Below are 260,871 nucleotides of genomic sequence, written 5' to 3' on the forward strand. Positions count from 1 at the left end.
TAATCACGACTAACCTATTTAACAAAATAATTCAAACAAATAAAATATTTCAATTCAATATAATATTTATTAAAATAATATTTTATTATTTCATTTAATTATTTATTCATTATTTCATTTCATTTATTTATTATTTCATTTCATTTATTTATTATTTCATTCATTTATTATTTCATTTATTTATTATTTCATTTCATTTATTATTTCATTTATTTATTATTTCATTTCATTTATTATTTCATTTATTTATTATTTCATTTATTTCTCATAAACTTATTCAATAATAGTAAATGCCTATCGCGATTTGAGCTATATAGACAGATACAAAAATACGGAAGGAAATATAGCATAGGAACTTGGATAACAAAAGTACTCACCAAAGAAACCTCTGCATCTCCAACCGGGACTCAACTGCTTGGCAGAACCTCCGATGCTTAGGTGCTCCGCCGGTCTCGCCGTCGTAGATTCTTCTTAATAGATCGCGGTAATAACGATAGAAACCGTTCGCGGGCTTTAAGAGTTTGATTAAAGCCAAACACGCCGCGATCCTACCGACTGCGCCAGTTAAATTACTCAGGCGAGAAAAAGGCTTTTTAAAAATTATTTATTTAATTTTATAAACAACCTTTCTGTTTTAAAGCAAGTTGAAGACAGAGAATCTTTATTAAAATTTTATATAATTCAAAACAGTTAAATCAGCAAAATACTAAAACACTATTGTTCGATTCCGCGAGGTGCAAGTGCGGCGTCATCGGAATGTATCCTTATGCTTATGTAACTATCTTATTATCATTTTTCGCCGAATTTTGCAGGCATTGGAACTATCCAATGCCTGCAAAATTCTGCAAAGTTCTGCAACTCACTAGAGTTGCAGAACTCAACGCCGCGCTTTGCCTCGATACCAGAGCGAAGAAATGAAAATATAAATTTAAATAAATATTTAATTTCCTCCAGTGGGGATCGAACACCCACAGCCTGTCGCGTTAGTCACACCTTGTTCCCCTGCGCCATGACTAACCTTTAAAAATATCTATACACTTTTATTACCGGCATTTGAGGTACGTAGTGTTTTTACATTAGGTTCTCTCTGCCTGTCTGGTGTCTGTTTTTTTTTGTAATGATAAAATTAGACTTCTTCTTAAAAAGATTAAGAAATCATTTTCAACATACAACATTTTTAAAAGATTGAATTTAAATCGAAAGAGGGAAATCTTTTTTCTTTCTAAATTTTCAATAGTTTTCACAGTTCCATATTGACTAACTCCCTAAGCTAACTCAGTGTCGCCGCCGTGTATTTTCATTAGTTAATGGAACGCAACACCTGATGCAAACTATCTTATAACGTTATTTATTCATATAATGGACGACAGCCAGAGCGCCGCCTGAGATGGTTTGGCCACGTTACGCGCCGGCCTAAGAACTATGTCGGATGCAAGTGCCTTGCTATATCAGTTCCTGGAGTGAGACCTCCTGGACGCCCAAGGAAGCGCTGGCTGGATGTCGTGATGCAGGACATGAGAGCCAATGGTCTAACCACCGAGGACGCAAAAGACCGTGCAAAGTGGAGTAGGTTGAGTAGGAGGGCAGACCCTGGCAATAGCCGGGATTAATGCCAGGAGGAAGAAGAAGAGTCAGTATTGTAGGCTTTGTCCAATATTAAATATTGTGTATTGAAGCCTTTGTGAGATAACTTCTGATTGTAAAAGCGACGGTGTTGGTAACTAGACACGGCGCGGCGTTGAGTTCCGCCATATTGTGCGACGCATATAGTCTCAGTAGCTCTAATATTGGGTGGATGATGGGAAATGGTATCTTAAAAACTCTTTCTTTCTTCAAAAAGCTAAAAAAGCGTTTAAGTGTGAGTCGGATTCGTCCATCAAATCCGGAAGTCTTGGATACCAACTTTAGAATTGTAGATCAACGAGAAATACAAGTTATAAAAGTTGACAAACTTAAATTTGCTGGCATATGTACTAATTTTGTGTGAAATGAACTACAAAAATATGTTTGTAATGGTTTCTTTCTGTGAAATACTTATAAATTTCAATTTTTCATTATTTTTCTTTAGTTGTCTTGTTAATTCTCACTTTTTGCCCAATTTTGTGGGTTTTAATTATACACCTAATTTCATACGTAATGCAGCAAAATCGATGCATACCTACTCGTAATTTTTGATTGCGTTGATTTAGAAGCTTAAATTTTTTGCCCTCCGAAGGACGAAGATTCAAATATTTGATAATAATTTCAATTTCTGCATGCGATATCGAGATAAATTATCTACACACAGACGAACAGACTGATAACAAAGAGACCCTATAAGGGTCACATTTTTACCTTCCGAAGTACGGAACCCGAACGACTCGTCATTGAGCTGCATCATTCAATAAACAAATAGAAATTCCGCCCCATAAAGTTTATGTTATAGCTATAGCTACAATCTATACTCAACACGCAGATCGTCAAAAAAATCAGCGAAAAGTAGAGAACGGAGTGTCTTAACACTGGGTTCCCTCAACCTACTCTGCAGCCTAAAGCTTTATTTACCACCTATACTCAACCAAAATAGTTATCGCAATTTTGAACTATATTTCGCATCGATTCTAACTATTAAGTCTTAGCCGAGCTTTTAAAGTAGCAATAAACAGTGTACACGTTCCATGAATATTTAGAATGCAAACACCTAAAGGTATTGAACCCGGCTGAGGCCCGTTTACAGCCGGCGTTTATTTTCACGTTTACGATACACACGGATGCTTAGATTATTTCTTACGAGCGCCCCAAATTATGTTTGGCTGCAAGTTATAAGAGTTAGCGTGTGAATTATTTTGGAATTTAATGTTTTTATGTCTTTTTGGAGGTTTGTAGCGTTTAAATGTTATTTTATACTATGTTTATATACTCGTAAATATCATCTTTACCATATTTTTTTACTAAACTTATAAACATATTTTCTTATTTATTTTATTGTAAGTTGGATTTCCCAAAAAGTAGGCCCTCATGTAGGGCCATATGTAGCAGACAACAAGTGCTGAGACATTCCGTTTCGAACACGTCGCGTCGTGAGACTCAACGCCTCCCTTAGTCTTCTTACCAGAGTGAGGAAATGAAAATAATACGGAATATCTAGGTTCCATTTGCCTACTACATGGGGGTTAGAGCGTCAACCTATTTTTCCTCTTAAAAAATAAATATTGAACTATGTAACAATGATTTTTTATTAATCAAAAATAATATAATATTTAAGTTAAATTATATCTTCCGCTATATCTTGTGACTTCTACCACAAAGAAAGCCAGTAGAGTCATTATAATAGATCTGAATCGGCGATATTAATTTTTACGGCTACAATAAATTCTTACTGATCACCTTTCCTTGGTGGAATTGAGAAGGCAATAACAAAAGATATATAGCATTCGGCATAAATTGTGATTTTCCTAATACAAAGAGAGGAAAAATCGTTCTAGTATTTATTATGTTTGTATAAACTTTTTAGTTTATTTATTCTATTCCAATATAAGAAAGAAGAAAGAGTTATTTAACTTTCACGCTGTATCCCGCAGAAGGAACCTAGGGTTAAGACACATCGTTTCTTATTGCGTTTGGAGAGGCGGATTTTAATGCCGCATTTTATCTCGGTACTGAAATATGACAGAAAATATTTGATGCCTCAAGTGAGAATCGAATCCACAATCGTCGTATTTACAATGAGGCGTTTCTGCTGCTGCGGCACGATGGCCTGGAATTTATGCATTTCTTTTATGGTGTATCCCGTATATAGCAGGGTAGCCTGACACCACTAGAGTTAGGACACTTCTGTTGCTTATTGAATCGATCGATAAGCAACAGAAGTAGCAGAACTCAACACCGCTTTTACCAGAGCAATAGAATTTACGTAGGAATCGAACCCCCAATCTGTTCTTTATTCAGCGTGAAGTTAAAAAAGAATTCTGTATTACTTATAATTAATATTAAATTATGTAAAAATACATCAGTTGGAATTAAATGTATTATCAGTTATTTAATACAATTGAAGCTAAAAATAAATACATACCAAGGTCTAAATGTGAAAAAACTCCAATTTACCTATAAAAATACTAATAACACTAAATTCAGTAAAGCTGTAGCACTACAAGAAAAACCTTTCTCCTTTATTTTACTAAGCAACTTTGTAAAACGGCTACGCTTATAACGTGATGTACTTTAGTAGAGTCGATTTTAAGTCTTATGAGATTATTCTGTAACTTTTACATTTTACATTTACATTATTCTGTACTTAATTAAAAATTCAAACTATATATTGCTTTTTTATTTCTTAGAGAGATTGCAAGAGTGCGTAAGAGAGACAGGGGTAGACGTCCAAGGTCAAAGTCGACGAGACGAAAGACATATGCAGTGCTCGTGGTGTTTGGAGCTCTGTTCTCTCTGCTGTGAAGCTATAAAAATATGCATATATATCTTAATGTTGTATTAGCTTCACGCAATATGCGGGATTAGCTAGATAGTCAGAAACAACTTACTCTGTTTCCCATTAAGACACTACTGTCCCCCAACTTCTGCAGAATTCTGCATGTTGAGTAGCAGAGCAATACGCTGCGCTTTGCCTCTCTACTAGAGCCAGCTTACTAGACTGGGAATCAAACCCGTAACCTGTCGCGCACTCAAGGTAAATTGAACTATGATTATTAAGTAAAAAATATTAAAAAGAATTGACGTATAAAGATAAAAAAGCACTTTTGGCAAAGAAAAATAATAATTTTCACCGGTAAAATAACTAAGGGAAAAGATCGCTTCAAAATTAAAAGTTTCCGTCGCTTATCGTATTAATAATCCAATCATCAGTTTTATAAGTTTTAAATTCGAACAAACGATCGCGCGCCTTCGAGTGACTTAATTAACTTTGAGACGATCTTACGAGTGAAGGTATGGGGGGAAGTTTTTATTACAAATTTTTTTAGGATAGCTTTTAGAACTTCAAATTTTACCATTTATTTATTTATCTATGAATTTTATAAGCGAAAAACTCGGTTTTTTAATTGAAATTTTTCAGTGTTGATTTTTAGAACTTTTTTTGTTGATTGTTATTTAATTTTGTTTGTTCGCTTTCTGTTTTTTAGAATTTCCTTCATTATATTTGATTTTACATTTGTTAAGCTATAGATAAGTAAAGAAATTTTGATTTTATCTTCATGCTAATTAGTAGTTAATGTTAACGTCATCGGCGAAATTCAACGCCGAAACTAAACTATTATAACAAAAGTATATCATATTTAAGAAAAATACAATATCAATTATATCAACTTCCATAATTCGGTGAAAAGTGGGGAACGGAAGTGTCTTATTGGGAAATGAGTGTCTTAACATTAGGTTCCATCTACCTTCCTTGCTAAAGGATACAGCGTGGAGATACAAAAAAAAAAAGAAAATATACCCACAATTCTGTTCAGAAACATTCAATAATATACTTCTAACCTTTACAATGCCAATTTCCTAAGTCCAATATCTAAAATCAGATACTAACAATATAGAGAGGTGCCAACGCTCGTTACTACCGTACAGTACATGTTTTACTGGAAGAATGCTACGAATAAAATCATAAAAATCTTAGCCAGGTGTTGCCAATATTTACAGAGAAACCTGTATAGTGGTAATATTATTGTGCTGTTCATAGAAAATATGCTGAATTTTCACAAATTGTATTGAAAATATTGAAATGTAATTGTTTTTTTTTTTATTTTTAACTAACTAGGTTCCTTTTACTATGTGGTACAGCATTGAACTGAAAAACAAAGAGTGGATGAAGTTTTTTTCTTCAGCTTCTCACCCTCACATCCCGCATAAAGCAAGGTAGGCAGAAGGAATCCATCAATCTATCACATTTGTCGCGGTTACAGCCAGACTCTTCTCTACATAGTCCGTCTTCTATTTTCTGCCTGAGATATTTAATAACATTTAGTAGACTGTCTTTTTGTGTATCTCTTACATATTTACTGAGATAATAAGAGCCCAGTGTTAAGATATTCCATTCTCCATATTTGCCAAAATTTATTGTCAGAAAAGAATAACAATAACGTAATTGTAATGATTTCATTGCGTTGGCAAGTGTCTAATGGTAGGTGTCTACTTCCAACAGTGTAACTTATGTTTAAAATATTTTTTATTTAATTTTTACAAAATAAAAGCACAGATTATAGGAATGAAATTATACAGATTTGGGAAATAAAAATCATATTTGTACAAAATATATTTATTTTGTTAACATTTTCATTTTTTCAAATCAACAAATCAACACAAACATCGCCCGTCGCTATATTGGATATCATATCTAATATATGGGTTATGTGCGTTTTATGTATACAATTCTATGAGCAATGTTGAAATTTAACAGCAGTTTAGAAAATATACAACTTTAAAAACTGTTTTCAACAAAAACATACTGTGAACTCTCTATAGTTCATCATCATCATCATCAGCCTGTCCTCGTCCACTGTCCTCCAGCTAGGTGGGGTGACGATATTCGCAAAGTGGCGGGTAACGGCTGGATGCGAAGAGTTGAAGATCGAGCTCAGTGGCGTGCCATTGGAGATGCCTATGTCCAGCAGTGGACAGGCCGATGAATCAATAGTTAATTAAAACTTATTCTAAAATATGCTAAAACATGACTATAAATTAGTACAGTATTATTAAGTAAAAGTTAAATAAACTTATTTTCGAATAAATAAGAGAAGCCAAATAAGTTATTTATATTTTCCAAAATAAATAATATTAGTATGAATATCTTATACTGATCTTTTGAGGGGTGCCTGTTGTTTATTTCTAGGCAATTAGCGTTCTGTTATGAATACTAGAAACGAGCCTTTGTTTTCCTACAAAATTATGTCAACAACCGCTTTCAATTTTATTAACAATTCCACATTGTTATTTCAGCTTATGATATTAAATTGAGGAAATTATAATTTAGGTATGATTTTAGATTATTATTAATACAAAGTTTGGAGCAATAGAATGTTAATTTGGTAAGCTAATAATGAAATTTATTAATAAGTATTGGTTTTTTTCAGCTTTACAGGCTGATGTAATCTAGTGTTTAGACACTCCGTTTCAAAGTTTCCGTCGAATTTTTCGTCACTCGACATACAATGCTTTGAAAATTCGGTGAAAAGTGGGAAACGGAGGATCTTAACACTAGGTTCCCTCTTCTTATCCTGCTATGATGGAATACAGCTTGAAGATGAAAAAACACATGCTGACATTATGCTGACCTGGTGGTTTATATTCATTCGAATTTAAGGATTCAGAATCGCTTGCAGAATTCTATTTAACTAGAAAATGCCAATTTTAAATTAGTATTTTATTTGAATATTTAAATATCAGATGAAAATCGATGAGAAATTTATTAGTATATTCTCTGTCTTTTGCTATATACTAAAGAATTGCGAACTAAAAATATGTACATTTATTCATATTAAACTAAACAAAGTACAAACTAAGTTTCTGAAGAAAAACAAAAAGAAGCAAGTTATTGGTGAAATTATTTATATCATAAATATTTTTATAAGGAATTTTTATTACGAATAATGAAAATGTATTGGAATTTTCTACACAATTTTATTATGTCTACGATATTTAACATCGACGTAAAAAAGTTGACGAAGACTGAAAGAAATCAAGGGTTACGTACGTAGTGTATCATGGAATATACACAATATTAAATAATAACAAATGGATATTATATTTATGACAAAAATATTTGATTAATATGAAAAGTAAAATTTTTGTTCTCGTTTCTACTGTTAAATAGAAAAGATAGTAAATAACAAGATTTTTTTTTTGTGAAATATTAAATGTCTTCTTAGCTTTGCGCTGTATTCCGCACTTAGCGTGGTAGGCAGAGGGAACCTGGGAATCTAGTGTGAAGACTAATCCCGGAAGATCTCTTTCCCGGGTTCCGCCGTCGCTTCCTATCATCTTCAGATATCTCATAGAAATGGTTCCTGTTATACATTCTATTACTCCAAAACACAATCCATTTTCTTCCAAAAGGCAGTGACTTTTACAAACAAACTAACAGTGCCATAAACATCTGTACATATATTAAAGATAAATTATTGTTTAACTAATCTAAAAGTTTCACAGGGAACGCTGATAAACATTCGTGGCAGTGGATTTTAATGAAATTATTTCTGTTTAGATTCTACTTAATTAAATTAACTACTAAATATTTACAAGTTACAATATTATGGCGTTCTATAACAGATTTCTAGAACTTTAATTTTCAAAGAAAAATAATATATGAATATATTATATGAATAATATATAAAGACTCTGATAAAACTTTAAAATATTATAATAATAAAGTAATTTCAGGTTTCACATTAATATTAAGAAATGCTAAATCAAAATTTAAATATAAAATCGAATGAAGGAAACCTTTGCTTCAAACGCGGTTAAAGATGAAATATTATCAAGAAAGTTTTAAAACAAACTTTTACAATTTCAACGGAACGGAACCCGTAACTTCTTAGTTTGGAGTGAACGAGTTCACCTGCTTTTTATTGTGCAACTTTGCTCAAACCTCATGACCGGTGGATATTGCATTTTACTGTCACAATCTTTTTCTTTTGAAGTGTGGTTTTCTTATTTTTAGAGTAGTTTTTCTCATTCTGGTCTATATCCGATGTTTTCTAAAGAACCACTTTAGTTATTTCTTTTTAAACTGTCACTTCTTCAGTTATAAAATATTAGTATTCTCTTTTCGCAATATTTTTTTAAGCTTTATTATATAGTTATGGAGCTGTTAATTCAGCTTATCATTGATTAATTGAACATTATTTTAATCATCTCATGAACATTACTTATTTTATTATTAATACAATTTTATATTATTTTTTTAATAATATTTTTATTTATGATGTTCAGATGAAGAAGAATGATTATGAAATTACATCTAAAATACTTAAAACTACGACTACTATCACGGTGTTCTAACCTATGATTTGAAGCATTAATGTAGGGATAACTATTTATGTACAATAATTACAAAACAATACGAGGTGAGCGCCTTGAATCTCTCAGGTCATTCATTCTTGAGTATTAAGAGAATTATAAACGTATTTAAAAAAAATGTCTAATATCTGTGTGTGTGTGTGTGTTTAGTAAAAATAAGGTTTTTAAATTATACATTATATTATAACAACTGTCTAACATCATATATTTAAAAAGCACATTAAGCATAGTCATTTTAGACACATACTATATTTATAAGATTATAACATAAATAATTAATTACCTTAGCCAAGTTCTTTTAGTGATTTGTGTAAGAAATGAAACGTCAGTCCATATAATTCAAATTAGATTCAGGCGCTCAATAAAGCTGTCAATGCAGACTCCAATCTAAAGATAGCTCTCTAGATCGTGAATGCAATTGCGGCGCATCGCCGCGGGCCGCGTGTCAGTAATCCAAAGATTCCTCATCAGGGGATCTCTTACGGCAGCAAAGACGCCATGCGACGGCTAACGCACAAAAACCTATAACAATAGCTAAAACTGCCCCTAGTACTGTGGGCAACCAATCTACGCCTGCACCTGTTCTTCCCGCACACAGTTCTGGCGCTTCATCATGAATTTGTCCCAATGGAATAGCTACATCCAAATAGCCGAGGCGGCGTAAGTTTTCTTCTGAGTAAAGTTCCCTAGCTTTTTTCTCTTCTGCAGTCCAGAATTTTCGCTCACCAGAACTTGTGACGTTCGGACAGTTAATAACACCATTACATATCAGGCGCGCAGGTATGCAAAGTGCTTCTTCGCCAGGACATATAAAATCACAGTGACTTTCAGCTTTCGAGTTTTCTGTCAGCCGTGATGTCATTAATGTGCCATCGGAATTTTTAGGTAGATGGAAAAGCCCAGTCCATGCTATTTTGAAAGAAGCACGAGCTGGTGACGCGCTGCCTATAAATACTATCCTAATAGATCTCGTCTTCTCCTTTTCAAGTACTATAGGGTCGTCTAAGGAATCAAAACCAAGTTCCACTGCTGATAGAGGAGGCAATTCACGAGCAAAAGATACATTTTCTCCGCACACAGACAAATATGGCTCAATGCGTCCAGGGAGATAGATCTGAATATTTCCATCGTCACAATGCCTAGATGCGAACTTAATACTGTCAAAATGTAGCCATATGTCACGTTTTTCTTCTATTTCCAAATCCCAGATACATTGTATCCGTTTCGGTGGTTCTGTATACCCTAGTGCTTCCAAGTGAGGGTACACAATTTCTCCTTCCAAAGCTGCAGCTAATACAGGAGGTCCACAAAGGGGACCATGAACGAACTCATAACGAGCTTCGAAAAGTGGTGATGGATTTTTGAAATATGAAGCTGCAGCATGAGCATTATCAACAATTAATTGCAAATTTAATGTTTCTCCAGAAGAAACCACCCTGTACGGCCTTGCTCTAGATACAGAATTCGCGTGTTTGGCGCAGAGACATGAGCCTAATGACCTTTGAACTGCCAAATGTAAAGGTAACGGGGTAGTTGTAATACCAAGAGTATTATTCATGACTTTTCCACCGGGATATGGTTCCCATATAATGAGTTTATCAGCTCTATCTTCATAACAATTTTGACAGGAGACAGGTGTGTATGGGTGTTCCTGAAACACATATTTCTATTAAAAAAGCAATTTAAAACAATTAAAAACTGATTTTAACCGCCGCGAAGTCTTGAAATCGTATGATATAACGGCATTAATAAAATTATACGTAAAAAAATCCTAACTTTGATATAACATGAAAGAAAATAATCTATGTATATCATAGTACATAATTATATTCGGTTATACTTAAATTGTCAAGTTGGAATATCATAAATTCCAAATTTTATAATATATTTCAGACAAAGTTCGTGCCTCGCCACATTAATATCTCTATTTATAATGTACGAAATCCGCTAACTTGAACCCATAAAAGCCTACTATTTCAAGAGGTAGGGTTTATGGGCAATTTAACGGAACATTGGTTTTGGAATTCAACGTTTAAAGTGCGAGTACAAAATGCAGCTATAACTTTTTATTTCGATTTACATATTAAATAGCTCCCAGCGGTGCCTTGTAATGCCATACTCACGAATACGTAAATAAATTCAATAAATAAACAACATTAACTCAACTGTTATACAAAATTAAATTTGTGAAAAACTTTTTTTTGTAAAAGAAACTGAAAGAGAATTTTTATGTTTAATACCTTTTGTATGGATAGTGTTCAATAATTTAATTAATTAGCAAAATACATATTTTGCCTTATGTTCTATAATTAGTCTTTGCGGCGTTTAGTTCCATCACTCAACACGTATTGCCTTCAAAATTCAATGGAAAGTGTCTTAATAGGGAACGGAGTGTCCTAATTCTAGGTTACTAGGTTCCCTCTGCCTATCCTGCTGGGACACACCGCGAAAAGCTAAAAAAATCCTTACCGATCTAAAGAAAACAAATATTCAAGTTACCTTAAAATTAACGCTCAGTATAGTCAAAATGACTCTTGCATAGATCCTCTTGTCAGTAACAAATCTGTATAAGCAATGTACATCTTCTCCAGGCAAAGATTGCTTATAGACGAGAGTATTCAATGGGGATCGAAGTCGGCCAGCTCTTTGTTTCCAAGAAGCTATGACTTCATCGCAAGCTGTGCCAGGTACTGGTTCTCCAAATCGAGTGTTGTTGAAGAAGTCGTAGTGGGCCCAGTAGTATAATGATGATCTGTAATGAATGCATCTTTTAGTTCTTTTGAATTCATCCATTATTTTTTTGGGATTTACGCTTTATCCCGTTCATAGCAGGGTAGGCGGAGGGTACAAAGTGTTAAGGCACTTCAGTGTCTACTTTCTGCGAATTCTGGAGGCACTGCGTGTTGAATGGTGGGACTCAACGCCGCGATTTGCCTCGTTACCAGAGCGAAGAAAATATTAAATATTTCACTTCCTCGAGTGAGAATCAACCCACAACCAGCCGCGTAGCCGCTATCATATATCAGTTAATAAGTTTAAATTATATGAAAATTATAAGCCATTTTAGCTATTAATTAATAATCTATATTTAAAATCACTTATGTCTATAATATTAAATTACTTTTCACATTAGCTAAAATTTCAACCACACCAACAGGAATTACTAAATGACAATATCAACATCATTTCCAATTCAATGAACGTTAATACCAGCATAATACACCTCTATTGATTCACCCTTCCCCCAATCAATGTGTATTTCTCACTAATGACGTAATAGTGGAGTCGTGTTCTGTAATGGCTTTTCCTTTTCTCTGCGGCTTTTGAGGTTTTACCTTAAATATTTTGGAGTTACTAGTTTTATATCAGCATGTATAGAATGAAGATGAAAAAATAGTTAGTAAATAGTTAAATTTAATTTTTAGGTTATTTTAATATTATAAACAACATTAACTTACCCGCTATAACTCCCAGTCTTGCTTTCAAATCTAACAAACATAGCATTGCCAGTTGATACAAAATCGTGTTTCTCCATTGGTCTGCTGAAGGTATCGCAGAATGTTTTAATAATCTTTGCATCATCAGGCCGAGGAGCGTCATATAATGTTAGGGATTCCCCACAATCACCAGTGAAGGGGGAGATAGGTGATTCTATGCGGTTTATTCGGAAGCTGTATTAAAAAACGTAGCATTAACCATAATATACTTTTAAAATATATATGAACATATTATTCATTATATAGATGATAACTAAAACCAAGGTTGTATTCACCTAGGAAAATATAATCTGACAACTTGACCAGGAAATCCTTGCATGAGATAAGTACACGATGTATGAGGTGGGTACCAATGGGCGACAGATAAAAATATTCCTTCAGTATCCCCAGATTTCTTCAAAGATTCAGCTGTGAGAAGCCAATCGCAGTTTCCAATTTTAGATCCAGGAGCTTCAACATGACCGGGCCAATTACCCACGTTGAAATGGAAACCGGTGTTCAAAAGTGGACCTAAATTTAAAAACAATGAATTATGTATTAATATTACACAATGCTAATAAACGTAAATCAATTCCAACATCATCAAAAGCTTCAAAGGAAATAATTTAACATTTCAAGTGTTTAACAGATAAGCAAAATCTAGAACTTCTACAGCGCTTTCAAAATTAATCGACAATCTGTCATAATAGCTCAAATTGGCAAACTAGGTACATTTAGTTAGTTCGTACCCGCAGGTGAGCTGACGAACTCCACAAATAGGTCTTGGGACGTGCCGATAATAGAATAGGGAAACTTTCCCATGCCACAGAAAGTTCCAATCACGGATGCGGATTCGTCTTTGCCGTCGTATATCCTTATGTAGTCGTATGGACAGTTTTCTGAACCTAGAATTTCATTAAAGTTAGGCTTATTATACTCATATTCCTAGATTAGTTATCTCCTAAATATCATAGGGAACTCAAATGTGTACATATAGATTCGATATCAAATATATAAATAAATATAAATCAAGATAAAATATTCTATTAAAAAAAAATAGTTTTGAAAAACCTTTCGTCAAGGATACGAATAGGTATTTTTATTAATTACCCTTGTGTAACCTGAACCTAAACCTATAGTGTACAACCAGGTTCCAGATCAACATGGTTAGAAGTTACATATTTATGGGGTTTAATAAAATTCCCCCATACCTAAGAAATATATAAGGAGGAACGTAATATTGGCAAATAGGCTACTTAAGTCGGGGCAAGTATTCAATAATTTTTCTATCGTTATAGCGTAAGGTGAGCTTATAATTTATGACGATCATAAATAACCGACAACCAATAATGGACATAAAATCTGGACGGCTTTCCAGAACTTTCTACCAATATTACATTCTTCGCAACTGTCAAAAGTTGGATACCCTCGTTACGTTGTAAGGAATGCCTTTTTTTCCAATCTTCTTATTATTATACTTGGGTTAAATATTTTCTATTTAATTTTATAATCTTTAGAAATTCCATGTTGCGACGTAAAATGAGCGTGGGTTCGATTTTGACTCTATTGAATGTGTATACAATATGTATATCTCGATAGACGGATCAATAGTAGTCTATGGGAATTGAGTACCTCAGTACCTATCCAGAACATATTTAGGAATTTTAGTTTTTTTATGGAAAAAATATTAAGAAATATCACAAAAAATTTGAAGAGAACGAAGCTTTCAAGAAAAAAAATCTATGTATTAGTAAAGAAAGAAATACGCACAGACCACCGTTGATTCGTCGATCTTCTCGAGTAACATGCGGTATATCCTATATCTTATAAAACAAAGTCGCTTTTCGTGTCTGTCTGAACTTTCTAACTCTTCTTCTTTTAAACCACCCAACGGATTTAGATGCGGTTTTCACCATTAAGTCGAGTATTTCTCAGGGAAGGTTTATATATAGTTTATTATTTGTACATTCTTATGTAAATTAACATAAATACGATAAATGTGTATAAAGTCCTACCCGTTGAGACACTTTCGCGCATGCGCTGCTTTAATGGTAAGTAATACATGAAAATAATGTACTGGAGCATTATTCCTCTTAATAATATCTACAAAAAAGTCCGCGAGAGCATATTCATATCTTTTAAGAATAACGTGTAGTGATCATATTTCTTTCTAAAAATAGTAATTTCAATATGTTTTTTATTGTGAGAGATATTTTTCCATAATGGTATTAATCCTTATCCTTTAAAATACTTTATTAATTTTCTACGTTAAACGAAGATAAAATTTGCTTTTTACAATATTTCGAAATTGCGAATAGTTTTAGAGAAAAACGCATTTAATTGTTGACACATCACGCCGTTGACACTTTAGCTGTATCGACTCAAGTATTACTTATCCCTTACTCTTAGTATATAAATAAGTATATTAGTTACGTTGGCCATTTAATGTAGATCAAAACTGTCTTTTACTGTTTTTTATTTTAATAAGTACTTTAGAAGTTGTTACAATATCAAAAAATCCTTGCTGCGAAACGGCTCGCCACTCGCCATGCGTCCGCCGTGCCCGCCTGCCTTACACGCATCGGTGGTTCAGTGGTAGAATGCTCGCCTGCCACGCGGGCGGCCCGGGTTCGATTCCCGGCCGATGCATTCTATTTAATTTTCCTCACAGGCAGCCACGTAGTGCTTGCTTTTCATCAGGGACAGAATACCCTCTTCAGCATTAACCACAAGCTCGAAAAAAAAACCCGCCTGCCTCTATAGCAACGAAGATTTAGATGCGTTTGCACGTATTGGATAATTGGAGTTGAATGTATTATTTCAGCGCGATATATTTGGTTTCATATTTTTTGTAGTAGTTATTAGTAGGTAGGTTTTTGTTTATAATTTCTTCCGTTTAAAAATAGGCATTTAAATATATTTTAATAAGTACTTGAAAAGATAAGTAGCACAGATTTAAAATTACGGTACCTACTTAAAAATCCTTGCTGTGTAAAACAATTGGAAAATCCTTATTGAAACTACGAAAATGCGGGTTGCATTAGGGTTTAATTAATTTTCACATTATCTTAAGTGCTTTGCACACATACATTATATGAATATTCCAGTAGTAAAAGCGGGCGAAGCCGCAAGAGGGTCGCTAGTATAATATATTTTGTTTCTCCAGTTTGACGAGAGGAGGAAAAAGAAAAATTTGTTGCCTTTTTCTGTTGGTTTACACTTTTTAGCACGCAATATGTCTATATATGTTTAATAGAGTGGAGAGCGGAGTGACTTATTATTATGTTCAGTCAATATATTAATTTCAGCACTACTAGACTTAATCTTCATTTAATTAATCGATTTTCCTAATGCCTTTGAACGTAAAATTATTTGTATATAGATAGTATTACAGCTGCGCTACAGAGGCATCTCCAACTTTAAATGTAATTTGCATTAAATTTCCCTTTTTATACAGAAACTTGTCAAATATTTCATTTAAGCTCATTGTGGTCAACTTTGATTTGGAGCTGGAACTATTCTTATGAATGTTATAGTGACTTTGCCGAGCTTTTGTATTGGATAAAGTTTTACTGCTGAAAGTACTGGATATTTTAAAAAAGTACCACGTAATGTCTTGGGACATAGTAAATTAGTCTCTTTTACTCGTCGTATGCAACTCAGTTGAACTTTTTAAAAAATCATATTTCGCAAGGTAATTTTTAGCTGTTTTAGCGTTGATATGAAATATATTTTTTTCACGCATTTCCTTCATTTGCGAGATAAATAAAAATGTTATATCGCTTAATTTTTTAACAATAGTTTTATCTTCTAATTTTGATGATAAAAACTTTTATTGAGTTAAAAAGTCTCAGAATTTTATATTATGAATGTAAATTTATCTTTCTTCGTTCTCCGCTTTCTATACATATTCGAGGAAATGAAAATTGTCTCAAGTGGGAAAGACTCGATCGGTGGAGTGACTAGTGATGAAAGAACTCAATTTGAGTCACATGAGTTTTAATCACGCTATGATGAACAGAGAGTTCACTATTAACTAAAGTGAACATTTATACATACATACATTTCAAGACAATACATTTCCTACATACATTTTATTAATGTAGAAAATCCCTTCACAATCCCTTAATTAATTTCTAACTAACATAACATTTTAATTCACCCATTTGACATAACATTTTATACATATATATATATATATGTAAACATACAGGTATTAAGTAATATAAACAAACAAAAGCAAGATAAATGCTTCAAAATGATTTATTAGTCCAACCTGAAGTGATGGGCCTCATGGGGCACGTCATAATGTTCTCACAGCGTTGCCCGTCTATGTTGAACTCCTCGTTCTCTATATATAGCTTTATGTAAGGTAGACGTGTGTTTAGATGATACCTGTGTAACATATTTAATTTATTATAAGATTTTTTATTACAATCTATATGTTTATCTTTACTTTTGTTTTTATTCTGGTTGTGCCCCCCAAATATCAGGACAGAGGGAATATGAGAGCCTAATGTAAACACACTTTGTTTCAGATTTTCCATCGCGTTCATTGGGTGTTGAGTGGCGGATCCTAACGCCGCGCTACTAGAGTGAGCAAATTTACGCAATGCCTCCTGAATCCGGCAAAAAGTGGGACACGAAGTGACTTACCACTAAGTTTCCATGTTGCTTCTGGCTACCCTGCTATGTACGGGACATAGCTTGAAGCAAAAAAAAGTATTTAATTGAATGGAAATTGAATCATAGTGATACAATCAGGTATTTTCAATCATGCCACGATGCCATCTATGTATGTCGTAGTTGATTTTAAAAATGAAAAATACAAGAATGAGAACCGGCGTCGCTTTTGAACGTATTTGTGGTCTACTTTTTCTGTCTGATGCCTCAAAATTCGTATTTTGGCTTTATGTTTCCTTACTTTATGTTTTTTTTTAAGTACAGAGAAGAATATTTATATTGTTTTACAATTATAGATGTACTGTATTCTTATTTTGTGAACTTATTTACTTAGCATTCATGCTATATCCTGCATACGTTAAGGAAGGCAGAGGGAACCTAATGATAAGACACCGTTCCTCTCACACCGGTCAATTTTTAAAATATTACGTGAGTTGCGTCACGGAACTGAACACCGTTAACAACTTTGTCTTTTTAGTAGGGTGAGGAAAAGAAAATATTTCATTCTATCAGTAAGAACACAGTTCACAAATTCCACATTTAAAGTAAACTCCTGCATCACGACAGACCTCAAAATAATATCAAAAAACAGCTAAAATATGAAAAAAAGAACCAACCTGCAGTGTAAATTCCTCGGATACACACCCGGGTAGGCCGCCGATTGTACGTAGCAGGTTTGCAGCCGGCAGTCTCTGAACACCCGCTCGCAGTATGACCTAAAAAAACTTTTGATGAACAGTTGCCTCATAATGAATCCAACTCCACTTTAACTTTATAACAACCATATATTGTTAGGGAGTTGGAATAAAATTTGGTATTTTATTTTTTAAGACTTATTTTTTGCAAAAGGCAAAAATGTCAGTGAAAGTATTATTTGGAATTATAATCGTAAATTGTTAAGTTAGTTGTTGTAGTCGTAGAGCAGAGAGAGAGAGAGAGAGAGAGAGAGATAGAGAGAGAGAGAGAGAGAGAACCCATTAAAACACTGTCACTCAGTGAAAACAAATCATTTTCCCGAAAGAGGATTGAACCCACAACCTGCTTTTACAGTCGGAGACTGTGCTGGTACGCCTCGACAGCATCACATAATGAAGCTTTAAATCGATATTCAGATTTTATTTAACGTTCAGCCAGTTCCGATATTTTTCAATCGTTGGAAATTCGTGATCTCGAATAATTTAGATATAATGCGACACTCGTTTCATAATTTGTGGCTGAAACGTGTACGAAATGTCGAGCTTTAAATAACATTAAATCGCAATATCCATGACCCCAATATCTGGAGAGTAGCTTTAGGTAATAGTATTAGGAAATATTTGATCATATGATCTGCAAGTTTTAATGATAAAAACCGATTAAGTGTGAATCGGATTCGCCACTGAGGGTTCTGTACTAAGTTCAGGTTTGTGAGTCAAGAATACTTATAAAACTTGACAAACTTAAGTTGGCAGGCATATCCCATATGTATTTTCTGCCCAATTTCAAGAGATTCTACGTTAAGTAGCAAAATTTAAATCTGCGCTATATGGTTCCAGATAGAATAAAGGAAAATATTTTGTGAATATGATTTAAATGAATTCCAAAGATATTTTTTCATTTCGTACCTTTTGACAACCATCTGAATATAGAATAATTTTACATTATTAAAAAAAAATGGCGACCAAAAAAAAACATTAAAAGTAATTTAATTACATCCCTTACAATATATTATAAGCTAAGGTACTTTCAATCTACGATAGCAATGAAAATACAACGTTTAACCATTGGTCTTTAAACCTTGGATTAAAGATATAAATCAAACTTCTAATAATAGGCTGAACTAAATCCAGTTGTGGTTAATTATCATGTCGGTCACGTACCGTCCAGCTCCAGCCGATCCGAGGGTGCGGAGTAATTGTGGCGACTCTTAGAACCCATTGTGAGTGAAAACTTGACTTATAAATCGATCATTTGGGTCAAGGGACAGTTGGACAAGTGGCTTTACAACTTTAGAACTATTTAACTAAAAAACTTTTAATTTTGCAGACATTTTTATTATATTATTGTTTAGATGGGAATTTCTAGATGCTTTTGTATTTTTTTCTTGGTGTATTCAGAAAAGAGCTAGTGTTTTGACACTCTCTTTTTTAGGGCAGGCTTAGATTCACTTTTGGTCTACCAGAATGGGGAAACAGAAATAATGATATTTCACAATTATCGCTAGCAGTAGAGCATTTTTCCATTCCGCAACAATGGTTTCAATATATGAAAAGAATGGTTATATCGTGCTCTATTTTACGTTCATTGAGATGTAATGATGAAAGTAATCGCTACTTGTTGGCTGTATTGAAGAATTTTTTGAATTTTAATCCTGCATTTTCTGCTACTCAACACACAATGTTGCTATTTTAATGAAAACGTAAAAACGAGAAATAGATCACTCAATAAACAATCTGTAAAATGCAGGTCATGATGGAAGATAAAATGATAGGAATAAAAGACAAAAATATGTATTTTTCACGCTTCTTCTCAATATATCGCAGGTACCACATATAGCAGCTCTGTCTTCGTTTTACTTCCGTTCTCCATTTTTCACCGAATTCTGTGTTGAGTGGCGGACCTTAACGCCGCGCTTGCCTTACTCCCAGAACGAGGAATTTTATTTTCTCGAGTGAGAATCGTACCAACAAACTATCCACGTAAAGTATTCAGAAATCACATTTTTTTATTTTATAATTGATTTATTTAATAATAAATAACTTTGAAATTTTAAAGCGACTTGAAAACTTTTCAAAAAGCGCAACTTCGAAAGGTGAAATTTCTTCATAAAACGTGTGAATAACATAAGAAAGTAATTTTTAAAAAATAACTTTAAACTGAAAGTTATTTGGCCTCCAACCATTGTACCTCATTCTCATGATTACAAGATATAAATCAGATTGCAATAGGCCGAACTAGCGCTCCTTCACGATTTATTCCCTATTACAGTCACGTACCGGCCTGAGAGCCAGCCATTTGGAGACTTGGAAATGATTGTGGCGACATTATAGCGGCGTTGTAATTATTGGTTGATATATGGTCATATATTAGTTTAATATTACTACTGACGACTATTGATGAAAGTTTTTTTGTGAGCTTTAGATATTGTTTTTCCTAGCAGGGAAGGAAAAATAAATTTAGTGTCAAGACACTCTGTTCATCAGAATGAAGAATTAAACAGTTCTGACATCCATCTTGGGTCTGAACCCACAATCCTCGCGTTTACAGTTACATGCTGTTCCTGGTTGTGACATTAAAATATTTTAAGAAATGAAGGAAAGAAAAGCGAAACAGTATTGAAAATACGACAAAATCATCATTTTCTTCACTATTTTTCTTTCAATATATTTTCCTACTGAGCTCACAGAACAAGAATTCAAGTATGACAATGTCGAAACTACACAGAAATGTATGTCTCAATTCAAACTGAAACACTCAAATAAAACTGCCCTTATAACTATACGACTCACGTATTGTACGGAATATTCAAATTGCTAACCAAATTGAGGGGGAACATCAAAGCGGAGCTACTCATTGAGCGTTTTGCAACGAATCGTTTGTTCTCGTACGGGTGGGTATACGAGGATGTTGGAGTACAAGGTAGTATATGCTCTGGTGAATCCATTTTCATTCTTAGTATGTTATTGCGTAACTTCTTACATTGTAAAAATTAATGGTATGTGGTCACTGGTGGTGGTAATCTTGAGGTCCTTGAAGTTAGCAGATAAGCTCCAAGAGTATCAACTGATGTTGTGGCCACTTTGCGTACTGGGCAAGTAATTATGTAAGAAGTAAGTGTCAAGTTAAGGTTTTTCTTGGGTTGTTCCTGTTGTTTAAGGAAGTGATGGCTCGACCTCATGGAATAACATGAGAGCCAATGGAATTACTAAACTATTTTAGATGTTTAAAAACGTGCAAAGGGTCTGACTTCCGACTTTCCGTTACGTCTGACGTACGTAACTCTAGGTAAATGGATCTGTAAATTAGGCTGGAATATTGTCAGATTTTAGGCTAATTATTTTTATTTATACATCCGTGTTTATGTTCTAGAATGTTTAATTTGCAATAAATTGTCTCAAATTCAAAGTTTTTGTCTCAAACTCGGGCGTGAAATTTACATATCTATATATATAAAAGGACTTGTCCTCACTGACTGAGGTAAGACGCACGCACAGCCGTAACCGCTGTGCGTAGAAACTCGAATTTTGAACAGATTTTTACTTTCGTAATCTGGACATCCACTAAGAAGGGATTTTGAAAAATTTTTACCCTAAAGGGGTGAAATAGGGGTTCAAAGTTTGTATGGAAAAAAAATTAAATCGGCACCGATTCTTATAAAATTTTAAATATAGATTTTTAAAAGTATTTAATTGAACACGTGTTTCATCGTTTTCTAGAATTCTCTCCCTAAGGGTGCAAATAAGGGGTTGAAAGTTTGTATGGAAAAATCTTTAAATCGCCACCGATTTTTATAAATATTGAAATTTAGACTCTTAAAAATATTTAATTAAACATGTGTTTCATAGTTTTCTAGAATTCACCGCCTAAGGGTGCAAATAAGGGGTTGAAAGTTTGTATGGAAAAATCTTTAAAACGCCACCGATTATTATAAAATTTTAAATTTAGATTCTTAAAAATATTTAATTGAACATGTGTTATATGATTTTCTAGACTTCACCCCCTAAGGGTGCAAATAAGGGGTTGAAAGTTTGTATGAAAAAATCTTTAAATCGCCGCCGATTTTTATATAATTTGAAATTTAGACTCTTAAAAATATTTAATTGAACACATGTTTCGTGGTATATTAGAATTCACCCCTAATTACGTAAGCGAAGCTGCGCGCGTCCGCTAGTCTTAAATAAAAGATTACGTTACCATCTGCAACAGTATTGATCTGTATATCACTAGTATAACAGTGATACAATGAAAAATTTTTTTCATATACAAAATAGTGAACTACATAAATATATACAAAAAAAAGAGAGTTAATATACATTATTTTCCATTTTTTTTATTGGAACGGAACAGAAAAAATGGAAAAAAAATAAAGAAAACGAAAAAAATTTTACATTATTTTTAGAACGGATTTAAACAATGAAACTGAAGAAACTTTGGATGAACGTGCTAATCTCGACAGGTATTGGTTCGAATAGAAAACTTATTTTTGTGTTTGAAAGAAATTTGTAAATGAAGGTTGCCCTATACCTCGTACACTGCAGGAAGTCACTATTTCATGTTCCATTTATAGACTAGTATATTTTGGAGCTGTTCCGCTTCGAGCATAGTCGAGAGCCGTAATCTAATCTCACTCCAATATTGGGAAATGTATCTGGATTAGGGGCGGTATTATTGAACAATAATGAATTGAAATCGCTACGTTGTGATTATCTGACTGAGGGATAAGACTCGTAAGGTTGAGTGAACATGGGGGGATAAGAGGGGATGAGAGGGAACCTCAATAAATGAGTCTGGTTCTTAAGCTTGTGAAATGTATTTGACCAAGCAGGGATTTGAACTCACGCGTCTTGGAGACCGTCCAAGCGCTCTAACCACTAAGCAATTCGTGAATGTATTCAATCGATTATTTTTATTTTTAAACGTTTTGAAAAAAATGTTTTTTTTTTCCTTGAGTCTGTTTTTCTCTCTCTTTGTAGTCGATAAAGATAATTGTAAAAAGTTTTCATTATAAGTCAATTTTGTAAACATGGCTGTTTGTCCAATAAAGGAAAAAATATTTTTTTAAAGCATTTAAAACTATTTCTGAAAATTTTCATTTCATCCAGAAATATCTAAAGGTACGAATATCAGCTAAGCATATTGGCATATGATTGAGCCAAAAGCATTTAAATAATCAATTTTTTTTTATTTTATTTAAATACTTTTGACATTCGCAACCCTATTTTAGTTAATGTATTGTATTCGCATAATTAAAATGGTATGCATTATTATTGTGGTCTAAACACTACCACGTCAAAGCTTTGTGACAACTTTATAAATATAACTGACTTCAAAAAAAGTTATTATTTAAAACTGTACGTACGATATTGTTGAAATTTTAAACTATTTGAATATGATCTTTAGACTTTTAGTAAAATATTTTTAAAACTATGTACGTTTGTACGTTTGTCCACAGATTTCTCGGAAATTAATTGTCATATCGATAAAATACCTTTTGATTTAAATCAGATCTATTTTCTAATTAAAAGAACAGGCTTAATTTCATTACAATAACTTAACTTTTTGATAAGAAACATAATTATAATATCGACGATTCAAAGGCCATATAATTATCTACATAAATTAAGAATAATTAAGTAATAAATTTTCTTTTCGATTTAATTAACTTAATGAGCACTCACCCAGCGACTACTTCCCCACGTCTGTTAGGATACAACTCAGGGTGCTGTCCATATCGAAGGTACACTTCAAACTGCTGTTCTGCCCTATAATAAAATTATGATATTAGTTTGTAAAATTCATTGTTATTGTTATTAATAACTTTTTTTATCAGCTTCACGCTCTAACCCGACAACAGGGTAGACAAAGGGAACCTAGTGTTAAGACACTCCGTTCCCCACTTTCTGCCGAATTCTGCAGGTATTGCGTGTTGAGTGGCAGAACTCAACGACGCGTTTGCCTCGGCACCAGAGCGAAGAATTGGAAATACATAAGTAAATACATATTTCACTTCCTCGAGTGGGGATGGAACCCACTACCATCGCGTTACAGTTATACCCTTGTGCCGCTGCGCCACGACGCCCTCTTCTTACTGTACATTACTCGTTTTATCTTATCGTAATATTATGAATTCCTCGTGTAAGAATTGAACCCGCCATCATCGCGCTTAAAATAACAATGATCTCAAACTAAAATTGAATGAAAATATAAAAAACATACAAAAATAAAAATATAATCAACAAACACAATAACAAATTTTCCACAACTGCTGAATCATAGACGAATTCAATTTAATTCAATTCAATTCAATTTACAAAGCAGTCCATAACTATTTCAGCAAATTACTTCAGCATTAACTATTTATTCGTTCCTTTGAACGTGTTTCTTACAAAGATTCTTACTATGGGCTCTTCATATTAAATTTTATATAGCTCGAGCACTGTCTTGTTTAATTATTATTTATTATTTTAATTTTCTTTATGTCTGGTTAAATTTGAATTCCTTTTAATTCATAATTTATTATAGAATACATTTTATATAGAAAATAATACAATGCTAATAATAAAATGAGCTAAGTGATTAATATTAATTTTTCAATAAACTGTTTTATTTAAATTTCTTTTGTTCGTAATTTATGCTTTATCTATTTGTTTTGACTCTATTTTTGTAAGATTTTTATAAAATCATAATATTTGAAAAAAATATTTTGTTTGATCAATTTTAGGCCTTCATGGCGCAGTGGTACAAGGGTGCCTGTAACGCGACGGATGTGGGTTCGATCCCCACTTGAGGAACTAAAATATTTATTTAAAATTTATATTTTTATTTCTTAGCTCTGTGCTCAATGCCTCCAGAATTTGGTGGAAAGTGGGGAACAGAGTGTTTCCTTCCTACCCTGCTGCGAGCGGGATCCAGCGTGAAGCTGATTCAAGAAAGTATAGATATATTAAATGAAACTTACCGAGAATCAAAGCTAAAGTAAGTCTGGTCAGTGAAATTATCAGCATGGAAAACTATTTTCACGAAGTTAGTCTCCGATATGAATGTCTGCGGCTGCTCTATCTCACCGCAGAAGAGTCCCGGCTCCTTTCTATTGGAGACGTCGGTTTTAGCGTTGCCGTCCACAATCTGAAAGAAAGGGGGTTTTGAGGAAATACGGTTTGAAATGTGTTTTTTTTTTAGTTTTAAGTTATTTTGTAGAAGGAAAAGGATAGGGATAGACAGTAAATTAATAAGTTTAGACCGTCGTGACGCAGAACAGTCTATGTCGATGTAGCTTGACGATTGTGGGTACAATTCTCACTCCTTCCTCCTGGCATTAATCCCGGCTATTGCCAGGTCTGCCCTCCTACTCAACCTACTCCACTTTGCACGGTCTTTTGCGTCCTCGGTGGTTAGACCATTGGCTCGCATGTCCTGCATCACGACATCCAGCCAGCGCCTCCGGGAGGTCTCACTCCAGGAACTGATATAGCCAGGCACTTGCATCCGACATAGTTCTTAGGCCGGCGCGGTACAATTCTCACTCAAGGGAACTAATTATTTTTATTTCTTCACTCTGGTAATTCTAATATGTCTTAATACTAAATACGAGATCGAATGTAACTATAATTATTTTATAATTGAACAAAATATAATGAAAATGTTGACTATATTTACATGGCTAGGCTTTGTTTTGAGAACTGCCGCTACGAATAAATTTTATTGTGTCCAAATAAATACATCCGGAATGAAAACAGCTTTCCCTTTATCGAATCTAACATGATATATGAAAATGTATTCCTCATATTTTAACAAAAAGTAAGCTTTTTTTTATTTATGGCTTATGCATGTTTTTTTAACAAATAAAGGTGTTTTTTTAAGAGTACCTATGTAGGGAATTATTATTTATATTTATAGTTTATTTAATATGTCGTTTATATATTTCAATATTTTAATTTATTTATTTATCATTTATATAAAACATACATTTGAATTTAAATTTGAGTATTCGTATTTAAAAGCGCCCGCTGCCGTCGACTGAACCAAGGAGTCATACTCCTACCCCCTTGTCGACGGCATTTTTTATAACTAACAGTCGATGCTTGTTTTCTCAGTTATTTGTTAATATTATTGTAATTATCGTGTTCTCCTTTATATATACTTTTGTGGTTGAAATGGAAAACTTATAATTAAATACGTTTTCCATAGACTTCTATAAGATGAATAAAAGAAGCAAAACATCTTAACTCAATAAAATTTCATTAGAAACATCTGCAATGCTCACTCGACCCATACAAAAGTTACTCCAATTTATTAGAACCAATCCGTATAATTGAAATTGGATGAAAAACTTTTAAACAATACAATGATACATCATTTGTTTGAAGAGTACCACGAATTTCTAAATGCTGAAACTTCTCCCGAATTCCCGAAATCATGACAGGAGAATGATCCAATAATTATCCATCCGAATTAGCCCTGGAGTTGGGAGTTCTTTTAGTTTGTGAAGTTCAGGAATTAATTAGTTGAATTGGTAAAGCCCTCGCCAACTCAATTACTCTGTCGTGCCCCCTGATTTTCGTCTTACCGACTTCGCTGCTTTCTATTTTACTTAGCATAATTTTATCCTTGACATGATTTCGTTTCACCTTTGGAATGCTAAATGTTTTTGCAAGGTTGAGTGTATTTGAAATTGTTTTATATTCTTATTGTATATTTGTGTAAACGCGGTTCAGTTTCCATGTAACAGAATTATATTTTCCTTCTCCTGCTAAGATCAAACAGAACTATGCGGTGTTCAGTTACACCACTCACCCTGTTATTAGCTCTGCCTATCACGCTGTCCGAGAAAAAGCGTGAATATGTTTTTACAAAAAAATCTATAGAGACTGAACACGTAAAAAATATTTTAGTTCTAATATCAACATACATTAATCAGTGAGTGCTGCGTTTAAACAGAAAAGCTTTTTTTTCATAACTAAAAGATAAATTACAATTTTTTTCGACAAGCTACAAAAGTATTGAATGCACTGAAAAAATCTACGTAACATCAAACATCTAGGTCATCGTATAATTGGTTAGCGCTTGCGATAGTCAATATACAGCGATATACATACAGACAGATTCTTTTCAAAGAAACTTCCTATGTTAGTGGATATTTCGTTAAAATAGTGCCATATTGTATAGAAGTTAGTATGTTTGTTCACAGGATCAAATTCAGATGGAAAATAAATTTTTCATTCCCATGAATAGGAATTTTATTCGAAACTATAATACTCGAAAATGGAGAACGGAGTGACACTATAATATGAAAATTACAATAGTGTCTTCTAAAATTTAAAACCAGTATGTATATCTATATATATAAAATCGAAAGGTCATTCACTCATCACGAAATCTCAGAAATTACAAGTGCTAGGAATCTTAAATTTTGCATAGGAGTTACTTATAGGACGTAGGTGCTCGCTAAGACGGGAATTTGCAATATTCGACTTCTAAGGGGTTGTTTTTGGGGTTGAAAGTTTGTATGAAACTTCGTTACTAATGACATTTGTCTTTGTCATTCGTTACTAAATGCTAGGAGTCTCAAATTTTGCATGAACGTCATTTATAGGACGTAGGTACTCAGGGAGACAGAAATTAATAATAACGTAGTTCACGCGGGCGAAGCCGCAGGCGGGCCGCTAGTAATATAATAAATAAACACATTTTAATTTCGTACCTCAAAAAAAAAAATATAACCCTAACATGATATTTGTTGTCCGTTTGTAATAAAATATTACAAACTTATATTTGTATTCCATTTCATACACAATTCACCGCGTAATATAATAAGAACTTAGGTATAAGGTACTTCCCCTTGACATACAAATATGAAATTTGGCAAGATGTGAGAACTTGCAGTTCAAAGGAAAAAGCCAAAAAATGGAAATAGAAAAATCATTACAAGCTTATATTTGTAGTTACTTTCATACAAATTAAGCGCATACGACCACAAACTTAAATTGGTCAACATTTATATATTTAACATTCCGTTGATATACAATTCTGAAATTGATACGGAACCCTCGATGGGCGAATCCGACTTACACTCGACCGATCATTTAATTAACTTGAGCTGAAAAATAAAACCTTTGAAATCAACAAGTCGTCTCATTAATTAAAACCTCTTAACTTCTTCGAAGTATAAGACTTACAAAGAAAATTTTCCAGACAAATTTCGATTAATATTTTTAGCTTTGAAGCGAGGTCATAAGATTGTATCAAGTGTGTCCAGCCAAGTTAAAAAGCTAGAAAAGCGCAATGTGTATTTACACGAACCATTTCGAGCTACTTTTGAGTACTTCACAACTCTTAAAGTAATTAACCTGTTTTTGAAATTTGGTATATTTATTTAAAGCCCTAACTTGTAAATTATTTAAAATTTCAATTACTTAACCTAAATGGTTATTAATATATAAAACTAGCATTTTTTAAAATTACTCACTGATTAAAAAACATAGACTCGAGTTATTTTGTGGATGAATTCGAGAACAACGCATTATTCAACATTGAACTTGGCTCTCACTTCACATTTATGTTTTTGATGTGATTTTCTACATTTGGACCATTTGTATATATACATATGTATGTAGTTATTACATTATTAATATCTAACTAAAATTAATATCTAATAATTCATAATATTTCACTAAAAATACAATTCATATACCCAAAGAAAAATAAATTTATATTGTCTATTTTTCATTTACCTGCATGTATCCCTTATGACAAGTGGTGCCATTTATAAGAGTGCCAACTTTGAACTTCTTAAATCGGATTCTAAGTATCCAGTCCTTAGGTGATCCTCTGAATGCTCTAAACCTGTGAAAGTAAAGGATGAGATGATTAAAATTATTTGTTAATCTATATTTTAGGAATATTACTGGCAGCTTTGCCCGCAATATCAAATGGAAATACGAAAGAGTTGGTATGGCTACATTCTTCTTCCTTTGGATTCCGACTTGTATGGACTTCATCAGAATTGGACTATCCGATTTTAAAAAAATCTATTACCTTTATATGAAGCAGTACTTGAAGATATCAATTCTTTTGTTCCCTTTCCGTTCCCTTCATTGCTATGTGGGAAATATATCTTAAAATTTAGTAATATTAGCGATTTCAACCAAACAAACTGTTCTGTTTTATATTATTAGGATACATTTTTCTCTACAACATCCCAAACAATTTGGGATCATTTTCATATGTTTTCTAAATCGTTTTGCGGTTTCACCCTATCTAAAGCCCTTTTGATGAATGCCCGCGCAGGACGATAGAACTTAGCCTTTGTTTAGCCAAAGCTTTATTAGAATTCTGTTTTTCCTGTCTTATTTATCTTAATTTGGATTAACTATTTAAGACGGTGACGGCAACGGTTTTGAGTTCGATTTCCATTCGAGGAAATTAAATATTGAATATTAACATTTCCTCTCTAGCTAACGAGGCAAAATGCAGCGTTGATTTCCGCTAATCAACACACAATGCCTTCGGAATACGGCGAAAAGTGGTAAACGGAAGTGTCATATGTCAGTTTGTAATATTTTCATTCCTTCGCTCTAGCATCAAGGCAAAAGTTCGGCGTTGAGTTTCGCCACTCAACACGCAACGTGGGGAACGGAAGAAGAAGTGGTCTTACAGTAAGTTCTCTCTACTTGCCATGCTGTAAGCGGGATACAAGTGAAGCCGATTTTTTTTCAATTAAGTTTAGTAAGCAAAATAAGGTGCAAAAACTAAACTTTAAAATTTCTTTCTTACCTATATGTACATGTGAGAGGACGTCCAAAGTTCTCTGGCGTCACCGGCGGCGAGGACACATCCTCGTATATCTCCACAGTCTTGTTACAGTGGTCTCGTTTTGAATCTGAAATAAAAGAACACGTTTTATATTTTTCTGAAGTTTGAATTTTTATATATACTAATTTATACGTATAATATTTGAAATAAACTATTTAGCTGAATCTAAAATAATATTATAGGTTGAAGAGTTTGTATGTTTGGACGTGCTAATCTCGGGAACTCTTGTTTATTGTTATCGTTAAAAGGCTATATGCTGCAGTTGCACTTGTTTCAGAGATTTTGTCACGTTTTTTTCCCAACTTTCAGTAATTTTCATTTGGCGACGCGGGCGAAGTCAGAGTAAGAGCTAGTTTAGTATAAAAAAAGTTGTTAAAATATCATGCAAACATACTTGCAGTATATTTGATATATTAACTGGTTGTGGGTTCGATTCCCATTCGAGGAGATAAAATATTTATTTAAATTTATTTTCCATTTCTTCGCTCTGGTGTCGAGGCAAAGCGCAGCGTTGAGTTCTGTCACTCAACAAGCAATGTCTACAGAATTCGGTAGAAAATGGGGAACGGAGTCAGAGGGAACCTAGTGTTTACTAGGTTCCCTCTGCCCACCCTGCTGTATGCGTGATACAGCATGAAGCTGGTTTATTTGTAGTAATATATATTTTGAGGTCAAACACTCTGTGACCGATATTACAATGTCGGCATCAGTTAAGAACGATTTTTAATTGTTTTGGTTGAAAGTTTAAAATGAAGATTGTAATCTGTTTGTAGACAGAAAAATCGATACGCTTGCATTTCAAAGTTAAACATTAAATATTTTTTTTAAATAAACGATTTTTTTACTTTATCATGCCAGGTATGTAAATAAAATATTACATTATTCCATTGCATATATTCTTTATTTTGCAGACTGATGTCAATGGTTATTGCAGAGAAAATTTAGTGCTGTAACACTCCTTTTTCCATTTGACGCCGTGTTTCGTATTGCCAGAGCTGGGAAATGAAAATATAATTCATTTTTACTTCGAGATCCATCGAACTCATATAATTAAAATAAATTGTTTATATAATTATCTTGTTTTTACTTTAAAAAATTGTATAGAAAAAATTTAAGCTTAAGAATTCTTCAGAAATATCAGTGCAATCTAAACTAATTAAAGTTTGACGTTAAAAATCCTTTGGTATGAAATCCTGTAAAGTTATATTATCTATATATATAAAAGGACTTGTCCTCACTGACTGAGGTAAGACGCACGCACAGCCGTAACTGCTGATGGTAGAAACGTGAACTTTGGACAGATGTTTACTTTCATAATCTGGACATCCACTAAGAAGGGATTTTGAAAAATTTTAACTCTAAGGGGGTCAAATAGGGGTTGAAAATTTGTATGGAAAAATTTTTAAATCGGCTCCGATTCTTATAAAATTTGAAATTTAGATTTTGAAAAGTATTTAATTGAATAAGTGTTTCATCGTTTTCTAGAATTCTCCTCCTAAGGGGGCAAATAAGGGGTTGAAAGTTTGTATAGATTTTTTTAAATCGGCACCAATTTTTATAAAATTTGAAATTCAGACTCTTAAAAGTATTTAAATAAATACATGTTTCATGGTTTTCTAGAATTCTTCCCCTAAGGGTGCAAATAAGGGGTTGAAAGTTTGTATGGAAAAATCTTTAAATCGCCACCGATTTTTATAAAATTTGAAATTTAGACTCTTAAAAATATTTCATTGAAATTTCCATTTTTTCATGATTTATTAGAATTCACCCCTAAGTACGCAAGCGAAGCTGCGCGCGTCCCCTAGTCCTATATATTTAAGATTGATATCTACACTTATATTATAAAGCTATGCTAATGCTAAGCTATAGGGCACAAGTGTGGGACAGTAAGCACGACTGGTGTGGGTTCAATCCCAAATCGGGGAAATCAAATTTAAAAATTATTGAGAACGAGAAAAGACTGGTCTCGAAAGTTAGTTTGTATATACAATTATATATATAGACATATTTACTGTGTAATTAGGCTAAGAATAAATCACTTGCCTGATAATATTAATCTACCGTTAATGATTCTTCGTTAAAAGTTTGTTTTCGTTATCAATTCAAATATTTATTATTTGTTTGCAAAAGTTTATTTTTCTTTGCTAAGGGACTTCCGTTGCTAATGACTTTTAGAAATTATTCGGTGGAAAATATTTCCATTTTTATTTATTTAACAATTTTGATTTTTCGGGATGTGAATTTGAATCTATTTTCATTTTTATCAAGAACATGTTCTTAGGAATACAAAACATTTTGGCGAAACTCAACCCTGCAATTTATCTCATCATAGCGGGAAAATCAGAATAATTTGAATTTTATTATTCCTTCGAATAGACATTGAACCCGCGAATATCGTGATGTCAGCCAGGACCCGCCTAATTGAAGTATCTTTTTCATACCAACATTTATTAAACAACTCCAAACAACTTTGAATACCCAATTACACGAATTTTGTTATACATAATTGATTTGGTTAGACATCGACTTCAGTAGTTTAGAAAGAGATTTTCTCCTTTGAAATTGTTTATATATTTCCATGGTAACCCCTGACTCCATCAAAAATATGTTTGACTAAATAGATGGGGTTGAAATTTGAAGGGAAACAAAGCTAACGCTATTATTTTCCCATTAAAATTACAATAAGGGTTAGAAAATGATCTGTATAACAAAATGTGTTTTGATGCTATACAAGCTTGATACGTTTAATATTAGATTTATATAAATAAACTAGCGGCCTGCCTGCGGCTTCGCCCGCGTGATTTACGTTATTATTATTTTCTGTCTCCCTGAGTACCTACGTCCTATAAATGACGTTCGTGCAAAATTTGAGACTCCTAGCATTTAGTAACGAATGACAAAGACAAATGTCATTAGTAACGAAGTTTCATACAAACTTTCGACCCCAAAAACAACCCCTTAGAAATCGAATATTGCAAATTCCCGTCTTAGTGAGCACCTACGTCCTATAAGTAACTCCTATGCAAAATTTGAGATTCCTAGCACTTGTAGTTTCTGAGATTTCGTGATGAGTGAGTGACCTTTCGATTTTATATATATAGATTATATTTCACGCTACATCTCTGGTGGAACTTAACCCCGCGCTTTGCCTTTTTACTAGACCTAGGAAACTAATACATTCCTCTAAATCAAAATCGAACCTGCAACCATAGCTCAAATTAATATACAAATTGACTAGAAACAATTTTATAAACAAATTAAGGTAGATAAGCATAGTTCACAACTGCTATACACGAGAGGGATACGCCATCGAAATTGGGTAAAGTTTTTAAGCACGGTCTGATAGCACTCAAACTTTGCATACATGCTCTGTGTGCGGTGAATTAATATTCCGCCAGGCTTTATATGGGGTCTTATTTTAAACAGTTTGTTCAACTTATTTTCTTCTTTTTTGGTTGAAAAAATGATCGTTTTCGAGGCATTGCAGCGAGAGTTCCTTCACTCAACGTCGCGCTTTACCTAGTTACTAGAACGAGAAAATGAAAATAATAAATGTTTCATTCCCATGAATGTGAATCGAACCCGAACGAACAGCGAACTGTCGCGTGATCGCGGCGTTTGGACCACAACGGCCTCGTTATTAATTATATTTTTTAAAAATATACGTTTGAAATATTGGCTCGGGAAATAAAAAAGTGCTTCTAGAATAGAATACTCTTTCAAGATTTCTAAGCAAAATATAATTCGAAATCTATACAAAAATAGCAATATATTTTATACGTCTATTGGGATTTCACTAGACATCAAGTCTAATATATCTTCTATATAATATTATAACGTTTATTCGACTTTCTGGAAAAAAAAACTTTAGTTTATGATTGATGATGGTGTATTAAAACTACTGCCTATTGTATGGTTTTTTGTCAGCTTCATATTTTATTACAGTAGAGAAGGCAAAGAGACGGGTATGTCAAACGCGATGGTCGTGGGTTCGATCTCCTCTCGAGGGAATTTATTATTATTTATTAATATCGTACATATCAATATCATTTCTTAACACTAGCACCTACGCAAAAAGCGTTGAGTTCCGCGACTCACCGTGAAAAATTCGGGGGAAAATGGGGAATGGTGTGTTTTGGCACTACCCTCTGCCTATCTTACTGCGTGAAGCGTGAATATCCTGATGCGTGAAGCTGATTTAATTATTTAAAAAAAAAAACATCATCTTAACAATATTGTAAATCATAAAAAAAAGCAGAATACCAGCAGTTTATAATCTGTGACAAATCAAAGCACTTAACCAAGTTTCTATAGGAACTAACGATGGCGGAGATGCAGTTTCCGTTTGTAAAATTGCACTCGAATTTTTAACGAGCTTCAACTGTAACACAAAATTGTCAAGCACTTATTGGTCTCACGCTCATTGTGTTAGAGTTATTGGAATATTGATTGGAGTGATGAATATTCTGGTATGGTGGTGGTTGTCTGTTTGCTGGTATGTTGGGGTCAATAAGGGGCACAGCGCGATTGGTTATGGGTTTGATTCCCGCTCGAGGGAATATAATTTTTAATCTATTATTTTTAATCTATTATTACTACTTATTTTTAGTCTAGGCGAGACGCTGCGTTGAGTTCGAATTGGAATTTGAGAGGATAAAGCAATGTGTTCTAACACAAGGCTCCCTGTTCGATCTTCACTCGAGAAAATGTAATATTTTTTTACAATATATATTTCCATTTCCGCTCACGCTACCACTACCACTTAACCTGAAATGCCTCTAAAATTCGGCGGAAAAAGGGAAACGAGTGTCTTAACACGAGGTTCCCTCCGCCAATCCTGCTGTGTGCGGGATACAGCGTGAAACTACAAATTACCATATATAGAAATACAAAATGAAATAGCGACTCACATATTTTCACTTTTTGCCTGCATTTCAATTCGACCACGTGTCACCGCGTGATTTATACCGACCGCACCTCATTACAGGATGAACGACTGCATTATGTCTGTTTGATTGTTAATTACCGCTCGTTGATTTATTAATTGACTTGACTTTCGAAGGGATTATCGAGATTTTTGGGCTTTAGCGTATGGTTTGTTTGGTTAGAGCGTTTGGACAATTATCAATGGTCGCAGGTTCGAATCCCACTTCGTTAAAATCTTTATACGTTTACTAGGACTTTTAAAAATGGTGTGTATACAAGTACAGTTTTATACTCTACTTGCCTTACAAAAAATTACTTATGTTTGTTTTACTCTAAAAAGATTAGCTCAAACTTGGCTGGCACATTTATTCCAAGGTAAGTTATATTTAGAAAAATAAAAGCAAAAATAACTATACTAATACAAAACTTCGTGCAGGACAAACTTAGTGTGAACTGAGAAAGTTTTTACTTGAACTTCCACAAAAGTTTCAACAAAAAGAACGTTCCGCCAGTGTAACTTATATTTACTGTTTTAGATAAGCGAGCGCCCCTTGACATTTCCACTGCTAATATATTATGATATTGTTGAAGAATTTTTGCGATCCCACTCCTGCCTTATGATTCATTGGGGTAAAACTTTTAAGCCATTAAGTGTTTTAGATTTAGATTTACAAAACAAATAAAATATCAGTTTTATAGCATCAGCTTACGTGTTATTGTTAGTAGCGTTTGGCAGAACTTAACGCCACGTTTTACCTCGACACCACCAGAGCACATGGGAATCGAACCTGCAACCTGTTGCATTATAGTCATACTTATAGTCATACTTTGTGCTCCTGTGGCCTCAATATTATAATACTATTAAATATCTTTCCTTTCTTTACATTTTCGAGGTATCGCGTATAGCGTGGTGGAATTCAACGCTTTTTGTCTCATTACCACAGTGAAGAAATTAAAGATTCTCCTTTCTCTGATTGGGAATCAAACCCACCAACGTGGTTGCAGTCTTCCAGAGTGATCTATCACAACATTTTCTATGCCAAGTCCATAACATCTAAGAATTATGGAAAAAAATAGGGAATGTACTATGTTAACCTTTAAGTATGGACGTCGGGTCTGACAGACCAGACAGTTCTACGAATTCTACAAATCGGCCACTTCTCGGTGACCTCCGCCACTGAGTCGCTCAGTACCTTTCGTATTAATGACAAAATGAATGTAGATAGCAGTGGTGGTGTCTCTGGGTTCAAAACACGTGAGTATTTAGCTTTCTAAACGGGGTCTGGGTCTGTCAGACCCGACGTCCATGTTTCCCATACATGAATGATTTCAAAACGCCATATATTTTAATAATATTACAAAATATACTTTAATATTTTAATTGTATTATTTGTATTCAAATGTTTTTATTGTTATATATCATATATTATTTTGCATTGTTTGTTATATATTTTAGTAATATAAATATTATTTACCTAAAAAAGATTCATTTTTTTTAGTTTTTATGATAAAATGGAAAAAAATGATCGACCTAGCACGTCAGGGATAAAAATATCGGTACTTTATAATCAACATCAAACAAAAGAATTGGACAACGACATTTTATAAAGAAAATAGCACTTTATCAGATAAAAAGACGCGTTTCGTATACTAAACTACTCTAAGAATTGAGAATGACTTTGACTCGCGTTTCGCGATCTGATCTATCATTTATTGAACAGGAAGCTAAAAAAATAGTTTTGGGTTCTTGAAAAACATATATACTTTGCCCCCAAAAGATATTTAGAAACACAACACATACTTATGTTGACTGCAATCGTCTTGTTAGCCAACAATGTTGAAAGCCATTGTGTATCGATGTTCAATTGTACCTTATCTTGAGGTGTTGTCAAAATTTTTATTTTATAACATAAGATGTAATTTCTTTATTTTTTTTATTTCTTAGACTTTATATTTTGTTAAAAAAATATTTATTTTATTATCTGTCTTTTTTTTATACTATTATTTTCTTAAGAGTCATTCCATGTGGCCAAAGACTGAAATTGTGACTTTAAGTTACTTAAATCGTTGTGATGCGTAAACTTTAATAAAAAGCGATTTTATTTATATTGATTTTGTTTGATTTGAGGCTATTCATGTAAACTAAAACATAAAATTGTCTTCTTCCTTTAAAAAACAGCCGGAATATGACCAATAAATACACTGGCCTGACAGACCCGACGTCCATATGTATGTTATAAAAAATTCACGTCCATAGTTAAAGGTTAAATATAAATAAAAGAACTATTCTTGGATATAAACGATCGAATGCGACATTCAATTACAACGAAGTGAAAACTTAGGTGTTTTCGTGTTTGAAAGTTAAAATTTTATCGCACGGTAAATATGGCAGATAGCATCTGAATAGAGTAACTTTCTGGAATTATTATAGCACTGTTACATTTTTCTAGTACTGCCTTGGGAGGAAAAGTTGAAGATACGAGAGCTAAGAATACGTGACCATATTCTTTCATCGTACTTAGGTACATATAAAATACAATTTTATATTATGTTTTAAAAAACACATATATATATATATATATTTTGGATCATCGTGGGGCAGTAGATGAGCCAATGGTGACTAATGGGGTGGGCAGAGGAAATTTGGAAGCCTAGTGTTAAGACACAAGTATATATTAACAACAAAACCATATATGGGAAACGAACCCATTACCTACAACTACAATTATATAAAGAAGAAAACAGTTAAAGCTTTTTCTTTTAACTTAGTCAGGAAAACTCCTAATTTAAACCAAATTACAACCTTTCATCCAGTTTTCTTGGCAAGGGTGTTCACGCTAACACTATCCTAATGTGCCTTAAAAATGTTTTGCTAAATGAAAATAGACCTTATATTAACGAGTTAGAGTCAATAATAAATTGATGTAGATTCTTTAATCAGCTGATTGCAAGGAACTTTTATTCCGTTGTAAAGACACAATTCGTGCACCTCACTTATTTTAAAATTGGATATGGCGTAGTAAATAAATATTTATTTATAGATAGATTTTTAACTTAACGTCTTATCCGGCAAAAGCGCGGCGTTGAGTGCCATCACTCAACGCGCAATACCTTCAGAATTCGGCGGAAATTGGAGAGTAGGATATAGGGATACAGCTGAAGCTCAGAAAGACAGAGAGTTGTATCCCGCATAAACAGAAAAAAAGACAAAATACTTATATTTTCTTGTTGACATACCATCGTTGGCCACTGTTATGTCTGTATTCAATCAAAATCGATTTCTAAATTATACCTACATATATGAGAAAAGTAAAAAATTGCTAAGTTCTTCTTTTTAGCTATAAATAAATTCACACTGTATTAACCCTATATAGAAGGATAGGCAGAGGGAACCTAGAATTAGGGCACTTCATTTTCATTCGAATTTTTCAAGACATTGCTTGGCGGAAGTCACCATGCTTTAGTTTTGATTTTGGTACAATCACACCCATAGTCCTTTTAACTGGAGAGAAAAAATTAAGTTTCATTAAAGACATGTCTTTAAAAATCAAGCTCAAAATAAATATTTCAAACTTAATCCCTAGATTGACTCTCTCAATTCAACTATTCCTTCTAAAACATACACCCGTTCCATGTAAAATAAATGAATATGCCACCTCTACGCTCTAAGTAAATCGAAGTGCTGCACGCTCAGACAGAATTACATTTTACACAGGTTGGCTTAACTTTTATATAGCGAAATACGTATATTCTTCTACGGCTTTTAAATGCTTTAGACGTTAGCTTCATTGAATTGAAAATGTTTAAATACTTTTTCTTTATAATGATTAAATAGTAAATTTTCGTTTAAAATGTTTATTTCGAACGGTTTTTTAATACTGAGTTTTGTGTAGATTTTCTAATCGTAAATTATAGAAGTAATGCATGATAGAATTGAATAAACTTTAGATGAAATTAATGAAAGAAAAAATATTATTACACACTAAGTATAATAAAAATTATAGAAAAGCCAGCTTTATATATTACAATTGAAGGGCGAAGCTGGCACAAAACGAATGAGATTTTGAAGATACTATTGAGAAATCAGAACAAAGAAAAATGAAGTTGCCATATCCTATCCTACTTTCTACTAATATTATAAATTTGAAAGTTTGTAAGTATAGACGTTTGTTCGAATTTAACGCAAAAACTTTACAGTAATACAATTTATATAAAGATCTCTCAGCACGCAATATCTCTAAGCCGGGTTGAGAAACACAAACAGATTGACTTAACACTATTATTATATATTTTTTTCTTTCTTTTTTGAGCGGAAATTAGTATGTGAAATCCTGCAAGCATAATTGGACCCACTTTTCAATCCATTCGGACACTGGAATGGGTTGAAGTTTGGAATACGACTTCCGTTGTGATGATGACAACCATTTCGATGACATAATCAATATTAATTCAAAATGGCCGCCGCAACAAAATGGCGAACTACAAACTTTTGCACAACTTACGTAATAAAAAAAGATTTTATTAATCAAACAAGAAGGTTTTTTTAATTAATATTTTATTTTATAAATATTTTATCGTATAGAATGAATAAATAGTGAAACGGGAGCGCGCGGTTAAGTGCGATTGTTGTGTCGGGTGAAGACCGACTTTATTAAGGACAATGGACTCCGACCATTTACTACAAATATTTTTTGTTTATAAATACGCTGCGAGATTGCTTTAAAATAAATGAACTTATTTTCATTTTATTTACTTTCGATTATATATTTTTAATTAAAAATATTGTATTAATTGTAAAAAATATATTTAAAAGTAAACGGTGAATGGGTAACGGAGGGTTTTGGTGCTAGGTTCCCACTATTTCTCCATTTTTATGGGATAAAAACGTTAAAAAATGAGTATATTATTTTAAAGTAAAAGTAATATTGCATTATAAACTTTCTTCAAAAGGAATAAAGTTTAAATCAGCTTACTTCCATCATATATAAATATATAGTAATTGAATGATTTATAAGAAAGGATGTTGAATCAGACACTTGAATATCGAGTTATTTGTTCCATTGTCAATTGACAATGTTCCTCGTGTATCATTGGAGTGTTCTTAGCTTTTAAATTGGAAACAATAAAGTATGATAAAAATATATTTAGATGTCATAATGTCATACTCGTATATGAGTAACGATTGTAGATATATTTTATATTTGCTGGGATTTTTTAATATTATATTATAAGGTGCCGGAATCTGTGGGAAGTCTTTTGAATGTAGGTAGAGTGACGAGAAATTGAACATGGTGGATTCGAATCCGAATCTTGGAAACCGCCCAAGAGATCCGAGTCCCGCTGCGTTAAGTGCCCTAAGAGACCGTAGACTTCGATGTGTGATATTAATTTTATCTTTAAATCTGTACGTGATTCCGAAACAAAATAATATTCTTGGCGGGTGATCAAGAAAATTATTTTATAAAGGTTCCATTTTTCCTTTTGTAGTTCAAAATCCTAAAAATATATTTTTTTACCTTAATTGACCTTGTAACTCCAGCGTAAAATAGCATAACCTAACTAAATTACCTATAATCAAAAATTCCATATACAGAGGTCATGGTTAACGACTGTTGACTGCTTTATGGGATATAAAAAACCTCATTACTAATAGCAATATTTTTTTATGTTTTACTTCATATCCTTAGAAATGCCACCGGAAACGTATACAAAAGCCTCATTAGCGTTGACGGAATCCACATGATTTTCATTTTTATAGCCATTTTCCTAGTTATTCAAAGAAATATAGAAGAAATACTGTTTTTTGTTGGTCAATTATATTTTATATTTCTTGGTAATGTTTCGTAAGTAGTAATTCGAATATTCCAAATTAGGGAATCCAAATTGTTATCAAAGTGGAATAATAATGAATATAAGTTTTATAGCGAGGTGGGACTGTATCTGTAAGCCCAAGTGTTGTCGGTTCATTTCAAACTTGAAAAAATTAGATTAATATATAAATGTTTTTCATTTTCCCACCCCAAGCTTGGGAGGAAAGCGTCAAGAAAACATCATTAATTATGACGTCACTAGCTATGATTAAGGCATAGAATAGAACAATTATTTTATTAAATCTAAAATTATAGAAAAATATTGTAACTTTTTAAAAAATATACACATCGTATGATAAAAGAGTAATAATATTTAAGCAAAATATAACTAGAAAAATCATATTAAAGCATCGATCAATGCTTAAGAAAATATTCGCAAAATCTCTTTTACTTCAGTGAAACGATTCAAATGAAAATCAACATTAAAAGATTGACTTGAACGTCAGAGATGGACTTGGACTACATTTTATTCAGGAAAAATATGTAATTTCCGTAGAAAGCATAACATTTGTTGGCTGTTCGAGCAAAATATAAATCGGTTATATTTTGTATTTATTATATTTTAAAATCAAGTTGAGATATTTAGTTCAGTTCCCAGGTTCCTTTTGCCCAGGTTCTCTTTGCGGGATTCAGCGTGATGCTGAAAAAAAGTAATGTATCATTTTCTTCCTGCCAATATTTTCTATACTAAAACATATAAGAATATCATATAAATGTAATATATATGTATATAAATACATACTTTTATTCAGTAGATGCTTAATACAGTTCCCTTCGTTAGTTTGTTCATTAACCACTAAAGCCATTCCATTGGGAGCACGAATTTCTTCGGTGAGAGTGCTCTTTCAATATAACAAATTACTATATATAATGAATACTAGAACAAACGTGATGTTCATACTTCATATCATGTAGAGAGAGAGAGATAGAGAAAGTACACAGGTAATTAAATAAACACGTTTTTAAAAGAGTTAAATTGAGTCATGTAAAAGTGATGTCATTAGAATGACAGATGTGTATTCTGTGTTAAATTTCAATTATTATAGTTTGTTTTTTCAGCTTCACGTGTCCCACAAACTAGTGTTAAGACACTTTGCATTTTAGTATCCGCCGCATTCTGGAGGCAATGCGTATTAAGTGAAAGAACTCAACGCCGCCGATCGGCAAATTAGCGAAGAAATGAAAATATCATTTTTTTATTTCTTCGAGTGGGAATCGAACCCAAAACAACTAACAACTAATATTTTTTTTCAAAAGGCCTCAAAAATAGTGTTTTTACAGTATTAGTTGTTATAGAGACTAGTGAAAAGTGAGGAACGGAGTGTTTTAACACTATGTTCCCTAAGCCGATATAATTTTAATTTAATTTTTTTATCAAAATTATTTAAATAATTTTCTTATACCATCCATATATTAGGTAAACGTATGCAGCATTTACTTCAAACACAACTTATCTAAATTCTCCAATACAGTTACTGATATCGATTTAATACATTACATTGTTATTTCTTGGCCAGCATAAATAAGCTCTCTCTCATAAGGAATCCCGACCACGTATAAATTACGAACAGTGGATATTTTATGATCTCTGGTGCTCTTCCTTTGGGGAAATTGGTGCATATGTTTCTTAAATATTATGCAAAAGTTGTTATAAAATTTTCATTGTATATATTTTATTGAGGAGAAATCGAAATTTGAGTGATAAGAAAGAAGCGTATTATAATATAATAGTATTTAGGAAAGCTTGTAAGTTGTAAGTGAAATATGACTATAAAAATAATAATAATAATAAAAATGTTACAAAATAATTTAAAAACTCCGATGAAAAAGTTTACAACTAGAAAATCACTAATAATCATTAAAAGACAGAATCTTAGCAAAGTACATTCTCAATAAGCTACCTGTTAAGCAAAATTAACATTTAATTAAGTTAATCATAATTGGTTTACACATCAAGATACAAATCAAGATAAACTCACAACACCTCCCCAATTTTCATCGGTTAAAAAGAAAACAACAGAATCAAAACTCATCATTTTCTTGCTCTTACTAGCTTATAGTTAAAGATGCCATTAAGATATAAAAATCGAAGCCAACCACCATTTCTATATAAAAAAAGGCAGCAGACAATCAAATATAGGAACTTCTGGCAATGACAGGACCATTTCTTGCAAACCTATCCACATAAATTAAACCAGTAAACACCATACTTATTGCGATCGAGTTCTACTTTGCCTTATTGAAATGGCCGTTACTGGAAACTGAACTTTGTATAGTTGAATTAAGGTCGTAAAAAGATTGAAATAATAATGCTGTAATCCCAAATGACTAATTTTAGGACCCTCCATCCGCCTTTTGCAGAAGACGATCGATTAATCTTGTCATCAGAAATATTGATGTTGCTATAGCAACGTATTGGTTTCACGTTTTGATTTGTAATATAAGTATGTTAGAGGCACTAGAGTTAAGACACTCTGTTATGGGCATAAACACTACACTACTATTCACTTAAATATTTTTCTAAGCGGTACCCCATATCCAATAGGTTCACGATGGGCGATGGCGTCAAATATAATAACACTAAGTAATTAATATTTAATACCCAAAAAGGAAAAATCAGCATTTCTCGACGTCCCGATGAAAGGTGACGTTAATTAAGTTGAAGATTCAAAGAAATGAATTGTTAGCATTTCTTAATTACGAGGTAGTGACGGTCCCGTTTTTATTAATTTAATGCTTGGCCTCTTCACCCTTTGTAAGCATCGTTTACAAGTTACCGATTTTTTTCCCCTAGCCTGTACTGTTCCAATGTTGGGCAAAGACCTCCCTCCACTTCTTCTACTCTTGTCTATTTCGCGCTATTGAGTACCAGTCAGGCTTGTAATGGTCCAGGTCGTCTCGCCATCTCCGGTTTGGTCTGCCAATTCATTCCATTTTGGCAGACCAAGTTACCAATACTCTAGTGAACTGCTATGCACTATCTTTCCTCCTGGCATTAATCCCGGCTATTGCCAGGGTCTGCCCTCCTACTCAACCTACTCCACTTTGCACGGTCTTTTGCGTCCTCGGTGGTTAGACCATTGGCTCTCATGTCCTGCATCACGACATCCAGCCAGCGCTTCCTTGGGCGTCCAGGAGCTCTGACTCCAGGGACTGATATAGCAAGGCACTTGCATCCGACATAGTTCTTAGGCCGGCGCGTAACGTGGCCAAACCATCTCAGACGACGCTCTTGGAGCTTATCCGCTACGTCACGGACCCCAAGACTACCTCGAATGAATGTGTTGCGTATGCGGTCAGACCGCGTTACGCCGCACATCCACCTCAGCATCTTCATTTCCGTGACGTGAAGCTCCTGAGTGTGCCGAGATAGTGCCGTATAAAAGAACCGGTCGGATGATGCTCGTGTATATCAGCCCCTTGAGCTTGGGCGGTATTCTGCGGTCGCAGACCACACCAGTGACTTCCCGCCATTTGGCCCAGGCAGCGCTTATCCGCCCTTGGACATCGTGATCGATGCCTCCAGACTCGTGCATAACGGATCCAAGGTACCTGAACTTCTCCGACTTAACGGCTGGCTCAGGACCTATAAGGATGGTGCTCGAGTCTCGGCTCCCGCAGGCCATGTACTCTGTCTTCGACACATTTAGTTTAAGACCGCCGTTCTCAAGCGTACCCTTCCAGAGGTTCACTTTACGCTCCAGCGTCAGTCGGTTCTCGGCAATGAGTGCTATGTCGTTGACATACATCATCAGCCATGGAGGCTGGTCCTGGATGTGAGCCGAGACAGTATCGAGCACTACATTGAATAAGAACGGACTAAGAGCCGAGCCCTGGTGAACCCCCACTGTAATCGGGAAGGGTCTAGTGTCGCCAACAGCAGTCCTAACCATAGAAGCGGAATCGTGGTACATGTCTCTGATAATCTCAATATAGGCCTCAGGGATCCCTTTAGATCGCAATGCCCACCAGATACACTGACGAGGCACACAGTCAAAGGCCTTCTGCAGCTAAGCAGCCTAACTGCTATGCACTATATTTTTAATAATTTTAGTTCGCAAGAAGAGTCTACTCAATTGTACAAGCTTTTTAGGGTTCATTTCTCAAAAGGATAAAAATTAATATTTATATGAATACTTTATTGTCCGTCTGTCCATTTGTTAAAATTTGACCAGTATTTTTTATTTTAGCTTCACGCTGTATCCCCCATACATCAGGGCAAAGGGTTTTTTAAGGGGGCATTTTTTAAGTCATTGCTTTTTGAATAACGAAACTTAACGCCACGCTTTGACTGAATTATTTGCTTATCTTCTAATTTTCAAAATACGCATTTCTCACATTCAGGGATATTTGGGACATATCTCTTTAACAGGTATGTTATAAGTTTTTACTTTCTGTATGTTTTGTATTTAAGTATAATATTAAATTTTTAAAAAAAGCTTGCAAAAATGTGTATAGTAAAAACATAGAACCCACTTACCCGCCCCAATTAGAACTACGATCAACGTTCACATCCGCGTGACGAGCGGATGATCTTATTTCCTCAATCTATTCTATTGATTGTTGCGCCAAATGCTGTTGCCTTTCGGATATGAGGTTTATTGTGTCTGACATAACTTTGCTTTTATACTTTTATTCGCAATATTAGATATTGCTAAGATAAGAATAATATCTTTAATGCCAGGGGCGCAGGCTTACGAGTGAACACGACAGGTTGTCGGTTCGATTCTCATTCGAAGGAATTTAATATGTTCATTTCCTCGCTGTGGTAACGATGCATAAGCGCGGCGTTGAGTTACGCCACCAACAGTCTTAATGGGTGTCTAAATACTATGTTCCTAGTTCCCAGTATATTTCCCATATCCATACATAATCCTTAGTTATTGCCACGGGAGAGAAGCCGCAGGTCAAAACTATATTTAATAAAGAAATTATAACATATTGGTATCAAAATTATCATAGATATATTAGTATAGCTTGAGTAACATTTAATGCATTCTAAAGTTGAGATATGCAAATGATCTTCAAGATCTCAAGAACTTTTTCAATTTTCGAATTACCATCAATGACGCTCTTCAGATAAACGATTTTAATAAAGAAATTGCTAAGAACTATTCTGGTAGAAAAAGTGTTTAAAAGGGTTATAAAAAAATCTGTACTTTATTTTTATGTTACTTTAGTACTTATTTACACGAAATACCGACATTTTCTTTGAACTTATAGACCTTGAATCCATTTTACGTATATTCAATTCCTGCTATATTTAAAACTCTTAAGTAAGTAGATAATAGCTTAATATTATAAAACAAAACATATTTCGAGGCCATCGTGGCCCAGTGGCACAAACGTGTGACTGAAAATACGACGAATATAGATTCGATTCCCACCCGGAGGAACAGATTATTAATCTTTTAATTTTCTCGCACTGGTAACATGGTAAAGGGCTCCGTTGAGTTCGGACTCTAAAATCCGGACGAGCCGGCGGAAAGTGAGACAATGGGTTCCCAATGTTCAAATACTAGGTTCCCTCTACCTAACCTGCTGCGTGAAGCTGAAAAAAACTTTTCATCATACACGTGAAAACTGCAAATATACTAACACCATATACGAACTCTTCTAGCATCTTTTCATATCTTTTCAGCACTCATAAATGCCCTGGAGACCTCAGTAGTTCGAGTGTAGCTCGGAGAACCTTTTAACTTATAATATTTGTACAAATTTTCTATGTATACGAGTCGCTTGACTTTTAAAAAGTTACTTTAAATTACGATATGAATGTATGATTACTTGAGGAGTTTCAAAGAAGTAATTATGTAAGATTAAGATTTACATTTTCATATAAATTGCTTAGAAACTCTCTATATATATAAAGGTACCTGATAATTGGTTGGCGATCGTTGTGACGAATTCACAACGATCGCTTCTACACAAAGGTGTATATAAATAATATAAAGAAATATTTCTATTTTTATAGTTTGACTGGACAGTATATGGGTTACCACACGATATCTCTAAAATTAATAGAAAGTAGCAAACAGGAGAGTAGCTTAGGTTCTATTTTCTTCTAGAAATGTGTGAAATTAGGAACATCTCCGGTATTAATGGAAACGGAATGTCTTATCACTAGGTTTCCAGGTTCCCTCTGCCTACCCTGCTACGTGCATTAATCTAAAAATATTATAAGAAATTATATAAAATATTTTGTCATTTACTTAAATATAAACATAATAATAATATCCCTTTAATGGCTCGCATCTAGCTTTTGTGTACTTCGCAGCTGCTAACGAATATGCTTAATGAAGGCACCGCATAGGACAAACATGTGTAAATACAGAATAAAAGCCAGCAAAGGCTGTACGTTGAAAAATAAAATAAATAAATTGAACTTTGTTTTTGCTAAATTTTATTTTGGAAAAAAAAGATCAGTTGCTAAGTAAAACGATAATAACGAATTATTTTTAGAAGAAAAAAAAAATATTTTTTCAAAAATTTTATAATTCTTGGCGGTAGTTTGATATAAAAGTTATGTCAACTGACAGACAGATGCCAGATACCTCAGTCTACGACCGCGTGTGACCACGAACCCACGAAGTGTTCGAAACGTCGAGTTTCCAAAAAATTATAACACTAATTATATGTGTGTTAGCGTAAAAGTCTGTAGATTTAAGTGAAAAAAGACAATAAAATCAGTGGAATTGTGTCATAACGGGAACAGTTGCTAGTACGGACGCCCTGATTGGAAGGTATCTAGTGTGTAGTGTTGTTATTGAGTGATACATGTCGCTTATTGTATTTACGTGGAACCTCTGTCCGAGTACGTTGGAAACATATAGACGGTATGTATTTTTATCGTGTTATTTTAAAAACGCCTACCGCTTTCGATTTCTAACACGTGATTAAACCGGCTTAAAAGAAATCCCTTTCATGTATAAAAAAAACAATGTGCTTCTCTTAAAAGATTTAAAAAGATTATAATTATAAAATAATTAAAATTATTATTTTTGCAATATTGTATTGTTTATTTAAGTTGCAGTAGCACAAAGTGTGGCTGTAAACGCATCAGGTTATGGGTTCGATTCCCACTCGGGAAACTCAAATATTAATATTTTCATTTTCTTCGCTCTGGTGTAGAGGCAGAGCGCGGCATCGACTTCGGCCATTCAACTCGCAATGCCTCCAAAATTCAGCGCAAAATCGGGAACACAGTGTCTTAACACTATGTTCTCTGCCTTCTCTACTATGAGCGGGATATAGCATAACACTGAAATAAAATTAAATTTCAATCCTAAACTATCAGGCTACATATAATAATATGATCTTAACATAGTATCTATATATACATATATAAAATCGAAAGGTCACTCACTCATCACGAAAACTTAAAAAACTACAAGTGCTAGGAATCTCAAATTTTGCATAGGAGTTACTTATAGGACGTAGGTGCTCGCTAAGACGGGAATTTGCAATATTCCACTTCTAAGGGGTTGTTTTTGGGGTTGAAAGTTTGTATGAAACTTCGTTACTACAAATGCTAGGAGTCTCAAATTTTGCATGGACGTCACTTATAGGACGTAGGTACTCATGGAGACAGAAATTAATAATAACGTAGTTCACGCAGGCGAAGCCGCAGGCGGGCCGCTAGTATTCAATAAAATTAATGTTTACTATACTCGATTGATCCTAATATTTATATATAACCGACATTGCAAGATATTATACGTATTAAAATTAACTGTCGCCTGTCACTTGCACCATCTGAAAGCTGCAATTTTGCACGAGCACGCCCTTAAGAGCGAGGCTTTGTTTGTATCCAACGATTGCTATTTTCATCCTTATTAACGATACAAATAGGTAGCATTTTTGTGTAGCAATATTGTGAAGTAATTTGGTATTGACTGTTCGACAGTCACTGATAAAGCTGGTTTATTATGCAGCTCACGTCAACCGTGAAAAGTATGAAAGTATTAAGAAATTTAACAGATTTGTATTAAGGTAAAATATTAGTATTGCAATAGTCAATTTTTTTTATTGATGAAATTTTATTAATATTATAATATTTTATTTTAAGCAATTAAACTTTCTTATATTTTGGATTTTATTTAGTTTTCTTAGATATGTCTAATCAAATTAAAGCTCGGCGTTGAGTTCTGAAAAGTTACGATAGTTTCAGTTGCCAGTTGTCCCGATTTTGGTGGGACGTCACGATTTCAGTTTAAAATGATTTCATGCACTTTAAGATTTTTTTTAATTACTTTAGTTTTTTAACAAATTATTTACAATTCTGGAATTGTTAGTAAGAATAAAAATCCAAATAAAAATTCCGCTTCCGCTATATAAATCTAGGGGAACACCTGAGACAAAATCTGATAACGCTGGAAAAGAGTGTCTTAAGTCTCAATACAATATTTTCTATGCTTACCCTGATGTGCGGAAAATAGTGTTTTTAGGAATTCGTAACTCAGAAGGAAAAAACGGAACCCGGAACGGGACGGAACCGGATTTATTCGCTGTATTTTGTATAAAATTCGCCAATTCGCCTATCAGAATCTACATTTCCTGTAGACTTACGACCTAGAAATTACGAATAAATAAGAACTTACAATAAAAATTAGAAAAGTGAAAAGTTATAGGTAAAAAAAAAAAAAAAGAAAAAAATATAGAAAAAAATACTTTAAAAACTTATATTTGTAATATTATTTACTTATCTAAAAAGCGCATATAATAAATAAACTAAGATAATAGCAGTTTAATAGCAATAGTGATTATGCACAGTTGCTCGGTCAGCCATAAATTATGTCTGAAAAGTTATCCTGTACCAGTGGCGTCCTGAACTTTACTTCATAATTCAAACTTACTTAAGACAGGGTTAGTTTTAGTATTTTTTTATATATTATATTCTACAAAATTTGGTAGAAAAAATTAAAAATAGATTTGTACATAAATAACTTTCACCTAATTTTGAGACATTGCTTCTCTAGTGACGGATCCCAACGCTGTAGGTTTGCCAGACATATGTTTAGTCGTCGCTGTCCCGTATTAGTTCGTGATGGCTACTATATATATTTTTTCTTTTATGTGACTTGGAAAGATCTAATATGATTATTAAACGGTTTTATTTAGCTCACCCCGTTTGTTTGTTTGTTTGGGTCAAATTTAGTAATTGAAATTTAACCCTCTTCCCGTTAACCGATTGATCTGAAATTTGGTATACGCCTTTGATTCTGGTGACAATACAATTATCCATATTCAATATTATTGTGAATCCAAGATGGCCGCCGCTACAAGATGGCGGACAACTTAGTTTTTTTCAATCCCATCAATACGGGTATCAAATGAAAGGGCTTGTCAAGCAGAATTCAGTGGACTATACAAAATCAAAATCCAAGATGGCCGCCGTTACAAGATGGCGGACAAGTTAGTTTTTTCGATCCCATCAATATGGGTATCAAATGAAAGGGCTTGTCAAGTAGAATTCAGTGCACTATACAAAATCAAAATCAAAGATGGCCACTGCTACAAAATGGCGGATAATGTAGTTTTCAATCCCATCAATATGGGTATCAAAATAAAGGGCTTGGTAAGTATAATACAGTATACTATACACAATTACAATATGAATCTCCCACCTAAGTCAAGATCTGGTATCCTGTCGAGGACTGTGTGGCTATAGGGTGCCTAAAAATGATACGTCGCTAGGGGTACCACCCAAGGTAAAAGGTAAAAGCGCGCCGAGAACTGTATGGCACTAGGTGGATAAAAATGATATGTCGTTAGCGTTTTCCCCTCAAGATTCAGGCACATCTTGTTGTACATAGCCTTGTCCCTCTATTGGACCTCTGGGGGGGTCGTTCGTAACATTCTCCATTAACCTTGCAATAATGAGACATCGAGCCTCATTTCAACGAATTGAATAGCATGAGAAATAAAAACTAAAAACTTAAAAATAAAAAAGTATAAAAAATTTTTTAAGTTAAACGGTTTTATATTGCAGATAAATGTACTAAAAGCTAAAAAATAATTTCATAGAAATTATGATTACTAAAATAAAATCGTGGGGACACTTGCTACTTACCACTAGGTGGGTGAAGTCTCACGCTATGTCTTTCAATTGTAGATATTGGACGTGCCCCACGATTAAATTTTAGTAATCATAATTTCTATGAAATTATTTTTTAGCTTTTAGTACATTTATCTGCAATATAAAACCGTTTAACTTAAAACATTTTTTATACTTTTTTTTTTATAATCTATACTTGTAAAGATTAGAATTTGTTTGCTGCACTCCCTAATCTCAGTAACCTTCCTTTGTATTTAATAGTTAGTTTATAAAGAAAGGCTTCATCAATCGAGCCTAATATATAAATAATATATAATTTTAAGTTATTTCAATTTAACCGTGCCCACGAACGAAACCAAAGATTAAAACTAATTATTAATATTAGGCCTAAAAACACTTAAAAAATAAATATTAAGAATTCCGTCAAGAAATGTTTTTCTTTACTGTTTATATATAAAATCTAAGTTCTCGTGTAACACGAACCCGTCACAGTGACGCGTTTCCGCCAGGAACATTTATGCCGAGTGTCAAACTTAATAGCGCCATTAGCTCGTTCATTCCGCTTCATTTCAACGTTTAATATTTCTATGTGTGGAATATTGTGACGTTTAAGGCAGGATTCACACTATAGTTTATTCTCAGTCGTCCGATCTCATTCTTGTATAAGAAATGTTGTTAAATATGCGTGATTGAACAAGAATTAGATCGGAGTTATAATATTAATTAGGGCTTCCAATCCCGCAGCCTATTGCGGTGTTAAGAATTTTTAATTCCGCGGGATCCTGGTAATTCTCAGGACTGATCAGCCATTTTACGCCTAATTGAACTGGACTAATATGGTCTGTGATAAATGATAATTAATGATAATGATATATTTTACACCAACTCCTTTTGCAAAGATCGAAATCGGATTTCGAAAACTTTTTACTGGTAATAGTTGTACTTGCGACAGGAGAGGTCCTTTGTATAGTTCTTCCAAATTCTTCAAATCCCACAGATCTCACACACTTGGTCTTGTGACTTGGGGGACTCGGAAATGAAACGGGTTCCCGCAATACCTAGATTTCGGTATACCGGGATCACGACCTCACGACCTCATATCAGAATATTCTTAACGAACTGAGATCGAACCTTGACTGGAACTACGAATGTAGTGTGAATCCTCCCTAAAGAGTTTTCCTTAAGTACGTCGTTAGAGGTGTTGAGTTTACCTATAAAGAGTGATGTTGTAACAGGACTAATATTTAAGCGTTCTCTTTAGCTTCCCCTCTAAAGATAAAGTTCGTAGCTAAAAAAGAAAAAATATATTGCAACAGGTTTTTGCGTAGTTTTATATTGGATTTTTTAGCTTCATTCACTTTTCCTAGCAGTATAACCAGGATAGAGCACAGCGCTAAACGCTATGGTCTAAACGAAATGTACGGCGTTGGGGACAGCCACCAAATACGCCGTTTTCGGAACAACAGGACGTGGAAATTCGAGCTATAAGGAGCTCTTACATAATTACTATTTCAAATTATTTTAATGAATCTATGTAAATCACTTTGTTTTCTGCTTTCCATTTCATTTAAGTGACATTAATGTTGAAGCACCCATTTCCTCGCTCTAGTCTTCCACTCATCACGCAATGCCGCCAGAATTCGGCAAGTGAGAAACACAACACAATGTCTTAACACAATGTTCCCAGGTTCCCTCTGCCTAACCTGTTCTGAGCGTGAAGCAATAAAAAATATATATTTCTTATATACATACGAGTATATCGACGAACATCTAACATAGCCAACAAAAGTTCGTAGTAACAGTTGTGTTCCTTTAATCTACCAGGACTTTACATTAGTTTTCTTATACTGACAGTATTTCGTATTCGAAACAGACTGAAACTTCTCAAATGCAGAATCTACTTGCGCGTGTAATTTTAAAGTTTTCTAAAAGTTTTTTTTTAAACTGGAAAACTGTAGGTACCACTTGTTTGTTGTGTGGAACTAAACATATTGTTAGGCCGTACGACCATATTTCTTTTTTTTTGGTATTCATGTTTTTTTTCTAAGTACGGCGTTGAGTTCCGCTACTTAATACGCATTTAAAATCCACGCAGCTTGAAAATTGTCCAAGAGGTGCGTGTTCAAATCCTGCTACGTTTTCTGTAAAGGTTTTTTAAAGTGATTCTACAGATAGACATATTATTAAATATGTATATGATTATGAATTAATACTAACATTTAAATAATTTTGATTTGACGTTTGTAGACAAAGAACAGCGTTAATAACCGCCACTCAACACGTAATGTCTTTAAAATTGGGCGAAAAATGGGAAACGAAATGTCTTAAAACTGCGCCTGGCGTGCTATACGGGAAAACGCGTGAAGATATTTTTTTCTTCCTTATAAATCAACTGCAACGTAATTAAACTCCAGCACACAGTATTTTCCCAGCACTATAAACGTTATTAACCTCACGACAAATCTGTCCATGTTGTTTATCGTATACATTGACATTTATGTGGGAAGCTTTCACACCGGCCATTTCCAATATAATATGTAGGTTCATTCATTTTTCATAATAAAATACGATCGTAATATGCTTTAATGATGTATTCTTTATTACTTTTCGGCAATAAATTGTTATTCGAAAAGTGGGGAACGCAGTCTTGTAAACTAGGTTCCCAGGTTCCCCTCGCGTACCATGCTGCGTATGGGATATAGCGTGAAGATATGCTGTGGCTGTGGGCTGTGTGGATGATATTAGATTGGAATCTTGATCTATACATACTTTAGTGGTAGTGGTGGTGGTGATAAGGTGGTGTTAATAAAACCAATAACCTGCCTCAATAAATAAACTATAAAACACAAAAAGATTTTTTTTATAAGTGATAGTTCCTGAGATTGGTGCGTTTAGCCCAACAAACTCCTCAAGCTTGTTATATTAGTTAGCTAAACTTATTATTTGTATAATTAAGACCATTTTAGCGCATTCGATCCTAACTTGCAGGCTATAGATAATCAATATATTTTAAACTTTTCCAGATTAGTAAGACTATATGCGGCGTTGGGTTTCGCCACGTAACTGGTAATAGATGGAAGATGTGTAAAGCTAAAACCAAAAATATATTTGATAAACACTATCTCACTCATATATAACTATATACGCATGTAAGTATATAAAATAGTGTTATTTCATATAATCAACCGATAAAACCACAAGCGATAACTCGTAAAATGTTTTGCGCGGCTGTTCCATATCAAAACATCGATTTCGTATTGTGTTACTTATTTGACGTTTGTACAGATAGTAAGTACATTTGGTGCCACGAAATGAAGGAAAACCAATAAATAAGATGTATAATTTATCTCCCTGTCGTAGCTCAGCGGTACAGATTTCGTCATTTGCCGTAGGTTCAATTTACACTCGAGGGAATTAATTATTTTATTTTCCCATGTAACAAGATTTGGACGATTCGATTTTAACGAGGATTTAATTCTCTACTTTACACTTTACTTATAAATAGCATACACGATGTGTCGAAAATTAGGTGGAATGTCAAAAACAGAGTATTTTAACACTAATTTTCTTCTAAAAATATATATGGTAAAATTAAACGATGACTCAATTCATATTTATTTGATATTTGAACAGATAGCGGTTTTGCCAAACGCAATGAAAGACAAATTAATTAAATAAAAAAAACCTCATTCACTCAAATCTAGTAATTTCGTATAACCTACCAATAAAACCACAATCAATAACAAAGAAATCGTCCCGCGCCACTGATTCAAATCAAAACATCAATATAGCAGTGCGTTACTTTGACGTTTGTACAGATAATAAACTTTGATACCATAAAATACAGATACAATATATTAAATATACAGATATAATAAAAAGAAGAGAACAGATACAATATTATTCTTCCAACTACCAACTCATTAATCTTCCTAAATTGCTGCATAAGAACTTTAAATTAATAATCAAAGCTTTGTAATTTTCACAGATAATTTTTTTGCTAGCTTCGTATATGTAACAAAATAATTTCGACCCAAGAACCAATAAATTCTTGGTTAATAACAAACAAATCGTTCCGCGCCACTGATTCAACTCAAAACGTCAATACAACATTGCGTTACTTATTTGACGTTTGCACAGATAATTAACTGTGATGCCACAAAATACAGATACGATATTACCATCATGATTCTCCCTAAATTTAAGCATAATCAACTTTTATTCAATAATCAAAGCTTTATATGCACAAAGAATATTTTTGCTAGCTTTACATAAAAAACAGCATATTTTATATTGGGCAAATAAAAAAAATTGGGCGCCACAAAATACAGATTAAATATTCCACCCATACATACTAGACGTTATAATTTTGGCCGAAGAACCAATAAAACTCGGTCGATAACAAACAAATCGTTCCGCGTGACTGATTCAAATCAAAACATCAATATACGAGTAGCATTGCGAACACCAATTCCTTTTAGAGAACCCCTTCTGAATGATTAACGCTGGAATCATTCAACGTCAGCGAACATTAACCGTTCGTTTGTTGCCTATTTGTTCATTCTTTGCTTCGTTCATTCATTTGGGTATGTTGGTAGGCAAATTGGGGTGGAAATTTATATTATGTATAATTTAAATCTTTATTTTAATATTATAATGTGGATGAATTTGTTCGTTTGAACGCGCTTATCTCAGGAACTACGGTTTTAATTATTTTCTTTTTGTTACTATAATAATTTTTAAAGGAGAGGTTGTAAATTAATTTACATTATAATAATCTTTTTGATGCATCTCATTAAATTTGAGCACTTAGGATGTGTCATGATTATGTGAGAAAAGCCACAGGGTAAATGCTAGTATTCTGTATAGTCTGGTACAGATATACTAAAGAAAGCACTTTCAAGCAATGTTTATCGAACTGAATATTGAAATATGAGATAAATTTTCTTTAATACAATAATAATATAAATGTATTCTATAATAATACTTACAAATCTTGATTTCTTCTGTCTCCATTAACATTGAGATCCCTGACGTTAAACATATATTTAAATATAATATGTCTGTATATCTTTGTCTGTAAGGGGCATTATAGCTCCTAACCAATATGACCGATCATTTTATTTTTCTATTTTCATCAAGTTCAAGTTTATTTTATAGCTAGCATTACAAAAATCATATAATCTTTTATATGACTTTTGTATTGCGTAGTATAAAAAAATCTTTATTATTAATATTAGAGTTCTTGTTATTTTATTAGATTTAATATGGGCATGCGTGGGCAAAGACTAGCAAAATATTATGAGAACATTCGGGTCATCAACACGAAGAACGTAAAATTTTCATAAATAATAATATATTAATTTTATTTTTCATCAGTGAATCGTATTATTTGGCAATAAATTGTGACGATAAATTATTTTAATACTTATTTTCTTACAAAACAATCTAATTAAGATTTCGTTATATTGGGAACCCAGAGCCAAGACTACCTTTTCCACTATCTAAATTTTGGGAATTGTGAATCGGTGGAGCTAAACGCCACGTTTTGATTTTCCAGGGAAAATCGAACCTGTTATCGTCATCCTTTATCACACAACACTAAATTCATCAGTGAATCAATAAAAAGATAATGAAAAACAAACGAGCTGTCATAATAAACGAAAACATAAAATTTTAAAACGTACATACTGTACGTATATTATTTTTTATGTATAGAATATTGAATTTTTCATACTGCCGCTCGCTCAGCTGTGACAAAGCTACGCATTGCGAAAAATTACGCTGGATATATCGTAGGTAGTTTATTTAACTTTCATATTTAAAATATATATTATGACATTTTATTATATTTCGTATATTATTATTATTTTCTCACACTGGACAAGACAAAGTGTTCCGATACTCAATAAAAAATGAGAATAAAGAATGAGAGTGAAGAAGTACTCCTAAGAAATATTTTATATGTCAAAGAATTTAAAAGCTGTTTATTGAGGCCAGTAGTGGCGCACGTGCGTCGTAGTGCATAGTTTTGCCTCAGGGTGGGTGCCTGCTCGAGGAAATAAAATATTTATTTAAATTTATATTTTCAATTCTACTATTGAGGTAAAACGCGGCGTTAAGATCCGCCACTCGACATGCAATGGCTCCAGAATTCCGCGGAAAATGGAGAACGGAATTTCTTCGAAGTTCCCCCTCTTTACCCTGCTGTGTGGGATACAGTATTTTCTCTACCCTATATATATTTAACTTATAAAGTCTATAACAACACCATAAAGACCAAGTTAGGTATATATATAACATTTAAGGCAAGTATTCAGAAACTATTTACTATAAACTACTAAGTAAACGTTATAGCCCATGAACAGTAGTGTAGTAATGTCTGTTAATTTACGAGAGCGTTAAACGTGAAAGTAAACAACGATAAACACAGCAGTAAAGGCAGAAAAACTTGGAAGACATTGAAGTGCTATAAAAACGTTGCCTTTTCGAATATTCGTGCTTTATTTTATATTGATAGTATAATTTTTATCTATATATGTATATCTTACATGTTTTTGTGAGCTAGACTGGTTGGATACCAAATTTTTGTCCATTTAAAGATGGCATATTGGGCGGCGGAACAGAACGCTGTAAGTTGTCTAAATAAATAAAAGGAAAAATATTACCATTCCCCTGCGTTGATTTTGAACTCTAAAAAGATGTAGATTAACATGAAACCAAAATTTTGCGATAATTGTGCGGACGTACAAGTATGAAATCGATGGTCTCTAATAGCACAAGGTGTGACTGTAATGCGACGGTTGTGGGTTCGATCCCCAGTCGAGGAAGTGAAATATTTATTTACGTATATATTTCCATTTCTTCGCTCTGGTAGCGAGGTAAATCGTGGCGTTGAGTTCTGCCACTCAACATGTAATCCAGAATTCAGCAGAAAGTGGGGAACTGATTGTGCTTACACTAGATTCCCTCTGCGTATTTGTGTGCGGGATACAGCGTGAAACTAAAAAAAAAAATTCATAAAAATTATATTTTATCATTAAAAAAATAATAGATGAAAGTAACATTTTCTCAAGCAAGAAAATAATCTAACACTAGTATTATTGGAAACACCCCCTAGACCCTAGCAAATACAATGAAGTATGGTAAAGTGATTACGGGGGTTCCCCTCGACCGCATCGACGTAACTTATTACTCTTGTAATTAGAGAGATACGTTCTGTAGGATAGTGATGTTTCACGCTTTGGTATGGATTTTTCTACTGAGGTGGTAAAAATCAGAGGGTAGTTTCACTTTATTTATTTACTCCCAAATTGTTTTCTTAGAAAATAGTGTTTAAATGTTATAAATTAACGATTATATATGATTTTTTTAGGCTTTTCACTCATTTAGACATTTTGGATGTTGGTTGGTAGGTAAGTTTTTAGACCTAGCGTCCGACTGTTAATATGACGATTATAGATTCGATTCCCATTCGGGGGAACGAATTATCTTCGTCGCCTCGCTTCGGTAATAAGACAAAACGTGGCGGTGAGATATGGCACTCAACTCACAGTGTCTCGAAAACCTAACACTATGCCTTAGCTCGCTTTATGCAGGATACTTTTTATTTTCTATTATTTTCTAAGAAACACACCCAATAAATGTAACTTTTACTTCTAACCTTATTATATTTATCCATGCATCAATTCCATTTATTACAAACAAAAAAGGTGTCCCTAAATTTATTCTTATCAGAGACATAAATATTTATTATCATATTTCTGTTATCAAAAGGCCTATTATGTCTAAAATAAGAACCTTGAATTATTTTTATCAATGGAGATAAAAATATTTATGTATATAAAAATCTTATCAACCCGTAAATAGGTAGCTTTTTCGCATAATATGAAAATAAACATTTAAAATAACGATATTGTTAAACATAAAAATATATATACGGCGATTATATAGTGGCTTTTGTCTTGACGGCTATGGTTATTTGTATTAGAATACCGACCTATAGATATTGATATTATGAAGCTGAAGTGTTTGTTTGGTTGCACGTGCTAATCTCAAGAATTAATAATTTGGTTGGATTTTTTTGTGTTGGATAGTCAGTCCATTTCTTGGAGAAAGCTTATCGTCGTCAATGATTTTGATTGCATCTCGCCAATATTTCTGGACTTCTGTGTGTGTTTCTTGTATTCATCAAATAAATCTATGTATGTGCCTTTGAAAGGAAGAGGAAGATACAGTATAAGATAAAAAAAACACCAATCAATTATAAAACTCCACTGTAATTTAGTATTTTAAAAGAAAATCGAACCCATAACTACCATACAACTAGAGACAAATAGATCCTTACTATGTCACGAGGATATATAGCAAGATGAGCTTAGTATATAATGCGATTATTAATATCAGCCCGGCTCAGAAACGTGTGGGTATTTGTTAAATATTCATACCCTAAATACATTAGGGTATCCGGGCTTACGTAACCGGTTAAGTTATGGACGTTTTGCTGCTGGGGCCTGGTTTTTGACCTATTTTCAAATATATATAGGTAGATGAGTGCAGATTCAAATTCATGTCAATCGTATAAATAAGTCCTGAAATTATAAAACTAACTTTTACTTAGAGGTTTTTCCGTATAGTTAAGTTGGTTTGTCTGTGCAGAAACAAGGGTGTCAATGTAACACAACGCGACGGTTGTGGATTCGATCCCCACTCGAAGAAGTGAAATATTTATTTAGATTTATATTTTCATATCTTCGCTCTGGTGTCCAGAATTCGGCGGAAAGTTAGGAACGGAGTGTCTTAACACTAGGTTCCCTCTGCCTACCCTACTGTGTGCGGGGTACAGAGTGAACCTGATTTAATTTACAATTAATATTTCACTAACAATTTAGACCATAGGCTATTTCACATAACCTTGGCCCATTTGCTAAATGATTACCTGGATTGGACCCAATGTACGGAGACCGGGGATCTCTTGCATGAATTTATTATAACCGAACCCTGAAACTGTTCGGAAAATGTAGGTAGAAGTATTTTAGTATTATCTGTGGCAATTCAAAGTTAGTTTTTTGTCATTTTGGCTAACTTACATTACTTACATTTTGTACAATTATTAGATATTTATTAATATGGGCGTCCGTATCAGTAGTTAATTAGAAATAAGATCATTGAGCTAAGGAAGATCTTTACCAGTTGCCATGGTAACAACCAAGGTTAACAATTATGCCAAATGAGCCCTCAGAGCGACCTGTCTCTAAAGAAACCAGCTAACAACACCCTCATTTGTTGTACTTCAGTGTAATATCACCTTGAATCCACGTCAGACATCTGAGTTTTACCTAATTAAGGGAAATTTACCTAATTGGGGTAAATCACTTTTGACAATTTTCATGATCATTGCCTTCCTCCACTCACAATATGGAGTTCCTCAACTCGCAATGTCTCCAGAAATCAACGGAAAATGGAGAACGGAATGTTTTAACACTAAGTTCCGATCTTTAAGTTAGTAAGTTTAGATCTTTATCTATTAATTCGTATTAACATCTGATACCTAATTAGGAAAACTCTCGAAAATCACTGACAGTGTTCCTGGTAACAGTCAAGGTTATTCCAAATGACCCCTTAGGGCGACCCCTTAGGGCGACCCCTCTTTAATGAAAGCAGCAAACAACGCTCTCATCTCGGTATTTTTGTGTGAGAGCGACTTGAGTCCATGTCAGTTAGACGGTTTCGACATTCGTAATATTTTAAAATAGAAACGAAAAAGGTAGATAAGTATGAATGGTTGAGAAGGATTTTTATGTATTGTCTGTTTAAATATCTTATAATACAAGGATTTTTTTTCCTTATTTTGTTATGAGGACAAAGAGCGGTGTTTAGTTTCGCATAGATATTGTATGAAAAGTGACAAATACTTATCAGTGGACAATGAGTCAAAATATTGTAAATGTTAAAATTTTGCATACATCGATCCCTTAATATTTTTTTATTATTTATTTTTTTGTATTTTATTTTACTTTTAATAATAAATACAGTTAGTTACTTAATTTATTCAAAACTTTATTATTATTTTCTTTAAATTTTATTAAGAAATCAATAATGGAAATTTTTTGGCTAATTTCTTTAAAGAGAGTTAAAAATACTTTAAAACCCATATAATATGTACAAACTTAAGAATGAAATTAGCGTATATTTATACTCGTGGATGCATTAGCACATATTTCTTGCATATACCTAGAACTTGCTATCAATTGCAAAGGAAAATATAACGAGGAATTCTGTAAGAGGATTCTAGACATATTTAACTTCTAATGAGTAAGTTGCGTTTATGTTTGAAGCTATAATATATAAAGTTAAAATTTACTATAATATATTTATTTATTTTTTTCTTATGCAGAGGAAGCCTGAAAAACAAGTGTTAAGACACTCCGTTCCAATTAAGACACATCCGTTACATAGGTTCTGGTACGGTGGAATTCAGCTTTAGGTTTGAAATGAAATGTGTGAAATGAAAATCTTAAAAAAATAATTTGATTGAATGGGAATCGAACCCACAACCTGTCGCCTTTACTTTTGCCCGTGCACCACTGCCCTTAATATATATACTTAAACTACATTAAATAAAAAGAAGCGGGCGAACCCGCGCGAGGGCGTCTAGCTTACAATAAAAAATCAATACAACCTCCAAACACACGGTAAGTTGAACAAGAATATATTGACTTTTTATTGAAATAAAAGTTTTATCATTTTATTCTTTATAACAATAGGCATAAGATTGAATATTGTTTTATACACATAAATGGTATATTGTGTACAGATTGTGCTTTTACTATTCAAGCATGAGGCATTGTGAGGGAACGTAATCAGCTTCCTATAGATTATTATTATCGTTCTTAATATCTATTTGACGATATTTTTTTTACCTGCCGGCCTGCCCGCGGCTTCGCCTGCGTGAACTACGTTATTATTAATTTCTGTTTCCATGAGTACCCACGTCCTATAAGTGACGTCCATGCAAAATTTGAGACTCCTAGCATTTGTAATAACGAAGTTTCATACAGACTTTCAACCCCAAAAACAACCCCTTAGAAGTCGAATATTGCGTCCCGTCTCAGCGAGCACCTACGTCCTATAAGTAACTCCTATGCAAAATTTCAGATTCCTAGCACATGAGATTTTCTGAGATTTCGTGATGAGTGGGTGACCTTTCGATTTTATATATATAGATTAAATATATTTTAATAAAAATTAAATAATGGTTGAATTAAATTGTATATAAGTTCATTTAACTTTATTGAGGCCGCCATAACGCAGTAGCACACGCGTGAGACTGTAAACACGGCGGTTGTGGGTTCTCATATTACCACTCGGGAGAATTAATTGTTATTTATTATTAACTCTGGACAAGGAAAAGAGCGGCGTTGAGTTCTGCCACTCAACACATTTTGGCTCCAGATTTTGAAGCCCTGTCATACTGCTGGTTGGCTGTCCTCATATATATATACACAAAATATTATAGTCAATTTTATAGTGTCTATTGTATTTCTCTAGTAGTCTTGAATAAAGAATATTTTACCTACATAAAAAACTATCAATTATTCATTTCGTTCAGTAAAGTAAGTCAAGATATTTTTAGCATTGTCTATCTAAGCTTCAAGTAATTTATTATTCTTAAAGAAAATGTTATACTGTTGGTGTTGTTATATTTCATACTAATCATGACAAGACGGATTTTATGATTATTATTCATTGTTTATATTCAATGGGGATATTTTTATACTAGCACCCAAACCGCGGCTTCGTCCGCTTATTATATATGATTTTTAAATTAATTTTGTATCTGTGTGACATTTTATATAGCTTCAAAACTTCCTTTGTCTCCTAATGAAAATTGCAAAAAATGGATTCAGCTGTTTCGGGGTTATTCTGGACAAACAGAAAGACAGGCAGATAAAACTTTCAATATCTTTTAAAATCATAGACCGACACTTAAATTTTATGTATATGTATAAATATGTATGTATTACCAAATCGCCTTCCTTACTCTAATATTCGTTGAATAGAATTTGTATGAGTAAGCAAAATTTCAAGGAGGAAAGGTAAACGCTTAGTTCTGGGACAATGCGTGCTGATAAAGCTGTATGTATCGGCTTTTTGTATTGAAATATAATATTGTTTATTGATTTAAAGGCTCGTCGGCGTAGTAAAATATGAAGAGCGCGGTGTTAGGTTCCGCCACTCAACACACAATACATATTCAAGGGGCAGAAAATATAGAATGGAATGCTTTAAAAGCTTGTTCTTTTTCTCTACCCTGCTATATCCTGAAGAAATCGTGACTTTTTTGGCGTCACGATGTATCCCGCACACAGCAGGGCTGACAGAGACAACCCATTGTCAAGACATTCCATTCCACATTTTCCGCCGAATTCTGGAGATATTGCGATACCAAAGCAAAGAAAATGGAAATCTTAAACGTTTTTCCTCTATTACGAATCGAACTCACAACCTGTCGTGTTTAAAAACACATTTGAGCCTGCGCCATGACTGGCCACTATTGAAATTAATAATAATATCAAAATATAACCAAGAAAATAACCTATTAAACCACACTTAAGCTATAAATGGATTTTGAAGCCCTGTCTTAACTCCAACGGCTTCTTATTTATATTATATCATATAAGCAATTCACTTTGCCTCATATTGAGAAACGCAAGCACTTCACTCTGGCCGTATAATACGCGCCCTACTTACTTCGTGGAGTTTATTTTTCTTGCATCATAACTTCCATTTTCATTTTCTTCTGAAAACACCATCAAAATCTGTTTGGATTTAAATATATTGTAGCGTAAGTATATTACGTAGTTTTGAGTGTGTTTGGTAGAGGATTGCTAAAGTTTTTTAGTTTTTCTGCTTCACGCTGTAGTCCGCATACAGCAGGGTACGTAAAGGGAACGTAGTGTTATGACACTCCGTTCCTCATTTTCCACCGAATACATTGGAGGAGGCATTGTGTGTTGAGTCAAATAAGTAAAAATATAAATTTAAGTAAATATTCAATTTCTTCGCCTCATTTTCCATTTAAATTTGATTTTTTTTATAAAATAAGAACCAATTTTGTTTATTTAAGTTATTTTTGTCCTCTACGAGATGCCTACCCCAGAATAATCTGTTGCCCTCTCTAAATTTACTATGGTGCTAGAATTTGAACTTGCTATCATTACAGTAGAAATATTCCTATATTGTTTGAGCACATAGCGTCTGAACTAGCCATATTCATTATTGCCTATTTAGTTGGACTCGCGCCAAGACTTCTAGTTTTTTTGTAAATAAGAAAAAGGATTTCCTTAGCGTTAGGTAACGAATGTTGTAGCATTTTATTGGTGATTTTTTTTATTTGTCTCCCATTTGGTAAACACAGGCGGACATAATGTTCTTTCAAATATAATGTTTACTTCTATACTTATAATAAAGTCGTAAATGATCGGTGTTTTTCTTTATATATATATAAGAAAAAATATTGGTGGCATTTAATAATGATTTTTTTTTTTTTTTGTCTGCTTGTCTGTGAGTTTGTTCGCGCAAATCTCAGAAACGGCTTAACCGATTTAATTGCAGTTTTCACTTATTGTATTGTACAAGTTTTTTTAAATATCAATTGCTTGTTTTATTTCAATTAGTTAAAAAATAAAAAAAGTATACAATTTTAAAGTTTTTTATATTATTCGACAAAATTTTAATGAATTATCTAAAACTTTACTTATGAATATAGGCTTAGATGTTGAATTTTAAATTATACTATTATTAGAAATTAACAGGAATTTAGATAAGTAAATTAATAATTACGTTGAAGTTCAAGTGGGTGAACCTACGAGGGGATCGCTAGTATTAAATGTTATTAATAATAAATATCCACCATCAAAGAACACTAATGAGACGTCATTAGTGTTATTAGACTGTCCAATCTTCCCTTAATCGTATTGCTGATGAAACTTTCTTTCTTTTTGCTTTAAGCTGTAGGCAGAGGGAACTTATTATTAAGATACTCTGTCTACGTGAGTGACGAAACTCTAGGCCGTGCTTTGTCTTGTTATCATAGCAAAGAAATGAAAATATTTCTTTCCCCCAGTGGAAATCAAACCCTCAAATGCCGTGTTATGAGTCAGATGCAACTTTCGCAGCAGCGAATCGGTTTCCAAGAGGGGCACTCCGCGACTTCACATTTTTATACGTTTTCCAAATAATTTACACGGCAAAGTTTATAAGAAAGAAAGTAATTATCGCTCGTTAATTAGGGATGTATATGTAATTTCTATGAATTATATTCTCTTAAAATTTCTCGTTCTGGTGAAACAAAATAAAACGCTGGAAAAAAAAGTGTCTTTGTCGGTTTTCAAGAATTTTATTCTGTAGTCTTGTCTTGAATTTTTTCAGCTTTATGCTGTATGTGGCATATAGGAGGGTAGCCAGAGGTAACCTAGTGCGAATACAGTCCGTCCCCAACTTTCTATCGCACTCTGGGGCCATTCCATGTTGAGTGTTGGAACTCAACGTTGCGCTTTGCCTCAGTACCAGAGATAATGTTACTTTTATGACCATGTCACAACAACGTATTTTTTTTACAGAAAAGATAAGGTAAGTGATCACCGCCACCCACGATCCTGTGCAACACCAGAGGAGCTACAGGTGCGTTGCCAGCTTTTAATGTGAAGATAGAAGCGCTTTTTGAAGGGACCCAGGTCATATTGACCTGGAAACACCTCTGCAGGTGAGTACTCATATATTGTATTTCATTATTAGATCCCAACTTTATTGCAGTAAATTGATAAGCGAAGCTAAAACATGAAGTAGGTCGCCTTGTACTGGTATAGAAAGTTTTGGGAACGAGCCAACCGTTTCGAATTAGAAACAGCACTACGTTAGGTAAATTAAATTGATAAGGTGAGAACTATTCAATTGGTTCGTCTGTGCAGCATATTAATTTAATTTTATTAAATTCGTATAGGTTATCCATATTTTTGTTAAGTATTTTTTTATGGGTATTTGGAAGATTATAATAAAAAAATAACTTGTTTGTTTGAAAGTGATTTTTAAAATATCTAGTATTAATAGTAGTGGCTGTCTTAGGCAAAGTGGCACCTGATTGTAAACGCAACGGTTATGGGTTCGACTCCTATTTGGGGATTTTATTATTCTCATTTCTACGATTTGTATCTTACGCATCTATGCTCTTAACCCAAATAGACAGACGAAATTAAATATTTAAATCATAAAGATTTTCTGGTACAAATAATCACTGTGTGAAATACGACCGACTATTTCCAATAATAACAATATTTCATTAATAATATATAACTGTAAGAAAATCTAATTTTACAATACGTTTAGGTTTACGAACGAACGAACTTCAACACCCTCCAAAACTGGGAAGGCAGAGAAAATCTAGTGCCCAGACACTACACTCTCCAATAAAATATACATAGCGTATTAATTGATTAAGACGAAACTCAACGCCGCCTTTGTCACTAGCACAAAGAGCAGGAAAATGAAAATATTCCATATACTATTGTTCCTAAATTCATAAAATAACTTTATTTTGATATAATAAATCACATATAAGGATATGTATGAAAACCATCCCGCATCCCCTGAGGGTGCGCGCTAATCCGAATTTCATTTAGAGCTTAACAAACAAACGCGTCAAATTTCCACACATTGTTTACATTATTTTAGCTTATGGATCCATATTCGATACTTTAATACTTTTAAGCTTTTGTAAATTTTATTTTCTAGACCAAAAATATGAATTAAATAAATTTTGAACTTAACCTTATTAATTTTTAATAACCCGAGTAAATAATATCGAAATAACTTCACTCGAACACACGAATCGGGTTCACATACACACAACAAATCATTCACGCTGTAGCACATAGCAGGGTAGGTAGAGGGAACCTGGTAGCCTAGTGTTAACCTACTTGGAAGACTCCCTACCCATTAAGACACTTCCGTTTCCCACTTTTCTAGAGACCTTACGTGATCTAGAGACCGCCAAACCGCATTTGGCCTCGTTACCCGACCGAAAATATGAAATCAAACTATAAATTTCATTTCCTTGACTGGAGATCGAACCCATAACCTATCGCGTAGATTACTTACACATTCTGAAATTTTCTAGTTTTAATAATAACAATCTAGATTCTCCACTTCTTTTCAGCTTATCACAAAAGCAATACTAAATGAATATACATAAATAGGTCAAGGCGTTTCGCCTATAAGAGATGTTATACATACATACACTCCAGCCAACAAAATAACTTAAATCACTCTACATAAAGAGTGTCGTGCCCTACACATGTTAAATATAACACGTCTGACTAATCGGTGCTACGAACATTTTGCTAAGATATTGGCTATATTCCAAATGAACACAAGGACAATAAATTTAAGTAAGCTATTAGTGTAATGTATGTTTTATTCGGTCATAGTGTGGTAGTTTGGAGTTAAACGCGGTGGTTATGGGTTCAATGTCCAGTGAGACATAAATTATTTTCAAGGCGTGGAATTGAGTTTCGCCACTCAAAATATTAACGTAAGTAATCCGAAAATTGGAGAAGGGAGTGTTTTGACACTAAATTAACGCGTAACTTGCTATATAGAAAAAATATTAAGCTGCTTTTTAGCTCAAAACCCAACTAATTTTGTCCTGCATGCTTGTAATCCTAATTGTGCAATCGACATTATATAATATTTTTTTAATAAATAACAATATTTTCACGTAATTCAACGCTGAAAAACAACAATGCCTTTCAAACATAACCTACATAAAATTAATAATATTATTCTAAACCAAAAAGTTCCTCAGGAAATAAACAAATCGTGTGAGTATTTCATTTCTATGTATTTTCACGTGTCCTCCGCCCCGCGGCGTCCGTGACCGGAATCCGGCCGAACGTTAAATATACAACGGTTTGACTGTGTTATGTAAATATACTAGCTTTTGACAGCGTCGTTGCTCGTGTTATTGGCTACTTAAATGACTTCATAATTAATAAGTAAATTTAAATAAGACCTTTGGGTGCGAGAGATTGTGGATGCGATTTCCACTCGAGTAAATGGAATATTTCATATTTTTAATTCCTAGATTCTGATAAATATGCAATATGGAATGCGTCCAAGTGTCTTAACAGGAAAGGAGTTTCTTAACACTAGGTTCCCAGGTTCCGTCTGCCTACCCTGCTTTGTACGGGGCACATACAGCGTGAAGATATATATATATATATATATATATATATATATATATATCACAATATATATTTGATCATCCCGTTAATAGTATCAATAAACATACCCTAGCTAGGTATAATTAAAAATGAGGGATTTATACTCCTGCAATGCAAAATTTTCTATTGTAACGTATAAAATACTTATTTCTATTAGAATCCGATATTGTTCCTTTCATTGGAATTTCATTTACTCGAATAGCATTCATCAAAACAAATTTAAATTCATTATAATTATTATATAAATTGAGTTGAGTGAGAAGTACTTTAGTATGCTCAGTTTAAAAATAATAATTTTGGCCTGAATCGCTTTTGCTGTTATACTCCTCAAATATTTTATAGCATTAAATCATTATTCAAATCCATAATATTTCTTTATTCTATTTATCAGACCATTTCTTATACACGGTATGTGTTGTACCAGTTAATGGGTTACCATGAATGGGAACAGTGTCTTAACGCTAAGTTCCCAGGTTCCCTCTGTCTACTAACAAATGTTTTCAATTTTACCATCCCTTTTATAATAACTTAACAAAATAAAATGACCGTAGTTCACTACAATTAAAAATACAAAAATATTTTTATGTATTACTAGTGGACCCGGACGCGGCTACGCCTGCTTCAACTATAAGAATATTTATTAAATATATTCATGAAATTATTTTCAATTTTCATTAGAATTAGTAAGGAAATATAGGCCTAAATAATTAAAAAGAATAATAAGTAGATACATATTATTAGAAAAAATTATCTGAGTTATTGAAATGAACCAACAAAAGGATTAAAAGTAACTAAAGGATAGGTATTTCTTAATATTAGGAAAAGTATTCCGTGCGTGCGTACATAGATATCGACTCTACGAAATAATTAAACATTTCTCTCTATTAAATAGGATAATTTTAGCGGGCTATATCAAATAAAATAAGAAGAGAACCAAAGTGTAGTTTAAATTAATTATAAACAGCAAATAATTACATAAAAATTAACAATAGTTCGAAAATGTATGAAAATTTTTAAAACTGTCAACGTCATCTGCCCGTTCGCGTCGGTCATACTCACACTGTGCCGCCCGTAGGCTAGGTCATTTGGAATCAGTGACATCTCCTCAATTATTTATTAGAATGTTATACAGTAAACTATAATTTCAATCTAGATAAAATGCCAAAAGTGACTATTATATTTATTTTCATAAGGATCAATATCAAAATGTCGCGGTAACGGTTGCGTAGCGACGCGACGGTTGTTATTAACATGGCAGAATAAATTGCATGTCAAATTAGAAAGTACTTTAAAATGTATTAGTTTATATGTATAATGTAATGTTATATAGCCTATAGCACTTCTGAAGAATGCAGCTTTCATACAAAACAAAAACAATGTAAATCGGACCAGTAGATCCAGAGATCCTAGCGTTCAAACAAACAAACAAACAAACAAACAAACAAACAAACAAACTCTTCCGCTTTATTATATTAGTATAGATTAAATTATTTCTCGTATATTTAAAAATGACGTTAAACTCAAGACCATTTCTCACACACAGGATGCAGTAGTCATTTATAAAACGTTGCACCAGTTAAAATTAACCTTTAAGTGTTTCTGACATTGTTATAAATGGTTTAAACGTCTTCATACGCTCGTAGTAAACTAGTGAGTGCCGTTTATTAATAACCCCTGAAAGTGATTTTGCTTTACTTCGATAGAATGGTTCGATATTTTCAAATAAAAATAATATTATATACATAAATCTCGTGAAAATAAATAAAAATACTTGTGAAAAAAGGTTTTTTCCTAACCAGCTGTTAAATTGGAAATTTCAGAAGTACCTTGGACCCATTGGGCACGAGTCTGGAAGCATCGATCACGATGCATCATTAAACGAAAAGTGGAGAGCGGTGTGATTTAATTTCTTTGCTCTGGCATCGGGGCAAAATCGCGGCGTTTGGTTCCACCACTTAACACGCAATGCATCCAGGTTTCAACGAAAAATGGGGAACGGAAGTGGCTTAATGTTAACGGAGTCACTTAACACTAGGTTTCCAGCTTCCGTCTGCCTACCCTGTTTTGCGCGGGATACAGCGTAAAAGTAAAACATATTTGTCATATATTATATATACTAGCGGCCGGCCGCGGCTTCGCCTGCGTGAATTACGTTATTATTAATTTCTGTCTCCATGAGTACCTACGTCCTGTAAGTGACGTCCATGAAAAATTTGAGACTCCTAGCATTTGTAGTAACGAAATTTCATACAAACTTTCAACCCCAAAAACAACCCCTTAGAAGTCGAGTATTGCAAATTCCCGTCTTAGCGAGCACCTACGTCCTATAAATAACTCGTATGCAAAATTTGAGATTCCTAGCACTTGTAGTTTCTGAGATTTTGTGATGAGTGAGTGACCTTTCGATTTTATATATATAGATAGATAGATAAAGTAAATTCAGTAAACATTAGAAATCGAATCCACAACCATTTCGTTTACAGTCGAACCTACCTAGACCTAAAAATATTATATAATTAAAATTAACATATACATATATTTATTTATATAAGCAATTAACCTATAATTTTCATTCCAAAACGCATCCCATTTGAAACGAACAATCAATTTATCACACCCGCTGCAAATGTGGCCCGAGACTATTTGAGCGCACTTGATGTCCGACGACCGTTTAGCGCGTTGTTACGTTAGAACGTGGGCATGGATTGCTTTTACGACATATCTATTACTGTTTTGTGGTTTTCCTTTTATATTATACGGTATTTTAATGTCCACACATATATACCGCATATAACATGGGTAGGCAGAGGGAACATAGTGTTAAGACACTCCGTTCCCTAGTTGCTGCTGAATTTTTCGAGGAATTGAGGTCAGGCTTTTTGCCTTGCTGGCAGAGCGAAGGATCGAATGGGAGTCGAACTCACAAGCATTCTGCATTGAGTTATTTATATGGAAAAAGGAGATGAAAGTTTACTTTTTGTATCACCTTTCTTTATTTATAGTAACAAGAGCAGAACTAAATTTTTTAAAAACAGACTAACGACTGGTACATCAGTTCAAAGTTGAGCATAAGGATGAAGGCTATAAAAATTTGAATATAATATATACTTTCATTTAATTTTATGCTGTATCCCGCTTACAGCCTTATAGGCACTTGGTAGGTAGGTAGTGGGTTCGATTTCTATTCGAGGAAATAAAATATTTAATGTTTTCATTTTTTCACTCTGGTGTAGAGACTTCCACCACTCTGCACGCAATACTTTCAAAGTTCAGCGCAAAGTGGGGAACGAACGTGTCTTTATAGGAAGAGAATGTTTTAACACTAGGTTCCCAGGTTCCCTCTGCCTACACTGCTATGTAAAGTAAACTAACAAAACTGAAAAAAGGAAGAGCACCTAAAATATCCTACAAACATTTAAGGGATATATTCACATTTTACTTTTCCGTGATAAATTGTTGGGGCCATTTGCAACGAGACGGCAACGCGTATTCAGTACACCCTATTGATTGATTACCGCGTTGTAACCTGTTTGTGGTGCTTTGTTTTGTCTAATTTGAAACTGAATGGTTTAGTTTTTGGAACAGGTTCGATTCTGGTGTTTAAAGATATTGAGGCCAGTAGGTTGAAGGTTCGATTCCCACTTGAGGAAATGAAATATTTCATGATTTCATCCAAGACAAAGCGTGGCGTTGAGTTCTACCATTAAACATTTTCAGCATTTTGGCGTAAAATGGAAACAAAAGTGTATTAACATTACATTCCATCTGCTTACTCTGTTACGCGGGAAAATGAAACATGAAGCTGAAATTGTTTGGTAACATTAATGAAATGAAAAAAAATGTAATTTCGATATTAATATTGAAATGAAAATATAAAGAATCAGTGATAGTTTAAATAGTTAAATTTATATTTTTCTATCGCTCCAGTTTTGACTTTCCGGGCCTTTTTTTATTTATAAAAACATTTAAAATAATATTTTGCTAGAAAGTTAAATATTTAAGCCTTATTTAAAGTCCACAACCTAGAAATAATTTAGTATATTATATCGTTAATCTTTTAATACTCAGTAATTTCACTGATATACCTACCCCTAAGTTAAATTTCACAGATATTTACACACTGTCTTGTAACTTAGTGTCTAACTCAGCACCGGCTTAGTACGCTAGCGTCGTCGTAAACTAACATTCACAAACATATATCTACATATGTATAGCAATCCATATTTACCTTTGAGGTCGTCGTTGCGAAGGGACATAAGGGTGTGATTATAACGCGCCGGTGTTGGGTTCGATCCCCACTCAAGTGAATGCATTATTACTTATTTTGGAAATGTCTAAATATTTGAACGTAGTGGATTTTGAAGCCGCGGTTTTTGGAAATCCAAATTTGGATCGTTTCCAAAGAGGCTCTACGTTTCAAATCTCGCTACGTTCAAAATAATATTTTTATACGTTTCCCAAATAAATATTTTTCTTTGCTACGTGTGGAAACACTTAAAAATTAAAAAAAAATAATAATAATTTATTTTATAACATTAATTAATATTTTCATTTCTTCGCTCTGGCAGGCTCGCCAGGGCAAAAACCGACGTTGACTTACACCACTCAACACGCAATGCCTTGAAAAATTCAACGGAAAGTGGAGAACGGAGTGCCTTAACACTAGGTTCCCTTTACCTACCCTACTGTGTGCGGGATACAGCGCGAAGCGTATAAGATTACATTTAACCAAATCTAATTTGCAACGTGGTATTACGTATATAGATATATATATGTAGTTATATATATATATATATATATAAGCAATTTCCTGCCTTCGTGACTACATGGTAAGTGAAATAGTAATACGATATGTTATATATAAATCTTAATATGTGGATCCTAGTATGTAATTTGGACCATAATGACACAGTGGAAGAGCGTCGTAATGGTTGAGGGTTCGATTTCCATTCAGGGCAATTAATTATTGTCAATTCTTTGTCCTCATGACACGAATCGCGGCGTTGAGTTTCATTACTCGACACGCGACGTCTGAGACGTTGATTGACGTTTAGGGCGGAAAGTGGAGAACGGACTGTCCTGACACTTGTTTCTCTCTGCTTTCTTTGCTATGTGAGAAATATCGTGAAGTTTATACTATAAAATAAGTACAGTTAATAAAATTTGGTTATCTCCATATCAACACGCTGGCGAAGCCTCAAATCATAGCTATGATGAATAGGACATGTAGTTTGAAATTAAACCAGTGCCATTTCTAAAATTTTAAAGTCTTTGGACCTCTCCAACGTGACTAATATATTACTCGCTCGAGTTTCATGAAAAGTTTAAACGAATTTGTACGCCGTAGTTGTTTTTAACCTCTGCTAATTAGAGAGAGGTTGGGAAATATTTTCTTTTTTCTGATTTAAATGTTTATTTCGTTTATATCTAATATACGTTTACGGTCCAGTTTTCGTATTTTTAGTTTGTTTTTTATAAAGGAGGCTGTAGGTTTGATTATTACTTGATGCAATTTTTTTATACATTTTTTTAACGTCACGCTGTATCCTGCACACGGTAGGGTAGGCAGAGGGAACCTAGTGTTCAGTCATCTAGTACTTCATTGCCCGCCGAATTCTGAAGGCATTGTGTAATAAGTGGCAGAACTCAACGCCTCTCTTTGCCTCATTACCAGAGCGAAGAAGGAGCGGAGTGCCTTATCACTAGGTTCCCTCTGATTACCCTGCTGTGTGCGGGATACAGCGTGAAGCTGATTCAATCTATAGTAAAGAATCGCATCGCAATCTCACTCATTACATGTTTTTATTTATCATAATAAATTGAAATCTCTAATGGAAGAAAAAATTCTAAATAGCTTTCGAGGTATCTTCAGTTATTTCTAAATTGTACAGTTTATTTGCATTGAGGTTAAGGGAGGGCGAATATTTGGCGAGGCCCGGTGCTTATACTACGAGAAAATTGTTATTTTATTGTAATTTAAAGCCAATTTTATTAACTGTGAAATAATTAAAAACAACTTATTGAGTAAATAAAAAATATATGAAAAAACATTATAGTTTAAACTATTATATTTAACAATAATAATTTTATTACTTTTAAGTAAATATTTATAATTAAAATAAATAATTAATTATTGATATTTATATATATTTTGATATGATATTTATATTTCGCAGCAGGATAGGCAAAAAAAACCTTGTGTTACGTATCTTACCGTTCTCCACTTTCTGCCCCATGTAGAGACAGCGTGTTCAGAGGCGGTATTCAACGTGACATTTTGTCAATTTAAAACAAATATAGAAAGTAACTCATTCTCACAAAAAGGGATCGAACCTACAACCATCGTGCTTGCATGCCGACAATAACATTTAAAATTTCGAAATAAGCAAATTTGTGACGATAAGTAAACACAAAATATTTTTCAATTTCATAAGCTTCAAATTTCTTTGAAACATGAGTTTTGATTTTAAACTAGCAAGTGCCTGAAAAACACAGCTCTCACATTCACTACAGAAAGAAAAAGGAAAAATAAACATAGCACCGATCTCATGCACTTGCGTAGTACTCGTGGAGTACAGGATTTTATAAAATACATCTTGGATGTATATTTTTAACACGTTTTGCTCTTACGCGAAGTATAATGTAAGTTTAAAGAAACATTATTTTTTAGTCTCACGCTTTATTATGAACAGCAATAACAGGATAGGCAGAGGGAATCTGGGAACCTACTTTTAAGACTCACCGATCCCATTAAGACACTTCCATTCCCTACTCTCCGCCGAATTCTAGATGGCAGAGGCATTGCATGTTGCAAGGATTTGAAATTACTATATATTTAATCTTTTTGAATTGGAATCGAGAATCGAACTTATAATCTGTTGCCTTTACAATCTTCCTTCCCCACAACTAACCATTAATTACTGTAATATAAGACACCCTGTTCTCGTTATTTACCACTTTTTTCCGAATCCTGAAGGGATTGCGTGTTAAGTTAACTTAACGCCGTTGCCTCGTTACCAGAGCGAGGAATATAAATATTTCATTGCCTCAAGTCGGAATTGAACTCACAACCTGTCGTGTTTACAGTCGCAAAATATAATATAAAAAATTAGATTAAAAATGAAGCAATCTATTTATATTCCAATACATTTTTCTATAACTCAAGCCAACTGTCGGACAACTCAGTGTCTAACAGTTGTCAGAACTATACACTATACAGGCTTCTGTAAGGTCGTAAGTAGGTCGAGACTCGAGAAGCGTCTCCTCAACGCGCCCTCTGAGGAGGATATTTCACAGCCATCTACATTATGGCTAAAGAAAATAAAAAAAAATCAGCACACATCAGGCAGAGGGAACCTAGTGTTATACTCCGTTCCCTATTAAATTCTGAAGGCATTGCCTCGACACTAGAGCTCAGAAATCAAAGTAAAAGTCAAAGTAAAAATATCTTTATTCCATAAAAATGCTTAACATTTACTTGGACATGTCATAAAAATGGAAATATAAATCTTAAAAAATATTTCATTTCTTCGAGTGGGGATCGAATTCACTACTAGATGCATTTACAGACACCCTGCGCCACGAGAGTCATAAAAAGAATGTTGCTTCAAATTGTATGTTAGTATATCAATAGGCTCTGATTCGCGTTAAAAGATTTTTTTACTATGTAAATATATTAGCGAATACGGTTTTTTTTACTATGTTGGACGCAGTTGAAATGACACTGGTTTATGATGAAGGTTGTGAGTTCTAATCCTATTTGTTCAATGTTATTGATATGTAAGTATATATTTTAATAGGAACTAACAAAAAATGTTTTCTTACTTGAAAGTGATAAACAGGATATCTTATATACTCCTATATAGATGACGATTTTAAGTACACTACTAAGTACTAAAAAAATTATAATACATTTATTTTCTTAAGGGATTTGAACTTAATTCATTAAAATGTTTTTACACATTGTCTTCGTTGTTTCACCATTCATTTTAACTCGTATAAGAAAAAAATAATATTTCAAAAGAGGATTTTTCGTGAACAAAAACCGGCTTTTCATAAAAGTCGTCTCACTACAGAGTTATTGTTTGAATTACATACTGATATTTGAAAGGAATTCCGTCTCATTAGGAAAATGAAATGCTATAGTATTTTACTATTTGAATAATATAACTCTCGGCTTATTTAACATTAACAATATGTTGTTTTTGATTTTAGTGAAATTTCTTGTTTCATGTAGAATATGAAAAAGCTTTTGTAAAAATAAGAATGTAACTTTGAGAATATTGAAAATAATTTATTTCCAATATATTTTCAGTTTTTAAACTTTCCTTGTCATCTATAAAATATAGTAAAACTTAATAAAATATTAATATTAATCTCTAAGCATTTTGTCTTATCATATTTTCTAGAAGAAAACAAAAGCTTTATTAGTTTCTCTTTGTATCCCGTACGTAGCATGATAGGCAAAGGGAACGTGGTAACCTCGTGTTGACACACTCACGATATGACACTTCCGGTCCCCAATTTCTGTCGAATTTTGGGGGCATTGTCTGTTGAGTAGCGGAATTCAACGCCGCGCTTTAGCCTCATTATGTTCATGTTCAGCTAAAATTATGTTCATCGTTTTAAAAATTGTTTTCTTCTGAGCCTCTTAAAATGTTCTAGAAGAAATAATATGTAAAATTTAAAACGTGTATATTTTTATATTTCTGTAGGCTACAACTTCGCTCTCGTAGTAAAAAGGAAATTAATAAGAATTGTATATGACACATGACACCATTGGCCATATTGGACAAAGTGGTGATGATAACTATAACTGCAAGTATATAACTACTATACTTCCATTACATTGAAAGATTATCATGCTATAAGATAGCCTATAGCCGTTCTTGATAAATGAACTGGAACACATAAAGACCTTTTAATTCGAACCAGTCGTTCGTTAGATAAGCGTGTTCGTTCAAACAAATCGTTACTAATTTACTGGTATTAGTACAATTTTATAATGATTAATTTATATATTATCAAAATAAAAAAATACAATAAATAATATTTCTTGTCGTGGTATAATTTTATTATGGAATATAAATGTCTGACAATGTCTACACTAATTTGTATTCATAAACGTAGATCCAACTAAATAACTTTTTTAACATCTAAATAACATTGTTTCTCATGTAAATAAATATAAAAACAATATATTATTTTAAAATAAAAACTAATATAAATATTACATAATAAACAAAAAAAATTGTAAACGTAACGTCTTTGTTAACAACACAATCTTAAAATACCTTAACTAAATACCAACCTATTTTAGCCGGGTTACATTCCACAGCTGCATATATGAAGAAGAATATTATAATTGAACCTTTCCAATCCATTATTGCACTTAAAAAAATTCACTTCTCAAATAAATATCGCGTTTCATTCTCTACGTAGAGCCGGTGCTACGCCGTAGACGACCGTCCGACGCAACGGCGCCCGGACTACTGGGCCACATCGGTTACATTTGGTTGTTATTGATTCTTTTAAATGTTATTTTTGATTATTTAAATTATTACAATTGTTATTTTGTTATATTTTTTTAAATTATGAAATTTAATTTAGTAAATTTTGTATTTAAAGTTTAATTTATCAAATTATAAAATTTTACGTTAAGCAACAAGCATAAGCACAAAAATATTATAAAGATACTATATACTATTTGATGAAAATATCATCAAATCAAATACGTATTATTTAAGTAAGTTTTATTTAAGTTAGTTTAAATTTAAGAGTTTCGTTTATAAGAGCTTATCACACGATGCCTTAAAATCCAACGGAAAGTGGAGAACGGAAGTGGAAGTGGAACGGAATGGGAATGGAGTATCTTAATACTAGGTTCCCAGGTTACCCTCTGCCTACCCTGCTATGAGTGTGTGATACAGAGTGAACCTAAAAAACAGCAGAGGTGCTAATAGTATATACCACTTTGAGTATGACTTTTAAAGGATATGCCTCGATGACCCCATCGCTCAAGAATGTGAGGTACATTTTCTGCCTAATTTTCGAAACATTACGATTACATTACATCTGGGTACGCACCCAGAGAATAGAACTCTGGCTCGTTTTGTCTTGTTACCAGAGCAAGAAAATAAAAAAAAAAACATTTCCTCAAATGAGAAACGAAAATACGACTGCTTTTGATCAAATTATTATTAAAGAAATTTATTATAAAATCTACAATAATTATTAATTAATCTTTAAAGAAGCGAGGTCAAAAATAATAAGTATTGAAACTAAACATTATTTATTATCGAACAATGTTAAAGTAATCATAGAAATGTATTTATTTTATAAATATAATTTACGATAACTTTCATTGTGTATACAGACTTCGTTAGTTCAATGATATTGATATTAGCTTCGTCTACATCGTTTTTGTAAATAAAATATAAGATTCGTTGCGAAGTGTGGTGCAGGGGTAGAAACGTGTGATTCTAAGCGCGATAGGATGCGGGTTCAATTCCCATTCGAGGACATTAAATATTTAATATTTTCATTCGCTGTGGTAACGAGGCAAAACGCGACGTTGACTACCGCTGCTTAACACGCACTGCCTCCAGCAATTAGTGAAGAGTGGAGAATGGGAGTCTCTTAATTTTAACAGTGTTGTAACACTAGGTTTACTCTGTCTACCCTACTATATGCGGGATACAATGTGAAACTAAAATTATATATCTATACATATAAAATCGAAAGGTCACTCACTCATCACGAAATCTCAGAAACTACATATTCTAGGAATCTGAAATTTTGCATAGGAGTTACTTATAGGACGTAGGTGCTCGCTATGACGGGAATTTGGAATATTCAACTTCTAAGGGGTTGTTTTTGGGGTTGAAAGTTTGTATGAAACTTCGTTACTAATGACATTTGTCTTTGTCATTCGTTACTACAAATGCTAGGAGTCTCAAATTTTGCATAGACGTCACTAGGACGTAGCCATGGAGACAGAAATTAATAATAACATAGTTCACGGGGGTGCAACCGCGAGCGGGCCGCTAGTTATATATATATAAATATTTGTAATAAGGCCAATATATCGTACTGAGTCAGCGTATAACTGTAATCACGGTGGTTGTGAATTCGATTTCAACTCGAGAAAATGATAATGCTAGCTTTATACTGCATATAGCTGGGTAGATAGAAATAACTTAAAACACTCCGTTCCCATTAAGATACTTCCGTTCCCAACTTTAGACTGGATTCTGGAGGCATTGGGTCGTCACCAGAAAGGAAATGAAAATAATTATTCCTTTATTTTACCAAGTGAGAACGAACTCACGACCTGTCGAGTTTACAGACGTACGCTTGTGCTGAGCCACAACTGGCACAACTGGCTGACTGGCATATTTTAGTATAACAAACTGCAGGGAAGATTAAAAAGCGACAGTCTAATACTTAGTTCCCTTAAGCAATTAAATAATAAACGGTTCTATATATACATCGACTTTAAGAACTATTCTAATATACAATTCCAATACAAATAGGTATTGTTTGGAAAACAACTGCCGTCTGTTTCCATGGGGACGAAGTTGTGTTAACTAAATTATTATCCATCAGAAAATATAGAGGGGCTTCTTCAAGTCAATATAATATTATAATTGACTACTGAGGTCGTCGTGGCAGAATAGAATGACTGTAACGCGAAGGTAGTGGGTTCGATCCCCACACGAGGAAGTGAAATATTTAATTACGTTTATATTTTCATTTTTTCGCTCTAGTGTCGAGGCGTGGCGTTGAGTTCTGCCATTCAACACGCAATGCTTCCAGAATTCGGCAGAAAGTGGGGAATGGAGTGTCTTAACACTGGGTTCCCTTTGCCTAAGGGATACAGCGTGAAACGAAAAAATAAATATTATTAAAAAACATTTTTTTTTAATTTCTAAGTGATCTGAGAAATGTGACACAATTTAGAATTCCTTTTACAGCAATACGTCTAGCCGATTTATTATGCAAGCTGTAATTAAATATGCGCAAGCTATTCGGGAGTTAGTGCTGTGAACGTTCTTGTCAGCTATTTTTTAATAGTTTAAAACCATTTCCCCATTCTTTTGGGGTCCTCTAATTAGCCTGGGGGTGGTTTTGAAGTCAAAAAATAATTCAAGCCCTCATTTTGTGTTTGTGATATGTCATCTTCTTTCATTTATTAAAGACTAGCGGACCCGGACGCGGCTACGCCTGCTTGAAATATAAGAATATAATTTCTATATAAATATACTATTATATTTATTTTCATAAGGATGAATATCAAAATTACGCGGTAACGAACGCGGTCGCGTAGCGACGACGGTTGTTATTAACATGGCAGAATAAATTGCATGTCAAATTAGAAAGTATTTTAATTTATTAGTATATATGTGTAATGTAATGTTATATAGCCTATAGCACTTCTGAAGAATGCAGCTTTCATACAAAACAAAAACAAAGTAAATCGGACCAGTAGATCCAGAGATCTTAGCGTTCAAACAAACAAACAAACAAACAAACAAACAAACTCTTCCGCTTTATTATATTAGTATAGAATATAGATTAATTAAAGATAAGATTGCACAAAAAATAAGCTGAAAATGTTTAAAATTAGAAGTGTAATAATAAGTAACAATTAAAAAATATATATTTAGGTCGACTGGCCGTTATGTTGTCCTAGAAGCGTAGAGTTCAGTCACTCAACACTCGTACAGTTGGCAACGAAGTGGCTTAACTAGGTTCTCTCCACCTGATCTGCTGTACGAGGAAAAGTGTTAAGCTGATTTTATTTTTCACACAAAAAATAGGTTTTTTTCCATATACGCACAGAACTTGATTCCATTACGTTTTATGTATACTTAACCTGAAGCATATGGTACATACATCTCACTATAACATAATCTAATATCGCTTATGTTTGTACGTGGGATATAAAGACATTTTTATATCTTAAGCCAGGGATGGCCTTTTAGTATATTAATTTTGATATTTTTTTCGTAATTTACACGTATTTTTTGTATAGGCACTGCATATTTTCTTCACGTAAGTTAAGAATAGAAAAATATTTTCATAAATATAAAAATTAGAACATAGACATAGATTTTTTGCAATAGATCTAGATTTTTTGGGTTTTTACTTGTGCGCTTAACTGAAGGTATCCTTATATATATATATATATATATATATATATATATCAAAGCCCGGCGTTGAGTTCCGTCACTAAATATTGAATATCTCAAATTTTGGTATAACGAGGTGAACGAAATGTTTTAATATTAAATGCTATCGATCTATTCTTATAACTGCTGGTATCCTAAAAAGTTAGGGAAAGCGAATGGCAAAAGGCATTCCCCCACTTTCCGCCCAATTTTCAGACATTGTATGTTGATTGGTGGAACTGGGAATTGAACGCACAACTGTCGTGTTGTGACGCTCTGCCTCTATATAAAAATATATTAACGTAATAACATTAAACATTTATATATTTTATTTACATGTTACCACCCCTATTGCCCAGGGTGTAAAGGCTCTTTACAGGGGTGCTAAAATTTGATGTCGACGGGAGTTAGTTTGGATTGAGTTAGACAATAATCTGTTAGCGACGTGTTTTGTGATTACAATTCAGTTCAATACATGGACAACAATTCAAGAAAAATAACTTTTACTAAGATTTATTTATAGTTTTAGTTTTCTTATGAACTGAACTAAATATTTAGTGCTTATTTTAGGTGGTTGAGAATGGAGAGCCTTGTCTTTGTCTCTGCGTACTTATGAGGTATTGTATGGCAGAGTAAAGAAAAGAAAGTGTTTAATAATATTCTCCCTATAATATGAATGGAAACCACACGCTCGTGCCACTGCGCCATAACGGCCTTATTACATCTATAAGCACATAAATATGTAAATATATATCGAATAAAGTTACGTAAAACCTATAAATAATATGCTTATATCTATAGTATTAACAGGATCTTCATATAAACTTTCGACCTCTAACCCGTGGGAAAACTTCTATTCTCAGTTTAGATGGACTTGTGCTTGCTCATGAAATCATTTTAGGGAATATCGCACTTACAAATTTTATGTTAAAGGGAATACTGTTCCGTCAGTGGGATACCGTTAATGGGGACAAAGAGTTTTAACACTAGGTTCCCAGGTTCCCTCTGGCTAAACAGCTATATGTGTGCATTCCGGTTCGATCCGTTTTGCCATTTTACACATAATTATGTCTCGAAAATAAGAAAAAACCAAGAATAAAGTGTCTCCACACTAAATTCTTTTATTTCCTTTTTCCGCACTTTTATATTTTTATCATGTAATTTTGTAGAAAATACAATGATTGAAATAGTTAAAAAAAGAACCAATACGTCTTTAGTCAGTTCAATATTGAACTTATTGAATGGATAGCGTTCACTAACAAACCCTTCTACATTGTCCACCGGTCACTTATCAAATTAGTGTGTGTAACGAACTGAGTCAAGAGTCAAGGCGACGCTTCCGTTGTACGTGTCCAAAGAAAGATATCGGTTAGAATATAGGAAAAAATACTAGACTTAAAGTAGATTTTTTTTAGATTTACTTTGTATCCGGTAGGTAGAGGGAACCTGAGCGCCTAGTGTTAAGATACTCCGTTCCCCTGCACCTCTTGAAAAACGTCCAAGTCCAAAGACGCCAGTCAAGCCTAGCCACGACTGGCGTCAATTTATAAACCAATTTAAGGAAAAACACAGTATTTAGCAGAAAATTGCAGTTCAGTTAACCCGTTTTTGAGATTAGCGTGCACAAACACACAGATAAACCGACAAAAAGACAAAAATTTTTCATGATTTTAGAATTTGAATTCTATTAAATAAATAAACGTCATTATTAGATTTTCTTATTTAACTTCCATGTACAGACAACGATCACTTACAATTTTTAACCGACTACTGTAAGAAAAGGAGGTTATCAATTCGACTGTATTTTTTTATTCAATGTATGTATAGATATTTAATTCTACGCGGCCTGTTTAGACATTTTGCAGTGCTAAACTCCGCGTACACCCAATAGCAAACCTAATGCTAAGACAATCACTTGTCCACTTTCCACCAAATGTGGAAAGCGTTAGCAGAACTCAACCCACACCTAGCACACCGAGCAAGTGAACTGAGCTACGACGGTCTCAAATATATAAATTTAATATATTTCATATATTTATATATAAATAATAAAACTTGTATCCATATTTCCTTACCCGACGACGGAATATAATGTATTTTTATTGCGTTATAACTTTCACCGTATCAAAGACTTGCAGACTTACTGCTGAACATTCTCATGTGTAATGCCTATATATTCTAATAAAATATGAATATATATATACTTTTGGAATATTTATTGTTTTATAGATTTTATATTAAGATTTTTAGTGATATGAGAGACAGAAAGGCCTGGAATTACTTTCTAGAACAGAGTATTGATGAATTTAGAGCTAGGTTACATAAGAACATGAGGACTCTTCGGAGGACATGTACGAAGAGGTTAATGACAGTTGAAAAGGAGATAGAGGTATTAGAAACCTTTACAGAGCAAGCAAAATTAAAATTTAAATAATTAAGAAAATTGAAAATAGAATTATTTTAGTTAAAAAGCCATTTTTATTTATTTATTTATTTTTCATCAGCCTATCGCCTTCCACTGCTGAACGTAGGCCTCCATCATCAAGCGCCAACCATATTAAAAAGCCATATTAACTGTAAAATAAAGCTAAAGTATTAAAATAGTTATTTTATAACTTTATTATTTCTTCTTTTCTTGAAGCATTGAGTGGTGGAACTCAACGCCACGCTTTGCCTCGTTACCAAAGCCAGGAAATGAAAATATTAAGTATTTCATTTCCCATAGTAGGAATCGAACCCTCAACCGTCGCATTGACTGTTCCATGAATGTGTTTATACGCCACGAAGGTATCTTATATTTTCTATAACTTTTAAAAATTGTTTACCACCTGCCTGTAAGCGCCGATCTCGAAGGAATAAAGTATTTTAGTTTCTCATCTGATAAAGAAAGTGCGACGTTGGGTTCGAACATTCGACATATAAGGAGTAGGGTAATGTCCTGGCCCTAGATTCTCTGCCTGACCTGCTTTACGCAGAAGCTTAAATTTTTCGAATCCTTATTCTGCTCTCTTTTATGACACCAACCAAAATCTCTTAAAATGGTACTATTATTTCTATTTCTTCAAATAAAACATTATTTACGATTCCTGCTAGGTTTACAGCCGTCATATATATTTAAGAGGCTAGATTTACTACCTACGATTGTTCAAGGTTACTAAATGAAACGTAGAACAAATTTTTACTACCTTTCCTAATAGGCATTTTACTATTGGCAACAGTTTGTTTGATGCTTAACTGTTATTGGGCATTATGTATTTTACGTGTGTATACAAGTGCGGCGTTAAGTTTCGCTGCTTTAAAATTTGGTGGAAATTGTAGGACAGAATGTTTTAACACAAAATTCTCTCTGATAACCCTAGTATTTGAAATGTAATTGAATGAACGAATTGTATTATGAAATGGTTAAGATTATGAAATTCTATATCTATACATATAATAAAAAAGTAAAAGGTAATTGAACATATTTACAAAATAATAATTGAGGGGTGTCTAGAAACAGTAATAGAGCCCAAATCCACAAAAAAAAATTGTCTGTTTGTCTGTTTTTACGCGCTAATCTCCGGAACTACTGGACGGATTTGAATGAAACTTTTTTGTTGTCATTTACCTTTATGTTATAATTAGCCTTTATATGACACTAAAATTGAAAAAAGAACCAAAAAACTACAAAAAGCCAACTCTAGCCTAATAAATACGGCATTGACACTTAGATTTTTACACAAAAACAAATCTAGTACAGAGTGCGGGCAACAATTATTCATCAGCCTGGCATCTCGCCAACTGTCGATGCAAATCTGGCTGAGGCCACTCTGACATACCTACATTATTTTTATTTCTATTTGTATGGTTTTGTAACAACTGTAGATAATGGGAACCTAGTGTCCAGACACTTCGTTCTCGAAAAAATATTATTGACAGTATTTATTTTGTACTGTTAGTACTTAACTCCTGTCGTTTTTTACATATCGTGGGATACGCCTGTTTTGTATATAAAGTTATATGATATTTTACAGTCAGCCAAAACACATATAAAACTGTTAATAGAAAGATGCTAAAAAATGCTAAAATATTAAAAAATAATTACTCCTATTTAAGAGGGAATCAAATCCATTACCTTCGCGTGTGCTGCTTTAATACTTTCAAACAACGTCAAAATAAATAACATTAAAATATTCTAATAAAACATTGTCATATTCTTTTTCACTATATATACTCTTTACATATTCCATATTATTTATTCAATATCCATGATATTTTTTCATATCATGCCAATCATTTATATATTACGAGAGCAACGAACATCTATCAAATTTCACAATACATACATTTGAAGAATTTATTCATTTTCTTATGCTTTACTGTGGATATATTCAAATGTGTGTTTCATAATAAAAGAAGATGATTTCACGTTTTCACTTTCACTCATGTAAGGGAACCTAGTGTTAAGACACTCCGTCATATATTTTTTTTTATTGTTTATGGTATGTGATTACCGTCGCTGCCCCTCGTGTAACACCAAAGGAACTACAGATGCGTTGCCTGCCTTTAAGGTGGCGCATTTTGGAGGTATCTATATCCTATCGACCCGTGCCTTGGTCCCTCGTGGCCTGTACAACGTCACCAAATTTTGTGGCAGGCCGAAATAGACGGGATGACCTTGGCAATATATTACAAAAAACATTTCTGTTACTGAATAACTCGCAAACAACACACGAGCGAAACTATTGGAAGAAAGCTGAAATTTGGAATATATGAATACTTAGAAAATGTGAGCAATAACAGAGCGACAGGTATAGAGACAGACAGAGAGAAGAATTCTCTAAATTACTACAGAAACAGAAAAAAATTGAATTTCCCTTTTCGGCTGTAAAGCCCACGAGAACAAATTAACTGGCGACGTCTAGAATATAAGAAAAATATAAGAAAGCGTTCAATGAACCACATAAAAAAAATCAATTTAAACTTTCTATAAGTAGATCAGTGTATTTCTTTTATCTAACATTCGTATTGGGACTCCATAGATTGAAGGGTGCGTCAGTCAACTCATATTTTATTTCCCTACATATTTATTCCAATCATTCCTGTTTCTTTGTCGATATACAAATGAGACCCTCGTTCAACATCAAAGAGATCGGTCAAGTAAAGTCTATGGAACTGGTATAGCATTTATATGTATAACAGTTTTGTTTGGTTTTTCTTGATGTTTTTCTTCCTTTTTTTTCTGTGGATCTTTAATGTAATTTGTGTTTATGAAAGGAAATTATATATACATTTTGTACATAGCCTAATTACGAATAATGCGTCGTAAATTAAAATTAAACGCGGCGTTAAATTCCACCACGCAACATCAATATCTTAGACCATGTCTCCTCTATCCTGCTTTGCGGGATAATTGTTTTGCTTATAATTGAGTTACGTATATTTTTTTATTTGTTTTACTCCTTACATTATAAAGAAGCAGTTGTATTCGAAGAATAGTTGGTATGTAAATATAGTATGTACCAACCATTTGAGGTTTCTTTTGAAGTTCCTTTTTTATCTCTAAGTTACAAACTTACATACGAAGCTTTGGGCTTTTGCCGTGAAGTTTATCGGAGCATAACTTTCTTACTTGTTTAATTTAGTTCTTATTTTTTTGTATATATCTCGTAGTAAGTTGTATACCGTGGCCAAGTTAGACAATGGGTTCATTTCCCTCTCGGAACAGTGATTTATTTTCATTCCCACACTGGCTAAGCAAAGCATGGCGTTATATTCCGCCACTCAAAAAATTCTCGATGTAACCAAAACTATCATAGTAGTTATCGTTTGTGGGGGCCCCCTCTTTTATGGGAGGCCTCGGGCAGCGGCCCCGCCTGGCCCTTTTAAATCCTCATGCACACCATACATAAAACACAATACCTCGATTCCAGATGGAAAACTGAGAATGAAGAGTGTTGACACTTTCGATATTCTCTGCTATTTGCAGGAAGCAGTTAAGGCTATATTATTAGTGAAGTAACCTGTTTATATTATTAAACGTTTTTAAATATATAGAATCCTTATAAAACTACCCCCAACTGATCCTCTCAGTGGGAACTAGAATTAATGTGGTAATAAATAAAGGGTAGTACAAAAATTATATTTAAAGAATATAAGTGGTAAAATGTATAAAAATATATAAAAAATGTGATTAAAAAAATGACTGTTTTAGTTAATCTATATATATAATAAAACTGTAAAGGGGGTAAAATCTGTACATTGAATATAAACAAAAAAAAACACTTCAGGGGGACTCAATACAACTAATAGAAGGTAAAAATATGATTTTTGGAATTCTTGTCTGTCTGTCTGTTGTGACTCTTTAACTCAAAAACTACTGGACAGATTTAAATAAAACTTCTTTTGTTGCATAGCTATTAGTCTTCGGCAACATATAGGCTATAATTTATTTTGATAGTCCGAATACCTGATGTGAGACCCTAGTAGCCCGCCTAATCTATAAGAGATATCAATACAACGAATTAGGAAAAGTTATTCAACGTGATGAGCATTTTCTGTTGACATAAAAAAAAATTGGATCCAATGTGGAACCCCAGTCACCCAGCTAAACTTTATTACATATAATTCGTCAGTCGTCTTAAAATAAATTATTCTACGTAATAAACATTTGTTTTGACGTTTACGTAATACCATAATTATTATTTAAAATGGTTCAACACCAAATGATATAAATTTAAGTAAATATTTTTAATAAATATATACAAATTAAATAAAATTTAAAAAGAAAATCCATAAATCGGTAACATATATGTGTATCACAGATAAAAAAAATTAAATTCTTATAATTTTGAGGCCCGATGTGGCGCAGTGGCACAAGCACCGGACTGTATACACGACAGGTTCTGAGTTCGATTCCTACTTGAAGAAATGAAATATTTAATATTTTCATTACCTCACTCTGGAAGGAGGCAAAAGTAATTCTATAATATGAAAACAATATACGAAATATCTTCTTTTTTATAAAAATTAATCGCTGAATGTGTTGCTAAGCGCAAACCTCGAGAGCAGCTGAACCGATTTCGGTAATTCTTTTTTTATAATATTCCTTGAAGTACGAGGATGGCTCCAACGGACAGAAAAAAAATAAAATTTACCAGAAAAGGTCCAAAAACATGACTTTTCTATATTCCCATTCCCAAGATTCCTATTAATATCTACTTAAAAGTCAATTTGGACTTTAATACACTACTATAAAGTTAAAAATGTTAGTAGCTGGATTCCTGGAAGGCAAAACAATTGAGTGACGTTAGTATCGTATAAATATTATAGCCCAAGAACCCAGAGCTGCCAGACCGACGTCATTTTAGCAAAGGTGAAATTTTGAGGACTATTAGTCTTACATGTAGTTAAGACAGTATGCTTACTCACTAACTTGAAAATGGGATCCTTTCAGAGGTAGAGAAAAATAACGGTATATATCATTTTGGAAAAATGATAAAGCCATCGGATTGATCTGGTTGCTTAGGGTCTGGGGCTAGAGGGGTCTTGAAATAGTCCGTAAATAATATATTATAAATTTTACATTTACTTTAATGTAATTTGCCCCAATTTTAAAGAACCTTTATGACGTCTGGCAGAAGTAAAAGTCCACGTGAAAGAATGTGAAATATACATTTTTTACTTTAAAACATATATAAAAACTCTCTTCTTTACTTAAGGGAGCGTTTTCAATTGACACTTCCAAGTGAAAGACCTGTACGCTCATGTGTAACTCTAAGAAAGCTTGAGTGCCCTATATTTAATAACTCTTTCTATGAAAAATCCTTCACAGTTCAAGCAGTGCGCTTATGGAACTCACTACCTAACTCTATACTGTCGGGCAATCCATTTCTAAATACTATTAAAATCAAATTAAAACAACATTTCTTAATCTCAATTGGAATCTTTAGTAGTCGCTTCGTCTTTTTTTTATTAATTTTCTTTTTCTGTTTCAACTCTTTTATGTCATTGTATATATTTATGTAGGTATAGTAATATTGATTAATATTATGTATATTTGTATGTAGGTTTATTATTATTATAAACATTATATTAAAATACCGCACCCGAATCATTTCTTTTAACATCCGCTACATTCAAGGGTTTCTGGTAGAGATCTCTATTAGAGATAAGTTATCCATTGTACACATTTTTTCTCTTATCATAAGTTTTCTGTACTTTATTTATTGTGTGGTACATAAATAAATGAGAAAAAAAGAGACTTTCTTCTTTAACGCAACTGAAAGTGTGCTTTAAGTTGGCACTATCTCTGAAGGTTTTTTAAGTTAAAGAGTCTTAAGTACATATTAGACTATCAAACCTCAAAATTTCAGCTTTGTTAAAATGATGTAGGTCTGGGGGCCCTGGGATCTCAGTCTGTTAATGTCAATATTTGTCAATATTTCTATAGTAAGATGTCAATTGAAATGTAAACGTCTCATTGTGCGTCTATATTACTAAATCTAAAAGCCACAAATTTTATAAAATTAATAAAGTGTTGTGTATTTGTGACTTACAAAAAATGCCTTCTATAAGGCGGTGGACAAATTTAGCCAGAAGAAACTAATCGTACCCAGAACGTGAAAATTGCAAGGAACGTGACCACGATAGTTGACTGATAATGTTGCAAATTTGAATCGAGCTGCTCTTTGTTACGATATATCAATTGATGCCAGCAGTGCCTACACCTGTGTTGCTATTGGACCTATGAACTCTGCTTGCCAATATTGTAAGGTTATTGTAAAAACTCAGTTTGCCAATCAATTTGGTGGCGCAATGATTTTATTATAAGGAGGAGGATTGCCAGTGGTTCCACGTTCAATGCAAGCTGATGAACTGAATTCATGTTTAAAGTCCTCGAAATTGTGGAAACATGTCAAGGTATTACATTTAAGCAAGAATATGCGTGTCATGTTGCAAAATGATCAATCTGGAGACATATTCTCTAAACAACTCATTGATATTGGTAATGGCAAACTTCCTGTAGATGCGCTGACTGGCTGCATCACCTTTCCTGATAGTTCTTGTCAGTTAACGTAATCAAAAGATGAACTCATTCATATAATGCTTCCAAATGTTGATGTAAATGAATTAAATATAAATTTTTAAGATGGCATTCCTGGCAAAATAAGGACACATAAGTCAGTTGATACGGCAACTAATGAACACGATGTCGTGAACTATCCACCGGAATTTTTAAATTCACTTGATTTGCCAGGATTGCCGCCTCACAACCTTCAATTAAAGCTTGAATGTGTAGTTATAATGTTGCGAAATATTAACCAACTGAAACTTTGTAACGGCACACGATTAGCGATAAAAAAGCAATGACTATAAACAAATCCCAGGGGCAGTTATTAAGTGTTTGTGGTATTAATATAGAAAACTCATGTTTCTCGCATGGTTTGTTGTACGTTGCCTGTTCCCGTGCTGGAAAACCATCTGCTCTGTTTATTTACGCGCCAGATAACCAAACAAAAAATAACGTGTACCATAAAGTACTACAATGAAAATGAAACTGAATTTAGAATAAGTAAAAATAAAATAAAATATAATAAGTAGGCATCATAATAAGATATCGGAAATTGTTATTTTTATTATAATTTTTAATGAATATTACAAGAATTAAAAATGGTTTAAGTTTTTATTTTTTTTATCTTACTAGCTGACCCGGTGTCGCTAATAGCAGAATAAAAAAAAATCGACTGTTAGGCGATACGAAGTTCGCGGGTCTGCTAGTATTATATTATTTTGTTAATAATATGCAAGCGGGGCATTGAGTTTAGTCACTCATCACAAACGAAACTAAGCTTGCTAACACTAGTTTTCCTCTGTGTACAATGTTATATGGAAAAAGCTGAAAAAAATATAGTGTCTTTCTTACACATCACAACACAACAACAAACAATAATAAATCCCACCGAATCTAATTTGAATCCACTACCACTACACCTCCAATCAAATTCTATGCTGAGAAAAACATATTTATTTATATATTATATACTTCAAATAAACTTGACTCATTCATGTTTCTCATAGTGAAAGATAGTTTGAAGGGATCAAAGCGGACACTGAGGGTTGGGAGGTACCATCGACGCCGGGGGTGACTTGTAATTTTGCTATTTGATCCGAAAGATATGAGTGAGATTGCCTTTTTGATATCACACATATTTTTGTCCTTACACCCACCCGTACGTATCTTCGTCAGAAATCATGGAATGTTTCTACTTTGTGAATAAAATACTAGTTTTTGGCGTATATCGAATATTGCTAATATATTAGGCTAGTGGCGCAGTGGCACTAGCATTCGACTGTAAATGCGGTAGGTTATAAGTTCGATTACCACTCGAGAAAATAAAATATTTGAAATTTTATATACTCGCTCTGGTATAGAGGTCAAGCTTGGCGTAAAGTTTCGGCACTGAACACGTAGTGTCTCGAGAATTCGGTGGAAAGTGGTGGTTAATGGAAACGGAGTGACTTATTATTAGTTTCCCAGTTCCCCCTGCCTAACCTGCTATGTGCGGGATACAGCGTGAAGCTAAAAGAACTCAATTACATTGGCGCAATATAACATCGTTATTAAAAAAATATATCAACATATTACTACGCCTATATAAAAAACATAGCAATATTAACCAAACTAAAAAAAATCGAGACAGAGAAGAGGCGTGAATATTTCAGTTTTTAAACCTGCGAAGGAACGTAATGTTAAAACACTCTGTTCCTCACTTTCTGACGAATTTGATGTGCCAGGAAAAATATTTATTTCCCCAAATGAGGATCGAAACTCACAACCGTCGCTTTACAGTTACCCCCTTGTGCCCCTGAGCCACAACTGCCCTCCATAGATATAGATGATGCGAAAATAATATAAAAACTAATATAATAAATATTTAAACAAAGCATTTAGACATTATTTCTGTATTTCGGAATCTTATCGCCATATAAAGCGATCTGTTATTCGGATGTTATGTTAATGCGTATAAGCCCTGACGGAAATTGTATCGTACAAGGTCTAGCCTGGCTTACAGCATCCTTTTGAGTAATCTTACTCTGTGCACCACCTGGAAACACTTTGTGTTGAGATACTCTGTTTATTGTTATAGTTGATCGGGAGGTAATTTTTTTTACGTTTTGTGGGGTAAGTTTATTTAAATTTTCAGAAATATAGTGAAGATTAGATGATAGTTTGTCTTTGTCCTGGATTTTAGGGTAGATTAATGTTTTTTTAGCCTCATGCTGTATCCCACATATATGAGGGCCCCCCACATATATGTGGGTAGATGGCTATCTACATGTACATATAATCTGTCGGCTTGTTCATGCATCGACTTTGCATTTAAAATGGCACAACTAAATGCCGCACTGTTTCTGATAATTAGAGCTATTTTTTTAGCGTCACACTGTATCCCGCACAAAGTAGGATAGGCAGAGGGAACCTAGTGTTAAAACACTCCGTTTCTCATTTTTCACTGAATTCCGGAGGCATTGTGTGTTGAGTGGCGGAACTTGAAGCCGTGGCTTGCCTCGACACCAGAGCGAAGAAATGAAATATTGAATATTTCATTTCATTTCAGTGGAAATCGAACCTACAACCATTCACGCTTACATTCACACTTTGTGCCCGTGTGCCACGACTGGCCTTAACTTTACTTGTGAGATTAATTGTCGCTCACGTGTGAAACTAATGATTGTTATAAGTTTGCAGTAAATAATATTTGGAGTAGTAACTGTTGACTTTCTCACAAGCTCTTCTCAACAGAACTGACAATAGCAGTATCTTATATTATTATCGATTTATTTTAAATTATTTATAATTAATTGATTTTATTGAAGGCATCGTGGTGTAGTGGTAGAGCATGTGACTGTAATCGCGATGGTTGTTCTTACTGAGGGCAACGAATTATTTCTATTTCCTCGCTGTGTAAGATAAAATTATTGTGTATGCTTTTTAGCTTTACGCTGTATAAAAATAGCAAGTTAGGTAAAGGGAACCTAGTGGTAAGAAACCTCGTTCCTCATTAGGAAATTTCAGTTTTGAGTACACTCAACGCTACCTTTGCTTCGTTACTAAGGCGAGGAAACAAAAATATCAAATAGTTTCACTCCCAAATGGGAATCGAACCCAAAACTATCGCGTTACAGTCGCACATGTGTGCCACTGCGCCATGATGGCTTCCATGGCTTATTTCATTAAAAAATATAAAAAATTAATTATAAAATAGCAGGTGCACCAAATATACGTATACATATTTGACACACAAATCCCTCATCCAGCAGAAAGCAGTGTCAGGTGGAATACTTGTCACCGACCCTTATCAAATGAGAGACAATACGCATCGTTTCATTGTTAGATTAATGATACTATCGATTTGTAATTGAATAACTGGAAGTTTGCTTTGACATCCATTTTTGTAATTATTTTCTCTCTTATGTAACGACTTAAAGCGCGGGGTTAAGTTCCGCCACTCAATATACAATGCCTCTAGGCTCCGGTGGAAAGTGAGAAATATGCACAGGTTCCCTCTGCCTTCTCTGCTATGTACAGAATACAGTAAAAAAAATAAAAAGCTATACTATTTTTAGCCTTTTTTTAAAAAACAACTCCTCGGGCAGCCAAGAAATAAATAATATTAATTGATATCTACTAAATACATGAAATGCAAGTTTAAAAAAATATTTTAAAAAAATATCCATATTAGACTCACAAAAAAAATAGATTTGAAATAGTAAATAGGTGAACCAGTGTCAATAATTTCACTTATTATTTGAAAAAAATAAAATATTATTTTCTAAAATTTAGTTTTTGTTTAACTTTTGCATATAATAATAGTTCTGTAAGCAGCTTTTTTTAAAAAATAATTTACTTTAAGCAAAGTCAATATAATAATATACCTAATAGAATAAAAAAAAAATCAAGAAATAACAATAATCGTTAAAAAATTGAAAAAAAAAACCATAGTCATTTATTACAAAAAGTACTAAGAACCAGCAACGCAACAGTAATTAAATAAATAACAACACACCGAACAGATGTTCATCATTTTCTTCAGCTACATTCTGCTTCCTCAACATTGCTCCTTCATATAATTGGTCCACAAATCTCTCGGTTGTAGATGTTCCTGACAATATTAATTGTTAACCTATATAGAATAGTTTCTAATTGATTTTCTTTTGCTTCACGCTTCATCCCGCAAGAGTGGGGGGCATGAAAATGATTCACTTTGGATGAGAATCGAACCCACAATTATCGCGGTAATTGTCATCTACGATTGCCTCAATTGTAACTGTTTTTCTAAATTTTAATGCTAATAAATGAAAATTATAAATTATATTTGAAAGTCCTGCACTAGAGCCGACGTTATTAAAATTTAAAACACTCCACTCTCCATTTTTCACGTTTTCGAAACATTTCGTTTTACCGCACTTAGCAGGGTAAGGAAATTGTTCCTTCCCTCAAGTGAATCGAACCCACGACCAGGCGTTTATAGCCAAACACTGGAGATAAACAGGAAATAATTGAAGAGAAAATAAAAGAACAAAACTCACTGTGCCCACGCATCTTTTCTATAATTTCCAAAAGGCTTGGCCTCTCAAAGGCTCTCCAGTCCAGCCAGCGTGTCCATTTAGGTTGGTAAAATACAGGTATAGTCGGTCTTACATTATTAGATATTACAGTAAATACGTTTGATTCTTCGAATGGTACTTCAGGGAATTCAGCAATTTGTGTCGTGCTCGTGAATGAAATGTGTTTCTTCCTGATTTTCTCTAAAATTAATAAATGGAAGTGCTTTAGTATATCATTTTCAAATATGTATATTTGAAATTAATTTAATAATTTAAGTTTTGATTTGAGGTGACTTTAAATACGACAGGTTTTGGGTTCTATTCCCATTCGAGGAAATGAGAAAATGCGTCTAGAATTCGGAATGGAACGGGAAACGGAGTGTTTTAACACTAGGTTCCCTCTGCCTAACCTGCATGTGCGGGATACAGCGTGAAGCTGAAAAAAAGAGTTATAAATTAACTTACTCTTTCGCCTTCGAAGTCTCATTGGTGTTTTAATCGACGTTATAAAATCAGTCCAAACGCTGCTAAAAGTGTCCTGCAAATTTGTATGTACTTAAATAATATCACTCTTATTAATTACAGGTTCCGGTCTGGTCCATTTTATGTCTAAAATAAGTGGAAAGTAACGGACGGAGTGTCTTGACACTGGATTCTCTTTTAATGATTGATAGACTATACATAACCAAGAATACCGGTCATTGCGAGTTAGGAGAAAACTGAGAGAAGGGATTCTCTCATAGCAGTATAGACAAAGGGACTTAGTGTTAAAACACTCCGTTCTCCATAGTCCACCCAATTTACCGAGTCATTATGCGTTACAATCTTTACGTTTACAATCAACAAACACAAAATTATAATAATAATAAGAAAAAATCGTAAGAAATAAAGCTTACCCCAATTGTAGTTGGCAGATTCACAAAAAACTCATGAATATCACTACAAATAATTTCATTGAAACAATTAAGTAAGAGAAACACGTATATTAGATGTCTAATAACTTTCATTTCTAAGCAATGCTCCTTGTATGAGGTCCCACGGAACAATGGCGTTAATTCTTTGTCACGTTAATATTATTGTATTTGAATAGAAATGTTTTAAAAATATTTTTTTATGACTTTTTACTATTGGATTATTTTGCTGAACTCTGGCTGAGGTCATCGTGGTGTGATGGCATGGTGTTTCGCGTGAACGTGATAATTGTGGATTCGATTCTCATTCGGGGCAATCAATCTCAATGCACATTGCTTTGAAAATTAAGTGGTAGGTTGGAAACAGAATGTTTTAACACTAGTAAAACACAATACAGTATGAAGTTTAAAAAATACTATGGATAAATGTTTATTTTAACATTTGGGCACATAAAGTATGTATGTATCTTAGATGAACTGAAAGACAGAACGCGATGTTGGGTTCCACCACTCAATAAGCAATGTCTCGAAAATTGGACCAAAAGTGGAGAAAGGAATGTCTCAACACTGGGATCTGATTTCCGTGCTACATGCTGAATACATCGTCAAGCTTCAAGCAAAAATAACTTCTAGTTTCAAATTATAATTACTGATTTAACTATAATAATTGGATTACTATTATAAAATTTTAACTAACACTAATATTACATTTCATATTTACATTGTTTATATCTTATAACTCTATGTTTAATAAACAACGCTCTAAGAACCGTTTTACATATTCAAATTTAAATTCTCTTTCAGCATGCTTTACCGGGTAATAGAGAAACAACTGCAGTGGAAAATGAGAATTTAAAATTTTAACATGCTTATAACTTCCTTATATATACGTAACTTATTTTTGAATTTATTTTTTCAGCTTCACGCTGTGTTTCGCATGTAGCAGGGTAGGCAGAGGGAATCTCGTGTGAAGAGACTCCACTTCCCTTTTTCTGACGGATTCTGGAGGCATTGATGAGTTGGGAACGGAGTGTCTTATCACTAAGTTGACTCTGCCTTTAAAAACAACAGTACAGAATGCACGATATCATCTAATTGCACTATCACGCTTCACTAACATTATACTAAATTAATTTCCAATTCAATATCATATATTCATTTATGATAGATAGATGATAACGCTTTACTAAAACATGATATAATATGTACCTAGAATACAGTACTATCTACATATATTATATATATTATGTCGATCTCGTTATGGAAATCACACGATTGTCAAGATCAAGATGTAGATACTGTTGTGTTAGAAGATAATTACAGTGAAACCTAATGTAGGGTAGTTTCGTGTAATGCTTCTATAGTTATCTGTTTATAGATATCTGTATAGATAGATAGATAGTTATCTATCTACATATATATAGACATTATTAGCATTTACCTGCGGCTACGCCTGCAAGTAAAAACAACTACGAATAATATGTGTTTGAGATATTCTATGTACACAAGATACTTCTAATCCCAGGTATATTGGAATATATCGAAATCCGTGGCGTTCCGTCTATCAACATGCATTATTTCAAAAATTCAGTGGAAAGTGGAGAGTTTCATAAAAGTGCATGAATGGGGAACGAAGTGTCCTAACACTAGGTTGTCAGGTTCCCCCTATGGCTACTATGAAATGTGTGGGATACAGCGTGAAGCAAAAAAAAAGAAAAAAGATTAACGTAATGTATTATTATACCCAACCAAAAATATATTTAAATAGTTCCTAAGATTTGCGTGTTCAACCCAATAATATTTATATAGGTTGTTGTCTGTTATTTAGGGAAGTCATAAGTTTATCAACCTTTGTAAGTTTTACCTACTTCTCGTTGACTTACAAGCCTGAAATTGCTACGGAAGCCTCGATGGGAGATCGAACTCGCACTTAACCGATTTTAACATGGACAAGATATTAATTAAAATATTTCTCTATATGACTTTCCTTTGAACACCAACAAATTCTTAAACCTTATATCTAAAACACTGTAGTGTTATCGTGTTTAATACTCGAACGGATCTTCTATCACATTATGGCTGACTCCAGGGTGCGGGAATGCACAGTGACCCTTTTTGATCTCTTACGTTAGATAAAAGATGAAAATCTTTAAGTCCCCTCTGCCTACAGAATCCATGTCATTAATCTAACTTGATGGGAGCATATATTGATAAAAGTATCTATAAGAATAGAGGTTTCAGTGTGTGACTTTACAAGACTACGCAATGATTGGGGGTTCGATTTCTACTTGGGAGCAATTATTTTTTCTTGCTCCTGTTATAAGATACAGCGGGGCGTTGAGTTTCGCTTTTAAAAATGGAATGTCTCGGAAATTGAATGGTATATGGGACACGGAGTATTTTAACACTAGTTTCTCTAGAGAAACCCTAGCCCTAGGGCTAGAGATAAAGCATGAAGCTAAAACACCTGTATATTTCAAATATTTTTTAGAAAAACCTAGTTAAGAGCAATAAGGTTAAAAATACTATGATATATGATTTTTTTCTCGTTTGGATTTATAAAAAATGTTTTTCTTTTAATTTTGCATAAATAATAAAATATTTGTGTTTTCAGACTGAAGTAACATATTGAAATAAGGATTTATATATATAACAATGCTATACATATATGTATGGACGTTTTATAAAGAAGGGTGAACTGTTCGATAGGTTTGAAACTTAGAAGTCAAACTCTTTCCTTAGAACCTTTTTCAGTCAAGAGCTTTCCTTTAGAACTGAAAGTCACCGCCCAAGTGGTTAGAGGGTCGATTAGGATAGATATACAATGAGTTCTGTCCATATTATAATATAAGAAATAATGTAAAATTATCGAGGCCAGTCGTTGCACAGGAGCACAAATAAACGGGTGTTGTGTTTGAGTGGAAATTTTCAATGTGGAACATTCCCAGATTCCCTCGGTCTATCCTACCCAACCTGGCTATGGGCGAGTGCAGCGTTCATCCAAAATTATTAAAATTATTTACATGAGACCGTGGTGCAGGCGGTTATGGATTCTATTCTCAATCATGGTAATTAATTCATTTCATTTTATCGTTCTAGTAAGAATTCAAGTAATGCCTCAAAAATCTCCGTTCCCCGCTTTCCGTCGAATTTTTTGAGGCATTGCATGTAATTGTTAATATTAAGATGTTTTGTTTTTCTATATTAATTGTTAGTGTACGCTGCGTTGGTGATTGAAATAAATAAAAAAAATATAATAAGATATGTGTGCCACCAGAAGGTGATATAGCAGTTAACTTTGGAACCAATGCTGGAATGACTTTCAAAAATAGAAAATGACCACGGCCTTTTCTTCTGTAGGTATAGTTGCGTACTTGATTGTACAGTGAGATCTGAATAGATCGACAAATGGTATACAAATTGTAGTATTAAACTATATTCTAAAAAGCTTCTCTTTTGTTAAAAAGAGGCATAATGGGACAGTCTGGCTTTGAACATAATGATGATCAGAATCATAATCCCCCCCACTTGAAGGTATTTTTGAATTAGCGTAATTTCCGGTTAGGCTAGTCGTGGAACAGACGTTGTAACCGCTATAGGTTATGGGTTTCATTCTCACTCAAGGATATTACATTTAATATTTTCCTTTATTCACTCTGGTGTCAAAGCACGGCGTTGAATTCCACTGAACCTGCAATGCCTACAAAATTCGGTGGAAAGTCGGAAACGGAGTGTAGGTTTCCTCTGTCTAGGGTGGCTGTGTGAGTGTAAAGTGTTTTTTTTATATATTTATTTTTCAGTATAAGACATTAATAGATATATTGCTTTCTAAAATAAGATCTAAATAACCAAAGCTATTTTGATGTCGACACGAGAACACTTTTAGCGTTTTGAATGTTTTATGTTTCACTGTTTGCCGTCCAGTTGGCATTACTGGATTGGTTTATTTTGGGGTTTTACGTAGCTTTGTTTATATATAGCTTTGGAATTTGATTAAAATTTTACCTTACGGTTATTTAATAGTTTATTATGATTATTTGTAACTTTAGCTATATAGACGCTCTGGTAGAGACAAGTTGTGGTGTGGATTTCTGCTACGGAACATGCAATATCTTGAAGAGTAAGAAAGCTATGCATTACATAGAATTCATGCACATTGTGTGACATTCTGTTCCCATAAAGGCACTCTCGTTCTCCGTTTTCCATGGAATTATGGAGGCATTGCAGGAATGACACATCATTGTTACCAAACTTTTCTTACACTGCGTTACTTACGTCTACGTTACACTTTTCTTTGTTACCAAAGCGAGTATATGAACCAACCCTGTGCCTGTCGCGTTCTGAATCGCGAATATTCGACTGTTGGGACAAAAATTGCCAATTCGCCAGTCGTAACAATACGCCGACGACTTCAGTATTTGCTTTACAATATAATTTTTCTTATTTTAAAATAATAAATCATTAAATAATTAAAACGTAATGGGACTAGCCCATACAAACTTTTATACACCTATAAATATTTTCATTTCATTAAAACAAAAAAAAATCCACACAAACAAACGAAAACAAAGCACGTCTAACAAAAACAGAGTTAATAAAATCACACAGACAGACAGTACCGAAATGAAACAATCGATTCTCCAAATAACCCCAACTCGTAGTCCGGTGACAAATTAAAGAAGTATAAAATATTCATCTCTTTAAAAGCTTTCTACTGTCGTTGTCACAATGCCTCTTGCCCGTAGAAGTTTGATAGGCGATGATATTTCTAAACTTAGTTTATTTCAATTTGGTTTGTAATTGTATGAAACTTTTAGGTTTTATTAATTTTAATTAATTGGTGTAGATCGTTATGGTGTAGTGGAAATGTATTGTTGAAATGATTGTAGATTCAAATATTTTTTTTATATTTTTAACGTGTTATTGTTGATTTAGGAAAGGAAAATAATTTAGAAAGCGTGTACAAATTTGAAAGTAATCGGGATTTGAACCCGCACCTATTGAAAATAGTTTAAGGCACTTTGATAACTACGACATATTTTAGGAAAAAGCTTATTTATAACTAGTTTTCACCCGAAACCGAAACATCCAAGGCCCCAAATCCTGGTTGGATATGTTATAAAGTTTTTTTTTCATACGAGAATATTCTAAAAAAAATTAAAAACCATAGAAAACCCCAAAAAAGCTATATTTTATAGAACAAAGCCCAAAATAATAGCCTAACCAAGAATATTGTGTTTTAATGTAAAATAAATATTAGAGACCAAGACCGCGTCAGAAACACCTGTCGTTGATTTATTTGTTGGTTGGAATTTGGGAGAAAAACGGGATCTGGATGCTGCGGTAAGGTCTTTCAATACAATTAGGATAATAGCCGTAACACAGTAATGTAAGGAAAAACATAAATAAGATAAATTACTTCGTTTTTGAGTAAAATGAAAGTAATTTGTTTCATGTTTATTTGATACGGAAGATTAAGAACGAGGCCGGGCAATCAGATACGGCAATTTTGTCTATATTATAATGTATAAATAATTATTTTTATTTGACTAATATGAAAGACAGAATGCAGCGTTAAGTTCCGCCACTCAGAACACAATGTCACAGAAATTGAAAAAAAACTGGAACTTCTAGACGGAAGTAAGCTTGGAGATGGTTTCTTTAAGTTAAGATATTAAAGTAGTACAGTTGTTGATTATATAGCTGATATGCAACGTAATGATACAGACATAGTTGTAGGTTTCAAGTATGCATAAATTTACATGTATTATAAAAAAAATGAGGCAATGGGTCCATCAGGATAGATATATATATAAACCACACCGGTTTCTAATAAATCGTCCTTGCTTTGACTTTATTGATTTTTCTCCCCTAACCTTTATTGTAAAGGCAGATACAGTATAGGGGAAACAACTGTAAAAGTAAAGTTTAATTTAAAAAGCAACTTAAAATATTCCAATAATTTAAAAAAAAAACAATTAATGAGGTTATAGATACCACGTTCATTTTAAATTTCATAAAGATAATTTTAATAGATTTTGCTTTATTAGGATATCCTGCTAGACACTTCATAAGGCTCCAAAAATATAATTAAGAAATATCTAAAAATATAGATACATACTTTTGTATATACTATTACTTTACAATTTATTTAATTAATTTTAATAATTTACAAAGAAATGCTATAATATTAAACCCACAACGTTCCCACCATTTTGTCGAGTATACGTTACAGATAATCCAATCTTGTTCTGATTGACGTGAGCTAGAAGCAACTGAAGCGAAGGAGAAGTATTGACTCTGGTGATAGGCCATTACTTTAAAGCTGATCTTATAATATGTAATATTATATTGAGATATATTTTATTTTGTTAGCTTAATGGGAGAGTGGAGAGCCCAGTGCCAAAGTATTCCGTTTCCACTTATCGATTAATTTTGAGACTCTATATCAATGATGGTATTCAAAGTAAAGGAATATATTTAATATTTCGCTTCCCCGAGTGGGAATCGAACTCATAACCATCACGTTTACAGTTTAAATCTTATTAATTTAATCCCATATTTCATAGCCGCACTTCGCAGTCTCCTGAGACAATGTCACTGATCAAGTACTCGTATGTTTGTATGTGACAATATCAAGCATTAACCAAATCTAGCCAAAGAATATTTTGATTTTACACAATTACAGCTTATACAAGTATGTACACTATCTATATTGTTTGCATATACAGGGTGATTGATAGATAGATGGACAAACATGCATGATACAGGTGATAGAGGAGGTCTATTCCAATTATTTTTACTTACACGATTTTGTGAAATTATCTAAAAAATGTAAAATATATGTTTTTAAATATAATTTTTACCTTAGAAGTGCTCGTCAAGTTTTTTTTTATTTTTGCTATAAACCTATGAGTGTTAGACGTGTAACTGATTTATACGTAAATTTATACTAAAATATTCAATATTCAGTACTCAGTAAAACAACAAAATATATATTCTATATTGAAGCTTTTATTTGATCACAATTGATAACTTCTTGAATATTTTCAAAGTTCTTTGTTTTAATGTAAATCTCAATTTCTTGAAGTGTTCTCCCTTTGGTCTCCGGTAATCTTATCCAAATATACCCCAAGCTTATGGACATTATGACTAAATTCAATAAAAATAGTCCAGAATATCCGACAGACGCTACTATTGCTGACATCAACATAATTGATAGAGACGACGACACAACCATAACGATTCCAGATAAAAAGAAACAATTAATCTTAATTTCTAAAGGAAATATTTCTCCCAACAACGCCTCTAAAACAGGGTAAGGTCCAGCTTTTACAATTAAAAAGTAAAAAGCTAACAAGCTAATATTAATCCATTGAAAGTAAATTTCATTGTTCTTAAAATATAAGCAAAGACTTAATGCTAATAACAAACTGTTTGCTAAAAGTCCTGTTGTAAACAGCATAGTGCGCATTGTCATTGTTTTAATTAAAACACACGACAAACATGATCCAGCTGTGATGAAACCGTCCACTACCAGAGTGAAGTATAAAATATTTGAAGAACCAGTTATGTCCTCCAAGATGACTGTAGCTAAAGAGTTAAAACTTATTTTACCAGCAGCTGCTAAATACGCATTAATAAAAAGCATCACTAACATTAAATCCCAAAAGTATTTTTTCTTAGATGCTAAATATAGTTTTTTCCAAGAGCTGACAGTGTAATTATCGTTTTCTGTTTTGGCCGCTTCCATTTTCAATAAAAGCTTCAGCTCTACTTGGGTAACTTTGTTTTTTCCATGTAATTTCCAGAAAGCTTCTTCACACTCTTCATATTTTCCTTTCGATGCTAGCCATTGAGGGCTTTCTACCCAAAAATATGGAATAATTACACCACATGCAGCTGGAATTATTGCTATAAGTGCTACAATTCTCCAGTGTAAAAAGATACCAATTCAATGGCTCGCAGCCGTTCCAAGGGCTGGTGCAGCAGTCGTGACCAAATTTAGAAAAAATGCTACTACTACTACTAAATAATACTATTGGGTGACATATATTCTGATGTAGTGCATATTTTTAAAGTAAAAAGCGCTCCCAGCCCAATACCTCCGAATGTTTTTGACAGCATAAAAGTAACCATGTCCCTTGCAAAGTATAAAATTACCCAATTTATTACAATAGGCATTGAAAATAACATGAAACTCCATCTTCGACCAATTTTATTACAGAACAGAGCGGCTAGTGTGAAGCCAATAAGCCCAATTAATGGTACTCCGGACGCTGGAAAACAAATATTATAATTTTATTTATATTTTAGTATAATATATTAATATTTTAGTAAATATACGAGTATTTTGTATATATCGAAAACTGATTTGATTTTCTTTTTATTATTTTCAACTTCATGCTTTTTCCGCTGCCTGCAATAGCAGGGTAGGCAGAGAAAATCAAATATTAAGATACTCCGCTCCCCACTTTTTACCGAATTTTGACGGCATTGCACGTTGAGTACTTTGCGTAATAATAACAAACTTACCAATCATAGATATTTCAGTGGGGCTAAAATTTAGATTTTCTTCATTCTTTTTGAGACTTCTCGCCATACCAGCTGTCTGACCATATATAAAACCATTTGATATGGAAATAGTCACCATTCCCATTATTATTATAGCCTGTAAAGATATATGAAATATATAAATAAAATAATTAACTACTAATATAATAGGTCCACGGGAAGTACCCTTTAGGTTTTGATTGCGCAGTGAATTTCCGACAAAATTCGGCAAAATCGGTGCATAAATGTTTGTATCTTTTGATGAAGTTGTTTTAGAAGCTTATTTTTTTCTTTGCTTCAAGACCTAAATATTTGGAATTCATTTCAGTTGAAAACATACACGCGAACTGGAGATAAATAATCATGACAGACGGACGGATAACAAAGTGATTCTATAAGGGTTCCGTTTTTTCCTTTCCAGATACGGAACCCTAAAAAATAACGTAGCAGGACTAGAATCTCTCCGAAATCGTCCAAGCGCTCGTAACCAACGAAGCTTAGTTGGATATACATTTGTATTCTTGCGTGTTGAGCAATAAATAATGTCTGGAATTCTAGCGGAAAGTGGAGAATGGAATGTTTTCACTCTAGTCTAAATAGTCTCAAAAATTATATATAGGCACAACTACCTTCTGTTTCGTTGAATCTTCCATAATGGATAACGTGTTCCATTGGGTGTCAAGTGTAAACTGAATATAAGATATACAATATAATAATGACTTAATAAATATTTATAGTATCTACAATGACGATACGACTACGATACGATATTTGATGTTGATATTTTTTCTCATGTATCCGATCTTTTTATTTAATCTTAGATAAACTTTAGTCTCTATTTTATAAACTCGAGCAGATTTTTTTTGTGACGTATATAAAAAATACCTCTCAAATTGTTATAATAAACTTATTAAAATGCTATTTGTTAATAATATACACCTAAATAAACTATCATTAGGGCTCATTTAGGTTATTCTGATAAATAACCTAAATGGGCCCGGAAATCGTATCGTACTTTATAAAATATGCTACAATTAATTTATCATCCAAAAGTAAAAAATATAGTCAATAAAAGAAAACGAAAATTTTAACAAGCTTGTGTTGTATTTGCGTAAAGAGGGTTCCGTACTATTAAATATCCTTATATACTGTTCCCTCAGAAATTCATGAGAAAAAAATGTTTGAAAACCCTCTTCTAGGACGGAGGATGTTCCTCCTACTCAGAATTTTAGCGGAATGACTTCAGAATTCGGCGGAAAGTTAGGAACGGCAGTGTCTTAACACTAGATTCCTAGGCTTCCTTACTTTAAAAAAATCTATAAGATGTCTAATTTCTACATTTAAAAAGCATTTTAAAAGTAACGTAGTTACTATCATTATTCGTATCGATTCCTAAAAGCTTGTAAAACCAGTATTTATAAATTTATTTATCTAAACAAATGTATGTAAATTTGACTTTAAACATACACAAATTAAATTTCAAGGATGACAATTAACAGTAAGCCTTTTGTATTTTATTATCGTCAAAATTTATTAGTCAAGTAAAGATTAAAATTGTCATATAACATGGTGTTTTAAGGGTTCAATATTTATTATATTTATTTTGTTGTGATAGTAGCTATAGTAATATTAATGAAATGTGTAAATGAAAAAAATATATACGGGGATGTATGCCCTGTTATAGGGAACGCATTTTTTAGTGGGACTATAAGCTGTATCCCCCAGGCAGACAGAGGGAACCTATAGTTAAGACATTCAATATACAATAAGGTACTTCCCTTTTCTTTTTTCACCGAATTCTTGAGACATTGCCTATTGAGTGAAGAAACTCAATCCGTGACCAGAGCAAGGAAATCAAATGATTAAATATTTGATTGCCCCAAACGGTCATCGACCACATAAATATCACATTTGCCATCAGACGCTGTGCTACTGCGCCCTAACGGCCTCAAATTAATAATATATAAAACTAAAACAAGAAAAACATACAAAAAGTAAACAATTTTACAATGTTTTACATCTCTACAACATTTTCACGTAAACCAAACAAAAATAGTGTAGCGCTAGCAAACTTTTCACTCGTTAATTGAATAAGCGCCACAGTGATCCCGGCATCGCAGGATTGCGCGGGATGGCCTCGATTTGTTACCTGGATTTGCGGGATTCACGTATTGGCAACTATTGCTTTCTGCTTTCATATTGAATTCCTCGGGATGTGACTGTCACGGTCTTATACCCTGAGCTAAGTTTTGTTGGGATATACGGGATTGGAGACATGTAATGTTAATATATTTTTTCTAAATGTAAAGTGTTTTACTTAATACTTTTTTATTGAAATAATATTTTTTTTCAGCTGCCCTTGAATCCGGCTCCAGCCTATTAAATTATACTTTCAGTCAGTCTGCACCAATATGTATTTCGATCTTTTAGATACGTATTTTTGTCGTTTTTTAGGATTCCTTAATTAAAAGGGTTAAAACGGATCACTCTGTTCTCCGTCTGTCAAGATAATTTATCTCGGAATTATGTGGAAATGTTCAGAAAAAAATAAGCTTCTAAGTCAACGCAATCAAAAGATACGAGCATGCATTGATGTCCAGAATAAATGTAGGTCCAATAGAAATATTGGGCCTATGTTTATGAAATTTGGCACGAAGTGTAAAACTTACAAAAATAAATATTGGCTTGGAACATGTAAATTTAGCATAAGAAAATAAAAGGAAATTATTTTTATTTATTAGTATTATACATTTTTAATAATCAAATTCTAAAGGATCATGTCGAGGAGGCGCTGTTCTGTCTTCGACATCTGTGAAACAATAAAATTATTAATATTTTTTGCTTGGGACCATCGTGGTGCAGTGGGTCGGGGTCTGTGAGTTCGAATCCCACTCGGGGTAATGAACTTTTATTTTACTATGAATTACTCAACACGCTATTTCTCCAGAATTCGGCAGAAAGTGGGGAACAGAGTGTCTTAACATTAGGTTCCCTCTGCCTACACTTTTGTGTGAGGGATACAGCGTGAAGCCGAAAAAACACGAAATGAGGTTACAATTTGTATATAAGAATTATTTTTTTATTTTCAAAAAAAAAAACATGATAAAAAATCAAATAGCAAACTTGAGGTTAATTTGCAAAATGTTTTTTAATATTAAATTTACAAGAAAACATTAAATTTATTTACCAACTTGACTTCGCAGTGCAGAACCTAAAAGACTTTGTAGCAGGTCGTCTCTTTTTGGTTTTCTGCAAAATGAAGCGCAAAAAAATATATATATATATACTAGCGGACGCGTGCAGCTTCGCTTGCGTATTTAGGGGTGAATTCTAATAAACCATGAAACATGTGTTCAATGAAATATTTTTAAGAGTCTCAATTTCAAATTTTATAAAAATCGGTGGCGATTTATAGATTTTTCCATACAAACTTTCAACCCCTTATTGGCACTCATAGGGGGTGAATTCTAGAAAACCAAGAAACACATGTTCAATTAAGTACTTTTAAGCGTCTGAATTTCAAATTTTATAAAAATTGGTGCCGATTAAATAAAATTCTATACAAACTTTCAACCCCTTATTTGCACCTTTAGGGGAAGAATTCTAGAAAACCATAAAACACGTGTTCAATTAAATACTTTTAAGAGTCTGAATTTCAAATTTTATAAGAATCGGTGCCGATTTAATTTTTTTTCCATACAAACTTTCAACCCCTATTTCACCCCTTTCGGATTAAAATTTTTCAAAATCCCTTCTTAGTGGATGTCCAGATTACAAAAGTAAGCATCTGTCCAAATTTCACGTTTCTACGCACAGCGGTTACGGCTGTGCGTGCGTCTTACCTCAGTCAGTGAGGACAAGTCCTTTTATATATATAGATTAATATTTATACCCTTTACTGAGGTGAATCATGGCGAAGTTGCACAAACTTGCGGATATAAACGCAGCAGTTTGTGGGTTCGATTACCACTCGATGAAAAAAAAAAAAATTTTCATTTCATCCCTCTGGTTCGAAGCAAAGCGCGGGGATAATTTCGCCACTCAACACACAATGCCTCAAAAAGATAACGGAAAATGGGGGACGGAAGTGTCTTCATAAGACCGAAGTGTCTTATCAGGTTCCCAGGTTCACTCTGCCTACCTTGATATGTGCTAGAAACAGACATAAGCATACATACTCACTTGTAAATAAGTACTGGTAAACTTCTTGTTTTGTCAATAAAATCATCATCATCGTCGTCGTCAGCGCGATCTCTCTTCGATAGATTTTGTAATTTTAAAATGATATTACTGACAAGTGTTTCAAGTTTCACATTATTGTTGTTTTTGTTAGTCTTTTTCAAAAAGCTCATATCGTAATAGCTCTCATCGAGGTCCGAATCTCTTTGTTTTCGTATTTCATATATTTTTATAGCTGGCATGTAAGCTTCGGTAAGAGTGCCGATGATAACTGAGATACCTACATACATAATGTTAAGACAGTTCGTTTGCCAATTTACGCCGAATTCTGAAGGCATTGCGTGTTGAGTGGCGAAATTCAACTCCGCGCTTTGCCTGGTCACCAGAGCGTTTTTTCCCGAGTGGAAATCGAACCCACAATTCACGACTGACCTCCCTTTTTGACCTTTTTTTCACAATTTATATGATAACGTAGACGAGGCAGTTGTGGAGCAGGCAGCACAACGTATGATTATAAACGCAACGAAAAGATTGGATTCTCACTCAGAGAAATAGGTTACATTTAATTCCTCGCTCTAGCAATAAAAACATTGCGGAGTTAAGTTCCGCCACTCATTGAGCAACGTCTCGAAAATTGGACGAAAATTAAGACACCGTGTCCATTAACACTAAATTTTTTGCTTATCTTGCCATATAAGGGATACAGCGTAAAGCTGAAAAATATAAATACAATATATTTTCTTAGTTGATTAAGATTAAATATAATAATAACTTACTTATAAACAAGGCGGTCTCCATATTGATATAGAATGAGCTCAGTTAAAATTCTACAGCCATTTAAACCATTAAAAATTCATACGTAAAATTTAATTTATTTTATGGTCGTTTTATGACATTTATCTATCGCTTAGAAGATTGGTAAATCGTAAATTGGAAATTCGAGACGATTTGTGAGTATAATGCAGTAATTTAACGCTAGAGTCCGTCGTGGCATAGAGGCACAAGCGCGTGACAGTAAACGCAACGGTAGTGGGTTCGATTCCCACTGAATGATTTATTATACTTATTAATGTTTGATTTACCGTGATACTTGTAAATTTAATTCTTGGGTTAAGTAAGACAAAATGGGAAATTTTGTTTCAAAACCATAAACGTAATTCAAATTCAAATCAAATGTTATCTTTACTAATAGTGTTATTTATAGTGTTAAAGCACTCCGTTCACCATTTTCTGTCTATTTTTCGAGACACATTTCAAGTAAGTTATATCCCGAATTCGGAATTGAACCTATAACCGTAGAATAGTTTCTCAGATAATTATCATAATATTACAGCCCCCCAATTTGGGGGTAGTCCCCATAACACACGTTTAGAGATTTATATACACTCGTAAACATTTATATAAAAGTACTTAAGATATAATTTAATAGAAAGTTCTGTTTCATTACGTTATTATATTTCAAGTTTTATTAAAAAAAGCGAATAGAGTTGAAATGAAAAAGATTGCTAAAGGTAAAGCATTTCTTTGTCGTAAACAGTAAGAGAATGCATAGAATAAAAACAATTTAAATACTAACAATCTTTTTAATTATAGTTATTACTCAAGTCGTAATATTAAAAAATATACTAGCTAGCTAGCGGGGTAGCCAGAGAGAACGGAGAGACAAACGCTACGGAGATTTAGTACGGTTATGGTGATGAGTTTGGGAGTTTATGGAAAGCTTGTCCGCAGTGACCCTCCAGCTGGACACTACCATTCAAGGAATGGAACGTACCATCACCCCCACGAGCACGAGTGTGGTGTTGGGGACCGCGACTCAACACGCCATGTCAAGAATGGCCGTAAGTGGAGGACCGAGCTACGAAAACAATAATTATAATTATCATTTACAGTGATTTTGATAAATATATATATATATATATATATATATATATGATATTGAAGTTACCAACAACTCTCTCGAAAATAACAACAAACATAATTAATAAATCTATAAAATAATATATAAGTAAATTTTTCCTCCATTCAGTTGTAAGCTTTCTTTTGCATAAGTGGGAATCGAAATTAGACTTGTCGTTAGATTCTGTCTCACTACCTCAAGACGACCTCAATGGTATTTTAATTATAGAAATTAAATAATTTTAACCTTCAATTGTATAAAAAATCACATATCTTATATCAATTGGAAATGGGTAATAATTTAAACCATAACTTCACCTCAACATACCATGAGAGCGTACAAGGAAACGCTTTCACAGCTCAATCCGTATTTATAGGGGTCATTTGTAACGTATGCTGATCGTGATGGTCGGGCTGTAGGGGAAACTATTTGTTAGTCATTTATTAAGATTTCCCATTTCCTTGTATTTTCTATGAAAAGGAAAACGGCGTTGAGCTCCACCAATGACGATCCATTTCATCTCCGCCATTTAATGACTCGTAATTGGACAGAGAAGGAAGAACAGAGTGTCTTGATACTAGGTTTTCTCTGTTTACCCTGCTTTTTGCTACCTATCGTAGTTATTACCGCGGCAATATCGTGAGTTTACATCTCATTTACGAATATATTTTATTTTTTTTGTTTTCTACTAAAAATGACACCATTTTTGGATAGTGTGTGCGATCCCCATATGGTGAAATATGTTGTCACTAGTTTTCAGTCAGTGTCTCGAAATTGGATGGACAATGAGTGTCTCTAAATAAAATTCCTGAAACAGATCTTAGCTAACTTAGTGATAAGGCCGCCTATTGTGCTATCCAATCTATTATATTTCCATTTACCTATAAATATATTAATTGGTGTTTAACCATTGTTGAATCATCCATATAGCAAGGCAGAGGGAATTTAGTGTTACGACACTCCGTTGCCAAGGCTTTTCATTTGCATCTTCGATACTTAATTTAACTCTCCACTCAATTTAACTTTCATTATAATTCAAAAAAGTAGAAAAGTCAAATTAAAGTAAAAGTAAACACACTTGTAGCCACAGGTCTACCCTACCATATCAACCTCACAATATTATTTTTACAATCGGTCAAATTTTAATCTAAATATGTGCTTGGGACTGTTTGTTTAGGATCGACGCCATAATTGGAGCCCTAGACTGGATTAGACATGTTTGAATTTTCAATTTATTCGCAAAGTTACTAAATAAATACAGGAAGTTCGTTCAACAGTTTTCAATTTTGATCGGATGTGCATATTATATAAAATTTCAATTTTTATTTTATTATAGAAAAGTAAATATTAACTTAACAAAAAAAGTAAATATCAACCCTTTTTTAAATATTGAAGGAGATATAGTTTGCTATATGGATTTCCGTCCGCGTGTTTGTCTGTGTGTCAGTCAAGAGGCTATGGAATGCTTGGATATAGAGTTTAGAGGCAATGTTTCCAATTTTTGTATGGAACCCTCGGTGGGTGAGTCCTACTCGCGCTTGTTCGATTTTTTTTATGTTTTATGCAGTCGAGGTATTTGTTTTTTTTTAATAATATTTTTTTTGTATATGTGTATTCATTTATTGTTTTCATATATATTAAAAATATTGACTGATTCACTTAATTAGTTCTATTAGAATTTAGGGTTACTAACAAAAAATGTGTAAAAAATTAAAATACATATTATAATATCGAAAAATTACTATTTATGTCATTGTTATTTGAAATTTTACTTTTTAGCCTTAAAATATAAAAGAGAGATATACTTTCGTACAAATTTCCTTCGGCGGTTATTAATATTTGATTTAGGATTATTTGCTAACGCGATATAAGCGTCACGTCAAAGGCTATAAGCGTCACGTCAAAGGCTATTGAACAAGTAATACTGGTGTATGTCAATAGTAATAGCTGGTCAGTTAGTGTGTTATTGGAAATCAGAATTGGAAATTCTTCAAGAAATTGTAATATAATTATGTAATTTCACCGCATCATGGATAATATCTCACTGGTGGACGGTTAAGGTGAAGAACTCGATCCCCACTTAAGGAATTTATTCTACTTTAAATTATTTTTATTTATCCGCCGTGGTACACAAAGTGCTGCGTTTTGTTTTTAATAATCTTTTTTTTAATTAAGTAGTGGAATATAATAACAAAGTTCGGATCCTTGATTCCAATATTATCCTATAAATGAGTTAATTTGTAACACGCTTTTTTTAGGTCGTCCTTCTAGCTTCACGCTGAAACCCGCACATAGCAGGATAAAAGGAGGGAACCTGTGTAAATAGTGTTAACACGCTCCGTTCCCATTAAGACACTACTTTACACTTTTCGGCTAATTCTTGAGGCATTGCAGTAGCGAAACTCAACGCTGCCTTGCGTACATTGCTACATGCATACTTTGATAGAGTTACAATAATATGGTATTAATTAATTATTTCTTGTAGGACTTGTGTAGAAAAGCATAGGCTATACGTTCAGAATTAGGTTCTATACATAAAATGTGACGCAAATAAATTCAATTGGACAAACAGCTGTGAACTATGCCATGAAAATTCAGTATAGCCAAATCAAATTTACGTTTCGCGTACGTTCGTTACTAGGTACATAGTTAAACTAATAGTGCTTTATATACGGTGTTTTTATTTCTATGTTTTTTTTATAAATGTTGTATTTTTTTAATTAAATGCAATTAGAAATAAATATTTTTTTTTGTGACATAGAAGTAATCCTCGACGATATATATATAGCAGTTTTGTTAGGCTTACTTCATACAATTCAATATGCCAAATGTTCATTCAGTTCATACTAAAAATATCCTAATTAGAAAGAAGTTTTACGAGAAGCATCCTTTATAGATGTATCCATGTTTAAAATCGTAAAATATGAACTTAACGGCAATTACACAAAAAAAATACTTGAAAATATTTAAAAATTTTCAGTTCCTGAGCCATAAAATACAATCGGCTATCCTATAGCTCCTATAGTCCATACAAAAAGCAATCAAAGAAAACAAAGAGACAATACGGATCGCCGGTCACGTACTGTATCCGATTTCATTAGCCGACTAACGAACTGAGCGAGCCACTGGGATTGATTTTACAGTCCGGCTTGATTAGCATACAGTATTAAAGCTTTGAGCCGTTGGAGATTTTTAACAAAGACCTTTAGCTGTGACAGCTTCATGCTGTATCCCGCACACAGCGGGGTAGGCAGAGGGAACCTGGTGTTAGGACACCGCTCACCATTTTCTGGCGAATTCTGGAATATTGCATGTTGAGTGGCGGAACTCAACGTCGGGCTTTGACTTGACACCGGAACAAAGAAATGAAAATATTAAATAAGTATTTCTTTTCCTCAAGTAGGAATCGAATCCACAACCTGTCGTGTCGATGTCTGGCGTCAGGTATTATGTCCTTTCAAAAGTAGACCAGGGCTACGACGGCCTCAAAGCAAACAAATATGAAGCTATAAAAATAATTTTATTAGTACTGTCATTAGCCTATTTTTGCAAGAGATAAATAAAAAGAAAAAAGTAAAACATTCGTGAAATATAAAAAACAAATGGTCAAGGGGTGCCCAAGAGCGAATAGTATAAAAAAAATGTTTTTTTTTATTTTTATAATTTTAATATTGCAGTAAAAATTTAAGCTTATTATAAGTTGCAAAACAGAAATTGCTATAATAAACTAGCGAAAGTTTGAATTTTGAGACGACTTTAAATATTATACTTGACATTCAACAAATTAATTTAAAATGAACTTATTTTTATTATTTCTTTTAGTATTAATTATTTTTGAAACGAAATTATACGAATAGTTGATATTTTTAATTCTTGCTCGGGCAACAGAAAAAAATATATATATGCTTTGGTATTTATTTTTATATTTTATTTTGAAGAATCGAACATTTTTACCTTTGATAAGAGTCTTTAATTTGATAAGAGTCTATGGTTAGAGCACTTGTACTAGTTCTAAGGTAAGGACACGGGACAGTGTGAGTTAAATGGTGGAAGTCAACACCGCGTTTTGCCTATCTGAACGAGACTTCACATTTAGTCACTTAAATTTAGCTTCACGCTGTATCCCGCACACAGCAGGGAAGGCAGAGGGAACCTAGTGTTAAGTTAACACTCCGTTCATCACTTTCAGCCAAATTTTGAAGGCATTGCGTGTTGAGTGGCGGAACTCAACGCCGCTCTTCGCTTCGACACCAGAGCGAAAAAATGGAAATATAAATGTAAATAAATATTTCATTTCCTCGAGTGGACATCGAACCCACAGCTGTTACACTCACACTCTTATACCGCTGCGCCACCATGGTTTCTAAAATCCCGAAAATACAAAAATTAGCAGTTATTTCGGTCGAAATCCGATGAATAAAGCCAGTTAAACCGATGTACACACAATTAATAAAATACAATAATTTCACGCAACACGTCCACAGCCTCGAGCAATTACTGTTACGTCCATGAGTTGGTCCTGTCGTTTACAATTTTCTATTAAATATTATAGCCGCCATGCTGTGCTTGAAAGCGTGTTTTAGAAATATTTTTGTTTCAAACATCGTATATTTGTTTTCGCGTTTGGTTATAACAAATGTTAATCAATGTTTTTTGTTAAGCAGTTTGTTATTGTATATTATATATATTCTATTCCCCACTTTTTATTGAGTGGAAATCGAACCTACAACTGTGTTGCTGCGATACTATGGCCTCAAATATGATGCCGGCACCATTTTATTGTGTTCCAAATGAATCAAGGGAAGAGCTAGTTGAAGAAGAAGAAGAAAGTTTTTATAAAAAACTAGCGGACCCGGACGCGGCTACGCCTGCTTGAAATATAAGAATATAATTTCTATAGAAATATAATTTCAATCTAGATGAAATGCTAAAAGTGACTATTATATTTATTTTCATAAGGATGAAACGGTTGTTATTAACATGGCAGAATAAATTGCATGTCAAATTAGAAAGTATTTTAATTTATTAGTATATATGTGTAATGTAATGTTATATAGCCTATAGCACTTCTGAAGAATGCAGCTTTCATACAAAACAAAAACATAGTAAATCGGACCAGTAGATCCAAAGATCTTAGCGTTCAAACAAACAAACAAACAAACAAACAAACTCTTCCGCTTTATTATATTAGTATAGATAAGAAAAAATAACACTATTTAATGGACGTACTACTATTTAATTATGTTTGTTGGTCATGCGTTACGATTATCAAATATGATTAGCGCCTAAATTCATCTATCCACTAAAACTAACGAGCAAATATACATAGGTGGCATGTACGTATACAATATGATTTAACGAACACTGCCCGAGCGGGCCATAAGGAAAGTGATAGAAGTGAAAATGTTAGAAAAGCTTATTTATAGAAAACGTATAAAAATTGGAGGTATTGGAGGCGCAGCGGCACCAGGATGTAGGAACCTAGTGTTAAGACACTCCGTTCCCCACTTTCTGCCGAATTCTGGAGGCATTGCGTGTTGAGTAGCAGAAATCAATTTCGCGCTTTACTTCGATACCAGAGCGAAGAAATGGAAATAGAAACATAAATAAATATTGCACTTCCTTGAGTGGGAACCGAACCCGCAACCATCGCGTTACAATCACACACTTATGCCCCTACGCCACGAGGAACTCTAAAAAAAATATTAAAACGCTTTTTTCATAGCTCCATCTGTGGTTAAAATTGATACGGGTATCAATTAGGGGAGGCCGAGTAAATAAGGTTTGATCCTAATCCACTCATTGTTTTTTTTCTCGCATTTCGCTGACTTTGACATTTACTTTTATCTCGAAAATTAGAAGTGATATAAAATTATTTTTTGCGTTACACGAAGTTCTTCTAATAAAACTGTTAGGCATGTAGCCCCTTTAACGTAGCATCTGACTGTAAAAATGATGGTTGTGGGTTCAATTCCAACTCGGGTGAATTTGATTATTTTTCATTTCCTCGCTTTGGTAACATGACAAAGCCCGTCTAGAATAACGCCGCTTAAAACTTACTACTTTGCTATAAGCGACACAAAGTGGCGCTATAATTTAAAAAAATGCTAAAATATGTAGAAGAAAATGTAATAAACTTATTTATATAAAAAAAGGCCATGAACCACGAATACGCAATATAATAGAATAGTGGTTAAAAATGCAGAAAAAACCTAAAAAAATCATTTTAATAAAATTCATATTTGCTTATTTTTTATGTAACTAAGAAAAGAAAAGCTTAAGATAAGCTTATTGCTAATTAAAATTAAGTATAAAAATTGCATTCGAAAGCTTTCAAGCGAAACTATAACCAAATATAATAGAACTGGTTATTTGCATTAGCGTATACACTTTAATTGCATTCGTTGGTAAACTGGTGCGAGGCAAGTGCTTCGAGGTGCCTCCGCTTCCTTATCTCAGCAATAAGATGCTGTCTAAAGTTATAAGATTTTTTCAATATAGTTAATACATTGCATATTTTTTTATTTTTTATTATTATTTATAATAGAACCTCAAATATATTGTAGAAGAAATTTAAATAAATATATGAGTATTTTAATTTCATTTAATTAGGATAAATGAATGACTTATTAGTCAAGCGTTGTCGTGGTGGTTATGGGTTCGACTCTAACTTTTTATTATTATTACTAATTATATTATTATTACTTAACTATTTTTTTTTTCATTATATGAAGTCCGTTGTTAAGTTCCTCCATTCAATATCTCTTATTCGGGCGGTGATAATCACTACTTTACTCACTATTTCACTCTTTGAATATCCTGCTTAGAAGAATGAAGCTAACAATTTATTCAAAATGAAAGCTAACATTTTATCAAAATTTTAGTTTAAATCGGGAACGAAGTGTCTGAACACTAGATTCCTTCTGCCTATCCTGCTGTGTGCGGGATACAGCGTGAAGTTGTTTTTTTTTAAATCGCGTTCAGCTTTTAACATAAATATTTGTCTATTAAGAGTGGAGGTTAGTGAGCCGCGCCTGATAACAATACAAGTTTGATTCGATCTACAGTACAATGCCGAGCCAACTTTGCACTATCAGAAGTCAGACTTGTGTGATTCCTTTTATATGGAACTGGTTAAAGCACCATTTTCCTTAATGAATTTTAAAATGATAAATGCTGTTTTTTCTCGCTTTAGCAGTTTTGGGAAATCTTTCTTTTGGTGCTATGGGAGCATACTCTCCAAGGACTCACACCAAGTTTCAGTATTATACAGTAACGGAAGTTCTATTTTATTCCATTTACAAAGTTAAAAATTGGAATGCAGGTAGATTAAAGAGAGTAAAGGAGCAATGAGGGGACAATTTCTCGAAATTTATACAGAAACGGGAAATTAGAAGATTTTCCATTTTACATAATAAAGTTCACACAAACAAAATTACAAGCAAAGAACTAAAAAAATATATAAATTATTATTACATCATCATTTTCAACAAGATTAAACTATAAGTTAAAATTAATAACGGAAAAAAATACTGTGCTAACAACATAACAATTACAATTTAAAGGTAACCGAGACTCCGTGAAAAATGCTTTTTACTTCGCTAAAATGTACCATCATTCCCTATAAATGGGTCCAATTTTCTCCGTACTGCCTACAATCACGCACGGAGGATAGAACAAAAGCTGAATAAAACTCTATGTGGACCAAAAAGAGTTAAAATTTCTCTGTTTTCACTAGAAATTAGAAAAAATATAGGTGTGTAGTGTTCGCAAATAGCACCCAACGGGTGTCAGCGTGAGTTATCAATCTAGTCAACTGAAACCCATTTTAACGTATATTTATGTTCACCCAATGGGTTTTGGAGCTGAAATAGGTGAGAAATGTTGATATTATCAATTCAATTGTAATAGATTCCTCATTCTTCAAGTGGGTATTTAAAAAAATAATTGAGGCCACTCGTGGCGCAGTTGCACAAAGCGTGACTGTGAGCGTGACAGATTCGTTTTCCACTCGAGGAAATTAAATATCTAATATTTCCATTTTTCCATACGGCTGGATGCGAAGAGCTGAAGATCGAGCTCAGTGGCATGCCATTGGAGAGGCCTATGTCCATCAGTGGACGAGGACAGGCTGCTGATGATGATGATGATGATTTCCATTTTCGTTGCTTTGACATTGAGGCACAGCGCGGTGTTGAGTTTGACCATTCATCATGCAATGCTTCCTGAATTCGACGGAAAATGAAGAACGGATTGTCTTAACACTAGAACCTAGTGTTCAGACAAACCCTCTGCCTACCTGAAAACAAAAATTGTTTATTAAACAGCTAACTACAATAAAGGAAAAAAACATTTGAACCTGATTGGTTAATAATATGAGGAGATGAACTCCTGAATTAGAGGCATAAATCAAACGACGGCCATCACGTAAATCGATCACGCTATCAGGAATCTGATTTCGTCTCGAATAAGACGGCTTGCGAGTTTCACGTTTATCTTGGTAATGGAACCAATTTAGGAAAAAACCGGTTTTTTTTTTCATATATTTATATATATATTTGGAATGTTATCGAAGAATTTTTTGAATAAAATTTAATCTAATCTGATTTAAAGATTGTAATAATGTTTTATTAAATGTAATTTATTTTTTGATCTTGTGACCTAGTGACATTGAGATGAAATTGTCCAAAGACTAACGATTCCAATCACACATGGATTTTGTATATATTTATTAAAGTAATATTCATTATCAATAATTCAAAGGTAACAGAAACTACCATAATAAAATACATATATTAATATATTAATAGTTATAAATAGCTTTTCCCACAAGGCCGAATGCTGGAGTTTAGTGGCAGAATTCAACGCTGCTTTTGCTTCTATACTGAATTGAAAAAATTAAAATATATTTTACTAGAGTTGAGTTGAGACCCTCGAGTGGGAATCGAACCCACAAGTTGTCTTTACAGACACACGCTTACGCCCTTGCACAACTAGTCTCAAGTAAGTAATAATAACGAAAATAAACGATCCTTTTAAAATAAATATAATCAAACCACTGAGTGAGGATCAACCAACATAGTTCGTGTTTAGTCACACATATATTAATTGAAGATATATTAAATGAAAAAAATCTCATAATATTAAAGTAAAATGTATAAGTTACAGTATCCATATTTAAATATGTATTATACATTTAATTAAAATTAAAGCCTTCTTTTGATCTGTCAGCAACCACAATGGACGATTTTGTTAATAAAATATATGAAATGAAATAATTTTATATTTTTCGGTAAATAAATATAAAAAGATATTTTTTTGTGAACTTCAAACAATTCATATTTTAATTTTTGTTTGTTTTTGTATTGAAATTTTTATATATTCATAAGTATAGAATAAAGTAATTTTCAAAAAGCTTAATAAGCTCCTTATGTTGTGGCCTCATTGCAGCGGCGATATTAATTTGTATTGCTAGGACGACCATTGTAGGCTTAAATCTAAGCCTATAATTATTCTATTTACAAATGAATTTTTGTCAAGACTAAATGGTCTTGAGATAAATCTGGTGTCGGAACAAAACACGGCGTTGATTTCCACCATTTTACAGCTCATGCCCCCAAAATTTGGCGAAAAGTGGGGAAAGTTTTAACGCTAGGTTCCGTCTGCCTGCCTGCCTAAAAAATAGCAATAAATGCACTAAAATATACAAATCGATCCCATCAAACATCCAAGCCAAAATGTAGCACAAATCGTCCAAAAAATCCTATAATCTCAGAAAATTCCACCTCACGAAACCATTTCAATGTTCAATCTTCAATCAAGTACTAAAGTGAATGTGTGAACACCCCAAAGTCAAATGGCTCGGAATCAAAGTCTCTTTTATACAGCATTTGATCATTTGGAAAACCACTTGGGAGAGAGACCAAATAAATATGCTGTGTGCCGTGTGCTTGTGCCCAACCAAGTTGAAGCCTAGCCTGGCTAGGTTTTAGGTGAATATGTCATAACTTGTTACGGAACGTTGGGTTGCAAAGTTGTTAGTTTGTCTGTTTATTTTAAGATTTAGATTTTTCCGACTGATATTGTTTGATTTTATTTAAAAAAGGAAGAGAAAAATCGGTGTAGCTTAATAAAAACTGTCAATTACTTAATGCCATGGAATGGATTTATGAAAATTAGAAAATAATTTTAACAAAAAAATAGTAAAGTGGGATTGTAGGTCAAGAAAAAGAACTTACAAAAGTTCATAAATTTTACTTTACGAGTATTATATGCAATTAATTATGAAATGAACTACATATGTAATTAATTCATTAATTTTTTTTCAAGAAATACCTAAAAATATTAACTTTTCAGATCCTTTATTTGCATTATAAGTTCAAACATCGTTCAAAAAATCAATATTTTGAAATTCTGTTTTTTTTTTTCAGTTAGTATTAGCTATTACTTATGGGACATTTACTAATCTAAGATTTCCCGGTATTTATATATTATAACTAGTGGACCCGGACGCGGCTACGCCTGCTTGTACTATAAGAATATTTTCGCGTCGGTCATACTGTGCCGCCCGTAGGCTAGGTCATTTCGAATCAGTGACATCTCCTTAATTATTTATTAGAATGTTATACAGTAAACTATAATTTCAATCTAGATAAAATGCTAAAAGTGACTCTTTTAGCATTTTATCTAAATTATTTAATATTTTAATTATATTTATTTTATTAGTATAGATTGAAATCTATACTAATATAATAAAGCGGAAGAGTTTGTTTGTTTGTTTTTTTGAACGCTAAGATCTCTGGATCTACTGGTCCGATTTACATTGTTTTTGTTTTGTATGAAAGCTGCATTCCTCAGAAGTGCTATAGGCTATATAAAATTACATTACACATATAAACTAATATATTTTAAAATACTTTCTTATTTGACATGCAATTTATTCTGCCATGTTAATAACAACCGTCGTCGCTACGCAACCGTTACCGCGACACTTTCATATTCATCCTTATGAAAATAAATATAATAATCACTCTTAACATTTTATCTAGATTGCAATTATAGTTTACTGTATAACATTCTAATAAATAATTAAGGAGATGTCACTGATTCGTGCCTGAATAACGTAGCCTTCGGGCGGCATAGTATGAGTATGACCGACGCGAACATATTCTTATAGTTCAAGCAGGCGTAGCCGCGTCCGGGTCCACTAGTATGCTAATATACATAGGACATAGCATATGCCATTGAATTTCACAGTCCAACACGTGACATCACTATATAAACTGATGTTTTTATTTAATCTTATTTTTTAGATATGAAATTTCAATATAAATGATGGGGGAAATAGGGAAGTATAAGTAGGATGAGGAGTAAAAAATCATGCAGCATTGGAATCAGTGACACATTGGTGCTTTCAGCCTCTCCTGCCATTTTTCGTTCCGCCGAAGCGTGAAGTTGCAAAAACTAAGAAAAAGTCATATAGCTACAGCTTATTACTATTTCAATAATTCTTGGATTAAGTGTCTAGTTAAAATTAATTATAATTTTGAATTGATTTTACGCTAACGAGAGACAGCTACAAACGATGCAGTATCCTTTAACAATTATAATGACTTTAAGCAATTTCAAGCTTTATTTTCAAGAAATAACTGACATTATCCCATGCTAATAAAGAAATGTATAATTCTGTAAAATTTTACAATTCTAATGTTTTCCACAATAAATCTTTCCTCAGTTGAAAACAAATATAAAGGCCCTTTAAAATGTAATTTTAGCAAGTTTTAGTCGACGTTTTCATCGCGATTTTTTTGTTTTCTAGAATATTCATTTTAATGAGCTGCATGAGCTATTGCGTACAGTAGATAGATTTTATATTAGACTAGTGCTCCTTTCATGACTTTGCTCCCACTTATTGCTATTTTTGTTATTTTGTAGCTTCATGCTTTATCCCTAGCAGGATAGCCAGAGAGAACGGATCGCTTTTTTATATCATCCATAATCAACCTTTTCATACTTGGCCTCCGGGGGTACTACGGCTTTTTAGGTGATCTTTCTCCAATATTATCTCCTCTCCTCCAATATTCTGTGTGCTTGAAGATCTCCCCATACGTCTCTTACTAATCAATCTCGCCAATGTCGACTATATGATTTTGATTGCTTCCCATTACACCGAGTATGCACAAAAAATGTTTTTACATACAAATCTACATTTTTTTTTATATTTTCAGCTGTAATTTAATCTAATATCTATGTTTTTATATATAAAGATGAATCTTAAAACATTTTGTGAACTCAAAAAACAAGATCAGACATGAAATATTTCACTTCTTCGAGTGGGCATCGAACCCACTGCCCTTTATATCTCTAGATACTAAAAATATAGTAAATGCAATATAAAATATATATTTTTGCTAAAAATTTAATCAGTGGCACCCGTGGGAGGTCTGAACGCGGCGCACCCCGTAGGGCGTCGTAAATCTTAACTAGATAGTGTATTTCATGGCCTTTAAACTTTTCGTGCAGCTCTAATAAACTATATTTAGAATTATTGTTAGTTATAACATGAGTTAAATTTAATATTATTATATATACTGGTTTATGTTTGCAATTTTGTCTGTTTGGCTTAGAAATGATTCAGTAATATGAATTGATTTTTTTTTTTGTCACTGTCGCGGTGAACTCTGCAAATAGCAGGGTAAGTGGAACCTGGGAACCTATTGTTAAGATGCACCGATGCCTATATATATAAAAAATATAATTATTATAGCATTTATATTTTAAGCTTTATGGTTCCTTCATGGCATCCGATATAAATGTATTTGTATATAAAAAAAACTCCAAAACCTTGAGGGAGTTGTGGCGCAGCGTCTTGCTGTAAAAGTAACAACGGTTACAGGTTCGATTTCGATTTCCTTTCTTTCCTTTCGATTGGGAATAAATTACATCATAACACAACGGAGTGTCTTAGCTCTAGGTTTCTATTCTCTATTTGCGGGATACAGCGTTAACCTATAAATCTAAAATCTCCATGACAGGTCAAGAGAATAAAAAAACTTTCAATATTTTAACTATCTATCTATCTCAAGTCGTACAGCGGAAGTGAAGAGTGAAGGCTCATTAAAATGTCGCTGCACGACGTTAAGTGTCGTCCAGGATTGTAGCCGTTTGAAGTGCTCATCTGTGGATAGCGGCATTTTATGTGCTCCATCACGTTCTATTTAAATAAAATTGGCTCAAAGTAAAAAATACATATATGAATTTAAATCCGCTTCACGCTGTATCCCGCACACAGCAGGGTAGGCAGGGGAAGCCTAGTGCTAAGAGACTTGGTTAACCATTTTCCGCCGAATTCGGGAGGCATTATGTGTTTGGGTCATTCTTGCGAAAATACGAAATTCATGTCCTAATTGATTTTTTCTAAGTAGTTATGAAATTTAAGCAATTATTATTATTTTGTTACTAAGTATCCAATAGTGCATACATAATACCTATAAGACTTTCTAGTAAACTAGATATCTGATATTTCTTTTCCCTATGTTAACATCAGAAAAACATTCCCTCGCTATGTCGCAAACTCCAGATTCAAATACTCTATGGTCGCTAAATTGATACATTTCGCAAAATTTTATGTCAGACTTTTACTGATCGCTTAATATAAAGTGGTTTTCTTAAAATATTCATAATTACAAAAAAAAAAGGTAATTGAAACTTATGCATTTTTTTTGCTACTCCAGTAAACTTACTGGAGGTGCAAAAAAAATGTAAAAACTAAATAAATAAGTAAGAAATTAAACTTAAAATTCTTAAAAATATCTTCAAAGGTGCTTTTCTTATGAATTATTTATAAACATTTTTTTAATTAAAACTAAGCTTGGTGAAATCTTAGAGTATTTATAATTCAATTACAGTTTTCTTGTGAAAAACATTATATCCTTTTATTTTTATAATTATTTTGTTTTATTTTAGTTACCAAAGATTTACATAAATTATTTTTTTTAACTTCACACTGCAAATAGCAGGCAACTCTGTTCCCCATGCACCGTCAAATTTTTGAGACATTGTTAAATTCCGGAAGCAACCTGTGCTAAATTTTGGAACTTAACGCCGTGTTTGAGAGCGAGGTATTTCCTCCTTCCTAAAAATAATTAATTCCCTTAAGTGGAATAGAGAGAATGTAGTTCTAACACACTTTTACAATCCATCAATTTTCCACTGCGCCACGGTGGCCTCATATTCGCCATATAAGTATTTAAAATATTCTAAAACTCACATAGGCAAAGCAAAGTGAACCTAATAATAGGGTTCTTATTATTACATTCACTCACCACTTTGCATATTAAGAATATTATTGGGGCGGCCGCGGCGTTGACAGCGTTTGACTATAAACTCTAACTTTCGGAGGAATATTTTCAATTTTTCACTCTTATAAGAAGACAAAACGCGGTAGTGAGTTCCACCACTCAGCACGTAATATCTCAAAGTTTGCCTGTTACGTAGCTAACCGAACTCTAGTAAATAGGTTCCCTCTGTATACCCCATATAAGAGATACAGCGTAAAGCTTAAAAAATGAACTAAAATATGTTACCTATACCCGCAAATACGAGTACGTATCTATGTATAATCCATAAAAAGTCCTCAAAATGTCGAGGTGGAGGGTTCATTAAAATGTCGCTGCGTGTGTGAAGTGCGGTCCAGGACTGCGCTACGAGTGGGCGCCATTTTATGTGCCAGTTATACACACTCTAAAGTAGTCTTGTTCAAGTTTTAGGTCAAATGGTGTCATAGGGATTTTTAGCTATATTTTTAATTTTATAAAGTTACTAGCGGCCCGCCTGCGTGAACTACGTTATTATTAATTTCTGTCTCCATGAGTACCTACGTCCTATAAGTGACGTCCATGCAAAATTTGAGACTCCTAGCATTTGTAGTAACGATGTTTCATATAAACTTACAACCCCAAAAACAACCCCTTAGAAGTTGAATATTTTAAATTCCCGTCCTAGTGAGCACATACGTCCTATAAATAACTCCTATGCAAAATTTGAAATTCCTAGCACATGTAGTTTCTGAGTTTTCGTGATGAGTGAGTGACCTTTCGATTTTATATATATAGATACGTGATATACCTTTATAGCACAGTGATAAGTTTGTCTGTGCGTTTGTGCACGCTTATCTCAGAAACGGCGTAATCGATTTAAATGTGAAATGTGAAATCTACTTTGATAAACTTTAGTGTTTCATTTTAATCGGTTCTAGAATAAAAAAAATGTATAACTTTTTCAAAGTATTGTGTTCCACTGGCTAACATTGCTATAAAAATGTACGTATAGATATTGTTTTAAAAAGATAAAAGTAAATGAGATTAGCTTTATATAAATAAATGTGTATTTTAAATAGGTAACGCTGCGAGAGGGTCATATTTTTTCGTATAGTACAGTAGTTTATATATTTATACTTTTAAATATGTAAAATAAACTATAAGCATATTATCATTTAGTTTAAATTTATCATTGATTCATAACTTTCTTTTAGCTTCACAATGTAGGTACCCTACATATAACAGGATAAGCGGAGAGTAGTACTAAAACTCTCCATTTCCCATTTTCTGGAGTCATTTACTTAACGTCGCGCTTTACTACTACGAGGAAATGAAAATACACAATTGATTCACACTACTGGAAATCGAATCCTCAACAACCACATTTACCGTCAGATGCTGTACCGATCCAATACGGCGACCTGATAAATATTAACATACCTATAAATATGCCTCAAAACAGAATAAAACCTAAACCTACCTAGTTTATACATAAGCACACTTGTACTTCGCATATATTCGTTTGTTTTGAGAACTCCAAGGCACTTACTATCCAATTGAACTTTTCCCCATATATATATATACATATATAAGTATAATATTATTATATAAATAAACGTAACATAAAAGAATTATATTTTTCAAGAGACATCATTATAACGCGAAGATCAAACAGAAGTCGAGAGCTCAGAGTTCATTAAAACATCGCGTCGTATGTAATGTGCGGTCCGCGGGTGCTTTGACAGCGACCACTCTTTAAACGTATAATATAATAATATAATGATTTGTATGTACAATTATGTTTGTTTAGCTTGGTTGGGAAACCTGGGAACCTATAATTAAGACCTTTCTGTTCCCCATATACCGCTATATTGTGAAAACTTTACGTGTTAAATGGCAGAACTTGTGGAGACTCGTTACCAGAACGAGAAAATGAATATATTAATTGTTTCATTCCCTCAGGTGGGAATCGAACCCAAAACGTGTTAATTTTATAGTGGGAAGCGTGTGCTCCTATGTCACGATAGGCCAAACAGCCAACCTGCCAGTATTGTTATATAATAAAGCTAATATTTGAGTATTATTTAGATAAGTATATGTTTAGAATAGAAAAAGCACGACGTAAAGTTTGAACACTCCTGCAATATTTTGTATGTGAACAGAGTGTATTGACATTAATTTCTATTGATCTATACATTAAATACTGTTACGCGAAAAAAATCTTCGTTTTTATGGTATTTCGTAGTGTAGGAAAGAAGTAATAAGGAATTCCCTAAAAAAACGATTCGAAGATTAGATTCGAATCTCCGCTCGTTACTTGGATTAGATAATTTATTAAAATTAGAATAGTTTATATGAATACAATACAAATTAAACAAAGCAATATTATAATTGATATTAACACAAATCTACAACAGGGTTTCCGATTTACGAACAAAAGAGGAACGAGCGTATTGTAAAACGTTAATTAATATTAATTTCGCGTAGAAATTAATGTGGTTATAAGCAAGTCATTGTTTTTGATCCCCCGAGATTCGTATTATTCGTTCCTTTTATTAGTAACAAGTGGTACCCTCCCGGCTTCACCTGTTTCTTTTATAATATTATTTAATTATTTTTAGGGAAAATTGGTTGGTTATTTTAATATATATCTATGGTGTTATACACTTCGTACGTCGTGATCGCGACATTTTTCTAGAGCTGGGAAATAAAAACAATTTAAAATACGCTAACCCACTACGCCGTGACTTTGTTTAGTCCATATTTTTTAGTTTAATATATTATATAGATTAATATGTAAGCTATATTTATTTATTTATGAAATGTATATTAAAATAATAAAGCTTATCATATAAAAAATTTAAAATACTTATAGCGAGGTAGTCAGAGAGAACGGAGCGCCAAACGCTACGGCCTCTACGTACCTCTTTCGCCTCGTCCACTGTCATCACCTCTTTATATATGCCCTTCGGGATCATTCATGCTTTTTACGTGACCTTCCTCCAGTATCATGGATACTGTGTTTTCGAAGGTCAATCAAGGTCTCCCCCTCCCTCTTTTACTTGGAGGACGGAGCTACAAATAGCATAGTGTCATAAAAAATTACAAAAAATTACATAAAAAATGAAATAAAAATATCTAATTTTTATTTTATAATAGCTTTAATAGTCTAGATTCATCGATGATCGCAGATAGTTTCTAACAATGAATCTGAACTAAATTGGTAATTGATGGCCATTATTTAGGTTCCTATACGTTTCGAGGGTAACAGCTTGTAAAACTTTATTTACTAGAAATTTCATTTTACAATTCAAATTTATATTGATTTTCACAATCGATGTGAAAATGATTTACTGAATTCGCGCTTGCAGTTGTTTTCATGTTTAAATTACTTTACGTACTTTATGAAATAAATTATGTTTGATTTGTGTGTATTATATTATTTTTGTGTGTATGCTTATATGTAAAAATCATATCGAGGTATATTTTAATTTGAAATACACTCCAAGTTTCATTAGAATCGGTTCAGCGTTGAGGACATATATTTTTTTACAATATAATTAACATATTAATATTAAAGTCAATTTATTTTTTGAACTAATAACGTCTTGTAAATCGAAGAACGTCGGCTGAGCGCACAGAAAAGGTTGACTCATTTGCCTGGTGGTCAAGCGTTTGACTTGTGACGCATCTACCCATTTATTGTTACTTATAATTGAATAGAACCTGAAGAAAAATAACTGTTACTTAGGGAACCTTAAAAAATATCAATAGTTTCCACTAACTGTAGAGGTACATAAGGATATTTAAAATCTTTTAAAAGATTGAACCTTTTTGAAACGTGACCAATTATTTACGTTGAAAAGCACCTTTTCTATCCCTAATGGAACTTTTAAGATAGCTTTGTTGAGACCAGTTGTGGTGTAGGGGCATAGGTGGATGACTATAATCGCGACTGGTCGTGGGTTCAATCCCCATTCGAGGAAAAGAAATATTTATTTAAATTTATATTTTTATTGAGGGAAAGAGCGGCGTTGAGTTCCGCCATTCAACACGTAATGCCTCCAGAATACCGTGGAAAATAGAAAACGGAGTGTCTTAACACTAAGTTCCCTCTGCCTAGCTAAAAATATCTACATATATAATTTATTATTACTCTTACGCAGTAAAAACCAGACTTTAGTAATTTAAAAGCCAAACCCAAAATTATTAGAACGTAAATTATATGAGGCACAATTTGTCATCAAAAACTGCGTAACAAGCCTGCAATACTCGTTAAATGAATTTATATGGGAAATTTATATGTCCATACAAATTTTATATTTATTACAAGCCGCAATATTTATTTTAAGAGTTAATTCCACGGAAGTGACCATCTGTGGTCATTTTTAATATAGCAACATTTCATGTGGAAATATGGTTGAGATATATGATTGCTATGAATATTATAATACCGCAATAACCATTTAATTATACACCCTAGTGGAAGATTGGTAGAGCCTGATTGTAAGCGTGATAGTTATGGGATCAATTCTAACTCGAGACTGTCAGTACAGACATATAATAGAATTACAACTGAACATATATTTTGAGAAAAACTTGGAGACCTATTAATATAATAGTACTTAAAACTATGATTTTCATTTCATTTTTTTGTCTGTCTGTGCGCTTGTGCTCGCAAATCACAGAAACAGTTAAGCTGTTTCTGTCCGATTTAATTTTTAACATATGGATATTCTCTTTAAAACGATAATGTTAAAAAAAATTGTAAATAAATGATTGTTGTAGTTCAAGCGAGCGAATCCGCGAACGGGTCGCTAGTTTCAAAATATAAACAAAGTAAATAAGGCCGTCGAGGTGCAGTGGAACAACCTCTGACTTTAAACCTGTAGTTGCGACTTCGATCTCCACTCAGAGCAAAGATTCTATTTTATTTTTTTTTATTTCCTCGCGTAGGTAGATTAAGATACCACTAAATACACAATATATGTAAGTGAGGAATGGAGTGTTTTAACACTAGGTTCCCTTTGTCTACTCTGCTATATGCTATACGAGTATAAAGCGTGAAACCAAAAAAACCTAGAGAATAGTTAAAGTAAAAGAATTTGGGCAAAAATGTACTGGAAATTCCACTATAGAGCTAATTAAGTTAAGGTTTATTAGAAAACTTTATATAAGCCTCCTTTATAGGTTAAGTAACGTTAAGCCCCGCTTAATCCGATTTGCTCTTTTAGTAATTTTTTTCTTAAAATAATTTTGTTCATACAATATTATTAACTCAGTTTTACGGTGAATTTAGTAAACATTTTCTTATAAGCTGGCTATAATAATAAATTAGCTTTTTTTATTACAAGTATAATACATTTTTTTATTGGATATAATTTAGTCAATTATTTTTTAATATTAGTTATTTGAGGCTATCATAGTGCAGGGGTGCCGGCTTCTGAAAACGCTACCATTATGGGTTTGATTTCTACATGTGATTCATATGAATTCCGCCATTTAACACGCACGCTAGGAAATGAAGTGACTTATTTCTCCAAGTGGGAATCGAACCTATTACAGTTGCGTTTAAGGCCGCTGTGCCACTACGCCACGACGGGATGAATGTAAATAAAATAATAACAAAAACCTTCAAGCCAAAAAACAAATTAACACATTTTAACACTATTGTCTTGTAAATGACAAACGATCTTATTTATATTTCAGAGAGGAAGTTAAGGGTGTATAGAAAAGTGGGAACTGTATAATATTCACATTAAAGCCCCTTTAGCGGGTTCCCATCGACTATCAGAGGTGGCTCAGCGTGTTTGCGCGGTTTGAATAGTATGCCTAATGTTCTTACGTAGTCTATTTTACCCCATCCTCCTCGCAACTTGAGATAGTTGTGTGAATAAGTAATGGGTTATTGATCTTTTTTATTTTTAGTTTTCTGTGGCTGTGGTGAGTTGGAAGGGAAGTATAGTCCAATTTTAACTTGCTTTAGTTGGGGGTTTTTAAACTACAAATGTATGTAATTTTATCTATATTACTTGTAGCTTTTATATACTAAATTATATGTAAGAAAGTATTTTAATTTCTTTCAAATATAAGAACCTCATACTCCAGATATTTCTGTCATTTTACTAATCACTTAACAATGAAACTGTTTCATGACTTTCACTTTCCTTCTATATTTTGAATAATTAATAATAGTATGTATTTCATATATTTTATTTTGTTTTGCATAATTTTGTTACATTTTATACAATTCAATTAATTAAATTCATCTGATATTCCAAAAACGTAGGTAGGCACTCCTCTTATCTTCTTCTATTTCTTCACTAAAAGTACACACATACATCACCCACTTACAAAACTACTTTACCCACAAAAAGTGTTCGAAAACAATACGCTACATTTCCTTTGAAATTAAAGACAGAACGTTAGAAGCGAAAGCGATAATAGACCGAACGAATGTGTAGAGCGAACCGTGTGAATGCTTTTATAACCTATTAAATACTAACCGAGTTAAGTACTTAACTTTTGTTCTTAAAAGTATCATTTGGAAATTTTAAAGAAATGGTTTTTAAAGTTGAAGCTTTAAAAGTACATTTCTTCTTCACGCTTTATCCCGCACACAGCAGGGTAAACAGAGGGATTAGGTTTCCTCCGTAAGGACACTTTGACATTTTCCACTGAATTCTGGATATTTCTTGTTATATGGCGAAACTCAACGCCGCGCTTTGCCTCGATCGACACCAGGAAATACAACGAAAGTACTAGTAGTACGAAAGTATAACTAGTATTACGATTGTGCCTATGTGACACTACGGCTTCGATACCTTACTAATAACCTAATAACCCAATCAAGTCATTGAAGACACTCTGTTTTCCGTGTTCAGTAAAAATTCAAGACATTAGGGAGAAGTTTATAGGTGCACATCTTACAGAAGGTAGCTAGTAATATTTTTTTTAAAATACTAGTGTAGAATGTATTTGGGAACGTAGTGTTTGTTTTTTTAATATGAAAAACAATAAAAGCAATCAAATAGTACCAATCTAGTTCCAGTCCAATCACGCATATTAAAATATTTATTATACAAAAATATGAGATCGAACCGGGAACAAACCGTGACTGACACTATAGAATCTCCTTTATTTATTTCCACCTGACCAAGCGGGCGAAGCCGCAGGTAAGATCTAGTACTTATATAAAGGAGCCAATAAAATTTGAAAAACTGCAGGCGTTGAAGCAGTAAGTCTGTTTAAAATGGACTATTGCCAATATGGAATAACATTAATTTCAAAAAGACATTTACTTAAAAGTTTTTGGATGTTCCTTTGATTTACAACTTCACCGTTTTACTTGATCTTGGACTAGAGTCTAGACTATCGCACGTTTAATAATAAAAAGAGATAACTCAAGAATTATGTTTTTTTTTTGTTTTTCATAGAAAAACAAGAAAAATGGACTAACCTAACCTAACCTAACCTAACCACAACCATTAATAAAATTATGTAAGCATTTCTCCCTAATAGGTATCTTATTAACCTAATTAACAGAATGTTAGAGTCTTTTGTTTCCGTCATATAAAATTACATTTGAGATTCATTACATTGTTTTCTGTCTCTAAGAGAAATGTCTCAAGTATTTTCTAAACAACTTCAACAAGGAGGTGTCATCTGATCTCGAATTGAATTAAATATTGTAAAATACTTGTTTGCTAATTGTATTTATAAAATACTTTATACAAAAAGCGAAAGAAAAAGTTAGTGTTAAGACACTACGCTGCCTAAACCAATACCAGAGCAAGGAAAATGAAAATATTTCTTTCCTCTAGTGGGAATCGAACTCACAACCGTCGCGCATAAACCACGACGGCCTTATGTTAAACAACTTATGTTAATGATAATCATTATTAACCATTATCTAACGAAATTACTTTATATAGTGACTAGGGAGTAACGCGCGAGTAAATAAATGAGTATATTTAACTTTGGTCACCGCAATCCCGACAACTAACGTGCTATAGCTTTTAATAGAATTCGTTTTATTCAAATTAGTCCATTTCGAGTGGCTTCTGCGTAAACATTTACTTTCTTAATTGAAAAATTATCTCACAGCCGACCGACTGACTTTGTTTTCACTTACTCTAAAAGATTTGAGCTCATTCAAATTGGTATGATGAGATGTTATTTATATAAATACTCGTATTAGCTATTTTTTCTCGTAAAACAGGGATGACAGAGAGAATTTATTGTTTTACTTTACTTTGTTGCAAATTTTGAAAATAGTTGATTACCCCGAGTGGGATGGAACCCATAACCGTAATCACTATACATTTTTTTTAATTCACGCCAACGAACCGGGCTACAGTTATTAATTTCATATTTATACATTTGTCGTTTAATGTCATACTCATATTGGAATGAAACGGTTTTAATAAGAACAGAGTATCTTAACATTAGATTTCCAGGATCCTTCTCCCTAGTTTGCTATTTACAGGATACAGGAAGCTGATAAATTTCACTTAATTTATTATTAACCAAAAATCTTATATTCCTATTTACTATATAAATAACATTTATTTATTACCATAATACCAAAATGTAAAGTAGACTCATCAAGAATAATACGAGTATATCCTGTTACATACATATTTATTTGGTGTCGACTAAATCGGCCATAGTTCTACACGTTTAACAATACACTCCAAGTGCGAGTGAAGATACTTACGCATTACGATTAAATAAAACGATATTTGGAATTAATGTTATATTATTTAGGCAGAAGGAACCTGAAAGAATGAAGGTATTTTCATTTTTTCTTGCTCTGGTAATGAGGTACGGCGTTGGGTTCCACCACTCAACACGCAATGCGACCAGAATTCACGCGGAGGTGGGGGACGGAAGTGTCTTAATAGAACGGACTTAGATAGCCAATGTCTAAAATCTGTCTTGTATCTTTAATTAAGTGTAATTTGGATGGAGGAAATGAAATATTTAATATTTTCGTTTCACTCTGGTGTTCAGGGAAAATGCGGCGTTAAATCCCGTCACTCAACACGCAATGCGTCCAGGGTCCAATGGAAAATGGAGAACGGAGTGTCTTAAGTCGCTCGTTAACCTAACTCCCTCTGCCTACCCTACGTGAAGCTGAAAAATAAGTGTTAAATAACACTTGAAAAATGTTAAAAATATCGTATCGTACACCCAAAAGGGGGTTCCCCCAGCATCCCTTAAATGAAGTGTATGTAATGAGGTGTAAAACAGCGTTGTTTAGTGAACTAGTTACCGAGTTCATATTCGGAGCTTTATGCCGGCGTTTGTTTCAAACTTTTGATACATTGTGGTGTTTATTTTGGAAGGAATTTAAAAAAATGTTTGAGATTTTAATGCGATTTTTAATTGAAATAGAGGTTTTTTTTGGAAAATTTAGTTTTTGTTTTATTTTGTGATTAATATTGGTGTGTTGGACGAAAATTAATGTTCTATTGGGTGGTTATAGGATCGATTTGCATCGCTTTGTTTTTATTTAAGTCGGGAACAGAGTGTCTTAACTAGGTTAGGACTTTCCTTGCTTATCATATTGTATTCAAGAAATAAAAAATAGTATAATATATATTGTCATCATCTTTTTTGAATCTGTCGTAGCGCAGCGTATTATTGTAAGCGCGATGGTTGTGAGTTTGATTCCTACTTGGAGTAACAAATAAATAATTTTTCTTTTAATACTCTAACTCAGTTTCAAATTTCAAAGATTTTATAAATCCATTACACTTATTCAAGTAGAACTCAATTAAGTAAGTCTAAGAGATAGATTTCTTCAAACTTCAGTTCCACAACTTCTCAATTCGGTGCTGACTTTGACGAGGTCCTGAACAACGAGCAAAATATCTAAACAAGCAAAATTTCTCTTACAAAACAACCGTCTGCGGAACTGTCAAAACTATATGAAACTTTATATTTAATTGTGATAAGCGATTTCGGACTTTATGCTCCTTGTAATAGAGTGTAAGTGAAGTAAAAAAGTCGATTCCTCAATATTTCATAGAGACAGCGCACACTAAGGGTCTATGATAGCTCCAAGTTTAGATGGTCATGGAACGAGATAGTTTTGAAGAACGTTATAATAAAATTTGATATCTTTCTTAGAAAGTTTTTGGTATCGAGGTGTAATTTATAAAATTGAACTTATGTTTCCTGAGATATTGTGTGATAAATATATTGAAAATAATTTTGGTAATCATTGTAGTGGAGACCATCGTGGTGCAGTGCGACGTCTGCCTGTGATCTTGATGGCTGTGGGTTCGATCTCCACTCGGGGCAATGATTAACTATATTTAATTTCTTTTTATTTCCCTTTAGTAGACCTGACGTGTAGCGTACCACTGTTAAATAAACAATGTCTCAAAAAATGTAATGAGGTAGCCAATGTTATTTATGTGATCGTTTTTCACGAACTTTTATTCAAATGAAAAAATTGCCACCAGAATTCGGCCGAAATTTGGGAACGGAGTGTCTTAACACTAGGTTCCCTCTGCTAACCCTGCTGTGCTGTATATCATCGTACAAAATGCAGCAAAATCGATGCATATTTATGCATGCTGTCATCTTTATGTTGACTGAGAAGTACCGTAGACCTGAATAATTGATACTTATTTCAGCTTGATACATCCACGTGATCTCCAGATAAGGTCATGACAGGCGGACGGACGGACACTAAAGTGATCGTATAGGGTTCCTATTTTAACCTTTAGAGTACGGAACCCAAATAAACAAATATTTAACGTCTTTTCCTCTATATAAACAAAAAATAATGGCTCAAGCATGACTTCCACATTCGTTATAGAACAAAGCAACTTCTTCCAAGTGATTTACATTGCGTCGCGCTGAGGCACAAATTGTAAGGAAAGTTGAAATGGCGACTGCTTTATGTATCTGTTTGTGGTTCTTATTATACTAATGTTATTCTTTTATGTTGTATTTGATGCAAAGAATTATATATCCTTGTTTTAGGGTTCCGCCCCTTTCCTCAAAAGGTAACGTTTTTCTACTACTACCTTACAATCCTGTAAGCTTAGCTAGTGGGTGAGTTCCACTCACACTTCATTAGTTTTTTAATAATGCCTAATGGTCGTGAGTTCGATCCCCGACGGGGGAATTATTTAATTAGGTAAACAAAGTACGGTACTAACTACCGCCATTCACTAAACACGCAATCTATTAAAAATTGAAAATGGAAAGGGAAGAAGAAAATGTCTTTCAGTTTTTAAGTCGGTTAAAAAGAAAACTCACATTATAAAGCTTAAAGAGCATGTTATTTCTTTCAAGATTCTTTGTACAATTGAAAAAATATTTCTAGACGACGACTGTAAAGCGTATTCTGTAAGGCACTGAGCTTTGTTAGGTACCTCATTAATATTTATATACACTATGCTTACGTTATTGTAAATTATGTTTTTTTTTGTCTTCACGCTGTATCCCGCATGTAGTGTTAAGGCTCTCCACTTTCCGCTGAATCATGGAGGAATTGTGTGTTGAGTGGCGGAACTAAACGTCGCGCTTTTGCCAATGTACCAAAGAGAAATATTTCATCTCTTCCAGTGGGAATCGAACTCACAACTTGTCGCGTTTACAGTCACCGACGACCCTTTTCTCCTTTTCATCTATATTAAAATTCATGTTGAGAAGTATAAGAAATTAGATTGTATAACCTAATACCATTTTAACTTTTAATTCTGGATTTTATACCGAGAGAGAGAGAGAGAGAGAAAAAAGTACAATAAATAACAAGTGGTAAAATAAATAACCTTTTAAATACGACCAAATGGTTAGAAATTTTCATCAAATTTAAAATGTAATTTCTTTTCCTCTTATAGTTATAAAATATTCATTTTCTTCCACTTGGCACATCACAACGTATCAAAAATTGGGCGTAAAGTAGGGCGGGGTGTATAATACTAAATTGTCCTACTAGGTGAGAAAAAGCATGAATAGATTTTTTTAAATTGTAAAGTATTTTTACTTGATGAGTACACAAAAAAGAGAAATGAAAACAAAAACACTATTCTCAATATTTCAAAGAAACTCCTAAACAAGCGAACTCTTTAGTAAAACTAAACATAAGTAAAACTTTCCAAACTACGAAGCTTTGAGTAACAAGCAAAGAAGAAATACTGAGAAACCGAAAATTATTTATAGCTACACTATTGTGTAGAATCTTTTTGTAGCTTCACAGACAGAAGAAACATAGTGTTAACACACTACACTTCCCAATTTCCGCCAAATTTTTGAGACATTGCATGTTGAGTGGCGAAACTCAACACCGCGCTTTTTCTTTAAACATTTTTATTACTTCACCTTGTATCCTGCACGTAACAGAGTAGCATTGGGAACCTGGGAACCTATCCATTACCCACTTTCCACAAAATTCTAGAAGCATTGTGTTTTTATAAGCATTTTCTAGCTACTAGAGCGAGCGAAAGAATTCTATAAGTGGGAATCGAATCAACAACCGCCACGTTTACAACTAGTCGCTGCGCCAAGACGGCATTTAAATTAAATTAATGAAAACATAATCTATCTTGAAAGCCCTTTGATATATACAATTTATTTATACTTAAGTCAGCTGTTGGGGGATCTTTAAACATGGCCGTAGTTCCAAATTCTACATGTTTCTGACACTCGCTAACTTACTTAAGAGATTGGTTTAAGCTTATACAAATATTGTACATACGTTTATTTACAGCCTACAGCTGTCGTTTGGATACAATGTTAGGTACATATAGCTGTGTGGATATAATTAATTTGGCTATAGGTTCGATTCTCGCGTAGATATATAATTTTGACTTACTTTCGTATGTTTTTAAAGCACGTTCAAGCAAGTTCAAGCATGATACGGTTTCTGGTAAGTAGTAGAAAGAAGGGAAAAATGTAATGAGTTTCCGTCAGTAATACACCCACCCCGTTGTATGTGAACCTTAAAAACTAAGCATTTATTCTAAAACATTTTCAAAATACATAATATTATGAAAAATTATTTCTACATTCATTATTGAGCTGTATGCCGCACATAGTAAGATAAGCAGAGGGAACCTGGGAACCTAATGTTAAGACACTCCATTCTCGACATTCCGCCGAACTCAACGTCGCGCTTTGCCTCGCTATCAGAGCGAGGACATTAAAGTATTAAATATATTGACAAATAAAATATTAAGGAATTCGACCGTGTAATTTTCGTTACAAACATATAAAAATACGAATACATATATACAACATATATTAAAAATACTATAATACAATACATATATTAAAAATACTATTAAAATTATTTATCATATAATAATTCTCCGATTTGAAATCGAACCCATGTCCCATGTGTATTTAGCCATACATTTGTCAATTCCACTAGATTGTATGTAAGTTTATATTTCAACCGTAATTGGATACTGGAGTGGATAGACACTCAATTAGTGTTGCGGTAAGGGCCTCCGACTTTTATTAGCGTTCAGATTGGGTGGTATTCTAGTGATGGTATTTTTGTCTCTCAATTTTTTTAAATCTAATAGGTTTATAGAAAGATTCCTATCTATATTTAATATATTAATTTAGTTTTTAATATAATAACATATTAAAAAGTTGAACGTTCTGGGCACTCGGAATGTGCCACATTATATCATAGATAACAATTATTCTTTTCATTAAACACTAGTTTTTTCATATAAATTGAAAATATTATATTTATTGAAATTATATTTGACCTTCGGGTGGGTTGGTGAGGATGAGATGACAATGAAAAAATGGCAAAAAAGATTTATGAAGGAAAAGTGAACGGTAGGAGAAGTAGGGGGAGATTGCGGTTGCCCTTCAAAAACACAGTATCAAATATAATAGAGAATGGAGGAGGTTACGATAAAAGCAGGACGACCCTCGGGCATGTATGAAGAGTTTGACAGTGGACGAGGCGAACCAGGTGACGAGATGCAGAGACCGTAATTCTCCTTCTTCTTTGGTACTCCGTTTTCTGTGGCTACCCAGCCCAGCAAAGGATACAGCGTGAAAGTGAAAAAAAAATCTATAGCTATAATTAAATACTAACATATAGACACTCAATTAGTTCATATAGAGGCAACCAACTTTCATTAACGTTGAGATTGGATCGTATTCCAGCGATGACATTTTTGCCTTTGGTTTTTCGAACTTGTAATTAGTTCACGAAAAAATTGAAAGAGAATTTAGATTAAGTTTTCCATGTTCATGTTATATTTTTTGTTGTGTGGACTGAGCAGAGACGAGTTCATAAAGGAACATGTGAAAATTATAAAATTTCGTTAACAAATTTTGTATTTCGTCAGTAATTTTGAATGTATTTCGTATATTTTAAATAGAAAATATTACATTTTAACCCCATTTTAGAAGATAGTGTAAGAGTAGAATATTTTGAATATTTACATTTTTATAGTACTGATGATATTTTTTTATTATTTTGTCATGACATATTAAAATATGTTGCATATGGCATCACCTTAAAACTATGTATGTGCGATTTCTGGATTGGTTTTAAACTATGCATTACAATTTTATCCACAGTTAGTTATCCTTCAGTCACTCTATCTTTTAGTAAAAATCTGTATCAAAATCTGTTGCGTACTTAAAAGTTATAAGCATATTCGTATATGGTCCACCGATGGGAAGCGATTCTCACTTCCTATGTAGTGTATAATACTACCATAAGTTTTTTAGCCTTACTCTGTGTTCAGCACTTGCCAGGAAAAGGGAACCTAGGAATCTAGTTTCCAGATACGTCCGTTCTCCAAATTTTCACCGAATTCTGGAGACATTGGCGTGTTAAGTAGCAAAACTCAACGTCACGCTTTGCCTCGTTACCAGAGCGAGGACCAGGCGTCTGGCCTAAGCAAAACTTGCAAGCTACACGTAATGTTAGTCACTTTTCCCTTCCCTTATCCTCTATAAGAAACAACCTGAAATATTGAAATATTAATTTCAAAAAAAGTTAGAATACAATATTAATAAACTCGAAATTAAACTAGAAATGAAAACTTAATTTTCTTGTTAGAATATAAACGGCCATTACAAATTCGTATTATTCGTGCCCTGAGGTCTCACCGCAGCATGATAAATGAAGGGCTGAGACCCTGTTTCATTATCGCTAATATATTATTATAGTACTGTAGGTATCTGAGCCCTAATATAGATATCTAGGTTGAATAATTTGCTCTTTTTAATATTATTTGATAGATTTTTACGTGACCTTCTTCCAGCACCTTTGATACTGTAGTTTCGAAGGTCAACCGAGATCTCCCACTATCTCTTACCGCTTATTGCTTGCTGAGAACATGTATGAAGAGTTTGATGACAGTGAGCGAGGTAAAAGAGATACTCATAGACCGCACGAAATATAGCTTAAAGCTAAGCAAGTAATTTTATTTACAATATGTACATTTTCCTTAATATTTATAATCACTTTTATAAAGGTTTTTGGCTTTTGGTGGTGTAATTTTGTACATTTGTCGGTATAATTTCTGCTTAAGGGAAAGGGGGGAAGACGTATTTCCATTTCCTCGCTGGTAGAATATTCATTTATGTAACAATCGAAAATATTTCTTAGTGTAGTTAGTGAATTATGAGTACGATCTTTAACTTCATCTACTTCACTCAATAGGCTGTATATATAGGTAGTGATAAGTCTCTACATTCTCCATCTTCAGACTTAAAAAAATCAGACTCAAAATCATATAATTCTATTTAAAATAATATGAATAATATTCTCTATAACATATTATAGAGAAGAAAAGTTGTTATTAAACGACTAATCAACTTTCCGTGCCGTTTCCATTAAAATGTCAACTCATTCCGTAGACAGTGATGTAAGAAGGGGAGACTTAGTGTAATCAGCCTTTCAAAGTTGTAAATCGTATTTTACCTGCTTCGAAAGTACTTATGTATTTTCATAATTACTTTGTGTAAATATACTTTACTTAAATTTACTTGGTTCTTTCAAGGTTTAAAGTATTTTTTTTTCGAATCGTCTGCAATCTATGAACGGGCATCTATTGTTAGATATGAATCACTCTTTTTTTTTCAGTACAGCTTAGAGCTAATAGTCGACTGAATGACAAAAATATATCTAAATATTTCGTGAAGGACAAAACAAAAGAAGTTATAGGCATTATCCATTATTTTTTCTCTGTTGCTTGTCTAAATAATTACTTTTCCAAATAAAATAAACCAATACTTCCTACTAAACCATTACTTGACCATTTTTCACTTTTCCAAATATATAAATTTTAGAACAAAATGCACTAAATTTCCACTAAAGGCTTCACGTTGTATACCCCGATTAGGTAAGTAGAGGGAATCTAGTGTTAAAACATTCCGTTCTCCACCTTGCACCGAATTTTTCAACACATGAATTATGGAACTTAACACTAACCTGTCTTGTTATCAGAACAAGCAATGAAAATATTGAATACTGAACTTCCACGAGTAGAAATCGAACCTAACTACCACGTAACTTACTATGCCGCTATGTCAAGCCAATTACTTTTTAAAACCATTATTTTACTACCACAATTATTAACTATTCTAAATATCCAAATCCCAGAACAAAATGTACTAAATCTCAACTAATACTAGAATATACATTATATGAGGCTATAAAAACTGGTGAATGTTAGTGTAATTGCGTTGAAAATAGCTGCACTTGATGACCGAAGCCAACCGTGCAGATATATGGGGGGTAAATCTTACGTAAGTGATACAGCCGTAGGTCCAAATAAATCGGCGGTCTGCTCCGTCCTCTGTTTGGCATAGATTATTCTATTTGTAGATGTGATATGTTGGAATTTATATATAATATATTTAAGTTTTAATATATTTATCGATATGTGTCTCAATATGTATTGTCGACCTGTCCTATAAGGACAGAGAGATCGATATGCATTTACGCAGAATGCTCATATGGAAGGAAAGTGTCTTATAGATGAGTGGTACTGTGGGACTCACCGGTAAACCCACTCCTACACACTAAAACCCAGCGGACGGCGGACAAATACTAGGAGCGATCTCTCCACCAAAATGGTAGAGAGATCGCTCCTAGTATTTGTAATATTTGTAAGTATGTAGTATAAATACTGTAAACGCTTGTGGGTTCGATTTCCACTTGAGGGATTTTATATTTCATTTTCCTCGCTCTGGTAACGAACAAAAGCGCATTCGGTAAGAAGTGGGGAACGGGAGTGTCTTAATAAAAATAGTTTCTTAACCTTAGCTTTCCAGGTTCTTTTCACCAACTAAGTTCTAAGTTTAGTTCTAACTAAATCATAATTTAATTATCTAACTATCATAAATGTTTCGTAGGCACAAAACTATTTAGCAAACAAAAATATTCTTTGACCCGAAAGACTGTATTGATAAATCGAGCAATCGTGTAGGCTGAAACGGGAATGCCACTGACACGATAGTTACTTGTGGTTTATTTGACCGAATAGAATATTATAGTGGCACATTTATTTCATATATATATATATATATATATATATATATATATATATATATATATATATATATATATATATATATATATATATATATATATATATATATATAAATTATTATTATTTTTTAGTGTCATACTCCTGGAAACAGCAAGGGAGGCAGACGGAACCTGTTAAGGCACTCCGTTCCCCATGTTCCCCCGAATTTTTAGATCCTCCAATTGTCCTAAAAAATGTGTTAAAATAAATAAATAATTTTCTTATTATTTTTTACTTGAAATCTAGTTTCTAGAGATTGGATCAACGAAAACTATTTCACACGGTATCTGACATCTAGGCTGAACTAAACATTTCTTAGATGTCGAATTTCAGATAATCTTTTCTCGGCGGATGTTTATATGTATTTTTCTGTTATATGTAATATTTAGTTTTTAGCTTTACAATTCACCCAATATAGGAAGGTGGCCAGAAAAACCTAGTGTCAAGACACTCCGTTCCCGCCTCTTTGCCCAATATTCTAAACATTGCGTTTAGAATGCTTGAATATAATACCGCGCTCGTCATAGAGAGAAAATTAAAAAAATTAATTACCCCAAGTGGGAATCGAACTCACAAACGTCGTATTTACAATCAACGCTGTACCGCTAACACGATGCCTTCAGCTAAAATTATTCTATACAATATTATTAACGCTACTATTAAGCTAGTATTACTAAAACAAACTTTGCCATTTTTGCCAAAAAAAAGGAACAGTAAAAATAAATAACATCAAATTTAAATTCATGAAAAACAATAAAAAAGTAAACATTTTATAATGAAACAGGAATAAAGGGGAAACAGTCAATAACACTAAGTTTAAAAGACAACACAAATGATCTGTGAAATTGGAAGACAGAAGTCGAGGACGGTTGTAATGGAAATACTTGAATCAGTGTTAGTGTTCGGAGCGTGAACAACTTGGAAAGTATTATATTTCTTAGTAGTTATAAGCTTTAGTTATGTGCTTCTAGAAAGTTTGTGCTAGGTAGAAAATAGACTTGGATAATTATAATCTTTACTTTATTATATTTTTTTTAGCTTCCCGCACGTAGCGGGGTAGAGGCAGCTGGAAATTGGAAAACCTAGTCCATTCGCCACTTTCCGCCGGTTCTTGGCTCGGTTTTTTTTGCATAGAGAAGGGATAGAACCTAGAATTAAGACACATTGTTTTTCACTGACTGCTAAATTGCTTGGGTTGTGGGTTGCTTCTTGAAGGCCACGCCACGTGTTGTCTAAAAATATAATTTAACTATTTTATATTCTATGTAAATATAACTATAATATATTTTATGTAATTTAAAATAACATTTTAATATTCATATTGCAAGATTTTAAAGGTAACCTATAAGTATTGTATGGTCGGTCACAAACGTTCGCTTAAGCCGGGTATAGAAGTATAAGGACCATTCCAAACAAGGTTTTTCATGCATTATTCTCGGCTTTATTAGGTTGTGGTCGTACTATCAACGGGCTTAAAATATAAATAACATTTTTAATATTTTTGAGGTTCCGTATTTTTTACCCAGGAAAGGTTCCCTATAAGGGTTCTTTTTCTCACTTTGATATTATTCTGTTTGTCTGTCCTTTGTCCTGTCTGTCAAGAGCCTTTACATATCGAGTTAAAATTCAAGCCACATACCGAATACTCAAATCTACAGTTCCTTGCGTTCCTGAAAAAAATATATTTGTACATTTACTTCAAAAAAGATATGGCCGGCTGTATCGCAATTAATGCGTATTTCGACACTATAAAAGAAATCAAACTGAATAGGGAACTTCCCGTTGTCCTCAAATTATGAAATTGTCTTAACACTAGGTTCCCTCTGTCTACCCTACCGTGTGCGGGATACTTTTTGTAAACATGATATTCTTTTATTGAAGAAAAATAACACTTAAATAGCTTAAGAGACGGAAGAGTTTTAAATTTCCGCTAGCTCAATGGCCACGCTATACTTAGAGATTACAGTATACCCTGCTTCAACCGGACAGAATTACTCAGGTCCTCTATGATAGGCGAATCGGATACGTGTTATGTATTGAAACATTTCTTTTCATCTAGATCTTGTAATATTTCTAAGATATATTTGTAACATCATAGTAATAAGAGTAAGAGATAGAGTATCTTTAAGTTATTTCAATTTTGCAGTTATTGCAAAATTTAAACGTCATAGCACAGCGTGTTGCGATTGTAGGTTTTATTCCCATTTAAGGGAACAATTTTTTTAGCTTTAGTTAGAATACAATGCGCTGAGTTCCTCTACTCAACACGAAATGTCTCCACAAATAAGTGCTTCGTGAGCAAGTTTTAACATTAGATTCCACTTTTTTACTCTGCTATATGTGTGCATCGTAAAGCAGAAAATAATAATAAATTAATAGGAATGAACGGTACTGAGGTTAAAGTTCAAAACGGCGAAATATTCAAAAATATTAAAATTAACTTCTGTTACATGGAATATTAAATGAAAAATTATTTCACAGAATGAAATCAAAACTGTTTCGTGCAAAGAAAAAGACCGAAACGCACACATTACGAATAAACTCTAAGCATCAAGGGAATTTTTAAGTAGGTAAACTTTCGTTTGCGACCCGTTTCCGAGCCTTTTACTTTTTTACGATATTACTTCAAATATTGACCCAATGTTAAAAGATAGCCTACCAGTTTTTTTTAACTTCCTGATGTATCCTGCATGTAGCAGAGTAAGCAGAGGAAACCTAGTGACACGCCTAGAGACAATTCCGTTCATTTTCCGGAGAATTTGGAAAAAAAATGAATTTTAAGGAGTGAATAGAATAAATAAACACCCATAATTGTGTTATTCGTTATTTAAATATCTTTACTTTAAAGTAATTGTTATTTAATTTGTATTTAAAGTGCATAAATGTAGAGATATAGACTTGAGGTCGCTTTTTGTTTTGTTATTTGAAAGCAGAGCAGTCAGAAGAAATGTAGTGTTAAGACACTCAGTTCTTCACGTTCTATAAAATTTTCAAGAAAAAAAAAAAAAAAAATTCGAGTATTAGTTATGACTTCTTCTTATTATACACTTGTAAGTACAGATTTCATTAATTCAACATTTTTTATTTTTAAACTTAGTATACATAGATTGCCTAAATTACCACGCGCCATTATGAAACTGTACTAAAATGTAAAATATAATTTTATCCTTTATATTATATCATACGCAAAATGTACCAGAACCTAAATTATTTTCCGCTGAATTTAATAAAGTCTGGAATTCCCTCACGACTATTCCGGAGTCAGCGTCCGGAACGCGGCGCCTTTTAATTTTTCTTCCCCTTTGGAATTTTATGAAATGCGATTCATCGTTTTCATTATTGATTTTTTAAGGCTGGCAACACCTTTGGAGAAATTTTACTTATTCAGTGATTTAATATTAAATTTCAATTGATTTACTTATAGTTTGTTTGGAAAATATTTTGTATTTTGTAGATTTGTAGCTGTTATTTTTTTGTCAAGAAAAGAATGACCTATTTGTAAATGATTGCTACCTTGCTAGGTATATTATAAAGCCATGGTTGTGTTATTAATGTAAAAAAATATATAGTAGCTTTTTTTTTTGTGGTATAAATTTATTTTTTGGTTTTTCGCATTATTGCAACGTAAAGCTAAAAATAAATTAATATAAAGAAGTCATGATGGACTAAAGAATTGCTTGCCAACGGCAAATCTTGTAGATTACATTTCATTCTATTTTATTTCTTTTTCAACTTTATGCTGTGTCTATCAAATAACAGGATTGGGAGAGAGGAGAGAGAAATAAGAAACAGTTAGTATTCCTATTAGTACATGGAATTAAAGCTTGTGATCGGTTACAATGACATCTTTCAAAATCAACGCTTGTCGTTTGTTGTTGTTAGTCCTTCTTTCATTGGATAGCAGAAAAATGTTATTTCTATTTAAATTGGAAAATTATAGAGAAATTCTGAAATAAACAAACAAAACGAGACAAGTTACCACATTATTGTTACTTATATAACAAATGGTAACATGGCGGCGTGGTGTCATAATCACTTACCTGTCACATCAACGTTTTTACGTCGGTTTTTAAGGAAATTGCAAGTCAAGCTAGAGTGAATTATCTGAGAAATTGTTAAAGGGAAGATTTATGAACGGCTTTTTTTAGTTAATAACTTAACTTACTCGTAGCTTCACCAAGCGCTAAACGCTACTAGTATACGACGAGGCGAAAGAGGTATGCTCCTCATACCTCTTTCGCCTCGTCCACTATCAACCTCTTCATACATGCCCTCCGGAGGGTCCTCATGCTTTTCATATTCTGTTCCATTCAACCTGTTACATTCCACGTAGTTATTTGTAGCTCTATCCTCCACTTTCCGCCTTTCAAACGTTAACCTGCATTATTTTATTTTTTTATTTTATTTCAATTTCTACATTTTACATAGAAATCAGTTACACGACATTTCAAATATTAATTTTTATTTCATCCTCAATATTTAATTAAATAAACCTTAATACACATTAGGTAATAACTTAAAATCTTACATATATAAAGTTTAAACACTCATAACTAAGTTAGTTTTAGAACCCCTAAAATGTCGCTACGTATAAAGCATAGGACTTAATGCAACAATTGCAGTAATCAAAAGTTTCGCCATGAAACCCCTTGTGTAAACTATACGTCGTTTGAGACCGGCACCCATTAAAATTCGCTTACAGTCTTATCTAGTAGAGACGTATTACGCAACTTATTTTACACTAATATTCTGTGTACTTTAGTATAAGGATATTTTCTTATATAGTCGTTTAAGAGTAAGTTCGCTAAATCCGTTTTTAGATGTTTGATTGTGTATGCCATTCTAAAGTATAAAAAATACAATATAGATTTTTTTCTATAGTAGAAAAAAAAAATAAAACAAAAAAAATAAATAAAAATAAAAAATCAATTTTCGAATTTCCAGATTTTGATATGTATATGTATTATGTTATATATTCATAGTTTTTAGTTTTTCTTCATAATTAGCTTAACAGGCGATTAGCAGGTTTATATTATAAGCTGACGATAGACCTTTTTCTCTTAGCTTTGCTAATCTTACATGTAATGAAGAGAGGGTGGCAGAGAGGTCTTTGTGTGAACGAATTTGCCGTCTATAACTTTTTTTAAAGTCATTATAAAAAAATTTTTTTTTTGCTTTCCCCCTTATAGCTGGGTACATAGAGGCAACCTAGGTACATCCGCACAATCTGCCCTAGTTCCGACATCTTTCGTGCTTACAGGCGTAACTTAAGGCTTCGTTTTGTCTAATAAATGTAAATAATTTAAACAATTCTTCCAGAGAGAAGCTCCTGGCGAAATCCCCAATCTTCGCGTTTACAGTTAGAACTTATCCTATTTTGCCATAATTTCTTTGATAATTAAAATTTAAATCATTAAGGGAACTAAACCTTATGTTACAATCTCATTAACATAATACCACTCTTCGTAAACTATGTAACTATTATATATATGTATTGAACATACATACATTTCGAACCACATGAAGGCAAATTAATTCTACAAACAAACAGTAATCCCTATCTAAAGATGTCGTAAACGCTTTAAATGTACTTGTCTTGTCTTAACATTCATCTAGATATTCAGGGATTCTCATGCGATGAACCCCAATAAAATTTTAAATGGAGAAAATTTTAATTTAATATTTTCATTTCTTCGCTCTTGTCGAGACAAAGGGCGGTGCTTAGTTCCGCCACACGTAATTCCTCCAGAATTCTCTGAAAATCAAATGGTGGTGTGCCTTAACACTAGGTTCCTTCTGCCTACCCCAGGAAGGTAAAGCGTGAAGCTAAAATAAATTATAAATAAAATATTAATAATAATGATAATATCTTCCTGGTCTGATTATTACGACACATTGTGTGTTGAGAGGTAGAAAACAACGCCGCGCTTTACCTTTAACAAGAGCGATGATATGGAATGATAATTCCTTTCCCCGAGTGGGAATCGAACCCACCACCGTCGGGTTTACTTCTATTTCGGTCTCTCTATCATCATCAAATGTATTATATACAAATATTCTTACGAACCCTACTTTAATATCTTGGCAATATGACGCGAACGTTAATGGAATACTATGATTTATGCATTATTTGCTAATTACGGACTTGTATTGTGTTTCGAGTTATGTCTTGTGCTAATTCACGAGTTAAGGTATTCTGTAGAATACATAAGTATAACGTAAATATGAAACCAGTGGTGCAGGGGCACAAAAAAAGTGGTGTGGGTTCGAACCCCACTAGAGAAAATGAACACATAATACCTCTGGAATTTGGCGAAAAGTGAAAAACGGAGTGTCTTAACACTAGTTTCTGATAAAGCTGTTTTTTTTAACATGAAGTAAAGTAAGTTGAGGCCGTCGTAACGCAGCAGCACAGTGCACAGTCATACAGTGTAAACGCGACGGTTGTAGGTTTACATTTCTGCTCGGAGGACTAAAATGTTTCCATTTCCTAATTGTATTAAGAAGGCGTGGTGTTTTTTCTGTTTCACGCTATATCACGCAAATACAGCAGGTTAGACATAGGCAAGTCTAGTATCTCCGTACCCAATTTTCGCTCAATTTTTGGAACTTTGTCCTAAAACTAAGTTTCCTCTGCCTGCAATGCTATAAGCATATTCGTATATATAATTAAATTTATTTAGTAGTACATTTCATGCGTGAATAGACTGTATTTTTTACGCCCTTTCCACATAAATCGTAGCGGAGTTTTCCGCTCGACGCTTTACAGCGAAAAGGGGCGAAAGTACGGCTTTTTAAGAATTATTAACGTGCTGGTTGTTCGAGTGTAAACATTTTTACTTCCTAAGATGAATGTACTGGCGTTACGGAGTGGCGAATGTTGAAATTATATGATTTATTATGCATATTTTTTTCAGATTTAATTTAATTTTGCGTAGATACTAAAATTTTTCATTATTCCATTAATATTGAGGCCAGTTGTGGCGCAGGGGCTCAAGTGTGTGACTGTAAACGCGACTGGTTATAGGTTCGATTCCCATTCGAAGATATAAAATATTCGATCGAGTTACATTCTGTATTATGTTCATAATAAATTAAATAATATTTTCATAAAATATAATGCTATATTACATGAAAATACTCAAAAGCTTTTAAGATATAGGCAAATTTTTCTGGTGGTAACCTCATTCCGATTTCCATCAAATCAAATTTAACACGTCATTCACCGTGGAATAGGAAAATATACTTTGCTTATATTTTATTATTCTTCGAGCCTAAAGTTTCCTCCCGTATTACCAAAATATAACTATATAGAACTATAGTGATTACACTAACAGCATAGAATTTACATCTAGATGCTGTCGCAGCATCATCATGGCTTCTAATAAATTCTGATATCCTAATATTACTTCAAAAACATCCACCACCCATATATCTCATAGAGTAAAGCCAGGTCACGCAGTTAGCATAATCAGGGGCATAAAATGAAGGTGTCAAGCACACTTTGCATTTATTACTGGTAATCTAGGGCTTTATCACCTTACGTAGTATGAATATACCTATTAACAGCTAACAAGGATTAAGGCCAGTCGTGGCGCAGAATTACAGGCATTTGACTTTAAACGCGACAGGTTGCGAGTTCGATTCCCTCGAGGAAATTAAATATTTTAATCTCCTCGCTCCAGTAATGAGGCTAAACGCAGCGTTAAGTTCCGCTACTCAACACACAATGCCTCCAGAATTCAGCGCAACGTAGTGTCTTAATTTTATTAAATCTTTTGTCCTTCGCCTTTCCTGCTATGTACGAGAATAACATGAGGCGAAGCTAAAAAAAACTATTGGTAATTCCTGTTTATCCTTCAGTAATTAAGATAAGATAGATAAGAGTTATTTTAATCATTAGCGTGAAAGAAGTAAAAGGTCTTAACCTTATATTATATATTGACAAATTCCTTCTATAAATATATAATATTAAATTTCTTATTACAAGGAAGGAAACCTTCAATGTCCAACTAAATAGACTCCCCAGAGAAGTTGTCAATTATGAGCACTCTATTCTAAGCATTATTGAGGTTAGATGGCTTCTAGAAAATTATTTACTAACAATTTTGTTCTCCATGCAAAAATAAATATATTAGTTATGAAAAGTTAAAAGAAGCTTACTTTTATATGATTTCTTACTTATGATTACTTATGATAGCTTACCTTTATTTGATGTTAAATTAAATTAAATTAAATGATAAAAATAAAAAATGATAAATATTGTGAATATATTTTTTCATATATATTTGTTATCGGGTTATATTCTTAGACACTGGATAATTATATATGTTTTAAGCGAAATTAGTTCTAACTTGTTATTTTGTTTAGTCTTTACGCCACTCGTAAATTCAAAAAAACTGAATAATTCGATACTACCTTTTCAATTTTTCCTGTATTATTAATAACTGTCATCTTAAATGGAATTAGATAATAATTCCAATCCATTTTTCCTTTTGACATACGGAACCTTTAAAAGGAAAAAAAATGTCCAACCACTAATTCAGCTTTATATGTTCAGTAGATTTTTGGAACACATAAATTGGCATATTCACATTACTACTAAAACACTAAAACTAAATTTAGCTATATTTCCATAGAGACCTAACGTATTGGATAATAATAATTTACGGTAAAATATACCATTGCTATCCAAACCGCCAGTCGTTTATCAAGATTTTGGAAACAAATCAAGCCACACTAAATCCAACATTAAAATGAAATAGCAAATTGTGTATTTGTGCATGCATAATTTTATTTTAGCATATATTTTTCCAAATTTATCCATTTAGCGGAGAGAGAGGGAATTTATTATCAAGACACTCTGTTTTTCTCTTTCAAGTTCGAAACAATATATAGCATGTGATGGAATTCCGCCTTCTGACTTATTAGAGCGAGGATATAACAATTTTTTTTAGCTTCATGCCGTAGCCCGCACAAATCAGGGTATGTAGGGAACCTGGGAACTTAATGTTAAGATGTTCCGTTCCTGAATTTACGCCGAATTCTCGAAATGCTCCATGTTGAGTGGCGATCTCAACGCCGCGTTTTTACCTCCTTATCAGAAAGAGACAATGAAAACATTCAATGTTCATTCCCATTTCTTATTCATTCCGTCGTGTGGAAATCAAATCCACAACCATTGTGTTTGCAGTCGCACTGTTGTGCCCGTGCACCACTAAATTCCCCAATTCTGGCTCAACTTTTATGCCTAATTTATTTTGTTACGAGAGCGAAAAATGGATATTACCATTGGAGTATTCTCCAGTCTCCCCCTGGAAATTGAACCTACAACCGCAACAACATTCTCTACAATTATACAAAGCAGTAGATATTCAATCAAGCACAACAATAAATGGAGACGGATCGGAGAGCGCGTAGTGAATCGTCCAAATAGTTCAGCGTAAAGTTAACAAATGGGATCGGCCGCGGCTTGCATTGCACAGCCACGAGTGGTCCAAGTTGGGATGTTTTCATTTATTTCTCGATTTATTTTTGCTATGGTGGTACAGCAGTGTCGCAGGACTGTGGGTTCGATTTTCACTCGGTGAAAAGAAATATTTAATGTTTTCAACTCCTCGCTCAGGTAACGAGGCAAATCGCGATGTTGAGTTTCACAACACAACACACAATGAAAAGAGTTAAAATAAAGCACTGCGTTCAAGTTTTCAGCGGGAAATGAAAATATCCTAATGGGAATGTAGTGTGTTAACATTAGGTTCCCAGATTCCCTCTACCTTCCTTGCGGGATACAGGTTAAAAACGCCACCGCTTCCGTTACTAACATAATTCGTTCACAAAGTCCACGGCTTTTCACGCACATTCAACAATTCAAGTGATTTATTTAGGCTCTAAACTAAAGTGGAACGCTACATAGTCACCGCAACGCGAAATTATGCTGCAGTTTTGTTTAAAAAGCTGACTATTTGGCAGAGAGAGACCATAGCGAATGAGCTATTAAGTAATTGGATAAGATCGTAAATAACATGTTATTATATGAAAATTTGTTTTTTTATTTACTAACGGCCGATAAACCAGTTATAGCATGGTTCATATTGCTTAAAAAATATTTTTGTGGGTTATGGGTGTCCATGCGGCACGACAGGCCTCAACTGGCATAACCTAACTTCATACAAAACTTCCATTTCTACAGAATTCGTCAGAAATTGGGGAATGGAATTGTCTTAATGTAAACACTGGGTTCCCAGGTTCCCTTAGCCTATCCTTATAAGGAGAACAAAGAAAACAAGATTTCTTTAATACGTTTAAAAGCCTACGCAAACCAGCGGGCGACCACTAGTCAAAGTATATTTCGAACTCAAACCGAACTAGAAAAGCAAATATAAAAGTTTAGTGGTTTATTTGATACTTAACAGTATTACGTTTGAAGTTTATCGTCAACTTTGCTTACACGTGTTGTGGGTGGTACAATTAAAATGAGCGTAGCTGTGAGGGAACCTTACCGAGGTGCCCGCAACTTGCTACTTTGTTGGATGTTCTTGACACTTGAAGTTGAATAAGATTGTATTATGTACTAGTATATATAAATAGAATGGTATATATATATATAGATATAAGAGAATGATGTTATTTTAGCATTTTTTGGTAGTACACAATTCTGGGCTTACTATTAATTCAAATAAAGTTATTTTTAATTTGTGCACAGACTAAAACAAAAACTAAAAAATTAAAAATATATACGTACACAAATAAATTATTCAGCAGTACAAGCGGGCGAAGCCGACAACGGGCGGGCGAGATCCGCCAATCAAAAACAATAATATATTCTTAAACCTCTTACAACAATTGAGATCTAATATGATATCTAATATAATTTCTATGCAATAGAAGGTAGATAGACTAGAAGACTTGACTTGAAATCAACTATAACTTAGAGTCAATAGCCATTATTTGGTAATAGTTCGCTCCATATCGATTAAATTACACTGAGAACCAATTTCACAGATATTAGTTAACAAGTATTCGGTAACTTGAGTAGTTTAGGGCCAATATTGGAGAATATCTTGGTTAGTGATATATGTAATATTGTCTTCATGTTAATAAGCTATATTTCTTTATATCTATTCTTTTTCTTAATTTTATTTTTTATTTTCACACTGTAATTCACATATAGCAAAGTTCGGAGAAGAGAGGTAGTGTTAAGATATTCCGTTCCCTACTTTCCGCTGATTTTGAAGGCATTGCGTGTTGAGTGGTGGAACTAAACGCCGCGCTTTGCCTCTATACCATAGCCAAGAAATGAAAATAATATATTTTATTTCGTCAAATGGGAATCGAACACACAACCTGTCACGTTTACAGTCATATGCTTACAACCCTGAGCCCAGACTTGTAAATAGCTGATGACAAAATTATCACTTTCAAATATATATAAGTATACAGGTAATTTAAATAAACTTCCTCAACAAACTTTTATCTAAAGCTTTGTAAGAGTTAAAACTCAACTCGTTTTCAATTAAAACCCTGAATAAGTCGTGAAAGGAATTGTTTTTGCGTATATACATAACCAATTTAACTTAGCCCCCCACGTTCCATACAAAATGGGAGTAAGTGGACTATATGGGGCTGTACCCAGAGTTCAAGTACAATTGTTATCGTATTTAAACCTCGGAATACAAACGACGCCACTTAAAAGTTTGATGCATTCCGAATATTCCATTAGCGTTTTAGCTTTTTTTGGTCGTGTCCAAGGGTCCCATTGTTGGACTGTAAACACGAAGGTTTTGGGTTCGAATTTTACTCGGAAAAATGACATATGTTTTGATCGATAATAAGACAGAGTGTAGCGTTGAGTTCCGCCACTCTGAAAGTTTGGAGTGTCTTAACACTACATTCCCTTTGCTTATCCTACCGTATGCGGAATATTCCATTACCTATATTATTGTACAAATGAATACTATAGCTGTATTGGTTCTATATAGACCTATCAGTTTTTACGAAAATATAAGTCACAAGATATATTCCTAATGCAATTTTTGGATCGAATGGTGGAACATAACGCCGCGCTTTTTCTTACAACCAGAGTGAAGAAAGGAAATTACTAATTCCTTTGAATGGAAATCGAACCTGCAACCGTACCGTTCTACGGTTTCAAGAAATACTATGTAACTATATATAACTAGTTCAACGCGGTCGAGGCGGTGTGAAGTGCACATCTGTACATTAACTTATTTTTACTGAACATAAAATTTTCTACAGCGAAACGCTTTTGGCGGTGCAAACAACTTCGGAAGACTTAGAAGTTCGATGTTCTTAAAAACTGTATAGCACGATTCAGAATACATACAAAATGTCTATTATCTTATACTAGTGGACCCGGAAGCGGCTACGCCTGCTTCAACTATAAGAATATTTATTAAATATATTCATGAAATTATTTTCAATTCTCAATAGAATTAGTAAGAAAATATAAGCTCAAATAATCAAAAAGAATAATAAGTAGATACACATTATTAGAAAAAAATATCTGAGTTATTGAAATGAACTAACAAAAGGATTAAAAGTAACTAAAGGATAGGTATTCTTAATATTAGAAAAAGTACCTAAAGTTTTCCGTGCGTGCGTACATAGATATCGACTCTACGAAATAACTAAACATTTCTCTCTATTAAGTAGGATAATTTTAGCGGGCAATATCAAATAAAATAAGAAGAGAATCAAAGTGTATTTTAAATTAATTATAAACAACAAATAAAGTTCGAAAATGTATGAAAATTTATAAAACCGTCAACGTCATCTGCCCGTTCGCGTCGGTCATACTGTGCCGCCCGTAGGCTAGGGCATTTGGAATCAGTGACATCTCCTTAATTATTTATTAGTAAGTTATACAGTAAACTATAATTTCAATCTAGATAAAATGCTAAAAGTGACTATTATATTTATTTTCATAAGGATGAATATCAAAACGTCGCGGTAGCGGTCGCGTAGCAACGACGGTTGTTATTAACATGGCAGAATAAATTGCATGTCAAATTAGAATGTACTTTAAAATATATTAGTATATATGTGTAATGTAATGTTATATAGCCTATAGCACTTCTGAAGAATGCAGCTTTCATACAAAACAAAAACAATGAAAATCGGACCAGTAGATTCAGAGATCTTAGCGTTCAAACAAACAAACAAACAAACAAACAAACAAACAAACAAACAAACAAACTCTTCCGCTTTATTATATTAGTATAGATAGGTGGATTAAAAAAGTGATTTTGAAAAGTGTGTGAAATTAGTATATTTTCATACTCTTCCTTCCCCAAAATATAAGATTCGTTATTTTGTTTTTTTTTATATGTATATAAAAAAGCTTAACTCTACTGCTTTTGCTTTAATTTCAGAAACTTTTGGTCCAAATTAAAAAAAATAGATTAAAAATTCTATTTATAGAGAAAGGCTATATATTATATGGGGTGAATTCTTTAGACCCATACGACCTGCCATACGACCTGCTGTCAGAGTTCAACTTAGAATATGTCATTCATCACACAAAATCTGTCAGTATTTTCATTTTTCCATTTAAAAGTCCCGCTGTTTGTTATGTTGGTTCTTCTCAGGTCTGAGGCATTAACTTAGGAAGCATGACCTGGTGGAAAATTGTATAACTTTAAGAAAATGCCTAAATGTTGACTTTGAATTTTACACTTTGATTTTCAGCACACAGCCGAAACCACAGTATAAAACTAGTAAATGAAAAGAAAAAACATAATTCTCAAGCCTTGCATTTGAATACAACAATGTAGTTGTTTATTCAGCTCCACTGTATTAAGACAACAAACAATTTTGTTGATCTCTCAAAGAAAAAGTGAAAACAGAGCAGTCAGTAATTGAAAACTCTCAGGAATGGACGCAAGAACTTCGCCCATTCTCTTTTTACTTCTAACGTCAGTTGTTATTGTAAGTAGGACAATGGAACTCTAAAATATACTCGCTTTCTTCTGAAATTTAAAGTTAGATTTAGTTTTAATTACAGTTTTTATAGTGTTTTTTGGTTGTCCGCTGGGTTTTTGTTTATATTTTTTTTAATTTTTGATATTTTCTTCTGTAAATTGTCGTTTGTAAATAATTCTAAAGGTGGTGTTTTAAATATTTTTACAGTTCCACGCTGTATCCCGCATATTACAGGATAGGCTAGATATTAGATATTTCATTATTATTTTAAAAATTCATGTTGTTTTCACAGTTCTCTAAGTTTCATGAATGCACTGGCAAAAAAGATCAAGCATTTGATTTTAAACGCCACGGTTAAGGCTTCAATTCTTACTCGGGGAAATGAATTATTTAATTTTTATCTCCCCGCTCTGGCAAATTAGCAAAACGCGGTGTTAAGTTGCGCCACTCAACACATTAAATTGGACCGAAAGCGGGGTACAGAGTATTTTAACACGATGCCGAGATGTGAAACTAAAATTAAATTAAGCTTGAGACTGCAAACAATCTATGGTTTTGTCATTTTTTTTTTCTCTCATTGTTGGAAGAATACATTACCTACAATTACAATTACCTACAATTTTTTTAATTAAGTAAATCGATAATAAACTATTTATTTATATAAAATTAGATTTTTTAATTTTAATTTATTATTTACCATGTAAAGGATGCATGGCAATCTGCTGACGATTATATAGACCGAGGACTGCGAAGAGGCATGCATTATCATTCTAAACGACATATGATACTGAGAGAGAACGAACGTAAGAGACGAATCACTACACAAAAACCTAAAGAATATAGGAGAAAGGTAAATAAATATTTTATATGCAAGAATCGTAATTTTATTAAATTGTCATGAAAGGTGATTAAAATAGTGAAACGGAGAAAAATGTTTTGTTAGAATTAGGGCCGTAAGAGCACAGGGACACAGACGGTCACGTCAACGTGATATTTATGGGTTCGATTCCCACTCGGGAGAATGAAATGTTTAATATTTTCAGTTTTTCGCTCTACTAATGAAGCAAAGTGCGTTTTTGAGAAGCGCCGCACAGTACATCGAGAATTCAGTGGAAAATGCGACACGGAAATATATTATTGTAAACGAAGTATCTAGATATTAGATTACAAGGCTCCCTCTACCTACCCTAATAAAGAGTGAAGCTTAAAGAAATCTGACTAAATATGGTGGTGGTTCAAAAGTCATTCACAGCGAAATTTAAAATGAGTGACCCGTGATTTGTACTGAAAATGAAAACTTATAGAAAAACTGCACGCTTATTTTACTTTTAATTCAACCCTGTTTAACTTCATTTTATACTGAATTTACAAATTCAAATGAAAACGCAAAATATTCCTTATTCAGATAGACTTTTGTAAGCACTTTTGAATCGTGCTCACCGACTCGGAAGACAGTTCTTTTAAAAAAGTTTTAATTTTAGGTAGGGCTTCACATATTTATTACTACAATATTTAATTCAGCCCTCAGGTAATTTAAGACCAATACACGAAGATGAAATGGAAGACAGCGAAGTAGTATCCGTTGCTGTGGGACCTCCGTTGCGAACTAAATACGACAAAATATATAAACAATCACCAAAATCAACGGAAAGAGTAAATAATTATGCAAATAATACCGCAGCTAGTCTCGTTAAAGATGTATTATCCCAACTTGGGAGAGAACTCCTAACACGAGAAGTAAATGAAGACTTTGTTTTTGGACAATATGTAGGAATATCTTTAAGAAATTTAACTCAAACTCTAAAACTTAGAGTGCAACATGATATTTTGGATATAATAGTGAAATATCAAAGATTGAATCAAGGAGATGCTAGTTTAGATATCAAGCAACAAATAGAAGAGAGAACATCGCTGCCATTACCGCTGTTGAAAGATACCAAGATAGAGAAGAAGCCGTTGAACGACACTGATGAAGGGTGGCCAGATTTTAAGAATTTGGCTAAAATTGTTGGTTAGAATGTTAAAATATTAATTGTTATTATTGTAATAAAAAAATTACTTAATATCTTGTTGTATTATATTTATATATTTTTTTATTATATACTAATCATTATAAAGAAGGGTAAGTGCGACGGTTGAGCGTAGGAATTATTTTCATCTCCTCGCTCATAAACACTAGGTGCGGCGTTGAATTCCGCCACATAAGACAGAGTGTTTTGGAAGACACGGCGTTCTCGAAGATATGGCTGTAAGTAGGAATAAGGAGATTCTCAATGGTAGGTCCCTTCTGCCTTTTGCCCTGTTATACGCTGGAGCTTGTAGCAAAAATAATCTGAAATATGATATAGGTATAAGAGATTTTTATTTTAATTTAAAATAATAATATTGTAAATCAAAAGTTTGCTGATATATCATCATAAAAAAGATATAATTCTTAATCTAAATTATTATCTTATTTCTTATCTCTTCTCCATAAAATCTGGATTTACATCATAAAAACCTCTTTAAAATCGAAGATTTACACCATAAAAACCTGTACAAAATCGAGTCTAAAACCTGTACAAAATCTTCAAAAACTGCGCTAATATAATAAGAGACCGGCAACTAAACACGTTGCCCCCTATCTAACGCGAACTGCCAGCTCAAATTAAGGCGAGGCAATTTCCCACCCGCAATGTTGTACTATTTTTGTTCATTCCAATGAAAGGCATTTTTATGTCAGTTTAACAGCTTTTCACTTTTACAAGGAATTTTCGGGTTTAACTTGTTGAAAGAGAGAATAATAAAATAATCTTTAAGAAATGTATATAAATTAGTTCTGTCTAAATAGGTTGTTCAAATATATTTTTATATTTGTATAAATAAAATCGTTAAACGGTTTATCAGGTTAAACAAAAGGCTTAAATAATTGTAGAACAAATCTTAAGCGAATTCTCTTACATTTGTTAAGACTAAGTAATAGGGGGAGTGACGGCTTGTTAGTTGAAATTGTTGCTGAGATAGCTTGAAAGCAAGAAATGCACAAATTTTCTTCATTCTAAAATTCTACTTAAATTGCAGGTTATTTTTCTGGAAAATTATATTAACTTTCTCTTTCGGCACAATGTCAGATTATAAGTGCTGAGGTTATTGGTTGGATTGCCACTAAGAGAAATAGTTTATTTTTATTTATTAATAAATATTAATAATTATCAAAATTTATAAAATTTTACTAGACTAGTCTATTTATTTGGGCTTGAGACAAAACGTAAACAAAGAAAACAAAGTTTCTTAAACGTCTGTTTCGCTGTTATTATTATTAAATAAGTTCCTTTGGTTTTGCGTGTGGGTGTTTTTGTATGTCACTCTCCCTAAATAGGGTATAGTTACCCTATTAAGCAAAATTTAAAAAAAAAATATTAGTTCTAATCTTTGGCTTGAACTTGGACTTCATTATTGGTTTCATTTCTTTATTAAATATATTTTTAGTACATAAAACGTCTGTAGATTATAGAGTGCATTTCCTATTTTCACACGATTCATGTTTGCGAAAATGTTTTGTATTCCGATAAACAGCACAAAGAGCATAATGCATCCATTATTCTCTTATGTTTAGACAGAATAGTCATAGCTTACATTAGGAACAGCCATGTTACTTTATTTTATAATACCTAGCTACAGTTTCGAGGTTGAAATACGATAAGTTCTGGGTTCGATTCTCATTCAAAAAAATTAAGTATTTCATATTTTCTCTTCGCTGTGGTGTCGAGATAAAGCGCGTCGTTAAGTTCCCCGAATCAACACGCAATGCCTCTGGAATTCGATGAAAAGTTGGCAGCGGAGTTTCTTAACCTTAAGCTTCCTCTACCTACCTAGCTACATGTGGGATACAAAATGAAGCTAAAAAAAAATAACTTAATCGTGTATTTGGAAATGAACAAAAACAATATCAGAATTATCATAAATAATCTGTGAATATTTGTCTTTCATATAGGCTATGGTTTAGCTTTTAGCTTTAACAAAAGGAAACCTTGATCTTGTTGTCTAAGTATAGAAATATAATAATATATATTGTTTTTGCTCGTATTGTTCATTGTTATATGCTGAGATTTACAATGACATAGTATTTAGTAAAACGCTATATAAAAAAATTAGAGACTCAATTTGATAAGGAATGGTAACGGGTTCAAACTTGGTTATATATCAATCCATTATAATTATCATTATCGATTAAAATTTAATATGTGTGGACTATACAACGTAAAATCCTCCTTTTTTCGTTCTAGTCCAAAATTCAAAAAAAAACCTGAATACCTTAGTGTTGAAATTCGAAGAGAATTTTCTGAAGTTTCAACTAGCACGTGTTGGATGAACATAAAGCTAGCACCGGCTTAGAAGGATGTTCTTTTGAGGAGAGCCGGAAACTACCGTGAGATTTTGTATGGACTTCCTTTCACGCGTCGAACAACTGTCGAATGGCCCACCTGCGATAGTGTTCCTGGTTCGATTGAACATGGGTACCTACAAAACAACCTTAAAGCCTGGTATCGCACCACTGTTACCACTTACCATCAGGTGAGAGAGAAATTCATACAAATTTTAAAATATTTTTGATAAATAGTGTCATGAAGTCAAGTTTTACTTGACCCTGTATAAAAAGGTATATTTGGACTTCTTGTTTAGCAATCACTCATTAACTACGTGATTTTTGAAGATTCGATTCCCATCTGGGGGCCGCATGAATTATTTTAATTTCTTTGCTGTGATAGTCAGACAAACCGCGGCGCTGACAGCTGCCACTCAACACGTAACGTCTCAAAAATATGGTGATGTGTGAGCAGCTCTGCCTACAGTGCTATATGCGGGATATAGCGTGAAGCTATTTATTTATATTTTGTACTACATTTTTCTTTAAAACCGTTTTTCTCCACTACGATTACTGATTTATCCGAAATTGTTATAAACTAGAGATAAAAACGGTTATTCACTCCACCATTTTGACCTTACCTGTGAATGTTAGTTATTTATACTAAGAACTTTTTTCCACACATTTCATACATCACGGTACTTTAGTAAACGGCACTTTTTCTTTTTATTACTGTTTGCTTTTAGGCGGTTTATTGCAACTGCCAATTCTGACCGCTAAAGTTTCGGTACTTGAAATGTTATGGAACACCTGTATTTAGAAAGAAAAGCTGATTGTAAATGTAGGAATAAATTAGTCTAATGTATTTGCTTTGGCAAATCTAAGCAAAGAAAGAGAAGAAGAAGAAGAGAGGAGAGAGGAGAACCTTGACGTTGCATTCCCTCTGTTTTCCCAGTTTTGCTGGTATATGTAACTGCTAATATGAAAAAAATGGAATATAATAACTTAGTAAACATTGGGGGTACAGTTGTCATTGTTTGACATAATGATTGTGCATTCAAATTAAGTTTAAGGTAATACTTTCAAGGCCAATCTCTAAAGAAGACAAATTTTAGAAAATAAAGCTTGTATATTCATTTATTTTCTAGTTTCTCCTTTCTCTCCACTCAAAATTCGCGAGACACTATAAAAAAACATATTATCTTTCAAAAAATGATCAATTCAACATTTAGCAGAAATTGTACGCAGTCAGTACAATTTGCTCTAAATTTTGGCTAAATAGACTGAATTCTATCCTTACATAATTAATTATACGCCTATTGTACTTGTAACATTCGGAAATTCGGATTTCTAAAACATCCTCTAGCTCTGGCGTCACCAAATATCGCTGTAAAATCAACCAGATCCACCGAACATGAGCTTTCAATTTGAAATGGTGAAAAGCCTACAATTCGTCACCTACAGACGAGAGCTTATTCTCAATAGTCACAAAATAATAACCCCACTATATGTTATATACATCAATATTCAAAATAGAACCTTATGTTAAATGAACAAGGTCAAAATTAGCGTAAACTTTTTCACAGTACGACCAGCTAAATTTGATCTCCAACTATTGATACAATCTGATGATATAACAGAACAATTTAGAATTGTTGAGAGGTCAATTGAGGATGGTGAAGAATATATCACATGTCAGCAAAACTGTAACGATATTGCCATAGAATGCATGAGGGTTTTCAACGTCCCATCAATATTGGTTGTGATCCAAAATGGCGCTGGCAATAACTATTGACGCGATTTAGATTGACAGAAACAAACTATATAGTAGTAGTACGATTCACCAGTTTGGGTAATTCGATAGATTTTTTATTATTCTTTTTTTAAATCGACTTCACGCTGTATCCTGTGCACGGCACAGTAGACAGAGGGAACCTAAGGTTAATATACTCCGTACCCTATTTTCGACCAAATTCTGGAGGCATTAAGTGAGTGGCGGAACTTAGCGCCTTACCTCAACAAGTCCAATCGCGTTTACAGTCACAACCTTTTAACCCTGCGTCACTACTGGCCTCTTCTTCTTTTCTGGAGAGATAAAGAATAGTGTAACGTCACTCTGAACTCCGTATTTTGTGAACGAGTTCCGCTCAAGTCATAATATCTCGAAAATTGTGCGGAAAATAGCGAAAAAAAACAGGGAACGAATAAAATTGTCTAGAACATATTATGCAATATGTTCTTCAATAAGTTCAATGGGATTGAAGGCTACATATAAATATATGATAAACCTAAGAGTTATTATAGACTTGTCTTCTGCACACTTCGTAAGATTCGTGAACATTTTGAAACAGAGCTGGTGAACACTTATGGTACTATATATTTCTATTGAACTATGTCTAAAAAAATTTTATTGTCTTAGATGCTCTCAAATTTTTTATAGTAAACCATCTTTTAAAACAAGATTTTTTTTTATTAAAAAAATTATGTATGTATATTATTGCAATAGCTCAAATATGTTACTTACTTTAACTAGTTTAACGACATAGAATTGCGCTTATATACCGAAGCAAATTGCCGAAATTTTGTTGGGATTGCAGATTTTTGTTTATAGTTTGAAAAAAAAACCTTTATACTTATTTATAGATAGTGAGCTCTAGACATCTGAGCTTAAATAATTATAATTCAATTTAAACAACAAATTATGAATAAATAAATTACAAAGTGAAATAAAATTTTATTTGCAATAAATAAAATACATAATTACCGATTGTTTACCTAAACAATTTCTTTTGCTTCACGCTGTAACCTGCATACAGCAGATATGGCAGAGGGAACACAATGTCAAGACATAATTATCCGCCCAATTTTCGAGACATTGGGTTTGGAGACAGTCAGTGCTCGAAATTGAACCGAACCTACAATCATCGCTGTCGTCGTTTAAGTTAGGCACTATACCAATACGCCACAGAATATAAACAATTTTAATCATCTCCAAAACTTCACTCCAGAAAAAGGTTGAGCACTCCTCGCTGGAAGTTTATTGCAGTAGCTCGGTCCGGTAAACAAGCTTTAGACAAAGGCGTAATATCGGGACTCTTGTTGGAACAACGAGACGTCTCCATCTACTCTGTGAGACGTATCGGATGAAACACTTTTGGTAAACAGATGTTATTGACAACGGCGTTTAGAACATATCTTACGGTTTATTGTATGTAGTGATATATTTTCTTAGCTTCACGCTTAAACTCTCTGTTCGAATTTGAGGTTATTGCTGTTTGGATAGAGAAGAGAGTAATTTAACCCTATAACAGTGTCAACACAACGTGACTGCTTGAAGAAGTGTCATCGGCGGTAGGCAGCAAAAGCATTTACAGGAGTCGAACCTAGGCTTGAGACGTTGAGAAACTGCGTGTTGAGTAGCAGAACTAAGTCATGGTGCTTTATCGTCTTATCTGTTAAGAAGCATAGAAATTACATTGACACCAGAGCGACGATATGTACTCGTAAATATAAATTTAAATAAATATTAAATTTCTTCGAGTGGGAATCGAATTTAATGCGACACGACTGGCCTATAACAATAACTGGTTGAATTGTTAAATACAATATACAATAGAAAAACTCACTGCCTTAAGTTTTAATATCAACCATATATCCTTTATCTCTATTTCCTACAAATAAAAGTGCACTTAGAACTCGACCAGCACAAATGAAGTCGGGTCGCTGTTTCAACGCGAGTAACTCCTGATATTACCCACGGCTTTGTTAAACACTTGTTTGAAGTAGCTATAGCAATAAAGTAAGATGGGAAATTATACTTTTATTTTTTTTTGTATATAATTCTCTTATATTACATGTTAATAGCAGTACGTTTTATTTAATTGTTGTCTAATTGAAATAGTATTTTATATTTAACAATTTTTTTAAATTTTATTTAATAATTAAATTTTTTTTATCTTATGTAACTTCTTATGTACATTCTTGTCAACGTCATGTTTAATTTACTCGTAGATTGAGATAATTACAAAACATTTCTCTAGGTCGTTATGGTGCAGTGGCACACTCATAGGAGTGTACACGCGGCGGTTGTGAGTTCGATTTCCACTTGGGGAATGAATTAATTTCTTGCTCTAAAGACAAGATGCAAAGGTGTTGTGCTTATAGTGACTTAAGACTAGGTTCCCTCTGTCTACAATAATTTATGCGGGATACATAAAAAAATATCTAGAGAATACAACTTACATCACAAAGTAAAAAATATTATCAAAATCCTATAAAGGGGCCAATTTGTGAATAAAATTAACTCTCAATTTAACTCTCAGGTGTTCTATTATAACGACAACTCTTAATGAAATACAGTATTAATTAAAACTTTGCCATCCAGTTGTCAGCTATAATTAAAACAAGTGTAGTAGAGATTTTACTAAGTTTTAACCTAAAATAGAATTAACTGATTTTGAGTAACGGATTCGAATTCCAATTGGGGAAATGAAACCACCTTAGAATTTATAGCTAAACGGCGCCAGTTCTAGAAACGATGACGTACAATTAAAACTACTTAAAATTAACAAAAAATACCATAAACACAAATAAAATCGAACCCAAACTTACCTTGCCTTCTAAATCAACAGAACAACCAGACCGACAGCGCAGACATTTTTATTTTAAAATACACGTGATCGAAATGATTCACGCTATATTAAATTCATTCGTACCGTAAAATATCCGCGCGTTGAAAACATGGGATGGGAACGACAAATTGAACCCTGGAACTTGGAGCTGAAGTACGGTTTATGCATAATAGCTATTGGTTTACAATAAGGTTTACCTTTTTTTGCATTTTTATTCACAATATTTTAGGAAAAAAATACTTAAAAGTTAAGGATTTTTTGGTTGGTTAAAATTTTTCAGAGGTTTATTTGTTTTTATAGCTTCATGCTTATAGAATTTTGTGACAGAAGATTGTTTTTGTACCTCTTTTTGAGACATCCGGCATATTATTAGAGGAATCGAACTTACGAGTACAACGAATAAACAAACAAAAATAATTATTTAACATTTCAAGTATTCTCTTAATAATTTACATGTAAAAGTAGAATACTGTTGAAAACAAGAAAGAATTTATTAAGCCGCAACTTAAGTCCCGAATGGTTACCACGTACTCGTAGTCTCGAAATTTAAACATTTTATTCAAGAAAATAGTATAAACTGGTTATTCTTACCATATTTCTTGAAGCACTAAAAGTCATAGCATATTTTATTAAGTTGAACTACTAACGTTTTACGTTTAACATTTTATATATAATTTATATTAGATTTACTTATAAATATTGCTAGCACGCGCTACAGAAATCTGTAATCTAAGAAATATATACTTTGATATTATAATGGCCCGGTAAGTTTTATATCTAGACTCTAAATTATAAAACTAGCGGGTAAAATTTATTCAATATAATTATATTCAGTTTCACTTAGTGTTAAGACACTCCATTCTCCATTATTCGCCGCCTTAGGCCTTAATACATAGATTTAAATAAATGTTCCATTTCCTCGAGTGGGAATCGAACCCATAAACAGTCGCGTTTACATTCACTCACGTGAACTCCTGCGGTAGAACTGGTTTAATTTCACAGATAGTACTTTCACGAAATATGAACAACTAGCATTGGTAGTTTGGACTTACTAATTTTATACTTAACTAGCGACCCTATTGCGGCTTCGCCCGCTTTTACTACTGGATTATTCATATAATGTATGTTTGCAAAGATACTTAAGATAATGTGAAAATTAATTAAACCCTAATGCAACCCGCTTTTTCGTAGTTTCAATAAGAATTTTCCAATTGTTTTACACAGCAAGGATTTTTTAGTAGGTACCGTAATTTTAAATCTGTGCTACTAATCTTTTCAAGTACTTATTAAAATATATTTAAATTACTATTTTTAGATAATTAAATGACATAATACATTCAACTCGAATTATCCAATACGTGCAAACGCATCTAAATCTTCGTTGCTATAAAGGCAGGCGGGTTTTTTTTTTCGAGCTTGTGGTTAATGCTGAAGGGGGTATTCTGTCCCTGATGAAAAGCAAGCACTACGTGGCTGCCTCTGACGAAAATTAAATAGAATGCATGGGCCGGGAATCGAACCCGGACCGCCGGTTCATTCTACCACTGAACCACCGATGCGTGTAAGGCAGGCGGGCGCGGCGGACTCGCTTGTATAAGCATAACGTCGCGAGGCGCGTTTCGCAGCAAGGATTTTTTGATATTGTAACAACTTCTAAAGTACTTATTAAAATGAAAAACAGAAAAGACAGTTTTGATCTACATTAAATGGCCAACGTAACTAATATACTTATTTATATGCTGAGAGTAAGCGATAAGTGAAACTTGACTCGATACAGTTGACGTGTGAACGGCGTGATGTGTCAATAATTAAATGCGTTTTTCTCTAATTAAATAAACTATTCGCAATTTAGAAATAGTTTAAAAAGCAAATTTTATCTTCGTTTAACGTAGAAATTTAATAAAGTATTTTAAAGGATAAGGATTAATACCATTATGGAAAAATATCCCTCACAATAAAAAATATATTGAAATTACTATTTTTAGACAGAAATATGATCACTACACGTTATTCTTAAAAGATACGAATATGCCATCGCGGACTTTTTTGTAGATCTTATTAAGAGGAACAATACTCCAGTATATTTTTTTCATGTAGTACTTACCATTAAAGCAGCGCATGCGCCAAAGTGTCTCAGCGAGTAGGACTTTATACAAATTTATCGTATTTATGTTAATTTACATAAGAATGTACAAATAATAAACTATATATAAACCTTCCCTGAGAAATACTCGACCTAATGGTGAAAACCGCATCCAAATCCATTGGGTGGTTTAGAAGAAGAAGAGTTAGAAAGTTCAGACAGACACAAAAAGCGACTTTGTTTTATAAGATATAGGATAGCACTATACTCAATTACATATCATAAATATGAAATGACCAAATTTAAACATGGTACAATAAGCTGTTATCGACTTCACTTACAAACAAGCGAGAATGGGTGCCAAGTTCTGAATTCAATCAGAATGAAATTAGAACTCAAAATCTCTCCACTCTTCTATTATTAAAGGCGAATATTTACCATTTTCATAGAAAATACATATTTTAAGTATAAAAATTTGCAGTCACTTGTTTAATTTGGGTTAAATATTCTTGGCGCAGAGGTAAGAGAAGTGTGTGGATTTGATCTCCTTTGGAAGGAATGAATTATTACTTATTAATATTTTCATTTCTTCTCTTTGGTACCAAGGCAATAGTGCGCAATCAATGCCTCGAACATTCCCTCTGGCTACCACCCTATATGCGGGATACAGCGGGAAATTGAAGAAAAAGATAACACGCTTTCTTCTCTTTCCCTACACCATACAGCACTCTGCAAACACATAATATCTGTTAAACATAACGATCACGTAATGCAGCTTAAAATGGAACGTGGCTCCGCGCTAGCACTTAGTGAATTGTCCCTGCAAGCTGAGCTCGATCTCGGTGATATTCGAGAAATTAATTATTTCATATTATTTACTGTTCTATCCTTTAAGTTTCTCATATTTTTTGTAGTAAATATTTTTTTTTTTTTGACAGCAGCGTAGACAGAGGGAACTTAGTGTTAAGACATTCCTTTCCCCATTTTCAGCTGAATTCTGAAGCTACTTTGCTTCGACACTACAACGAAAAAAAATTAAATATATGTATAACATTTTTTTTCATTATATATGTATAGTGGACAAAAACAAACTACATGAGTGCTTTGCCTGACCTTGCCAGAAAACCTTCTATAGGATAAATCCATTCTAAAAAATTTAAGTCCACAATGCTATGTCAAAATACTTAAGGACGTAACTTAACGCCGCGGCTTGTTTTCCAATTTTTAAACCTGCACCTATTTCTTATTTCCATGAACGAATTACACAGAGACTGTCAAGGTTTTTTTTCCCCGTAGCACCACAGACCTAAAGCTAAATAATAAAGTAAAAAATGAAATACGACGACCATAAAAAAAGGAATGATAAAAAGAAAAAAAAATCATAATATTTAAATGATAATTAAGTAAAACACCTACTTTTGTTGAGCATAAAACGTTTTCATAATAAATGCTTTTTTAAATAACAAAAACATTAGGGCGAATGGGGAAGGTATTTAAGGGGAAATTTATAATTAAAAACTGTTCAAGGAGAATATTAGAACTGTTTTAGCGTGGTTTTATTTATTCTTTCATGGCTTTACTTTTTATGTTTAATTATGTAATATAGAAATGGGGGCCTGATTCCATTATTTTTTTTTATGTTGAATGGTGGAACTCTACGAAAAGTTACAATTATCAGCTTCACGCTGTATCCCGCACACAGCAGGGTAGGCAGAGGGAACTTAGTGTTAAGACGCAGCGTTCCCCACTTTCTGTCGAATTCTGGAGGTATTGCGTGTTGAGTGGTAGAACTCAACGCCGCGCTTTGCCTCAACACCAGAACGAAGAAATGGAAATATAAGCGTAAATAAATATTTTACTTCCTCGAGTGGGGATTGAAGCTAAAACCGTAGCACCCACAACGGAAAGTTGATATTTGTTTTAAGCATTTGTAAATTGCTATATTGGCTTTAGAATGATAACGTTGTTCAAGCGGGCGAAGATGTGAGCGGATCGCTAGTATATTATATAACAGCCCATTTTTACCCTTATAAAAGGGTTGAAATTGTGAGGAGGAATTGAAGCGAAACATGTCACGCTCTATTTCTTATAAAGGTAACTTACAGGTCGATGTTTACGGGCTTTAAATAACTATAGGGGTTAAGATTACCTTATTACTATAGACTAAAGCAGGTTACTATTTAGCTGTCAATTAGTATTTAACCGACATTTTACCGACTTTAGAAAAAGAAACATCTGATTCCAAGCCCTTTTAATATTAAAGTGATATATGTATACAAACGTGTCAATATTTTTTAATCCAATCCAAATCCCAAATAAAAAACAATGATTCCCCGCAGAGGAATCGAATTCATAACCGTCACGTTAATAATAAGATACTGTCACAGCGACCTCAATCAATAATTTCGTTTATTATTTTTTAATTACCTTCACTTTGAAGTGAAAAGTGCTTTGAAGTGGAATGTAATTAGAATATTATTTTTTGTCAATCCCTCGTAGCGCAGTGAAATAACAGAAGCATGGTGCTTACGGGTTAATTTCCTATTTGAAAGAATAAGTATATGTAAATTATTAGCACTTCATCGCCCAAATAGGACTAAACATAGCGTTAAATTCCGTCTTTCAACATACAATGTGGAATTTGGATGGAAAATGCAAAAAAAGGAAGTAGATCTTTGTGTTAGATTGGAACCCAGAACAACCTATTTATTCCATAAATTATTTAACAGTATATACAGATTTATTATTCTAAAGATATACTAAGCTTTGCAAAGCTCCAACCAAATTGTTCTAGCGTATCGAATTTTACCATTTCGCATTCATTATCCTGGACTGTGCGTAATGAGAGCGCGACCACAGACCGTTTAGGGTTGCTTGTTTATACATACACCTGACCAATCACTGGTAAATCTAAGCCCTTTTGTAAAGAGAATATATGAATAATTATCTATATGTATATAATTATACTTTTTTTAGCTTCACACAGTATCCTGCTTATAGCAAGGTGGGTAAAGGGAACCTGGGAAGGTTTAAGTTACTTCTGTTCCCCCTTTTCCGCTGCATTATGGATGTATTGCCTGTTGAGTGGCGGAACTGCCACGGTCTTACGTTGACACTAAGCGAAGAAATGAAAATATTGAATATTTCGTTACCTGTAGTGGGCATCAAACCCACGACCTGTCGTTTTTACAGTTCCGAGCGTTTACTCCAGCGCCACGACTTGTCTCGCAATTATACATATCAATTCATACATTTGTTAAATTATTCTTATGCTAACTTTCTAAACTGAACTACTTTCTGTAAGAATGATAGAAGAAGCGCCACGGTGTTTAGTTCCGCCACTCAGCACACATTGTGTCAAAAATTGGGGGGTGTGTGGGGAACAGCTTCACGCTGTATTCCGCAAACAGCAGGGTAGGCAGAAAGTGGGGAACGGAGTGTTTTAACACTAGGTTCCCTCTGCCTAAACTGTAAAAATGAACCAACAGATTACACCGATAGCATCTGTGCCACAAGAGCTAAATTTCTTTGTTAGAAAGATACAGCTCCCAAGCAGGTAATTTTGAGATAGGCCTCAGGCGACTCAGGTATAGTATAAACCTTAACGCCTGAGAGCGCGTCTACCGTGAAATCATGCTGGCACAGCAAATTAGATTATTTAGAAACTACTACTACATGCCTTGAGACGCTTACAAGATATAGATAGACTAGCGGACGCGCGCAGCTTCGCTAGCTTATTTAGGGGTGAATTCTAATAAACCATGAAACATGTATTCAATTAAATATTTTTAAGAGTCTAAATTTCCAATTTTATAAAAATCAGTGGCGATTTGAAGATTTTTCCATACAAACTTTCAACCCCTTATTTGCATCCTTAGGGGGTGAATTCTAGAAAACCATGAAACACATATTCAATTAAATATTTTTAAGAGTCTAAATTTCAAATTTTATAAAAATCTGTGGCGATTTAAGAATTTTTCCATACAAACGCTCAACCCCTTATTTGCACCGTTAGCGGGAGAATTCTAGAAAAATATGAAATACTTATTCAATTAAATACTTTTAAAAATCTAAATTTCAAGTTTTATAAGAATCGGTGCCGATTTTATTTTTTTTCCATACAAACTTTCAACCCCTATCTCACCCCTTTAGGGTTAAAATTTTACAAAATCCCTTCTTAGTGGATGTCCAGATTACGAAAGTAAGCATCTGTCCAAATTTCACGTTTCTACCATCAGCGGTTACGCCTGTGCGTGCGTCTTACCTCAGTCAGTGAGGACAAGTCCTTTTATATATATATAGATATAGATAAAGCTTTCTATGTAAGTCAACATTAAAGGCTGATATCGGATTCTAATATCTTAGGAAATATTTTTGTCAAGGATATCTACAAAGAGGACGTCATGGCGCATCGTCGTGGTACAAGGACACACTCTTTACCCCCTCATACACCCCCTAGGTTTGACGAAACGCAATGGTTGTGGGTTCAATTCCCACTCGGAGGAATCCAATCAAATCTTTGATCTGGTACCAAAAGCACCGATGCATAAACGCTCTTAGGGTTCCGATTTTTCCTTTTAAGGTACAGAATTCTAAGATAGAAATATTATTTATATTTTATTTTTTAATCATTTATGTATTTTCTATATAGAGGTAACCAGGACGAGCCTTACACTTTGATTAAATATTAAATGAATCATTATATGAGTATTTAGAAAGAAATTTAAACAAGAAAATATGAAAATAAAGCCATTAAAGCCTTAGTTATTTTATCCATTTTTTAACGAAAAACGTTCACAGTTTAAAGTATTATGAAAGAGCCGTTTAGTGTTTTTTGCAATACACGTTATATTTTTTCAGCGACTATCACATAAAATATTTAAACTGCTTTATATACAGCCGTGGCTAAAAGTGGAGCATTTATGATATTTTTAAATTCTGTGGGACTGGTAAATTTGGAATTAACTTAAATATTTTTTATAATTAATTCTTCTTAGGTTATTTGGTAATAACTGACTGACTGTAAGCGCGACGGTTGTGAGTTTGGTTCCCTTTTGGGGGAATAAATATTTATTTCCTTGCTCTGGTAACAATACAAAGTGCGATGTTCCGTTGAGTTCCGCCACTCAACACGTAATATCTCGAAATATCAGCAGAAAGTGGGAACTAAGTGCCTTAAAGCTGGGTTCCTTCTACGTACCCAGCTACATGCTGTATACAGCGTGTTGCTAAAAACAACTAATATGTTTCTCAAAAAAACTGGATAAAATAAAGCATTGTAAGTATATATATTTTTAACAATTAAATATTTAAAGTACGAGGTAGTTTGCAAGAAGGTATAGTTAATAGCTCAAATGTTAGACCCCAGGTATCATTAACACTAAACGTAGGCGTTTCGAAACAACTGCACTCAATTATTTGCCGGAACACATTCGCGGTAAATGTATTATTAGGGATGGTACAGATTGATATCGATCAAATTTATATTTTTTTATTAATTATGAAAATATGTATACTTTTTTTTAGTTAAGTAATTTTAGCCAATATTTATTAACTTTAAGCAGATACGTGTATTATCTTCTTAACTCAACTGATTTAACTAGGTAGGTGAATTAAAATATATCCGCCAAGTTCTGAAAGTATTGCAACTGATAGCTTAGCTTTATTTTATGCTATATCCCCCTCTGGCAAGGCAGGTAGGGGGGACCTGAGAATCTGTATTAAGGCACTCTGTTCCCATTAAGACACTTCCGTTCCCCATTTTCTGTCGAACTCCGCCATTTAACATGCCTCGAAATTTGAGCGGTCTATGGGGAACGAAATGTACACAAACTAGGTTTCCTCTGCCTATCCAAACAGAAAAAAAAGCAACAAAAATTATGATAAATAATTTAAAAACCATCGACAAAGTATCACAGCTCTAAGAGAAACACAATTTATAGCGTATCTTCCTTAACGCAGTGCATTAAGTGAATGTATTGGAACTACTAATGTGCTTTATATTACAGTAATAACTGCATGCAAGTTATGTACTTAGGTTACTATTAATTTTGTGGTAGAATATGTGAATAAGAGGTATATTTATTATTACAGGCTTTTTGTGGAACTTATTTAATTTTCTCACTCTCGTAACAAATCGCGGTGTTGAGCTCTGCAATCTATCGACGAAAATCAGGTGGCGACTTAGTAGGTTATTTTTGAATATCTTGCCGTTTGTAAAATACAGCGCGTTTGTAAATTAAAAACAAAAAACATATTACAAAATATTTTTTATTTCTTATTTTTTCACTATCAGAAGCGCAAAAATAAAAATAATATTCGAGTATCAATAACTATGTAGAAGGGATCGTTTATTGACAAAGAAACGTAAGTAATGAGTCTATTTTATATATTTTCCTGATACTTTTTCCTTAATACAAGTTAGCAAACACGTAAAAGGAAAATATAAGAATTATATAAATGTAGGTACCTACAAGTTGTGTATAAAATGAAAATAAAATATTAAAAAAGAATATGGGAGACAATGTATATTATACAAGACCGATTATGTCTTATCGTTGTGGCGCAGCGGCACAGCGTTTAACTACAAACGCGAAGGTTTTGAGTTCTGTTCACACTCAGAGGAATGAAAATTTCGAAAATTATTACTGACAAATGAAATTATTTGATTTTGACTTTGACTTTGAACCCGCAACAACTGGAGTATATTCGTGATTCAATTAAATAGTTAATATAACAGTCTGACCAAAAGAAAAAATTACACAATTTTTATAATAGAAAAAACACAAAATCTTTTCAACTCTGTTCTAAATCGTCTCTCCTGTTATAAATCGTCCAGTTTGAAAGCAATAAATTAAGGTAATATTTTTCTTACTATGAATATTTTATTGCGATTGAGGACATAAATCTGGAACTGCGTATAATACCACAAATGGAAGTAGAAACGTTGAAATACGATAGAAATGATCGTTTAATGTATAGAAAAATACAGTATTACAGAAAATTTATAACTTATTTTTTTAATAATTAATTAACGCCTTACTAACTACTTATTTATTTAAAAAAATTGATACGAATGTACAATGCTAAAAGTCTAAGAAAAAAATTGACTTCTAAATTACGTTTTATAATTCCTTGTAGACACATAAAAAACACCAGTGGAATTTCCCGGATTCGGATATCCGGCGGTGGTTTCTTCGTTTTCGAAACATTTACCTTTAGAAAAATCTTTAAATGAATCACATTTCCACGCTAGATACCCTGGATTGCGTACTGTGTCTGCCCAATACTTCATACAAGATTTGTGACTACACTTCACAGCGGAATATCCTAGACTAGTAAAGAAATTAGTATCACAGTGAGGTTGAGTCTTGCCATCGTTAAAAAAGAAATCTTCATCCGCCAAAACACTAGTTGTACCCAAATTGCCTGCATTACAATGATATACTTCCACAAAATCCGCTACACCGGATCTTAGTTGTTCTTGGATAAAACTATTGGAGAAACATGGTCCTGCTGGATCAATACCAGTTATTCGCCAGATTTTTTCTCCAGTTACATTTGTATAGGTCGTTCCAGCATACCCTAGGATTTGTCCTCCCAAGCTATGTCCAATACAATGTATTTTATTAGACAAAAATCCATAAGACCTGAACCGTGCTATGAGTTCTCCAATAGCTTTTCCCAGATAATAAGCGTAAAATACAGAACGTTCATAACTTCTCCGTTCTCCTCCATCAACTGATGTGTAGGCAGAATGATCTAATATCATCAGATATATATTTGGTTCATCTTTGAAGGCGGCACGAATGGTTTCTGAAGCATTTTTAACGATATGTGATTTATATCCAGGAACAAATACTATGAGACGTCTGGAGACATCTAAATTGTAGACTTTGGTGAACGCCTGTAGAGCGCCATCGATAGTGTAACTCAAGTTGTAATTATTTTGAAAATCGTAGAAGTATACCTGCGTGTCACTCACATCTACTTCCTCAGTCTTGTTATGGTCACCTGGAGAAGAAAAAAGGATAATTTATATCAAAAATTTAAGATTTAAGATATCTACTATTCTGCTCTCCGTTTTTTACTTATACGATATTCGTATGTGGTCATCGTGTGGTCATCTAAATTATGGAAACTTAGCAGAATTTTGATGACCACAAAAGTTAAGCATAAAAATTATAAAATTTTAACCAAGGAAAACATCTCGTGCAGTTTTAATCTTATTAAATCATAAATCAAATTTAAATGATAAAGATTTAACGATCTGTAAATTAATTTTATAAACAAAGACAATACAACGTCTATATAATTTATCGCCAATGCATTTCATATTTGAATGCGCCATAATAATTAATATCCCGATAAGTTATTACTGTACATTTATTATAATTAAAACAAATGATTTCATTAATACATCATTTTATTTAAATGTGGGCTTATTATTTATTTACTTTTTGAAAGAAAATTATTAATTATAAATGGATTGAAATGAATACTAAAAATATAGTAGTTAAGGCCAAATTATTTATATCAGAGAAAATTCGGGAAATAAGTGATATGTCACTAAATTTTTCAATAAAGAAGTAAAAGATTTGTAAATATAAAATTAGTATACAAAGTAAGTATCAAATATATCGAGACATTGCGTGGTGTTAGCGGAACTCACCGCCAAGTTTTATCTTGTTACTAGAATGCGGAAGTGAAAATAATTCGTTCCACCGAGAGTGAATCGAACTCAGAAGTCTCAAACTCCGCGTTCACTTAACTACTATAGATACCGTTTCCTTTTATTCTAAATCGGAACCTGGAACCTTGTTAAATCAGACAAGTAAACACAAAGATAAAATAATAATTATAATATAGCACTTTTATTACTTTACAAACCTATACCTCTTACATTGATAGACTATTTTCCTCAACAAAGGTCATTGTAAGTCATACACTCGTAAGAATAGAAACCGTTTAACTAATTTATATAACTGTACTAAATTTTCTATGACATCATCGACGTAAAGTAAGAGCATATAGTTCTTGATGCTTAAAAAGGCGAATGTTTGCGAATTTAGAACTTAAATAAGAAATTATCTTTGTTTATAATATGATCTTTCCTAATTCTGAGCAGAAATATTTGGTAGCAAAAAGTGGAGAATAAAGTGACTCAATCAGTTTTCTCTGTCATCAAAGTCAACAAAATATACAAAAAGACAAAAGAGCAACTATTCTATACAATATAGTAAAATAAGTACAAGATTCCTTTTAGTATTTAATAGAAATGCTAGCAACGACAGACCTTCTCAGCACCTTGACTAAAGACCTTGCAAAGATTTGACTTAAACTAACCTTACCTTGTTATAAACAAATACGTATTTCTCCATATATAGACATATTTAACGCCTTATAAAAAAGAAATAAGATAAAATACACAGAAGGTTAATAATTTCTTACCAATTTCCTTACTAATAGATGTCAATTGGCATTTAATGCCAATTAAACACATGTTTTCCTCTAGTGACATAAAAGAAAGAAAAAGAAGAAACAATAGCAAAATACTTACAATTAATATATCCAGAATATAATACAGATTTAGAAGGGCCATAATCGGCCACCCAATTCGCTGTAGAGCCAGCAATTAGAAAGGCACTTATAAAAATATACAGCTCCATTGATTACCGACCATCCATGTCAACGGTCAGATGATAACTGTCGATTATACAAACAAACATATCGTTGCCTTGGTGGTGAAGAGGGTCAACTCACATATTACAAGTTTTGAGTAATCTATATTTACTAATATTTTAAAGGTAAAGAGTTTGTTTGACTGATTGCGCTAACATACCAGGATAGGCAGACGGATCCTAGGAACTTTAGTAGAGCAGTCCCAGAACTCATTAAGACACTTCTTCGAAAATTTGACAATTCTTGAGGCATTGCATACTGAGTGTTAGAACCCAACATTTTAAAAGAGAGAAATATTTAATATTCGTTCTGGTGACAAGAATACGGCGGAAAGTGGGGACCGGCACGGATTATCTTAACATTTAGATTCCCAGGTTCCCTTTACCTACAATGCTATATTCGGGATACAGCGTGAAGCTAACAAAATCTTTCCAAATTGCCAAATCTAGCCAAATATTTATATTCTAGTAATTTTTTTATGGGATTTAATTTTTTTGTACAAATTATATTTTTAATTCAATTGTTTCATTTTATTGTGCATTGTCTTGAAATTTGTAATATGTGATTTTTCTCTCTTTGTCTCCGAAGCGAAAATGTGATTGTGTGTATGTTTAGAATAACTAATGATATCACTGCACGTGATTATTTTAAAACTAAAGTTGGTTGTTATCAGGCTAGACAGAGACAACTTAGAGTTAAGACACTGCGTTTCTCACTATTCACTTAGCTTTTAAGGAACTGCGCATTAAGACACGGGACTCAACACCGCTCTTTGTGTTGTTACCAGAGTTTGAAATAAAAATGAAAATATTTCGAGTTTTTGTCTTGATGTCAAAGCGAAGAAATGAAAATATTATTTCATTTCGTCACACCCTAGAGCACCTTTGCCATGACGGCCTCTATAAAAAAATACTTTATATTTTCCACTATCAAACTTCTTAATTAATCAGAGATCCTTAAAACAGCTTAAACTCTCTCCTCCTCTGCTATAACTTAAAGCGTGAAAAAACCAGGTCAAAATTGAATAAGCCCTTTATCGCACGACTTGTTAAAAGAAAGTGAATCACCAATTATCAGTTAGAAAGGATCAGGGAGGTGCGAAGGCGAAAAGTCAATTAAAAACTTTTATCGTGCCCTGACGATTAAACGTTAATTACTAGTTAGGTAGTCTTATCCCGTATTTTCTTTTCTTTGTGAGAATCAATAGTCTCTTTTGGGATAGATTAGGAAGGGGCAAAACCTTGCGGTTTGATTTCCACGCTTGAAGAATCTGAAGAAAAGTAGAGTAAGTGGCTTAATGGAGAACGGAGTGTTTTAACTCCGTTAGTTTTACGTATTCCTTCTGCCTCCTCTGCCATGTGTGGGATACAGCTTCAAACTAGAAAAATACATTTGATAAAGTTAAGATAAAAATTATAACCACCGTCGTAGGTTTAACTGGTCTTATAATATTTGTGGGTTTGGTCTTTGTGAGAACTGTTAAAAGTATTTTTTTTTTAGATTATCGCTGTATCTTGCATAAGGTAGAGTAGATAGAGGCCTCTGCTTCCGTCTTTTCTAATTATTGAGACATTGAGTGGTTATTGCTGTATCTTAACGCCACGTAATTGTTTTTTTTATGTTTAATATTTCCATTTTCCATACTAGAAGGAAAAGACGCGACGAAGGGACCCTCTAATGAAAACGCAATATCTCTAAAATTAAGAAAGCAAAATTTATTATCTTTATAGTAGGTTCGATTCCAAGTAAGGTACTGAATTAAAAAGAAAATAACCAAATAAACATTGTTATATTCTACAATGTAACAAAAAATAAACGCAAATATAAAGGAACCACCGAATGTCACGCACCTCGCATCAACGCAAGATTAATGCAGACATCACAAAAGGTATCACGATTCACGACTGCGGTGCGTTCGGGAAATTAAAGGGACCAAGAAATATGAGTATATGTATGTAAGAATAAGGCGTAATGTAAAACCATAATTTTTCAGCTGAATTATTCTTATTTCTTCTAAGATCGTCGTAGCATGAGAGATTCGGTCTGTAAATTCTGTGGTTGAGAGTTCGATTCCACCAATCAATTTGCCTACCAATATTAGGATTGTAGGCCAACGGGAAGTACAACTTATAAAAGTTGACAATTTTTAATTTGCACACACCGGTATGGCCTGATTTTGGAAGTTAAACCTGATTGAAAGGATTGTCTGTTCGATTCCCACTAGGAGGAACGAATAAGAAGACATAGTCTGGTGGTGACTTCCGCCACTCAACTCAAGAGTGTCTTAAGTAACATTAGGTTCCTGGTACTGTACTGCTTTACTATAAAAAAGGACGTAACAAACATTGTCGCTTCTTTGTTTCAGTTGAAACAAAGCTTTTCTTCTAAGAAATCCGACTTTGTGCAATTGAAAAAATATTAGAATAATATTTCTACAACTATTCTTACTCTTCTTCGCATTTTATTTATTTTTTTGAAATCAGCTTCTATACTAGCATAAAACCAGTCAAGTACGAGTCGGATCACCGAGGGAAACTTATAAAAGTCGACAAAATTAAAATTGCAGACGTTTGCATTAATTTTGTATGAAATAAACTACGCGAATTGAAAGGAAAAGAAAACAATCCCCCAAGTAAGATTCGAACCCACACACATTAGGCCACGACGGACCCAGTAAACATAAATTTAAAAATATAAAAAAAAAAACAAGTATTAAAGAAGTTAAATTTAATACATCCCATATGACTCGCACGAACATTCGTTACCGAACAAAGCAAGTACTTCCCTTCCAAGTGATTTACGTTGTAGCGCGCTGAGGCACAAATTGTAAGGAAAGTTGAAATGGCGACCACATTGTGTATCTGTCCTTGTCGCTGTTACTTTGTCAAATGAATAGATTTTATATTTTAGAAGTGAAGGTTTTCCGGGGGTTCCCCCTTTTTAAGTGAAAATAAATGGAGGGTAAATATTTTTTTGTTATATCTATCTGTACTATAATAAAACGGTTAAAAAATATGGCTGCCTGGGTCAAATCGCGGGAGGTAACTGGTGTGGTCTTCGATCACAAGATGCCACCTAAACTCAAGGGGCTGATCTACAAGAGCATTATTCGACCGGTTTTTTTATATGGCAGCGAATGTCAGCACTATTTCGGTACTCTCAGAAACTTTGATCACAGTCATCGCATACTTAATACATTAATTCGAAGAAGTCTTGGAGTCCGTGACGTAGCAGTTAAGCTTCTATAGCCTGAGATGGTTTGGGCATGTTACACGTCAGACTACTACGTCAGAACGTCAGAACTACGTCAGATGCAAGTGAATTTCCATTTCAGTCCCTGGAATGAGACCTCTCAAACGACCAAGGAAGCGCTTGTTGGATATCGTGATGCAAAAGATGTGAGCCAATGGTCTAACCACCGAGGATATTAAAATCGTGCAAAGTGGAGTAGGTTGAGTAGGAAGGCAGACCCTGGCAAAAGCTGTGATTAATGCCAAGAGGAAGAAGGACTCGAGACACTGTGTGTTATGTGGCGGAAGTTAACATCGTGTTTTATCTTGCTGCAAAGAAATGAAAATAATTTATTCCCCAAGTGTTAATTGAACCCAAAACCGTTGCATTTACAACCAGATACTGAACTTCTACGCCACGATGCCCTTAAATCAACACTATAAGTTCGAGAATATGAGGAATTTCAAGCGCTTTACCACCTGTTACAGATAAATAAAGGAAAGTGAGCATATGTACAACACTCTACAGATCCGGCTTAGGCCTACTTAAACCTTTGATGAAGTGATGTGAAGTTTCAGCGAGGAATGCTTTATGTAATGTTATGACGATTCAAATTATAAATATTATGTGTATTATTTTTGCATAATTATAATTATTTACGGTTGTGTATTCGATTTCCACTCGAGGAAATTAAATATTTGATATTTTCAGAAAATGTTGGAAAAGGATTGGAAGTGTCTTAATGGGAACGGAGCAATTAATACTACTATATATATTTGTTTCTATAACTCAGTGTACCTGTAGTTAGGGTTACCTTCAGTTCAGATGAAACGGAGACGTTGTATGCATTTGGGGCAAGATAATGTTTGTTACCCCTGACCTATATATAAACTTAATAAGAAACGTAAGAAAATCCATCGAGGGCTACTATCAATACCTATTTTAAATTTCAACATAAATATATATAAGCATAGCAAATAAATTTCTTCAAAGTATTCACGCAGCCATTAAAATACAAAACTAATGTTTTTACAAAATGAATTGGGAGTATAGTATAAGTTTGTTTTTGGTCACACAAACGAAGCCGAAGGTAAAAGCTAGTTATTAATAAGCCAGCTTAATTATGCATAAAGCCATCCCGTGGTACACGTCTCTCGTTCCTGTTCATCACGAATGCAACGCTTATCTATCCAACTCTCACTCCTCGACTTATAAATTTAATGTTCTAAAGGATTTACGGAATTATAACTTTGTTACTCGAAATTCAGTTCGTGTTCAAACATTGTATAGATAATGCTGTGAATTTAGAAACGTTAATAAATTGTTACGGTTTAAACTTGAATGTGGATTTCGTAATAACGAAGATAAGAGGATATTGAGTGTAAACTGTAAAGGTGATTATGGGTTCGATTCTTTCTCGGAAGATTTCATTTTCTCATTCTGGTGATGAAAGCATGACGTTTGGTTCCGCCAACGTTGGGTTCCGTTTTAGTTTCTTAATGAGAGGTCTTAATGCCTTAAAACTAGATTTTCTAATTAACCCTCTGCCTATATTATTCTAAAATAATGAATCTTATGACCGCAGACAGCTTTACGATTTTTCCCGTCTAGCAGGATAGGAGGAGGGAGATCAATATTACGAAAGGAAGAGAGAAAAGGAGAAAAGACACAGAAGGGAGTAAGGAAAGTATTTAAATATAGATATGACTAAACCCCCGAGTGGGTGTCAAACCTAGAACCATAGGGCTTGCAGCCGGATGCAATCCTTCTGTGACAAACGACCTGACTACATTATAATTTAAAACGAAAATATTTATATCGTTTCTGGAACATCAATATACTCGTATATGTATATAACAAGGCTGATACTGTTATTTTTAAACCGATCGATGAAATAGATTTCATATTGCCTAGCAACGCATCGCTTGGCTTATAATATCATTTAAATAAGTATTGAACAAGAGAATGATCTCTCTACTCTACCTACGCATATATTGTCAATATATTTTTCATTTAAAAAAGCGTGTTTTTTTGCCGCCGCCCATTATGCAATGCTTTCACAATTTGGGGGAATAAGGGGAACAGAATGACATAACACTAGGTTCCCTATGCCAACCCTGCTATGTACGTGAAGCTGATTTCGTTTTTTATTTTTCATTAAAACAAAATTTTACTAAGTACATGTCTAAACGTAGATAAATCGATTAAATTTTCATTTTGAGAGCCTTTTTGTAGGTTCACGCTAGCAAGCAAGGAACCTGGCAACCTAGTGTTAAGACACTCCGTTTCACTTTAGACACTTCCGTTCCCCATTTTCATTCAAATCCTTGAAGCATTGCTTGTATTGCAGATCTCAAAGCCACCCTTTGCCTCTTTACCAGTTAAAAGAAAGGAAATTATTAAATACATCATTAAATCGAGTGGAAATCGAACCCACATTTACAGTTGCACGCTTCTCGCTTATATCCCTGCGCCAAGACGCCTCAAAGAATTTTAATAATTCATTCCCTCAAATATGGATCGAAACCACAACTTCTAGTCTCTTATTAAGAAATAAACTAATTTTAAAATGCTTTTGACATTAAAACAAAATATAATACAATTTAATTCCATCCATTTCTGGTATTTGGAATTCCTTAATTCATATTACAAGAAGGTCTGACCACAGAATGATAAATGGATGCTAAGACCCCGTTTCATTATCATCAATTATTTCGAATTACAAACGTACTCGGATATTTACATAAACGATCGTTAAATGCAGAATGACTAATCATAGCTTTATATCTCTTAAACGAGGAGGTCGTGACGCAAAGGTGTTGGGTTCGATTCTCGCTTGGGTGAATTAAATATTTGATTTTTTTCCTCGTTCTGGTAACAAGGCAAATCTCGGTGTTGAGTTTCGCCTAGTAATAAAATTTCTATATTACTATTAAGTATTCTGAAAAATATACAAGTTCTAAGAATACAGAATTCTAAATTCTAAGGCGATTACATTTAGAAAATAAAAATTTCTAAAGCACTTTAAAAAAATCTCTATCGTCTTTAAAATTAGACTGAAATACTGTTATAAAAAGTAAAAAGACTGTGTTAAAGGGTATTCGCTTGGCTAGTCTGTGCAGTCGCTCACTTACTCTGTAAATGCTCGTTGAGGTAGAACAAAATGTAACGCAAAAGAAAAGAAATATTAAAAGTTTAAAAGAAATATCAAAAAAGAAAATCACGACGCATATCGAACGTAGATAAAGAAAATAAAAGATAAAATAGGTAGGTAAAATAAAAAAGATAAAATAGATAAAGTACTAAACACGTTTATGTCTTATTTTGCCCTGCACCACAGCGGCCTTAAAGGCAACGGGTTGTAGGTTCGATTTCCACTTTAGTAACGAGGCAAGATCTAGCGTTGATTACCGCCCCTCAACACGCAATGTCTCCAGATTTCAGTGGAAAGTGGGGAACAGAGTTGTCTTAATAGGAACAGAGTGTGTTAACACTAGATTCCCAGGATCCCTCTACCCTGATATATTCGGGATACAGCGTAAAGTTAAAAACAATTATATTATACGTTGTACAATCAAGAAATACAATCTATTTCCACACGTTTATTTCCTCTATACACTATAATTTTAAATAAAAGCATCATAGGTTATTTCATATTACCCTTTTTGATGATACTTCCTTTATTTTGGGTATTGCATTGTATATTACAAAATGTACTCGTATATTATTTTCTTTTAAGGCTTGTACTTTAATTTTAACGAAGTCCTTTTCCATTATTTTTTATTTATAGTAAATTTAGTAAAATAAACTGATTGACGGTTGACGGGTGTGGGTTCGTCCCTCTTGGGGGAATGAAGTATTTAGTATTTTCACTCACACGCAATGCTGAAAGTGGGGAGTGCAACGAAGTGTTTTAAGTCGGTGACTATTTCCAAAAAAAATTATTAAAGAAGTGCAATATGTAAAATCGGTATTTCCAAAAAAAGATTCCAACTCAAGGAAGTAAAAAGCTAAAAAACATACTCTTTTTGATTTCCTTATTTTTTCATTTAATAAGAAAATATGAACAAAAGGAATTAAATTTAGAATAAAAAAATAAGAACAGTAAAATTAGTCAAATAAATTAATATTAATTAATTGAAATATATACAAACATATTTTTAAACTTAGGAACGATACTAACTTAAATAGATTAAATTTAAGGGTTTAGTAAGTTGTCCATTTTCCTACCCTTCCAATTTAAGCTATCTATTTAACGGGGGGGTGCCCGTCGTAAACACCCTATAAATGTTACATATATCAATACCCTCCAGAAATATTATCGTAGATATTGGTATACAATTTAGATAAAATATTTTTTTTAGAATAGACTAGTTCTCCTACCGTGTATTTGTCCGCATGGTTTTCGATTTTCATGAGATTTTTTTTAGCTAACACATACCAGGTTAGGCAATGGGAAGCTGGGAACCTAGTTTAGACATTCTCATGAAATTACTCCCATTCCCCACTTTCTGTCCCAAATTCTCGAGGCATTTGTTAACAGAGAAAAAAAATGAAAATATTAAATTTTATTCCAGTGACTGGGAATTGTATTGTATTCAAAATATGTGGAAAATTAATATTAAAAACATTCTGATCACTAAATACAAGCAATATCTATTCATAGATTGAAAATAAAAATAACGAGTGTTGTATCACTACTTGTTCATTTCTCCAAGAAAAAACTTATATATTTTTTTAAATACTGACTACCTACAATTACCGGAAATTAAAACCAAAAAAAAATAATTTCAAATTCGCTAGAGTCGAGAAAGTAAAGATGATTGCCTTTTAATTATGACGGCCAGTCTCATCTTTCATTATTCATCAAGAAAATTGTAACTTTTTCAAGAAGGTACATTTAATTTTCAATAATGAAAAGATCTACTAATTAAACGATAATTATATCTTTTTATTTTAGTGCCTATTTTTGTGCGTAAAAAAGTAATAAAAAGTGAGAAAAAATAAGCAAATCTATATTTATATTGTCATGTCTATATCCTGTACACAACATCTAAGGCAGTGGGAACCTATTGTTAAGACAATTCATTCTCCATTTCCTGTCCAATTTTCGAGACACTGCCACGTTGTGACCATTTCCATATTACCTCCATCCGACTAATCATTTTGAGACGTTGAAAAAGTGAACCCGTTAGTTACTCTTCTTCAATAGCTCAGTTCTCCATAGAACTCCATTCCATAGTCCAATTCCATTTTAGTTTACCATATTCCTTCGCAATACGCAATATCCGGTAACCATCTTTTGTCAATTGTGTGGGGGAACGGAGTATCTCAACACTAATTTCCCTCTGCCTATCCTGCTGTAAGCGGAATACAGCATGAAGCTGATCTCTTGGCAATTACTTTAAACTAAATATGCCGAAAACCGGTAATACCGGTATATAACCCAGTGTTCCCGTGTCAGACTATTTCAAGCCTAGACTATTTAGAGTGTGTCATGTGTCATACACAAGTTATATCCTTTTAGTTATTGCCTTTTGACCACGCGAAAATTATACCAACTGGTACAACTTCACAACGGCAATGGGTCCCTAGTGGCCTCACGTAAAAGTTAATTGTTAGTTAGGGCAGTTTCCTTCCTACAAATTATTATGATAGTACTGTTATGTAAATCTTAACATATTGTTTATTGGGGTATGCTAGAAAATTTACGAATTTTTAGTACATTTTTGTACTAAAAATTTAGCTGAATTTGAACTCTTGGAAATCGCTTAGATCATAGGCCTTACGTTCTCATCAAGCTAAGTTGAAATGGTATATTTTAATTTATTTATTTTTAAGTTAAAAGTAACAAATATATGTTACGTTTGAGATGAGTTCCTTAGGGATCTTTATTAGTAAAGAGACTTTGGTCATATTATAATCTACGTTTTCTATAGAAATATTCTAATTATCTTCTCAAAGCAAAGACCTACATTTATTTTAAGTGGAATAATAATTCATTCTTGCTAATTCATACCTACTTTTTTTTGATATAAGTTAAAAATCATTCAAATCTTAATTCTACAGTATTTATTTTCGTTTTTACAAAATTTTAGTAAGTATTTTTCTTTACCTAGCCGTCTGGGAATGCAACATACTCGTACTATGTATTCTACCCACAAGGTGAGCAATAACGTTTGCTGTAGGAGCAAGTAATTACAGCAAGTGACGTTTTGAATTACAGCATCTGCAATTTGTTATATGGCTTTTCCTTGTTCCAGCTTCTATTTATGCACTGGGGATGAAAAATCTAATACCGAAATATATATTTTTTATCTTTTATAGAATTATTTTAAGTAGAAAATTTTGGGAAATAAGTCGCTCAGTTATTTGCTTTTTATATTTTCTTATTTAGCTTCACCATTTGTATCCCGCACGTAGCAGGGTAACTAGAGGTTACTTGGAACCTAGACTGAGACACAGCGTTCCCATTAAGACACCGTCGTTCCCTACGCTTGTGGCCCAGCGCCTCTGTAGATTCTATACGTTTCTGCTTCCTACTTCCTACTCGTATTCCTTTGTAGTATATAAACAGTAACTATAAATTTAGTTGTTTGTGGAGTTTCAAACCACACCTATAATTCATGTGATATAGATTGAGTTCAGTGAGACAATAGACAATGTCTTGTAATTTGGATGAGGAACGGAGTGTATCACGCGACGTAGAGCACTGAAATTTGATGTGTAGGTTCCTTGAAGAGTTTACTAGGAATTCCTGAAATTTCTACTTAAACAGGAAAAAACGGGATTTTACGTTTATAGTCAACGCAAACGAGGTTCAGGGCTACAACGTGTAAAAATTGTATTATTGTAGGTACGTTGTTTCATGAAATTCCACAGAAAAGTAAAATTAAAAGGTTTTGTAATCCGAAAAATAGCCTCCACCGAATATCACGCTTTATTAAGTTTGATGGAAAATTATTTGCCAGAATATTTATATTGACAGAATATTTATTTGGGCCTGAAGACTCTGCAAAGTGACGTAAATGGCCGAGGGGAGCTCGACTAATGTTAGGGTGTGAAGTAATTGTTTACTCAGGATAACAACAGTTTGCTATTTTTAAGTCTAAATTGTATAAAATCATAATATATGGATTTGTATAGGTATTATCCACTACCCAGTGATTTTTTGATAATTTTGACTTAATTATTTGTGTAAAATTAAGTCCAAAAAAAGATACTTATCTTTCTTTGAGACTTAACACTCAAATGGAAAAAGATATAATAAAGCATTATGTTGCATTATGTATGTATTTTAGTTGTCAAAGTTTTAAAAATATATATTAGAAATAAAAAAACGTTTGCTACCGCATGCCCGAATAATCTTGGGCGAAATCTTCTACCAGGTGGATTCCGAACTCTAGAAGGAGAATTGGCAGACCAAAACTGAGATGGCGAGACGAGCTGGACCATTATAAGCCCGACTGGTACTCTGTAGCGCGAAATAGACCAGAGTGGAAGAAGTGGAGGGAGGCCTTTGTCCAACAATGGGATAGTACAGGCTAGGGAAAAAAAAGTTTAAGTTTTTTATTAATATCACTTGTTTCACGTTAGCTTTGTAGATACTATGGGACTTCGGAAAGAAAATAATCTAATATCTATGAACAAAATTAAAACCACTCTTACATGTCTCCATATATAAGTACTCCCGTTAACCCGTCTAATAATTACCTGACCTTATATTCGATTCCAGTCACTCTTAGAAGCTCTTACATGATATATGACAGGCTCTTAGTCTGTTGGTAGCATCCTGCCTAAAATAAGCAGGTGTTCCGCACCACTGAATAATATATAGGCCGGCCGCTGCGGTCATTAGGCGATGCTAATAATTGATGAGTGTGTACTCGCCTTTACCGGTGTCCGAAATAAGCTTGGGTTTATATATTTTTTTATATTTCTCTAGTATATAAGTGAAATATATAATATACTAGCGGCCTGCCCGCGGCTTCGCCTGCGTGAACTACGTTATTATTAATTTCTGTCTCCATGAGTACCTACGTCCTATAAGTGACGTCCATGCAAAATTTGAGACTCCTAGCATTTGTAGTAACGAAGTTTCATACGAACTTTCAAGCCCAAAAACAACGCTTTAGAAGTCGAATATTGCAAATTCCCGTCTTAGCGAGCACCTACGTCCTATAAGTAACTCCTATGCAAAATTTGAGATTTCGTGATGAGTGACCTTTCGATTTTATATAGATAGATTACGGTAATAACCAGTATATATTAAATAGCTGATTCTTTTTCAGCAGCTTAACGCTGCATCCCAAGGGCAGCAGACAAAGGGAACCTAGTGTTAAGACACTCCGTTCCCCACTTTCCACAGAATTCTGGCGACATTTCATGTTGAGTGAAGGAACTTAACGTCGCTCTATGCCTTGACTGATTCTACACCAGAGCGAAGAAATAAAAATATAATTGTAAATTTGAGGCCGTCATGGCGCAGAGGTGTGAATACATTCACACCTCTGCGCCATGACGGCACGCGATGGTTGTGGGTTCGATCCCCACTCGAGGAAAGGAAATATTTATTTAAATTTATATTTCCATTTCTTCGCTCTGGTGTAGAATACAAATCATTTAAATATTTATATTTACGATCCGTAGAACGTCATCGGTTTTCGTTATACATCACATAAAACTTTATTATACCATAGAAAATTTGGAATGGAGCTCCAAAAGCTTCGCCCCCGTAATCAAATAGTATAAATAATTTAAGTAATAATTTTAACTAAAAGTTATGTATGGTACAATTAGTTCCTGAGATTTGTTCGTTCAACCAAACAAACTCTTCAGCTATATAATATAAGGAGGCACATTATAAGCAATACTCTTCCTAAATATGTGAAATGCCTGAAAAATATATGACACATTACTTCTACTTAACTTCCAAATCCGAAAGTCACTCTCCATACTTTATTATATGATACAGGGAAACAGAGAAAGAGAGCTCGTAAGCCAATATATTGTAGTATATAGTACACACGCCATACCGAATCTTAATATTATGGAAAAATAAACAATGAAAAGTTGAGCGCCTTTCCATCAGTACAGAAGCTTGCAAATATTTGTACGTTTATTGTATAAGTGTTAGGAGACAGCGATTTTTAATCATTTTATTTAGTTAGTGGTCATACGTTTGTAAATTTGAAGGTTTAAGTGTGACAAGTTTTGAGAAGACGAGTGGGGGGGGGCTTCACAGGTTTTCTCTGTGGGTGAACAAGCGTGTCCAGTTCGGCACCGCTCCGCTCATGAGTAGGATGTGGCCGTACCATTAAATCAAACCTGTCAAATAACTACAGCTTTCCCTAAAACACCACTATTAAACAAGATCTACCCCCTAGCGGGCATAGCGCCTAAAATTTCACTTGAGGTGGCTTACCAAACACCCTCCATCTTCAGATTTTGTCCCCGCCAAAGAGTCCTTACCCGCAGATCACACACAGAAAAGGATGGTGTAACAGTGCTTTGCTTCGCAGTCTATTTGACGGAAATCTAGATAAGTCATAATAAAAAGTCAAATCTCCCCTAACTTGGACTCAATAAGACGATTTCACGGCTTCGTAAAAAGTTTCGTGGGAAGGATTTTAGAGACACGCCAGCGAAATGAAAGAACTTGCCACATTATTTTTACTTACGTCGCAACTTTTATATGAAACAGCGGCTCATAGCACTTACCTGTCACGATATCAACCTTCCCCTGGAATTTCCCTGTATGAAAAATGCAAGAGGCGAAATTATCTTGTTTATGGTGATTTTGAATAAATTTTCGCGATGGCGTCTTTTGTGTTTAGCTGTTTTTTTTTATATATAGAAATTATGTATTAGAATGCTGTTCGTTTGATTTTTTTGCAGTTTCGGATATTATAGAAATGAATGAGTATTAGTGATAGAATACTCCTTTTTTTCTGTTTATAAATAGATATTTTTTGTATTTAACTATATTGACAATATTGAGAGTTCAAATACATATTTTTTGTATATAATATAATTTTGGAATTAAATCATAACCAATATTTGCAATGATTTTGTTGTTTTAAAAAAATATTAACTTGTCACTATCGGCAATTTGGCGAAATCTTATAGTTTAGCTGGGGCATTATGATTTCACATGGCCTAGATCATGTCCAAGCCTAAAAACTATAACTACCCAAACCATGACAAAACTAAATCCAAAATTTTCCCGTTTTGATATCGAACTCAAACGAATATTCATGACCAATTTTGTAAAAAAAGAAACTTACAATACATACAACCGCAAACAGCATTTTAACCATTATTTCTAAGAAAATTGAACCCACTATATTCCCAAATCTAATACTCTAAAAAAGTTCCTTCGAAGCTATCACAGTCTCAAATAACACTACACACCAAATGCATGTTACGTACTCCGTACCAGCAAACGTTAGTACAAAAGTGGAACAAGTTCATATAAAATTCAACACTGAAGGATTACAATATTGAATGGCGTCGGAATTCGGGAAAAAAACTCCAGCACATCTGAATTATTCAGCTGCAATCACTGGCCATCTCATTTATTCATAGACCGTCCGTCAAAACGAGTTATTTACATTTTTGTGTTGTTTCTCTCCGTTTTAAGTTCCTTAATGATGTATGGTTGTTGTATTAATTTGGGAAATAGGGTGGAGAGATAAAAAATGTCTAATTACATTTTTTTTCTTTGTCCATTGTAAAGGAAGGTAAGAAAAAGGGTAGTGTTAAGACACTCTTCTTCTTTTTGAAATATTCTAAATATTGAGATGAGGAACTGAATTTCTTGCTTTGACTTATTATCATAGTGAAGAAATAAATATTACTTATTTCCCCCAAGTGGGAATCTTTTATAAAATATTCTAGTTAAAAATCTGCTAGAAAAAACAAAAAGTCAGCTTCTATTTGGAGTTTCTAAATCGTAAAATAGCTGTTCTCCTCCTTGTCCTCTGTTTTCTTTGTTTTTTTACAGACGTGGCCAAAAGAATATAGACCTAATGTACTCCATTCTCCATAATGGATGTACGTTTTAGAGAGAGTATATTTTTTCCACGCTCTGATACATAAACAGCAAACGGAGTGTTTTAACATTATTTTCTACTCTACTTACCCGGAAAAAACATAAACCTTCTTTCTTGTAATAATATATCCATACCAGTAAATTGAGCTTAAAACATACATTACTTACATGGATATATACGAGTATGTATAAAGAAGTCTGTAGCTTAAATATGAAGCCATTCATCTAACGTATAAATGCACTCAAGGCACCAAGGCACCAATAATTCTTAAAAAGCCGTACATTCCCTTTTTGCAGTAAAGCGTCGAGTGGAAAACTCTGTAATGATATATGTAGTAAGAAAGGGGTTAAAAAATCCAACCCCAACCCCTATTCGAGAGTGAAGAACTCCCTCGGCCGACATAACTTGGATCGTGATATAATATAATAAATGTAATCTTTTAATGGTTGTTAGTTTTGAAAGTATACTTATTTTTTCAGATTTTAAATGTATCGTAGGCAGAGGGAGCTCTCTCCGGAAATCACTCCGTTCCCCACTTTCCGTTGAATTATAGAAGCATTGCGTGTTGAGTCTATTTTACATTTACACTTTGTGCCCCAGCTCCTGCGCCACGACTGGCCTCAATTTTAAAATATATATTCCTCTATAAATACTATATATTAATATAGTAGTAGGTCACAGATGGGTTGATAATGTACTACGATAAAACTCCTGCATTCCAATATGATATATCATGTTTTTTGTCTGGATATAAATATCTTACTAATATTATAAATGTGAAAGTTTTGTTTCATTTTCACGCAAAAACTACTAAACGAATTTAGGTGAAACTTTGCAGTAATATAGCTTATTCCTCATAATGACACATGGACTTCTTTTTATGTAAAGTTTTTGTATATTTCACTAGAGAGTTATAAATACGTTTTCCAATCAATTTTGTTTTAATTTTAAAGCCACTATAAAACTACTTACTATAAAAGTATAATTAAGGACACAAACACAAGAGGCAAAGGCGACAGATTGTGGGTGCGATTCCCCATTAAGGATATGAAAATTAATATTATCATTTCCTCTGCGAATGCCACCGGAATTCAGTGGAAAGTTGGGTACGGAAGTGTCTTAATTGGAACTGAGTTTCTTACACTAGATTCCCAGGTTCCCTCTAACCACCCAACTATATGTAGGATACGGCGTGAAGTACTTATCGGAAACAAACACAACCACTACGTAAACTCCTGACAACTGCGCCACGAAGGCCAATAATTCCATGCAGATAATATAAATGTCAAGATTTTAGAATTTCCTCGACTATTTTCAAGCGACGTACAGCACGAATGTTTGACACCATAAAGCGAGTTTACGAGTTAGCTTCTGTTGTATCTCCGATGTCGTAAATAAATCGATGCATGTATTAATGTTATATCGCCGCTATTCTGAAGGATTTAAATGTATATGAGTTTTAATATTTAAAATGTTCATAAGAATTGTAAAAGGCGAGTTTTCTCCCAATTTTCGAGGCATTGCGTGTTGAGCAACGAGTGGTGGAACTTAACGCCGCTTAAAAATGAAAATATTTTTTTACAATCAATCCCCCGACTGGAAATTGAACCCGTAACCGCCCGAATCGTTTACAGAAAGACGCTGTGCTGCTGCGCCACTACTACCCGATTGTTAATATAATAATATCAATAAATCCTTTTATTTTTGTGTTTACATATAAAATATACCTCCAAAATATATCCAGCTAGTGATCCAAAAAGGTATGAAGGTATAGGATGGAGGATAGTAAGGGATATGCATATTTGAAGTATTTTCTGAGGAGATAAAAATTGGGTTAAATATGAGCTTACTGAGAAAGATGTAGGTATATTGAAAAGGCTATATAGCAGTATATGTATTTTTTATATTTGTATTAATGTATTTTTTTTAATATTATTTGGCTATAATACAGTTAATAATAATTTTAAGAAGGCGAAGCCGCACGTGGGTCGCTAGTATCTATATATATATAAAAGGACTTGTCCTCACTGACTGAGGTAAGACGCACGCACAGCCGTAACCGCTGTGCGTAGAAACGTGGAGTTTGGACAGATGTTTACTTTCGTAATCTGGACATCCACTAAGAAGGGATTTTCAAAAATTTTTACCCTAAAGGGGTGAAATAGGGGTTCAAAGTTTGTATGGAAAAAAAATTAAATCGGCACCGATTTTTATAAAATTTGAAATTTAGATTTTTAAAAGTATTTAATCGAACACGTGTTTCATCGTTTTCTAGAATTCTCCCCCTAAGGGTGCAAATAAGGGGTTGAAAGTTTGTATAGGTTTTTTTTAAATCATCACCAATTTTTATAAAATTTGAAATTCAGACTCTTAAACGTATATAATTAAACACATGTTTCATGGTTTTCTAGAATTCACCCCCTAAGCGTGCAAATAAGGGGTTGAAAGTTTGTATGGGAAAATTCTTAAATCGCCACCGATTTTTATAAAATTTGATATTTAGACTCTTAAAAACATTTCATTGAACACATGTTTTATGGTTTATTAGAATTCACCCCCAAAATACGCAAGCGAAGCTGCGCGCGTCCGCTAGTTAAATATATGACTAAGAGCAAACTCCGATTGGTTAATATTGATACAATTACTTTAATATAATAAATGTAATCTTATAGTCTTCCTTGGTTTATGGACAACACAAAAAGAACTTTCCAATTAGAACCAAAAGTTCCTGAGATTCGTCCGTTCAACCGAACAAACTCTTCTCCTTATTTTTATTAATATAGATAATATAAACCAAGTGAAGCTGAAAAAAATTATAATAACTGCCGTAATAAGATAACAATCTCATTTCGAGACAGTCATCTCAAATTTAACGCACCGCACTGAGACGAAATAAGGTGCTTTATTTTAAATCTTATTAACCGCTTTATCAGTTACGCGAGAATTCTCTCATATTTAATTTCATACTTAAATTTGAAACCAGAAAAAAAAATCCATTATTTTTCTTGTTGCTGTGGAAAATTGAAAATAATGTGAGCAATGCAAACCATTGCGTAGCTTACGTTAGAAATATCTAAGATCTAATAAATCGAAAGGGGATCAGAGGATAGGCAGAGGGAACCTGGGAACGTTAAAGACACTCCGTTCCTATTAAGATACTTCCGTTTCCCACTTTTCCACTGCTATTAAATATAGGGTAAGTAGAAAAAAAAAATTTTTTACCGCCATTCCTTATCCTTAGAGGGATAGCCAAATGCTACGATCTCTTTCACCTTGTCTACTGTCATCAACCTCTTACATGCCCTCCGAGGTCCTCATCGTTACTTTGTTCTCGAAGGTCCAATATAAAAGGTCTACCGAGGTCTTCTCTGCCTTTCTTACCATTTATCTTTTGATTAACTTAGCTTTAAAAAATCAAATTTACCAATTTGGGTATATTATAATTTGAACACTCTTTTTAATCGGCGGAAAATGGAGAATGGAATTTTTAACACTATATTCCTTATGCCTACCCTGCTGTGTGCGGGATACAGCGTGAAGCTGAACACTTCTGTTTTAAGACAAAAGGAAAATTAGAAAAAAGTATATTTTTCTTCTTGAATTCTAGAATAAGCCCCTAGAAGTGCATACTATAAAACACAGCTATGGTTACTATCATACGTGACTTCACGGATCTCGGTTTATTTAAGATCGCCCCTTATTGAATCGCTATAGTAATATTTTATGTAGGTTATACGACTTTGTATAATTTATATATGTTTTGGTAATAAAAATTTAGATTACATGATTTGCATTTTGTTGGTTGCAACTTACATTTATATAGAAAAGTCTTCGTGATACACTGGCACGGAGTTTGATGGCAAGCGTGACGTTGTGAGTTCGATGTCCACTGGGAGGAATGAATGATTTGAATTTTTTAGCTCCGAAGACGAAGCGCAGCGTAAATATCCGTCACTCTTTACGGAATGTCATGAAAATTGCGTGAAAAATAGGGGATGGAGGTTCCTAGCACTATCTACGCTTTGTCTATACGTGGAAAGGAAGATATATTTTTTAAAAAATGTAAAAAAATGTAGCGGGATTTGATGCGTATTGGAAACCATCTAAGCGGTCTAACAACCAAGCTTCTTGAGATATTCTCTTGAGAACGAACTCCAGAACTCGAGTAGAGAGCTTGAACGGTTTCCAAGAGGCCCAAGTTCCCAGGCCCAAATCCCAATCAATTTTTCATACGTTTTCTAAAAAAGAAACATCTCCATTTACATGCAAATACCTGAACTTCACATAAATACATAAAACACATAGCAGAGACATTGTTCAAATATTTCAACGCGAAGTTAACAATTGGCTTCACGCGATACATTGCACTATTGTAAATTGCCAGCGGCATACCTTGATTTATTCATGTATTTTTTAAGTGTTAGCGCGTGTTTCACAGAGTGAGTCCTGAAAAGAATATAGTCGTTACAAGCTGATGTCGCGAAAAAATGTTTTTATGAAAATTGTATTTGAATTTGAGGTCAGTCGTGGTGCAGGGATACAAGAGTGAACGCGACTGGTTGTGGGTTCGATTCCCAATTGAGGAAATTAAATATTTGTCTAAATTTATATTTTCATTTCTTCGCTTAGGTGTACGAGGTAAAGCGTGGCGTTAAATTACGCCACTCAACACGCCATGCCCTGAAAAATTCGGTGGAAAGTGGAGAACGGAGTGTCTTAACTAGATACTAGATTGCCTCAACTTTACCGTTATATGTGAAAACACATGAACTTTAACTTAAAAGCTTTAAGCTTTTAAATTGAGTGTCAATTGTAATAGCTTTCATTTTTTAACATCCTCGTTTGTTATTCAGTTTGATGGATATAGTTAAGCTAAAAATATGTACGTGAAATCCAAATATCGTTGCCTAGGATAAGCTTTTAAGCTGTTTAATAAATCTGTCTGCGCTTAAAAAGTAGTAAAAATTTTAGTGCACTATCAAATAAATACATATAAAAAAATATACATAGTTTGAACGTAGATAAATTAAACTAAAGGGTCTGTCTGTAATTTTGAAATACTTGAGAATTAAGCAGCTTTCACTGTTTCCCATATTTTTATTATTACTTTTTTTTTCTTCGATTCTATTAAAAATATGATATACTTTTTAGGTTATATTTAAATAAAGTGAAATAATCTGGTGAGAAAACAAGCGTGAAGCTATTTTAACTAAAAAAAAAATTGAAATAAGTATACTATTCCACGTTAAGGGTAAAACCGAATATAATTCCTAAATGTAAGGCAAATGCTAAAAAGATAAACAAAAACCTATGAAAATATAAAAACTCCTCGCAAATTTCTCGTTTACATAATCTGTATTTACAAGTTACTTCTACACTCCAGTGAATATGAAAATTGTACATCTATGTGCCTTATAACGCGTCCAGTACACGAAGGCACATGATAACTCTTGGAAATATCTCATTTACACGCTAAAATTTGATGCAAAAGAGGCCAAGCTAAACTGGCCTCGCGGGCCTCTGGGTCAGAAAAACACTACTTTTGTACGAGACTCTTTTTTTACATTGAAAATCCTTTGGGAAATCCAAATTCACTTTTTTGGAGATGACAGAATAACCGCCACTGCAGTGATTTTTTTATATAGTCGACTTTTGGCTCTAGCTTTCATATGGTTTTTTTCTCGTTTTAAACTTTTGTACGCCCTAGGGCTTAGAAAATCTAGGCTGTATTTAAACTGTGCTTTTAATTTTTAAAACATGCTGATGTTATCGTAGTGCAGTAGGGATACCGTCATGACTAGATGAATCATGAATTCACATAACATGATTTGGTGCAACAATGACGTAATTGTAAAAAATTGAGCAAAGAGACAAGTGTGTTACTGTAAACGCAACGATTGTCGGTTGGATTCCCAGGATTTTTACTTTTAATTTCCTCGCTCGGTTATCGGGACAAAACGCGGCGTTGGGTTCCGCCACTCATCTCAACACATGCCAAGCCATGCCATAAGTTCATCGGACGAGATCGAACCCACAGCAAACGTCACACCACATTTACGTACAAGAATCTCTTAGTATAAAATTCTTCACTAATTTCCATATAGTATCCAAAAAAACACATTTAAAACACGAAAATTCTTAACACAAAATACAACATATAAACACAACATATACATATATAGAACCATCTCATTAAATACTTAACATCAGCATATTTAGGTGACATATGCACGATCTAATTAAATCGTGAAAGGAGTTGTTTTTGGGCTACAACTTTACGAAGCTCGCTACATGATATACGTGGCCAGTGTCTCTTGACCTCCCGTGCCTCTTTCAAGGCTCACACAAGCCAAATAAATGTACCTAAATCCTGACAATTCGAGGGTTCGAAATGCTGGTCACGTTAAAATCTCGCGGCATACAAACGATCCCACTTAAAAGTTTGATGCGTTCGGAATAAATTCCATTACTGTTTTATGGTTTTACATTTTAAACAGATGCTTGCTTGGTGTGAAAAGTGGAATGTAAATTTGTATTTTACACGTGATATACTCGTATGCTTAATGTTTAATGATTACTTAAAAGATTTTTAGGGTTTGCGAAAACTCGGCCGGTTAGCTGGTGTCTGGCTAATGATGTTATGGACTAGCGACCCACTCGAGGCTTTGGCTGCTTGAACTACAAAACTATTTATTTTCTTATCTTAAATGACTTACCATACATTTAAATTAAAGTTTGAGCCAATTCATTATAAAACATGATTTACTTGAATGTTAACATTTAAATTTTCGAATTCATTTGGAATTTTGCCAAAATACAATAGTCAATTGCATTTAAATCAGTCAAACCGTTTTTGAGATTAGCGTGCATAAACGCACAGACAAACAGACAAAACAACAAGCAGGCGTTGTTTCGGGTTCTGTCACATTTTTGGTGCAAGCAGAGCGAAGTGCGCTTTGAAGTGTACGATCTAAGTCATTTCGCCTTCACACCTTGTGTGAGCCCACCGATCCCGATTAAAGGACACTCAAAATCTCTCTGGCCACCAAAACACTTGGAGACAGCATCGCCGTCGCCGAGTTCTCTCGTTCTCAATCTCGTTAGGTCGTCGCGCTTTCGACCTACCAGCTTTTCAACTCTGATTCTTGCACCTACCGAGCTACCTTCGGTGCACCAGTGTGCCACAATGGCCGACTCCTTGAAGGTTATAGTTTCTATCCCAACTCATACAAATTTTATATATAAATTTAATTATCTCATTTCCCCACAGTTCTAGAAGTGGGGTTGAGTTCATAGCAGACGTTGTAGGGGACGGACTATCTAGACATTAGGTTCCCTCCTATACCTAACCAAAGCAAGTAGTAGTAATAGTAGTAAACTCCGCTAGCACCTAAACAACTTTTAACTTAATCCACAAGTTGGCGTGAAGAGCGCATCTGTTCCCTTATTTATTTTTACTCAACATAAAACTTGTACAACGCTTTTGGCGGTACAAAGAAGTTTGTGAGACTTTTTCAAATTTAACACGTGTTTGAAAAAGAAAGTAGGTAATGTTTTTTTAAAAGCTTATATAGCTTTTATACATATACCTACCTAAATGACTTGTCCGAATTTTATGCACAAATTGTTTTTTCTGTATGTTATATAGAGGCCGAGGAGTGTGACTGTAACGCGACGGTTGTGGGTTCGATCCCCACTCGAGGAAGTGAAATATTTATTTACGTTTATATTTCCATTTCTTCGCACAGGTGTCGAGGCAAAGCGCGGCGTTGAGTTCTGCCACTCAAAACGAAATGCCTTCAGATTTCGGCAGAAAGTGGGGAATGGAGTGTCTTAACACTGGATTCCCTCTGCCTACCCTGCTGTGTGAAGCTGATTTCATTTTATGAGTTTTAGCAGTTACGAGTATTATATGTATAGCTCAGATGACAATAGAATAAAATAGTAGATCGAGCTGGCCTCATCAGACCAACTAGAATAGTAGAAATACGTTTCAAGGTCGGGCAGAAAAATTCCAAGATTTATTCTATCCAATCCAATATAAATATTATTTTCTTAGTAAAGAAATACCATATTACATAAGCAGCGTAATAATAGCACCCTTAATTACAATCTGTGGGAAATACCAATACGTCGTACTAAATGCTATCGGGAAACTCTGGAATGTAACCCGAGTGTAGAAATCTCATCTTAGATAATAGGTATTCTCTAATGTTAGACCGTTGTGGCTTAGTGGCAAAGGGTCTCGTGAAAACGTGAAGATTGTGGGTTTGATTTCTACTATGCTGGAAAATTTGTAAACCTGCTTTTTTCTTTATAATTTTTGTTTCTTTTCTTTTTTTTTTGTTACTCAAATATTTACTTTTTTAGGAAAGCTAAGATTTATTGCATATTCTAATTATTTTTTTTATATGTACCATGAAATTTTATGTGTAATCAAAATCGTAAACGGATAATTTTGAGCTTACGCTGACTGATCCTTGAGGAAATTTGCAGTAAAGTATAGGATTTTATTTTTTTACGTTCACATATATCTTAGAGAATTATGACTTAAAGTAATTGTATTTATTGACGTTTCTTTTTATGATTTAACGCGTAGTTCATTGACGATACTTGACAATACGTTATTATGAGACAGCATGAAAAACTTGCGTCAGTAGTGCGGGTTTAACACCAAGTGAGTTCTCGACTGTGCTGTGTGTGCACACTGACAATGGCTACCGCAAACAAACATTCGGATTTTCAAGGAGAAGGCTGCCTACCTATTCAAAAAGGAGGGTTATGATTTTGATCTGTATGTATGTATCGTATGTATGCTTGGTCGTATGCCACCTATTGCAGCAAAAGAGATTCATTATAGTAATAAAATTAAATTGGCATACAATCACGTCTATCTTTTAAATATATCTTTATCAGTATGACGTACAAAAACACGTTATTTTCTTGTACTTTTAGAGCGTGTTTTAGTAGTCGGGTTTTAGGCTTTAAACTTTCTATTTATCTAACTTTTTATTTATCTCGAATAAGGTAGCTTTCTTTGAATATTGAAACCCTATAACTATTATATTATAGAATTCAGTAATAGTAAATATCAAAATATTTCAGGAATAGTATCTAACATTTGCAACACTGGATTGTAATATGAGTAAGAAAAATATCGAATTCCCTCTATTGTATTCTGCGTAAAAATAAACTGGGAAATTACTACAACCTACACACTAATTTAAATATCAAACGTTATGGATCTGTTCATAGCAAGTTAGTCTTTTTTTTTTTTTTTTTGCGGACATGACTTTAATGCTGTTAGCCTTACTGGCCTTTACAGCGACACCGGGTGGGTAGGGAAGAGGGTACTCTGTCCCTGAAAATATGCAGGCACTGTGTGGCTGCCTGTGGGGAGTGCCGACGACGCAAGGGCGCCCCCTGCGGGGCTCGAACCTCGGCTTGCGGTCGTCGAGCGGGCTGGGAGTTTCCCTATTCTAAGCAAAGCCGGCCGCGACACAGAAGCCGCGACCGGGGGATAAAATTAGACTAATCTAAGGGAGCTAACGGTCCCTAACCGCTGGACCCGACGGCGCCGAGGCGCCGCCGGGCCGTGAGATAAGCTAGACTACGTCGTCGATTCCGGCGACGACGGTGTGTGTGTCGTGCGTGTGTAGTGTGTTTCCTACCTACGTACGGGCCGTTTGCTACGGTAATGGCGTCATCGGGGTCTAAGAGGACGCTACGCGGGCGTCTACGAATCGCGTGAGGCGTGTAATTACACGCCTCAGCGACGAGGGGGTTCGCGTGCGAGCCTGCGCGCTCAAAGTAGCGCTTCGCTAAGCGTTTGCAGTGCTCGTGAATCGATTCCAGTTCAAAATCTCTATGTAGGTCGACATTACGCACGTACCAGGGGGAACCTGATGCGATGCGCAGGAATTTATTTTGCACTTTTTGCAAGGGAGCAAGCTTGGTGTGCGCGAACGCAACGCAAGCATAAGTAAGGACAGGTCTAATACAAGCTTTGTATAGTGTCAGCTTATTTCTAAGTGACATTTTACTATTCTTGTTTATGAGATAATATAATCTATTGAGAATGTACTTTGCTTTATTGCAGACTTTTGTAATGTGGGGTTTGAAAGTTAATCTAGAGTCTAGAGTGACACCTAGATATTTGACCTGTTTTTCCCAGGGAATGGGTTTGTCTAAGAGATGGATGGTAGAGACTCTTATATTTTTATTGAGAGGGAAGAGTATTGCTTTACTCTTCTCGGGATTGACTTCGATTCTCCATTGGCGGAACCACTCACCGAGTGCGCGGGCCGCTTTCTGGAGTCGATCTTTTAATAGGATAGTACAACGCGAGGTTGTGAAGAGGGCTGTATCGTCGGCGTACATAGCCAGGTGAACACCCGGAGTGAGCGGGATATCACTGGAGTACAACGAGTACAGGATAGGACTTAGCGTAGAGCCTTGTGGCACGCCTGCGCGGAGGAGGCGGGGGGAAGAGAGAGTGCCTTCGACTTTATAGCGAAAGTATCTATTCGAGAGAAAGTCCCGCAGGATGTGTACGAGACAGTCTGGCAAGCCGTAAACGGCGCGCAGCTTGTAAATCAAGCCGTTATGCCAGACTTTATCGAAAGCTTTCGCTATATCGAGAAAAATAGCAGCTGTATTGCTGTGAGAAGGATCCCTAAGGTTGTATCGAGCTATATGCTCTACAACACGGTGGACTTGATGTATGGCGGAGTGTTTCTTTCTGAAACCGAATTGCTCATTGCAGAGCAGAGAGTCGGCCTCTACCACCTCTGAGAGTCTAACGAGAATGATTCTCTCGTAAATTTTACCTAAACAGCTGAGAAGACTGATAGGTCGATAACTGGACGGGATATTCCGCGGCTTATTAGGCTTGGGAATGCCTATGACTATGGCCTCCTTCCATTCGTCGGGGAATGAGCACGACTTAAGAAGGGAATTGAAAATAATGACCAATAGAGATATGAACTGAGCCGGTAGGGACTTGAACATTCTATTAGACAATTTATCGGGCCCCGGGGCCTTCCTATCTTTGAGGTTTTTGATGATGACTTTGACCTCGTCTTCAGAGGTCGGGCGGAGCGGTTCCCCTTGCGGGGGCGTCAGCGCCCATTCTGCGACCGCGGAATCCACACGCGCAATGTGGCTCGGATCGCAGGGCTGACTACTCGGGGTACATTGAGCCTCTAAACTGTCAGCGAGGCATTCCGCTTTTTCGGTGTCATCGGCGGCAATTGAACAATCTGACCTAGCTAGAGGAGGCATAGTCGAGAGACAATCGACTCTAAAAGCTCGCGACAGCGCCCAGAATGCCTGGTGCGATGGAGCGAGCCCCTCGAGCTTCTTATCCCACGACTCACCGCGCAGAAGTTCGAATTCGAATCGAACTCTCCTCTTTAATCTGTAAAATTCCCTACGATTGTTGTCAGTCGGGTAGGTATCGTGTCGTCGCATAGCTACGTTCCTGCGTCTAATCAATCGCCTGAGCTTTTCTGAGATATCAAACCTACCGTCGGGCAAGTTTGTTACCTCTTTCGAACAACTCTGGATTGTATTTAAAATATAATCGGTAAATTTATTCGCCGCGTCTATCGCTAGCGCCGCGGAGTCGGCGATGCCAGGTATTAATTCCTTAAGAGGGGATTCATTTGAACGGAGGAGCTTTGCAAATCTCCTCCAGTCGACCACTGTTTTGGTGGGAGGGCCTGAGGGGCGCTCGTCACCTAACTTGAGAATGACAAGACGATGGTCCGAATCTAGGTCGAGAATGGTATCTATTGAACGTTGCGACAGTGCAACGTTCGAAAGTATGGCAATATCGAGTACATCGCCTGTGCCGAGGACACTAAAGCGAGTGGGAGAAGGCGGGCCTATAACACAAGCGTTATATTTCTCTGTGAAGGCTAGAAGCCTCTTGCCGCTGACATTAGTCACCGACGAATTCCAAAGTCTATGTTTGCAATTGAAATCCCCGATCAGAAGGACCGAGTCTCCCATACTAAGTAGCGCCAAAATGTCGCTTTCTAATAATTGCCTAGACGGCGAACGATAAACTGAAGCTATAATTAAAGGCTGATGGCCTGTGAGGAATACCTGACACACCGACGCCTCGGCTGCTTCGAGAGACGGAGGGTCGAGTGGTATACAGTGTAAATTCTTCTTGTAATAAATCATAGTGCCTCCACCGTGGGTGGCTCTATCATTTCTTACAATCCTGTAGTTCGCAATGCCAGGACTACGAACAGCAGGTTTAAGAAAAGTCTCCTGTATACATAAGATGTCTATTTGATGGGCGTGCGCGAAGGCGCTCACAGCCTCTTTTTGGCGTTTGACACCGTTTGCGTTAAAGGTCGCTATTGACAGGGCTCTAGGTTTAATACGCGCGAGTTGCGAGTCAGCGGGCCGTGGGGTAAATCTATTTATGACCGCCATTGGAAAAATTTAAACCGCGACGAAGCCTTGAGTGGCTTCGATGAGATCTATATGATCTATAATAACTTGAGCGCGATCGTCGGAACCGTTCGTGTTCCTAAGTTTCGCCGCGAGGACTTTGATTTCTTTGAAATCAAAACATCTAGCGAATCTTAGCACAAGTGCTAAGTCGCTAGCGTTAGAAGAGGGGGCGGGCGCGGCGCGGGAAGGCGCCGGGCGCAAGGGCGCGGTCGCGGTCGCGCCGGAAGGCGCGAGCGCGGGGCGGGGAGCCGCTACCTGAGGGGTAGGCGGCTGTACCGGTGCCGCGGCGAGGGCGACGACCGGTGTAGGTGCGGGTTTAAACCACGCATTCTCTTTAGGGAGAGGGGCGGGCTCGTATTGAGTAGGAGCCGGCTCCTTTTTATTGGAGGTGCGCTTTTTGCCTCCGCGCCTAGTGCGTCTGCGCGGCGCGCGGGAACATCCGCGATAGTTCGCGGGATGGCCCTGCGTCTCGCATAGCACGCAGCTTGGGGGCACAGCGGGATCGGGGACTTTGCGGGGACAATCCGCAGTCGCGTGATCGTCTAGGCACTTAACGCACCTAGGCCGCGCGAAACAATTGCGGGCAGAGTGCCCGTATAATTGGCAGCGATGACACTGCCCTATGAGACCCCTCGTATGTGGGGGTTCGACTCTGATGCCGGTGAGAGAACACACCGACCTCAGGTTGAAAATTTCCTTTCCCTCCTTAGTGAGGTCCAGGATAACAAGAACAATGTCGAATTTCGCTTTAGTGCGAGAATTGTATAGGCGGTGCGTCTGGCGCACGGGGTAGCCTTTGCTACGAAGATCTTCTAACACGAGATCGACTTCGATCTCTTTGGGAATGCCCTTGAGAACGACGCGCAATTGGCGCTCGTCCTCCAGGGCGTAAGAGTGGTACCCTATCTGGTACTCACGAAGGAAAGAGGTAAATTGTCGGTGTTCCGACGAAGACCTAACTTGGATTTTGATTCCAACCTGCGTTAAGCGCGCGGTGGAATATTGGACATTGTGGCTATTGAGCCACTGCGACACCTTGCCCCATTTGTGCTTCTCTTGCACATAAATAGGAGGCGGCGGTTTAATACGGGGGGCGCGGGGCGCGCGGGGGGAGTCGTCCTCTTCCCGCTCAACCGCAGAGGCGGGGGCAGGGGAGGGGAAAACCGTTAAGTCGTTCGCGCGGGAACGGCGGCCGTCGGGCTTGTTCGCCTTTTTGGGCGGGGGGGGGGGGCCTTAGGGGCCCTGGCCTTACGCTTGGCCGAGCGAGATCCGACGGTCTCGAAACCGTCATCATTGTCCGTATCAGAGGAAGGGCAATTGCCCACCTCCATCTCTTCACCAGACTGGATCGGTGAGGGGTCGCGGGAGTGCTCCCTCGACGGGGCGACACCGAGGTCGCAGGGCCCGCCGGAGAGCATCGGCTCTTCCACGGCGCTCGGGCCGGCAGCTGAAGGCTGCATATCGGCATCCGGGCCGACATCGGGCGCGCTAGGCGAACTTGGCGCGTCGTGGCGCGTTTGCGCGAACTTGACGACGGCGGTGTACGTTTCTCCGTGAAACGTTTCAAGGTACCTCAGCAGCTCGGAGCGACTGAGGCCGGCCATACTTTGTCTCTCCCCTCACCTTGCGGCGAGGGACGGGGTGTGTATTTTAAAGCTACACTATATTTGGCAAGCAAAATCTACCGTCGGTGAACGGTAGGTGAGTACCTAACTAAAAACAACTGTGTATTCACTTACTGAACAAACAATCCGGACGCTGGAAAAGAGCGATGCGGGACTCGGCAACCACAGGGCAACGCAGCGCAGCAGGACGCCACGCAGCTCAGCAGTCGCAGGAATCCGCAGCACAACACTAATATAAATACAGTAGCACTTCGACAAAGGATCGAAATAAATATAATAGCCCAATTGTGCGACCTCACCGAAGCAAGGCCGAATCGGATCTGCAAGTTAGTCTTAGCGATATATAATAAGTACATATACGTATATAGATGCGTTTTTCATACGTATTTATATATGAGTATGTGAGGAAATTAATAACAAATTATTCTGATTATTGTGATGACTTGAAATTTATTAAATTGCATATAGAAAAATATAATTATACATTAGCCTTATATTATTTTTATCTCACCGCTATGGTAGCAAGACAAAGCGCGGCGTTGAATCCCGATAAGGTTGATAAGTGTTTTAGCACTAGGTTACCTCTTTCCACGGTTGTCAAATCACTTTTAGTTGGTAAATCACTTAAATAACTCAATCGGTAATAATTGTGTGTTCCATTTCTACTCGAAGTAAAATGTGTAATTCATTTAAAATATTGTTTCTATATCTTTAAGATGTAGAGATATGTGGAAATAAAGTATTATGTTCTAAATATCTAAGAAAAGATTTTTAAAATCCAATATTACATATATTTGATATTTTTTTATTATATTGAAACATTTATTTGTCTCATTGTAAATCAAGCCTTAACATTTAATGAAGCGTGAGCACTTTACAATTACGTCACTCGCCAATCTCATTACGTCTGACAATGAACCGAATGAAGGTAGGCGATGGCGAACACGAGTAAATTTATATCGATTTTATTTTTAATATTATAATAAAATAGTATTTATAACAAAAAAATTAGAGAAACCCAAATTGTACAAGTTTTTAGGTCTCTAGAATACAAGTCAACCTGAGATTTATTGTTATTTAGACGTAGCATTTAATAAATTAAGGATAAATTTAATTGTACCTCATTTATAAATTAAATATTCAGACAAAATAAATAAAATTAGTAAATACCCAAAAGCAACTAAGAGATAAAGAATCAATTATAAATTACTAATTTGTTAATCTTTAAACCACTAATTGTAAATTAATAGCTACAACTTAAAATCGACATATAATAATCGATTTTTTATTTAGTGATGTCACTTACGAGTAAGCGTTTATTCTTATTCACACTCAGTAATTCAGATCACGCGCAAGAGACGACACTAATATTATTTTTATTAGCCATTTTCCCGCGCTTTTTATTGTCAAACAAATAGCACTTAAATTTTATAAAAACAATTCCAAAGAATTATTTTATCTTAAATACTTTATTTATTAAATAAGCCATTAATTAAATAATGAAGTTGATAATTTGTGTGTTTATGTTTTTATTTAAACATGCTATCGCATGGGGTCGTGGTGATTTAGAAAAATATGGACCTTTTCAATTGGCGCTCAATTCGAAATTAATTAAATGTATGTATATTTCTTATATTATATCACTTTTTTATTTGTGCTTATTAAGTAAGATGTTTCTTATTCTTTCTTATTTCTATTCTTATAATGTTTTAATAGAGTTTTATATATTTACTTTCACTTATGAGTTACGAGCACTGTCCATAACATAGTTGATTATTATGTTATTAAAATTATTCTATTTAATCTATATTTATTTCCCTGTTCTGGTAGACATTTTAAATTTATTATAATTGTTTTAATTTAGTATTTACTTTCATTTAACAATTCTGTTTGTTGTTTCTGACTGTTTAAGGAAGGTTATTAGTCACATCTAATTTTGTATATATACTATATCTAATGTAAATTGAGAAGTGATAAAAATATGATAGCTATTATACACAAGATAAGATAAATACGTTGTTTTGTATTTTTTTTTATTTTAACAAATTTAAGAATCAGAATAAAATATTTAAAGGCTAAAAAGAAGTTTAAATTTTGATGATAAGAGGAGAAGAGAGTGATTTTCTCTCTGTGTAGTAACTAGCACTTAATATTTAAATTATAGAACAAATGTAAGTTATTGTTTAATCCAAAATTTTTCTATGTATATTTTTTATCTTCACACTGTATCTCATACATAAAAGGGTAGGCAGAAAGAACTGGGAACTGGGGGAAAAAATTTTACAGCTTCTCGCTTTATCCCGCAACTACTAAAACAGGCAGAGGGAACCTGGAAACCTAATGTTAAGACATTACGTTTCCATTAAGGCACTTACGTTCTCCACAATCGACAGACACAATTGACAGTGCTCAACCAGAGCGGATAAATTAAAATATTAATTATTTAATTCCACCGAGTGGGAATCGAACTCGCAACCGTCGCGATTACAGTCGTACGCTTTCGTACCAACGAAAGCCTTAACAAAGATATACAAACAATTTAATGCAATATAATGCAATATAATATCTATTCAGTATTTAGGTACATGTATTCATTTTAAAATACAAAGGTTGTACGGTGTAAATAATGAAATACAAATGGCCTTGTGTATTTGTATTGGTATACAATAGAAATAGTGGTCTATTGATGAATTGATTTCCTTTTTTTTTCAGCTTCACACTTAATCCCGTAATTGTTAATATTGTAGACACTTACGCAATGAGAACCTAGAGTTAAATATATGTCATAGGTAGTAAATTGAATAACGTAACTGAACGCCATACTTTGCCTAAGTAGAAAAGAACAATTAAATATAAAATACTAATTTTTTCATACTTTATTTGCTTTACCAATGCGAGGAAATGAACATAATTTAATCCCCTAACTGAGAAACGAACCTACAACCGTCATATATACGATCACACACTTCACCTCTGCGCCACTATGGCCTTAATGGCACTTTCTAATAATTTTAATTAAACAAAGCCATGAAACAGATATTGTATTTAATATACTTTCTAGGTCACTGTTTGTTTGTCTCGTATATTTGTATACGTACTCAAAAGTGCTTGTCGTGATCTAGATTATTATATAAGTCCTATAGTAGCTACGTGTTAGTACTTACCTAACATTTTAATAGTATTATGACAAAATTGTAGATTTTTATACCTCGTGGCGCAGCGGCACAAGGGAGTGACTGTAACGCGACGGTTGTGGGCTCGATCCCCACTCGAGGAAGTGAAATATTTATTTACGTTCACATTTTCTTTTCTTCGCTCTAGTGTAGAGGCAAAGCCCAGCGTTGAGTTCTGCCACTCAACACGCAGTGCCTCCAGAATTCGACAGAAAGTGGGGAACGGAGTGTTTACACACTAGGTTCCCTTGCCTACACTGCTGTGTGCGGGATACAGCGTGAAGCTGATTGATTTTTTTTTTAAAGATTCTAGTTTTGGATTCGATTTATTAAATTAGGTTTCATCTGCCTATTCTATATTGCGTTGGCTACGGTAGTGGTTATAGGATTTGAATCAAGCACCATTTTTTTACTGCGATCAGTTTTATTGATTTACTCTAGATTTGATATTAGTCTTCGCTTATTATGAAATCAATTTAGAAACTGACAGAAAAAGATCAACGTCACGGTCAAAACTTAATTACTAAGTTCAAAGTAGGTACATTGTTACTCCAAAATTGTATGGGACCATTTAGTAAAGTATTTGACTAGTTTTAATTTATGTAGGTACATTTTTATTTCTTTAATTCATTTTGATATTTTTTTCATATATAATCATCTGTATACAAAATAAACCTCCGCCTATTCTTTGTAAGACATTGGATGTACCTACTGACGGTACACAATACTGCTTTACGGACAAGCATAGTTTCTCAACAGAAATAGGTGTCTCAACAGAATCTATAATGCCAATATTAATATATTTTAAAATGAAATCGAACCCACAAGTACCGAGCTCTATACTCATTAGTTGCGAAAACTCATAACCTACCCACAATAATGTAAAATATCGTCATATTGAATATAAAATAAATATTCATCTACATTTTCTTCCGCAGGTGAACATGACAGGACTCTAAACTTGGATGTCAGCGGCATCGGCGTATATTTTTATAACTTCCCAAACGAGGTGGAATACTTCCCTATAGATAACGCCGCAAAAGGAATCCTCGCGTTGCCCGAACTCGATAAAGTTAAAAAATTCATCATTTTCATAGGCGGATTCAAATCCAATATCAACAAAAGAACAGAAGACCGTATAAGAGAAGCATTTAGGAATTATCCCAATAGTTATCTAATTATCTTCGATCATTCCCCCTATACGAATGATAATGATGGCAATATAAAAAGCTATCAGCGTTCTGTCAAATACGTCTATTACATAGGACGTGCGGTCGCCCAATTCCTGACAGGATTGGCAGAAGGTGGTATATCTCCTAAGAATATCCACGCTATCGGCCATAGCTTGGGCTCCCAAATTTTGGGGCACGCAGGTGAAATTTTCATAGCTAATACAGGCAGAAAGATATCTAGGATTACCGCTTTAGATCCAGCCGGACCCTGTTACTCCAATAGTTTTATCAAAGAACAAATACGATCTGGTGTAGCAGAATACGTAGAAGTGTACCATTGCAACGCAGGTGGTTTGGGAACCTCTAGTGTTTTGGCAGACATCGATTTTTTCGTAAACAAAAAAGGCCAGAGTCAGCCTAACTGTAAAACACCTCTGCTGCCAGGAATTTTTGATTCTTCGAAAGCAGCGAAATGCAATCACAGAGCTTGTATAGATATTTGGGCAGCCACTGTTAACAATCCGAATTGGTATTTGGCTTGGAAATGTGATAACTACAAAATGTTCAAGAGTGGACGTTGTTCTGGCAATGAGGAGACGATAGCTGGATTCTGGAATCCGATGAATGCGACTGGAGTGTACTATTTTTCTACTGATGGATATGACGTTTGATGTTTTTTTTATGTTGGTATATATATATTTTTTGACCAACACGTAAAAAATAATAGTTTAATGTATAGAAGAAAATAATATAATATTTTTAACATAAAAAATAAACGCCAAAGAATATGTTTGAACATTCTTTTGTATATAAAAAAATATACACAAGAAAAAATCTTCTACTGATATTCATAAAAAAAACATCGCCGTCATATTACTCACGATTTACATAAAAGACATTTCAATTGTTATATTTTCCTCTAATATCAAAATAATATTCCTTATTGTTCAAAAGGGGTAATACCGCAGGTTTTTAACCTCGTACAAAGAAAACAAACTGAATTTTCCTGTGTTTGCTTTAAAAATATGACGATAAAAATATATTTATTGTTATTTAAATATATTATTGTCACTTTTATTTTTTTTTCTCTCTGACTGTAAGCGCCATGGCTTTGGGTTCGATTCCTGATTGGTGGAACGAATTATTTTCACTTTCTAGCTCTAGTTACAATACAAAGGGCGTTGACTTGCGTCAATTAGCACGTAATGTCTCAAAAATTGAACGGAAAGTTAAGGCCAGACTCCAAAGACTAGGACCACAACTGGCCTCTTTTCAATTCAACTCTCAACTTACTTAAGTATTATAGAAATGGATAATTATATATTTAATAACCATATACATAGTATGTTATACTAAATTAGCATAACTACATACATTTGCGTCATATGTATGACGTAGTAGGAACCCCCGCAAAAATATCGTTTAAGATAAGCGCATGTCACTATGACAAAATAAGATAAAACGAATTACTAAAGTTCCACGTGTTTTTTTATTTTCTCGTTATTCCTTATGAGGTTCCCCAAGCACCGCCCAATGTTCGAGACATTTCCTTTTTAAGTGGGGGAAATCAAGATAAAATAAAAGAAATACCAATTAAATTAATTTCTAGAGTCTCCAAGTACCCACATACGTAGTAGTACAAACATTTCAAACAATTGAATAAAGTTTTCCAGTTAAAAAACATTTACGCTCGTATTTCAGTGCTAACTAGGGCATGATGAAACGCACTCGACAACCAACCCTCAGTTTTACCCTTGTAGGGTTGATTATAATAGATTACAATTATACGTTAACTAGGGGTTAACTGCCAGTTTGTCTGTTATATAAGTTTTTTTTATTTTCAGTTTTTATGTTATGTTATGTTATTATTAATTTCTGTCTCCATGACTACGTCCTAGTGACGTCTATGCAAAATTTGAGACTCCTAGCATTTGTAGTCACGAAGTTTCATACAAACTTTCGACCCCAAAAACAACCCCTTAGAAATCGAATATTGCAAATTCCCGTCTTAGCGAGCACCTACGTCCTATAAGTAACTCCTATGCAAATTTTGAGATTCCTAGCACTTGTAGTTTCTGAGGTTTCGTGATGAGTGAGTGACCTTTCGATTATATATGTATAGATAATGTTGAAACTCTCCATTCTCGCCTTCGACTTTGGGTGGTGAAACTAGATTTGACTAGGCTCAAATCGAGAAAATTATACATGAAATTATGCATGAATTATTGTCGTTTCTCCGTTTTGACAAGAAGACAAAATAGGGCGGTGAGTGGGAAACGTAGAGTTTTAGCACTAGGTACCAGTGGAAACCCACTACGTTTTTTGCGAGATACAGCGGGAACCTAAAAATATATATATATTTATAAATTATTTAAAATTCCAAAGATAAAGAAAACAAGTAAATTAAATTTGAATTCGAAACCTCCGCATTAAATACAACCATTTTACTATTTATACTAGGTTACTACACTAAGTAAATAATATTATAAGCTTATATACCTAACTTATTATACAAAGTAATATTTCAGAGAACAGTCAGCCAGTATAATATCATTATAAACTGAGAGCTAGTCACGTAACGCAGCTTAGAGGCAGACTACTCTATATCTAGAATATAATATAAGTAATGTATAATAAATTAACCGTTATTTAAAGAAAATGAACTAATATTTATATGTTAATTCTCTACTGTGACAAATTGGGGCGTTAAGTTCCGTTTGCGCCATTAAACGTAAAATTTTCGTGTAACTTAACGCCATTTTCGTGAAATTACTTGAAAACGACGGCGATACATTTTAGGCAATCATGGTACAAGGGCACAAGCGTGCAAACGCAACAGGTTGTGAGTTCAATTCCCACTCGAGGTAATTAAATATTAATTTAAATTTATTCACTCTTGTGTGTGTGTTGAGTTCCGCCACACAACACGAAGTGGATCCAGAATTCGGCAGAAATTGGGAAGCAAATCTTAACACGAGTGCCCGGCTACTTCTTATACTATGAGTCAAGCTGGTCTCCACTGTGCCACGACAGCATCACTAAAACCTCCATAAAATATTTTATTCATATAAAAAATCAATAGGAAAACTATTTCAGAGAAACATAATGGTTGGGATGTAACTATAAAATATTTTATGGTTATCATAAAATGAAATACAGTACCTATATGAAACGTTGTCGTTTTGATTGTTTTAAATTTTAACTAAAAGAACTAAATATATAAATTAAATTAAATCAGCTTCCCGCTGTATCCCGCACACTGCAGGGTAGGCAGAAGGAACCTAGGTTCCGTTCCCCACAACCTCAGTGTTTTTTACCGCATAGCAGAATAGGAAGAGGGAACCTATTGTTACGACACTCCGTCCCTATTTTACACCCAACTTCCTAATCATTTCGTCGAACTGGCCTGATGGATCTTCCTAATCGTTTCTAGTAACTGACAGAGAGAAAAAGAAATATTCTAACCAGTGAGAATCGAACTCACAACCGTAGCGCTTATATTCAGACGACATGCCGCTACGCCATGATGGTCTTAAAAATTGAAAATAATACAAATCTTTGAAAAGTTCTAAAAAGCTACGAACATTTCGTATATTAAGAAACATGGTAGTTTAAGTGCTTTAGTGGAAGAATTTTAAAAGTATGCAGTTTTATAAAGCGAATACTTGAATAAACATTTTAAGATAATCTTATGCGTCTCGAAAATTCAGAGAGATTTAAGTGGGAGCGAGCATACCTACTTTGTTTCGGATTTTTTCTTTGAAATTCAAAAATAAAGGTATGTGCGAGTCGTTTCGCTCGCTTTTAGGTTATTTTCATTTAAAATTAAGTTTTGATGATTTTTTTTATTGTAGCTGAGATACAAAATATATATTGGTTTTGTGTTTAGAAGAAAAAAAACATTGATGAAAAATTGTGTACTTTTATGAATGGAGTTTAATTATTATCACTGAATTATAATTTAAAAAAAATAGCTTCACACTGTATCCCGCTCACAGCAGGGTAGGCAGAGAGAAGAGAGAAGGGTAGGCATAAGGAAAAGGGGCGAGGTAAAATGTATTTTAATAATTTACAAACGTAGAAATTGGACGGGGGATCGGGTATATCCACGCTATAATTTTTACAAAAAAAAAATATTTTTATGAATTAGAATTTACTTAACACACAACTGTATCCATATAATACTTATGTTTGTTAAATTAACACCAAGGCCCTTGGAAACCCCTTCAAATTTATATTGCAATATATATATAAATTAATATTAAATTTCTCATAATTTGCTTCTACAATATATCTAAACTTATAGAACACGGAGAACAGAGTGTTTTACCAAAAAAAAACCACAAAATGCACAAATTACATAAATAAATAAATAAAAGTAATATAAACACAAGCCCAAATGGTACAACATATATTTTGACACAATTCTGCTTAAAATCAGCGAGCGAGTCCCATTTTTGCCATTCCAGCCCCACGGGGCTCGCTCAATTTGTCGCTCCAGCGTTTTCATCACCTGAACGGGTGATTTTACGCGAATGAATTAAATGTACCGTGAATCACAATGAGTTCTGAAGTAACTTTGTGGAAACGCAGCCCATTTTATAGGAATATTTAGTTTCATTTGATCTCTAGGGTTCCGTGCCTCATTAGGTGGAGAAGGAGTCCTTATAGGAACTCTTTGTAGTCCGTCTGTCCGTCTGTCACGACCATTTATCTAGAGTAAAGTAAAGTAAAATATTCTTTATTGCACACCAAATAATTAATTACAAACGTGTTTATAATGATACAAAAAACAGCACAATAGGCGGCCTTATTGCTAAGCCAGCAATCTCTCCCAGGCAACCTTTGGATAGAGGAGAGCATTAATTAAATTAGGAGGGGTGTACTAAATAAATCTGAGTACTAAATAAAATATATAAATGGGCAAATATATACACATATACATACATACATTTATACATACACCTACATACATATATAAATACATACATACACATACATACATATATAATAAGATTTTGTGGGAGATTGTATGAAAGTCTTGGTTTAGATTTTTCTGTATTCCTCACATAATAGCTTAACCTATTAACTTAGTTAAGACGTTTCAGTTACCATTAAGAAACTTCCGCCAGCTTTTCGCCAAATTTTAAAGGCATTGAGTGTTGAGAGAGAATTAAATATTCATGCCTACTCAGTAGGAATCGAATTCACAACCGACGTCACAAACGACCCTATATTATGTTAGAAATGCATAAAAATATACAAATATCTTAAATAAATAGTATTCAAGTATTTTCAAATCTAAGTGAAGGATGCTTCTAAAGTATCGGATATCAAAACTGAATAACGAACTTGCATCTTGTCCGTTGGACTGCGGTTTGTGGTAACTGCGCCACTACTAGTTGTTCTACTTTATTTGTTACCCGCTCGCGGCTTCGCCCGCTTGAATTACAAAACTATTTATTTACTAATCTGAATGATTTTCGTGCTGTAATAACGTTACCATATCTATATATAAAAACCTGACCTTAGCCAATTCCAAAAAAATAAATTATAAAAAATTTTTGTTGGCTATTTTGTCGAAATTGACAAAAAAATCACGCACAAAGGCTTTGATAAGTTAGAATAAAACAGCGATAAGTAACAGTTTTATTACACGAATAGGTATATTTAAGAAAAATAGCAGAGCCACATTGATATACCTACCCTGGTGGGTAGACAGAGAATGAGAGAATCTATTAAGGCATTCCGTTCCACACTCCGCGTATTTTTTGAGTTTGTCTTGTTACCAGAGTGAGCCAAATGTTAATAATTTATTTAAATCAGACCCACAACATTCTCAATTACTTCAATTACTGCGCCACGACGGTCTTTATCAGAATATAGAAAAAATACATAAATTATTTTCTTTCTTTTCCATTAAAAAAAAACTATTTAAAATGAACGATCAAAAAGCCAATAGTAGGGGATATTTGAATACAACATTTACGGATTTCACGGCGCTCGCGCCAGGACCGACCTCATTAGCAGACCGCCTCTCAAATTGGACGTGCCAGACAAGTATTTTTTAATTTGAAACATTATCTTTTATTTCATATACATTTAAATTGTGAATTGTAGAATTTTTAAGACTTTTTTTATAGTAAAAAATCGATTTTAAGAAGTTACATAGTAGGAGCAGCAGCGCAGTGGAACAGTTTCTAACGTGATAGTCGTGGGTTCATTGTCCAATCTGGAAACTATATATGACTAAATTATTCTCATTTTATTCATGTAATTGACAAGGTGGGAAGTTCAGTTCCATTATTTAATTTGTATAATGGAATGCATAATGTATTAATCAAATCAAATCACGCTGCACGCGCGCTCATCGATTCACGCTGTATCCCGCACAAAGCAGGGTAGGCAGAGGGAACCTAATGTCGAACACTTTCCGTCGAATTCTGGAGGCTTTGCGTGATAAGTGACGGATATCGACGCCGCCCCTTGCCTCTACACCAGAGCAAAGAAATGGCATTCCATTTCCTCGAGTGGGCATTGAACCCACAACCAGTCGAGTTTAGTCCCACTTTGAGCCCTTGCCCCAGGACTAGCTTCTATAATAATTTTCTAATATATCAAATAAATTTCCAACTGAACAAACATATTAATTTAGAATTAACAACACGAACGATATTTATCTATGATATTAGCTAAATTATTTGTCGTTTTAGTTACAGAGCGGGTGCAATTTCAGCTTAAATTATTTATGCGTCCAATTTTGCGTCTGTTTACTGCTGACTGTACGGTAATTGTGTTTGTTGAATTTAATTATGTATTGACTTATCCATTTTTTTTTGTATAAAAAAATAATATAAAGATAATTTTTGATGTGCAGTGCAGTGTATAACTTTAAACGTGACGGGTTGTGTATTTAATTCTCACTCAGGGGAATGAATTATCATTTCTTCGCTCTGGTAACGAGGCAAATCGTGACATTGAGTTCTGTCACTCAACACACAATACCTCAAGAATTCGGCAAAAAACGGGGAACGGGGTGTCTAAACAATAGGTTCCCATGTTCCCTCTGCTTACCCTATGTGCGAAATATAGTGTGAAGCTATAAAAAAAACATTAGTTCTCCTAAAGGATCACACCTTCGACCAACTGCGTTTATGTTTTGACGTTTAAAATGTAATAAAGAAATTGCTTATGTATTATAAATATTGCAATTTCTGTTATAAAAATACCAACTTTGATGTAAATAAATAATTTTAATAAATTTCAATCACGCTTATAATTTCTCAAATCCTCTTTTGAATATCTTATAAAGAGAATATTTTCGCGTAAAATGCTTAACGTCACTGTTACGTTCAAATATGCGACAAAAAGCAACAATGAAATTAAGCTTAAAAGATAAAAGGATCAGGAATATTTGTCTTATAAATATATTTTATAAGGCATATATTTTATATCTTTTCAATGAAGAAAAGGCAAGGCAATTGAGCGTATGGGTCACCTGATGGTAAGTTTTTAAACGCGTTTCATTGTTATTTAATTTAAAATCATTTATATTTTTCTTCTCGTCTTCCATCTTTTCTTATAGACATGATACAAGGAAACTAAATTATGCTGTTCTTTTATATGGCAAAATATCACTGTCGTAAGTGAATAAGAAAAAAAATGCCTAGGTACATCCTTGTCCTTCAGTTTTATTTATTTTTTGATCATAATAGGGAACGGACGGGATTTGTAGTTTTTTTAAAAAAACCAAGAACCTATTTTGGAATTCAAAAACAGTGGTGTAAAAAGCTTTGTCATTTTTTTTCTTAGTTTACTTTTCGAAGATTTCTTTGATCACAATAGGGAGATATGAGGCTACAAATGCGGGTCCAAAATCCAATGTATCTCTAGTTTATACTGTTTGAGCTTTTTAATCCTAATAAAGAGCGAGGCCAGTTGTGGCGGTGAGGCACAAGAGTGCGACTGTAAACTCGAAAGGTTATGGGTTCGATTCATTCGATGGGTAAAGTTTAGCGTTGAGTTTTCCCAGTCAACACTCAATGCCTCCAGAATACAGCGGAAAGTGGCACAGAAGTGTCTTAATAGGAACGGGAGTGTCTTAATGGGAACGGAATGTCGTATCACTGGGTACCCAGATTCCTCCTGCTAAGTGCGGGATTCAGCCTGAAGTAAAAAAAGTAATTATTTGTGTTATATACAGTGGAGGATTTACATATATTTTAAGTGTTAATAAGCTTAACAGCCTGGAGGCTCTACATGGTCAGTTCGTAGAATATATTATAATATGACAAAAAAATAAGAGGCCAGTTGTGGCGCAGTATGAGTCAATTTAATGTAAGGATGTGTTATTTTTTCACACATACATATTTTCTTTCATTCTAAAATGAATTTATTATATAGGAAAAAAATATCAAACACAAAATATTGAAAGACATAAAAAAATAAAACTCATTTAATAAATTTTCTTTATTAAGACACCATTCAAATCGATCTTAATTTTTAAACTACATACAAAATTAAATTTTACTAATTTCCCACTTTTGTAATACAACGTAGATCTTTGGTTTACTTTGTAAGATTCTATTAATAATTCATGTTAGTAATAAACTTACAAAATAATAATTTTAATATCAAAATCAAAATTTTATAACTATTGAGACGCTTCCAACGATACCTCATTTGTCCAATTATGATTAATATTTTTAGAAGCTACAGAGGAACAGGGGGACATTCACACAAACCGGTCAAAATCATAACGTTCCTAATTGCTTCGCCGTAGTCGGTTAAAAACTATATCTTCAGCTTCACACCATTTAGCAACATATAGCAGGGTAGGCAGAGAGAACCAAAGCGTCGAGTTCCGGCCTCAACACACAGAGCCTCCACAATTGGCGGCAAATGGGGAACGGAGTGTCTTAACACTAGGTTCCCAGGTTACCTCTGCCTACCGTGCTATATTATGTAAATTTTAATACATCAACACCTCAAATTACTACAATACGATATGTTTATTTACACAACCTTACAATTATTTATTTAATAATCTGAATTATATTCGTGTTTGAATAACATTATTTTTTTAGACAATATCCATAAATTTAAAACTAATATTTCAACTAATTCAATACAAGTATTTTTATAGCATTTTTGATTGATGAGCCGATTCAAACAAAACAAACACTTAATATGAAGGAAAATGCAATAGCGAAAACTGCATTTAAGTAAGTTAAGCCGTTTCTGAGATAAGTGTAGACAGAGGCACAAACAAACCGACAAGCAGACAAAAAGATTCAAAATAATTTATTATATAGATAAATGCCCTCAACAATGAATTTTCTCATATATCTTTCATGTACAAACATTGATAAGTTGTGTTACATCATTAAATATAGGTACAATTTTAATATAATAAGAATAATTATATAATTCAGTATATTCCTTACAAATTGCTAATAACATCATTTACTAACAAATAAAAAAATATATAAATTTTATATTATCTTTAAACATTTTCTATTGAAAAAAAATTAAGAAAACAAGTTTTTTTACAGGTTTACACTGTATTCCGCTCGTTCCTCACTTACCGCAAAAATTTTCGAGACATTAAGCGTAGAGTGACGGAACTCGACACTGCACACTTTAAAATACTTCTTTAAAAAAAATTACATATTTCAAAAAAAAATCTACATAGGCCTAACACTAGCCTCACTATTACTCCTTTTCGATGATATTTCGTGTAATTCAATCATTTTATACAAGATTGGATTAAAAAAACTCGCCATCCATTCTTCTGAACTCCTTAATCCCGTTACCATTTGTAAATTCCTCAGTAGATGTTCTTGGAGACCTCTCAAATCTGTTTGTAGGCTAAAAATTAAACAAGACAAGACCGTAAAACTATTTTCATTTCGTCACTCTGGTAATAAGATAAATCGCGGCGTTGAGTTTCACCATACAACACGCAATATCAAAAATAGGGATGTGCTTGGGAAACGAAATGTACACAAGGTTCCCTCTGCCTACCCTGCTATATGCGAGATACAGAGTGATGCGAAAAGCAACAAAGTAACTTACGATTGCGAAGTCAAAGCGATTCCCTCAATTTGCACCGGACTTGTATAATTATGTTCAATTTGCCACGGATTCAGCCATGTTGACACTCTGCAATCAAATATATATTATATTAATATGTGAAGCAAAATAAAAAAAATGTTTTTCTTTTTATGCTAATTGTTTGATCGGAGTAGAATTCATTTTATATATAGTTATAGTTTGTATAAAGGGGGATGCAAAATGCTAATGTTTTTAAATAACGCGTAATTCTTTTTTTTAGTTTTACCCTATATTCCGCACACAGCAGGGTAGGCAGTGGGAGCCTGGGAAACTAGTTTTAATACACTTTCGTTCGCCACTTTCTACCGAATTCTCGAAGTAAAGGTGTATAATTGGTGAAACTCAACGCCACACTTTGCCTCTTTACAATAAACAAGTAAATTAATATATTAAATATTTACTTTCCTTGAGTGAGAATCGAACCCACAGCCTGTCGCATTCACCTAGGCCGCGTACCCCTGTGCCACGACAAGCGTAAAAACGGTCTATTATATTTGTATTTAAAATATCGTTAAGACAATTATAATTCTGCTATTTTTATACTCAACAATTAAACTATTGTAACGTATATTTATATTATACTAGCGGACGCGCGCAGCTTCGCTTGCGTATTTAAAAGTGATTTCTAATAACCCATGAAACATGTGTTCAATGAAATATTTTTAAGTCTAAATTTCAAATTTTATAAAAATCGGTGGCGATTTAAAGATTTTTCCATACAAACTTTCAACCCCTTATTTGTACCCTTAGGGGTAAGTTCTAGAAAACCATGAAACATATGTTCAATTAAATATTTTTAAGAGTCTAAATATCAAATTTTATAAAAATCGGTGGCGATTTAAGAATTTTCCCATACAAACTTTCAACCTCTTATTTGCACCCTTAGGGGGTGAATTCTAGAAAACCATGAAACATGTCTTTAATTATATACGTTTAAGAATCTGAATTTCAAATTTTATAAAAATTGGTGACTATTTAAGAAAACCTATACAAACTTTTGGTGGGTAGGTGCAAAAGTAGTAACAGCTGTTTGTAGAGCTCTCTAAATTTTATTATTTTAAAACTAATTTCTACATATAATTTAATACATTAAAGTTATGAACTAAATTTACTTACCTGCCAGCAGTGATTATCCTATGAAAATATCCAGGAATTTATAAGAATAACATCAAAACTACTGACCTTGTGTGACCTTGGTGAAAATCATTTTTTAATAAAACTTTAAGTGTTTATAATGGAATCTATCAAGCACTCCATGGAAGATTTGACACAACAATTCAATTCCCAAATGGCAGAGTTCCAAAAACAATTGAACTCAACACATAACACAGCAAGTCCAACAGCGAGCATAGCAGTGCAATTCAATTTATTTAGATCTTTTGTGTTGAACGCTCTTGAGGGTCTCCAACATCAAGTTCTACTCCTTACTAAGCAGTACGATAATTTTGAAATGCGTAGCAGAAGAAAAATCTTGTTAGTGCATGGCGTTGCTGAGGATAAACAAGAAGACACTGCTTCGCAGGTGATCCAAGTCCTAGCCAAACATCTGAAAGTTCCAGATCTCTGTATTGATGATGTCAGCAGATGCCAGCGCCTGGGGAAAATCTCATCAGGAAATCCTAGGCCCATTTTGCTTAAGCTTAGAGACCAGTCTATGAGGAATCAAATTTGGTACTCAAAGGCCTCTCTTAAAAGCACTGGTATTACTGTCTCCGAATTTTTAACCAAATCTAGGCACGAAGCATTCATGGCAGCGCGACAACGCTTCGGAATCTCTAAGTGTTGGACCAAGGATGGAATTATAATTGTCATTGGTCCAGAAGGCAAGCGACATAGCGTAGTCTCGTGCTCCGAGCTTGATAAAATCACTCCTAATCCTGATGCCCGAGGTCAAGTCAATCCTGCTCCTGCTACGGTCAAGAATCCAGCTATAGCCAAACAGGTCGCCCGCACAAAGAGAATCGTAAAGAAGTAACTTTTTATGTTTTTTTCACATATATCTTTAGTACTCTCCTCTTTGCTTGTATAATTATTAGCCTTTTTTATATTTTTTTTATATACCTTTATATTCATATATAACTCTCTTCATATAAATTGTTATTGTACCCACAATGTTTTGATAATGCTTATTACTTTGTATTTTGTAAACAAATATCACAATGACAGCTGACACTTGTCAGCTGTATGACCATAGATGGCGTAACAAAGTTCTCACTAAAACCTATTTCGTTACACGTTAATCGTTTATTTATTTATTTTGTTTTTTTATTTATTTATTTTGTTTTTTTTTTTATATTATTTTGTTTATTATTTATAATGTAAAACACTGCCAGCAGGTGAATGAAGTCTAAACTAACTTATTACAATTGTTATATCTGTTAACATATTACTGTATATATATATATTTATAGCTGTATCTGAAAAGCTTATTTTGTATATATATATTTTATTTATCTTATTTTACGAATATTATTATTTATATTATTATTAGTATTCTTATTGATTGTATTATTATATTAACTTAAAACTATATCTTATTTTGTACATACATATATTTATACATTAATTTATTATTATTTTATTTTATTGTCTTTTCTTTTTGTTTGGCGTAGTTATGCATACTAATGACAATGTTAGTAGTGATAGTATAAATAGCGACAAACTTCACCAGTGCGATTCTACAGAATCCGATTGCAGTCTCCATAGCATTTCTGATCCTCTCAGCTCCCTCATAGAAACCAAATTTAATAATTTCCCAAAAAATTTTAATGTTGTCCACATCAATGCACAAAGTGTTCCAGCCCATTACCCAGACATGCTCGACTCATTCAGCTTAAAAAATGTTCACGCTATCCTTATCTCAGAAACATTCCTTAAGCCGAGTTTGCCATCCACTGCATATGCTCTGCCTGGTTTTCACCTCATACGTAATGACCGGACTGAAAAAGGCGGAGGTGGAGTAGCGATTTATCTGCGTAGTCACATCCCCTTCTCATTACTACATAAGTCACCGTCTGAATACTCAAATTCTTCGGAGCATATCTTGATAGAAGTCCTCTTTGGAACTCTTAAAGTTCTGCTTGGTGTTTTTTATAGTCCCAGCTTACACATCAATTACTTTGACTCACTTGAGGATCTTTTAGATAGATATGTTCCTGGAGCGGACCACTCTATCATTATGGGTGATTTTAACACTTGCTTACTCAAGGATGACTCACGTGCAGGTCGGTTAAAAAATATCATTAACAGTTCCAACTTAAACATTCTTCCCACGAACCCTACCCACTTATTTCCTGGTTGTACCCCATCTCTGTTAGATCTTATGATCGTCTCATCAACTGAACGTCTTGCAACTTTTGGACAAATGTCAGCGGAAGCATTCTCTTATCACGACCTCGTTTATCTATCGTATAAAATACGTCCGCCTAAGCTAAAGCCGACGGTGGTGATGCGCAGATGTTTTAATAATATAAATAGTGAGAAGTTCATGAGCGATCTGAGTCGTATTAATTGGGATTGCATATTTAGTTCTGATAATGTTAACGATAAGGTAAATATTTTTAATTCCCTTTTGATTGAGCTTTTCGATACTCACGCACCGCTAAGGCCAGTAAAAATAAAACATCTCCCTGCCCCTTGGTTAACTCAGGATATCAAGGTGCTCATGGCCAAACGTAATTCTGCGAAGTCTAAATATAAGAAAGACCCTACTGACGCTAATCTGCAAAGGTACAAAACACTGCGGAACGGATGTAACAAGAGTTGCAGAGATGCCCGACGTAATTATATCCAGTCGTCAATTAACAACAGCAATCCTGCAAAAACTTGGAAATTTCTGAACGTGATGGGAATAGGTGGACGGCGTACTAATAACACAGCTACCTTAAATCACTGTACGGATTTAGACTCGCTGAACCGATTCTTTACCACCGTCAATTTGATGGATAACAAAACTAAAATGAAAACCCTTCACTCACTATCATTACGTTCTAGTTCTTCGACTAATTCCTTCCTCTTCTCTCCTATCTCTGCAGCTGAAGTACGTAAGCATGTGCTATCTATTAAGTCTGATGCTACTGGATCCGATAACATAAGCCGACGTATGATCCTACTAACGCTCAACTTTATTCTTCCTACCTTATGTCATATCTTTAATTTCTCTCTTTCCTCTAGTGACTTTCCTGATGCTTGGCGACATGCACTTGTTATACCTGTTCCTAAAATATCCAATCCAACAACTTTCGCAAACTATCGTCCTATTTCTATACTCCCTTTCCTTTCGAAGGTTTTTGAGCGCATTGTACATGAACAAGTGTATCAATTCCTGCACAAAAACAATACCCTAACTCCTTTCCAGTCTGGTTTCCGTCCTGGGCATAGCACAGTCACAGCACTTAATAAAGTCTGTGAAGATATTAGATACGGTATTGACAACCAGCGAGTGACTGTACTCGTTTTGTTAGATTTTTCTAACGCCTTCAACACAGTTGACTACGATTTACTATTATCAATATTAAAATCCATTAATGTCTCCTCCAAAGCTACTGAATGGTTTTCTTCTTACCTTCACAGCCGCAAACAGAGCATTAAACTTGAAGGAAAACTTTCGTCAGTGTGCCATATCAGCGCTGGTGTGCCGCAGGGTAGTGTACTGTCCCCCTTACTTTTTTCCATATTTATTAACACTCTCGCTCCACACATAACGTCATTTCACCACCTATATGCTGATGATTTACAAATTTACACGACCGCCGCCATAAATGATATCTCTAGCGCAGTAACTAAAATTAATTCTGACTTACAAATAATCAGCACCTGGAGTAAATCGTTTGGGCTTTCAATTAATCCAAATAAGTCTCAGGTATGCGTGTTTGGTAACTCTAAGCAATTATCTAAAGCACTTTCTCCTCTCCCTCCAATTATGTTTGACAATGTTTGCTTAGAGGTTAGTGCGAGTGTTAAGAATTTGGGAATCAGGATGGACAGTACATTTTCCTGGTCGCCTCATGTCTCCGAGCTCAGCCGCAAGATTTTTTGTGCCATAGGTAGCTTGAGAAGATGGAAGAATCTCTTACCTTTAAAAACTAAAATATCTTTAGCCCATACTCTCCTTCTACCTATACTAGATTATGCCGATTCATGTTATTTAGATGTGTCTCAGCAACTGCTTGGTAAGCTTGAGCGCCTTCAAAACCTTATAATAAGATTTATCTTTGGATTAAGAAAACACGACCATGTGTCACAGTACCGTAGTCAACTTAAGTGGTTGTCAATAAAACATAGGCGCTATTTACATTCCCTCACACTCCTTTATACCGTCCTTTACCATCCTATCACTCCACCGTACCTCAAGGAACGTTTCAAGTTTCTAGGGTCGGACACCCAACACTCCCAACCCCTCCGTTCCCGTAATAACAACTTCCTTGAAATACCTATGTGCCGCACGAAATGCTATGGCGATTCCTTTACTGTGATGACAGTAAAACTTTGGAATGAGCTCCCAGTGGAAGTGAGACGGTCCCAATCGGTTGGGATATTTAAGCGGCGTCTTAAGCAGCACTATCTCAAAGTAAATACCTGAATTGACATTTTTGCTTAATCCTTTTATTTATTTGTATCTTTATTTGTTACGTATATATACGTATATTTGGTGTATCTAAGTATGTATGTATATATTTATGTATCTGTATGTATGCATGTATGTATATAGTTGTTTGTATGTATGTATGTATGTTGTGTATTTATCAGTGTATGTATGTTTATATGATAAATAACGTATTTATATTTAATAGTATCATATTTATTATTACTTTTTGCACCTTTTCGCTGTCTTTTATGTAATAAGTCCTTTCAAATGGTTGCCTGTAAGAAATCGCTTTTAGTGATAAGGCCGCCATTGCACTTTGTATTGTCTTTCTGTAATTATTGTTACTCTACTGATTCTTTGTTTATTTTAGTGCAATAAAGTATTATTATTATTATTATTAACTTTCAACTCCTTATTTGCACTCTTAGGGGGAGAATTCTAGAAAACGATGAAACACGTATTCAATTAAATAGTTTTAAAAATCTAAATTTCAAATTTTACAAAAATCGGTGCTATTTAATTTTTTTTCCATACAAACTTTGAACCCCTATTTCACCCCTTTAGGGTTAATTTTTCAAAATCCCTTCTTAGTGGATGTCCAGATTGCGAAAGTAAACTTTTGTCCAAATTTCACGTTTCTACCATCAGCGGTTACGGCTGTGCGTGCGTCTTACCTCAGTCAGTGAGGACAAGTCCTTTTTTATATATAGAAGATAAAACAATTTTTCATAGAGTTGTGTTTTTTTATTTATTCAAACAACATAAATATATAATTATCATGAATGCGCAATTTTTTTATAAAAACAGCAAACGAAGCAAACTTTGTGAGTGAAACGCAAAAAAAGCGAATCCTCTTACATTAATTTGCACAAATTAATTACGTCGTTATTTATCATTACGAACGAAGCGAAAAAAAGCGAAATCTCTTAATGTTAATAATTACTACAAAAAACACTTACAAATCACCATATATCAATTTGTACGATCTTTCCCTAAGCATAACGAAGGAATGCATGCAAAGCGCCAGTTCGATTCCAGGCCATTGATCGTCTGGTAACACTTCTTTTGAGTTATTTGCTAAAAAAATTATTATGAATAATTTTAATATAATATAATTAAATTTAATTATCATATTATTATAAAGCAAAATAATATAAATATAATTCATGACGGTTGTGGGTTCGATTGCCACTCGAAGAAATAAATTATTTCCATTCCCTCGCTCTGGTAACAAGACAAAACGCGGCGTTAAGTTACACAACGCAACACGCAATGTCTAAAAAAATACCAGAAGCGTGAGAAACGAAGTGTCTTAACCCTAGGTTCCTTCTGCCTAACCCACTATATGCTGAAGCTGTAATAAATAAAATTAACTGTAATACCTGCACTCTCATCCACAGCGCCCCAAGTTTTCAAGCAGCTCGACAAACTCGGTAGAGAGACCGGTAATAATTCACATAATGTTGAATAATGATCATATCTGGAATAAAAATTAATTTACATTTAGAAATGAGTTTTAGTAGTATTTGATACTGTCATATATAAAGTAGATTTAAATTTAGACGGCACTTATTTGCTTTGTTAAGTAATAATGTCAATTCAAGTGGGTAAGCTGTAATTATACATGACAAGTTTAGTTCATGTCAGGCTACCTAGCTAATACAATACTTATTGTGAACTCAGTGTTTTATTTACGTTACATATAATAGATAGAATGTGTAGAACTTTTTTTTTTCATCACACTCTGTTAGAATCAAACACACAACCACCGCGTTTACATTTACACGCTGCACAAATGCGCTTCAATATTATAAGAATATATTATTGTGCTTAAAATTTAAATCTAAAAAAGTCCAGTTATTGTCATATTAAAGCAATACCTAATAAAACAAATTTAAAAATAAATATATCAGTGTTCAAACCTACATACCTCGACCATCCAGTCAATATTACGCCTACAAAGTTTATTTTGTTAGAATTATCTTTTATCTCCTTGGCCCAAGCCTCTTGATTACTTATATATCTTGCTACCGGTGAAAGTACCTGAAATTTATTATATTTTTTATAATATTAGTTTCATAGTTATTACAAGTGGTTCAAATTCACATTCTTAGATTTTATTAAATACATAGTTGGTTGGTTTGATTGGTTAATTACAGCTAAATGTAATAAAAATGTGTTTAAAAGTTACAATCCTTTTTTTGTCTTTTTAACTTTCACGCTGTAACCCACATGTAGCAAGGTAGACAGAGGGAGCTTTGTGTTAAGACAATTCATTCCTCTAACTAAACCCCCTTAATATTAAATATTTCATTTCCTCGAGTGGGAATCGAATCCACAACCTGTCACATTTACAGTCATACACTTGTGCCCCTGCACCACAACTGGCATCAAAACTTACAATTAATACCACTCTATTACCTGACAACTTCCATTGGCTCCTTTAAAAGCAGATCCTGCCCACACATTTGGGAACAACTTGGAATAAACATCCCACAGATGCGGGTCTACTTGGAAATGCTCTTTCACATTATAATTCCATATAACTGGTTGTATTAGATCACCTATTTTGTAATCTGGAGTGAAAATTTTAAAATTATAGTATAATGCAAGGAAATTTAATTATCATTTAATTATCATTTATTGTAAATTGAATATAGAATTTTTAAGTAATTCAATTTAAAAAAAAATGAAATTACATAAAAAAAACAAATTTCGTAAATTCTACACAGATAAAAATAAAAAAAAAATCAAAGAAAAGAAAATGACTTACACTGTAAAGTATTCAGGCTAATCGACCTCAGCATGTCGTCCCACATGAGTATTATCAAATCTGGTTTAATTTCCTTAAGAAATATCACCAAATCACTAATATGCTGAAGAAATAGGGAGGGAGCTTTGTGTTCACTTTCTGCCGCTCTACTCTGACATAGATGACAAACAGCTGTATGCCATACCTGGAAAATGTATACGAGTATATGCCACAGTAAGATTATGAACACCCTTAGTTTATAATCTTACTCGTAAATTTATAAACTCTCTGAAAATTGTTTAACAAAAAAAATACAAAAAGCCAACGGCACGCGGTGTTCCCAGGCGGTCACCCATCCAAGTACTGACCGCGCCCGACGTTGCTTAACTTCGGTGATCGGACGAGAACCGGTGTGTTCAACGTGGTATGGACGTTGGCAAAAAAATTATCAAATTATTTAAACATTTTAAGCATATTCACCATACATTAAAAACCAGTTTGTTATGACATGTGAAATGTAACATTTCAAATTTATCTATAAAAAGAGTGGGGAAAATGGAAATAATTCATTAACCACTAGTGGAGATTGAGTCCACTCCATTGGTGAAACAAATAAAAACATATCAGTCATAGTCAAATAAATGTATTCAAAATCCGAAGTTACATACCGTCGTGGCGAAGAGACACACGGGTGCGACTGTAAGCGCAGCAACGGTAGGTTCGATTCCCACTCAAAGAAATTAAGTATTATTTTTTTAGATTCATATATCGGATCTAATTATCAGATACTCTGCTTCTCATTAAGACACTTCTGCTCCTCACTTACTTAAAGTGTAGAATAATTTCTTCAAAAATGTTAAAAATATGTTAAAAGTTAATCTTACCTCATCTGCTCCAATATGAAAATATTTAGCATCTGGCTGCATATCCAAAGCCTGTTTGACCATTTCCTTCACTAGCATTAATGATTGAGGTTTTGTAGGGCACAACACTGCCGGTGTCCGTTGAACTTCTCTTAGGTCTCGGAAAGCTGGATGTTTCAGAACAAACTCCATATGGCCGATAGTTTGAATTAATTGTATCTAGAAATTTGTTTATATAATAATTGTTTTTTTTTCTTTATTTTTAGCTTCATGCTGTATCCCACATTTAGCAGGGTAAACAGAAGAAATCTATAATTGCGACACTCACACTACCACTCAATTTTTGAGACATTGTGTGTTTGAGTCTTGCATGTTGATTTTCAGGAGTTTGTGGGAAATAACACAGCACTTTTTTTATTTGTGTCTAGATATACTGTTTAATATAATATACTTTTAAGGTCATAGATTAAAATTTTCAATGTAATAGTTAAAAGTTTGGTTAATATTGACTCTGGAAAGTGATTTAGTTGTATCCCTAAGGAAGAAATATGAATTCTCACAAGATAGCATGCAAATAAAAACTGTAAAATATTACTCTTAATTACTTACAGGTTCCAAGCCATTATTTTTAATACATTGTATTATATGTTGAACTTCCTCTGTGGAGTACATATTATCTCCATTGCAATTGTTGATACTGCCTATATCTACTAAATGTCCAGAATATGGGAAAGTATCCTCCCATTCAAGAAGCACCCCTGTTGCACCCCATGCTTTGGCTGATTTAAAAACCTATTAGAATAATTATTTTGATATTTATGTTGAGTTAAGTATTTTATTTATGATAATATTAAAAAAAATTAAGTAATCAATTAATTAATAAATAATATTACTTACGTTTTCTAAATATGAAGATTTTAAGGGTGCGCCTTTTAAATCCAAATGCACGATTCTGTAATAAATATGATGTTAGACTCTTTTACAATTTACCTAATTTTTTAACGAAATAAGACTAGACATTTAGTGACTTACTTATGCATATTGTGGCACTATAATTATTTATATATTTACCACAAAAATGTTTTGCTATTACCACAAAAATGTTTTTAGATTTTTTATTTTAAAAAATCAGATCAAATCTAAATAACTAGATGTGACTTCTAATTCAACAAAAACTTGATAGTACAACCATAATTTTAGGTAATTTCATAGGGTATCCTAACATTTTATAATTTATAAAATTTCAAGATATCTAAAGTCCGAAAAAGTTTACCAACAATAAATTCGAATCGAATCAATAAATTTGTTGACAGGAATAACACTGACAGTGTTGAAAGTTGAAATTTATATTCATATATCTGACATAAGAAGCAATGCATTTAATAGAATTGTCAAAAAGTAGTCATAGACAAGATTTATATTTTTTTTATTTCCCAATGAGAAGCTCATCATATGGACGCTAAAGACCTATTTTTTTCAGCCTAAATGCCACAACAACATCTTCTATTTTAGGCTGCCTGATAATATAATTGTTTTTATAATTTTAAAAAAAAATTTTATACTGCTATCACGTAAGAATTGATACATCTTTTACCCATTACTTTTGTTATTGTGAAATGTGTAAAATGAAACTAAACAACTCATAAATAATAATTTAATTAAATATTAAATTTAAAATGGTCTTTGCGTCTTGCAATTACATGCTAAACTTGAACTAAGCCTTTAATGCTCCAACTTTTCAATATAATTGATATTTTCGACTATACTCTTTACTTATTTATAGTTTTATCTATTCTTAAATATTTTATTAAATAGATCTATTTATATCTCCAAATAAATAAATTTATCACAAGAAAATTTCTGGAGACGGAGGAGTATGAAATTTGGCGTATATATAATGCACGTGGCTATTATTTAATAATATTAAAAGTTCATTAAATTTATTAAATAAACGTAAATAATTATACTACTATGTTCGACAATACACACTTTTGTATATAGTTTGTATTAAGTTTTCACTTAAGTATATCATAATTTTAAGATATTTTGAAAATCATATAGGGGACTTACATATAATAAATGATGCCAAACTAAATTTGTTTAAAAATAGTTTTAATATGAATATTCTCGGATAAATAATGCCTTAATATCTAAATAAGTAGATCAAAATCTTAACTTCTAGAAATACTCGTACATAAAATATTTTGTAGTTAAAAAATATACTCGTATATCACTAATATATCTCACATTTACTAAAATCTCATCATTAGTATCTTAGGTACCAGGAAATACTTGTACCTACTCTAAATGAAATTTTATATGATGGCAGTTTTATTAGATGTTTGCATATACTACAAGTAACCAATACAATAAATATGCAGTTTTGAGGTGGGCACATTATATATATAATAGGGAAATAAAAATAGAAAAAAATATAATAAAGCAAAAATTATATGAATTCGGGATGAAATTGATATTTCTGCTTATTAAATACTATATAATATAATAAATATACTCCTAAATTAAAAGATGACTACTGTTTTTAAAAGGTTATTTGTTTATATATTTTAAATAAAACACCAACAAAATTATCTTTGTATCGTTAGTGTAAAACGATGACAATATTATTATAAGTACCAATGCTACTACAAATAAAACAAACTACTTCCATACACTCGTAATATTTATGAGAGAAATAAAAAACCACAAAATTAATATTAATAATTGCTAAATTACTAAATCACACTTGTGACACAGATAAAAAAACATTATACTAAGTACATAAGTACTACATACATCAAACAATAATAATAATTAAAAAGTACGAATGTCAAACGTCTAAAATAAAAAAAAAACCCTCAAAATGTTGCTATAAATAAAATAATTATGTCAAACGAATAATAATTGTTTTTAAAGTAATTTCTTGTCTTCAAAATCAATTTACATAATTAATTTATTTAATGTGCAATAATAATTTTCATTCCAGGCTCAGGGTCTATAGCGACATCTTTAGCTAGAGGAGCATTGCCTATAATGCGAAAGTTCTTCGTATACGGTATGATTGCTACTAGAAGTCCGGAAACAATGACCCATATGCCAGCTACGTAGAATGCCGCATCCCAATATCCTGTTTTGTCTTTTAAAGCACCTGTATAGAAAACATTAATTTTTAATATCTATATATATAAAAGGACTTGTTCTCACTGACTGAGGTAAGACGCACGCACAGCCGTAACCGCTGTGCGTAGAAACAAAATCAAATTCATCAAATTTGGACAGATGTTTACTTTCGTAATCTGGACATCCACTAAGAAGGGATTTTGAAAAATTTGAATTCTAAAGGGGTAAAAAAGGGGTTGAAAGTTTGTATGGATTTTTTTTTAAATCGGCACCGATTTTTATAAAATTTGAAATTTAGATTTTTAAAAGTATTTAATTGAACACGTGTTTCATAGTTTTCTAGAATTCTCCTCCTAAGGGTGCAAATAAGGGGTTGAAAGTTAGTATAGATTTTTTTTAAATCGGCACCAATTTTTATAAAATTTGAAATTCAGTCTCTTAAAAGTATTAATTTGAACACATTTTTTATGGTTTTCTAGAATTCTTCCCCTAAGGGTGCAAACAAGGGGTTGAAAGTTTGTATGGAAAAATCTTCAAATTGCCACCGATTTTTATAAAATTTGAAATTTCGACTCTTAAAAATATTTCATTGAACACATGTTTCATGGTTTATTAGAATTCACTCCTAAATAAGCTAGCGAAGCTGCGCGCGTCCGCTAGTTTAAGATAATTTGACAATAATATCTATTTATTTAAATTTTTTTTTCTCCGCGCATTTCCCACATTTAGTGTTTGGAATTGGAAATGACATATAAGGTATTAGGACCCTTCATCCTTAATTTTCAGCAACTCTAAGTGGTCATCGAACTCGTGACCATAATAAAGAACGGAAGACTATTTCAATATTTTTTTCATCCATATGTTTCAAAGAAGAACAACCTAACAAATTTCTGATTCACTAAATTTATATTTTAGGCAGTTGTTATAACAAATCTGAATGGGTAAACACGTTTTACAGCTCAGCCGTGCGGAACTGAACCAAGAAAGTAAACATTGCTGCGAAAATGCAATTGACTATTTTCGGAATGTAAGCATCAGACTGATTTATGTTCAACATTTGTTTTAGATCAAAATTTTAACATCGCTGTCAAGCGTCTTTAAATTTTGTTTTTTTTTATTTTAAATTTGCTTTTGCATAAAAAAATGGAATAAACAAGATTATTTATAATACAACTCACCAGCCATAGGTGGGCCAATTAAATGGCCAAGTCCTTGACTCAGCAGTACGAGCCCATATGCCACAGTGAATCTCTCCAAAGCAATCAGTTCCACTAAAATACTTGGCGTATAAGAATACGAACTAGAAAATGTCAATCCAAATACTAAAGAATTGGCAGCCAGTATGTAGAAGCTGTAAGTTTCCTTTGCGTCCATGATTCTGATTAGGATTGGATACAACAAGATTGTACACCCACAGGCTACTAAGCATATAGCATACGTTTTAGTAATATTCACCCAGGGAAGATCTCCGATCCAACCAAGACCCACCTGAAATTGCATTACAATTCATAGTAAATTCCTAAAGATAAATCTTATATTTTATGCTTACTTCTTTTACCTATTGAATATTTTTAGGCTGCCTTAAATATTTATAAATTTAACATTTTTAAATAAAAAACAATCAAATTATATTACTGACATGATTATTTTTATTATCTTTTTTAAACCTTCAAGCGCATGACAGGGTTGGCAGAGGAAACCTAGGCACCTAGTGTCAATAAACTGCGTTCTCTATTAAGAATATTCCCCACTTTCCCTCGAATTCTTGAGGCATCAAACCCACAACCGCCGCGTTTACAGTCGCACAAAACCTACTACTAAGCAGCTCAAAGATGCTACTCAAACGAAAGATTTGATAAATAAATTAACCTTGACACTTGAATCTTGGTAAGACTCTCAGAGCTACAGTCTTACAAGGCAAATAATTCATAGATAAGATAAGTAGACAGCTCCAGTACAATTCTAATGATACATGACGAGACTAATGATTTAATGATAATTTTGAACATTATCACCAAGCTCTATTATCAGTTAATCTGATGGCTCTACTTTATATGAATGGTAAAACTAATTTCCTAACGATACATTTTGGGATATAATTTATAAATTAAGCATAACAAATTAAGCACAAGTGATTAGTAGTGATGCACGAAGTGTTTTAGTGTCTTAACACTAGGTTCCCAGATTACACCTGCCTATCCCGGTATGTACGGGATAAATCGAGAAGCTACAAGAGATGGATTTTTTTAAGGACTTACAATTCCAATTATAGTTGCTACACCATAAATAACGAGCATCAACGATCCTTGAGTGTGAGTATAACCATTGTCTTCCATGAAGGTGGATACGAAGAAGTAAGGTACAATAAACCAGACGAATAACACCAAAGTCGACAAGTTCATCAGCATGAAGTGGAACTCCGTAAACATGTTGAAGTCGAATGTTTTATTTATTATTTTTTTCAATCGTTGTCCCCATGTCTGAAAAATTTATAAATAACAATTAACTTAGAAATAAAAAATAATTGGATTTTTTTAGAGTCGTTTTTAAAAGTTTCCAATTCGATCTTAACTTCCACAATTTTAAATTAAAAAAACCGATAATAGGGACAAAAATTTCAAATTTCGCAATTTTGATAAAGAAAACTCCATATTGTTCTGATGTGACGGTAGTTAATCTTGAAAACAAACTAAAATCAATATTTTCTAATTGCTTATTACCTAAGGTATCTCAATTTTTTTTAAAAGATTTTTCTTACAAAGGGTTAAATATCCAATTGCAATATATCTTTACCTTTAAATAAAGTGAGTAATATAAGTATTTACCTTTTCCTCTTGATCTTCCACAGACCACATAGAATTTTTATAGATATCGGGACAGGATGACGCCCTCAGCTTGTATTTAGCAATATTCATCATAGCACCGCGATGCATTATGGAGTTACGATGGACACGAATACCTCTTAAATAATTATGATCAGTATTAATTTGTCTCGAGAACCAATCTGCACGTCTTGGAGGAATAATTGCTGTATTATTTTCCGGAATAGGTTGTAACAATTTTTCTCTAACTTTTTCAAGCTTCTTATCAAAGTCCTTTTTCTCTTTCTTCGAAAGTTTCTCTTTATTTGAGCTTGTTGGAAGTTTTGTTTCTGATGTACTTTTCAAGGCTAATAATGAAGGGTAATTCTGCAAAATTATATTGTATAGGCGCTCATTTGATGTCAGCTGCTCCATTACTTCTGGTGGCACCTGACAATAAATAATAAAATATATTAAAGGAATTTGAAAATTTTAACAAGAAATAGGTTTTTTTCAATATTGAAGATTATAAAAAAATTACCTTTTCATGTTGCCTTAAAAATGTTGGAAGGTTTATAACAGAATTAACTTTATGCTGACTTGATAAATCAGCGTTCATTTTTGTCACTGCTTCTATATTTTCTGCTTCTTCTATGGCAGCTACAATAGCAGATAGTATATGTTCAGGATTTTCGCCACTATTAATAATAGTCTTTAATTCTTCCGCGTCTGGATACATAGATTCTCCACCTCCTGATTTCGCTGATATCGATGTAGAGCTGGAAGCCCTCTTTGCTTTACTTAATTTTCTCTGTTTTTTCTGTTCCAGTACAAGCCACTCTGGGTCTCTCATCACAGCACCACATACACACACATTAAGTACGGTACCGGCTAAGAGCAACAGAGCACTTCTCCAGCCATATTCATCTAATAAATAGGTAGTCAAAGGTGAATAAACGAAAGTACCAAAGCCCACTCCACATGATCCTAAGCCTACGGCTAAATTACGATGTTTTTCAAACCAATAAGCAATTGACACGACGGCAGTAACATATAATAGTCCCATACCTAAGCCAGCAATTAGACCGTAGGTTATATACAAAGCTTCTACAGTATTACTGTACGCTGCTGCTACAAATCCTATAGTAGCTGATACACCACCAACAATTGTCATTTTTTTGCATCCATATCTATCAACCAGTGCACTCATGATAGGCCCTGCTATTAACGGAACTGATATAAACAGGCTACCAATTAAAGAAGTTTTAGCTTCACTTGTATTGAAGTGCTCCACAAACCTTTTTTGCAATAAGCCATAAGAAAAAGCAAGTCCATCTGCAACTGTGGCGATAAGAAATGAAGCAGCTACTACCACCCAGCCCCATCCGCCATCGGGAATCTGAGGACCTGGATCTGGAGATGGCTTGATAGAACAAATACTATCCGCATCTCCTAATCCCATAAACTTTACTCTCTCATTAGTTGACTTTGCATCTTCATCACTTTTGTCATCCTTTTGATAAGCCACCGCTAAATGATTGTTACTTACTTCATTGGATTCCGTTTTCATCGAATTTATGGTATTGAGATCGTTTTTCGACTTGTTCAACTCTCTTAGACTGGCTTTATCATCGTTTACCGAATCGATATATTTGATATCGTTGGATTTAATGAGAAGTGGAGACGTAGTCTTCTCCTCTTCAGACGGTACTTTTGGATCATACTTGAGAACGTTCTCTTTACCTGGAATTCCATTTCCGTAAGTACTTGGCGGGTCCATTAGTCTCAGAAGCGCCTTTTAAGTACTAATGTAAGTACGTACAGGTACACTACTTTTCTCTTTCTGAATCTTCTCTAATGATACAGAAAGGTATAATTTGGATTCAAAATCCAAAAGCTAACCGTCTACGTTGATGAGACGATTAGTTCTCTTGACCAATGTCTTAACCTTGGGTCTCTCGCTGAATAGCGACAAGGATTTTTCGAAATGCAAAGTGTGAGAGCGCAGGGATTGTAACTTGTGGAGTTCATCAAGGACCGGCTAGTCCTCGATTTCACGGTTTTGAAAAAATCACTTTTCAAATTGTTTTTTATTTTGTTTTTAGATGCGGTGCCCCTTCTGAACATGTAGATTAAAGTTTTGCTATTTGCAACATTTCCAAAAATTCAGCAAAATAATCTGAAACAAGAAAAATACTTTGTGTTATAAGTCATTGTTATGTCATTTTTTTCAGCTTTACGCTTTTTCCCATATGGCAATGAACCTAGTTAAGACACTCCAACTGTTTCCCACTCTCCGCCCTATTTTCAGGATATTTCAGATTGAGTAGCGGATCTTATAATACAGGCGTCGAAACGCAATAGCTGCGTTTCTTCACCGCGGTGGCCTCATTTTAGAATGATCGACGATCGATCGATGTGTTTGTTATTTTTTTCGATATGTAAAAGACATAAAAATAATTCTCCCAAAACATTGACATTCCTCGTTAGCATTCCTCTCCCGGTATTTTCAAAATACACTAGTACATAATTCAATTTGGTTATTACTGGTTTTAGCTTGATAATTAGATAAGGATTTACCGATAGGCATTTACATAGTTACGAGCTCGGAACCAACTCGGCCGGTATAAATCAGCTTGCAACCTAATTTAATTTGTGTTCAATGACTTATATGCATAATATAAGGCAGAATGGCTTATTGCTTTCGTCACGTTCTTATTTTAAGAAAAAATAAACAGAATAACCTCGTGAAGTAATATCAGTAGTAAATTACTCAACAGATAAATGATAACAAGAAAAATTATTTCTTTTTATCTACAATTTCAAGTTATAGTAATAAAATATACATTATACAATATGAATAATTTTTATATTTATTAAATTCATTAATAAAATTGAAAATGTAATATATGTAGGTCAATTCTAAAAAAAGGATTTTATTTGGGTCACGATGAAAGCATAATATTTGTATACCATACAAACTTTTTATGTTGGTGATAATTAAAAAATCGTGACTAGAACACTCTGCCGCCATTCATTCTAAATTCAGATTGAAGGACAAGGACGACTATAGTGTCTCCATTCGTCCTATATAACAAATGCCATAAGTGCGACAAAGACAGATGATCAATTCACAACGAGAGAGCGATGAACCTGAGTCAAGGGCGCAAAACTAGGCAACTGTAGAGGCGCGGCTTGGTTTTATTTTAATTATATAATTTATTATTATGATAAATAATTTCCATAGTGGCCATAAAGTGCAGATAGGAAGTATATTTACTTATATATAGCTTATCTTGACGTTTTGAACAGTATAATAATTAAATTTATTGTTTTTTATTATTACCAACATGCATATAGTGTATGATTTATCTAATTAATTTTATTCTTAGTAATATTTTTTAAGTAACTAGAAATATTATTAGATTTTGCTCCAAACGCCAACTTCGCTGGAACTTTCGACCGGCATTTTTTCATCCAAGGAATCCCAGAACAAAGTGCAGGTAGCGAGTAAAAATAACTGCCATAATCCTATATGTAAACTTGTTTTAAAGATAAAATACGCTTCACGTTATTACAAGTATGTCTACATAAATAAACCTATAAACTTGGAAACAGCATTCTCGATTTATTACGTTGTTATGTGATGTAGATATTATAAAAGAAAGTAACTTTCTATATAATTATTATTGCTTATAGATATCTCAATTAAAAAAACAATAATAGTCCAGCTCATCTAAAGTTACGATTTTAAGGAAAAATATAATAAATAAAGAACAAGTAATGCATAATAATAATTATTGTATAAATGTCTACTAAATGCAGTTTATTAAATAAAACGCTTAGGTATGTGACACGAACGTGGTAATATTCCACTCTGAGACATTTTGCATTTAAAACTGGTATTATGTATACATACATATAATCACATAGCTATAATTAGTTTCCATTACAATATATTGATAACCAACGCATTTTATTTAAATGCATAATTATAATAATTATTACATATAAACTAAAACTAAAAATAACATTATTTAAACCGATATGCATAATCTAAACTAGAAAGACTTATTTAAAACCACGTTTCATTTTCCTTAACCATTTCTGACTGTACTTATTCTAATTCACGCTACAAAGTTGAATCATTGTTATTTATAAATCGTATAATACTTCTGTCTATAATTGAAATTAAATTCCTGCATTTTATTCCATTGTTTACGATTTAAAATAACTGTTGCTATAGCAAATACTTATTTTAAAGTTAAAGTTTCATATTTCTACAAAATTAGACGAGTAAATACAGTTTCTTTTTTTTTTAAATACATAACTCTTATAATGCACCTTATTGTAAACAAAATAAATGTCAATACAAATCATCGGCCATTTAAAATATTTGTAAACAAAATGCTATAATATGCTAATATATAAAATTCCAAATACACGAAACTATTTATAATATTTATTAATATAAATATATAGAATTGTTTATTTACATAGCAAAATGCATAAGATAAACAAAGAAATATGTACATATAAATAAAAATAAAGGTTGACTGGTTGTCGATATTGACAAGTTATACATACCGTTAGACGCAAAAACTTTTTGCGATAAACCTTCACTCTTCAATACAGCTGGCCGTAAACAAGGTAAATATGATATTCGAAAAAAAAAAATAGAAACGTCACTATGTAGCTAGGCTGAATAAAGATGACAATTAATGTCAAACAATTATACGACCAAACTAGTTAAAATAATAACATTCTCCGATCTACGTGCAAAAAAATGGAATAATAATAATATTATTATTATTTTTAAACAACTATAAATCTCTTTAGTAATAAGGCCAGTGTGCTAGTGACGTCAACGCGCAAAGGGCAGACGTCCGAACGCAAGAGACGCGCTTCACTATATGAAGTATATGGAATCTGTTCACCAGAATGCCCCCACGCAATTTTATCGGTACAATCGATATGATAATTCCACGTACAATATTATTAAAGTCTGGCACATTTTGTATTAATATGTGTAAGTATGTTTCGTATATGAATGTGAAATAATCTTTTAGTTCATCTTTTAGTTATTTTTGCTGCCCGATGACGTCATTGGTGTGCAGCTGATGTATTATTAGTTGCATTGGTAATATATAGATTAGATGTTTTAAATTCTATTGTTGTAGTTCAGTAGAAACTTCATACGAAAAGGGACAAAGGAATTGTACTTACTTTACTAAAGAAATGGTAAGAACTAGTTCTCAAAGATATTTAAACCGTGTAGAGCCGTTTCGAATTTTTTTTATTAAGAAAAATAGTTATAAAATTAAATTTTACAGTGCTTTTTGTGAAAGATTAAATTAGTTGAAACAAAAATACACGTAGATACAAAAATAGACTAATAAATACATTATCCTCTATCGCGGCTGTCGGGTAAAAAGAAAAAAATATCACAACGAACACGGCCATTCATTCTAATAATATCTTTTTGTACTGGAATGTTTTTAAATTGTTATTTCACATTCGAATGGCCAAGCGATTTGATTAATCAGTCAGCTCTACAGAGCCCTGTCTCGCTTCTCTTAAAATATAATTGAATGGTTAGTTGGTCTGATATTTAAATTGTCCCAGATCGGGGGTTCGAATTCCGAGAGATTTTTATTCATCTCGAATATTAATATTTGTTTAACTATTGTATCAAATATTTATATGAAAAACATTTAAAAATATACATATTGAAGCTAATATCACGTTTATCCTTCATGGCAAGAAAGACAAGAGAAACCTAGTGTTGGACACTACGTTCTCCGCCGTTCACCGTCTGGGCGGAACTCTATATTCGAGACAATTGTTTTTCGGTTCGGATTTAGGGGTGCGCTTTGTCGTGCGAAGTAATTTATAAATTCATCCGAGTAGTAATAGAATCCACAACCTTCGCGTTTACTGTACACTGTGCTGCTGCGGCACGACGACCTATACAAATATATGATTAAGTTTATTAAATTCGCCATAGTGGCGCTTGGCTTATTTGAAATAAAATGCGGTAGTGGTGTTAAAAAAAATGTATTTCAATATCTTCTAAGTATAAAATTTGTATCACACAAACATTTGCTATAATTAAAACTAAAAAAAAGAAGGCCGTCAAAAATATGCGCTGTAAACCAGTTATATTAATAAACTTTAAATTCTTAACGAAACTAATAAATGGTTCTTGAAGTAGAGCCAATTAAGTAATTTCTTTACATTTTTTCCTTTTCATATAGAAAGAATAAATAATTTTAGATAAGAAATATTTTCTTATAATTTAAATTTATATGAACTCGTATGCCTCTCTATATATATAAAATATAAAATATAAAAATATAAAAATCATTCATACAACGATTTTTTTTTTAATTTTTTTATAAGACTAGTCGCCCAGTATCAAATATCAAAGAATTGTAATAGCATAATATAGTATAGCTATATATGTTTGGAATGCTGCAATTAATGTTATGCCCAGTTAGTTCAAGCTCTTGTTTCAACATCCATACATACATACAGTCATACAGAATAAACATATCAGTTTACATTTACAGTGTAGAAATATGTTTTTACACTCTAGGTATGTGCATATTTACATATAAAATATGCAAATAAATATATACGGATTTAAATATAAAAATATAATATATAAATCTATAATTATGTAGAGTTGGAAGAGTTTGTAGGAAAATCCTATTTTTTTATATATTTGCATCATTCGGCGTTCTCATGATGATTGTAAGTTCGAATCCATTTAGGAAAATAATATTAAAAATATTTTGGTTATCACGGTCTGTTTAAATAATGCAGGTGCAGTATCTAATGTGATACTAGAGCCTAACGCTTTGTTGTATCATCAAAGCTAGGAAATGAAAATAATTAATTCACCCGAGTAGGAATCGAACTCACAACCGTCGCGCTTATATAACGTGTAGGTATATACATAATTTTGCGGGTGTATACACTTATTTTGTGTAAAATTACCTACAAATATAAGTTTATAGGGGCGTTTTTGTGTAATATATTAGTTAGTATTAGTTAGTTCTCCCTTATTGCCAATTTTTTTAATAGTAAGACAATGGGAAATATCCTTTAGAAAATTACTATTATAACATGTTTGGGTAATAAAATGAATATGAAATTTAACACAGCATCAGATGGTCGCTTGTTTAATTTTTAAATTGGTATTTTATATACTGTGAAAGAGATACAGGAAACGGATGGATTTGCGTTTATTTTTTTGTTTATAACGACATGGTGGCCAATACTTTTTTCTGAGAACAAAGGTTGTGTGTATTCATTTCTATTTTTTTATGCTTTATCAAGTGGTGCTGACACTTCCATCCTGTATATCACGTATAGAAAACTAAAGTAATTCATCTAAGTGTTTTATGAAAATTAATATTTTATATAATGTTTAGTTATATAAAACAATCCCGTTACTGAGGGACTGACTGACAAACACAACAAGCGCACAGCCGAACCTACAGCCTACAAAATCCAAAATTTGCCATACCTATAGGGAACCTATACCTTGGGAAGTGTAGAGGAGCACCAAGAGGATTTCTTGACATTTCCTATGTACAAAGAAAGAAACGAGAGACGTAACCAGAAGTGCTGACTAGAATATTTATATAAAATTTTACTTATGAATATTTATAAATAAGTTAAAATTTAATTAAATCAACTTATTTATAAATATTCAACTGTTCCGCCATTTAATTACGCAATAAATCGACTTGTGAAATATGACTAATAGGCTCCTTACAATTTACGTAAGTATAACAGTATTTCCGTAAACCAACACGACATTGGACGATATCCAGAACTAAAATACACAAGAAGTTAAATATCCCAGACTGACAATTTCGATGGTAGACTGACTATACATTACATAACCTACTTTGAAATAATAAAAAAAATATATGTGAAAGAATAGAAAATGGGGAACGGAGTGTCCTAACACTAAGTTTCCTTCTGTGTGCGGGAAATATTGTGTATCTCAGAATAAATATATACGTAAATATACAATTTCTATCAGCTTAATATTCGAACCCACTATCATCGCATTTACAATACAACGCGGTCTAACTTGATAATAACCTGAGATAATGACAACTTTTATTAATTAATGACATGACGTGCTACTGTATTTTGTGAATGACGTCATCGTCGAGGTATTAGAGCGTGGCTCTTATCACTAGGTTCTTCATTGCTATACCCTGAAACGACGTCTCTTAAATGTAAAAAAGCTAACAATACCAAAATTTTAATAATAATTAATTCAATCAATTAATTTAAAGACTTATAAAATAATTAGAATAAATGACAAGTTCGTCGTTTTGTACATAATATACTCGTATGTACATGAATGAGAACCTGAGAACCACAATTTCTGCCGAATTCTAGAGACATTGCGTGTTGAGTGACGGAACCCAACGCCGCGCTGCGCCTCGTGTAAATGAAGATTTTAACACTTTTCTTTTTCTCCAGTTGGAATGGAACCTACAACCTGTGGCATTGACAGTTACAGTTACTCGGCACCATGAATGGTTTAAACTTTACTTAACTAACTAAATAAATGCAACAAAATACACACATGTACATACATACACATATACAAACATATATATGATAAAGTATAATATAGTAGTACATTCTTCCTTTACGACTTCAAAACAATGAGCAATAAAGAGCAGGTACTCGTATATTACCTGTGCGATATGCGCAAGCGCATGCAATGCGTTACTTAAGACTTTGAAAACATTACAACCTATAAAATAAACAGAATGTTATTTTTTTTTAACCTCACTGTCTTCCCATAGTTAGTAAATAGGTGCATCGTATGTCTATTTTACGTAAATATTAAATTAATATGGGTTACTATTTAATATTTAGTTATTATTATACATAAGCTATAGTAATGTAAAGTTTCATCAAAATCCGTTCATCAGTTTCTGCGTAAAAGTGGAACAAACATCCATCCTCACAAACTTATACACTTATAATATTAATGAGATATATAAATTTTATATACAGTCCATTTAGATTAACTTATTAACATTAAATCTTCGGTTGAAGCATTAAATCAATTAATCGATTATTGACTTTTATAATTCGTTAATTGTTGATAAGTTAAGATATCTTTATCACATAATTTCATAATGTACCTACATATTATTTGGGAATTTCCGTTTGTGTCAATTGAGATAAATATTGAAAATTAAAAAATTGGCCGCCATTGTAATGCTGAAATCTTTTAAATCCAGTGATAGAAACAAAAAATATTGCCCATTTACGATAAAAAAAATTGTGTTCAGAATTAAAATCTCTCATAAGATCTTTCCAGGAATATTTCTCTTCAAACCTTAAGTCCAAGCCCTCCATAAAATATCTCTAGATACGCCCATGTTGATACGTTATGCTCACATATATAAAAGTAGGCAGCCTTATAGCCCTAAATGAGTTCTCTCTCCTAGGCAACCTTGAAGGTAGAGAAGAGAAAATTATGAAATATATATAAATACTTGTATATAGTGATGTTTATTAACAGCAGGAACAGGGCTAAATAATGTTAAACGAATAAAAAAATGATATAGACTATATACTATAGCCTATACAGCTTAGTGTTTGAGTATAAAACAAATACGTAATAATTTATCGGTATCTAATTTGACGTAATAGGTACAATATTTCAATATATTACTACTTAACTAAATAACTGACATTGTTTTTTTAATTATATTTTTTTAGTAAGCAGAGAGATTAATTCTCTTTCTTTCTTTCGATTCTTTCTCGTTCTATGACGTTCTATTTTTGGTCCCTTTGTGCGTTTCAGGACTAAAATCGACTTTTTTATTATTTTGATGACGACATGCTAGTATTGTTTATATAGTTATTGATATTTTTCTAGCTTGAAAATGATTTTTTTTTTAGCTTTACACTGTATCCCGTTCGCAGTAGGATAGAAAGGGGGTACCTGAGAACCTAGTATTAGCACTCTGTTCCCATGATGTACACTTCCGGGGACCGAATGCTCTGCCGAATTCTCGAGGCATTGAGTCTTGAGTGGTGGAACTCAGCACCGAGCTTTGTCTCGTTACCAGAGGAAATTAAAATATTAAAAAAAAGTCTCGATATCAGAAAATATTTTTCTTTCTCATCACATAACCACGTGTGGTTTGGACGGAGTAGGCGGCTCTCGCCCTTGAGTTCGCAACATGAGAAACCAAAGGAATTTATATAACGGTTATTTATAACTTGTGTCTTTGTGACAGCGCGCGAGAGAGCACAGAGCAGCTACTTGGAAAATTACGATTTTAGTATAACTTTGGAATATATTTTGTTGATCAAAAAACGTTTATCTTACTGATAATCTTATTTGATTAATTAATAAGTCATATTGAGGTCATGGGTGGCCAATCGCTACAAGTAGTGGATTCGATTAACTCGAGGAAATGCCTTGCTATGGTAAGGAGCAAACAACGAAATGCCTTCAGAGTTCGGCGGAAAATGGGGACGTATATGTCTTAATGGGAACGAAGTGTTTAACACTAGGTTCCCAAGTTCCCATTGCCTACCCTGCTATTTGTGGGATACAGCGTGAGGCTAAAAAAGTCATATCGTTCTCTACTTTCTGTCTATGAGACACAAATGAAATTGGAATATATATCGTAAGTTAGACAGAGCCAACATTCTTCATTCATCACTTCCACCCTGTACTGAAGCTAAGCTTCCTTCGAGCTATAATTGAACCAACAACCACCGTGCTTACAGTCAAAACGGCAGCAGTTCCACTGCACCGCGACGGCGTCAAACATTTAAGAAAAACAGAACGACAATTTAGATTAACTTCCAGCACACCTGTATTTCACGGACACGAATAACGAGACAAAACGTATGTATGTCCTCATTACAATAACTACAGACTAACGAGGCGATTACAAATGTATGTCAATCATCACAATCTTTAGATAGTTTGGCCTCGCAGCCTAGACTTTACCGTATCAAACCGGCTGAAAACAACACATTTCCTCATATGAGTATACAAAGTTCCGACGGTTATTTGATGAGCGTTTAAGAGAACAGGTAGGAAAATGCTAATAAATGGAAAAAAATATAACAGGTAATCAGTTCTATTTTTGAGAGGCCGGTCGTGGGCCAGGGGCAAAAGGGTGGTACTATAAACGCAACAGGTTGTGAGTTCGATTCCCACTCGAGGAAATGAAAATATTTTAATATTTCCAGGAAATTAAAATATTTTCTACGCTTTGGTAACGAGGCAAACAGCTGCGTTGAGGTCCGCCAACACGCAATACCTAAAGAATTCTTCAGTTGAAATTGGGGAATGGAAGTAATCTTATGAGAAAGGGAGTTTATTATTACTACGTTTTCAGGATCCCTCTTTCTTCCTCCCCTGCTGGGTGCAGGATAGAGCGTAAAAAATTAAATAACGTGCGACACAGAGGCAATTTATTTTTCATGTGCGCGATCCGTGACTTCTAGATGCAGGTATCATAAAATATCATGCATATGTTATCCAAAATCTATAAAATTCAAGTATTACATGCAATATTGAAACAATGTATAAAAGACCTGGAAATGCATTACCTACCTGGGTAATGAGAAGCCCTTCTAGGGATTGTAAAGAATACCTGCAGTTCCACCGGCAATGTGTGCAATAAAGATCTTGGATTCCTATATTGGAGCAAAAGATTACATTACAAACATTAAAACTTAAAAAAAATATAATTTTTGCCTACCCTGTAAAATGCCTAATAATATTCTCACTTCATACTTGTCAACAGTAACGTAAATAAGTTTAATTTGGATTGTCTCAAATCAGAAAACATGGCTGCCAAATGACGTCAACAGATCTCTATTTCTGTTACACCGTGATGGCGATGGCCACAGCCGTCTGGTTTTATATCTTATATCTTTACATTTTAATAATTTTTTGTATGTTTTCGACTTTTTGTTATATATTAGTTGTATCTTTATGTATAATCTGAATTTTGTACGACAACCAGTCAGAGGTTCATTCCGCTTTCATTCTCCGTTTTCCTTTTTTTATTTTCTTTGCAACGAGACGCGAATTTGATTCTAACGTGATTCGAGATATAAAAGTCACAGTGTCAATATAGACTCAATTTTATAGATAAGCATATTTTTTTATTTACTAATGAAGAAGATTTTTAATTACTAATGTTTTAATTAGAGTTTATTAGCAAAATTGATGAGGTAATCTGTTTTTTTTTTACATGTAAATAACAATTTAGTAATTATGAGAGAAGCTCGGACACTCAGGGCCCCTTGAACATGGAATGCTAAAACTCCTGAAAAATTCGGCGGAAAGTGGGGAACGGAGTGTCTTAGCACTAGGTTCCCGTTGCCTACCCTGCTGCGTGCGGGATACAGCGTGAAGCTGAAGTTTTAGTAGGTATATATGTATATATGGATACAATACGTGGAAAAATCACAATGGTTATTCGCTTGAATAACTGCAGCCTTCGTAACATTGTTATGTAAAACATTTCATGTTTTTCATTTCGGGAACCGATGATCCGTTAAATATTTATAGAATGTACCAACCTATGTTATTAGTAATTTAGCTATCCTATTAAAAAACAGTAAAGAGCAAGTCAGACTCGTTTGTTTTTTTTTCTATAAAATGACTATGAATTTTCACTTTTCCGTCGTTTCTTTTATTTTTATTGTTAGTTCCCATTACTCGCCAAATTTCATTATTGTAGGTTCACGGGAAGTACTTTATCGCATCTTTTTTTAATTGTACAATTTGATTGGTTTCATTTAGTTTGAGTTTATCTATACTCCAAAGTACGGTAGACCTCAATATTTTATTTTAATTTCAGTTTAAACGGTCTCAACACACGGCCAGATGGACAACAATGAACAAATGGAAAGCATGTAGTCTTCTCTCTCAACCCCCGCGGGGGAGAGGGGATACGGTTCCAGAGGTTGGGCCCCTTATTCCGTGGATGCAGGTCGGCGCATATGAACAAATGGGTTGCAGTTTTTTTGCTTTTGAGATACGGAATTCTAAAAAAAAGGTTTCATCAGGTAGCCGTCAGGTAGGTAGGCAGAGGGGAGCTAGTGCTAAGACATTCTATACTCTACGTAACATATGATTGCCGTTATACTCGTATACACGATCACGTTCCATTAAAAAATACAATTAATTTTATTTCCAATTGCTTTAAATGCCCAAAATAAATAGAATACAGAAAATGTTAGCGCATTTTCAGGTAAAATAGGAGTATATTTCTCTTAGTACACAAGTACTGCTTCATCCACTCATTCGGGACCATAAAATGTAAATAGGTCACATTTTACGTTCTTTGCGTTACAATAACATTATCTAAACAGCCTGTTTAATATTTTTGGAAGAATGTTTTAACCATTAAGTAGTATAAGTTATAAAATTAAATCATATTTAATATTTATTATTTGAAGTGATTTTTGACATTTCTATACCAAAAGCAATGGGAACGCAGATAAAAAATATGTAAATTTTTGGACTTAGCACAGGAGCCCATAGCTCAAAGCGCTACTGGTTGTGGGTTCATTTCCATTTCTTCGCTCTGGTGTCAAGGCAAAGGGCGTCGCTGAGTTCCACCACTCAACGCGCAATGCGTCCTGTATTCGGTGGAAAGTGAGGAAGGAAGTCTTATTAGATTTCCTCTGCTTAACTTGTTGTGTGTGGGATGCAGCGTGAAGCTGATTGATTGAATGGACCCGTGAGACTACTGCCATGTGGTTTCAATTAACGGTTTAGTAGTGAAAAGCCTCGACCAATATCTCAAGAGGTTATCGCATAGCTGATGGATCAAGATCTAGATACAGAAAATTATGGGGAGGTTCCTCTCTCTGGAGCCCAAGCCACCGATGGTCTGGGCTCTTGTCCCATGTAGGAATAAGTAGGTAAGTATTTTTTTAAATAATTTATATTTTGATAATAAGAGTATGTGAATAGTTTCTAACACATACTCGTACTTTTATTAAATTCTTAGGAAGTTCATACATTATAATTTTACGCTATACTTATAGGTTTAATTCTTTATTGGATTATTTTCTCATTAATACATAGGTGTTGACCCCAAAAATGCAATAATCAGTATTAGGAACTCAATGAAAATTGTATTAGCAATTCCACGCAAATAAGTCTACAAAATTTACGAAAACAGTGTCTCGGTGTGACGTCATTTGGCACCATACGCAACGTCTGGACGAATTTCATGATATCTGTATACTCGTGTATACGAGTATAAAATTACTAGCTTTAACCCACGGTTCCGTCTCTGTGGACAAATGGAAATAACTTAGGGTGTTGATGAAATATTGAGGCCAGTCGTGGCGCTGGGGCAGAAAGTGTGACTGTCAATGCGACTGGTTGTGGGTTCGATCCCCACTCGAGGAAATGATTTTTTGGTTTCAACTTATATTTTTAATTCTTCGCTCTGGTGTCGAAGCTAAGCGCGGCGTTAATCTCCGTCACTCATCACGACTTTGTATATACATTGTTGTGTCCCCTACATAGCATGATAAGCCAAGGAAATCTGGGAACCTAATGTGAAGACTCTTCCGCTCCCTTTCTGCCGTATTCGGAGACATTGCAAGTAACCGAACTCGCTACCCGAGCGAGGAAGTAAAAACACACTAAATTTCTCATTTTCGTCCAGTGGGAATCGAACCCACAATTAGCCGCGTTGCATGTTCCTGCGCCATGTCATACCTGAGCTCAGCTTCATAATATTAGTAAAAAAATTCGAAGGTTATTTCAAAATAAACTTCAATGACGGCGTATCTCCGTGACCGAGTGTAGTTTCAAAGAGGGATTGACAGGCGTTTTATATGACTAGAGTAATGTAAAATAACTCTTGAATTTGGCACAAACTTTGAGACGCTCTAGCTAGGTTATAAATATGTCCGTAGCTAATACGCATATTAAATTTAAACTACTTGATAAAAAAAAAATAGTTTTTTAGTTAAGTATTTTTGGCATTTAAGACTAGTTGTGGTGGAATCGAACCCACAACCTGTCGCGTTTACAAACTTGCAAATTAAATATTTAATACTGTCATCTCCTCGCTTTGGTGTCGAGGCAAAGCACGTTTGGTGTTGAATTCCGTCAATCAACACAAAATGCTTCCAGAATTCGACGGCAGATGGGGAGCGGAGTGTCTTAACTCTACCTTGCTACATAATGCATACAGCGTGAAGTAAATAAATCTATAATAAACTTTTTAGAAGAGATGACAATAAAATAATATAAGTAGTAACAAGCGTATAAGAATTTCGACGTAGCTTAATGCGTAGCTTGGACAATGTCCAAAAATCCTAAATTAAATTGTTATGCGTCTTCTAAAAAGGTTTTTTTCAGTGTTTAATAATCCCTTAAAAATATCAAATATAGCCTTTAATATATGTATTAATCATCTTTTTAATAATAAACACAAGCGGTCACGTGCTATCTTATCACCATAGACTAATCTATGTCTAGTTGATTATTTGATCGTGTATGATTTATCATCATCATAATAGGTATATATTATATTTATTTATTTAATTATCATATATGTATATATATATTTTAGTTGAAAAACCGATTTAGTACTAAGGCATGATAAATTTCAGACCATTGTTGCCCAAACTAGGCGAAAAGTACTATACTAGATTTTCTTTGCATATCCTGCCAGCAAGGAAAAAAATTAGAAAATTCTTTAATTATATTATTCTTACATTTCTTAATGGGCACAGTTTATACAATAATTCTTTCACTAGGAATCATTAATTCTTCTATTGAAACGATAACAGCGTATTATCGAGATCTATTATTAGATACGCACTAATGGATATATGTAGTTGGTTCAATTACACTTAGACTATGCGTCCAAGCTATTTTATTACATACATAACGTCGTCGTCTGGAAATTTCCACGTGAAAGGCCGTCACTTCTGTCTGGACGTGACATTAGATATATTGATGGAGTATAATGATATTAGGCCAGTAGTGGCGCAGGGGCGGGATTGAGTCACTGTAAACGTGACTAGTTGTGAGTTCGATCCCCCCATTGAAGAAATTGAATACTTATTTAAATTTACGTTTTCATTTCTTCGCTCTGGTGTCGAAAGCGCGGGGAACGGCGTGATTTGATACTAGGTTCCCTCTGCCTACGTTGCTGTGTAAGGGATACAGCGTGATGCTGATCCCTCACACCCACGCACGCTTGTATCGGCCTCTTTTTTTCTTGGATTAACAAAACAAATATCGGTGTTAGGTTCCAACAATAAGCAACGCTGCCTGTCAACGCTGCTGAAATGCGGGTTAGTTTAAAATTATATTTTCCACGAAATCTACATTTGAAGAATAAGTTTGGCAAGACAACAGATAAATATAAAATAATTATTATTTTAAGAAAACACGGTGTAGCAAATAAATACTTATGTAGTTCCAGCGGGCGAAGCCGCGAGCGAGTCGCTGGTTTATAATATATTTTTAAGTAAGCAACATTAAAGAATATGTTGACAGCGCTTTCGAATGAGAAAGTAGGTAGTAGGTTTGCTTGTCTTATAAGGACGTTGGAAGCATCTAGAATGTAATTCCATGCATCTTTACCATTTAGATGCTGACGAGTATAGTCAATTGAGTTGATAGGTGTATGCAACGTTTCAATCATAGTAATTGTTAAATACTATAGCCAACTTAGTGTTTCTATATAATTTATTAAGTTTTAAGATAAATAAATGAAAAAAATACAAGTATATTTTATTTTCTTAACCTTTAAGTATGGACGTCGGGTCTGACAGACCAGATAGTTCTACGAATTCTACAAATCGGCCACTTCTCGGTGACCTCCGCCACTGAGTCTCTCAGTACCTTTCGTATTAGTGACAAAATGAATGTAGATAGCAGTGGTTGTGTCTCTGGGTTCAAAACACGTGAGTATTTAACTTTCTAAACGCGGCCTGGGTCTGTCAGACCCGACGTCCATGTTTCCCATACATGAATGATTTCAAAACGCCATATATTTTTATAATATTACAAAATATACTTTAATATTTTAATTGTATTATTTGTATTCAAATGCTTTTATTGTTATATATCATATATTATTTTGCATTGTTTGTTATATATTTTAGTAATATAAATATTATTTACCTAAAAAAGATTCAATTTTTTTAGTTTTTATGATAAAATGGAAAAAAATGATCGACCTAGCACGTCAGGGACAAAAATATCGGTACTTTATAATCAACATCAAACAAAAGAATTGGACGACGACATTTTATAAAGAAAATAGCACTTTATCAAATAAAAAGACGCGTTTCGTGTACTAAACTACTCTAAGAATTGAAAATGACTTTGACTCGCGTTTCGCGATCTGATCTATCATTTATTGAACATGAAGCTAAAAAAATAGTTTTGGGTTCTTGAAAAACATGTACACTTTGCCCCCAAAAGATATATAGAAAGACAACACATACTTATGTTGACTGCAATCGTCCTGTTTGCCAACAATGTTGAAAGCCATTGTGTATAGATGTTCAATTGTACCTTATCTTGAGGTGTTGTCAAAATTTTTATTTTATACCATAAGATTTAATTTCTGTATTTTTTTTAATTGTTAGACTTTATATTTTGTTAAAAAAATATTTATTTTATTATCTGTCTTTTTTTTATAGTATTATTTTCTTAAGAGTCATCCCATGTGGCCAAAGACTGAAATTGTGACTTTAAGTTACTTAAATCGTTGTGATGCGTAAAGTTTAATAAAAAGCGATTTTATTTATATTGATTTTGTTTGATTTGAGGCTATTCATGTAAACTAAAACATAAAATTGTCTTCTTCCTTTAAAAAACAGACGGAATATGACCAATAAATCCACTGGTCTGACAGACCCGACGTCCATATGTGTGTTATAAAAAAATCACGTCCATAGTTAAAGGTTAATGAATCCTTGCAGGATATTAAGAATTATGTATATTTAGACCAAATACGAGATGTAGAGACTAATACGAGATCTCAAAATCATTTTGGCGGCGTTTAATGACACTTCATATTGGCGGAACCTAACACCGCGATTCCTTTTGTCCTTTTGTCATATCAAAACAAATATTTTTCATAATGGGGATCCTCCATTACGTATATGTACCTACAGTCAGTAGGCGCAAAGATGTTGTCAAGATAATCTTATGAAAATCTGTAGTAAATGCTAGTCATTGAAAATCGATAACTATGATTGGATGTCAAAATGTAACAAATCAATGTAATGGCGGATGTGATAAAATACTTAGCCTAGCCTCGATTAGATAGTGCTTAGATTATTCTTAAATCTTTTATATTATATAAACAAGTGGCCTGCCTGAGGCTTCGCCCGCTTAAGCTACACACGATATTTTTTTTAATAAGCTGAAACTATAAGACACTCCGTTCCCCATTTTCTGCCGAAAAATATGCATTAGTTAGGTGTAAACTTTCTCTGTAAATAATTTCGTATATTAAAGAAAACCACATTAAAAAAATGTTTTATAGTATCAACTCATTGAAAAAGTAAATGATATTTTAAGACACTAGGTAATCTCTTTTATAGAAGTCAGATATAATATAACTTAATATGGTACAATTAGATATATAATAAACTTTAAATAAAGATAAATAATTAATTGACATTAGACATAAGAGTAAAAATATAATAATAATTTGTTAGTTTTTCCACTCATAATGACTTGGCTATTAGGTAACGATTTCGTTTTTCCTTTGAGGTACGGAACCCTAAAAATATTATATATTGTCAATTCTATAATATATCCAAACAGACATACATAGAAAATACATATACATATATATAATCTATCACAACCTCCATTATATATCTTATCATGTCCATTGATACCTACGATTTAATCTAACTGTGATTACTACCGGCACATATAGTATGTCAGATTTATCGTTGTGCCTGGTAACTAGCTACTTAGTAATTTCCTATGGATGATCTTCATGTCTCTCTCAATATCTCTTCAATATCTCAGTCTAACAAAATATTACACAAGAATTTTTTTAAAAAAATGTATCTCGCATATAGCAGAGAGTTAAGACACTCCGTTCCTCATTTTTACAGACATTGCTGGTTGAGTGGTAGAACTCAACCCCGCCTAGTTACAAGACTTAGGAAATAAAAATATTTAATATTTAATTCCCTTAGTGGATGTCCAACCCCCAGCCGTTGCGTTTGCAGTCAGTACTGCTCCACTAGAGCCTCAAGGATTCCTTCCTTTCCACTTATTTTTCTTTAGAGAGAAAATAATCAATCTATTGATCTCTTTTCTGCATTTGCTTTTTTTAAAAACATTTTTTATATAAATAATAACCATTAACGCTTTTAAATTGACAGTTACATAAAAATATTAGTTTGTACGACACGCTCCGTTTAGTGAAATTTTTTGGTGGTTTAAGTTTCAAACAAAAGTGGCTTATACAAGCAGTTATAAAGACAGATATTGATACTCAAGCACTACTACTCAATTGTCAAACTGAAAAACTCCTTATTTTAAAGTCGGTTAAAAACATTAAAAATATAATTATAAGGATGCAATAAAAAAAATATTAATTATAATAAATAAATTGCCTGGCATTCGGATATAGTGACCATGGTCTCAACGTGACCTATTCCTGTTCCTGTTGACCTAGAGTCTTGCAATCTCATACTTATTTATATTAAAGGCATAAATTTATTTTAATGTTTATTTATTTATAGTTGTATGAATACATGCTTTGTTGAGGTTATCATGGCGCAGTGGTAACGTGATATGAGCTTAAGGGAGGATTCACATTATAGTGCTGGTTCATTCTCTGTCAGACTCCGATCACATATTCTTGTATGAGAAATAGTCTTACATGCGAGATTGGATCGGAACTTGATCGGAGCTATAGTATGAATGCTCTTATTGTTTCTATTAATCTATATATATAAAATCGAAAGGTCACTCACTCATCACGAAATCTCAAAAACTACATGTGCTAGGAATCTCAAATTTTGCATAGGAGTTACTTATAGGACGTAGGTGCTCGCTAAGACGGGAATTTGCAATATTCGACTTCTAAAGGGTTGTTTTTGGGGTCGAAAGTTTGTATGAAACTTCGTTACTACAAATGCTAGGAGTCTCAAATTTTGCATAGACGTCCCTAGGACGTAGTCATGGAGACAGAAATCAATAATAACATAGTTCACGCGGGTGAAACCGCGAGCGAGCCGCTAGTATAATAATATTTTTAAAAGACTGAGTTCACACCGTGAACCCTATAGAGGAATCTTCCCTAATTACTGGTGTAAACTTAACATTTTAATTTTCTTGCTGTAATGGATAAAGTTTGGATAAGTTCAGCTATTGCCATGTGTCTTGAATTAGAGAACGGAGTGTCTTAACTCTAACCTCTCTTAATCGAATCAAAAAAAGAATTGAACCCACAACTGTTGTTTTTGTACACAATGAAGAATATTCTATTCTATTCAATTTTTTTAATGTTTTCATTTTCTTCACTAAAAAGAATACATGTAAAGACTAAAAACTAAGACTACTACTTTACATCAATTAAATCTTAACTCTACATAGAGACTAGATAGCGTTAAATTATTTCGATAAGAAAATTCCACATAAAAATTTGCAGAATAATACGTCACTTTCACGATTCACTTTCACTTTAGGTTGCTTCCTTCTTCGTACATAACGTCATCATCATCATCAGCATTGAGCCGTCGTGTCGAAAGGGCACAAGAGTGCGACCGTGAAGCCGGTGGTCATGGGTTCGATTACTACTCAGAGGAACGAAATGTTTCATATTGTCACTTCTTAGCTCTATAATGAAATAGTGAGGCAAAGCGCGGCGTTCAATTCCGCCTGCAATGGCTTGAGGATTTGGAACGGAAATGTTTTAATGGGAACGGAGTGCTTAACACTATATTTCCAGATCCTGTCTGCCTACCCTGTGCGGGATACAGCGTGAAAACAAAGCGTGTATTCACAAATCACTAGAAATATATATAAAAAAACGTAATCTCAGGCAGTTTTCTGATGAAAATATTTAAACGTCATGCACAATTTGCATAAAATGAATTTATAACAGTACTTATATTTATTCTTATCATTTATCATATAGTAAAATCTCTTTAATTACTATCTCTCGGTCTCTTATATGTATATATACATGCATATATATATGCATATGAAGATGAAGCCTTAATGACACACGCCTCATTGTCTACAATTTAGCTAGTGACAATTTCTTAGGCAATAATATGACGATTTATATTATACGTTGCAAATATTTGTCGTATTTTAAGAATTTTTTGTATCTTTTTACTTTTTTTATTACAAAGTTATTTTATAAATTAAAAAATATATAAGTAAATTAAATAAAAGTATATAAGCAATTTATATGCTTTTATTTAATTTGCTGTGTTAGTGTATTTCAAATTCTGCAAGCTTAATTTGACCTAGTACTCAGGGTCCAAGTGAACTGAAATTTGGATTATGATTTCAGTTCTGATGATAATTAATAATTAATTATTATATTATACAATCAATATTGTTGCTAATCAAAAATGGCCGCTGCAACAAAAAGGCGGATTATAAATTTTTGCACAACCCTAAATGGGTTTAAATGAAAGTCCTTGACTTGTACACCATGCAAAAAACGTGGAAATTTATTCACCATGAAAAATTTAAACACCCTTGACTTATATACCATGAAAAAAAATCGAGACAGCTTTTTATATATTTCAAAAATTATAAATTTATATGACTAAATTTCAATATAACTTTAAAAATCTACAAACAATTTTACATGTAACCTTCATAATACCTAAGTACCATAAATAAAAAGAAGGAAAAGAAAAATAATATACTATTATATTATATTCCGCTGATTATTTACATCTAGGTATACTTATTTGCCTTAGAAACTTGACCACGCATGAATAGCCGCCTAATTCAAAGAAAGCAGATATGCCATAGAGTTAATTTCCTTTGAAGTTTGCTCCTCCTATTACTTAATTCATGATATAATAACAAACGTTGAATATTTGTTAAGACGAATCCATATTTCTTTGAAGTTTGCTCCTCCTATTACTTAATTCATGATATAATAACAAACGTTGAATATTTGTTAAGACGAATCCATATTTCTTTGAAGTTTGCTCCTCCTATTACTTAATTCATGATATAATAACAAACGTTGAATATTTGTTAAGACGAATCCATATTTCTTTGAAGTTTGCTCCTCCTATTACTTAATTCATGATATAATAACAAACGTTGAATATTTGTTAAGACGAATCCATATTTCTTTGAAGTTTGCTCCTCCTATTACTTAATTCATGATATAATAACAAACGTTGAATATTTGTTAAGACGAATCCATATTTCTTTCAGTATGGCGATTTTTCCTGAATAGCAGTTTAGGTAGAAATACAGTGTCAAGAGTCGAATTCAGTGTCTCAATTCTCTACTTTCCGTCCGATTTTTAGCGGAATTTGAGCGGACATTTTGCGTCACGGATGTTCCAGTATGGCCAAATGAAAATTTATACTTATAATAAAATCGTAACGGATTGGCGCCTGTACATGAAAAAATATATGAGAATCGACCCTACAACCTGTCGCTCTTACAGTCGTACGATTGTGCCACTGTACCACGACTGGCCTCTAGAGTATATAGAAGTAGTACATATACAAGTAAATATTCTAAAAATGAACTCTAAAATTACTTTTACAGCACGTCTGTCTGTTTACAATCATGTCTAAATGTTTACAAGAGCACTGGACCAAAGAGAAGCGTACGAATTTTAAGGCGCATGCGAAGTAGGTAATGATGTCAGAAAATATATTTATAGTGTACCTAGGAACCTAGTGATAAAACACTCCGTTCGCCGCCGAATTGTGGAGGCATTTGCGACACCAGAGCGAAGCGAAATGAATATATAAATTTAAATATGTCATTGCCTCGAGTGGGGATCGAACCCACAACCAGTCGCGAATACATTCACACCGCTGCGCCACTACTGGCCGTTTAAACTAATTACAATTAATTGTTAATGGAACAATTAGTTAAATAGTTGTGCTAATAATGTTGTTTGAAAAAATGTAGCCAATTTGTATAAACGCTAATTTGCTTTCCACAAATTCTAAAGAGTGTTCTTTAAAAAAAATATCTTTAAATTTAATGTAATGATTACGTTTAGGGTCCCCAAAGGGTAAAACGGTATCCTAATTTCTATTACTAAGACGATTATCCTAGGTGATGGGAAGGTAGGAAGGTAGAGGGAACCCAGTGTTAAGACATTCTACTCCCCATTTTCCACCGAGTTCTGGTGGCATTTCGTGTTGAGTCGTGAAACTCAACGTCGCGTCAATCTGTAGGTACACCAGAGCGAAGTAATGAAAATATCAAATATTTCATTCCCTCGGGTGGAAATCAAACCCACGATCTATCGTGCTTACAGTCACACGTTTGTACATCTGAGCCACGAGCAACTTCTAAGTAAAAGTATTATTATATTATACTTTTAACTGTTAGCAACAAAAATAATTAGCTTTTACTAGAATCGAATAGACGACCTTCACAACATTATGTAGAACACACAGAAACCCTGTCATACTCTTACTACTAATAATAAATAGTGAAACGTAATACACGAAGAGTAGGCTCATAACAAAATTATCTACAGAGACCATTTCGTTATCATCCTACTATAATAAATGGATATTATGCATATCTTATATAAATATTATTTATATTTATATGTACAATATATATAAGAACAAAGGTAAATCGTAATTTAAATATTAAATGTCGTCGACGCGCTACAGCACTAATTGTATGCGACGATTGTGGATTCAATCACTACTCTAGAAAAATATGTAATTATTTTGATTTTTCGCTCTTATTAGTCGGCAAATCGCGGCGTTGGGTTCCGCTTTTCTCCCAACACGATCCAATGTTCCTGGGCGGAAGGTGCGATATGTATATTATAAAAAATATTAGGTGCTATAAAACGTTGCAAGTAATGAACAGCTGATAAAAAAAAACAATTCAAACAAAAAGTTCCTGAGATTAGCCCATTCAACTAAACAAATTTCAGCTTTATAATATTAGTATAGATTATATAACAAACTTCATTTCACAAAAAATGTATTTATATCTGGTGTGTCTTAAGTACACTAGTAATTTAGATTTTGTGTAAAAAGTTAAGAATTATCATTCATATAATTATGTATTTAATTAATGCAAATATTATATTAATATAATAGAAAAGTATAATATAATAAGTTATTAAGAATTCATGTTTGTTTTAGATAAATTTTGGTCAAACGGAAAACAAAGAATAAAGTAAACTATCTTACTTATTTACTAAAAATAATTAAAGAACAATATAATTGATTCGAAAGTACATTCAATTTTCCCAGAAAAAAATCTTAATTTATCACCATAGAAAATTTAAAAAAAGAAATAAAACATACATACCATAGATAACGACATTAATAATTAGTTCTTCAGAAACACCACAAACACTATAAGTCTTGAATACTGTTTTTTATATTCTACACTGTGAGGCGGGAGGAAGATCCGCGCCTCTCCCCTAAACACCGCATTTTTACGGAATTCCACTAAAAATGTCTGCCCCAGTCGCCGCCGTAACTACAAATGCGTTATCATTTATCTCAACAATGAGTAAATAGTCTTAATTAGTGGAATTTTACGTTAAGACTCTACTATATATAACTTTTGATATAATATGCAATTTATATATAACTAATTATATATATAATAATTTCTGACAAGATCTTTTTATGACGTTTTGTTTCTTGAAGCGCCTTTATATATTTTTTTGTTTATCTGTAGTTGGGGGATACTTTTTTGGTATTTTTTTTTGTTAGGCTATTTTCGGAAATGTTTTTTTTTTAATTTTCATATAATAATCTTTTGTAAGTTAATGGGGTTTTAAATAAAAATAAAACATAACTAGAATAAAAAAATATTGATTTTTTTGTTGTCACGTACGTTTAGCAACCGCCAAAAAAAAACCGCTGTTCAACGCGTATTTATCCTACGCCATTTTTTTTTTCATTTTGACATAATGTAATGAGACTAACTTTACTGCCTTTTATACATTTTAAAGAAATTATAACATTTGGAATTTAAATAAAACAGAAAAATCTCTATCTTTAATTTTAGGTCTAATAAAAAAAGTAATTATTTAATTAAATAAATATAATTTGTGACTATGACTTCATCGATTTAATAGAAAAATATACTTATACGATATCTATAAGGGTATAAGGTGTCAATATAAAGCTTTATGCTAGTAACGTTTATTTGAAGGAATAGGTCAGAAGTAAGTAGAAAGAAATGTTTATTCAAGCAAACGATAGGGACTCAAGGATTACATTATATATTTGTTAGCAATAAGGTAATTAGTATTGTTGTCAGTAGATTGGTGTAGTTTTATTTATATGGAAGTAATAAACTAAGTAATATTCTTATAATAAGACAAAGGCCGGTGTTGAGTTTGGCTACTTAGCTCTTAATGTCTGGAAAAATAGGCGGAAAGCATGAAAGGAGTCTTGATATAAGGTTCCCCCTGGCTACCTGGCTATGCAGAAAAAATAATTTCATTTGAATTTTATGACCATATAAAATATCTAAATTAGGCAAAAAAAATCTTTACTTTCTGTATTTAGTTAACTTTATATTTGACTTTCTGTATTTACTGGTTACGTTGTCAATCTATACCCTTTTTATGAAACGAAGAATTTAGGCACGGACCTTACTTAACATAAGGTTCCCTATGACCCTACCACGTGCGGGATACAGCGTGAATATAAAAAAAACTCTTTACATAAGAAATAACCTTGAATAAGCCGAGCCTCGGTCGTTACAATAAAGAAATTCAATTAACCTAGTGGCTAATATTATTTGCGTTAGTAAATGTGTACTCGTATAGGTCAAGAGCCAACAGAAACCGTAATAAAACTGGGTTAGGTATGGTTTACTTAAAACATTATATTCTGAAAATATTACATTATTTGCACCATATCTACTTCACTTCACGCTTTATCCCTAGCGGGATAGTCAGAGAAAGCGGAGCTCCAAACACTACGGTCTCTACATACCTCTTTCGCCTCGTCCACTATCATCAACCTCTTGATACATGCCC

At 33.6% G+C, this 260,871-nt stretch overlaps 8 protein-coding genes and 1 non-coding gene across 10 annotated transcripts; 2 read left to right on the plus strand and 7 right to left on the minus strand.

Moving 5' to 3' along the window:
• Positions 1 to 6,228: 6,228 nt before the first annotated feature.
• Positions 6,229 to 77,285, minus strand: LOC146531633 (uncharacterized). Its single transcript, XM_085198207.1, has 12 exons — positions 77,118 to 77,285; positions 29,634 to 29,739; positions 28,592 to 28,703; positions 24,820 to 24,986; positions 23,540 to 23,623; positions 17,780 to 17,878; positions 16,756 to 16,874; positions 13,229 to 13,384; positions 12,776 to 13,010; positions 12,462 to 12,674; positions 11,503 to 11,755; positions 6,229 to 10,654 (listed from the first exon to the last, which is right to left on the minus strand). The coding sequence occupies exons 1-12, from the start codon at positions 77,188 to 77,190 to the stop codon at positions 9,449 to 9,451; spliced, it is 2,823 nt and encodes a 940-aa protein (XP_085054333.1). The 5' UTR covers positions 77,191 to 77,285; the 3' UTR covers positions 6,229 to 9,448.
• Positions 65,154 to 158,188, plus strand: LOC146531634 (uncharacterized). Of its 2 annotated transcripts, none has more exons than XM_085198209.1 (3): positions 65,154 to 65,292; positions 156,621 to 156,764; positions 157,436 to 158,064. In XM_085198209.1, exons 2-3 carry the CDS (start codon positions 156,672 to 156,674, stop codon positions 157,928 to 157,930), a joined length of 588 nt encoding a protein of 195 aa, XP_085054335.1. In that variant the 5' UTR covers positions 65,154 to 65,292; positions 156,621 to 156,671; the 3' UTR covers positions 157,931 to 158,064. The 2 variants fall into 2 exon arrangements, with proteins under 2 accessions (XP_085054335.1, XP_085054334.1); XM_085198208.1 differs by lacking the exon at positions 65,154 to 65,292 and adding an exon at positions 155,686 to 155,920 and having other exon boundaries at positions 157,436 to 158,188.
• LOC146531635 (uncharacterized) lies at positions 93,999 to 95,622 on the minus strand. The gene is made up of 4 exons (XM_085198727.1): positions 95,466 to 95,622; positions 95,035 to 95,107; positions 94,552 to 94,770; positions 93,999 to 94,124 (listed from the first exon to the last, which is right to left on the minus strand). Exons 1-4 carry the CDS (start codon positions 95,574 to 95,576, stop codon positions 94,009 to 94,011), a joined length of 519 nt encoding a protein of 172 aa, XP_085054853.1. The 5' UTR covers positions 95,577 to 95,622; the 3' UTR covers positions 93,999 to 94,008.
• On the minus strand, positions 106,787 to 109,010 carry LOC146531636 (uncharacterized). Its single transcript, XM_085198282.1, has 4 exons — positions 108,989 to 109,010; positions 108,216 to 108,483; positions 107,221 to 107,282; positions 106,787 to 106,842 (listed from the first exon to the last, which is right to left on the minus strand). Exons 1-4 carry the CDS (start codon positions 109,008 to 109,010, stop codon positions 106,787 to 106,789), a joined length of 408 nt encoding a protein of 135 aa, XP_085054408.1.
• A 15,823-nt stretch (positions 158,189 to 174,011) lies between the features above and the next one.
• On the minus strand, positions 174,012 to 176,689 carry LOC146531637 (phospholipase A1 member A-like). The gene is made up of 2 exons (XM_085198312.1): positions 176,533 to 176,689; positions 174,012 to 174,986 (listed from the first exon to the last, which is right to left on the minus strand). The coding sequence occupies exons 1-2, from the start codon at positions 176,639 to 176,641 to the stop codon at positions 174,091 to 174,093; spliced, it is 1,005 nt and encodes a 334-aa protein (XP_085054438.1). The 5' UTR covers positions 176,642 to 176,689; the 3' UTR covers positions 174,012 to 174,090.
• A 29,670-nt stretch (positions 176,690 to 206,359) lies between these two features.
• Positions 206,360 to 210,169, plus strand: LOC146531638 (phospholipase A1 member A-like). Its single transcript, XM_085198414.1, has 2 exons — positions 206,360 to 206,652; positions 209,147 to 210,169. The coding sequence occupies exons 1-2, from the start codon at positions 206,535 to 206,537 to the stop codon at positions 210,049 to 210,051; spliced, it is 1,023 nt and encodes a 340-aa protein (XP_085054540.1). The 5' UTR covers positions 206,360 to 206,534; the 3' UTR covers positions 210,052 to 210,169.
• Positions 210,170 to 217,831: 7,662 nt separating this feature from the next.
• LOC146531639 (hexosaminidase D-like) lies at positions 217,832 to 230,010 on the minus strand. Its single transcript, XM_085198415.1, has 11 exons — positions 229,731 to 230,010; positions 229,596 to 229,650; positions 229,308 to 229,490; positions 228,720 to 228,917; positions 227,857 to 228,040; positions 227,505 to 227,659; positions 227,014 to 227,126; positions 226,466 to 226,563; positions 226,043 to 226,160; positions 219,458 to 219,544; positions 217,832 to 219,250 (listed from the first exon to the last, which is right to left on the minus strand). Exons 1-11 carry the CDS (start codon positions 229,736 to 229,738, stop codon positions 219,067 to 219,069), a joined length of 1,383 nt encoding a protein of 460 aa, XP_085054541.1. The 5' UTR covers positions 229,739 to 230,010; the 3' UTR covers positions 217,832 to 219,066.
• LOC146531640 (5S ribosomal RNA) lies at positions 228,155 to 228,273 on the minus strand. Its single transcript, XR_014878817.1, has one exon. It is a non-coding gene; the product is annotated as a 5S ribosomal RNA (ribosomal RNA).
• Positions 230,011 to 230,793: 783 nt separating the features above from the next.
• Positions 230,794 to 239,534, minus strand: LOC146531641 (monocarboxylate transporter 9-like). The gene is made up of 6 exons (XM_085198417.1): positions 239,207 to 239,534; positions 235,161 to 236,798; positions 234,644 to 235,069; positions 234,077 to 234,298; positions 232,997 to 233,306; positions 230,794 to 231,846 (listed from the first exon to the last, which is right to left on the minus strand). The coding sequence occupies exons 2-6, from the start codon at positions 236,397 to 236,399 to the stop codon at positions 231,656 to 231,658; spliced, it is 2,388 nt and encodes a 795-aa protein (XP_085054543.1). The 5' UTR covers positions 236,400 to 236,798; positions 239,207 to 239,534; the 3' UTR covers positions 230,794 to 231,655.
• Positions 239,535 to 260,871: the final 21,337 nt, after the last annotated feature.

This window comes from Heliconius melpomene, chromosome 15 (assembly GCF_056956725.1).
Source record: "Heliconius melpomene rosina isolate 202511_hmr_F chromosome 15, ASM5695672v1, whole genome shotgun sequence".
NCBI lineage: Eukaryota > Metazoa > Arthropoda > Insecta > Lepidoptera > Nymphalidae > Heliconius > Heliconius melpomene.

Bases quoted from the DNA above. Each gene is read 5' to 3' on its own strand.
- LOC146531635 (XM_085198727.1), bottom strand. From the start codon at position 95,576: ATGAAAGTTATTAGACATCTAATATACGTGTTTCTCTTACTTAATTGT. The intron at 94,771-95,034 runs GTAAGTTAATTT...TATTAATTTTAG, and splicing joins GAGACTTCGAAGGCGAAAGA to AGAAAATCAGGAAGAAACAC. The intron at 94,125-94,551 runs GTGAGTTTTGTT...TAATATTGTCAG, and splicing joins AGAAAAGATGCGTGGGCACA to GAACATCTACAACCGAGAGA.
- LOC146531636 (XM_085198282.1), bottom strand. From the start codon at position 109,010: ATGGAGACCGCCTTGTTTATAA. The intron at 108,484-108,988 runs GTAAGTTATTAT...TAGGTATCTCAG, and splicing joins GGAGACCGCCTTGTTTATAA to TTATCATCGGCACTCTTACC. The intron at 106,843-107,220 runs GTAAATAAATTT...ATTGTTTCACAG, and splicing joins TGCACTGCGAAGTCAAGTTG to ATGTCGAAGACAGAACAGCG.
- LOC146531641 (XM_085198417.1), bottom strand. From the start codon at position 236,399: ATGGACCCGCCAAGTACTTACGGAAATGGAATTCCAGGTAAAGAGAAC. The intron at 235,070-235,160 runs GTAATTTTTTTA...ATTTATTGTCAG, and splicing joins TTTTAAGGCAACATGAAAAG to GTGCCACCAGAAGTAATGGA. The intron at 233,307-234,076 runs GTAAGTCCTTAA...ATGCAATTTCAG, and splicing joins TAGCAACTATAATTGGAATT to GTGGGTCTTGGTTGGATCGG.
- LOC146531633 (XM_085198207.1), bottom strand. From the start codon at position 77,190: ATGGATTGGAAAGGTTCAATTATAATATTCTTCTTCATATATGCAGCT. The intron at 29,740-77,117 runs GTTGGTATTTAG...CTTTTATTTCAG, and splicing joins ATGTAACCCGGCTAAAATAG to ATTCAAAACGAGACCACTGT. The intron at 13,011-13,228 runs GTACGAACTAAC...TTTTAAATTTAG, and splicing joins GTTCGTCAGCTCACCTGCGG to GTCCACTTTTGAACACCGGT.
- LOC146531637 (XM_085198312.1), bottom strand. From the start codon at position 176,641: ATGGAGCTGTATATTTTTATAAGTGCCTTTCTAATTGCTGGCTCTACA. The intron at 174,987-176,532 runs GTAAGTATTTTG...TTTCTTCTCCAG, and splicing joins ATATTCTGGATATATTAATT to GTGACCATAACAAGACTGAG.
- LOC146531634 (XM_085198208.1), top strand. From the start codon at position 155,867: ATGGACGCAAGAACTTCGCCCATTCTCTTTTTACTTCTAACGTCAGTT. The intron at 155,921-156,620 runs GTAAGTAGGACA...TACCATGTAAAG, and splicing joins TTCTAACGTCAGTTGTTATT to GATGCATGGCAATCTGCTGA. The intron at 156,765-157,435 runs GTAAATAAATAT...TATTTAATTCAG, and splicing joins CTAAAGAATATAGGAGAAAG to CCCTCAGGTAATTTAAGACC.
- LOC146531638 (XM_085198414.1), top strand. From the start codon at position 206,535: ATGAAGTTGATAATTTGTGTGTTTATGTTTTTATTTAAACATGCTATC. The intron at 206,653-209,146 runs GTATGTATATTT...TTTCTTCCGCAG, and splicing joins CAATTCGAAATTAATTAAAT to GTGAACATGACAGGACTCTA.
- LOC146531639 (XM_085198415.1), bottom strand. The intron at 229,491-229,595 runs GTAAGTAATATT...TTATTCTAATAG, and splicing joins AATCTTCATATTTAGAAAAC to GTTTTTAAATCAGCCAAAGC. The intron at 226,161-226,465 runs GTATTACAGTTA...TAATTTTTTTAG, and splicing joins CGCTGTGGATGAGAGTGCAG to CAAATAACTCAAAAGAAGTG.